The sequence below is a fragment of the Nomascus leucogenys genome, chromosome 11 (assembly GCF_006542625.1).
Source record: "Nomascus leucogenys isolate Asia chromosome 11, Asia_NLE_v1, whole genome shotgun sequence".
NCBI classification, from domain to species: Eukaryota; Metazoa; Chordata; class Mammalia; order Primates; family Hylobatidae; genus Nomascus; species Nomascus leucogenys.
In genome coordinates, this window is record NC_044391.1 from 111,055,316 (window position 1) to 111,343,673 (window position 288,358).

The 288,358-nt window shown below is 38.8% G+C and overlaps 1 protein-coding gene, 1 non-coding gene and 2 pseudogenes across 2 annotated transcripts; 1 reads left to right on the forward strand and 3 right to left on the reverse strand.

The window, feature by feature from the left end:
- Positions 1–3,912: 3,912 nt before the first annotated feature.
- Positions 3,913–179,538, reverse strand: P3H2 (prolyl 3-hydroxylase 2). Its single transcript, XM_030822980.1, has 15 exons — positions 178,867–179,538; positions 43,234–43,386; positions 41,737–41,926; positions 36,558–36,689; positions 35,167–35,309; positions 34,434–34,523; positions 32,160–32,200; positions 30,649–30,743; positions 21,870–21,997; positions 21,220–21,315; positions 20,204–20,354; positions 19,220–19,337; positions 18,176–18,251; positions 11,164–11,304; positions 3,913–5,176 (listed from the first exon to the last, which is right to left on the reverse strand). The coding sequence occupies exons 1-15, from the start codon at positions 179,338–179,340 to the stop codon at positions 5,084–5,086; spliced, it is 2,121 nt and encodes a 706-aa protein (XP_030678840.1). The 5' UTR covers positions 179,341–179,538; the 3' UTR covers positions 3,913–5,083.
- LOC105740485 lies at positions 14,082–17,821 on the reverse strand (annotated as a pseudogene).
- Positions 179,539–220,626: 41,088 nt separating the features above from the next.
- LOC115837391 lies at positions 220,627–220,732 on the reverse strand. The gene has a single exon (XR_004032437.1). It is a non-coding gene; the product is annotated as a U6 spliceosomal RNA (small nuclear RNA).
- Positions 220,733–221,967: 1,235 nt separating this feature from the next.
- On the forward strand, positions 221,968–222,883 carry LOC100599514 (annotated as a pseudogene).
- Positions 222,884–288,358: the final 65,475 nt, after the last annotated feature.

The window sequence follows — 288,358 nt, forward strand, 5'->3', positions numbered from 1 at the left end:
TGAGGCCCAAATCAAGAAGGCACTTGGCCTCATCTATTCAAAATTGATTCGCCCTTCCAAAGCAGAAGATATCAGATAATTCGAAGAGAGACTGTTAACGTAGAAAGACTGTCAAACTCTAGGCTACCCTGGCTCTCCTCTGTGGCCATTCTACCAAAAAAAAAAAAAGAGAGGGAACAGCATGTCTTATTCACCTTTTGTTCTCCCTTCTCCTAAATGTACCATATAAAATGACTAGAAAACGTGTGTCATATGTTGACTAAATGAAGCATTCATTTAGATTTTCCTCCCCAGCAACATGTCAGGAAAAAAAATGATAGGAACATCTTGTTTGGTTATTTTTATTGCAGGCCCTTAACAAGATTTTTGAAGCCAGAGGTGACTCATTAACCCAACTTTTTACAGCTGATGCCATCCATTGTAGAGTGAAACAGAATCAATAGTCAGATTGTTCCCAACTTGGCTTTGCCTGGCCTCAGAGATCAGCAGTGGGCACAGAAAACACTGAATTACAAGGAGGAGGAGGCAAAGGGGAAGCTCTGACAGAATAAGTCTGCAGCTCCAACCCAGCAGTGAGCTCAATGAGTGGTTGATGTTACTTGTTTTGATGTGTTTGAAGAAATCAACCAGGTTCAGGAAAAAAAAAAAAAAAGGTCTACATGTCTCCTGTTGGGAACATTAAATTATCTGGGAGTAGAGGATTTGTGGGTGGGCAACTGGAACTTTGTGAGACGTCATTTCACATCACAGGCTTCTTGGCAGGAGGCAGAGAGGGCTTGTAACGTGGACTTGTGGTCTGGAGTTTTTGCCAATGGCTCCTGTTTCCCTAAAGTGCTCTGGATGTGGGAACAGGTCAACATTTTCCCACTTCTCAGCCATAGCACTGTCAGTCAGCTCAGAATGTTTAATGCTTTGGCATAAGGAACTGGTGAGGTGGCCCCCATTACCTTCTTTCTTGACGTCAGTGAAGGAGTCATTCCCTGTGGCTCTCTTATGTGAAATAATTCAGCATTTGTACTTCAATTAAAATTCACAGGTATATATTATTAAATAGCACTGACTCATTCCATGGCTTCTCCTCAGCTGAGGAAGTGCCAAAAATGTTATGATGTTAATGATGAAGAGTGCATTAAAAGTCTTAAGAGTGCATTAAAACTGAGATTTCCTTGTCAAACAACGTACGTTCAGGGCTGTGAAGAAAGCCCTTCGCACAACCACAGTATCACTCTGTCCTGTGTCAGATTTTTCTAAAGAAGAAATTTAAGTTCGAGATTCTTTTTGCCTTTGAGGGAGAGAAAAATGATACCTGACTAGAATCCTCTTCCCTTTTGTGAGCTTCATAAAAGTAGTTCAAGGCTCAAGGTACGTCTTTAAAAATAGGGCTGAATCAAATTGAATAATACAACTCGTATTCAATATATCACAGAGGAGAGAAGAGGAAGTATGCCAACATACATCCCTCAGCAGGAAAATAAAAGAGGAGAAAAAGGTTTTCTTGATTTGGTAAAATCAGACTTTTTTATTCACATTTATTATTTTATATTTAATATGCCTAGAAGCACGGCCAGGGGAGCAACAACCCTGATGCTCTTTTCTCCCTTCTGACCCAAAAGACTGTCCTTCTAGCTCAGACCTGGACACTCTGAGCCGAGTGACCCCAGGTAATCACCTCACTCCACTGCTCTCCATGTCCTCATCTGCAAAATGGACATCAAAATCCATGCCCAGAATACCTCCCGGGGTTCCCAGTGTGTGAACATGCTCTGTGTTGTAAGCATTCAAAACATTAACATAGGTGAAAATAAAAGCTTTGTGAGCTGCAGACTTTTCACACAAGGGAAGGATCATCACCAAGACCAACGGTAATTCCTCAGATACCACAGGTGAGATGTACTATTCATACACATGGGACTATTTAGCCTAGGCTGACTCAAGCACACTCAGCACTTCGTGAGAATTAGAAAAGACAGCCTTTCTGGAAAGATATAGCCCTGCAGGTCCATAGATTGGTCAGCAAGTACCATCTCTGGGCACATAGAATAAGACATCCCCTCCACCAGCTGGACAAAGCCCTGTGCCAGGGTTCCAGCCCCCACGTACACTCCCGCAGGCATTCTTGCATAACCAAATTCAATAGTCCTGGCTTTAGCTCCGGTTCTGTTGCTCAAATTCTGTAACCACGGGATCATCTTTACCACCTTTAAGCCTCACTTTCTACCCAAAAAGAAAGATGAAATTGAACTGTGATTTCTACGCCCTCCTTCAGCTGTAAAAGCAACAAAAGTCCTAATGGGCTTTTCCATCCTTCTACGCAAGGGATTATGTACCATACGAACTGCAATTTCTAAGCTTCACTTTTTTTTAAGTCATCTGATGACACTCCCTAAATATTTGAATGAAATTATGTATGGTTTGATGTGGAGCAGATTAAGAAGTAAATGCTTGAGTATATACATGATGTTTCAGGCATAAAGCAACATGGTTAACCGGCAAAACAAGAATAACTACCCTGTGTTGTCAGCAAATGGCACAAGATGTGGCTCTAACACAACATCTATTCGGCCTTCACCCACTTTCTGTGGGACTTAATATAAGAATCAGTGATGAAGTCCCTGCCTCTCCCCTAGTGCCCATTGCACCCAGGAAGTGGGAACTTGAAGGAGCCAAACAAAGACTGTTTCTATGTTGATGCCTTGTTGCCAGAAAACAGAAATCAGATCCTCACCCAGATCCTCCAATCAGCAAATCTGAGTGCCAAAAAGCTCTTCACAGTGGGAGGACAAATAGTGATCTACCTTTGCAAAGCTCAAGAACTTTTAGGCCTAAATTTGGGTTTAAGTTTTTAAAAATCAGGTACACACATAAAAAACCCATTCATGGCCGGGCCCAGTAGCTCACACCTGTAATCCCAGCACTCTGGGAGGCCGAGGCGAGTGGATCACCTGAGGTCAGGAGTTTGAGACCAGCCTGGCCAACACAGTGAAACCCCGTCTCTACTAAAAATACAAAAATTAGCTGGGCGTGATGGCAGGCGCCTGTAATCCCAGCTACTCAGGAGGCCGAGGCAGGAGAATTGCTTGAACCCAGGAGGTGGTGGAGGCTGCAGTTAGCCGAGATTGCGCCACTGCACTCCAGCCTGGGCGACAGTGAGACTCCGTCTCAAAAAAACAAAAAACAAAACAAAAAAACCCATTCACGACTCTCTAAATTTTAGCAGAAATAAATTTGGTTGTACTTGTGACTATTTCTAAAATGGTTTTGGGTTCTTTTTTTTCTTTTTGCTTTGTCTGTATTTTGAGTAGAAGGGAGGGCCTTGTTACAATCAATTATGTCATTTTCAGAGAAGGGAACTAAAGTCTGGAAAGGGAAAGAGAGTAGTTCCATATCACACAGCAGGGCATATTTGATAGGAATGGGAGTATAATCCAATGCTCTTTCCACTTTCCCATGATTAAAATACAACCAGAAGGTTCAGTAAAAAACAGATGGTTCATACATCACTAACTCAAATTTTCAGTTTCAATGGATGAATGTTCTTACCACTCACCAGATTGTAAACGGCAGAAAGCAAATCTTCCCTCCACCACTGCCCATCATAAAGGCATGTGATCTCCCACAGGCAAATGATAAAGGCTCCTCTAGGTTAGAAGAACCCCATCCCCCATGAACTATGCCTTTGTAGTGTCTTTCTTAGAAGTGGGACCTGGAACCAAGCATTCTCTGGATCAATGCCCAGTTTGGTCTCCATCTCTGTTCTTCAAGAGCGGAGTCCCCACCTGAGGCCACTGCACCAGCAACACTAGTCATGTCCCAGTGTTGCCCCTAGGTGGTCCCAAAAGCTCCTGCGTAATTACAAAACCATTCTGTGAAGATAAACCAAACATTTGGGAGAACAAAAATAAATGCCAGGTATTAAAATAAGGCTCCCTTTATTAAACAAATCAGACACAAGCACAAATCTGTGTGCTGGATAGCAGCAATGAGGAGGGGCCCCCAAAATATAAGCAGATGACGGCTAAAATCAATCAGAAATTTATTTTTCTTATGTTAAGTACAAAACACCTCTTTTCATCAGTGGACCCCACTCCTAGGCAACCTGGCCATGGTGCCCAGATGCAGGCAGTATTCAAGATTTTCTTCCAAAGTCACCAGGGTGAAAAGCCATTCTACTACAACCTCTACATGACCTTTTAAAGTGTACAACTTATAGGACAGTCCTTTCTGGAGTACTGTGGAGGGTGAATCAAAGCTTCCAGTGTAAGTTTATTGTCTGGTGAAAACACCAGAGCCAAAAATTCCACCAAGGCCCTGGAAAGACTGGAGGCCCCTCTGTCTCATACGGTAATCATCCATGCGATCTCCCGGAGCCTGGGTGATCATTACGCCCATGATACCTGGGGCAGCGTGGACTCTGCCAGGGGCTCCTCAGACCCAAAGTAGAAGTCACTTTGGAGAGTCAGAGCTCACGGCCATTAGCACCTAAGGATGTGGCTGAAAGGCGCAGAGCAAGAAACGGCTTCAGAGACCAGGCACAGGTTAATTTTAGAACTGGAGCACACATGAGAGTTGTAGTTTCACCACCAACAAGCTTATTCTCTCTAAGCTTTTGAATTTGCAGCAAATTAATTTGTGTGTGTGTGTGTGTGTGTGTGTTTGGGGGAGGAGGTGAACTGGGCTTTGACAGATACATGAAATGATGAAAAACCAAGAAAGAGCTGGGTGTGGTGGCACGTGCCTGTGGTCCCAGCTCCTCGGGAGGCTTGAAGGATGGCTTGAGCCTAAGGTTTGAGGCTCCAGTGTGCTACTATGATCACATCTGTGAAAAGCCACTGCCCTCTATCCTAGACAACATGGTTAGACCATGTCTCTAAGAAGAAAGAGAGAGAGAAAAAAAAAAAACCCAAAACAAGAAAGATAGATTGATAGATTGAGTGAGGCAACACAAGCATCCTTAGGAACAGAAGGAAGATCTGATGACTGACATTAACCTGTTAATTTATACCACGGCTCTGTACAAAAATAAAAAGGTTCTCATAAGATTAACAATTTAAATAAATATTTGATAGAACATTCTTTCTCATTTTTATAGCTCATCTTTAGGGTTGATATTCAGTTCATGCTTCCCTTGCTGTTCTTGATCTAGAATTGCAATCACTTCATCAGCCTGTATTCGCTCCTGCAAAAAAGACAATTTACACATTTCTGTTACAAGCATAATAATCAGTCTCATCAGCAGACGCTTCCCAAACACTTCCTGGCATCCATCTGTACATGGGTTGATGCTAAATCCAGTTAAGCATTGAACACCTCCTCTTCATCCCCAGACAGATGCCTTCTCCTAACATTCCTAGGTCCTAAGCAATTACTTTCTAAGATTTCTCTCCTGCAAAGAACGATTGTATGTTCAACTGCTTCCTACCCTTTCTAATTCATGGCCCCATAGCCATCTACAACTCAGTTCAGTGGTCAAGCTGAATTCACCATTTTCTCCCCAAGAACCTGCTCTGTTCTTCACATAGGCTCTCTCTCGGTAAAGACCAACATCGCTCACCTATTTGCCTTAAAAGCCGGACCCTGGTTTCCTGCATCTGATAAGTCACCTACTCTGTTCTATCTGCTGTCTCTGCCCCTTTCTCCTCAATGCACTGTTGTTGCCGTAGTTTAGGTCAGGGTTTCCCAATTTTGGCCTGATTGACATTTTTAGACCAAATAATTATTTGTTGAGGGGTGGGAGGGTGGTGCTGCCCTGTGCCCCGCAGGATGCTCAGCGACACCCCGTCCTCTCTACCTACCATAGGTGTCAATAACATCCTCCCCCACCAACCCCCAGATATTGCCAAATGTCCACTGGAGGGCAAAATTGCTCCCTCTTTTTTTTTTTTTCGAGATGGAATTTTCCTCTTGTTGCCCAGGCTGGAGTGCAGTGATGTGATCTCGGCTCACTACAACCTCTGCCTCCCGGGTTCAAGCGATTTTCCTGACTCAGCCTCCCAAGTACCTGGGTTTACAGGCACCCACCACCATGCCCGGCTAATTTTTTATATTTTTACCATGTTGACCAGGCGTGGTCTCAAACTCCCGACCTCAGGTGATCCACCCGCCTCGACCTCCCAAAGTGCTGGGATTACAGGAGTGAGCCACTGCGCCCGTCCAATCGATCCCTCTTGAGAGCCACCATTGTAAGCCCTCATCATCTCTTAATTACTGCCGCAGCCTCCAAATTGCTCTCCCTGTTTCACTACTCACCCTCACATGCTTCTAATGAATCCTACTGGCTTACATCTGATTATATCTCTTTCCTGCTCAAAACTCTTCAATGGGTCCCCAAGGCTTGAAGTTTCAGGTCTACTTTTCTTGGTGTGCTTATAAGAAGTTGCCTTATACCTGTCTCTCTTCTTATTCCTACCTGTCTCTCTTCTTATTCCTACCTTTCTCTCTTCTTTAGGTTTATTTTGTCTCTTTCTCCTCACCTTATATTCCAACTTCTTAACTAACCTGAAGCTCCCTGAATGTAACACTTTCAAAAGAATTCCCTAATCCGATTCTGAATTAAGTGTTTCTCTGGATGTTCCCATTATATGCTATGCTTTCTTTTATTCCTCACATTAATCCATCAGCAGGTCCATTGGTCTACCTCCAAATTGTATCTCAAACCTTCCATCTCTTTTTACCTTCTCTATTATACTCCAGTCTAAGCCCACATGTTAGCTAAAGTAATCTTCTGTATCCTGTAACTCTCCAGGACTGGAGGAGATGTGTGTGTGTGTGCTGGGGTGGGGGGACTACAGTGACTTTCCACTAGTTAGAATAAAATTCACATTTCCTGACCAGCCTGTGGAATCTGGCTCCTGCCTCCTCCACCTCCTCTACTCATGCCACTGTCCCTCTTGTCTGCCATATTCCAGATGCTCTGGCTTTCTTTGTTTCTTGGTGACTCCAAACATCTTATTGCCTCTGGGCCTTTGCAGCTTGTCCTCTGCCTGGAATACTCTCCTCCAGACATTCATCTTAGTGGACTTCTCATTTCTTACGTTTCAGCTCACATGCCACTTGTTTGGCGAGAACTCACAGTTTGCCGCTCCTACCCTTTCACTCCGAAATCAGTTGTCTTGTTCCATTTTCCACACATCATTGGTCACTGTCTGAAAAATCTCTCCATTATTTATTTATTTACTTTTTTGGGGTCTGTTTCCTTCCACTAGAATGTAAGCTCCAGAAGAGCAGGGCATCTTATCTTCTTGGTCACTACTGTATTTTCAGTGCTCAGAAAAGCCACTGACATGTGGCAAGAGTTCTATTTTCTTTGATGAGTAAATGTATAAATGGATGAAGCCTTTCTCTGTCTAAAATGCCTCTCCCTAAAGAAATTGATCTTTTAAAGCTTTTTTTCAAATGTCGTCTCCTCAAAGAAGCCTTTTTGGATTGCTTTTTTATATCCCTCAAACCATGCATTTGCTGCTAAGGATTCTTAACCAAACCTTGCCCTGTGGTTTAATTAGTTGGGTCCTTGTATTATTTCTCCAATTTGACTTCAAGCTCCTTGAAAATAGGAATTATATCCTACTAGTGTGCATTCCTCATAGGCGGTTTTTAACACAGTGCCTGGGCACAGTAAGTTAAATAAATAACTATTTTATGAATTGAAAAAAAAGCCCCTTTCATTCAAGAGCTTGTAATAAAAAATGTTGACCAAAAGGCAACTAAAAGGACCAGATATACTAAATAACAGAAAACTAAGTTGCTGCCACATCTAAATAAAAAGCCTGAGTACTACTTTACAAATATAAGGAAACCAATCTTTTTTTTTTTTTTCTTTTCTTGAGACAGAGTCTCACTCTGTTGCCCAGGTTGGAGTGCAGTGGTGCGATCTCGGCTTACAGCAACCTCCACCTCCTGGGTTCAAGCGATTCTCCTGCCTCAGCCTCCCCAGTAGCTGGGATTATAGGCATATGCCACCAGGCCTGGCTAATTTTTGTAATTTTAGTGGAGACGGGGGTTTCGCCATGTTGGCCAGGCTGGTTTCGAACCCCTGACCTCAGGTGATCTGCCTGCCTCGGCCTCCCCAAGTGCTAGGATTACAGGACTGAGCCACTGCACCCGGCCGAGGAAAACAATCCTGATACTTAACAAATGGACACACATACAAAGCTTTCACATCTGTTGACCACAAGAAATGATCGTAATCCTGTCTCTCATTAAGGGAAAGAAATTCAAGGGCTGGAACCAATATATATGAAGCTTCGAACATCCTTGCATCCTTAAAAGGATGTTGCTAAATACTCCTTGAGAACTGAGACCCTTTAAAGTAACTGATAATAAGCATGAGAATCGGCCAGCTCTAATGACTTGTTCATAGGTAGGCATTTTGTTTTTTTTTCAGAGATTCAATCTGAAAAAAGACGTCTAGGCCAGGAACTCCCAAACTCTGCTGCTGCACGTTAGAATCACCTGGGGAGCTTTTAAAACTCCTGAAACACAGATGTTAGTAGTTTGTAAAGATCAATAGATGATCTCCACGTGTAGCAAAGAATGATTCACAGCCTGGGCTAATTTAGCTGAAGAAAAAGTTCTGGTCATTTCCCACTGTGGCCACTAGATGCCGCTACGGCCTGAAGACTGGAGAGGTTTTCTAGTACTTTTCCATCAGAGGAAGGGACGTTGGCGTTGATGTTTCCTGATTACAAAGGGGCAAAGAGAACTTACTTTGTGTTAGCTTATTTTGAGAGAACAATACCTTGGAAGAGAGAGTTTGGATATTGAATGATGAAATACATTAAATGTCTGCTGAATTGAATACTAAAATAGTGAGGCAATATTTCAATAATTTTATCTTCACTGTCTACCCATTTACATAGGTTCCTTAGTTTAAAAAATAAAAGTGCTTTGATGGAATGCTAGCATTTTGGAGATGGAAAATACCAGGATATAGGCCGGACGCGGTGGCTCACGCTTGTAATCCCAGCACTTTGGGAGGCCGAGGCGGACGGATCACGAGGTCAGGAGATCGAGACCATGGTGAAACCCCGTCTCTACTAAAAATACAAAAAAAAAATTAGCCGGGCGTGGTGGTGGGCGCCTGTAGTCCCAGCTACTCGGAGAGGCTGAGGCAGGAGAATGGCGTGAACCCGGGAGGCGGAGCTTGCAGTGAGCCGAGATCGCCCCACTGCACTCCAGCCTGGGCGACAGAGCAAGACTCCGTTTCAAAAAAAAAAAAAAAAAAAAAAAAAAAAAAGAAAATACCAGGATATAAAGTAATGATAGGGGAAGGCAATTGTTTGCTGCTCCCTTGAGGTTTTCAGGACTCTGTGCTCTGGTCCTTTTGTCAGGGCCTTTCTTTTTTTTCTTCTTCTTCTTTTTTTTTTTTTTTTTTTTTTTTTTGAGATAGAGTCTCACTCTTGTCGCCCAGGTTACAGTGTGGTGGAGTGATCTCAGCTCACTGCAACCACAGCCTCCACCTCCTGGGTTCAAGCGATTCTCCTGCCTCAGCCTCCCAAGCAGCTGGGATTACAGGTGCGCGCCACCACGCCCGGCTAATTTTTGTATTTTTAGTAGAGATGGGGTTTCACCATGTTGGCCAGGCTGGTCTCCAACTCCTGACCTCAGGTGATCCACCCACCTAGGCCTCCAAAAGTGCGGGGATTACAGGCGTGAGCCACCGCGCCCAGCCAGGGCCATTTTTTCTATGCCTGGCTATCATCTTTGCTTCTAGGTCTGAGCTTATACTTCCCTGCTACAAAACGTATACTGTTCTCTTCTTACAGCCTATTTACTAGCTGTTCTGTGCAAGCTCCTCATAGTCCAGGACGTTGTTCTGTTCACCCTTCTACCCCTAGGGCCTACCTAGCCGAGTTTCCAAGGCAGATAATAATAGCTCTTCTGTACAATAAAAGGTCATAATAGGTCTTTTGTAAAATATGTGAAAGAATGGCTTAGGGAATGTGGGCAAACACTTTGTTTGATTTGATGGTGAAAAGTATATGAAAGTTAGATTTGATGGTGAAAAGTATATGAGAAAAACGCATTATTTTTAAATAGTTTCTGATGAAATTGGATTCAATTTAGGAACCTAAGAAGGACAACTGGATAGAATGCCAGTTTTAAGAATAGAATTTCATAGCTTCATCAATACTTGGGGCTGGAGAAGATTTGGAGGTCATCCAGTTAAGCCTCTGCTACGATGTTTTAGATTCCATTTCAGTGTTCCATGTCAAGCAGTTGCCTGGGCTTTGATTGGAGCCATCCAATCAGTGCTTCCAACGCAGACAATTCTGCCAAACTGTGGTGACTATTTGAAAGTTATTCCTTGGGTTGAGCCCAAGTTTTCCCTCCAGGGCTTCTACCCATTGGTCTTAATTCATGCCTCTGCAGCTCCACAGGTAGAGACTATGACATCTGCCCACAGGCTTCCAAAACGATGAGCTCGATGGTCTCCTCCTAGCTAAGTGTCTTCAGCTAGTTTGCATATAATAATATTGAAATACTTAATGTAATAACAGTAATAAGTAATAATAATTTTTAGGTTTCCTTGCCCTCTTTCAAATACGTTTCATAAATGATTCAATACTATTTCTTATGATTTGCGAGAAAACAAATCAGTCTTCTGGGTGACCAATAAAAAGTGATTCCTCCCTGATGCCACAGGGTTGTTTTCATTTTTGTTTTTGTTTTGAGACAGAGTCTTGCCCTGTTGCCCAGGCTGAAGTGCAGTGGTGCGATCTCGGCTTACTGCAATTTACGCCTCCCAGGTTCAAGCGATTCTCCTGCCTCAGCTTCCCGAGTAACTGGAACTACAGGCGCATGCTACCATATCCAGCTAATTTTGTGTTTTTAGTAGAGATGGGGTTTCAGCATGTTGATCAGGCTGGTCTCGAACTCCTGACCTTAAGTGATCCACCCGCCTCGGCCTCCCAAAGTTCTGGGATTATAGGAGTGAGCCACCGTGCCCAGCCTTACAATTTGTTAATAAGCTCAAGACAGATTAGTGACTATCGAATATCATTGACACAGCTATTTCTACAAACATCTTCACTTACTAGAACATATCTGACTAAGAACTCCTTTTACCCTCTTCTTTTCCTCAGATGAAGCAATTTAAAGGACTTCTCAGATAAAGCAGTTCATGAAGCAAGCCTAATTGGCTTTCTGGGTGCGTGAGAAACTCACCAATTCTCTATAAAGTGGGTCCAAGGTGAACCACAGAGCCACAGCGCATCTCTTTCCCTTGGTGACTGCCTTCACCCCATGAGGGTTCTCTCCTCCAGATGAGAAGCTGATCATGCGCCCACATTTTGGTTTTATAGAAGCCTGAGAAAGAAAGCAAAAATTAGACTTTCAATTGTTGTATCATAAACATTTCCACAACTCCCGCTTCTCTGGCTATGAGATTATTTGAGTTAAGGGAAAGAATAAAGGAATCCTGGGATTGAAGATGATGTAAATTATCTCAATTTTCTCACTGTAAAACAAAGGTAAGGTCAAAATAATATATACCTCAGAAAATAAAAAAATGTTCAAGTAAAACGTGTAGCAAAGTCCACATACATAGTAATCATTCAATACATGCTATATGATAGCCTGCAAATTCAAAGAAGGCAAAGTTTTTCTCTCATAATTCATTCCTGTAGCTTTCGCACTAGCAAAGCATCTGGATACAAGGTAGGTGTCCATTCCATACTTGTGGAATTAACAAACAAACAACAAACAAACAGGACATCTGCAGTGCTGGAAAAGTTTTTATTGATCTAGGTAGTGGTTACACGAGTGTATATGCTTTCTAATTTTTAAATTGTACATTCATGGGCTTTTCACAATACAAACATTTTTAAAAGTCAAGAGTCATAATTCTGTATGATATTTCATTTCCTTTACACTGTTGTTTCCCAGTGGTCGTTTAGGTATTGTTTGAACATCGCCAGTGGTGAGAACCCGACACCCCTTGGAGTGGCCTATTCGCCATCACCTTTAAGTGTTTTGAGACTGACACAGTCCTTCACAGCTTATGCACTGCTCAGGCGGAGCTGTCCACAGCGTTTAGGTAGAAGAGTGTAGTGAGAGAGACAGAAGTACTGCTGGGCTCACTGAGCCAGGGTAGAAGATCAAACAAGCTGCCTCTTCAAACTGAATGAGCTTAAGCAACTGAATATTAGAGGCCTTGCTTCTGTGTTTAAAGAAGTGTCTCATGTGAGTAGAGCCCATTTTGCCTTTCTTGGGAAATACAGAAACTTTATTCATTCCTCTGTATACCTCCGAAAAGTAAAGTAAAACCAAAAAAAAGTGGCACTAGCCATTTTACTAGGTGAGAACATGGACTGGTTCTCACTAGCCGTTTTCTGAATTGACTTGAGTTGACATATGCCCATAAATCTTTGGTTTCCTTCTGTGTAAAATGAGCTGGCTGGTTTGTCACTGCTAGCTTCAGGAAGAATATTTGAAAAATCTCCTAAAGTCCTTGATTGCTACATAACATAGGTACTCCCGGACTATGTGACTACACATGGAAGGTCACAGGTAGGTGGAGGAGTCAGAAAGCCAGAGAGACAGGTGGGTGCATATGTGTTTATGTGTGCACGTGTGTGTGTTTATGTCTGTGTGAGTCTGCAAGTGTGTGTATATGTGACTTGTGTGTGAGTGTTAAAGGTAAGAGCAGAAAAAAAGCAGTCAGTTTCTTGTTACTCTCCTATTCACAATAACTGAAGAGTGATTTGTCTTTGCTGGAATTGCTTTTCCTAAACAGCTTTACCAAGGCAACTGTTCTGATGTAAATCTACAGAGTTCACGAGTTATTCGTGTCCTCAGTATCAATCTGATTCTGTTTTTCTGGAGAAGGAATTTGTACATTTCCACATAGAAACAGCAAAATAAGTGAAACGTAAAACCTATGAAGTAGGATAGAAAAGGCTTCTGAGGCCGGACGTGGTGGCTCATGCCCATAATCCCAGCACTTTAAGAGGCCAAGGCAGGTGGATCACCTGAGGTCAGGAGTTTGAGACCAGCTTGGCCAACATGGTGAAACGCCATCTCTACTAAAAATACAAAAATTAGCCAGATGTGTTGGTGGGCGCCTGTGATCCCAGCTACTCGGGAGGCTGAGGCTGGAGAATCGCTTGAACCTGAGAGATGGAAGTTGCAGTGAGCCGAGATTGTGCCACTGCACTCCAGTCTGGGTGATAGAGGAAAAAAAAAAAAGAAAGAGAGAGAGGAGAGAAAAGGAAAGAAAGAAAAAGAAAGAAAGAAAGAAGAAAGAAAGAAACAGAAAGAGAAAAAAGAAAGAAAGAGAAGAAAGAAGAAAGAAAGAAAGAAAAAAGAAAGAAAGAAAGAAAGAAAGAAAGAAAGAAAGAAAGAAAGAAAGAAAGAAAAGCCTTCTGAGTAAATGGCCTTGGGATGTTGGAATTTCAGGTTTTCTGGGCTGCCCACTCCCTGGTGCTGGTCAGGACTCACTCAAACACGCGTTTGCCAATGTTTCTATGTGATTACCAAGTCTTGGTAACATCTTATAAGACTAAAGAAAGGATGTGGGGACCAATTAGTATTTTCTTTCTTCTGGAATTGAAAGTACTTTTAAACATGAGTAACTTTGGGAAAGTTTAGGAAAAGAAGCTGTGAACTGCGTGAGGCAGTTGGAACCGATTATAGGCGTGGATTCACAAGGATCTCTAAGACCCATCTCATCACACAGCGAACATCATCTGTTACATGTCAGGTATTTGGAGGAATAAACAAGCTTTAGTGAACATGCTTCCATGTGTCACATTGTTTCTACAGCAAAAATATGTTATGAAGTTTAGATAAATGATTATAAACATACTTTTGTAACACAGCCCCATTTATATTGAATTTAATTTTTCATGAAACAAATGGAACTCTTTAAATTTTATCTTCTTTGAACCTGCACAGAGAAACCAACATCCTTGAATTCCCAAGTCTCACAAACAAATGTTGCTATTGAAAAGAATCCATGTATCTTCCAAGTATACTAAGCATAATTTAAAGTAATCCTTTTGCTTTCCGTCTAACTGATGATTGATTTAGAAAAGCATTTGTGCTGTAATTGTCTTTAATAAAAGTAAAATTTCAGCCACCTTTTAGCTAATTATACAACTTCCAGATTTTTCCAAAGTAAAGGACTCAGAAGACGTTACTTCCTTGTGTGGCCTCAAGTTATGCCATTTCTGTGCTCCATTTGTCCCTCCACAGTCAAAGGGAAACTAAAACAGAAAAACACCCATTTTTTTTGTTGTTGTTGTTGCTGGTACTAGAATAAACTTCCTGTGGGGAAGGATAAGAACTGCCTTATGTAAGAATTTTAGTTATCTACATTATTCCCTAAAATGCCGTTGTATGCATTAATATGAAGTATTTGAGGAAATAAACGTTCTCAAACAGGAGCTTTTGGATTAAAAATTTGTTTAAATCAGTTTTAGTTTTTTTAGGGGAGGTTAGATTCTGGGTTTTTAAAAATAGCTATAGAATTTAATTAAAATTGTAGCACTCTGAAAGGAGAATATTATCTGCTTTCACATCTTTAAAAAGCAGAATTCCAGTTAACTTGACGTTCAATGAAACAGGCATCCCTTGCTTTAAGCATCAAGCATTTCCAAATACGGCCACTAGACGGAGGAGAAGCAAAGAAATCTTCCCAACCACCTGTCTGACTTTCTTTGAAACTGCGAAATGCCAGTATTTTTGTACCTCAGTTTCAGTGTTAGCAGAGATCAGAAATAAAATGCTTCCTGCACTCAAGCTTTCCCAGAAGTGCAAAAAACCTTCTGGATTTTAAACTCCAATACGGATCGTCAATCTTGATTTAATTTATCAGATTATGGAGTATTAAAGTACTCCCATATTAACATTTAAGCTTTTTACCCAAAAAGTGAGGCATCATGACTTTTAACATACATTATTGTATGAAGTCACATGAAATATTTTTTCTTAGTTATTACAATGTTTCTAGACAATTTTAACCAGAATCCTCATAGGAATCACTTTTAAACCCAGTAATACATACTTTTTGATATTACCTGCTTATATCACAGTACTGTGTGATGAATGACATATGTGTGTCATGAATGACAGATATGTTTCACTAACGAGAAAAGCATGTAAGCGATGAGGGACAAGCATAAACTTCAAGAAAAGTTTAGAAATAGCTTCTACAATGCTAAAACTTTGAAGTTTATCACATACATGTCCCAACTACTTAGATTTTGTATGGTGGTAAGAGATACCTGGTCATCTATAATATGCTTACTTTCTCAATTGGAAAATGTTTTTTATTATTATTATACTTTTAAGTTCTAGGGTACATGTGCAGAATGTGCAGGTTTGTTACATAGGTATACACGTGCCATGGTGGTTTGCTGCACCCATCAAACCATTATCTACATTAGATATTTCTCCTAATGTTAACCCCCTGACAGTCCCTGGTGTGTGACATTCCCCTCCATGTCCATGTGTTCTCATTGTTCAGCTCCCACTTATGAGTGAGAATATGTGGTGTTTGGTTTTCTGTTCCTGTGTTTGTTTACTGAGAATGATGGTTTCCAGCTTCATCCATGTCCCTGAAAACGACATGAACTCATCCTTTTTATGGCTGCATAGTATTCCATGGTGTATATGTGCCACATTTTCTTTATGCAGTCTATCATTGATGGGCATTTGGGTTGGTTCCAATCTTTGCTATTGTGAACAGTGCTGCAGTAAACATACACGTGCATGTGTCTTTATAGTAGAATGATTTATAATCCTTTGGGTATATACTCAGTAATGGAACTGCTGGGTCAAATGGTATTTCTGGCTTTAGATCCCTGAGGAATCGCCACACTGTCTTCCACAATGGTTGAACTAATTTACACTCCCATCAACAGTGTAAAAGTGTTCCTATTTCTCCACATCCTCTCCAGCATCTGTTGTTTCCTGACTTTTTAATGATCGCCATTCTAAGTGGCGTGAGATGGTATCTCATTGTGGTTTTGATTTGCATTTCTCTAATGACCAGTGATGATGAGCTTTTGTTCATATGTTTGTTGGCCACATAAATGTCTTCTCTTGAGAAGTGTCTGTTCATATCCTTTTCCCACTTTTTGATGTGGTTGTTTTTTTTTTCTTGTAAATTTGTTAAAGTTCTTTGTAGATTCTAGATATTAGCCCTTTGTCAGATGGATAGGTTGCAAAAATTTTAAAACAGAAAACTGGGCTATATTCTTCAGGCTATGGAGGGTTTTTGACCATTCCATGGACCCTACTTGAGGTATGGTAGTGAGCAGTAAACTTTTGGCTTTACTAGCATTTTCTTTCAGGGTCTTTAAGTCCCAGTCCACCAAAACTGCTTCCTCGTGCTCCTTCCAACAGTCATAATCTGTCACCATGGTGATACTTGCATAACAAATTCCAGCCTCTTTAGTGAGAACCACCTCTGGAACTGTGGTCATGTTGATAACATCCACCCCCCAGGTGCAGAACATGAAGCTTTCTGCTCAAGAGATAAAACGAGGTCCCTCAGTTGTGACCATTGTCCCCTTTGAATGTCACCAGAGTCCTAGCTTCTTAGCAGTCTCTATAAGAACCTCTCTCATTTGAGGTCTTGGCCCCCATTGGAATATGGCACACTCCTCTGGCACAAGAATGACTTCCATCATAGAAGGACTGAGGTCTCATAGTGGTCCCGTCAATGAACTGATCAATAATGACAATATCGCCAGGTTGAATCTCCTCCCTCAAGGAGCCACAAGCTGTGGTCCCTATGACATGTGTACAGCCCTCTTCCTTCAAAGCCCAGATGTTCACCTGGTAGTTGACCTTGGAAGGCAGGATGGTGTGCTGCCTCCCATGCCTTGCAAGGAGGACACAATCAACATTTTTTATCTTCCCCAAACTTAAGGCTTCAAATGGCTTGCCAAATGGAGTATCCACATATTTTTCAGTTATTCCTTCTAAAATTTCTGGATCATCCAGGCCTGTTCCACCAATTATTCCAATCTTCATGGCAGTGGTGGTGGTGCTTGAGGCCACGTCTGCACAGGAAACGAAGCAGCAGTGGACGAGCGCTCGGGACTAAGGGAACGAAGTGGGCCAAAGAGCGGCAGCTGTCGAAAACATATTTTTCTACCATTGTGTATGCTCTTTGGCTTGCAGACCAAAGGATGCTAACTATATGGTCTTTAAGTCGGCTTCCTTCCAAAGGCACAGGTTTGCTTAGGAAGATGGTGGTTGAATTGAACTTTTGATTTACTCTTTGTTTACATATTTGTGCGTGTGTGTGTATATCAATTTTCAGGTATAAGTTTATTCCATACAGTCACAATCATATATCTCTCTATGCATATATATATGCAAACATATATGTGTGTGTGTATATATATATATATATATATATATATATATATATATGAGGTCATGTCTGCATGGGAAAGGAAGCTGCAGTGGGCATATATATTTTATATTTTTTATATATTTGTTATTATATATATATATAGTGTCGATGATATATATATGTATATTGTGTGTGTATATATATATATATTATTTTTTTTTTTTTTTTTTTTTTTTTTTTTTTTTTTTATATTATATATATTGTCTGCATGGGAAAGGAAGCTGCAGTGGGCATATATATATATGTAGATATATATGTGTGTGTGTGTATATATGGTGTGTGTATATATATATATATATATGGGTGTATATATGTATACACCCATAGGTATATATACACACACTTATACATACACATATATATGATAATTTTAGGAACTATATATTTGAAGGCCAATGCTCATTCCAAGTATGTAGAACACCAGGTTACTTGAAAGACACCTTGCAGAATCATTTGACTTATTCTAGACTTGGGTGACTTAGGAACTGATGTTCTTATTTTCCATCAGATTACTTGACAAAGAATTAGAAGACCTAGGTTTTGGTTCCAAGTCTAACACTAACTAGCTATATGATCATGATAAAATGCTTAATATCTCAATTCTTTAATTTACTCCTCGTTACAACATACTAGATTTTTATGGATACTTCTAACAGTTTATGATCTATACATTTACTGAAACTCTCTTAACCTCTTGAAATCTTGAGCTCAGAAGTATTTGAAATCTAACAGTCTGTAAGTCCTTAGAAAAATGGCGATACTGAGCCAAAAATTACTAAATAAGTATTCAAGAATAGGTTTACTTACAGTCACAGTCTTAGCATCCATCTCGGTGAATATGAATTCTCCTCCTTCAAAGTCATCATTCATATATAGGAGAGCACTACAAGAATGAAGAGAAAACCATTTGTATTATTATATGCTTATGATAGCATGGTCATAGAATACTGAAGACTGGTGATGTACTGTCCAGCCTCCATTAGTAAGTTTCCTTTGAACTAGACATTGACATAATTGGCCCTCCAAACTCTTAAAGAGAAGATCAGATAGTGTTTGGGTTATACCTCTGAAGAGTTTACTTATTCCGCCTTTATTAAAATTGTAATCGTATTTCAAAACTTGTCTCACATTTCACTTCCTCCACAGAAAACCTAACTAGTTTTAATTTAATCTAGCCCTCTGAACCTGCCCACCCTAATTACAACTCTCTTTTTCCCTTATATAACTCTAAAGGATGCTTTCTTTGTTTGTTTGTTTTGTTCTTGTTGTTGCTTTTCTCCTTAACTTGCTGGAGAGTTCCTTGTGGCCTAGCCATGCCTTGCAGATAGCGGGTGCTTAATAAATGTTTTGGAATAGAGTACTGTGTAGTTATGATGAACACATGGTGACTATAACTCCTGATTCCTTACACACTGAAATATCTCTCAATAGGTTAGGACATTCTTTTCTCCTGAGTTTCTAGTGTCTTATTTATAAAATGCAGACATCATTCTTCTTGGGTGTGAATAAAGATAAGTGATGGGATAAAGTCCTTATGTAGGCCAAGACTCCATGCCCTTGTATTCTGACTGAAATACACATACCACAAGGAATATGTTCCAGGAAAAACAGGAATTTTTTAAACAAAATGGACATTTTGTGAAATGGGATGCAAAATGTGCACAATTTTTAAGATAAAAGTGAGATGATAATGCCACTTATTGGTTGTGGCAGCTGCTTCAGAAGATTATTTGAGAATTTCTGCCTCGGAGAGATGAACATGACATCAAGCAAAACAGAGCCCCTTTCCAGTTTTCATTGTTTGAAAACTGTTAGGTAAAAGCTTTGTTTTGAAGCAGGTTCTAGCTATACCTATAGTCTCGAAATGTGTAAGCAGGAGGCTCCTTCCAGCATTCGTTGGCCTCTGGATCCAACAAACAGTTGTCAGCATGGATGGGATGACTGAGGTCATTTCTTCTATCCTGCTGACCTGCCACAAAAGGGAATAGGGAAGAACGAGAAATGAAGTGCAGCAACTTCCACCAAAGTAACTGACAATCTCTCTTCTCCCAGTCCTGATGATCTTTGCAAATGGGGGGAGGCAGATAACAGGAAAGAATAGACAAAAGAACAGTAGACAAGTAGTTGAGATTCTGGTCTGGTTCTGGTATGAACTGGATGTGAAACCTTGAGCATGTCACACCTGTCTCTTCAGCTATAAAAGTTATTTCTGATATAAACATACATGAACAAATTCCATGCGTTTCATGGGTTGTACTTCACGTAGGGCAGCAAAACAATGGAGAGGAAATGAAAATTAAAAAAAAAACAACAAGATTTAATTCAGCTAAAACTTCCCAAGTGTAAAAGTCTACTCCTGTGACATCATTCTTCTCCCCACCCCATTCAGGGGGGCATAAGACATAGAGGAGAAATAATGATGAGCAGGGACCGAGGAGGTCTCTGTCTTTTTAACAGTATTTCTTTCAATCATCCCTTCATCTTTTATGCTTCCACTTAATGCTGGTAGACATCATGGTGACTATGATTTCCATGTTCCTGATTCCTCAAAATGGGAAACCTACAGCAGAAAAGCATTTTTTTTTCAGGACTTCAGCAATTGGGGAAAATTGATTTGGAAGGGAAAATGTTTAGAATGAGGGTGTTCTGGAACTTCAGAAAAATAAAATGAAGAAAAAGAGAGAAGGAGAATAAGAGTTCATAAGCTACTTTTGTTTTTGAAATCTAGAATTCATCTACAATATTAATCTACCATGCTATAGAGCTTTGTTTTGCCTTGTTTCATCTCCCAATGTATTGTGGGTAAAAGGGAACCATTTCAGACTGGAATCTCACCAGACAGGGCTGTTCGGCAGACCATGTGTGTATAGGAAAAATACAGAGTTGAGTTCAGCATAAAATAAGACTCTACAATCCTTCGAGCCTTTTCGCTGATGTCATAAAACAGACGAGCGCTCTTCAGTGGGACTCGACCTTCATAACCAGACTGAAAAAAAAAAAAAAAAAGAATATGAGAAACAAACGGGTTCATTGGAGGACGTAAGAAAAACAGGCACTAGATTGCATTGAGCCAATATAGGATTATCATTAGTATTGACTAATGGGAAGGCTACTACATATTTGTGGATTTCTGTTAGGACATTGTGCCATTGAAATAAACTCTTCCCAATAACAGAGCTAAATAACCAAGCTAAAAGCCACTTGGTTCCTCTTCTCTTGTATTATAATATGTTCTGCCGTCCTCTCTAACAACCCTTCCTGCAGTAGAGAATAATTACTTGTTTGAATATGTTTTCACTATTAGATCATGATCTTACAAAGAGGGATTGTATATTTTTTGTCAGGAAATGTAAAGTTTGATAAGTTGATGGCTGAATGGAGGAATGATTAAATACAATGAAGGTTTCATTTCACACTTGCTTCTTTCAACTGTCCTGAGAGGTATATATTCTAAACTTTTTTCTTTCTTTTTTTTTTTTTTTTTTTGAGACGAGTCTCGCTCTCGCCCAGGCTGGAGTGCAGTGGCGCAATCTCGGCTCACAGCAAGCTCTGCCTCCCAGGTTCATGCCATTCTCCTGCTTCAGCCTCCCGAGTAGCTGGGACTACAGGCACCCACTACCATGCCCAGCTAATTTTTTTTGTACTTTTAGTAGAGACGGGGTTTCACCATGTTAGCCAGGGAGGTCTCGATCTCCTGACCTCGTGATCTGCCCGCCTCGGCCTCCCAAAGTGCTGGGATTACAGGCGTAAGCCACTGCGCCCGGCCACTTTTTTCTTTCTTATATCTGCCATTTACAGAAGCCTTAGGCTGACGCTAAGGAACTCAAACCCAAAAGAAGTTAAGACTTTACTTTGAGTGCTTTCAGGACAGTTGCACCTTCAAACTTTTCATTGGGCGTATGGGGTGAAGTTTTTCCTCTGTATCCATCACCAACAAGCATGATTCCCTGGAAGCAAATACAAGAAGATACGTCATCAATGATAACTATGAATTCATTGGGTCTTTTTCTGCTTTGGCTGCCAGAAAGCTGAGAACTCTACTCAATGCTAAGAACCATCCCCATTTTATTCCAGGATGCTGGTATAACTATTTCTTTTAATTAAAAGAGATATCTTTATTTAATCTTCATTCTACATTTTTATTATCAAATACTGTCACTTTTTATGGAAATAAAAAGAATGTAAATTATTGATAAATTGGCTAATTATTAATTAAAATAAAAGGATTTTTCCAGCAACTTTATATGATAGGCAGGGACCTTGCTAGATGGCTGTTGGGCTAGGAAATATGCCAGTAGCTATTCCAGATCCCATCTGGGAAAACTAAAATAATCCCAACCCAAAGGCTATAAAAGTTCCTCAGAAATAATTTATGTCTTTCTCCTAAAGAAAGCAATATTTCAGGGCTTGTTGTCTGGCTCCAGATGAGACCAGGACCAAAGCAGTTCCAGCTTCTTGGCAGGCCAGTGCAGTGAGCTCCCCTCCTTCTCCGGATCCTCACGCTGGCCACGCTGTGGAGCTCCTGGCACTGTTCTTCCGACAGGACGTTGTCCAGGAGAACCCGCTGAGTCCCATTCAGCTGCTCCGAGTTGTAGACGAATGTGATGTTCTCATAGAGCAGAGGACCACCTGAAGGAACAGAGCACATTGTCTTCCCTGTTACCTCTGTCCCCCGAAGGGAAGCACGGAATACCAAACAGCTTTCAATGTGCAGTTCGAGTGAGTCCGTTTCTTCATGAATATTTAGAAATGCAAAGACAAATTGCAAATTAGGAAGCTTGATAAACACAATATAGATTCAGGAGAAAGATGTCTATCAGGTTTCCTCATAATGTTGTAATAATGTTACGTGTGTACATTATTTTGGGAGAGATAGAACTATTTTTGCATTTGTTTCTAATGCTGATCCCAAAAAGTCAACTGGGCGTCTCATAGGACTCTCTTGTGAGAAGCGCACCCTTGTTCACAGCCCCGCATTCATACCTCTGTCGCAAAACCACAGATGGCATGTTTGGGTCCCCAGGTATGACATGCACACCTCAGTTTCACTGGTGTCTAGAGCAACACCCTCACCAGGTGATTCAGGTAGTCACACCCAAGTCACTTGACTCCGCCTCAGTCTTCTTCCTACCACACAACTGAGCCCAGGTTGTCTTGCTTTTGGAGTGTTTTTCTCTGTTCTCTAGGCAAAATCTTCACGTTTCTATTTCCACACAGGAGGGTTTCCTTTAGGAACCTACTCTCTTCCCAGAGAGAGACCACAAGTTTATAAAATTAGCTCCAGATAGGCTGTTCAGAGGGTGATGCTTTGGGGTCACATTTTAGGTTGTGAAATTACAAAATCCAGACCTCACAAAGACCTTTTTTCATAGAGTAGGACTGAAGGACAAAGCCTCTGATAAAGAGGAAATCTTCTGATGTAGCATAGTGCAAACATTTTGAACCAGAAAATCGAACAGAAAAGAAAACACTGCTTCTAACCATTTATAACACTCCCAAGGGGCCTGATGCGTGCTTGTCCATAGCAACAGCTGAAGATAAGGACAGCAGGGATAGGGAAGGCACAACTCCCTGCCACCCCAGGTCTAGCAAAGGTCACCAACACATTGGCCTAAAACACTTCTGTTGGAGGAAGAAGAGACAATTGAAATTGATGTCTACTTTATAAAATAGATTAGTCAGCCTAAGGAAGAGCACTATCTAAGTGTTTATTAGTCTAGCTAGGATAAAAGACTCACTACAGCTCATGATTAATGGAATATTAAAAGAATGAGGCAGTGTTTCTCAATCTAGAATAATGTTCGGTTATCTGTTAAAGCAAAAGTTCCCTAAGGAGCTCCAGTGCTGACAAATTATTTTTACTCTAATTTTACTTCTATATATGCAATCATAAAACTATGTTCACATTATTTATTTTAGTAGTTTCATACAGTACCCAAACCAATTTACAAGACTAAATAAAAGCAAGACCACAAAATGAACTAAATTCCAATTAACAAAGGAAATGGTTAATGTTATTTTTCTGAAAATAAAAAGCTACTTTCCACATGAATATTCTACTCACTGATCTGCTCTGGGTTCTTTTGAGCTAGGATTCCTTATAGTCCCATTGGTGTGTAATTACTATTCTACCACAACTTTTCTCTAGTTAAACTACTACACAATCTTAATGTACCATGATTAATTTTGGCCTTCCTATCAGTCCATTTTCTTGCTGCTAATAAAGACATACCTGAGACTGGGTATTATAAAGAAAAAGAGATTTAATGGACTCACAGTTCCACGTCTGGGGAGGCCTCACAATCATGGCAGAAGGCAAAGAAGGAGAAAGTCATGTTTTACATGGTGGCAGGCAAGAGAACTTGTGCAGGGAAACTCCCGTTTATAAAACCATCAGATCTTGTGAGACTTAGTCACTACCAGGAGAACAAACCACCCCCATGATTCAATTATCTCCACCTGGCCCTGCCCTTGACATATGGGGATTATTACAATTCAAGGTGAGATTTGGTTGGGGACACAGCCAAACCATATCAGCTTTCATCTGAGCCTAATACATTATTTATAAGTTCATCGTATTCCATTTATTTCTAGTCTTTAATCATTGAAGTATTATTAATTGGTGCTAATATGACCATAACTGTGCCCATTCAACTGTGGAATCCCACACCACCTGGCTAGAAGTTGATCCCTTAGATAACCCCTAATTGCTTCTCTTAATTTTTGAAAATTGTGATTAAAATTTATAAATATGGAATTTTTGGATCCCAAGAATATATCCATAAGCCCCCTGTTTCGGTATCACATCTTTTAGTTGAATAGAAAAATATGCTTTTCTACAATTCACTATTTCTCAAATTTTGTTGCATCAAAAGTTCTGGGAAAGTACGGGGTTAAATAAAATATAAGAGGACGTCTCAGAACTTTCAATATGTGAACAGGCCTTATTAATGTCCTAAGCAGTAATATAATATGCAGCAGTTTTTAGCCTTAATTGAATACAATTCTCTCCCTCCCCCACTCCCCCCAGCTTCCTTTCTGCAGCAAAGACTTTACGATGGGCTGCAATGATCATTGCCTCCCGACATTCATATAGCTGTGCAATTTGCTTCCCACAAGTGCGAGTGGAACCTTGAACTTACTTCTAAACAGCAGAATATGGCAAAAGCGATAAGGTGTCATTCCTGTGACTATGTGACATAAAATTGCAACTTCTATCTTGCCTTCTCAGTCTCTTGCCTTCTCTGCTGGCATGCTGTGATGAAGCAAGTGGCCGTACTGGAGAGGATCACATGGCAAGGAATAGAGGGCATCCTCCAGCCAACAACCAACTAGGAACTAAAAGGCCATAGTCCAACAACTTTTTAGGAACTGAATTCTCAGCCCTGGTCAACAACTTGACTGAAACTGGTGAGAGACCCTGAAGTCAAGGACACAGTTACGTTCTCTGCAGACTCTCACCCCACAGAAACTATGAGATAATAAATGGATATTTTCATAAGCTGCTATATTTTCATTATTTTTTTCACAGCAATAAAAAAAGTAGTCCTTAAAAAATGTATTTGACAAGGTCTCACTGTCACCCAGGCTGGAGTGCAGTGGCACCACCATCATGGCTCACTGCAGCCTTGACCTCCTATCCTCAAGCATCCTCCCACCTCAGACTCCCAAGTAGCTGGGACTACAGGCATGCACTACCATGCCTAGTTTTTTGTTTTTTTTTTTGTCAGGGTCTTGTTATTTTTTTATTTTCAGGGTCTTGCCCAGGGTCGTCTTCAACTCCTGGACTCAAGCCATCCTCCCTCCTCAGCCTCCCAAAGTGCTGGGATTAGAGGCATGAGCCGCCACGCCCAGCCAAGTAGTCTTTTAAAAATCCCCCCTAAACGTCTTAGCATAGAACGCAATTTGGAAAAGGCTGTTCTAATCTATGTAGTTGATTAAAATTTGTAGTCAAATTGAGACAGGCATTCCCTTGAATATTTGGAAAAGTGAACTGTGTATTCCATTCCAATTTAGAAGTATAAAAAGAAATGTTCCTTCAAGAAGAAAGATAAGATACTTGCAGATTAACTGAAAAGCATTTGCTAATAAAAACTCAAGTAGAAATGAAAGACAGATGAGAGATTTAGTGAATTAAGTTGGTTTATACTTTGCCAAGTTTTTCTCTTTTTCTACATTGAAGGTGTATTATTTTAAACATAATTAGCTTATTTTCAAAATATGATTTTGAAAGTTAGCAAAAATAAAATATTTAGGAAAATGTCTACCAGTCTTAAGCTCTGTTATAAGCATGTATTATCATTACTATCACTGTTGTTGAATTAATAAGCTACACCTGGAATACTGTGTTAAGTTCTGATTGAGACACCTTAATAAGCATAGAGTCTTAAGAGAAGGCTACTGGGATATTGAGAATTCTCCTAGCATTCCATGCAACAAGCAACATGCAAAGATCAAGTGAAGGAAGAATGCAACATGCAGTCTTAAATATCTGAATCTTGGGTTCCGGGAGAATCTGCATTAGAAATCTGCCTTTCATGTAGCTAACATAATCATTAATATTACTAAGTGTAGAATTTTACACAGATATTTTCCACACGTACATTTAACAAAAACAACCCATCACCCATGAACTAACCAAAAGAAAAAAAAAAGATAAATGAAATCCTATCATTCAACAGGCAAGTCAACCAGCCTCCATATGACTACCAGTCTTAAGCTGGTAGCTTAATGACTAGTAGCACACCAGACAGAGGAAAACATTAAAATAAAAATAAAAATGTAGTCCAGTAAGTTGTGGTTTCTGGGGCCTGATTTGATGGCTTCAGCCAATTCTTAACCACAGCCCAAGAAGATTTAGTCAAACAAGTTAATTCTTCTCTCATTCATAAAGTATGTGCCTGGCTCTGACTCTGGTTGCAACAAGAAGGGACCCTAAGAAAGTACTCCCTTGTACTCACTGTCTGGCTCATGGCAAGAAGAATCACTTTATCAGAAATTCGATAGTGTCATACAAAGTATGATGGTGTAGGCAGGCTAACAATCCCTTATATGAGTACAGCCTTTTACAGTTAAAAAAAAAAAAAAAAAAAGGGCAAAGCACGGTGGCTCACACCTGTAATCTTAACACTTTGGGAGGCTGAGGCGAGCAGATTGCCTGAGCTCAGGAGTTGGAGACCAGCCTGGGCAACACAGTGAAACCCCATCTCTACTAAAATACAAAAAAAATTCGCCAGGCATGGTGGTGTGTGCCTGTAATCCCAGCTACTCGGGAGGCTGAGGCAGGAGAATCACTTGAACCCAGGAGGCAGAGTTTGCAGTGAGCCAGGATCACGCCACTGCACTCCAGCCTGGGCAACAGAGCGAGGCTCTGGCTTTAAAATAAAAAGAACTTTTTATGTTCACCATCTTAAAACAGTTACTATCCTTCTTCTATAGATAAAAATCATAGGGCCCAGAGAAAATGAGTCACTAGATCTTCATCACTGTAGAGCATATCAGACTAAGATAATCCCAGAAACTAAGCTTCCTGATTCCAAGTTTATTCAACCTTGTTTCTACTATCCCCCTACTGACTCTGCAATCATATGCAGCACAACCTTTAAAAATCTGGTGGGTGGGCTGAGCACGGTGGCTCAGGCCTGTAATCCTAGCACTTTGAGAGCCCAAGGCGGGTGGATCAACTGAGGTCGGGAGTTCGAGACCAGGCTGACCAAGATGGTGAAACCCCATCTCTACCAAAAAAAAAAATGAAAAAATAAGCCTGGCATGGTGGCATGCACCTGTAGTCCCAGCTACTCGGGAGGCTGAGACAGGAGAATCACTTGAATCCAGGAGGCAGAGATTGCAGTGAGCTGAGATGGCACCACTGCACTCCAGCCTAGGTGACAAAGTGAGACTCTTTTTTTTTTTTTTTTTTTTTTAAATCTGGTGAGTGAAAGGAGAATGGACAAGCGACAGCAATGTTTTTTAGTGAGTTTCCATATCACACATGTTTCATGGACTGAAGCCACTGTGGGATGTAAGTAGCCCTGGGTCACCCCATCTTAATGCTCAGGAGCTGTCCAGTAGGAATAATACTAAATACTAAACACTGTTAGGCATCCAGAGTAGATGACAATCTCTTTGGGGAAGATGAGAAAAGCTGAAGTATACTTTATTCTGCGACACATGCCTCCCTGACGTCCCCTTTTAGTCAGATTAAGATATGAAAATGTTGGCTGGGCGTGGTGGCTCACGCCTGTAATCCCAGCACTTTGGGAGGCCGAGACGGGTGGATCACAAGGGCAGGAGATCGAGCCCATCCTGGCTAACATGGTGAAACCCCGTCTCTACTAAAAATACAAAAAATTAGGCGGGTGCGGTGGCAGGCGCCTGTAGTCCCAGCTACTCGGGAGGCTGAGGCAGGAGAATGGCGTGAACCCGGGAGGCGGAGCTTGCAGTGAGCCGAGGTCGCGCCACTGCACTCCAGCCTGGGCGACAGAGCGAGACTCCGTCTCACAAAAAAAACAAAAGAAAAAAGAAAATGTTGCCGGGTGTGGTGGCTCACGCCTGTTATCCCAGCACTTTGGGAGGCCGAGGCGGGTGGATCACAAGGTCAGGAGTTCGAGGCCAGCCTGGCCAATATGGTGAAACCTCGTCTCTATTCAAAATGCAAAAATTAGCCGGGTGTGGTGGCATGTGCCTGTAGTCCCAGCTACTCAGGAGGCTGAGGCAGAAGAATCACTTGAACCCAGGAGGCGGACCTTGCAGTGAGCTAAGATCATGCCACTGCACTCCAGCCTGGGATACACAGTGAGACTCCATATCAAAAAAAAAAGAGAGATATGAAAGTGTTTTCTGGTTGGAAACTTTGTCTCTATCTACAACTGTTCTTAATTGAGATCCTAATTAGGTATCTGACAACTGGACAACAGGCTTTTTAGTTATGATATAATAAGAAATATACTGGTTTTTATCCCTTGTTTCTAGCACAGAGCTCCTAAATCCCTTGGAATTTCCCAAGGGATAAGAGTGTCCTTTTTATTTACACTGAGATCCTTTTGATCATAGTTAAGTTTATGTCAATGAGGTGAATTAGGGTAGGGCCCCTAAAAAGACTCAGAATGGGGCTGGTCGCCAGAAAGACCAAGTGATTAGGAAAGTGAAACGTTTAGCTCCACCCACTGACCTCTGGGAAAGGAATTTGGGGCCTGCAGATTAAGCTCTATAAAAACTCTTGAACAACAAGATTTGATGAGCTTCTAGGTTGCCGAGCACGTGGAGATGCTGAGAGGGTGGTTTGCCCATGGAGGGCATGGAAGCACCTCCTCCCATCCCCCCACACCTTGCCCTATGTACCTCTTCATCTAGCTGTTCATCCGTATCCTTTATAATAAACTAGTAAACACGAGAGTTTCCCTGAGTTCTGTGGGATGCTCTAGAAAATTAACCTAACCCAAAGTCAGGATCATGGGACTACTGGTTTGTAGCTGGCCAGTGAGGGGTTGGTCAGAAGTACAGGTAACAACTTATACTTGCAATTGGCATCTGAAATGGGAGCAGTCTTGTGGGCTGAGCCCTTAACCTGTGGTACCTGATACTATTTACAGAGAGACAGTGTCAGAACTGAATTGGATTATTTCACACTCATTTGCTATCCACTGGAGAATTACTGGTCGTGTGGGTAAAACCTCATACACATCTGGCCACAGAAGTATTCTGTATTGAATATGAGAGTACGGTAGGTAAAATTTTTTTTTTTTCCTTCAGACCAGTAGGTGCCCAGAAAACATTCCATCCTACAATCCATTAGCCACTTCATCCTAGACAATTCTGTAGAAATGGTAGATTTGGGTAGCCCAATTAATCATGATCCTTCTCTACCACATGTAGCCTTCTGTTCTGCTCTTCTATTAACCTACTAGTCAGCTGCTGGACACCAGATTCCCTGGTAGCCAGGGAAAAAAAAATGCTTTGAAATTTGGCAACTGTCCTGGAGTTTCCCAAACATTTACAGCAATGTGTTGGCTTATTGGCATGAACTTCCTGGGTGATTTCTCAGCCTAAAAGGCAACATGAACTCTGGCTGACCATGAAGCTCTCTGGCATTTGTAAAACAGCTTGGGCTTTGTGGCTGCAAACTGAGGTCCAGGTCAGATTAGATGAGCATATTATCCTGTTTACTGGTTCAAACTGACTTGGAAGCCAAGGAAGGAAAGGGATGAGAAATGTGAGAGCTGTAGAGAGCCAAAAGTTTTCAAATCAGAGGAATGTGCTGACAAGGTCTCCTGGGGAAAGAAGTACTGTACAGCTTCCCAATGCAGCGCTTTGAAAGCCTCGTCTTGCAATTATTTAATCAATAGGTGATACATTTTTGATATCTACACAATTCTCTGTTTCATGCAGCAGGCGAAGAAGAGAAAATGGGATTTCTGGTCAAATGTCTGGGTTCAAATGCCTGTTCAACCTGTTCTGAGCTTCTGAGACTTCAGAGAAATCATTAAATCTTCCCACATGAGATGCTGTTAGTATTAAAATAGTATGCAAATAAATTGTGTGCAAATTTGCTGGGAAATCATAAAACATATAGAAATAATAATTGTTAAGAATTACTACTGCTGTTAGTATTACTATTGCTAATAGTTTTTATTAATATAACAATGCTTGGCTCTACTTAAAAACTGTTTTTGGCAACATTCCACCTGTGTCTCTACTAATTTTCATCTTACACAAGTAGGCACATAATGTTCCGCTCGCTTCGTCTCTGTGCCTTTGCTCCGTTTCTTTTAACCACTAGAATGGTTCCCTCTAAATCCATGCATCCTACTACATTCTGCTTTCTCTAAAGGCCCTGCTCAGATCTATGTGCTTCAAGCATCTAAGGTTAACTAATCTAATATCCCATGTGGCGGGTCTCCTCTCCAAGTTCCTCTGATATACAGTCTGTCCCACACTACCTAGCTCTTACTGACTGTGTAACAGAAGTAAACCATAGGAAATTGCTAAGCCTCCGGGATTCTGAGAATGGTGATGACCATGCAAGTTTCCTTGGGAAACAAATGAGGGAGTGAATTTGGAGGCTTTTTCTTTTCTTTTTTTGAAAACCTATGGTAATAATACACAAAACTAAGACTTTTTTTTTTTTTAAGTCTTGCTTTCAGACTATTAGGGAGTGTAGTAGCTTAGTCTTATTCTTTATTTTCTAGAGAGAGTGGGTTCTTCCTTGATCTGGAAAAGAACTGGTCAAGCCCCATCTTCCCCTTCCCCTCCTTTATAGAGTAAAGTGCACAGCTACTTACCTTCTCTCAGGTCTCGATCTATCTTGGGTGATAGCTTTTTTCCCATTGACAATCCATGAACTTCTGCTCCCTCTACGTTCACTCCTGAAGGAACCCTACCCATTGAAAAAATTTAAAATGGCAATTTGTCATTGAATAACAATGTTCAAAGGCAAAGAATACTTTACCTAGGTAGTCCGTGACTCTACATTGTGTGTTTTGTTGTAAACAAGTTCACCTGTCTTTTAAAGTCGAATTAAATGTCACTGCCTCTAGGAAGTTCTCTGTTTCCTCAGTGAGTTTGCCTTATTTCACTCCTCTAAATCTTCTTAGCAACCTTTATTACAATTAATTGTATGCATAACATAACTCTCTTCAGATTAGACTCTAATCTCAAGTAGTAAAAAAATTATCATGAGCATCTTTATAATGCTCAGAGTGTCCAGTGGGGCCTGGAACATGGAGTGCATCATTGAACAATTATTGAATTGAAACAAATTATGTCATAATGTAGTAGTGCTTGACTATTGTGAAAAGAAGGCACAGGTTTGTCATTTGCAAACCCACACAAATGATGGCAGGCTGTTCTTTATATACGTAAAAATCAAATCCAAATGTGTATATACATTCTTGGATCTTTTGAAATAATTTTATGCCACCCAAGGGTTGAGTTTTTGAAGCCTAGTGAAAGACTTCAAGATTCCAAACAAGAAGATCTGGATCTGTCCTTCCTTTGTGATGAGACTCTAAGCAAGTTGCTTGCCTTGTCACGGCCTCAGGTTTCCAATTTGAAAATGAATAAGCTGCACCATGTGATCTCAAGCAGGTGTTTCTAACCTTCTGGGTTTCAGTCCTTTTAAAAGATGTAAATTGACTTTTGTCATTGTAAATAATGAGCTTGCTTGGGGGGAGGGAGGAGGGATAGCATTAGGAGATATACCTAATGCTAAATGACGAGTTAATGGGTGCAGCACACCAACATGGCACATGTATACATATGTAACAAACCTGCACGTTGTGCACATGTACCCTAGACCTTAAAGTATAATAATAATAAAATTTAAAAATAATAATAATAATGAGCTTTCTTGATTTCTGATTCAGTTAGTGACACCTAATATTTTACCTATTTTAGTATAACTTTCTGAACTTCATTATTTCAAGTAAATACAGTAAGGGAATTCACCATCAAAAAACCCATTTCCTAGTTTTCCTGTTAATAAATCAAAACCAGTATCCAACCTTCTCAGATTTGGAATCATGGAATGTTAGCACATAAAGAGCACCTGATTTAACCCTTTTTTTTTCTGTAAAAAAAACATGAGATCCAGAAAGCAGAAGATATATTACCTAAGGTTACAAACACGTGGCAGGAAGAGCTGGGACCTGGATGCAGAGCTCCTAATTCGCAGCTTAGAATTATTTTATTAGCTCTCCTTGCCTGTTTCATAGAGCTACATTTCTCTATGATAGGTTATGACACTAAATATTTCTCCTCATAAAAAACCAGTTCGCGTTCTGAATGGACTTACCGATTCTCACCCTGTCGTCCTCCATATCTGATCCAATAGTTCTGTTTTGAATCGAGTAAAAAAAAAAATGCAGTAATTTTGTCACTAAAACATCACTTACAGAATTAAGGTAAAATAAAATATGCACAAAACATTCAAAAGATCTATAATTTGGGAATTTTGCATATTGTGTAAAAATACAATATATTTATATTTTATAGATTAATGAAAAGGAAGGCTAAAGTTAGTGGAGATTTGGCAAGGACAAAATGAAATACAAATCGATTTTTTAAATAGCATGGAATTAGGCTAGATATCCACCCTTTTGTCCAAGAAAGTGACTTGGAATTTGGTGGCAGAAAAACATTTGAAAGATCATTCAGTTCAACTTCTTTACGTTTTCTGAATAAAACAAGCAAACAAAATGGAGCTTGAGTAATCACCTGTATAGATCATGAAATTAGTAAATAACATATTTTAAGGTCTCTTGGATAACATAATTTTTAAAGAATAATAAGTAAGACCTGATATAAATATTAATATATTAGAAGGTGTTATATTGGAAAAGTACGTTAAAATTAACTCATTTTAAAAAGTGTGCCTATAAAAACATGGCATAAGAAAGAAATGAAAAAAGGTTGTAAATGGACATATTATAAATAATTTTATCAATGTATTAACTTGTATATCATTTGAAGAACTTACATAGAAACCAATGGATAAATGAATAAAGCCCATTGCCCAAGTAATTAAAATAAGAGGAAAAATGGCTTTTCCTCTTCTTTTGTGAATATGTGAAAAGGTTTATTCTTGCTGGTCATCAAAAAATTACAAGTTAAAATGGTGTACTATTTCATACATAATATATAAATAATAAAAGTGATTTTAAAGTGTTATTTCTTATTGCTGATAAATTTGTGGTAAAATGGTACTGTTATGCATTACCAGGATTCAAATGCCTGTTCAATCTGTTGTGAGCTATGAGACTTTAGATTAGTCACTAAATCTTCCCACATGAGATAGTGTTAGTATTAAAATAGTGTGCAAATAAATAATTCCAAGAGAATTATTTATTCTCCTAGTAACCATATATAATGACATATAATTATAAATAAATTAACAATAAATAAATAATTTCTAAGAGAATTCTCTTAGAAAAGCAATTTAGTTTCAAGAAATTTAAAACCTTATATCCTTTGATGACAGAATAATTCCACTCTTAAGAATTTATTTTAAGGACATAGTTCAATAGAGAAAAAATGCTTAATACGTTATGTATAATTCAAAAATCAGAAATAATTAAAGTGTTCAGCAGAAGAGTTCATTTATTTATCGTACGTCAATTCTACCTATCTAAAATTCTAAATTCTATCTACTTTTTAGATACTAAAATGTGTCTAAAAATACCTTTTAAAGCTATACAAATGTAGAAATTTCTTATGGTATCTTCTTAAATAAAAGAATACAAATCTCTTTATACCATAGTATATGTTTCTGCAAAAGATATGTCTTCATATCAACAATGATTAGAAGACAACATGGAAAAGTGAAGTCAGCATGATGGGTGGTAGGAGTGTGACTGATGATATTTTGAATTCTCTTTAATGTTTAGGTAATATACAAGATTAAAAGAAAAATTTAAAACACCACATCCAGAATTTAGGAAAATAAAACACTCCCAGGGCAAATGAGTCATACACAAAATACTTTTACCCAATAGATTTGCTTTTGACTTTGGACCTCGTTAATGTGGAATGACTGATGTGGAAATCCATTAGTCTTTTAAAGTTCATCAGATGGCCGGGTGCGGTGGCTCACGCCTATAATCCCAGCACTTTGGGAGGCTGAGGCGGGCGGATCACCTGAGGTCAGGAGTTCCAGACCAGCCTGACCAATATGGTGAAACAGCATCTCTACTAAAAATACAAAAAAAAAAAAATTAGCCAGGCATTGTGGAGCGTGCCTGTAATCCCAGCTACTGGAGAGGCTGAGGCAGGAGAATCGCTTGAATCCAGGAGGCGGAGGTTGCAGTGAGCCGAGATCACGCCACTGCACTCCAGCCTGGGCGACAAGAGTGAAACTCCATCTCAAAATAAATAAATAAATAAATAAATAAATAAATAAAGTTCATCAGATATATTGAGTAAATATCTCCTACCCCCAATTTTTACCTCAAGGAGGGCAATAAAATCTTAGCTTTTTGAGGTAAATGGCAAAAATGGAGGCAGGTAATAAAAACATAAAAAGGATTCCACTGAATCATTATTTTAATAAACATTTCCTCTTTCCTCTTACCGGTTCAGTGTATGAAAACCCCAGACCTTCTGCAGCTGATTTTATCAGCTCAGACTCCAGCTTATGACGTTTCACAAACATTGTTAAATCCTAGAGAAAAAGAAGTAAAGACAGACATTTTTTATTTAAATAACAGGTAAGAGATACGATAAATGTTCAGGTGGCAATATTTTCATTAGATAGTCACAAATGAGCTAACAAATATTCAGAGCTGCAAGACATGGCCCCATCTCAACATACTTTCACACGCTAACATGTATGAATAAAAATGTGCTTCAGGCATAAATAAAGTTTGAAAGAACTGAGTTCTAGAACCTTTGCTAAATTGTTAGATATCTTTAAGACCAGTGTTATATTTTTATCAACTCTCCCCAGAACACATGCAGAATCAAGAATTTCTTTTCAGGCCACGCACGGTGGCTCACACCTGTAATCCCAGCACTTTGGGAGGCCGAGGCGGGCGCATCACCTGAGGTCAGGAGTTTGAGACCAGCCTGACCAACACGGAGAAACCCCATCTCTACTAAAAAAAAATACAAAATTAGCCGGGCGTGGTGGCATGTGCCTGTAATCCCAGCTACTAGGGAGGCTGAGGCAGGAGAATCGCTTGAACCTGGGAGGCAGAGGTTGTGGTGAGCCAAGAATGCGCCATTGCACTCCAGCCTGGGCAACAAGAACGAAACTCTGTCTTAAAAAAAAAAAAAAGAATTTCTTTTCAAAACATTGGTCTCACCTCTCTGGCCTCAATGGATGCTGGGTCAATGCTATCATCCAGCAGACTCTCATAGTAATCCACATTTTCTAGCACGTCCTCATCATCCGGATGGCACAGAAGATAGGCTTTGGCACACTCCAGGGCTTTCACATACTCACCAACTGAAAGACAAAGGAGTTGCAGCATTAGAGTCAGCCTAGGTCTGTCCAAAGGATTTTAAAGGGAGGCCATCAACATGTCTACAGAGGTCAGCATTAAACACGAATAAGAGGGAAGATAAACTGAGGCTCAGCAGAGAAAGCAGAAACAGTCACAGATAAAAGGAAAGACACGATTTCAAGTATTCAAAAGTTATTACCTTTGCTCTGCTTTGGTGCTAGTCGTTTTACGCAAATCGTCAAGTTTCTATCCGAAGATGTTTGTTGACAACTTTTATTATTTAACACATATAAACAGCAGAATTGTAAGAGTTAATTCTGATTTTTGTACTGAGTTTGGGTTAAGTAAACATCCTGAAGGTGATCTTTGCAACAGTAATGTACCCTTTTATATATAATGTATGAGTAACATAAGTGCTTTTAAAATGTTATTTTTCATTGCTGCAGTTTGTGGTAAACTGGTACTTCAATGCAAAGCCCTTCATAGAGTCCCAGATGTTCTGGAGGAAGCCCCTCAAATCCTTCACTATACAATTATAGCAAATCCAACAGTAGCAAACTACTAAAAGGAACTAACAAGGATGTTTCCAATATAAACTTTTCATTATAAAATATTTAGCTATTACAAGGGAAATTTTAAATGTCTGTATGCTTTGTTTTCAAATAGGTCACAACATTGTATTTCTTCTAATGGAAATTTACAATATATGTATGTGTGTATATATATGTGTGTGTGTGTGTGTGTGTGCATGTATGTGTGTATAAGTACATATACACACACATATATATATATATATATATATACTCTGAGATGACTCTGATTTTTAAAAAGAATGATAAAAATTAAGCAACTCTCTCATCTTTGATTCACTGTTTATGACTTTAGCACATGACTCATTGTGTGCCATCAACACCAGGAAAATAAATAATGTTTTGTTTTTGGAAAGGAGGAGGATTTTGCAAAGTTCCTTTTAAATTGAGTTTTAAAAACATTAGTCTAAAAAATCATGCAAAATGTCAATCTAGTATAATTTTCAGTAAATTATCACAGCATTAAATTTTGTACTTTGCCCATTGGTGATATCCCCTTCTGCTCTTCTTGTCCTGCAGCTAAGGAGAGAAGAAATGCATAAATTCCTATTGCTTTCATAATAAACTGAAGAAGTCAGAACACTCAATTACAAAAATGTGATGTCTGTAATGATGAACCACAACCCCCCAAGAAGTCTTCACGGATGATCCACGCTTTACCTCGATAGTAGGCAAACTGTAGGTAATCATAGTGCAGAGGAAGAAAATTCTCGATGGGTGAGAGGCGGCCAGGGCGGGTGGCAAGTTCCCTCACACATTCATGCTGACAAACAAGCACCTGCATATAGTGATCTGGAAGACAAGAGCCAATAAGTGTGTTCCTCCAGGCTGCTGAGTGCCCAAACGTCAACGTCACAGCCACAGTTAGACAGGGCATTCCTCACCTCACCACACTCGGAGAGCAAAATTACTATAATCCTCACTTCCGGACTGCAAAACCTTTTTACAAAGAAATAGGTGACTTGCCAAGGTCTCCTGGCCAGCGATCACTAGAACGACAGTAGATTCCGAATCCTCCAGCTCACAGTCTGTTCTCTACACCTCACTTTTCCCTTCCCATATACACTTTTTATACCCCACAGTCCATTTACCCCACCTACACCCAGCTGAATGTCGGTTTTCGTATTTAACAACTTTGGGGCCTCTCTTTGGATATCTTGGATGGCTTGAAGTGCCCTGGAATCGGGAATGGAAGTTCAGATGCTAGTAAATGTTAAGGAACAGTTTGGAAAAAGAAACCACCATGGATGTGGAAAATTCAGGCTGAGAAGTGAAGGAAAAGTGCTCTTTTTCTTGGTTAACATTTTCAAGCCAAATTGTCCTAAAGGAGAAATAAAAACTCTTTTTTTTTTTACACCTATTGGTCAGAAACCTATTCTACCCAGTTATAAATTAGTCTATCACCTAGACATTGTATATTCTAATACTAAGGACATTGTATATTCTTTGCCAGAGACTGGTAAAATAGGGAGAAGGATGTAAACTAAAGGAATTTAAATGAGCATCTTATTTCCTGTTACTCTTCACTCCCCTTTCTATTGCTCCCATTCTTCTTGCTTGAGGGTCCTGAAGTGTTAGGGTTTTCATGCCTCCTTTGGCTCTGGACTCTTATCTTATCAAAGCCTGAGATGAGGAAACACAAGTGGTGAACGTCCCAGAGAAGAAAATGCCTCCTGCGTTTCACCTTCACTGATTTTTACAATGAAGATGGATGTATTTTCCAGAAAGAATGGCTCATTCACACCTGTGCTGAGTGGGTTCTTTTGAGAATGATGATAAAATCATTTGATCTCATAGCTGTGCAATTTAATTTACCACAACTGCCTTTTTTTCGAAAGGCTCTTTGTTTAGTCTGAGTTTGGCTTGGATCTTGATGATTTTGCAGAGGGACCCCAAAACACAACAGGAAGGAAATGTGCATTTTCTGGTGTGGGGGAATGTGCCAGTTTTGCATAACTTGGCTAACTGAATTATTTATAGCACAGCTAATAGAATCCCTAAAGCCCATTGGTTATTAACCCCAGTCAGGGGATGCGAAGGAAGAATGAGTTCTATTTATTTGATTAGCATGTTAGAAATAAATAACCAGCTGTTTTATTTCTTAAGAAAACAAAAACAAACAACCTTCAACTGTTTTCTCCTACTCAACTTACCATTTGCATTTCTATTTACTTTCTAATACACATTCCTTTTAATTCCAAGTGACAAGCAAAAGGTAAAGGCAAAAGATACCCACCGAGAACTCAAAATCTGAATGGAAATATTTTTTCAAAATGGATATAAATAGCAGCAAAATAGGAGTGACAGAAAGGTATCCTTTAGGGTTTCATAGCAGGGCTAGTAATAAATAACTGCATTCAGGAGCCATTTGTATTTTTCCCCAACTGTTAAGGTCTAACTCTAAAATTCAAATATTCTGATTTTCTAATACATTTGCTATTTAAAAAGCCAGTTGTATTCCTAATTTAGGACAATTTTGAACCAGACAAGAATTTACATAGTGAGAGCTGTCATATTACTTTTATTAGGTATATCCCTTGCCTCCTTCTATCTTAAATGACATTGTGCAATTAATATGTTTTTAATAAGTTTGAGTCTTAAAAATTAAAGAACCTGAGTTATGAGATCTCTATTCTTTTCTAGCTACCAACATGCTGTGGTGACCTTGAGCAAATCACTAAATGCTAATCTGGGAAATCGTCGGTCAATTTTCCTAAACCAGATCTAGGACATTGGCCAAAACTGTTCAGTGGCCATTGGTGGAGGCAGGTGTAGAGGCCAATGTGGGAGTGAAAGCAGGATGCCTATCCCCCCACAACCACAACATAGCTAACTATAATAAAGGAAGAATCTGCCATTCCCAAATACAAGATCAAGCGTCGAGAAATAGCAATTAAAATGTGAACCACACATAAAACTGACATTCCAAAAATTTAGGCAACTGGATCTGGCAGAGATCCAAAAAAAATAAAACTTTCAGGAAAATATCCTCAATAATTGACAACGTTGTATTGAATTTAGGTGAACTGAGTTGATTTTGGGTAACTGGGTGTGTCACAAATTGGTCATTTGATGTATTAATTTTCAGTCTACTTCCTAGTCTAATTTTTGACAGCTATACCATAATTTTCTCTATAAGAAATCTTAACAATAATTCTTAACAATAATTCTATACCTACATTCTCATAAACATGGAGTATTTAACCATTTTAATCCCTGCTATGCAACTGATGGATATGTCATCTCCTTCCTTCCTTCATTCATTAATCAACCCATTCATTTAACCAGTATTTACTAAGTATCTACTATTTGCCACTCACTCTTCTTAGGCACTGAAGATTGAGCACTAAACAGGACAAGTCTTTAGCCAAGAGATAGAAGAAAACAACATTTTGAAGCTCTGTAAGTGGAAATAAGCATGGCATATTTAAGGAATCAAAAAGCAAGAGAGAGAGGGAGAGGGAGAGAGAGAATGAACGAAAACATACACAAGTGCCCAATCATGGAAGTTCTTATTAAAGAAGTGGATTTTATTCCAAGTGGAATGTAAACCATTTGGGGTGTTTAAACCAGATCTGTCAGCAGAATTTTGTTTTTTTAGAGACTGCTCTGTGGGCATTCGGAGCAAAACCAGAACAGGACATGAAGAGCGGCAAGGAGGCAATCACTGTTGCTTTGAGCCAGGGTGGTAGCAAAAGGGGTGGAGGGAGTTAGGAAGTGTTCAGTGCTATTAGGAGATAACATCTATCCAAGTTTGGTAACAAGTCATACGGGAATAGGAATGAAGGAAGATGTTGGATTGAAAGGTAACTTGGTTTGAGTTATTAGGTGAGTAGTGCTTTTTGTTTGTTTGTTTGTTTTTCCTTTGTGATGGAGTTTTGCTCTTATTGCCTAGGCTGGAGTGCAATGGCACCATCTCGGCTCACTGCAACCTCCGCCTCCAAGGTTCAAGTGATTCTCCTGCCTCAGCCTCCTGAGTAGCTGGGATTACAGGCACCCGCCACCACACCTGGCTAATTTTTTACATTTTTAGTAAAGATGGGGTTTCACCATGTTGGCCAGGCTGGTCTCAAACTCCTGACCTCATGTGATCCACCTGCCTCGGAATCCCAAAGTGCTGGGATTACAGGCATGAGCCACCGCGCCTGGATGAGTAGTGCTTTTGAGGAAGACTGAAAGCATTGGAAGTTGGGGAGAGCAAACTGATTTTATTCACTGGCATTTTAGTAAGTAAATGAAGTTGAACGTTGCTTTTCATATATGGGCAACTCAGAAAAAAATGTGTGCTCAAAATATTTGTGAAAAATTCATTAATAAATTATCCTTTGCTTACTTTTCAATTATGTAGACCTTAAAAGTATAGATTCTAGATTCAGAAAAGTCCAAATATGAGTTCCAGCTTCACTCCAATCACATCACTCAATCTTTTTCAGATAAATTCCTCATTTACAAAAGGGAGAGGAGAGTAAGTAACAATAGTATCTATAAGAGTTGCTCAAAGCATTAAATAGATAAAAATATGTTAAGTGCTTTGTATGTTACAGTTGCTACGTGTTGGTTATTATTACTACTGATAATTAAGAAGTAAATTACTATGAACAATAATAATTTACAGGCTCTCTTTGAATATGAAATATATGAACACTTTGCCTATAAAATATTTTGCAATACTTTCTATTTGTGTTTGTAGATCAGCTTGGTTTATTGTATAAATCTGTACTTATAAATCTTAGGTAAAGTTTAACTTGTTCTTTATTTTTCTTGTCTTTTGTCATGCTTAGAAGAGCTTTTCTGCTGGGTGTGCTGGCTCACGCCTGTAATCCCAGTACTTTGGGAGGCCGAGGTGGGTGGATCACCTGAGGTCAGGAGTTCGAGACCAGCCTGGCCAGCATGGAGAAACCCCATCTCCACGAAAAATACAAAATTAATTGGGTGTGGTGGTGCATGCCTATAATCCCAGCTACTCGGGGTGCTGAGGCAGAAGAATTGCTTGAATCCGGGAGGCAGAGGTTGCAGTGAGCCAAGATCACACCATTGCACTCCAGCCTGGGCAACAAGAGTGAAACTCCATCTCAAAAAAAAAAATAGAGCTTTTCTTCTCCTAATATTATACAAATATTTTCCCTCATTTTGTTCTAACAGTTTTATATTTTACACTTATATTGTTATTACAAATACAATTTATTTTTGTGTAAGGCATACAGCAGAGAACCCACTTTCCCCTCATAAGTGGTTAACTAGCCAATCTCTCAAATTATTCTATAATGTGCATTACCTACTATTTTAAATGCCGCTTTGTAATATATTAAATTCTTATTAAATAATAAAACATTTTAAGTAGTTGAAAACTACATAAAAGTGTTCACTACTACATTGTTTATAATAATGAAAAGTTTCAACCTCTTAAATACTCATCACTAAAGGACTAGTCAATTAAATTATGATGCGTTTATATAACAGAGCATTACCCAGCCATTAAATACAATAAAATGGCTCTACGTACTTACATGAGAAGAAGTCCACAATATATTGTTAAGCATAAAATAAAACAACAAAAGTTGAAAAACAATATATATAGTATTGTCCTATTTTATAAAAAAAAGAAATAATAACTATAAATAAATACATAGATATTTACATAAGGACCTGAAAAAGTTTGGGAAGACAGTCACCAAAATTTTAACTACATACATTTCTCTACAGGAGACAGGCTGGGATAGACACATGAGAGTCTTTTATTTTTACAATATATTCTTCTATTTTGCTGGAATAGCTTTTTACAAATCGCAGGTAGTATTTTTATAATAAGAAATAAATAAAATGAAAAAATAAGCTTTACCTGCAATAGCTTCATACAGACCAGTCTTGTACCCTAAATACTCATATTCTTCAAATCTCTGAGGCCCCTCACATAGGGTTCGGCATTCTATATCTTCAACGAAATATTCTCTTAGGGCTTGTTCGAAGTGCCTGATAGCCATCTCAAAGTCATCAGCCTCATAATGTTTAACTCCTGCATTGTAACTTTCCTGTAATGAAACAGACCAAAAAAAAAAAAAAAAAAACCAACCAAACAAAAAAACCTCTTATTTTCAAAGAGAAGGGGTTATGCTGACTGAGGATCATCTAGGTAGGCGGGGTACTGGATGCTTGTGCTGCGGAGGGATAAAGAAGGGTTGCACTGGGAGATAAAGAACAACATTCCTGGCTTCAAATACTTGTAAGTGAGAGGGCTCTTACTGAGCAAACAGACTGCTATGTGATCGATTTCGTTTTTTTCCCTTAGCACATGCAAGACTGTATTTTTGAAATCATTTGCCTATAGGTAGGGCCAAGTAACAAGTGCAGGGCAACAGATGTGGGTGGAACTGACATCCACTTTTAGGCCTTGCCTGTGTGTGTGTGTGTGTGTGTTTTAATATTTTCTAAAATCTTCCCTTATCCTTTTCTGCAATTATCTTGGAGGCTACGTGTTGAGAATGGTGATGTCAAAAATTAAAAAAAAAAAAAAGCTTTCAACATGTGATTTCAAGTAATGTTTAGTCTGTAGAAAGAATTACATCGCTTTTTAAAACCCCAGTTTGAAACGTATAGGTACAATGGGCAAACCACTGGACTGGGAGCTGGAAAATCACAGTATAATCCTGAACAATTTATACTGGCCTCACCTCCTAGGTATAAAATAAAAGTATCAGAAAGGTTCAGAGAGGATTTTTTTTTTTTTTTTTTTTTGAGACGGAGTCTCGCTCTGTCACCCAGGCTGGAGTGCAGTGGCGCAATCTCGGCTCACTGCAAGCTCCGCCTCCCGGGTTCACGCCATTCTCCTGCCTCAGCCTCCCGAGTAGCTGGGACTACAGGCGCCCGCCACCACGCCCGGCTAATTTTTTTTTTTGTATTTTTAGTAGAGACGGGGTTTCACCGTGGTCTCAATCTCCTGACCTCGTGATCCGCCTGCCTCGGCCTCCCAAAGTGCTGGGATTACAAGCGTGAGCCACCGCGCCCGGCCAGAGAGGATTATAAATAATTATATGATGTTCTAGTTTTTATCACATTATACCTATTTTCTAAGTTAATTTTTATTTTCTCTTAATTTAAAAATATTTAATTTTTTAGTTTTTTTATTTCAACTTTTAAAATTGTAATTAAAATTTTAAAAAAATCTCAGTTTTTTCAGACTTGATCATTATATTCTGAGAACTCTGAAAGTCCAAAAATGTTTACTAAAATTTGAGAATAAATTTTATGAGATATTCATTCATAGAAATCTGCTTTGACGCAAATGAAACTTAGGAGCACTTAGCTCCCTGTGGTGAGGGGAGGGGTCCACAGAGCTTACCATATGTGGTTTAGCTTCTCTGTCTACCAACTGCAATGCTTCAACACCAGCCGTCGCCCTGTAATTCTCAATGTTCTGCTGCATTTCCATGTGCTCAGGGTTAGCCACGAAAAATGTGTGAGCTGCTTCCACTGCTTTTTCGAGCTGGTTAAGCTAAAGAGAAAAAAAAAAATGACCAAACGAAGGCAAATATTTCCAAATCACACTCAGAGAAATACAAAGATCAATCCAAAGTCTCACAGTTTAAGAATGAAACTAGGAGCCTTGGGTTTTTTTTTTTTTAGGAGACAGGCAATAAAAACAAAATAAATGGGATTATAGCAAAGTAAAAAACTTCTGCACAGCAAAGAAAGCAATCAACAGGTGAAGATACAACCTACAGAATGCAAGAAAATACTTGTAAACTATATATCCATATCCAAAAGGGGTTAATATCTAGGATATATAAGATATATAAAAAGCTCAAAAAACTCAATAGCAAGAAAAAATATTAAAAAATGGGCAAAAGATCTGAAATGACATTTCTCAAAAGAAGATATACAATTGGCCAACAGGTGTGTGAAAAAATGCTCCACGTCACTAATCACCAGGGAAATGCAAGTCAAACCCACAATGAAATACAACTTCATTCCAGTTAGAATGGCTATTAACAAAAAGGTAAAAGATAACAAGTGTTGACAAGGAAGTGGAGAAAAGGGCACCTTTATACACTGTTGGGAGGAATATAAATTAGCAAGACCATTATGGAAAACAGTATGGAGTTTTCTCAAAAAATTAAAAGTAGAACTACCATATGATCCAGCAATCTCACTGCTGGGTATATATCCAAAGGAAATGAAGTCAGTATGTTGAAGCTATATCTGTACTCCCATGTTTATTGCAGCACTATTCACAATAGCCAGGCCATGAAATCAACCTAAGTGCCCATCAGCAGATGAATGAATAAAGAAAATATGGTACATATACACAATGAAATATTATTCAGCCATAAAAAATAATGAAATCCCGTCATCTGCAACAACGTGGATGAATCTGGAGGATACTATGTTAAGTGAAATAAGCCAGACACAGAAGGACAAACACCACATGATCTCACTCTTATATGGAATCTGAAACAGTTGATGTCACAGAAGTAGAGAGTGGAACGGTGATTGCCAGAGGCTGGGAAATGTAGGAAAGGGAGAGACAGGAAGAGGTTGGTCAAAGAGTACAAAGTTACAGTGAAAGAAGAAGAATCACTTCTGCTGTTCTATTGCACGGTAGGATAACAATAGTTAACAATTATGTATTGTATATTTCAGAATAGCTAGAAGAAAGCATTTTTAATGATGTCATCAAAATACTCTTTTTTTTTTTTTTTTTTTTTTTTGAGATGGAGTCTCGCTCTGTCGCCCAGGCTGGAGTGCAGTGGCGCAATCTCGGCTCACTGCAAGCTCCGCCTCCCAGGTTCACGCCATTCTCCTGCCTCAGCCTCTCCGAGTAGCTGGGACTACAGGCGCCCGCCACCACGCCCAGCTAATTTTTTGTATTTTTAGTAGAGACGGGGTTTCACCGTGGTCTCGATCTCCTGACCTCGTGATCCGCCTGCCTTGGCCTCCCAAAGTGCTGGGATTACAAGCGTGAGCCACCGCGCCCGGCTAATGTCATCAAAATAAATGATAAGTGTTTTAGGCAACAGATTTGCTGATTACCCTGATTTAATCATCATACAATGAATACACATATGGAAACATCACACTGTACCCATAATTATGTATACTTATTATGTGTCAATTAAAAATAAGACAAAACTTTTTAAAAAATTAAAAGGATAAATTATTCCAATGCATAAAGATGCTAAGGACAGCACATAAAATGCTTTACCACACAGCTTTGAGATATTTGATTCCAAACTTACAAATTTGATTCTCATTAATATTTGATTCTCATTAATAAAAAAGAATTTTGAACAACCACGACATAGACACTGCCAACTGTCTCCTAAACCACTTAATACAATGATCTCCATGTAACAAGCAATGATTTTTTTTTTAAATGGAATTAATTTACCCATTTTAACACATTTTTAAAAATTATTATTATTATTATTTTTTTTTTTGAGACAGAGTCTGGCTCTGTCCCCCAGGCTGGAGTGCAGTGGCACCATCTCGGCTTACTGCAAGCTCTGCCTCCTGGGTTCACGCCATTCTCCTGCCTCAGCCTCCCGAGTAGCTGGGACTACAGGTGCCCGCCACCACGCCCTGTTAATTTTTTTTGTATTTTTAGTAGAGACAGGGTTTCACTATGTTGGCCAGGATGGTCTCGAACTCCTGACCTCGTGATCCACCCACCTCGGCCTCCCAAAGTGCTAGGATTACAGGCTTGAGCCACCGCGCCCGGCCTAAAAATTATTTTTAAGACGCAGTCTCGATCTGTTGCCAGGCTGGAGTGCAATGGCACGATCTCGGCTCACTGCAATCTCTGCCTCCAGGGTTCAAGCGATTCTCCTGCCTTATCCTCCCGAGTAGCTGGGACTACGGGCACGCGCCACCACACCCAGCTAATTTTTGTATTTTTAGTAGAGATGGGGTTTCACCATGTTGGCCAGGATGGTCTCGATCTCCTGACCTCGTAATCCGCCCACTTCACATGTTTACATATGCTTTAGTCATGGAGAATTTCAATAGACAGATCCATTTACCTCACATCAGAAAAATAAAAATTCACATTAGTTATCTTTTTCATGGTGGAATCTAAAATATGCTCAATCCATTTTAAAGTGTGAAGAAATGAAAACTAATTGTTGTTGAACAAAATAAAATCACAGAATGGCATGTAAGATTCAACTGCATCTGCTTTTGACAATTTTGCCACTCAATTATTAAAAACTAGTAGTAGACTCACAAGTGCCCAGTCCCTGCAGTCTTGTGAAATATAAAGAATCAACTCTTAACACAAAAACATAAACTGACCTGTTTTAAGACATGACATCCCATAATAGTAAAGCTTTCCCTTTTCAAATCTAGTTTGCATATTTTTAGCTATTGACTTTTCTTCCATTAAATCTTGCCTGAAATGAGCTCTCCCTGCCACTTTTACCTTTGTCCTCAATTCTGTGCACTCAGAATTATTTTGACTGTCAAAATCACTAGTTTTGGATTTCATCTTTCTCAATTTTAATTTTCTCAATCTCTTACATATCAATACAGATAAAAATTGTATGCATCTACATAGTAATAACTATATAGGTATAAAGAATGGGTTCAAAATTGTGTGTGGTTTGCATTTATTGGCCAAGTGAACCTGGAAAAAGTTGTTTAAACATTGGTGCTTTAATTTTCCCTAAAGAAAAAATGCTCAAAAGAACTATACACCATCATTTACTGTGGAGGATTTTAGAAGGATTCAACTGTGAAATACATATGAATGTGTTCAGCAGTCACTAGAGCACTAGAAAAAGATAAATAATAGCATACAATATATAAATGATCTGTTTCGAGGATGTGAATATGCTCCCATTAATGAAAAGTAGAGTTTATAGCTCCCATGAACACACAATTTAAGAGGATAGAGTAGGTGATTCTGGTTGGTGAAAATTTTCTCTGGGTAATAGCCAACCTACAAGCTATGAGTAAAACAGGTTAGTACTGACATACTCTGATTCTACAGCACTAGGTGTTAAAGTTAATGGAACACAAATAAATACTTATGTTCTTAATTTTCCTACTTTATGCTTTGGCTCAGGATATTCCACTGACTTAGAGAACCTTTGTCCCTCTGTCTTTTCTTGCTGAAATACGTCATGTCCTATAAGGCCAAACTTAAATCCCGCCTTCTCTAAGAGACCCTTTGCCATTCCTGTAGCCATAGTTAGGCACCACAATATAATCTCAACCCTGTTCCTTTATTGGTGCTTACTATTCTGTACCTTATATATGCATCAGTATATCTGCTTCTCCCATTAGAGTTTTCTGTGGATATGGATCACATGGTATACTAATCTTTTTATTTTCTACCTACTTTACATACAGAGTATATCTATGATATGTCTTAGAAAAGAGAAAAAAACTGGCCAGGCGCGGTGGCTCATGCCTGTAATCCCAGCACTTTGGGAGGCTGAGGCAGGCGGATCACAAGGTCAGGAGATCGAGACCATCCTGGCTAACACGGTGAAACCCCGTCTCTACTAAACATACAAAAAATTAGCCGGGCGAGGTGGCGGGCGCCTGTAGTCCCAGCTACTCGGGAGGCCGAGGCAGGAGAATGGCGTGAACCCCGGGGGACGGAGCTTGCAGTGAGCCGAGATCGTGCCACTGCACTCTAGCCTGGGCGACAGCGAGACTCCGTCTCAAAAAAAAAGAAAAAGAGAAAAAAACTTGTAAGAAGTAACTCTTTTATACGTAAGTTCAAAGGTATTTACATGTGAATATGCTTCACAAATTATAAGGCAGTGGTCCCCAACCTTTTTGGCACCAGGGTCCAGTTTCGTGGAAGACAATTTTTCCAAGGATGGGGTGCAGGGATAGTTTCAGAATTAAACTGTTCCACCTAAGATCATCACACAAGATTCGTATAAGGAGCATGCAAGCTAGATCCCTCACTTGCACTCTTCACTAGAGGGTCGGTGCCCCTATGAGAACCTAAGACCTCCACTGATCTGACAGGAGCCAGAGCTCAGGTGGTAAGGTTCACCTTCTGCTGTGAAGCCCTGTTCCTAACAGGACTGTACTGATCCATGGCCCAGGGGTTGGGGACCCCTGCTATAAGGTACTAAAAGTTTGTACATTTAATAAAAACTTCTCTGAAATCATCATTCATATTGAGAGCTTCCAACGTGGTTATCACGATGAATGTGATTCAGTAGCTCTTGAAATCAGTCAATGTCGACAAACTGGGTCCTTTTCTCAAATTTGACATTTTGCTTATTTGGTGCTTTCTTCCTTTATAGTCCACAATTGAAGATACTACAATCTATAAAAAAAGATTCCATGACTTAAGGCTGAACCGTAAAACTTCATGAACTGGCCCTGGCTTTTAGATTATTGTGAACCAGTTTAGGAAACCAGAATTTGCTGCCAGGGTCTATAAAATAAACCACTGTTTTAACTGGAAGCTTGATATCTCTGTCTTCCATTTTATAAATTAAATACACACATCCAAAGTGGTAAGAAAAGTCCACATAAACATGTGCATGCTACATATAATGTCATATGATTGGATGGAGGTTATTACAAGGCATAGTCAGTACTAGGTTTCAGCTAAGGAAGGACCTTCCCACTCCTCCAATGAAACAAACCAACAGCACACTACAGTTAAAGGCTCCAAACTGGACTTCCTTTAAGACCTAATTAAACCACAGGAGCGAGTAAGTCTAATATGGGGGTAACTCTATGCATTAGAAAAATAAATTGTGAAATAAAGAACAATGGAGAAAAGGGGAATAATCCTGTTTTTTTTTTTTTTTTTTTTGAGACGGAGTCTTGCTCTGTCGCCCAGGCTGGAGTGCAGTGGCGCAATCTCGACTCACTGCAAGGGACTACAGGCGCCCGCCACCACGCCCGGCTAATTTTTTTTTTGTATTTTTAGTAGAGACGGGGTTTCACCATGGTCTCGATCTCCTGACCTCGTGATTCGCCCGCCTCGGCCTCCCAAAGTGCTGGGATTACAAGCGTGAGCCACCGCACCCGGCCAGAAAAGGGGAATAATCTGACATGAAGATGGTACTGACTTTTAGGGGAGGCCACTGAGATGTCGGAAATACTGGTAAAAATGCCTTCAAGAAGCTTCGGGCCATTTCCTCTCAAGCTGTGAAGAACTAAGGCAAATATTGTCTCTTGCCAGCCCAGAAGCATAACTACATGGTAGTCATACTGTATGGAAAAAGAAATGAACATTGACTAAATCAACAGCCTGCTGACGTTCAGAAGTTACACTGTCCTTGAACCTGTGAGTGAATGAGGCTCTTCTGACACAGAAAGAGTTTTCCATAGCTAGTAATAAAGGAGGGATTGCTAAAGCACGCATTGACTATTCAAAAATCTCCAGTAGCCATCCATTGACCAGAAAACAGATTTCAGACACTCCACACCATGACACTCAAGAACTCTGGCATTTGGCTCTGGTTTTCCTAGCATCACTTCTTCCTCTCTGCCATTATACCAACTCTTTCCAGAGAAACTGAACTTATCTAAGTTTTATAACTTACCACCCGCCTATTCAAGAACACACACATAGGTCCAATTCTCCAGTCATGCCCCAATTCATTAGTTCACCCATTTACTTATTCAGTAAATATTTATTTTGCACCAACTCTGTATCAGACACTAAGCAGAATACCTACGTGGTTAAGACAGACAAAGGCCCTGCTTTCTATAACAAATGTTGACATTCTCATGGAAGGGGACAAATCCCAAGTAAATAAATAAGTAATGAAAGTGATTTCAGATTGTATTAAGTGCTAGGAAGAAATAATGAACAAAGTCGTGAGCACTGGCTGGGACTGGGCTAGAAGGAGAACCCTTTTAGATTCATTCATCAAAGAAGACCTCTCTTCAATGTAATTTTTGAGCTGAGACCTAAAAGTTGAGAAGCCAGGCATGAACTGAACAAAAGGAAGGGCATTCCAGGCCAAAGAAAGTCAAGTGAAAGGTGCCTGAAGTGGAAAAAGGCTTGATGTGTTTTCAAAGCAGAGCAGAGATCAAGGAGGGAGACTTTAGAAGTTAGAGAAGGACGGATCATTTGTATAGGCTATGGTAGAGTTTAAATGTCATTCTAAGTGCACAAGGAAACAGTAAAGAATATAATAATAAAGGAGGGATATAATCAGATCTGATACACATTTTAAAATGATAATTCAAACTTCCTTGTGGAAAATAGATCTTCCTAGCAGGCAGAAGAGCACTGTAGTAATCAGTCAGAGATGATGCTTTTACTTTGCAAAATAATGCAGCACAGCGTAAGTCAGTTGCCTGTTTTACTTTCCTTCCGTTCCCTGCCTCCATTCCTTTCTCTTCCTATTTTGCCCATCCTTGCTATAACAATGTTTCTCAATTCAGAAGGCAAACACATAACACAAAAGGAAACACTTCTAAAATTTCCAAACATTTTGTATGGAAAATATGTAAGTTCCCTATTTTCTGAATTAGGATATGTAGCTCAAATATTTTGAATATGAAATGAAGCACAGCTTGTAAGGCACGTGCAACAAAGAATGGGGGCTAATAATTCTAAAGCATATTAAAACATGGAAAGACCACTGTGTACTTCTAAAATAGAATATTTGGCAGCACTTTTTACTCTTTTGCAGGTTTTTTGTACAGAGTAAAACATCAAGCCTAAAATTAGTAATTTCCATTATTCTCAAACATCAACATTTTCAATAAATGAATGAATTCTTTTTCTACTTTCGTCAGCCTAACTTTGGGAATTTATGCATTACATTTTAATGAAGTGCTATAGTTTTTGCCTTGGTCTTTTTACTTAAATTTCACAATATAGTAACTTTAGAGATTTTTAACTCCCAAGTGACAAGCATGTAAGCTGACACTGAAGACATCCTGTTTCTAAGCCACAGTGCAAGTTTTAAGCTCTAGCTGGCAGCATAAGCACAACAGCTAGAGAGAAAGGAAGTCATCAAATTACAGCATGCATATCATACTAAACAACAAAATTCATCCTTTGATGAACCTGTAAGATGTGTGCGTGTATACACTCATATACATATATATGTCACAAGGCACGTTTGTAGACATTTCATTACTTGCTAAAGAGTCTCCAAATTTACTCGAATTTTTGCCAACTTGAGTTAATTTTTCTTCATAGAACCAAATAAATAAATACATTTCTTACAACATGAATAATATTTTAAAAGAATATTCTTAAAATGTACAAAACATCAAATTTTGAAATAAAATTTGGAAGTAGTTTGTTCAACCTACTGAATTAAACGAAATCCTGTAAATTGCAGTATTTAAATGTAAAGAGTGGGCTGTTGAATGAGAATTTAATCTTATTTTAGGAAATTCCTAAACATTTCTATATAACAAAGTCAGATTTTTGGAGTAAAATAATAGCCATATAGCAAATAATTTTGCATTTTATTTCACAATTACTGATACGTTAATACATTAACATAACCTCTAAAAAGATCCATATTTGAAATTATTTTCATAATTCAGTTATAAGAAATAACAGTTTATTTCTCTTGACAAATTTATAAACTTAATTTTTACATCCATAGAGAACTACCTAATATATTCTGTTGCACCTTTTGCCTTGACTACTGGGAAGCTCAGAATTGTATTCACTGTCATTTATAGTAACTATATTATGTTAGGTTTCTTTCTTCCTTTTTTTTTTTTTTTTTTTTTTTTTTGAGATGGAGTCTCGCTCTGTTGCCAGGCTGGAGTGTAGTGGCATGGTCTCAGCTCACTGCAACCTCTGCCTCCTGGGTTCAAGCAATTCTCCTGCCTCAGCCTCCCAAGTAGCTGGGATTACAGGCACACACCACCACACCCAGCCAATTTTTGTATTTTTTGTAGAGATGGGGTTTCACCGTGTTGGCCAAGCCGGTCTTGAACTCCTGACCTCGTGATCCGCCCACCTTGGCCTACCAAAGTGCTGGGATTACAGGCGTGAGCCACCGTGCCCGGCATTATGTTGGGTTTCTAATGTGTCAAACTAAAGCTGGCATATTTCACTTTTTTCTTTGAGTGTTTTTGTTTCCATTTCAAAAATCTAACTATACAAATAGTTGCCTTAGCAAGGAAACTCACGGACATACAAAAGGTACAACCTATTTAAAATATATACTCCCATAGTAAGGGAAATTTTTATACAATATATTCCTTTTCTACATCTCAAGGCAGAACATTTTAAAATTTCTAGCTTTGAAGAACACATGTTAATTCACAAGTTAGGTGGCCATGCTAATGTAGAAAATGAACTTATCTTTGCATTTATGGAACGTTACTCTAAAATATAGTCATAGGTATAAGTAACTATTTATAGTTTTCAAAATGCAATTTGGTAAGGATTAAATGGAAATGACGTTTCTAAAGAGTAACATTTCCTCTGTGGAGTAAGTTGGAAAGGAGGAATGAACATGCTTTCTTAAAGTGCTTTCTTTTGCCAAACTGCTTATGCCCTTTCCCTCAATTACTTATGGTCCTGATTCTGATTAATAGACTCCTGCTTTTCTAAACACTCTAGTGAAGTTTTAGTCTGATGTTTACATTTTACTGTTAAACACCAATGGTGAATAGCCACGGCCAAATGAGGATACTCTTAGGAGCTCAGTGAAACAACAGATTCCATCAGCTTTCTAGAAGATTTCTTATCCAAATAGAAACCATCTTTCTGGGTAAGGAAAACATTACAGTGAAGAAACAGAACTTTTAAACATACTATTTCTGATTAAAGACTATTAAAAATGAAATGCCCTTGATGTTAAAAAAAAAAAACTAAGTATTAGCCAGAAATAAGTGTGTGCCTTGAATTAGACAGAATCGCTCAAGTCATCTGTGAATTGTCTAACTTCCTACCAAGGGAACAGCCAAAACTTGAATGGCTGCTGGGTAAGAAGGAGAGCACATTATCTTAGTGACGGAATGTAGACAAGTCGTCTCTGCCTCGGGTCGAATGAAGTTAATGTGCATGGTTTATTGGTATGTTACTGTTGTTTTTGGTTCTAAATGCTAGGACAGGGTAAGACTGAATAACTGGGCAGGGATCTTAACCTCTGCAGTGTTTGTCCAGCACTCTCCCTTGAGGTGGCAGATGATGACTAATGGTTACCGAAAAGCAGTGTGGGCCAAGACCTTGCTGACATTTGTTTCCTGCTACTGTTTTTGGAATCAGCTTTAATCCTTTTCAAAGTTTATTCTGAAGGTAGTTGTTATTAATTTCATACCCTAGTTTTGCCAGCATCCCATGACTATGGTAGCAGTCATTACTTTAACATCTAAAGAATCTAGTTCATGTCAGATTTTGAAAAATAAATAAATAGAAATCCAATGTCTCCCTATGTGAGTACAGAACTCTACTCCTCTTATACATGACCTCTGTATTGGTGAGCACAATCTAACTTGTGAGGTTGCTAGTAATAAAAAGTGCATTTGTCATATAGTTTGTACGTTTTGTATAGTTGGCAAAGCATTTTATAATATTAGTAATAAAAATAAGAGAAATAAAAATGGCCATTTATTGAGTGTCTGCCCAAGAGGACAGCTTCAAAAAGCTAGATGAGCCTTTACCACTACTTCAGGACCAGTGCAGAAAGTGGCTGGTAATTATTGACAAGGGTACGTTATGATATAAACGATAATTTATTTATTTATTTATTTTGAGACGGAGCCTTGCTCTGTCGCCCAGGCTGGAGTGCAGTGGTGCGATCTCGGCTCACTGCAAGCTCCGCCTCCCAGGTTCACACCATTCTCCTGCCTCAGCCTCCTGAGTAGCTGGGACTACAGGCACCCGCCACCACGCCCGGCTAATTTTTTTGTATTTTTAGTACAGACGGGGTTTCACCGTGTTAGCCAGGATGGTCTCAATCTCATCACCTCGTGATCCACCCGCCTCGGCCTCCCAAAGTGCTGGGATTACAGGTGTGAGCCACCGCGCCTGGCCACGAACAATAATTTATAGCACCAAGTCAAAACTTGTCCAGGGACAGAGTTCCCCTTAGTGAACTTTAGGGTACAAAAACAAATTTTGTTGTGATAACAATTGACTCATATTTTGCCTGGTTTTCATTATAATAAAGGGGGGAAAATGTTGTCTTTCCCTAGTGACTCAATAAAAAAAAAAATGTTTCAGCTGGCCACCAATTTACTATAGCTAAAAGCCAGCTTCCTATTTGTTCACTACCAGTTATGTCTCTACAACCATTAGCAGCCAGATCACATTTTTTCCTCAAACTGTATGTCACAATCATTTGAATTTGTCAATTATGATAGCAAAATGGCAATTAATTATGGATTTCTGTTTCTAAGATACCTTTTTGAAAATCAGCAGTGAAATAGCTTAATGCGAGCCTGGGAATGATTTTTCTGATCTTGAGAACATGAAAAAAAAAATTTCAAAAGTTTGTTGCTGTGTCTGCAACATTGTTTTGTGAAATGACAAAGCATCAGACATAAAATGCTTGTCATAAGCAACTGGGAATCAAAGTATGGGTTTATTTAGTGTTTCTCCTGTAAGTCCACATGTTTCCTGAGTAGATTGCATGGGGGCATATAGATCAGGGAGAAGAAGTAATCATGTGGGCCCTGGCCTGTTTTAAATTGTAACAATGCTAGGATAACACTGAAAGTAGCTTGGCAAATTTGATGATTTAAGGAGGGTTTTAGGGTTTAGTGAATGTACAGATAAATTCTGTCATTACAATTTCCAACATGCTTGGTCTGCCTTCCATTTTGTGTTTATGAAACAAACTTAACATTCCACTCAAATTGCTTTACTGTGAGCAATGCAAGAAAAGCAAACAAGTAAATCAAAAGCCTTTCCACTTGTACCTTTTTGGTATAAATACGCCACATTCTTCTGTGAAATATAAACTCTTGCTTTTATAGGAGTGGGAAGATTTACTTCAAAAATTATTTCCAAACACTCATTTCAGCGCATGCAAAGGAATGCATCGTGGCTGCAAGCCAAGGGGAATTTTATTCCAAAGACCCCTCCTGGAGGAATCTTTAAGAGAAGACTAAGGTCTCTGCAGGTACGTAACCCATCAAGCTCACTAATGGGTACTCCTAACCTGACAGGCCACATGCTCTTACTAAAGAGATGGTTTTGATGATAGAGTTCTTTCATTTCAATGTTTCATAAATTCCTCTGGCATCACACCTGCAGTTTTATAAGTATCCAGCCACAGCAATAACCTTCAGGCTGTACAGTATATGAAATATCCCTATCATATATACAGGTTAAATATAAACTCAACCATTTTCTTTGTACCTCAGCCAAGAGACTATATTAGAAAGAAAGTTCTAGTCCATGTAAATTCTAGAGAAAGCTAAAGTTTGGGAGAGATCTGCTTACTGACTAAACATATCGAGTAGCATCGATTCTGTTATTTTTGTGGCACTTGCATTGATCTTATAAATACTAATTGCAATTAAGTCTACAGAAGACTAGGGCTGGATAGACTATATCGTATAGTCCCACTGTTTCATTTTACAGGTGGATAAAGAACCTGCCTAGAATATTAGCAGCAGAAGTATAATTAGAAGCTACCTCTTTGATTAAAACGAACATTCACAAATAGACACTTGGGATTTTAGTCACCACTATTTCAAAGTAGAGGTGAATTTGTGCATGTCTTGTTTATGTAACAGGTTTGCCGGTCACTTCAGTCATAGAAAGAACTATGATAGATGACAAGTGTCTGAGGATACAAAATAAATGTTACAGGATCCTAATCTTTTATTAAATATAGCCCAGTTAGGACAAGAAGACATACACAGACTATTGATATCAAGAACTGTGAATTTACAAGCTTTTAGGGCAGAGTGGGTGGGTGGCAGGCTACATAATCCTGTAAAAATTAGGAGAAATGTGAAATCACAGTAACCTGGAAGGTTCAGGAAAGGCCTGAGAAGGTTGGACTGAGGGTCTTGAAAAACAGAAAACACGTGGATGTCCCAGCTGCAGAACAGCATGATAACGTTACAGTAGAAATGTCTCAGATGTATTTATAAGATAGTGTTTTGGATAACGTGGCTCATGTGGAAGGTTTTGATTCCAGAGTAATGGAAAACAAGGTGGAACAGGACTGGATTATGGGGATCTTTGATACTAAGGTGAGTTGTTTTGATTTTTATTCCTAGAAAAGGGGAAACAGATAGATGTATCTATTGTATCACCTATATGTGCATGTTTGTGAATGTAGTCATAAAAATATATCTCTCTCATTCCAAAAAGGGCTGTGAAAAGTAAAAACTAAAATATGTGAAGTAAAATTTCACTTACTGGCAGGGAGAACTTCCTCATTGGCAGGGAGGAGAGTGTAAGACTGGAGGCCTATGATAAACTTGATAATATCCTTTTAGTTGTGGAAACATTAGCCTGGTTGTTGTAGGACTAAGTGAGAGTAAAGGGATACTGGAGAAGAGGCAAAATTTTGGAGAAACCATTGTACTTCTCTTTCTCATATAACAGAGAAGAAGTAAGTTGGTCAAAGGGAAATGCAAAGTTAAAGGCATTCTTAAAATTTCAAAACTAGTTAACTTGGAATATGGTGTTAATAGCAATGGAAATAGTATTTTTTAGGTGGCTACAAATTTTGGTTGTGGGTTGGAGAAATTTTTCATTTCACTTTGAGCTAGTTTGTGTTTGATATAATGAAAAGGCATCCAAATAAGTACATCTTCTTAGTAGTCAAGAACCTTGACAAGAGATCTGATCAACCAAATATTGAGCAAAGTCTTCACTTGAGACACGCTTGAGGTCTTTTCGCAGAGAGAAAGCCAGAGGGAAGAGTTTCCTAAATGAAGGAGCAATCTATTATTATAAATAAGTTAGAGCAACCAAGAAGGACAGAAAAAAAAAGGTTTATTTTGATGTTTAGTCAGCCCTTACCTTGCTAAGAAATATACTGCCCTAGATGTTCATAAGACTTATAAAAATGCTTTTATAATTAACAAAGGGTAAGATGAACTGTAGTAAGAGTTAAACACATTTCTTTAGGATACAGCGTTCATATTTTTTTTTAATGTACTACTGCAACGGTTAATCTCTGTAAATAGGACATTGTATTTTACATTTTTCAATGTATTTCACATTTTTCAATGTATTTCACATTTTTCAAACTCTTTTGGCCAAAAACCTTCTAGTCTGCTTCAGAGTGGCTCAAAAAACTAATCAGCTGCCTGAGATTCTATTTGTTGACATATATATATGGTAAACTTCAGTAACGTTGATGAATGACTTGAATTATTAAATAATGACCTAAGTGATCCCAGAATCCCAAATGCAGATATTGAAATAGCTCTTCATCTGCTGTGACATCTGCTTCCCTAATATACTTACATGAATAAGATAAGTATAGAGTGAAAAGTGTTCTTCTCAGGGTCACGTGGGTTCTGACAGAAGAGCTGAAATCTGATCTCCTAATTCCAAAGTTAATAAATTTTTTAGTATAGTTCACCGTGCCTGAGACTAAGTGGACAATCTTCCTTCTTCAGCAGGAAAATTATGAGTCTACCATTTTTAATAAGTGCATATAAAAATGTCAGGCCCAAAATGTATCTCTCCAAAAGTCGGTGGCAGACATCAGTTTCTCCATGCCACCCAGAATAACGCAAATTAAAGTTGCAAAGTGACTGCTAGTAAGTATAGAAGAGAACTATAGGATTGTGTTTAAATGAAGAGACTGCCTTGAATTGAACCACAGCCTAGAAAAATCATATCAAATAGACTGTGAAATTATATTCGGTGGTTAAAAAAACTGAGGGTTTCTGATTTCAATTTTGTATATACTGTGGGTTTATGTTGGCTCCCTTCCCCTTGAAATGTTATAGTGTGGCAGAGCGTAGCAGCTGCATGTTTGGTCTGCGCTAAGAAAAGACTGCCACTATGCACTTCCACATATGGAGTCCTGCTTTGTCTGCAGAGAGGACTATGAGCTTTCTATTTCTAGAGGTTCTAAAGCTCAGGCTGCTTTACTTCATCTTTCCATTCCACCCAAGCAACATTTAATGAGGGGCCTGTGCTAGGCATTGGGTAGGTGGGAACAGTGGGGAGAAATCTGAGATAATTCCTGTGTTTTAGTAGTGAATCTGGGGGCTGGGGTGGGAAATCAGGCACATACCTCTAATTTGGGGTTAAGTAAGGGCCCTTAAGAGAAGTAAAAAGAAATTCTATAAGTATTCAAAGTAGGAGAAAGAACTTCTGAATAGATGGATCTGAAAAGTCTTCACGGGGATCTTACTACAAATATGGCATCTGTAACAGACCTTGATGGATAGATGAGATTTCAACAGACAGAGGTGCTGGGAAGGGCATTTCATCATGAGTAAGACACAGAGGAAAAGCGTCATCTATATTTGAGAGTTAGTTTATTGGGAGTACAAGTGTTGGGAGTGGGGTTTGAAAGAGCAGAGAATACTAACATGGTAGTCTGATGCCAAAGTGGGGTGGGGTTTGAAAGTTAAGCACATATTAGGTTTTATTTTGGGGAGCACATGAAACTTGTAAAGCAATTGAGTGATTTGTAGCTCTAAAAATTTCCTTCCAGAAACATCTCCATCTGAGAGAGGAGAAAGTCTAGGTTGCTAGTTTGTTCGAGTAGCATAGGATGGTCTATGAGAGAGTTGAATTAGATCAATCTTACTGAGCAATACGTGCCAGTATACCCTACTCCTTCCAACCAGTTCTCCTCCTGGACCGGAATGCTGAGTGTTATGGAGTCAACCTGCATACTCACACTCTAACAGTTCAGTTGGTAGGCCATCCCAATAAGGTACTACACTTCCACATTTCACATTTCTGGAAGACTCACTTTCTGTTCATTTAAAACGTTTCATATCTTGAAGACTCCATAGCAAACCCAATTTTAAGCCAGAGAGAAATTTTAGCCAAGTCATTAAAATGAATATAGCCTTCCATCTGAGAGTTGCCATCTCTACTCTTTCTACCCAGAAAAACACGTGGTTTTATTATGAAATAATATAAGCAGCTTTTGTTCTTTTTTATTTGGAAACACTCCCATGAGGCACTAGAGGAAATCTCATTTGCCTCTACTTGGAGACAGTGAGACACAGAGATTCTGTTCCACTTTCACTAATCTTTGCTCCTTGCCCCATGTGAGCAGAGGAAGTACTGTGGGAAAGGCTATATGACTTGAAACTTACTAAATTTGTGTGTCTAGGAGCTGAGGATGCTGAGACCCTATACAAATAAAAGGAAGATGACTAGGAGCCTACGTCCTACCCTTTCAACTTCCAGCTTTAATGTAAAAAGAAGCTAATAGCAAATGCCTGGATGCAACTTGCATATTCTCAAAGAGAAGATGGTGAGTATATGTGTGTATGCCTAAAATACACAAGAGTATTCTACCTTTTAATTTACAAAGAATGTTAATATAAATAATCTTAAGTCATCATCATGTGTAGACTGGGCAGATATTAATATCCCAGTTTTGCAAATAAGAAGAATGAAGTTCAGAGAGGTCAGGTAATAATAGTTGCTACTATTATTAAACATGTAACATGCCAGAGACCTGAAATAAATGTATTACCATGTGTTTTGCACTAAATGGTGTCTCCCAAAATTCTTATGTACTAACAACTAGTATTTTAGAATATGACTGTATTTGGAGATGACACCTCTAAAGAAGAAACTGAGTTAAAATGAGGCCATAAGGGTGGGCCCTAATCCAATCTGTCTGGTGGTTTTTTGGTTTGTTATTTGTTTGTTTTTGAGAAGAGGAGATTAGGACACAGAGAGAGACACCAGGGGAACAAGCACACACAGAGGAAACACTACGTAAAGACACAATAAGAGGGCAACAATCTGCAAGCCAAGGAGAGAGGCCACAGCAAAAACCAAACCTGACTCCTTGACTTTGGGCTTCTGGCCTCCAGAACAGTCAGAAGATAAACGTCTGTTGTTAACTTACCCAGTCTGTGGTTTTTGTGATGGCTGCCCTAGCAAACTAATATATTCTGAAAATAACAAGTTTAGCATCAATAACTTCATTTACAATTGAGAAATTCAAAAATAATAAGTAATTTAATCTGACTTCAAACTCATTTCTGTCTTACACCAGAAATCAGACCCTTAAGCTCTACTCTATCCTCCCAGCATGACCAATGACATTGCTGGCAACTAAAGTATTCTAACTTTTAATGCAGTGTTCTTTCTACAAAGGTATCAAACAGTGACCTTGGTAGACCAATTACGACATTGAAACAGAATGGGAAACAAAGTTAAGAAAAAATATAGTTACTTGGGAGGCCGAAGCAGGCAGATCACGAGGTCAAGAGATTGAGACCATCCTGGCCAACGTGGTGAAACCCCGTCTCTACTAAAAATACAAACAATTAACTGGGCATGGTGGTATGCATCTGTAGTCCCAGCTACTCAGGAGGCTGAGAGGAGAATTGCTTGAACCCAGGAGGCGGAGCTTGCAGTGAGCCGAGATTGCGCCACTGCACTCCAGCCTGGCAACAGAGCAAGACTCCATTTCCAAAAAAAAATAGAGTTTCATGCAAAAATGAAAATGTCTGCTTTTCTTTATACTTTCTCAGAATAAGACTAAACAATTCAAGGTAAATGATTTTTGTAAGCATTCTGGAGTGACACATTATGGTCCTTAAACCTTCCATTTTGGCTTATCCTAAAAAATAAGTTTGATCAAGACCCTCTTCCTTTAAGCATCTCCATTTATTTTATTGTAAGTAAACAGTTTTCCTAATGCAGAAAGCTTCCTAAAGGGAAGATACTTTTCTGATATTATTTTGATTAGCTGGTAAAGTTACTGAAAAGTGCTGAAAACCCCAAATACCAGAGCACCTGACAGAAAGAGCTGCCTGGGGAATGTCATCTTAATTTTGTGAAGCAGATTTTTTTTTTTTTTTGAGACGGAGTCTCGCTCTGTCGCCCAGGCTGGAGTGCAGTGGCGCGACCTCGGCTCATTGTAAGCTCCGCCTCCTGGGCTCACACCACTCTCCTGCCTCAGCCTCCCGAGTAGCTGGGACTACAGGCACCCGCCACCACGCCCGGCTAATTTTTTGTATTTTTAGTAGAGACGGGGTTTCACCATGTTAGCCAGGATGGTCTTGATCTCCTGACCTCGTGATCTGCCCGCCTCGGCCTCCCAAAGTGCTGGGATTACAGGCGTGAGCCACCGCGCCCAGCCTGTGAAGCAGATTTTTTAAGACTCCAGATAAACTATGGTCTGATTAAATTAAACGCAAAATTTCTAACGGGCATAGATTAACTTACAACATAATCATATGGTAGAATATTATGTGCCCACTGAGAATAATTAGAATGCAAACATGCTCATGATATACTCTCAAATGAAAAAAGCAGATTGTATGACACTCTGGATAATATGATTCTACTCATGTAATATAAATTCATTAGAAAAATGTTATACATCAAATGTTAACGGTCATGATATCCACGTGGAGAAACGAGACCTAATAATTGACTATTTCTAATTTTTTTCTTGTTTTCTAATTTTAAAAACAAATATGTGTGGCATATGAAGAAACAGGAATGGAAGTAGAATGAGAAAGGAAGCAAAGGTAGAGCTTAATCATGATTTCCTAAATAAATATTTCAAGCATGAAAGGGCTTCATCTTAAAATTGGGACAAATTATGCCACCAGTCAATTTAATTTATATAGTTTATATAAGACAAGTGAAATTCCAAAAAGGTGTGTGCCTGTGTGTAGGTAAAGGGGTGTGTGTGTGTGTGTGTGTGTGTGTGTGTGTGTGTGGTGGGGGGCGGGGGGCATATTTAAATGTACAAAGGAAAACAGCTGTAGGAAATTTTCTTGTGAATTCCTGCTCTCCTTAATCTATTTACCACACTGCAGCCAGAGTGATCTTTCTAAAATGCAAATCTGATCTTATCCCTCTCTGATTTAAAACTTCCAAAGCCTCCCCACTGGTCTAAGGATAAAGTTCAAATTCCTAAACATGACTCACAAGCTCTTGCCTGACTGCTCCTGGTTTACCTGCCCAGACTTAAATCTCATTATTCTCTGCTGTTTTCTAAAATATGGTCCTGATGAATTTTGTCTCAGTTCCACCCAGTCTCCCCTCTGTGTTTGCAGTGTTCCTCTTCTTGGGAAATTCTCCTTCCAAATCTTTGACTGATGATTTCTCACTCGTCTGTAGTGGCTAGCTTAAACATAATTTCCTCTGCTACGTCTTCCATGAACAACTAAATCCCATATGATCCCATCCACTTCTGGACTTCCCCTCATGGTGCCTCTCTGGCAGCATTATAATCATCCACTGCTATGTCTGTATTCCCCCCAGTGGCTCTCTGGGGACAGAGTTCTGAAGACACTGTTTACCAGTATACAGAAGATTAAGAGATTTTGTAAGTCAAAATAAAACTCATTCGTATAAAAAACAGAACTAGTTTCTCTCTTTAAACTTGAAAGTCTGCTTAGCTCATAAAAAGCTGTGTCTCTGTGTGTCTCTGATTGATTGTTGTATTCCCAGTGACTAACTCTTCTTGGCACACCTTGGGCTCTCAATAAGGACTGTAAGAAAAGCCATTCATATGGTTGTTCACTCATCACTGATTGAGAGCCCTGGATGGGCTACTGTGGGCTACTTACCAACTATGCATGATAGGCACACAGGGCATGGGTGTGCTCTTCAACATAAATGGGTATGAATATAATAAGAGATTATAGCATTGGGAGGGCTACACAGTAAATAAACATGACAATTATCAGGTAGTGAGTCAAGTGCAAAGGAGAATGATGTGAGAACACACAGAAAGGACACCTAACTCAATTTATTATACCACCAAGTTTTAAAAATTATGGCAGCTGGTTATAAACTATAGCAGTCTCCTGATAACTGGTTTTCAAAAGAAGTTTAGTTAAACTGGAACTAGTCAGTTATTCTTTGGAATCTGTCAAAAACAGAAATAAACCAATGACAGTTGAAGATCTGTTAGCAAACTTTGATAAGCTGAAAGGCATTTACTAAAAAGGTGCAGAATTCAGTCAGCTACTGGATGATGGATACATCTGTGGAAGGACAAGTGGATCTGTCTTCCTGCCACATAGGACAGGGCAAGGGTGAGACATGTAAGAAGAGAAAAATAGACAAATAAAAATCTGTAAATTCCAAAGAGAGAACAGATTTTCCTTGTAAATATTTTCCCTTAGGACTTTTAACATCCTTTAGGGAAATGGTGATTTTAACAACCCTGGCTTTGCCTGCTGCTCAGTTTTCAAATATCTTTTCCAGGTCCAGAGAGTAAGTTGAATGGTCCTGGCTGCCAAATGCTAATAGCTTGAAAATCCTCCACAAGAGAAGAAAACCAATTAAGATGTAATTAAATCATCACTTCATCATTTCTGCATATGAAATATTACACTGAGATCAAGAATTTGGTGTGAGTAGAGTATCAGTAAATCTTAGCTTTGATTTTTTTTTTTTTTTTTAAGTAGGAAAAAAGTAGGTGTAATGTTTTCTTGGTATTTTTCCTGAAGAAAATTACTCTCTGGGCATTTGCTGTCTACTAGCGAGAAAAAAAAAAAAAAAAAAACTTTTGGTGGCAAAATATGGACAATAAATAGTTGATTTATGAGAAGTATTTATTGCTTACAGGTGAGGAATTAGGGAATGATTCATGAAGAATGTAACATTTGTGCTGATCCTGGAGGAAAAGATGTGATTTGAATATGAGAAGCAGGGATCAGCCCAGGCTTGTTAAACTAAAAGATTGAATGAAGGAATGAATAACTATCTCAAGTCTTTGTATAGTTGCAGGATTTCTTGTCACTGAAATTTCTTTCTCCTATTTTTATGCAAATAATTTCACTCCTTCTGAGAGAAAAGTAGACAGGTGATCCACAGGTAGGGCTACGTGAGAAGCATATCATTTAGGAGAGAGAAGTAAGGCTCCACATAAAGGAGCAGACACTTCGGATCAACCTTGACAGATGGATAGGGTTTGGCAGCTTAAGGTGAAAAGGTTATCTTCTAGGTAAAGCAATCGTAACTGATGAAAGCAGGCTGCCCAGAAAGTGCAGGCTATGTACTGGGAAAGAAGCTCCAATTGGCTGCATCTGAGACTGACGACTGGAGAGAAATGGGACATTAGGAAGGAGGAGAGATTTCATTCACATCGTGGTCGTATTTGAGTGAACACAGACACCAATCTTGAGCCCACATCTTCTGCGGCTTGAGTCATAATGAAAAGCTCACTATCTTCTTTGCCGCTCTTGGTGGGCTCGTGGCTTCTCTAAATCCCTGGCCTTAGCATGGAAGCCTCTTTATCATTCTGCTCTGTATGACTCTTTCCATACTCCCCGGCTGGTGTCTTCAGAGCCACAGAAACTTCCTTACTAGACTTGTGAGGAAGGGGGGAGCCTTGGTAAAAGGGAATGTGTAAGACCAGACATCAGAAGAGAGGAATTCTAGTTTTGGCTCTGCTGGCAACCTGCTGAGTGACCTTAAGCAAACCATTCATTATCTCTGAATCTGCTGCTTCATCTGTAAAATGAAGGGTTGGGCCAGATGATTTTATTTTATTTATTTATTTATTTATTTTTTGAGACGGAGTCTCGCTCTGTCACCCAGGCTGGAGTGCAGTGGCGCGATCTCGGCTCACTGCAAGCTCCGCCTCCCGGGTTCACGCCATTCTCCTGCCTCAGCCTCTCCGAGGAGCTGGGACTACAGGCGCCCGCCACCACGCCCGGCTAATTTTTTTGTATTTTTAGTAGAGACGGGGTTTCAGTGTGGTCTCGATCTCCTGACCTCATGATCCGCCCACCTCGGCCTCCCAAAGTGCTGGGATTACAAGCGTGAGCCACCGCGCCCGGCCAGATGATTTTATTTCATTATTATTTTTTAATGTTTAGAGACGGAGTCTCACTCTGCCACCGAGGGTGGAGTGCAGGGCTGATCATAGCTCATTGCAACCAGCAACTCCTGGGCTCAAGTGATCTCACCTCAGACTCCTGAGTAGCTGGGACTACAGGTGTGCACCACCATGCTTGGCTAATTTTTAAAAATTATTTGCTGACATGAAACCTCACTATGTTGCCTACTTTCCTGAGATTATAGGCATGAACCACTGCATCCAGCCTAGGACACATGATTTTTAAGATGACTTCCAGTTTCCTATGTTTATCTATTTAGTTTCTATAAATTCTAAGAATTAAAGGCTTAAATAGTATAATCTGCTTAATCCACTTCAGAAACTAAATTGTGAAAAATGTGAAAGCATGCTTCAATGTATAACAAGCCTTACTCAGAGCCCCTTTGGCTCTGTTTGATCACTGAAGAATAACTGATTCCAACCCACGGTTTTCCCTTCATGCCAATACCAGCGTTCTATGGTAGAAATAGCACTGACCTAGGAATCTGGCATGAACTTTTTTTCTCTCCCTCAATCATCTTCTTTCGACCAACCTTGAACTACTCCTCAAGATAAAATATCTCCCCAAGAGTGGGTCCAGCATTTCTGATTTTCCCAAGCTGATATCGGTAGGATATGATTTATCTCAGCATCACTGCACTCAGCCTGGAACTGTCCTACAAAGGGCAGAGATTACTTCAATCTTTTGGTTATTCCTTGACCAAGCGAATCTTGCGTTGGAGGGTGTGGCTGCTTGCATTCTACTTCTTGACTATTTCCCGTAAAGTTCAGCCATGAGGGTAGACCTCTATGAAATGTCCTTGCTCTTTAGCTTGCTGTTTTGCCTCTTTATTACCTGTGGCTTCCTTATCCTGGAAGGAGAAAAAATCCACAACATGTAACACTGATGGGATTTTCCATTCTTCTTGTTTTGGTATGTGATAAATCCTAATTTGTTTTAGCTTAATTGCCTCATGTATATAATGAGAATATTAATACCAAATCCTAATTTTTACATTTATTTATTTATTTATTTATTTATTTATTTTTGAGATGGAGTTTCACTCTTGTTGCCCAGGCTGGAGTACAATGGTGCGATCTCGGCTCACTGCAACCTCCGCCTCCTGGGTTCAAGCGATTCTCCTGCCTCAACTTCCCAAGTAGCTGGGATTACAGGCGACCACCACCACGCCCAGCTAATTTTTTGTAATTTTAGCAGAGACAGGGTTTCACCATGTTAGCCAGGCTGGTCTTGAACTCCTGACCTCAGGTGATCCACCTGCCTCGGCCTCCCAAAGTGCTGGGATTACAGGCATGAGCCACCACACCCGGCCTGCTTATTTTATTTTTTAATCTGGCATGTGATTTGTGAAATGAATGCCAATTGTGATCTAAACTGGTTAGAAAAAATAATAAAATAATGCCAAGTTTGCAAATTAAAACTCCAACATATGTTTAATGTAGTCTCATTGCTTTTTTCCATTGAATCTGAGACTGAAAAGTTCTTAAGAGTCATCTGGCGAAACCCCACTCTCTCTTCTGGTACTTGGATCTTCTGCAAAGTTCTGTCAATTGTCCTATGACCCCCTTCTTGCATGCATTCAGCAACAGGAGATTCACTACCTTCCAAAACAGCCCATTCCAGCTTTGGGCAGCTTTGGCCATTCCAAAGTCCTATACTTTGTCTTCTTAGAATTTCTACCAAATTTCCCTCAATCTATTGGTCACAGCCATTCCATTCAAGTATGAGTCCACTGAATCAATGTGGTTAATTCAGTAGAAAATGTTGTTCTTCTAAGAATGTTTTTATCATGAGCTGCCAATATCTTAATGTACCTTTAGATAGGTACATGCATATCTCTATTATGGGAGCTGCTGTGTCTTCTCTGTGTTTCCTTGCATTTGTTCCTTAGTCCCTTTCCAGCTGTCCTGTCAGTCAGGAGAGGTCTCTCCATATCCTGAAGAATTTTTTTCAGAGAACCAGAGATACATGATACATAGAACAATGTCATTTCTTTGTTCTCCATAAATTAGCCATGACTGGGGCAGTGAAATTCTATTTAGTAATGTAAATTTGAGCCACCTCAGCTGCTCTCTCAGGGAAAAAAAAATAATACTGTTGCTTCCCCAGTTACAAAAGTTTGGGAATCATCCCAAAAAAAATATTTCAAAAAGAGGTATTATTTCCAGAGGCTAAATAGCATACACATGGATGCAAAAGAACTGTTGACTAGATGGAGCCAGTAACAGCATGGTAAATATATTTGACTCTGACAATAACAAAAACAAGTCCTGAAGACAGCTTGTATAACGGGAAATGGATTTTAACAGAAATTCTTCTCTGGATTTCTCTTTAGCACATTCACCACCAGCAGTACAGTTATGTGTTTGCCATTGAGCCACACCCCTAAGCCACAATGTATTATGCATGTGCTGAGTTGCTGAGTATGGGTGATGCTACAGCCCTTGTTAGTTAGTCTTGGAGAAGGAGGAAACACTTTGTTTGTGGATTCACAAGAAAACCTCTACAATCTATTTCCTGAAAGGTTTTTCTCTTTGACTTGAATGATCCTGACTTTTTGATTAAAGCCAAATTACTCAGGACATTGGAATGGTGAAAACTGGCCCCAAGAGGGCAGAAAAGTGCTTCAATGGCAAAGAGAACTTGCTAATGCCATAGACACATATGTCTCTGTATATACACAGAAATACTAGCCCAAGTACAACAGATCTGAGCACGTCAATGGAAAAAGGGTGTTTAGATTACCCTTCTCATGAATTGTCAGGCGGCTGAAGTCACAGTGACTGATTCTGTAGTTCCTTATGAATTCATCCTCTTATTATGAAAGGTTTCACAAGCAGTTGGTCAAGAATTATATGAAACTTTGTAAGGAAGTATTGTTCTACTTGGCAAAGATCGCTTCTATCTTAACATCGATTTTAACTTATTTCACCCATCATTGTGGTCTACCTTGATGAACGAATCACTCACATTTGCCACTAATTCAATCTCTCTTACATCTAGATGCACATTTCTACAAAATAATAATAATAACGAAATCATGGTTATCATGTATTGTGCCACCTTGCTAAGCACTTAAAATGCATGTGTTGTATTTAATCCTTTTAACATCATTATAAAGCAGGTGTTAATAGTCCCATTTTTACAGATGAGAAAATCAAGGCTTAGATAAGAAGGCCAGGTGCAGTGGCTCCTTCTTGTAATCCCAAAACTTTGGGAGGCTGAGGCAGAGGGATCGCTTGAGGCCAGCAGTTTGAGACCAGCTTGGGCAACATAGCAAGACCACTGTCTCTATAAAAAATTTAAAAATAAGCTGGGCATGGTGGCAAGCACCTGTAATCTTAGCTACTTGGGAGGCTGAGGACAGAAGATTCCTTGAGCCCAGGAATTTGAGGTTGCAATGAGCTATGATTGTACCACTGTACTTCAGCCTGGGCAACACAGCAAGACCCTGACTCAAAAAAGGAAAAAAAGATAAGTGACTTGCTAACTCCACTACTTAATGCTGCAGTTTAAGTTAGATATAGGCATAAGAGGGAATGAACTGTAAGTGGTTGTTGATATATTTATGCATGCATCACTTAAGACTGTTGTACTCCTTTCTAAATTATTCACTATTTTAGGTCAGAACACATATTTCTATCTTCCCTTATAATACAGCCATCGGCAAACTTCTTACACAGTAATGGCCCAGGCTATTATGGAAATGCATGCAGAAATCTTAGTGTCACTGTGACAGACACAGGAAGAAACTACTGGATCCTATGCCACTCATCCTTCTCCAAAACACATGTGAATATGTTTTGACCAAAGCCTGCCTTGAGAAAGCCAAGATAATTGCCATTCATTTCAATAGGTGGGAAGATTCAATGCAGTCACTTTTCTGACTTGGCATTTAAGGAAGGGCTAGTTAGACAAACAGAAGAGAGGGAAACCAAAGAAGACTGGCCCTCCCAGTGTCTGTGAACACAGGCTCCTCTCAAGCAATGGAGATTAAGGATGCTGATGTTATTTTTAGCCACATTTCCCCTGGAGTGAATGCCACTTCTTATGCCAAAAAATAAGGTATTTCTTTCCATTCCAAAAGTCCACTGTGAAAACTTCATATTCAGAATACCTGAGAGAGTTTAAACTTAGTTTTCAGAACCGAAAAATTGTCAAAATATTCAATAGCATTTGTCCAGTGACATTTATTTATTCTTACATGATAAGAATAAATCATGTCCCTTCATCCCTATATCCATAGGTGTCTGGATGCTCATTATCATTTCTATTACCATTAATTTTGCACATTTTAATAGTAAGAAGACAGATGACCTGGGTCTGTCTTTCATTTTTGAAACTTCAGCAAGCCACTCCATTGCCTGCCTCCTTTCAAAAGCCTCATTTATAATAATAGCAATGATGATCCTTGCTTGGGTTGCCTTGAGAAGTTGCTGTGAGGAAGGAAAGGAAAAAATCCAAGTGACATTACCTAGAAATTAAAAAAAAAAAAAAAACATATACTCACAAACCCACAGTTGATGCTTCTGTAATTATTTCTATTTAAGTATGTCCTGTCTCCATCCTGATGACAAGGACTTGCCATATGTTTCATGTTATCTCAAGTGCTTCAGAAGAGTAGGCATTCAGTGGATATAAATGATAATGATGAGAATGAAATTTAACATACCTTGCCCCATGAATACAATTCTGCCAGTAGTCATCATAGCCAGCAGGCGGGGGCACAAGCCTGAAAACTTTAATTAGAAAGGTTCATAGTTGGTCTACTGCTGAAATATGGTGAAAAGCTATCAAATTAGTTCAAAGTTTCTTCCATTATCTGTGGTGGCTGCCACTTTCAGAAAGGCTAAGGCATTCAACACCAGGTTTCTGGCAAAACAGAGACTGTGTTTCAGGAAACCTACATCAGGTATCTGAACAGCACTGGATTGAAATCAGGAATAAGTCTTAGCACAGAAATGTGTGCTCTTGCTAATGTAAACATCAAAGGATTTAGAAAGAAGTAAAATGAATTAGAATTTTTCGTTTGCGAAAAATTGTCTCAATAACCAAGATTGCCTTCTCTTTTCCATCTTAATCCAAACATGTTTTTCTTCTTTTTAAAAAAATAAAGCAGCTTACTGGATTCCCAAATATAGTATTAATATCAGTGGTAACTTCAAAGAAGCCACGATCAGTTCTTTAAGGACTTTCCCTCCTAGCATCTTTTTCATGGCTCAATAGGCCTAACCTCCAGGTCTCATCTTAAAAGTCAGAGCTTTCCCCTTTCATGAAAGCCTCCTATGTCTCATCAGTGCCAGATAAACAGCAAAGTTAAATAGGGTCACAGTTTAGTGTGGGTCTCTAGGGTGAAGCCCATCCAGGGGTGTGGTGATTTTTCCTATGCATGGTCTGGCTGGGCGGCTGCTACCCACACGTTGATTACTTTAAGCCTGCTGAAGTGCTTGGAGCCTAACTGGCCTTTTAGAAAGGCTTCCTAAGGAGTCCTTTTCCAAGGAGGGGTGGAATCTGTCAAAAATGTCAAACAAAAAAAAGCAATGTCTACAAAATCCCTGTTAAAATATTGGGGTAAAACCTGGATGGCTACGGAACTGCAAGGAACTTTTAAGTATACTTTAGTCCAAATCCTTCAGTTTTATAAAAAGAGAAACTGAGACTCAAAAAGGCAAAATAATGTTTTCAAAATCACTTGGAAAAATCTCAGACCCCAGGACCCTAAGTAACCATCTTTGCCTTACACCAGGCTAGAGTCCTCCAGATGTTTATTCTAAATAATGCCAACTACAGCCATCTGGAAACCAATATTTACAAAACAGCCACCATGAACTGTTTCTAATAATCAGAAACTTGGTTTGAAAAATTAATAAAACAACAAAAAGTACTTGAGAGGTTCCAGAGATTTCACATCCTTTATGCAGATGTTTTACTCTGGTGGAGAAATAAGCACAATCGGGAAAAACAAATGTGGTTCCCTTTCTTATGCATCAGTGTGGCTCATTAAAACAATAATTTGCCTTTGTCTCTATTTTTTGTCATTTCCTTAAGATTGAAAAAGTAAAATTCAATTATTAAACTATTTCAGTTTTTTTTTTTTTTTTTTTTTTTTTTTTTGAGACGGAGTCTTGCTCTGTCGCCCAGGCTAGAGTGCAGTGGCGCAATCTCGGCTCACTGCAAGCTCCGCCTCCTGGGTTCACGCCATTCTCCTGCCTCAGCCTCTCTGAGTAGCTGGGACTACAGGCGCCCGCCACCACGCCCGGCTAATTTTTTGTATTTTTAGTAGAGATGGGGTTTCACCGTGGTCTCGATCTCCTGACCTCGTGATCCGCCCACCTCGGCCTCCCAAAGTGCTGGGATTACAAGCGTGAGCCACCACGCCTGGCCTCAGTTTGTTTTTAAAGTCTTCCTTTTCAATTTTTTGTTCTGTAACAAATAGATTTTCAACAATGTTATAATGCATAAATTCTAGCCAAATATATTTTTTCTTTTATAATTTCCTTTTTTAAAAAAGTAATTTTCTCTTCTCTCCAAATATTTCATCCCTAAATTATGTAAACTTTTCTCTTTCAGTTTTAAAAAATAAAATCCATACTTCTGGCTTAAATTGCACACATTTGTAATATTCATACCAACAGATGCCTATCCAGCTAGCTGTACATCTGCCTATCCACTCATCCATTCATCCATCCTTCCATCCATCTTCCCAGTTATTCACTTCTTCAGTAAATCTTTAATGAGTGTCTTTCATGTGCCAGGCATAATGCTAGGTACTGGTGATCTAAGTGTTTAAAAAATAAGCATCTCTGACCTTGAGGATCTACTCCAGTGGTACTAAATTTGTAAATTCTGGATTTTGTTAGACAGCTATGTACAATATTATATGATAGTGTGTTTCTGTAATGTAACTGACATTACAGGACAGTTCTTAAAAGCTGTCAATGATACGTTATTGCCTATTCATTCAACAAATATGTAATGAATATATATCATGTGCCAATTACTATTTTAGGGATACATTGATAAAAATAATGTTCTTCTAGGAATGTACAATGACATTAGCCTGTAAAGGGTATTGAGAGTATCTTGGTTACAAATGACTAACCAGACTTCTCCCAATAACTGAGAAACAAATTTTACCACTGATTTATTTTTCTCATAATAAACATTAAATAGCATCTCACAAATAATATTCCATATAATAAACAGTAAATTCTTAAAATTTACATATGTAACATTTGTGACTTTAGCTCTCTGGAAATGACCAAAGGCTTTTAAGAAGTAGTAGATTTGTAGTTTAAGGCACAAATGAGCCCCTCAGGGGTGGGGTGTGCATTCAAGAAAATAGATCCAGCCAGGGGATCAAAATGTTCAGCTCAAAGTGGCTTTGCTTTTCTAAACTCCTGGTAACTAATGCAGTAACTCTCAGGATTCCATAAGACCACTGTTTCTTTATGAAATGTAAATAATGAAGTGAAAGTCTTCTTTAGGTATTTTATACAGAATAAACTTGTATATACTTTTTTATTTAACATATTATCCTCAAAGAAACATTATTTGTTAGTTAAATGCACATACACAAATTTCTCCATTTGCAAAGTTGGCAATTTAGAGAGTTTCTAAATAGATCAAAACCCCAAATGCCTTCAGAGGCCAGGCAGATAAAATCAGTAATGAAGTGGGTACTTTATAAAACCATTAGGCAGTGGTTATCAAATTTTATTATGCCTCAGAATCACCGTGGGGTCATAATAAAACAGATTGCTGGTCCCCTCCTCCGAAGTTTCTGATTAAGTAAGTCCAACATGGGGAAAAATATATATATATATTTCTTTTTTTGTTTTTTGAGACAGAGTCTCGCTCTTTTGCCCAGGCCGGAGTGCAGTGGCGCAATCTCGGCTCACTGCAAGTTCCGCCTCCCGGGTTCACGCCATTCTCCTGCCTCAGCCTCTCCGAGTAGCTGGGACTACAGGCGCCCGCCACCACGCCCGGCTAATTTTTTGTATTAAGTACAGACGGGGTTTCACCGTGTTAGCCAGGATGGTCTCAATCTCCTGACCTCGTGATCTGCCCGCCTCGGCCTCCCAAAGTGCTAGGATTACAGGTGTGAGCCACCACGCCCAGCCAAAATATATACATATAGTTCTAACAAGTTCCCAGGTGAAGCTGGTGCTGCTGACCAAGGACTACACTATAAGTCTGCTATAAGAAATGGTGAAACTCATGACAAATTAAATAGCCTTACTCAATTGCCATTTTGGGAATGGAGGTAAAGTACTGGCAGGTGATTCAATTTTTTATAGAGATGATGAGTGTGTTACTCCATTTTCATATTGCTCTAAAGAACTGCCCAAGACTGCGTAATTTATAAAGGAAAGAGGTTGAATTGACTCAAGAGTTTACATGGCTGCAGAAGCGTCAGGAAACTTACAACCACGGAGGATGGCAAAGGGGAAGCAATGAACCTTCTTGAGGAGGCGGCAGGAAGGAGAAGTGCCGAGTGAAGCGGGTAGAGCCCCTTATAAAACCATCAGATCTTGTGAGAACTCACTATCAGGAGAACAGCATGGGGAAAACTGCCCTCATGACTCAATTACCTCCACGTGGTCTCTCCCTTGACACAGGCTGGGGGAATTATGAGGATTAGAATTCAAGAGGAGTTTTGGGTGAGGACACAAAACCTAACCTTGTCAATGAGAGTCTATCTATGTAAAATTTGTTGGCAGTATTTAAAAGTATTGTGCAAGTCTACACTTGGAAGCCCAAAAGATTAAGTCCATAGATTGGATTTGCTATGAAGGCCAAATATTTGTGTATTTTGTTCAACTGTATTTAATTATGTTAGGTTTAATGTACTAATGTTTTACATAGTATTACAAAGGCAACATGATGTCCAGAAAGCTCTGTTACCAATACCACTTATTTTTATGCATCCACTACACATTGCTGGTGAGATATAAAGTGAATTACTTAACCGTTATGGTCCCGTTTCATCACCTGTAAAATATAAACCTATGTGCTTTAGAGGATATACTATAATATTAAATATAATAAGGACATGGTGCATGGTGCCCCTGCAGTTTTTTTTAATGCAGGGGCCCTGCTTGGTATGAAATAAATTAAGTGTATAAATAATTGTTCCTGAATTTTAAAATATCTATCAGAGTACACATGGTGCACATAGTATACAGCTAATACATAAACGTTAGCAAATAATATGTAAATCTTACTATTTACGCCAGATGGATTGGCCAGGTGCAGTGGCTCACACCTGTAATCCCAGCTCTTTGGGAGATCGAGGCAGGTGGTTCACGAGGTCAGGAGTTCGAGACCAGCGTGTCCAATATGGTGAAACCCTGTCTCTACTATTAGTAAAAATACAAAAATTAGCCAGGCGTTGTGGCACATGCCTGTAATCCCAGCTACCCATGTGGCTGAGACAGGGGAATCACTTGAACTGGGAGGCAGAGGTTGCAGTGAGCCAAGATATTGCCACTGGGCAATGGAGTGAGGCTCCCCCTCCAAAAAAAAAAAGAGAGAAAAAAAACGAAAGAAAAAAAAATTTTAAATAGATGGATTCCAACAGTCTGAATTTACTTTCCTCTTTCATATGCATTGATGGAGCTCTTGGTAAATGTGTCTGATGCCTTCTGTCTGCTTTGGTACCTCTACAGGTTGTTATACCTGCAATGATGTGACTTTGTAATGCTAGCAAAAGAAAACTCTATTGTCCCCAATATAAAAGACTGAGAAGATAAAAAGGATTTCAAGCAAATAATGTGAGAGAAAACACACAGAATTACATTTTTCTTAAAGACAATGTTAATATTGGAGTCATTTCAATTTACCTACACATGATCATAAATGGAAACCCTTCTCCACCCTAACACTACCATAAATATGGCTTTTGTCCTTGATACCCAGAGGAAAATCCAGTCCAAAAACAGACTGACTTACCAAAAGACAAAAAAATCCTTTTAAAAAGACTCTTAAAGGAACTATAAAATTGACACTCTGTCAAGTCCTTGATATATGCTGTCATATTTAGCTCTTAAAATAGACCTATGAATATGTAAAGCCTACAAAATGCAGGCTTCCTGCTTAATGAATCATTTCCTCATCTGAATTTTTCAACCACAGTCACTAGTAGAACTTTTTTTTTCCTTTTGCCTCTAACATAATGTTTCTCCAGGAATAATTTCCCTCAGAGACCATAACTTTTCATCCTTTGTAAGCCAAAAGTCCATAAAATTATTATCTTTTATTTTTCTCTTTTGCAGGCTAAAAAAACCAAACTGCTTTATCCAATTACTTTTTTAATTCTTAATATTTTAATCATTAATAAGTAGCATGGTGAGTTAGTCAAGACTGTATACTCTAAAACTAAACTGGCTGGATTTTAATTTTAACTTGGTAATTTACTAGCTTTGTTTTCTTGGACCACTAATTAACCTCTCTGTGCCTCATTTTCCCCAAGTATAAGGAAGACATAATAATAGTATTCACCTGTGAGGGTTATGATGAGGATGATGTAAATTGGCATTTGTTAAGAACTTAGAACTCTCTTTTGCATATAAGAGTTTGATAAAGCAAATATCATTATGTCTCATTTATATCTTCTTCTCTTCATATTGCAGCCCCAAAATAGATAAAAGTCAAATAGAAGTATGAATGAAAGAAAATAAAATGAATTCAAGATATTTTTGGAAACTGATTCATTTACAAATGGACTAACACATAATAAACCTCAGTCGGGAATCTTAGAAGTAACCATCAATGCTTCCCACAACAATCGAAATTATCTGTAAATCAAGAGTAGAATCCTGACCATGGACCAAAAAAAAAAAATGCTTTTGAAAAGCTAATTTTAGAAATTTACTACTGGATTTATAGTACACTTTTTAAGACCAAAATAATAAGTATTTGTCTTTAGTAAGGGAAAGTACCTTTTAGAGTTGCTCACTTTATTTTGGTTTGATTTTTTGTTTTTATTAACCATTATTTCTCAGGCTCCTGAAAACATTTTTCTTTCATCTGGGGAGGTTCTGTTAGTTTACAAAACTTGCATCATTTCATTTTTTTAAATGAAATTTAACAGAATTTTGTCTCAGCTTTTACACCATGTCTGTGAACTTGAATAAATTCATCCCTTTCTTTTAGCATGTTTACTTAAAAGTCAAATTTTGGGAAATTCCTATAATCTCTTTCTCATAGTATTGTTGTGTCAGAGACATTTGAACCCAAGCAACTCCATCTTGAGCAGTGGCTGGGTAAAAGGAGCCTGAGGCAGACTGGGCTGCATTCCCAGATGGTTAGGCATTCTAAGTCACAGGATGAGACAGAAAATCAGCACAAGATACAGGTCATAAAGACCTTGCTGCCAAAACATTTTGCAGTAAAAAAGCCGGCTAAACCCCACCAAAACCAAGATGGCGCTGAGAGTCACCTCCGGACATCTTCACTGCTACACTCCCACCAGCGCCAGGACAGTTTACAAACGCTGTGACAACGTCAGGAAGTTACCCTATGTGGTCTAAAAAGGGGAGGCATGAATAATACACCCCTTGTTTAGCATATCATCAAGAAATAACCATAAAAATCGGCAACCAGCAGCCCTTGGGCTACTCTGTCCATGGAGTAACTATTCTTTTATTTCTTTACTTTCCTAATAAACTTGCTTTCACTTTGCTCTGTGCAGTCACCCTGAATTCTTTCTTGCGGGAGAGCCAAGAACCCTCTCTTGGGGTCTGGATCCAGACTCCTTTCTGGTAACATAAAGATTAAAGTAAAATAAGAAGTGCCTCATAAACTGAAAATATCATACAGGTATTAGTTGTTCTAATATCCAGGTCTGGTTTCTCAATCTGTGAAATGTGTAGCATTTATCAAAACTCAATGAATATTTGCTGGGTGTATGAAGCTATAAAATGAAAAGGGATAAGCTAGGAGAGAATATTTATACTTTATTTAAAACATAACTGCCTTGTATAATACAAGCCAAGTACTGTTTTAGGTGATTCAGAAACATTTACTCATTTAATACACATAACAATTTTATAAGGTAGGTACTACTATCATTTCATTTACATATGACAAAACTGAGGCACTGAGAAGTACAGCTAACTTTACCAAACAAATGGGTTGGAAATAACAGATAATGTAATGCAAACACAGGCAGTTTGGCTCTGAGGCCTGTAATTTTAAACTATGATACCTAACTAAATCTCCGCCACTTAGCTCTGGAGAGAGAAACCACCCAACAGATAATACTATACTACGAAGCAAAGATGATGTAAACACATCTTGTGGCATTTTACCTCTGGGTTCTATCCATAAGGGCAAGAAAAGGGTTTCACAGCCAGCTAATTCCACCACTATGGAAAATACAGGAACCCATTCTTAACCCGTGTGAGGGTGAGTGGTTGGGTACCTGAAAAGTACTGGAATAAAATAATTAACTCTGAGGAATTATGACCTTATAATGAAACATCAGGTTATAGAGAAAGAGGTCATTAATTAAACTATAAAAGTGCTTGTACATATTTGTTGTATTTTCACTAAAATAAAGTAGATATTTAGATATAGGTTGGTGCAAAAGTAATTGCGGTTTTTAGCTTTTTTTTTTTTTTTAAGCAATGGCAAAAACTGCAATTACTTTTGCACCAACCTGTAGATACTGTTAACATTTAGTGTTTAGTGAATCTTAAGTGGGTAGTAGATTCATAAAATATTATTTTCTATCATTCACTGCTCAGGATTTCCCTCTGCTGCTCTTCCCACCCAATGCTGGTACATGTATTTTGCACACAGGAGGTCCTTCGTGCTGGGTCTGAGCATTCACCTCCTCCCTGGCTTCACAGAATACATTTTAAGACCAGGCACTTGAACCCAGAAGGTGGAGATTGCAGTGAGTGCGCCACTGCATTCTAGCCTGGGCGACAGAGCAAGACTCCATCTTAAAAAAAAAAAAAAAAAAAAAAAAGAACCAGGCTTCCACTACCTCCTCTGCTCGTATCGTCTCTTGAGCCCTCTGCACTCTATTCCTTGGCCTTTTATTTGAGGTGCTTTTCTATGCCTGTCAATAAGTTCCCTCTATTTCCACATATTTCCAGAAGAATGATGGATAATTCTCACAATTTCCATGATATGGAAGCAAAATTTCACAGTACTATGCCAAATAAGAGACACATATTAAATGTTACTCCCACTTTTAAAGGAAAAAATTACCATATTTAGCAAGAGAAATAGCGAAGCCATTCTCAACTGGGGAATAATTTTTAGGCTGGCCTCTCATACAGCATAGTGAAGAGAAAATACACATGACTGATATTCCCCTCAAGCCCTACTCTTGCAGAGCACTCAGGTTTAGAGGTTTAGTGAATGTCGGGACTGGGAGAAACAAAGAAACATCTGTTTGAAGAGGTATCCCAGCCAAACTCTGGAGATCTGACATCCTCCATCTTTTCTGCTGACACACAATTAGAGGGGAACTTGTCAAATATTTCCATACCTGAGGGGCTCTCTCAGTAGCCACAGATCAGAAGCCACAACTTAGACCAATGATCTTTTTGACCAAAAGTGCCATGGTTTAATCTTCATAGTGCCCTGCATAGGATTTGCCATTCATTGAATGCTGTCAGAATTAATTAAAATTCTGTGCTTCTTAGAATGGAGACACTCTATGTTTTACAATGATTTTATTATTTTAATAATTGTTTGAATTTTCTCTGAGTCTCCTCAGAAAGTTCATTCCTTAAAAGCCCCAAACATACCTCTGCTGACTGATATGAGAGAAGAAGAGGATGGTGTGTTTGTACTTCGGCTACACAGTCTAGGGAGAGGAGTGTGGGGGAAGCCAGGGAGAAATTTCCAGGAAGCTAAGGTAGAGGTAGAAACCCTGAATTTACTACTAACTCAAAAAGTCATTTACATGACTTCAAGAAAAATTTTCTCTGGTTCTTGCCAAATTCTAGTGTTCCAGCCTGAGGTTCTTAAGACAATATTTGATTATCTCTTAAGAGTTCGAGTGGGGGTGGTTAGCATTTATTAAGTGTCCATTGTGAGTTTGGAGCTCTCAATATCTGAATAGAAGTTGATTATCCGAGCAGCTGAGAACCATTGATTCAATCCACCATGAAGTGTTTATATCAATGGTGACATTCTTATTTAGTCTCAGTCTCATGCTGGTAATTACAAAGAAGATTTTAAGAAATCAGAGAAATCTGGGGACTTTTAAAAGTCACCATACTGTTACCCCTATCTATTCTTAAATATCATCAACTTGACAATTTCATTTGGTGAGAACTGTTTATTCATTCACATGCCAAGTTTCGGGCTGTCACAACCGACAATCCTCTAGAAATGTCAACAGGCAAAAGGAAATTGGTGACTTTCTTTCTTTTTTTTCGCTTTTTTAATTAAAGTATCTGACCAATGCACTTCATATAATTTCTGACTCAAAAAAAATCATGTTTAATAATTAAATATTAGAGTAATATTTATCCATATTGTTATTTAACCCTGTTCTAGAAATTCTGACCAATAAACAAGATGTCAAAAAATTACAGAAAAGTAGAAGACACAATGTATCATTATTTGAGGAAACAAAGATAATTTGCCGGCCAGGCACGGTGGCTCACGCCTGTAATCCCAGCATTTTGGGAGGCCAAGGTGGGTGGATCACCTGAGGTCAGGAGTTTGAGACCAGCCTGGCCAACATGATGAATCCCCATCTCTACTAAAAATACAAAAAATTAGAAGGGCATGGTGGTGGGCGCCTGTAATCCCAGCTACTCAGGAGGCTGAGGCAGGAGAATTGCTTGAACCCGGGAGGCAGAGGTTGCAGTGAGCCAAGGTCGCACCACGGCACTCCAGCCTGGGCAACGAGAGTTAAACTCCATCTCAAAATAAAAGAAAAAAAGATAATTTGCTGAACTATTAGACTGAGTAAGAGTTCAGTTAAATAGCTGTATAAAAATATACAATTAACAAACAGTGGGTGCAGGACAGTCGGTGAAGCGCACTGTGCGCGAGCCGAAGCAGGGCGAGGCATTGCCTCACTCGGGAAGCGCAAGGGGTCAGGGAGTTCCCTTTCCTAGTCAAAGAAAGGGGAAGCAGACGGCACCTGGAATATCGGGTCAGTCCCATCCTAATACTGCGCTTTTCCGATGGGCCTGGAAAACGGCACACTAGGAGATTGTGTCCTGCACCTGGCTCGGAGGGTCCTATGCCCACGGAGTCTCGCTAGCACAGCAGTCTGAGATCAAGCTGCGAGGCGGCAGCGAGGCTGGGGGAGGGGCGCCCGCCATTGCCCAGGCTTGCTTAGGTAAACAAAGCAGCCAGGAAGCTCGAACTGGGTGGAGCCCACCACAGCTCAAGGAGGCCTGCCTGCCTCTGTAGGCTCCACCTCTGGGAGCAGGGCACAGACAAACAAAAACTCAGCAAGAACCTCCACAGACTTAAATGTCCCTGTCTGACTGACAGCTTTGAAGAGAGTAGTGGTTCTCCCAGCACGCAGCTGGAGATCTGAGAACGGACAGACTGCCTCCTAAAGTGGGTCCCTCACCCCTGAGCAGCCTAACTGGGAGGCATCCCCCCAGTAGGGACAGACTGACACCTCATTCAACCGGGTACTTCTCTGAGACAAAACTTTCAGAGGAACTATCAGACAGCTGAATTTGTGGTCTCACGAAAATCCGCTGTTCTGCAGCCACCGCTGCTGACACCCAGCCAAACAGGGTCTGGAGTGCACCTCTAGTAAACTCCAACAGACCTGCAGCTGAGGGTCCTGTCTGGTAGAAGGAAAACTAACAAACAGAAAGGACATCCACACCAAAAACCCATCTGTACATCACCATCATCAAAGACAAAAAGTAGATAAAACCACAAAGATGGAGAAAAAACAGAGCAAAAAAACTGGAAACTCTAAAAAACAGAGCACCTCTCCTCCTCCAAAGGAACGCAGTTCCTCACCAGCAACGGAACAAAGCTGGATGGAGGATGACTTTGATGAGTTGAGAGAAGAAGGCTTCAGACGATCAAACTACTCTGAGCTACGAGAGGAAATTCAAAACAATAGCAAAGAAGTTAAAAACTTTGAAAAAAAATTAGAAGAATGGATAACTAGAATAACCAATGGAGAGAAGGGCTTAAAGGAGCTGATGGAGCTGAAAGCCAAGTTTCGAGAACTACGCGAAGATTGCAGAAGCCTCGGTAGCCCATGCGATCAACTGGAAGAAAGGGTATCGCTGATGGAAGATGAAATGAATGAAATGAAGAGAGAAGGGAAGTTTAGAGAAAAAAGAATAAAAAGAAATGAACAAAGCCTCCAAGAAATTTGGGACTATGTGAAAAGACCAAACCTACGTCTGATTGGTGTACCTGAAAATGATGGGGAGAATGGAACCAAGTTGGAAAACACTCTGCAAGATATTATCCAGGAGAACTTCCCCAATCTAGCAAGGCAGGCCAGCATTCAGATTCAGGAAATACAGAGAACGCCACAAAGATACTCCTCGAGAAGGGCAACTCCAAGACACATAATTGTCAGATTCACCAAAGTTGAAATGAAGGAAAAAATGTTAAGGGCAGCCAGAGAGAAAGGTCGGGTTACCCACAAAGGGAAGCCCATCAGACTAACAGCTGATCTCTCAGCAGAAACTCTACAAGCCAGAAGAGAGTGGGGGCCGATATTCAACTCTGAAAGAAAAGAATTTTCAACCCAGAATTTCCTATCCCGCCAAACTAAGCTTCATAAGTGAAGGAGAAATAAAATACTTTACAGACAAGCAAACGCTGAGTGATTTTGTCACCACCAGGCCTGCCCTAAAAGAGCTCCTGAAGGAAGCACTAAACATGGAAAGGAACAACCGGTACCAGCCACTGCAAAAACATGCCAAATTGTAAAGACCATCGAGGCTAGGAAGAAACTATAGCAACTAACGAGCAAAATAACCAACTAACATCATAATGACAGGATCAGATTCACACATAACAATATTAACGTTAAATGTAAATGGGCTAAATGCTCCAATCAAAAGACACAGACTGGCAAACTGGATAAGGAGTCAGGACCCATCAGTGTGCTGTATTCAGGAAACCCATCTCACGTGCAGAGACATACATAGACTCAAAATAAAGGGATGGAGGAAGATCTATCAAGCAACTGGAAAACAAAAAAAGGCAGGGGTTGCAATCCTAGTCTCTGATAAAATAGACTTTAAACCAACAAAGATCAAAAGAGACAAAGAAGGCCATTACATAATGGTAAAGGGATCAACTCAACAAGAAGAGCTAACTATCCTAAATATATATGCACCCAACACAGGAGCACCCAGATTCATAAAGCAAGTCCTGAGTGACCTACAAAGGGACTTAAACTCCCACACAATAATAATGGGAGATTTTAACACCCCACTGTCAGCATTAGACAGATCAACGAGACAGAAAGTTAACAAGGATATCCAGGAATTGAACTCAGCTCTACATAAAGTGGACCTAATAGACATCTACAGAACTCTCCACCCCAAGTCAACAGAATATACATTTTTTTCAGCACCACACCACACCTATTCCAAAATTGACCACATAGTTGGAAGTAAAGCTCTCCTCAGCAAATGTAAAAGAACAGAAATTATAACAAACTGTCTCTCAGACCACAATGCAATCAAACTAGAACTCAGGATTAAGAAACTCACTCAAAACCGCTCTACTACATGGAAATTGAACAACCTGCTCCTGAATGACTATTGGGTACATAATGAAATGAAGGCAGAAATAAAGATGTTCTTTGAAACCAACGAGAACAAAGACACAATATACCAGAATCTCTGGGACACATTCAAAGCAGTGTGTAGAGGGAAATTTATAGCACTAAATGCCCACAAGAGAAAGCAGGAAAGATCCAAAATTGACACCCTAACATCACAATTAAAAGAACTAGAAAAGCAAGAGCAAACACATTCAAAAGCTAGCAGAAGGCTAGAAATAACTAAAATCAGAGCAGAACTGAAGGAAATAGAGACACAAAAAACCCTTCAAAAAATTAATGAATCTAGGAGCTGGTTTTTTGAAAAGATCAACAAAATTGATGGACCGCTAGCAAGACTAATAAAGAAGAAAAGAGAGAAGAATCAAATAGATGCAATAAAAAACGAAAAAGGGGATATCACCACCGATCCCACAGAAATACAATCTACCATCAGAGAATACTACAAACACCTCTATGCAAATAAACTAGAAAATCTAGAAGAAATGGATAAATTCCTCGACAAATACGCCCTCCCAAGACTAAACCAGGAAGAAGTTGAATCTCTGAATAGACCAATAACAGGTTCTGAAATTCTGGCAATAATCAATAGCTTACCAACCAAAAAGAGTCCAGGACCTGATGGATTCACAGCTGAATTCTACCAGAGGTACAAGGAGGAACTGGTACCATTCCTTCTGAAACTATTCCAATCGATAGAAAAAGAGGGAATCCTCCCTCACACATTTTATGAAGCCAGCATCATCCTGATACCAAAACCTGGCAGATACTTAACCAAAAAAGAGAATTTCAGACCAATATCCTTGATGAACATTGATGCAAAAATCCTCAATAAAATACTGGCAAACCGAATCCAGCAGCACATCAAAAAGCTTATCCACCATGATCAAGTGGGCTTCATCCCTGGGATGCAAGGCTGGTTCAACATACGCAAATCAATAAATGTAATCCAGCATATAAACAGAACCAAAGACAAAAACCACATGATTATCTCAATAGATGCAGAAAAGGCCTTTGACAAAATTCAACAACCCTTCATGCTAAAAACTCTCAATAAATTAGGTATTGATGGGACGTATCTCAAAATAAGAAGAGCTATCTATGACAAACCCACAGCCAATATCATACTGAATGGGCAAAAACTGGAAGCATTCCCTCTGAAAACTGGCACAAGACAGGGATGCCCTCTCTCACCGCTCCTATTCAACATAGTGCTGGAAGTTCTGGCCAGAGCAATCAGGCAGGAGAAGGAAATAAAGGGTATTCAATTAGGAAAAGAGGAAGTCAAATTGTCCCTGTTTGCAGATGACATGATTGTATATCTAGAAAACCCCATTGTCTCAGCCCAAAATCTCCTTAAGCTGATTAGCAACTTCAGCGAAGTCTCAGGATACAAAATTAATGTACAAAAATCACAAGCATTCTTGTACACCAATCACAGACAAACAGAGAGCCAAATCATGAGTGAACTCCCATTCACAATTGCTTCAAAGAGAATAAAATACCTAGGAATCCAACTTACAAGGGATGTGAAGGACCTCTTCAAGGAGAACTACAAACCACTGCTCAATGAAATAAAAGAGGATACAAACAAATGGAAGAACATTCCATGCTCATGGGTTGGAAGAATCAATATTGTGAAAATGGCCATACTGCCCAAGGTAATTTATAGATTCAATGCCATCCCCATCAAGCTACCAATGACTTTCTTCACAGAATTGGAAAAAACTACTTTAAAGTTCATATGGAACCAAAAAGAGCCCGCATCGCCAAGTCAATCCTAAGCCAAAAGAACAAAGCTGGAGGCATCACGCTACCTGACTTTAAACTATACTACAAGGCTACAGTAACCAAAACAGCATGGTACTGGTACCACAACAGAGACATAGATCAATGGAACAGAACAGAGCCCTCAGAAATGATGCCGCATAGCTACAACTATCTGATCTTTGACAAACCTGACAAAAACAAGAAATGGGGAAAGGATTCCCTATTTAATAAATGGTGCTGGGAAAACTGGCTAGCCATATGTAGAAAGCTGCAACTCGATCCCTTCCTTACACCTTATACAAAAATTAATTCAAGATGGATTAAAGACTTATATGTTAGACCTAAAACCATTAAAATCCTACAAGAAAACCTAGGCAATACCATTCAGGACATAGGCGTGGGCAAGGACTTCATGTCTAAAACACCAAAAGCAATGGCAACAAAAGCCAAAATCGACAAATGGGATCTCATTAAACTAAAGAGCTTCTGCACAGCAAAAGAAACTATCATCAGAGTGAACAGGCAACCTACAGAATGGGAGAAAATTTTTGCAACCTACTCATCTGACAAAGGGCTAATATCCAGAATCTACAATGAACTCAAACAAATTTACAAGAAAAAAACAAACAACCCCATCAAAAATTGGGCAGAGGACATGAACAGACACTTCTCAAAAGAAGACATTTATGCAGCCAGAAAACACATGAAGAAATGCTCATCATCACTGGCCATCAGAGAAATGCAAATCAAAACCACAGTGAGATACCATCTCACACCAGTTAGAATGGCCATCATTAAAAAATCAGGAAACAACAGGTGCTGGAGAGGATGTGGAGAAATAGGAACACTTTTACACTGTTGGTGGGACTGTAAACTACTTCAACCATTGTGGAAGTCAGTGTGGCGATTCCTCAGGGATCTCGAACTAGAAATACCATTTGACCCAGCCATCCCATTACTGGGTATATACCCAAAGGACTATAAATCATGCTGCTATAAAGACACATGCACACGTATGTTTATTGCGGCACTATTCACAATAGCAAAGACTTGGAACCAACCCAAATGTCCAACAACGATAGACTGGATTAAGAAAATGTGGCACATATACACCATGGAATACTATGCAGCCATAAAAAAGGATGAGTTCGTGTCCTTTGTAGGGACATGGATGAAACTGGAAAACATCATTCTCAGTAAACTATCGCAAGGACAAAAAACCAAACACCGCATGTTCTCACTCATAGGTGGGAATTGAACAATGCGAACTCATGGACACAGGAAGGGGAACATCACACTCCGGGGACTGTTGTGGGGTGGGGGGAGGGGGGAGGGACAGCATTAGGAGATATACCTAATGCTAAATGACGAGTTAGTGGGTGCAGGAAATCAACATGGCACATGGATACATATGTAACAAACCTGCACATTGTGCACATGTACCCTAAAACCCTATAGTATAATAAAAAAAAAAAAAAATAATAAAAAAACAAAATTAAACAAAGAATCAAATGTTATAAGCTTATCTGTATTCTAAGTTACCAAATTCTATAAATAACTTAAAAATTAGTAATAAAAAAAAAAAAAAAAAAAAAATACAATACAAAAATTTAGCTTTTCTATATTCCTTTAAAAATAAATTTAAATATATAATGAGAAAAGATAGTATCTATACATTCCATACACAAAACCTGAACACATGATCTTTATAAGCAATGTGTCATAGCTACATGAAAAAAATATAAAATTTCACTGAGATATGAAAAATTAAAATATTAGAAAAACAATGAGATTTTGGCTGTGGTGGTGGTGAATGCCTGTAATTCTAGCAGTTTGGGAAGCTGAGGCTGGCAGATGGCTTGAGCCCAGGAGTTCAAGATGAGCCTGGACAACATGGCGAAACCTCTTGTCCACAAAAAATGCAAAAATTAGCTAGGCGTGGTGGCACGCACCTGTAGCCCCAGCTAATCTGGAGGCTGAGGTGGGAGAATCACCTGAGCCCAGGGAGGTCAAGGCTGCAGGGAGCTGTAATTGTGCCACTTCACTCCAGCCTCGGCAAGAGAGTGAGACCCTGTCTCAAATAAATAAGCAATTAAATAAATAAATAATAAAAACAATGAGATTGTATTGGAAGTTGGCAAAATGATTATCATGTTTGAATGGAAAAATGAAAAGGCGAAAAGGAAGAGTAAAATTTTGAAAATTAAAAGTAACGAAAGTAAACATGCTATAGCAAATTTATAATAACTAAAATAATATGTTAGTGAGAGAAAACTGGAGAAAATAATCAGTGGAACAAATTATCCCCCAAAGAGATCTTAGACTATAAAAGAACTTAATATAGGAAAAATGAGGCAATGTCAATTAATGAGAATATTACATAAAATCAATAAATGATGCTAGAAAAATTGGTTGATCATTTGGAAAACATCACTTTGATCTTAGCCTCATATCCTGCTAAAAATAAACTACAGATGTATTAAGAGTATGTACTATAATTCGTAGTGAATGCTTTTTCAAGTTATATATTTTTTTAAAATGCTGGAATAAAATACATGTGAATATTTCTGATACTTAGATAAGGATGGATTTCCTATGCTGAGAAGTGATGAAAGACAGCACAATAAAATAAACTAAAAATGAATTAAAATACTAAATGCTCTAAAATAAACATAAAACAAGACTAAAATATATGCAGATATTTTTAATTTACAGATGAAATGATTTCTCATGTTTAAAAGTGATGGAAGATATAACCAAAAAATGTCATTCAACATTCATATACATAAAACGAAGACAAATAAAACCAAAATAAACCCTTGTGTACATAAAATTACATTATCATGTTAGAAAAAATATTTTTAAAGAAGTGTAGGCCGGGCACGATGTCTCATGCCTGTAATCCCAGCACTTTTGGAGGCCAAGGCAGGCTAATCACCTGAGGTCAGGAGTTCGAGACCAGTCTGGCCAACATGGTGAAACCCTGTCTCTACTAAAAATACAAAAACTAGCTTGGCATGGTGGCAGGCACCTGGAATCCCAGCTACTTGGGAGGCTGAGGCAGGAGAATCACTGGAACCCGGGAGGTAGAGGCTGCAGTGAGCCAAGATCGCACCACTGCACTCTAGCCTCTGTGACAAAGCAAGACTCCATGTCAAAAAAAAAGAAAAGAAATGTAATTTCTGTTAATATCTTAACATACAAAGATCTTTTCTAACTTTTAAGGAAAATCACTAAAAGTCTAATAGATACAATCAGATAAATTTGCAAAGAAAAAAATGCAGATTGGTAACAAAAATTTAAAATTTAAGCTAAGATTCGTGACATACATATTTCAAATGACTCAGCTAGAAATAATTGATCAGAACTCAATGTACCAAAGTCATGTAAGACAAGTATAGACCAAGAAACTGGCACAGAGCAGAGGAGACTAAAAAGACAACAATTAAGGGCAATGTGGGATCCAGGATGGGCTTTATCATTTTTTAGTTTATTCCAAAACATTCAATAAGTGTCTACCAAGTGCTAGACCTACGGCTATGCCTCATAACGCAAGAATGATTGAGACAAGATGCCTGTCTTATGGGAGTAACAAGGTATTTAGCTGGCATGAGCTGAAACTCCAGAAATGCATGTCCAGTGTGATGGAGGACATGCTTCCTTCCACATCCTATTCTGAAGTGGATTTTTATAAATTATTTGTTCTCTCTACAATTCTAGAAATGTTTATGGTAGCAATGCCTCGTCTACATTGTTTATTTTCAACAGAGAAATTTTTTTTTTCGAAGCACTATATTTCTGTAGGTGTGTTGTCAAAATGCTGACTCATTCACTCAAGTATAAAATTTACTATATGAATTGCCTTAGGAGCCTGAATATTTTCCAAATTCCATGTCTTAAATCAACATGTGAAGATTTTAGTTTCACAGTTTCTGTGATTTAGTCTCAAGCAATCCAGAGTAAAAATTCAACGTTTAAGTTTTGGTAACATCATAAAAAGGAGGAGGAAGAGAAGGATGAGAAAGAGGAAAAGGATAGGAAGGAGAGGAGAAGAGGAAATGCAGGCAAGCAGATTGACTCACAACACATGAAGGGAAACTTTGGACACAGACTCAAAACCCATGAGAACATTTATGGGTACATTTAGAGTTTGGGATTTGTAAGATTAGAATTTGAAGCTTTATTATTTCCTCCTAGAAACTTTGTCTACAATAAAATTAAATTGTCACCCTATGACGGAGTCACTGAGATGGAATATTCAAGTTTTGGCTTTTTTAGGAGGTGTGATTTAACTCAGCGGTCTCCAGCCTTTTTGGTGCCAGGGTTTCGTGGAAGACAATTTTTCCACGCGCCACAGTGGGGATTGTGAGGGGGTGGGGTAGGGCGATGGTTTGAGAATGAGTCAAGTGGATTACATTTATTGTGCACTCTATTTCTATTATTATTACATTGTAATATATAATAAAACAATTATACAACTCACGATAATGTAGAATCAGTGGGAGTCCTGAGCTTGTTTTCTGAAACTAGACGGTCCCATCTGGGGGTGATGGGAGACAGTGACAGATCCTCAGGCATTAGGTCTCATAAGGAGCACGGAACCTAGATCCCCCGCATGCAAAGTTCACAATAGGGCTCGTGCTCCTAGGAGAATCTAATGCCCCTGCTGATCTGACAGGTGGCAGAGCTCAGGCAGCAATGCAGGCGATGGAGGGCAGCTGTAAATACAGTCGCTTGCTCACCTGCCGCTCGCCTCCTGCTGTGTGGCCCAGTTCCTAATGGGCCACAGGCTTGTACTGGTCCGTGACCTGGGGGTTGTGGACTCCTGATTTAACTGAATTAGTAATACTGTGGTGTTCTCTCTTTTCAAAATAACCAGAATAGACACCTTTATTAAAATTAATGTTGGAAATTTAGAAAAATATAGAGAGAAATCTGTGAAAGAAAATAAAATCTAGAACCAACTGGGTACTTTTCTCATACTCCTTGAGGGAAAATTATCTATTATTTTTAAACATTTTTGTCATTTATGACTACAAAAAGAAAACTTATGATTTTTTTCTTTCACTAATCTCATGTTTAATACATGTCTATTGCTTTATGAACACAGGATCCATTCTGTATTGTTTGGCCATGGCAGTTCAATCTTCATTTGCAAACCACACCGCCTTCATTCCATTTGGATGTGGCTGGTCCTGTAAACTTGGCTGTAAAAGTCCCAAAAGAAGTAACTATTCTTATCAAGTTATCTGTACCTGGTTTTGCTGCCTTTTAATCCCCATAATTTAAGCTATTTGCAAGAGACTGCTGAAGACCTCCTATCCTAAAATCCCATGTTGTTGTTTATTTTACCAACCAAAAGTGAATGATATTCATATCCTATTGCCCAGGGTGAAGACAATCTCCTCTTTTCAACAATTTTGTTATTTTATCGCCAAATATTTAATAAACAGAAATTTGCATACAATGGTTTTCTTGGCAACTAGGGAAGCTTATGTTTTCTGCTTTTAGATGTTTACTTTCCTAACATGGGTTTTGCTACAATTTCAAGCTCATGTTACACAACACTTTCATAAACAATATTCGGACAGAACGCGATGTTATAAAAAAAGATTTAATGTAGTTATTGTGGCAAGATAAGACCCAACGTGATATAAAGACATCTAAAAATTTGCATAGACCCTCTTTTATAAATAATCCTGTCCAAAGGACTAAAGGGATAGTTGAAATAATCACATATCAATAATTGTTCCTCATAAACTCAGTCAAAGGTCAGATTAAGTAATGAGAGAGACACCTAAAAAAGATGACAGCCGGACTTGCACTTTTTGGTGGTAGTACTTTCTCTAGGCATATTAGGTATAATCTTTAAGCGGTAGAATTTGAACAATAATTTGTCTCACTATTTGGACATTGAGTTTCACCATGAACACAATAATTCAGAAGTTTCTGCAGTATTGCACAGTTTCAGATATGTAAAAACATAGGAAAATAATCACAGACTCTCCATGTGATTTCGCTCACCCATATAAAATAATCAGAAACAGAAAGAAGCCAGAAACAAAATGATTCATACTGTTTGATCCCATTAATAGACTTTTGCAATAGGCAAAACTTGAGGAAGAAAGAACAAATGGTTGTCACAGATTGGGAAGGAGGGAGGGGTTGATTATAAAAGAGCTGCATGAGGGAATTTTCGGTGGTGACGTAACTGCTCTGTATCTTAGTTTCTGTGTGGTGGTCAACATGACTCTGAATTTGTTGATAGGAGTCGATCTATACATCAAAAATGGGAATTTTGCTGTATGTTTATTTAAATTACATTAAATAATTTCAAATATTTAAAAATATCTGGCCAAATGGCTTTTTCTTTTTTCTTTTTTTTTTTTTTTGAGGTGGTATCTCACTCTGTTGCCCAGGCAGGAGTACAGTGGTGTGATCTCGGCTCACTGCAACTTCTGCCTCCCAGGTTCGAGTGATTCTCCTGCCTCAGCCTCCTGAATCACTGGGATTACAGGCATGTACCACCACACCTGGCTAATTTTTGTATTATTATTAGAGACAGGGTTTCACCATATTGGTCTGGCTGGTCTCACACTCCTGACCTCAAGTGATCTGCTTGCCTCGGCATCCTGAAGTGCTGAGATTACAGGTGTAAGCCACCACGCCTGCCCCCAAATGGCTATTTTTTTCTTTTCTTTTTTTTGGTTTATTGTTTTTAATTCCTTCCTTGGCAACTAGGAATAGTTCATAAAACAAAAGCTTTTATATCAGAAGACCAGTGTTTAAATGTTGGCTCCCACATTATTTGCTGCATAACTTTACAAAAATATTTTAACTTCTCTGGTTCATTCTATTTAACAGGTATTACAGGATACCTGATACCCAACCTGCCTCAATATATTTGATAATTGAGTTAGTCTATATAAAATCCTATTAAAATGTTATGTGAATATAAAGCTTATTAAAGAGATATTTAAAAGTTTTAAAATCTTAAAGATAAAACAGTCTTAAATCCTTAATTTTTTTTTCTCTTGTAAACCCCTGAATAAATTTCTCAGGACATCTCTTTGTCACTCCCTTTTAATCTACCAGCTATGATGTATATAGCAATTTTCTGTCACCCATTAATAATCTTATGCGTTTTATTTTTTACTTTTGCTCTTTTATTGATACTGTTATCATGTCCTTTGCCTTAATTTACACTAAAGGACAGCAGGATGGGAGTATTGCACTATTGATAACTCAAAATAATCCCCATTTAAACAAAAGGCAAAAGGCTAAATATCTTCTGTTGGGCTTTAGGCTACTTGGGGGATTTAAAGCAAACACAGATCTTATACTGGAATGTTGTCTTAGAGTTTTTCCTTCAACATGTGCTTCTAATTAGCAGTAATATTTGGAGTGTGGGCAGGGGACAAAGGGTACATACAGGTTATGTTCTCAATTGTTAAGTTACTTAGTTTAAATTCTGCACAGTAAGCTGCAGCGAAGAGTCCCTGGAAACTATTTGTTAGTTGGATGAATATTTCCTACCAGTTATTTTATTCAATCGCAAGCATTGTCTCTACTTCTGCACCATTTGGTTTCCCATTTTTCCACATTCAGAATGAAATTTTTTCTTCTGAAAGTCTCAGTTGCCACCACCATCTCCTTCCCACTTCTGTTGTTCTCTAAAATGAAGTCACAGTTTGTCTCTCTTTTTTGTATAACCACGTGACTCTTCCTTTTCTCCCAAACTTTCTCATTTTTCAGTTAGTCGCTAATTTCTGATTTGAGAATTTTGCTCTTAACTAATGATGCATTCCACATATTTCTTGGGTCTCCAAAGGAACAGTAAATCATACATATAGACTACATACATGTTTGAATAAATACAACAGTATTGAAAGCCCATCAAAAGGAAGTCCAAGGGAGTGATCAAATTATTTTGCCCCTTAGAATTTTGTGCAAATGACTACACCTTAATAATTAATAACATCTAAACTGGTATATCACTTTATAGTGATGATATAGCTTCATCCCACAGATATGATAATTTCACTCTTAACATAATCTTGTGAGATTATTCTTTAAAATCTCCATTTTAAAAACAATTAACATTGAGTCTTAAAGGAATTATGACTTGGTTAAGATTGCATGATGGCAAGACAGAAATTAAAACTCATAATCTAATGTCAAATCACATTCATTTCCACTTTTCTATTTCTTCCTCAGTCTCACTCACTGAGTCTACCTTTGACTTCAGTTATAAGGAAACAGAATTAGTTCCCCCAAGTTCCCTCTGTAGAATCTGACAAAGACCAGGGACACCCTCTGCTCTGCCCTTGAGCGATGATCCCTTCTCCTCCACTGTGATGTAAACCAGGCAGCAGCCATGGTCCATTAGATACTTACAATGACTCATTTAACAACAAAGGCTTCCAAAGGCATGGAAAACTGAATCATCATTCTTTGAGAAACTATGTTGGCAACGTTGGAAAGATAAAAAAAATATATACATTTACTTGGTAATAGAATAAAATTTTCAACTAACAACAGCAAAAATAATGTATCATGGATTGGCACATGCAGAAGCCCAAACAATAGTAATAATGTTTATGTCTGCAAATATTTTATAGTTTATTCTGGCCAATCATGTAGCTCATCTCATTTGACACTTAGGAGTCAAGGGATTATCTGCCCATTTCATATATAAAAACAACATTGTGGTTGGATAACTTGAGATCATACAGCTGGAAAGGAGAGCATTAAGGTGTATAATTTATGTCTTTTCAACTTAATTCTAGAATTCTGACACTGCCTTCCCTAAAAGGAGAAGCAAATTACAAGTAAAAATCTGTATTAATGATTCTTAACATTACTGGATCATTACTTTTAGAATCTAGTATAAGCTCTAGATTTCTTCCCAGAAAGATGCTCACATCTACACAATTTTATGTGCTTCATAGACCCCTAAGCTTCAGGAAAAATATGGACCCTTGGGAAGAATCATTGCTCTGGATAGGGTCTGCAGAAAAAAATAAGATACTGTGGCTCAGATTTTAGCAAATAGTTTGACTTAGTTACCTGTATCAATTCTTCTCCCTTGATGTCAACACCTCAATCTGTCACATCCATTCACCTTATTAGCATGACTCTGTTTTCTTTATACAATTACTGATCAGCATGATTTTAAAGGTCATTTTAAATTACTGACACATATTTGAGATATGCATGTTGATTATATGGTAAGACATTTTAATAAAGTCAATTTATAAGCAATTTAACTATGGATATTGTGTCTAAAGTACTTTTTGCATCTCCTTTATGTCACATATTGCAGACACTCAATATTTGTTAAGTAAAATAATAGTTTCTTTAAAATGAGACAACAGATGTTTCTATAGCAATGGAAGCATCACACATGGGCTCAAATGATAATATCAATAAGCCATTACCAACATTTATTTTTGTAACAAAGCCACTCTCCTAAGTTGAAACTTCTCCACTGATCTCAAAGATCTCCAAGATCTAATGACAAGCTAATTCACATCGGCGATGAAAACTATCTTTTTAGAAAATCAGCAAAAAAAAAAAACTGAATTAGAAGTTGGTATTGAGATATAACTAAATCCAAGAGAAAATTAGATCAAATTGCTTTTGATTCCCACTCCTACCGTTTCACAAAACGCTCATTTACTGTGCCTAACACACTGCAAGTCAAGATCTGTCGTGAGCCGAGATTGCGGCACTGTATTCCAGCCTGGGGCACAGAGCAAGACTAGGTTTAAAAACAAAACAAAAAAAATCTGTCACAAACAAGGAAACCTGATTGGCTGCAAGCTTCCTGGAGACTATCAGTGAGTAACATGATGAGATAAACAGAACTTTTGGCACTAGAAGTGCTGTGGCCTCTCAGCCTCCTGAGAATATATAGTCTTCCTCCAAACACCAGATACACCCCTGCACTATCTCAATCACCCCAGCTGTCCTCCTAGATAAAAACCTAGATATTCAACAAGAAGAACTAACTGCGGAATGAAAAAAAAAAAAAAGTGAAACCCAAACAGGAGCAGAAAAAAGTCACATAAAATAAAAGCTGATGACTTTTCAGTTCCCTTTCTGCCTAAAGCTCCAGGGATGAAATAAGGATAGAAGCTGGCATTATAGCTAAAAGAAAGTTGGTCCTCTAGGATGCATTAATCACTGAAGCCAGAGATGGAAATGACTACAGGTGCCATTTATTTCATCCCCAAGACAAGCCAGAAATATACCTTATAGTTTCCTTCCTAAAGTACCTACAATATTTATCATACACTGAATGAAACCATACGCCACAATAATTCACATTTATGGACAAGGCAGAGGTTAAAAGTTTTAAAGAATAAACTGCAGTTAGTATGCTTCATGAAATCCTACTCTTTAACTCTGTGTTTAAGAATTGAGGACTGTGGCCAGGCACGGTGGTTCACGCCTGAAATCCCAGCACTTTGGAAGGCCAAGGTGGGCGGATCACCTGAGGTAGGGAGTTCGAGACCAGCCTGACGAACATGGAGAAACCCTGCCTCTACTAAAAATACAAAATTAGCCAGGCGAGGTGGCACATGCCTGTAATCCCAGCTACTTGGGAGGTTGAGGCAGGAGAATTGCTTGAACCCAGGAGGCAGAGGTTGTGGTGAGCCGAGATCATACCATTGCACTCTAGCCTGGACAACGAAAGTGAAACTCCATCTCAAAAAAAAAAAAAAAAAAAAAAGAACTGAGCACTGTAAGGAAGGAAAATTTTATGGAGCATATGATTGTTGAGTTCTCCACTAATAGTAACAGAATCCCCCAAACACAACTACACAACTACCAGCCATAGTTAAATGGCAACTCATGTTTACATGAAAGCACATATTCAATTTTAATAAGAATAAGTCTGTACCTTGGTACAATGCTTTGCTTCTCAGTTTGCAAAATTTAATGCATCTAATTCTGGTATGATAACTTCATGAAATACAGCATGTGTTATCTTCACAGATGAGAAAACAGGCCCCAAAGATACAAAATTACTAGCTAAGGGTCTTATATATTGTTAATGGCAAAACCGTTGAACCTTTTATTTAAAAACATGTGTTAAGCACATAGCATGGAGTAACCACTACACTGGGAACCAGGGATATAAAGATAGGGAAAACAAAGTCTTTGCCTTCCAGGCATTCAACATCTACCAAGGAGCATAAAAGAAATGCCCGTAAACTCTTAAGTAATATGGACTATGATAAATCCCTCCAAAGGTTTCCAGAATGCATGAGGACTCACAGGAAGGAGGAATCAATATGAGATTATTCGGGTTGGTTTTCTACTGATCATGAGGTCAGTAAGGGGAGAAAATGAGATTTATTGATTCTTGTTTCCCCAGTGAGCCTAGAACACTCTGTAGGTGTTCAGAATATTGATGGAAAGGAATGAATAATGAATGCATTAAGCTTTCTGTTCCTTGTATTTACTTTCTATGATATTCATTCCTAAAATGATCACTTTACACTCTAAGAATAAGGAACAGAACAAAAACTCACAAGAATATGGAGAAGTGAGAGCAGGGACTATAGTTGCATTAGATATTTCTTAAATAGATATTTAGCCTTTTAATCTTTTTATATGTAATAATTCAAGATGTGTATCTTCATGTCCTTAGTAATTGGCATCACACACACACACACAAAAACCTGTCTTACACTTTCATCAAATGATATCCAGGCGACCATCAGTTACAGAACAACTGCACATTTGGCTGCATAGATTCCAGGGGAGATTTGAAAAATCTATGATGAAGATATCTGTAAAGCAACACCAGATATTTAAACAGTTTTTATTGGGTCTATAAACCATCGTGTTACTCATTTGGTCCATAAACCTGGTGTGTACACAGGATTACCTGAGGCTTGTAAGGGAGAATGCCAACTAATGGTTACTGAATCCACCACCTGCAGAATAACTTTGGAAAAGCAGCTTGTTCCATCAGAGTCAAGACACGAGAACATCATCTTTTCATAAAGACATGGAATCTGATCTGACTGGTCATCTAAGGGCACCAGATATATGACTAAAAATGTTCATATTCATCACCTAACGAAGGTAATGCTTTTATGTTCGCTATCACAAACATAGACAGTAGTGTTTTTCCAGGAATGGTGATAATATTGCCTTAAGTCATTTACATCTTCTGATTTCTTGGTTTTACACAAAGTATCCCTGACTTAAACTGCATCATTGTCTGTGGAAAGTTATTGGAATAGCAGATACATTGGATACATTTCTGTTATGAACTCTATGCAAAAAATGAGCTCATTAGCATGCAATCCATTCAACAAATATTTAATTTATGATTATGATGTATCAGCTACTACAAAGCTAGTACACACAGTACCAGTTAATTTCCATATGATGCTGTGTGTGACCTTCAAGAAGGCACTAAAGGTCTGGTATGGTGGTGCACACCTGTAAACACAGCACTTTGTAAGCTGAGGCAGGCAGATCCCTTGAACTCAGGAGTTAAAGATCAGCCTGGGCAACATGGCAAAACCATGGCTCTACTATATCTATATCTATATCTATATCTATATCTATATCTATATCTATATAAGCTAGGCATGGTGGTGCACACCTGTAGACCCAGCTACTTGGAAGACTGAGGTAGGAGGATCATTTAAGCCTAGGAGGTTGAGGCTGCAGTGAGCCAAGATCGTGCCATTGCACTCCAGCCTGGGCAACAACAAAGTGATAACCTGCCTTAAAAAAAAAAAAAAGCACTAAATTTTGTGTTTACATAAGGTCTTCATTTTTTATTTTCATACTCTGTTTCTTTTTAGCATATTAAGAGTACATTTTTTAAAGGAGGGTGGCAGTGAAGAGACGAAAACTTTACTGCCTACTCAGCAAAACGTTTAAATTCTTAGTCCAATAAGGGGGAAATCCCGAGAGGTTCACAGCTGGCTCTGCTTACTGCCATTACAGAATGCAAACTAGTACTTCAGTCAGAGCCTGCTTAAAACTTTCCATGCCTGACCTGCAAATGCTTAAGGAGAATAATAGCTACTTTGCAATCTGAAAGGCCTCAAAGACCCAGGTCAATAGCACAGCTGGTCTAGTCATTGTTGCCCCTCTATTAACACGTTAAAACCTGAATTCACTAATTTCTCCCTATTACTTTTATATGGCTTTTTATGTTCTCAAGTACCAGGAAAGAGACACTCTGCTTTTTAAATTTTTAATTTTTTACACAAAGACAATTTTTAATTTTTAAGTGAAAAACAATGCTGTGAACAGAACTTAAAAATTCATGGTCATGGGAAGTTCAACTTAAAAAATTTTTTTAACATATAAAAAAGTATATGAAGAAAGTAAAAAGAAAGTAATCACTTACCCAGTTTGTTTATTTTTCTTACCTAGTTTGTTTTCAGTTTAGAACAGCATATGCATGGAAAACACATTCCCCACGGGGCAATTCTTTATTCTTAATGATTAAAGTCTGTAAGTGCCTAAACCAATGGCTTTTGGTAATTAGCGGTTTTAAACTCTAAAACTGGCTTCTATCGTCTGAATGCAATGGTGGAGGAGTAGAGGGAGGGGTAGAAGAAAATTATTTATTTTGATTAAGACCTATCCTGACTAGGATCTTCTGATGTGTAACTAATCTAGTAGACATGCATAGGAAGTTGAGATTCTGAACTCTATTAGGGGCTGAGGCTTACTGCCATATTTGACGTTTTTTTGTTTAACTTATCCAGTCCACAAAGTTTGTGGCAAGTAACCATGAAATTGACAGCAGAAAGTGTATGGTATTAGGAATCTGAGGACATGGTTCCAAAAATTTTTACTTGTTTACTCTGTGTGTCCTTGGTGTCAAGATATCCTAAGAACTTCATTGTCTTGTAAGATTGTGTGTGTGTGTGTGTGTGTGTGTGTGTGTGTGTGTAGAATCTGGCCATCTATCTCACAGGCATATTATGGAATTTATCAAAGTATGTCAGAATATACTGCAAACTCTAAAGCTATATAGCAATATAAGATGTTAGTATATTTGTAATAAAAGATTTTCAGAATTAATGTAGAATCTTCCTTCAGAAAACCCTTATGAACAAAAGTACAGTATGTTGTACTTTGCATCATTTCCAGTCCCTACAGTAAACCTTTTGACCTGAATTCAAAGGAATGGTTCCTATTTTACATTGGCATAGTTACTATTCCCTTTTAGGGGTAAGTGGGATTCCAGCATGCTGACTGTTCTTAGAAACAAGAGGCAGAAGGCAGTGAAAATTTATCCCCAGAGTTCCACATTTTGGAGAAAACTGTTGACCCCTGAACATTTTTTTTCACTCATAAAATAATACTTTGGTAGAAAGCCAGACTAGAAACGAAGGCTAGTCAATTTTAACGCTGAAAATGAAGGCAGATTTTTTTCATTTGAAATGTAATCACTAGAAATGGCCATTAATTTTTCTTCCTAAACTAATCTCCAGTAGCAGAACAGAGTACCACACATGGCTTATTAGCAAAGGGTTGTGAGAGAGTAAGTATAGGAAAGCGTTTGAAAATGTAAGAAATGAAACAATTTCAAAATCACTTTTATATTATAATTATCACAAAATAATAGAAGTGTCTGTGTGTGTGTGTTCATGTGCACATGCTAAGATGGAACATTATATACATTTATCATATTTCTAATTATAGTAAGATCTCATATAAGGCTTATTATGTACCTTCATGAAAATTCAGGCAGTTTTCATCCTTTAAGAGCCAAAGCAACAAATCAAAATTAAGGAACCAGAGTTGCTAACCTCCAGGAAGCCATGTGGAGCCTACTGATGAATGGAGATGATGAGGCTGGAGAGTGATGAGTGGAAAGAGTGCTGACTTCCTATGGGGAATTCACAACTCTCAGTTTCTTCTTCTTCTCTTTAAACTTGTACTTTACACAGGTGGAAAAAAGAACAGCAGAGTGCAGGTCACCCATAAGAACTTGCCACAATTTCACTACACAAGAATCTTCTATTGATCTTTATCCCCCCTCACTTCATTGAGGTATAACTGGTAAACAGGAATGGTATATAGTTAATGTGTGCAATTTGATGTTCATACAATAAAATGATCACTACACTCAAACTAACATATCCCTCACCTTCCATAGTTACCACTATCCAGATCTTATACTGTTGTTGATATCAATCAAGTGTTTATATATCATAATTAGAAACAATAATGAGAGTAGGAATTATGAACCTTGAGCCAACATGTTCCACAAGTTCACAGCTGTGTCTCCCAGAGTCAGATGGAGGATTCTCAGGGCAGCAGTCTCTGACAATGCACCTCAGGAGCATTTTTCTAGCAAATCTGCCTTAAAATCATGCTTCTGTTACTGAAATAGGAGTTTTATAGTGTTATTTGGATGAATTCCAGAGAGATGTCAAAACAAAACAACGGAATTGTATTGCTTTCCTGAACTTCCAAGGTAGTCATAAACACTTTACAAAGAAGTATAAAATGAAAGAGAGATTGTTATATTTTACTTCATTTTTAGTTAGCATATTGCACAGCTCTTAAAATAAATGCAGGGTCAAACAACTGTTTCTCTAAAATAAAAACAAAACAAAAGCACAAATAAGAGAATGAATAGGTGTCCAACTCCATTCCCAGGATATTTTTAAAATCATTAGCTAATCCTTGAGCACTTGTTAGGGGCAGACGTTATTTCCCAGATGCTCACTGCCTTCTCACCACTCTGCATAATCCTAACACATGATACATTAATTTAAGATGAGCCAGATGCCAAATGGGAGACATTTTACAGTACAGAGAAATCAGAATGGTGGAGTAATACAGAAACTTTTAGCCAAGGCACATTCTCTGGGTTCTCAATCCTTTGCAGCTGCCACACCTCTCGCTAGAATTCAGTGCACGCAGAAAACAGTTCTGACATCTGCCTCCCTTGTGGTCCCCAATAAGAATTCTCGTCATTGATATATGTTGTTCCACTCAGGACTGGAGCATGAGAATCCTCAACAGGGACACTTGATTAATTCTGCAAAAGCATACATTTATCAACAGACTACACACTAACAACTTCCAAAAATAATAGTGTAAGCTAACTTACAATAACAATATATGTAACCAGAAAATATAATGGTACAAGCTAGGACAAAAACTATCACATATGAAGGAGTGATTGATTGTACTTGGAAAGTGAATTGGGATGCCTCTATTTATTCCATGAGTATGAGGTAAACCCCGACTAAATGTCAGGTAAGGCTATTGTCACTATGATTTAGCGGAGGGAAAAAAAAAAGTCTCTGTTCTCAATAACATGAATAAAGTGAAGACATGCAGTAACTAAAAAAACCTGTGAAATCACTAAGATTAATATAGATACAACTTTTCACTAAAAATTGAAATTGGATGGTAGGATACAGTAATTTGGGGAGGAGGAGACTCCTTTAGCTAAGGTAGCCAGAAAGGCCTCTGAGTAAGTATTTAATAACAATTGAGCTAAGAACTCAATAACATGCCCAGGAGAGAAAATACTTTGAGGAAGGTCTTTAAGGCAAAGAGAAAAGCAAGTGCAAAGGCTCTTTGAGGAAGACCCTTGGCATCTTTGAGGAAAAGAAAAACATGCTAGATTTTATATAGGACCTAATAAAATTAGGGAAGGCTTAACAAACAGGCAAGGCCCAGATCATCTAAGCCATTGTAGGCCAATGTGAAAAGCTTGGATTTATTTTGCAATGATGAGAAAATTAATGCAATTGTGTGGTACACTTAGATATAAGCTTCGTGGCAGCTAAGAGCTCTAAACATTCTTTTCCCTCAGCAAGAATAAATAGGGCTCTTGTTGTAAGAAGAGACATCTGAAAAAAATTCAAATTTTCTTCTTCCCATTATTCTGCATTCCTGTTTGCTGTCTTTTATTCATTTTTCCTTCCCCCCAATCAAATCCTTCATATATCCTAGTTCTAACTATGACAGAAAGAAAGAGAGACATAGAGAGAGAGGCAGAACAAGAACCATCTACAGAGCTGTGATGTGTCAACTTAACTAGACTACAGTCCCCAAACACCAATATAAGTGTTTCTGTGGAGGTATTTTTGTAAACATGAGTGAAGTCCATAATGAGTTGACTTTAAGTAAGACAGAGTATTTTAGACAATCTTGGTGGGCCTGATGCAATCAGTTGAAAGGCCTTAAGAATAGAATTGAAATACCTTAGGAAGATAATTTCTTCTTTTCTGAAAAAAAGAGAAATTCCTCCTGTAGACAGAAGCCTCAGCTCATGGTTAAGAGTTCAAACCTAGGCCGGGCGCAGTGGCTCACGCCTGTAATCCCAGCACTTTAGGAGGCCGAGGCGGGTGGATCACGAGGTCAAGAGATCGAGACCATCCTGGCTAACATGGTGAAACCCCGTCTCTAAAAAAAAAAATACAAAAATTAGCCAGCCGTGGTGGTGGGCGCCTATAGTCTCAGCACTAGGGAGGCTGAGGCAGGAGAATGGCGTGAACCCGGGAGGCAGAGCTTGCAGTGAGCTGACATCGCACCACTGCACTCCAGCCTGGGCGATAGAGCAAGACTCCATCTCAAAAAAAAAAAAAAAAATAAAGAGTTCAAACCTGCCCTTCCTGGTGCCTGCCCTAAGGATTTCAGACTTGCCAAGCCAGCCTCCACAATCGTGTATGCCGTTTCCTTGCAGTACATCTCTGATGATCTATCTGGTTCTATTTTTTCTGGTTGAATCCTGACTTACACAAGATATCACACTTATTTTGAATAAATGTCTTAAAGATAACTTATGCCAAACACCAAAGGGGCAAAATCAACATAATCCCTTTATTTCTGTGACCCATACAATATGGTTTCAATTACGTGGAAGATGAAAGGAAGAACAGTCTACTCAGGTATAATGCTGCCAAATTCCATTGTTCTGGCCAAATGAAGTAATGGTAGATGATGATGAAGAGAGGAGCGGAGTTAGAGAGTCTTCATCCATTTTGGATGTCTGGGCCACTGTAGCTGTGGATGCTATTGCCAGAATAGCTTGTCATAGTGGCCAGTAACATTAAAAATAAACATTTCAACACTATAATCTCACAGGTAAGAATTTACTTTTAAGAAACAATCAGATATAAACTCAAAATTGATGCAAATGGATTTCTCAATAAAATTTGTAATTGAACCACAGAGAATTAAACTAACTAAATGCCCAACATTAATGTGAATTAAAGAAATTTATGGTAATTTATTTTTAATTTAATTTAATTTATTTTAGGGTAATTTACCATATTAAGCCACTCCAATTGGTATTGTAGAAGACCTCAAAAGCTCAGGTAACCAAAACAAAAATTGACAAATAGAATTATATTAAGCTAAAAAGCTCCTGTACAGCAAAGGAAACAATCAACAAAGCAAAGAGATAACCTACAGAATGGGAGAAATATTTGCAAACTATTTATCTAATGAGGAATTAATAACTAGAATATATAAGAAACTCAACTCAATAGCAAACAAAACAAAACAAACAAAAACCCAAATAATCTGATCTAAAAATGGGCAAAATATCAGAATAGACATTTCTTAAAAGAAGACATACAAATGATCAACAAGTAAATGAAAAGGTGCTCACCGTCACTAATCATCAGAGAAATGCAAATCAAAACCACAGTGAGATATCATCTCATCCCAGTTAAAATGGCTATAATCCGGCCGGGTGTGGTGGCTCAAGCCTGTAATCCTAGCACTTTGGGAGGCCAAGGTGGGCGGATCATGAGGTCAGGAGCTCGAGACCATCCTGGCCAACATAGTGAAACCCTGTCTCTACTAAAAATACAAAAAAATTAGCAGGGCGTGGTGGCGGGCACCTGTAGTCCCAGCTACTCGGGAGGCTGAGGCAGGAGAATGGCGTGAACCCGGGAGGCAGAGCTTGCAGTGAGCCGAGATGGTGCCACTGCACTCCAGCCCGGGGGACAGAGCCAGACTCTGTCTCAAAAAAAAAAAAAAAAAAAATGGCTATAATCCAAAAGACTTCATATAGCAAATGCTGACCTGACAATGACGTTGGTAGAGATATAAATTAGTGCAGCCACTATGGAAGCCAATATGGAAACAGTATGGAGGGTCCTCAAAAAACTAAAAGTAGAATTACCATAAGATCTAGCAACCCCACTGTTGAGTATATATCCAAGGGAAAGGAAATTAGTGTATTAAAGAGGTATCTGTACTCTCATGTTTATTGTAGGAGTATTCACAATAGCTAAGCTTTGAAATCAACCTAAGTGTCCATCAATGAACATGAGAATGCAGATATCTAAACATAAGAGTTCCTGCAAATGACAGGGTTGTATTCTTTTTTATGGCTGAATAATATCCTCGTGTGTATATACACCACGTTTTCTGTGAAGAAACATTTGCAGCAACATGGATGGAACTGGAGGACACTATGTTAAGATAAATAAGCCAAGCACAGAAAGACAAATATTGCATGGTCTCACTCATATACAGGTGCTAAAAAATTGATCTCACACAGGTAGTAAATAGTCTCTGGTGGCTACCAGAGGCTGGAAAGGGTAGTGGGAGAGGTGAGAATGAAGATGCATTGGTTAATGGGTATAAAAATACAGTTAGATAGAAGGAATAAGTTCCAGTATTGAATAGCACAGTAGGGAGACTATAGTTAACAATAATTTATAATCCATTGCAAAATAGCTAGAAGGTAAGATTTGGAAAGTTCTCAACACAAAAAAATGCTTTACCCTTGTTTTATCCTTTTTTTATGTATACAGGTCCTTCTGATTTCTCGCATTTGAGAGAAGTAGTTGTCACAATGACTTCTGGAGGTACTTTAGAGGTGCCTCAAGGACTGCTGAATACAGAAGAGAAGCAGTTTCACCAACACAGCTATCTTCATTTATTGTTATTTTTTCTTCTTTTTAAGAAAAATTACAATCATTCAAGAGATTTCATTTTAAAAATAGCTTCTGCTAACTTAAACATGGTTTGAGCCGGGTGTGGTGGCTAACACCTGTAATCCCAGCACTTTGGGAGGCGGAGGTGGGCAGATCACTTGAGGTCAGGAGTTCGAGACCAGCCTGGCCAACATGGCGAAACCCCATCTCTACTAAAAAATACAAAAGTTATCTGGGCGTAGTGGCAGGTGCCTATAATCCCAACTATTTGGAAGGCTGAGGCATGAGAATCGCTCGAACCCGGGAGGTGGAGGTTGCAGAGAGCCAAGATCACGCCACTGCACTCCAGCCTGGGCAACACAGTGAGACTGCCAAAAAATAGTTTTGAAAACAATATAACTACAATAGATTTTGCTTTATTTTACTAGATGATTTTTGTACCTGGTAGGCTATTGATGGACTATGACATTAATAACCAAGTATATTAAAAAACAAAGAAATGGAAACAAAGTTAAAATGTAAGCTTGACATCATTGGCTATAAAAATTCTCCTGGAGAAGATGATCAGAATTGAAGCCTTTTTAACTTTTTGATGGACGATAGGGACAATAGCAGGAGATCAGCTACATATCCTAGAAGCAATGTTTCTTCTAGGTCAGTATCATATCATTCACAAGTGAAAAAATAAACACTAAAACTAAATAGAAGTTCTGTAACAGAGACAGGAAACGGACTCTCCTTGCTGTCTCCTGTCTACATGTCCTTTTAGCCTTAACACCTTCCAAAGGAAGGAGAAAAATAGCTGTGCAGGTGTGCAAATGTGTGTAGTTAGCATTTTAAGAACAAAAACGGGCTGCCTCTCACAGCTGTGTTGGAATTTGCTTCAGATTCTGCCTTCAAATTACAGAAGACGTGAGTAAGGGCACGTCCGTGACTCAGTCCTCAACGCTTGCCAAAGTAGTAGTTTTCTAGATATAAAACTACAGGGAAAGAAAAATAGAAAGTCAGAAGAGGAAGAAAAACTGCATGTTCATAAATCTTGCACAAAACTGAATCTCGAAGGTGTGATAAAAACATCAGGATTGGGGAGTGTTTAGGAAAGAGAAACACACAAACGTGAGGCACTACCTAACATTTCAATAGACACATGGTTTTTTTTTTCAGTCATATTAATTAAGTTCTGTGCACGGTGCTTGCACATAAATAAAACCAGATGCTTAAATTGTAGCTCAATCATTACGCTGTATTTGCTCGCATCCCCCCTTGTAATCCTGTACCACTTTCAAGAAATTGGCTTTTTGCCTAAATGGCAGGGGAGGGAAAGGGAAAAAAAAAAGAAGAAAAAAAATTCTGGAGCTTTAGCCTTATTCTCAGGTTGATGAGTGGTTGTTGATACGTGACAAATACATTTTGCTTTCATGACATCTCTATGGAAAGTTAAGAATTGTAGTTTTCTTGAGGCAATTGAGATTCTCAAAGGAGTATTTATTCATCATGCATTAATTTATTGGCCCTCATAAAAACTCTATCAAAATTGTCACCTATATATAGATAAGCCTTAAAACCCACCCTCAGCTACATAGACACACACAAACGCAAACACACAGATGTATGTGTGTGAATTTATAAAATAAAGTGTCAATACATATGGAGAAAATAGTTTCATGGAATCAAAGTCATCTGGTCCACCTCCTTTAAGTGCATTTCCCAATGTGTGTTCTGAAGCATACTTGTTCCATGATATGTGAAAAACTGAGGGGCTTAAATAAATTGGCAAATGCTGGGTTACACAAAGTTAAACAGCTTTCTTTATTGTGGAACTTTCAGAGTCTCTAATATGCTGATGCATATTGTAAATATTCAAGAGGTCAACATACTCTATAATATCTCTCAAAGCTGGTTGACCCAGAAACTTGCAACGTATCTTACAAGGGTGGTAATTTGCAGGACATGCAGTGAAAAATGCTAATATAAATCAATCTAAAGTGTTCATCCAGTCTCTGGTTAAATTTTCCCCATGTGAACAAAATTGCTACTTTCCAAAAGAGTTCATTCTGTCCTACGAAAGATCTAAGTCAAACAGGATTTCTTTCTTACGCTGAACCATAATCTATTTCTCTATAACTTCCACTATTGCTCTTGATTTTGCACTTTGGAAGAACAAAAAGAAGAGTAATGCAATTCCTTTTTCCTGCAATAGCTTTTTAGATATTTGAAAGCAACAATCATATTCACAAACTCTTCCATTTCGCAGGAAGACACATCTCTAGTTCTTAAATGAATGCGTCAAATTAATCCTCTCTACTTGTCAATGTCTTATTTAAGACATGGGGCTTCAAAATGATTACAGAAATTCAGATCTCTAGAAGTATCTATGCTTCTATAGATGCAGACTTAGATGTCAGGTTTTGTTTTTTTCTGGAAGGCATGTCTTATCATTGATTCCAATTAACTTACTAAAACTTTTGAGTCCTCATAAATATTGTGGCTAAGTCAATTCTCTACAGTTCTAGATCTGTATGATCATTTGTTTGTGTATATATGAGTTTTTTGAGGAATATTAGGAAAACACAAGTCCATTAGATTTCATTTGCCCTTCATGACAGAGACTGTGCTTTATAATAAAATTAGTCATCTTTTCTCAGTTACCTTCTCTTATAAAGTTATCATATCTCAGCTTCATGCAAATTCTATTACATTAGGAGAATGAAGAATATTAGCTTGAAACTTACTACCTATACTAGTGACCTCCTTCCAGCTTAATACCAATTCATTACTTGATACCAGGTAAATTTTTTCACAAACCTATACAATACCAATGATAATACATTTATCCAGCTGGTCATGAAGTCATAATATAAAAGACATTGTCAAATGCCTTCTGAAATTAGGATATTAATCTGTAGCAATTTCCTAATCTGCGAACTGAAGCAGACCAGTCATAGCTATAGGTAGTGCAGGTCTTGTTAGTTCACCTGTGACATCAATAACTGTATCATCATGTAGTTTGATATGTTAGAATCAATAATGCAGAAACAGGACAATGTTAATGCCATTTGATGTGGGTACAGGTTAGGATTTGAAGGAGGTAAGCGATTAATAGCTGGGAGGTTACTTTGGATGAGAAAAGAGTGAAGAGGCAACTGAAATAAAAGTTACTTTTGTCAGGATGATGAACAACCAATACAAAATGACACTTGTTTTTTTCTCTATAAAAAATGGAAATAGGAAAAAATGACACAGAATTTTATGGCATTAAGATAATATCATTTAATCTTTGGTCAAACAATGCAATTTAATATGGAAAAGGTAAAAATTTGCTCAACTTTTCATACTACAGGCCGTAGTTGAAAAGAATGTAGAGATAAATCCTGGGCATTTAGTAGCTGTAATAACAAGGTCTTGCTTAAAGAAGAGCCAATTTTTACAAGTTACAGCTTATTTTGTTTTAAAAATTAAAAGGAGCAAAGGAAACCTGCCATTTGGCAAATTCAAGGGTCTTGTAACTATCTTCAAAATCCTCAACAATTTAATTGGAACACAAAAAATAATAGAAACCTGCAATACTTGTTTGTCATTTTTAAGAACAAACATTACTTTCAAATCACTTTCCCTCTCCAAGATGTAATCTGCCAGGTTTCAGCCCACAGTGAATTCTTGCAGCTGGGTTAGGATCCCCCAAGAAAGGGCGTTCAAAACAAAAATGCTGAGGGAGGCATTTCAGCCAAGGGAGGCATTTCAGCTGTGGAGGAGGATGGAAAATTTCTAAGCACAAGGACTTCCCCTCTCAGGCCTGGGAATGCCATTTGAAAGGCTTCTTCACCCATCTGTTCTATTCACACTGGCCAAGGAGTCAGACCTTCTAAAAACTACATACCACAAAACAGTCCTTGAGGAAACACAGTATCTTTCCTGGTAACAAATATCCTCAAAAAGAAAGAAAAAATGGAGAAACAGAATAAACAAATCATTTTTAAAATAAATTTTACTTTAAGTTCTCGGATACATGTGCAGAACGTGCAGGATTGTTACATAGGTATACACGTGCCATGGTGGTTTGCTACACCTACCAACCTGTCATTCAGGTTCTAAGTCTTGCATGCATTAAGTATTTGTCCTAATGCTCTCCCTTCCTCTTGCCCCTCACCCCCCGACAAGCCCCGGTGTGTGATATTACCCTCCCTGGGTCCATATGTTCTAATTTTTCAGCTCCCACTTATGAGTGAGAACATGCGGTGTTTGGTTTTCTGTTCCTGTATTAGTTTGCTGAGAATGATAGCTTCCAGTTTCATCCATGTCCCTGCAAAGGACATGGACACTTCTTTTAAAGCATATTTCTTTTAAAACAAACTTCTTTTAAAATATGTTTTAAAAGAAGTGAACTATACTACAGAGTAATAGTTTCAGCTCACATTGATTGAGATCTTTCTCCATGCTTAGCACTGTTCTCCATGAAGTAAGTAATATTATATCCCCAATTTATACAAATGTAAATCGAGGATAGAAAGGTTATTATCTTGTCTAAGAATATATTGCTGTGTGTTTATGTGTATATAAGTATATATATATATATATAAAAATGTGTATGTGTATATATATATATGCATATGTGTATATACACATACATATCTATCTATCCTTGGTGAGTTTAATTGATGATCAGTAAACCATACATGTAAAAGAATATAATTTGATGGGGCCAGGTGTGCTGGCTCACACCTGTAATCCCAGCACTTTGGGAGGCTGAGATGGGCGGATCACGAGGTCAGGAGATCGAGACCATCCTGGCTAACACGGTGAAACCCTGTCTCTACTAAAAATACAAAAAATTAGCTGGACGTGGTGGCGGGCACCCAGCTACTCGGGAGGCTGAGGCAGGAGAATGGCGTGAACCCGGGAGGCGGAGCCTGCAGTGAGCTGAGATCCCACCACTGCACTCAAGCCTGGGGGACAAAGCAAGACTCTGTCTCAAAAAAGAAAAACAAAAACAAAAACAAACAAACAAACAAAATATATATATATAATTTGATGAATTTCGGCATATGCATTCCCCCATGAATCCACACAGCGATCAAGACAATGAATATATCCACTCTCCCTAGAAGTTTCCATGTGCCACTTTCAAATTCATCTTTCTTACTTAGTCCATACTGAGGAAACCGTTGATCTGCTTTCTATCCTATAGGTTAGTTTAAATTTTTATAAAACTTTATATGAAAAGAAAAATACAGCAAATCTTTTTATCTGGCCTCTTTCACTCAGAAGAACTATTTTAGGATTCAATCATGTTGTGGCACATATCAATAGCTGACTCCTTTGAATAGCCGAGTAGTATTGCATTCTAGGACAACACCACGATTTGTTTTGTTATATATTTGTTGAGGGCCACTTGTTTCCAATTTTTAGCTATTACAAATAAATTTGCTAAAAATATTCAGATACAAGTCTTTAACTTCTCCAATGATGTTGAGCATTTTTAATGTATTTATTTGTTATCCACATATCATATTTGGTGAAGTGTCTATTCAAATATTTTTGGTTGTAAAATTGGATTTTCTTATTGAATTTTAAGAATTCTTTATATATTCTAGATACATGTCTTTCATTAGGTATATATTTTTCAAATATTTTCTCTCAGTCTATGACTGCCTTTTTATTTTTATTTTTTAAAAAAAAGTGTTTTTTGTTTTTTTTTTGAGACGGAGTTCCACTCTTGTCACCCAGGCCCCAGGCTGGAGTGCAATGGCACAATCTCAGCTAACTGTAACCTCTGTCTCCTGGGTTCAAGCGATTCTCCTGCCTCAGCCTCCCGAGTAGCTGAGATTACAGGTGCCTGCCACCATGCCCAGCTAATTTTTGTATTTTTAGTAGAGACAGAATTTCACCATGTTGGCCAGGGTGGTCTCAAAGTCCTGACCTCAGGTGATCCACCCGCCTCGGCCTCCCAAAGTGCTGGGATTACACGAATGAGCCACTGGGCCCAGCCAAAAGTGTCTTTTGAAGAACAACCACTTTTAATTTTTAAGGGGTCCAATTTGTTGATCTATTTCTCTTATAGTTTATGTATTTTATTTTCTAATCAAGACATATTTTTCAAATCCAAAGATACTAAGATTTCCCTGTTTTCTTAAACAAATTTCAAAATTGTAGCTTCTATACATAGGTCTACAATCTATTGAGTTTGTTTTATATCAATGTTTCCATCACCATTTACTGAAAAAAAAATTCTTTCTCCATTGAACTTCCTTGGTACATTAGGAGAAAATCAGCTGGCCATATATGCGGGAGCTTTTTCTGGACTGCATTCTAATGTTCTTAGCCACTGTGCTGCATTATACTTCAAGGCCACTACTGGAACAGTGAGGTTACTGAAATAATGCCTAATCAGAGCCCTCCACCCCCACCTATGTTTATTTTCTAAATGCCTTATTTATCATCATTAATCAATTTAGGAAATGAAAGATTCTGCCTTATATAACTATGGTATTCAAAGGAATTTGATAGTCTGAGAAAACTGAATCTTGGATAATTTTGCAAGGAGACTAGCCTGGTCTCTGAGGATCTGGTGAAGCCATCAGCCACAACACAGACTGATCTGAGAGCCGACGTCAGTAGTGACATCCAGCCTTGTCATATCTTTGGAATGTGGTGGAGAAAAAAAAAAAAAGATCATAGAATATCAACACTGGGAGAGATACTACTGGGCCTGTAGTTCAGCTGTTTGATACTAGGATCTTTTTTTTTTTAATCATGTAAAATACCTTTGCTCAGTCATGAAGCTTTGATTGGACCTCTACAGAGATGCCAATATCACTCCCTCCACTACTCCAGGCAGCTCATTTATCTATGGAGAGTCCTAACTGCTTTAAAGATTGTTCTCGCATTGTACAATTTCTAAGATTCTGAATTTTTCACCCATTCATCCACATCTTGTATCCCTTCATGGATTTCAGCTACCTGGGCATCAGGCATATTAAAAGACTCAGGCACTGCCCCCATCCCCTCACCTCACTTCATTCAGTATTATGAGTAGAAACTAAGGGAACTAAGCTTACTACCTGCCTCTTCTTCACATTACAGAATTGTATGCCCCCCATCATCTTGTTCTCCATCTGTAACAGCTCTTCTCTTTCAATATCCCTCTTAGATGCCCCCAAACAGACACAATTCTCCAATAATCTATCCATGAGAAATACATTGTGACAGTCAAATTCCATGTTCATTAGGCCTCCCAATTCCTTTTCCTTCCTTCAGCAGTTAAAGTGGGATGCACATCTTTCTTGTTCTCTGAGGGACAGGCCTCTCTCGAACAGGAGACTCCCCCGTCTTCCCCAATAGAAACAGGAAAGTGTAACATGGGCATCAGATGTTAAGGAGACCACTGACCCCTGTGTCCACAAACAACTTTAATAATGCATTTTACAATCGGGAATAACTACAAGCTGCATGTAATACAGGGTCTTACATTCAGCAGCCTCCTCATTACTTAGCCAAGTTTGTTTTCGTTTGGACAAAAACTTCTAAAAATTTCCCACATTAATTTTCTTCTGCCATAAAGTGACATTATATTTAATTTATAAAACTTCAGTTTGAAAGATTGAATTTCACATCAGTGCATTCTCAATTTTACCCCTTTACTTAAAAAAGAATCACCATAACAAAAAAGTTTAAATTCATTATAAGAAGAATCTTTAGATATTAAACAAAATGTGAAAAAAAAATTGGGAATGAAACTCTATACAGAGTGCTATTTTTTTTTTCCTTTCTCTCATTTCGCTGAATACCAAAAAGTCCAGTACTTAGAAATGTAATTACATTTCAAGAGTCAGGCAATGGCCATAGTTACATTTTACAAAATGATCATATTCTCTTGAAGGAAGTCAAAGATTATTATGTGGGCCTTGAGGCAAGTACAAACAAAATAGATTCAGCTTTCCAAAAAAGAACACAGAATACAGTATCATTCTCAATTTTACACTCCTGGCTCTTCTGATTTATATTTTTAGTGGATAATAAAAGTAGGCTTTCTATAGCAATTCCATGGAATGCAGCTCTAAAAGGTGACTCTTTTTCCTTCTTGGGATGTACTATGCTTTGTAATTGGGATTTACTTGTGTGTTTACTTGTACTATGGACTGTTTGTGTCCACCCAAAATTCATATATTGAAGCCCAAACTTCAGTGTGGCTGTATTTGGGGATAGGGGATACTAAGGAAGTACTTCACAATAAATGAGGTCATTAGGGTGGGGTCTTTTAGGATGGGGCTGTGACATGATAGGATTAGTAGTATCCTTATAGGGAAAGACACCAGAAAGCTCTCTGTCTCTGCCTCTCACACGGAAAGTCCATGTGAAGGATGTAGTGAGAAGATGGCCATCTTTAAGCCAGGAAGACAGCCTCACCAGAAACTAAACCAGCTGGAACCTTGATCCCGGACTTTTAACTTCTAGAACTGTGAAAAAATAAATGTCTGTTGTTTAAGTCATTCAGACTGTGGTATGTGTCCTGGCAGCCCAAGCTAATACAGCTTGTGAAGAAGCTGTCCCCCTAAAAAACCAAACACCACATGTTCACACTCATAGGTAGGAACTGAACAATGAGAACTCATGGACACAGGAAGGGGAACATCACACTCCGGGGACTGTTGTGGGGTGGGGGGAGGGGGGAGGGACAGCATTAGGAGATATACCTAATGTAAATAATGAGTTAATGGGTGCAGCACACCAACATGGCACATGGATACATATGTAACAAACCTGCACATTGTGCACATGTACCCTAAAACCTAAAGTATAATAATAAAAAAAAGTATAATTAAAAAAAAAAAGACATCATTCTAGAATTGTCACTAGAACAAAAGTGTAAAATTTCTTAGGTAACAAAAGAATGATATAGAAAAATTGCTTCTACATAGTGAAAAGGTTTAGAAAAAAATAAGAAAAATGTCAAAATATGACAAAAGACCAAATATATAAAAATATTTTTAGATTAAAGAGCAAAATTAACTCTCAAAAAAAAAAAAAAAAAGAAGCTGTCCCCCTGATAGAGACCATAGGCAGTTCCCTATGGTCATGAGGGCAGTTACCGCCTTCATTTGGTTCACCGCTATATTCCCGAGTACTCAACACAGGGTCCACATATCAAGGGCTCACTGAACATTCATGGAAAAATATGCAGTTTTAAATTAGACTGTTCTCAAATGAATTCTGGGAAACCTTTAAATATTTTCATTGCATTCAGAATGTTTGATAGGTGGACTCTTTCTGAAAAGCCAAATCTACTGGGAATGTAATTTCAAGAAGTCGTGATGATAATCTGGATTAATCCATTCATCTCCAAACTATGATTAAGCTTCTGGGGGCCAATAGAAATGATAGAGACTTTGCTATGAGCCTGGATAGCTCAGTCATTAATGATGGAGACTTTTTCTCAGCTGCAGTTCACTGGGATGCCTTAAACAGGCCAGCGGTCTGTTTCTATAAATCCAAGGAGCTGGATTAGAAAGGCACATGCAGCTGCTCTGGGCCTCCCCACTTCCTCTGCCTAGGGAAAGTCCTCAGATCCACACTCTACCCAGACTCTGCTGTGTTTTACAAAGAATACGCTTCCCAAGCCTCAACTGTTCAAGCAGACCCTCCCCCTTCACCATAGACTAGTAACATGCTTTTGGAAAATGTGACCTCATTCCAGGGTAACTTGGATTGATTTATAGCAGAGAGGACTGATGAAACGGCTGCCAACCTTTCAGACATGAGAGAAGGGGAAGTGGGGAACTGGAGCAGAAGGAAAATGACTTGAAAAGGGGATGTCTGTATTACCTAAAAATCAACTTGAAAAATTTAGTAGGCCTAACTTTAAGCATCTTGTTATCCTGCTTCTTTTTACATAATGATGGATAGTTTAGAGTCTTGTTACTTAAAGGGTAATCCTTAGACCAGAAGCAAAGGGAACTTGTTAGAAATGCGAATCTCAAACTAGATCAGACCTACTGAATTAAAACTGCATTTTAACAAAATCCCCCAGCTGATATGTATAGACACGAAAGTCTGAGAAGCACAGCTTTCCAGTCTTAGGAGTAAGAACCATGGAAGGCTAAGTCCCAGGGATGTATCTGAACCCCACTGGTTCTGATTCCTAATCATGTCTGGAATGAATTTCTCTGCTCCTTCTCATGACTTTCTTCTAAGGTCTACCTTCCACCAGTGTTATTCCTTTCCCTAGTTTCCTGGAAACAGAATCCCACATCACTGCTCCATCTGAAGCAAGCTATCCTTTGGGATAATGGTGTGGACGCTGAGGGGAAAGAAAAAAGCCATCACACTTCATCTTACAGGATCATCCTGCAGAGGGAAGGGTGAGGCAAACAGTTGATGTGGTGTGGCCTTTGTTTTAGTCAGCTTTACATTCATCTGTGTTTCAATAAAAACCCAAACTTTGGCTACTAAGAGCATTTTTCCATCGAAACATGGGAGTGAAAGGAAAGATGAAGGAATAGGTAACATATTCAGCTGTAGGAATCTATTTTCAGAGTGTAAGGAAGACGGGTGAGGGTTCCTTCTTGAGTTTCTCTTCCTTCTTCCCTCTCTTCCTCAGTCATTCCCAGAACTAAGGCACAGTTGACCTTCAACTTGAAGTACTCATTAATGAGAAAAAAATTCTGGGTCTATTTGTGAAAGATGGGACTATTAGAAGACAGAGGAAGAGCTGGGGCAGATAAAAAACACGATTGAAAGGGCCTCCCCAACACACACACACACACACACACACACACACACACACACACACACACACAGAGTGTAAGGAAGAGCATGGAAAATCTCAATATCACCTCAGTCATTCCTGACTTAATATAATTTAGGAGAATATATAATCCTCAACACATATCCCTAAGGGGGCAGCAAAATGCCTTGTACATAGATTTTAGTCCATATCTGTTAATTGGCTTGTTGAAGTCCTAGTTCTTTTTCAGTAAGATGGGGATAAGCTACCCTCTCTTGTGTAAGTAGCATTTATCGTTTCCTATAGATCAATTTATTCACTTCACAGTGAAGATACCAGGTATTGATGATACCTATCCCTGCCCTCAAGGAATAAAAGTATTTATTCCTGTCCTAAAACAAGGCGAAAACTACGGAAGCCATAGGAACTACAATGGGTTAAACTTATGAAGTTTCAAATATGGGTCAAAGTTGTAAAATGGAATGGGGAGTAAACGGTCCCAGGAACGCTGGAAACAACTTGGTAACAGAACGGGAGTGAGTAGATGTCCAGGAATGGAAAGGGTGAAATGTTATATCAACTTAAAAGGGTAAAAAGACTTAATTGCCTTGACAGCTTCAACATTACTGGAAGCTGTGGGTAGAAGGGTGACCTGCTTTGCTGATGCAGACAGCAAGTTATAGGGAGGATGTAAACCAGTCAGCAAAATTCAACCTTCACTTGAGCTACTGCTGTTATTTTAACCCTGCGCAAAAGGTCACAGTGTTCTGTCCCTGATAATAAAAGGATGCTGGGAAAAGACCAGAGAAGGCACACACACAAAGGAAACTCACTAAACAAAGGCCAGATTTAGTTCAGAGAGAAAACAACTGATTTTTGCTGAAGAGACTTTACAGTGAAACACAATGGCTTCCTTCTTTCCCTGCTATCCTTTCAGCCTAGTGGATTGGGGAAAGAGGGCATTCTTATTAGCTACCAACATTGTACATTCGGTTGTTAAATCTCTGCTTTGCTAATCCCCTTTCTCGATCATTTTCTGATACCCAGGACTTCCTTTGGACAAAGGCTGGGCTACACAGAGGATGCAGACTCAGACAGGCAGTCCCTGCTTCATGGCAGTTGGTGACGCTGCAGTAGCTTCCCCCGCTACACTTCTATAGCCCTGTGAGGATTCTCCTACTTCCCCCAACCTATGCCATAATAGTATAATTATCTGTCTTCATGTCTGTCTCCCCTACTGATGGTGAGTTTCTTGAGTAGCTGGTCTGTGTTTTAATAGCTGATGCAGACAGTAGGTGGGTCAGTATGTGTTTGGCAACTGTATGCCAGGAAGATAGTCTCATGAGTAAGAGACTCCCAGCACAGCTGCACCGAGAGGTATCAAAAGCACAGAATTGTCATACAACACTGGAGGATGGAAAATTGGACAGGTCACTGGCTTTAGTCATGGGGATCCTTTTCCTTCCTGCATCTCCAGCCATAGTGTCATGGTGAAAGAAGCAAAGACTAAGAGAATGAGAAAGCTCTGAACTACCAGAATTGGAAAAAGTGACACTTTCCTATTTGTCATTATCCTTACTTCACTGCTTTCCTCCAACGCCAGCATCACTCACCTTCACTGCCTCTGCCACCCACCCCTCCAACACTTGCCACCAATTCCCACTAATGCCGGCCTCCTCATCCTGGTAGCATCTTTAGGATATGAAAGAAACACTGCATGCTGGCTAGGGGACAAAACCAAACATAATTCTTGATCATTTTTTAGTATCCTGCAAGAGCCCTAACCACTCTCCACAGTGTCTTCTTGTTCACAAGTCTGACTAACTTCTCGTTTTTTAAGCTTTGAAAATGAAGATTCCTTCTCGTCATCTGAGATTTTTTAAAGTCACATGGTACCATATGAATGAAGTGCGTTACAATGGGAAACTCTAATTGGTGTAGTTCCAGTTTAAGGAGAAAAGACAGGAAATTTTTCCAGGTATCCACCTTTTGCCAACATCAAGAATTTTCTTCTAAAAATGGCTTTATCTAAGACACTTAATGTAAGAATTTAGAACGTTTTGATGAAAACATTTTTTCTTAAGACTAATCCAATGCCTGAAAAATACCCAGGTTTTGTAACGAATAGCTGAAAGTGTTTGTCCTGAAGCAGATGAAGCACCCAATTTGTTGAAATTCACTGCTTTGGAGGTTCCTAAAATGCCTGGATGTTAAGGAAAAAAAAATAGCAGTCACAGAAAAATACAACATTTACCACTATTAACGAAGTATTTGGCTAAATTCTAATGCAAAGCATCTATTTTAAAACTAGGCTGGAGATCTCTAAGGAAGCTTACAACTCATTCAGCATCCAAGTCCGCCAATTTTCTGGAGGTTACAAGTGATCACAAAATCTGTTCAAGTTCACATATTAATTTTCTGGGAATTAGAAGAATCATGAACGCCAAGCCAGACTGAAGAGAAAAATTTCCTGGATATTTTAAATAGTCAGTGACTCCTGGAAGTGGTTTTCTCTCAATTCTTCTAATTCCAATTTTATATTTTTTAATAGCTATCATTGCTTTCAGTCAAGCACTCTGTTTTTATATAACTGGATGATGCACTGTACCTTAGTCACAATGGCCTAATTTAGCCTATGATCTCTACTTACTCGAATGAAGTATATCTCCAAGGGAAAAACAAAGATTTCACATCAAACTATAATTTGGTGCTATTTTGTTCCACTGTCTCATAAATGGATAAAGATGCTTAAAAGAACTTCTGAAACTAAAAAATTGATTGGAAATCAAAATCCATGTACTAACATGCTAAAAATATAGGGAAGGGGAGTATAGAAATGGCAGGGACCACACTATATGGTTTGTTTTATTTTGATGACCTTTATGGAACACTAAGAGCCTGCTTTACTTATTTTTTTATTTGTACAAATTTACGGGGTACATGTACAATGTTGTTATGTGTAGATTGCTTAGTGGTGAAGTCAGGGTTTCTAGGCTATTCCATCACCCAGATAATGTACACTACACTCATTTACTAATTTCTTATCTTGCTTCATTCTTCACTAAAGGGCTCTAGGACATTCCATTGTTTCTGACTACAGAGGAATATACAAAGTAAGATTGAACTGGAATTAACAACAAAACTAAAACACCTTCTTCCTCCACTCTTCATCCTCCTTACTTGCCCCACAAGTGCCTGAGAATAGCTCCTTCACTTCTTTTCCGCTGGACCTTAGGAGAGCATTTAAATACTGTTCTGTGTTTGGGAATTAACGCCACAGGAATCCCAATGGAGGGAAAACTGACAACCATTAAAACACACATTCCATTGAAAGGTTGATGCCAGGAGCTATGGGGGGATTTTATTTAGTGCAGTATGGTTCTGTTTTTAATGCAAACCTTCATATGACAGTGAAAGTGACAAAAATGGCTCAAGGAAGGGTCCAGAATTACAAAGACTGGCAGCTAGATGACAGGAAAGCAGGTTCAACCACAAACTTCAGAGTTAAAAACAGGTTACCCAGTTTGTGTTTATCAATACCTCCTACTATACTACAAAATCTAAATAGTACTAAACCTTTTAGAGTTCATTTCTGCCATGTCCTGAAGATGATTTCTTACTCTTCATTCACCTGCCAGTTTCCTGCTAAGGACACTCATATCCCTTAGCCTTGCCTCCTTCTAACTCAGGCAAACTGGTGCCAGATATCATGTACTGTCCTAAGAAGTCTTTAAGGGTTTCTTATTGCCTTCAAAAGAAAGAGGTCATGATGAAATGGAAAGAACAGATGCTAGGATCCACAAAGGCATGAATTCAAATCCTAGTGGATTACTAAATGACTTTGAGAAAGTTTCTCAGTCTGTCCAGGCTTTTTTTTTTTTTTCTTGGTAGAACACAAAACATAACTACTATTTGTGGTTGTGAGAGTTACATGAGAAAAGTATATAAAATTCCTAGCATATATTAGGTACTTAATACATGGTAGTTGGATTTTCTTTCTCCTCAAGGTCCTCCATGATATGCTAACTTACTTTTCCAACCTCAGCTTACTTCTACCCTTCAACGGGCAAAATCAAAGATAATTAAACTCTTTCCTCTAAAATTCTCCCCTAGCCTTCTTAATCCTTCATCACAGTCACTTTATATCAATTGTGTTCATATGCTATCCATCCTTCAAAATTAAACTGCAATACTATCTCTTTGCTCTCAAACTCTTCCTTATTTGCTTCAACCCTAATATTACCCCCTGTATCCATGGATCCTTATAATTACTTGTCTTTTGGCACTTCCTGTGTCCTATATCATAAACTAATGTGTATGACAAATCCCCTCCCAACACAATCCTTGATGCAAGCATCATTTATTTAATGCTCTAGTCTCAAATTTCCTTGCACGGAATATCCCCATTTAATAAATTCAAATTGAATAAGTAATTTTTCACTCTTAAGAACTAGCTCTAATAACTAAAACTGTGGCCCATACATTACCCACTGCTTTATCACTAAATGTAGAATATCCACACTTATAAGTAGTGGACTTAATAGGTGTCCAGTGAATACTTACTGATTAATAATAAGCCTGGCACTATTATTATGTATAAGCATTGCATTTTGAAATAAACCCAGACTTCCTTTGTTGGAATCCCAGCTTTCCTTCTAACTAGTGACATAACCTTGGGCAAGTTACTCAGTCTCTCTGTGGCTTGCTTTTATCTTCTGTAAAATGGAGTTAATAATAGTATCTTGCATCAGTGAGATAACGTTATTCCCCACCTATACAATCTCACATTTACAAACTCCATACCCTAACCACCACCAAGAACTTGAACAGGAAGCAAGACCCTGGCATAATGAACTGGTGGGAAAAGAATACCAGAATGGGATAACACCAGAAGTGGGGGCGAGAATGTGGAGCAGGCAGTAGTTGAGGGCCATGAGCAAATTCTATTGAATAATTTTGTTTATGATTAGCTCTGAGCTTTCATTATTAAGACTTTTAATCAATCAGAGAAGTTATATAAAGCTATTCTTCTATTAAGCCAGTGTATTTGGGCCCAAACCACTTTCCCCAACAAATGGCTCCTGAGATGTTTTAGTTTAAATTTAGGAGTTCTACTTTTTACAAATGGCTTCATAATCTATGAAAATGGTGCCATGGGGTGAGCACAACTACTGGTAAATCATAAGCTGCTTCTAGTTAGTTAGTGCTGGAGAGTCTGCAGATAGCAAGGGCTGTGGATTATTAAAATATGATCAGTAATCTGACATAAAGAGACAGTATTAATCATTTCCATGCCTGAGCACAGCATCCTACTTGTCAGCACTCCACAGGCAAAAGCAAATGTTCTTGGGAAAAAGGCATTTTGCTAAACTTTTGCTCCGGTCAATACATTTGGCTATTGCATTACAGACAGTACTAACGCTTCTCTTTAAATAGGACAACCACATCAGACACTGCTTGGTACAAAAGTTATTTTTAAAAATCATATCTGCAGTTGCTTTCAGACTTCCATTTTTTAAGTTTAAAAGCTTCCCTTTGCATGATTAATGTGTGATTAAATACCAGCTGTGTGCTTTGTTAGAGATTCAGATAATAGTGCTTCAATACAATTTCCACCCTTGATGTTCTGTGACACATAAATGTGTCAAAGTCTCCTCACAACCACTGTGGTGGTGGCTGTAATTATAATGTTTATTTTTGGAGTGAGTGAAGCCTGTATGGTGACCATTAGAGACTTCCGAGCTGCCTCTGGAACATAAGATGTTACCTCAGGATATGCAGAAAGGGATTGGGAGGAGACAGGCAGAGGCTTTAAAGACAGCAGCCAATTCCTCACTTTCTGCAAGAAATGAATTTGAAGAGCCTCCTCGCTCTTTTCACCATGAGTTAGATTTGAGAATGTTTGTACTTAACTATATATCTATTTAAACATTTAAATTTAAATAAACATTTAAAAAATCATTTTAGAATAAACATTCTTTTTTGTTTGTTTGTTTTTTGAGACAGGGTCTCTCTGTTACCCAGGCTGGAGAATAGTAGGGCAATCGTAGCTCACTGTAGTCTTGACCTGCCAGGCTCAAGTGATCCTCCTGCCTCAGCCTCCCAAGTAACTGTGACTACAGGCACACACCATCACACGTAACTTTTTTTTTTTTTTTTAATTTTTAGTAGAGAAGAGGCCTTACTATGTTGCCCAGGGTGAACTCCTGTTGCTCAGTTCTTGAAATCCTGAGCTCAAGTGATTCTCCAACCCTGGCCTCCCAAAGTGCTGGGATTATAGACAGGAGTCACTGAACCCAGCCAGAATAAATATTCTTAATAACTAAATTCTTGGCTACACTTTGGTAATTTTGTTTCTGATCCTTCTTAGGGAGTGAGTCAATAAATAGGGCTGTGCTGGAAGGGCTAGGCTGATAGCTGCTCAGTAAATCTCATCAGGGTATGACTCTTCTGAATCTGAAATTGACAGGTTTAAACAAGGGGATATTTTGTAATTTAAGATATATTTAAATAACAGCTGATGTACATTTCCAGTCTTTGTGCATTCACATATATATTTATCTATTTAGCCTATTTTTATTGAGACAATGGTATGCCAGATACTCTGAAAGGCACCAGTGACAAGTGGAGAGCAAAAATTGGTATACTCTGAGGCTTCACTGAAGTAATAGTCTAAATGTATATATTTATAATAACAAAGATGTCTATATTTGAAAAATATAAAATTTGAGTCATTCCATATAGTTTTGAAAATCCCTCCTAAATTAACATGCTGTCTTAAGCATTTTCCTGGCAGCAGGAAATAACAGGACATATCAGAGGCTATAAGATAAGCCTTCTTGTTTTGTGTCAGCCAGTCTTCTGATACACAACAAAATCAAAATGTAAAGCAGGTTCATTAGGCACAAACAGTAGACTGCAGGGGCTGTTCAGCTAATTCCATCTTCTAGGAAAAGCCTGTTGTTGCATAAAGAGTTTGGGCTCTTGGTTTCTGGTAGGCTGGCTCTCCATAATTGGAGGACTCCCTGCCTAAAAACTGCTTATGCCAGAAGGCATTGATGTCCAAGGTCTCCAGGAGAGCACTGTCTCCATTAAAAAACTGAGTCTCCCTAAGGCAATGACAGCATTTCAGAGTCTGTCTAGTTGTTCACTAAACTTGCTTCCCTGTCATCCTGGGCAAAAAGTGAGGCAATATTGTCCAGCCCTTTTGCATTAATGTGGCCACAAGACTGAGTTATACATCAGAATATGGATGCAGGTGATACATGTCATTCCCAGGCTTGGCCCATAAAAACCTTCCATGGAATCCATTACCCTCCCTCCCTTCCCTTGTCTATCAACTGGTTGATCAGTGTCAATACCCAGGAGGATTTTGAAGCCATTTGTTGAAGATGTCAGAGGAAGAGTACTCCTCCCCATCACCCAACACCTCTTGAACTTTATATGAGAAGTAAACTTTGTTTTAAGCCACTGAGATTTAGGAGTTTCTCTTTTACAACAGTCAGTGTTATGTTAATCAGTAACGACACAGAGTTTTTTTTTTCAGTACCTGCTCCTATAGAATTACTTTCTAACTGAAGACTCTCTCTAGCCAAAGTCTTAGTCAATACAGGATTCAAAAAAATATTGTTTGGCTTATTTTGTCATTTTCTTAATTATATGAAATGTCCTACATGTATTTGGTCATCATATCTGCCTCTGTTACCGAGATATAAGTAAGCCATTGTGGGCTAGTGCAATAGCCTCCTATTTGGTCTTTCATCAGTCTCCCCTCCAATAATCTATAATTTATAAAAGTTTATGAAACACTTTTTGATGTAGACATTTAAGGCTATGAACTTTCCCCTTAGCACCACCTTTGCTGTATCCCAGAGACTTTCGTAGGTTGTATCACTATTGTCGTTCAGGTAGAAGAATTTTTAAATTTCCATCTTGATTTCATTGTTGGCCCAATGATCATTCAGGAGTGTGCTATATAATCTCCATGTATTTGCATGGTTTTGAAGGTTCCTTTTGGAATTGATTTCCAATTTTATTCCACTGTGGTCTGAGAGAGTACTTGATATAATTTCAATGTGGAACAGATCCAAATGCCCATCAATAAATTAGTAGATAAAGAAACTGTGGTGCATATATATATATATATATATATATGATGGAATATATATATATATGATGGAATATATATATATATATGATGGAATATATATATATGATGGAATATATATATATATGATGGAATATATATATATGATGGAATATATATATATGATGGTATATATATATGATGGAATATATATATATGATGGTATATATATATGATGGAATATATATATGATAGAATATATATATATGATGGAATATATATATGATGGAATATATATATGATGGAATATATATATATGATGGAATATATATATGATGGAATATATATATGTGATGGAATATATATATGATGGAATATATATGATGGAACATATATATATGATGGAATATATATATGTGGTATATATATATATATATATATATGATGGAATACTACTCAGCCATAAAAAGGAATGAATTCATGGCATTCACACCAACCTGTATGGGATTGGAGACTATTATTCTAAGAGAAGTAACTCAGGAATGGAAAACAAAACATTGTATGTTCTCACTCATAAGTGGGAGCTAAGCTATGAGGATGCAAAGGCATAAAGATGACAAAATAAACTTTAGGGACTTGGGGAAAGGATGGGAAGTGGGAAAGGGATAAAAGACTACAAATTGGGTTCAGTGTACACTGCTCAGGTGATGGTTGCACCAAAATCTCACAAATCATCACTAAATAACTTACTCATGTAACCAAACACCACCTGTTCCCCAAAATCCTGTGGAAATAAAAAAATGTAAAAAAGAATGCAATATAAAAAAGTTTATGAAAAAAATCTGATAGTGAAATCCCTCTACTTAAAATAATTTGGGACTTACTATCTATAGTCCAAATTTCTTAATATGTCATTAATCAACAATCAGACTCCAACCCAGAGCTCTAGCCCTGTCTATTCATGGCTCCCTGAAAAAGTCAGACAGCCCCTCATCTGTGCTTTTGCTCATGTTGTTCCTTCTGCCTAGAGTGCCTTCTCCTTCCACCTTTCCAGATCCAGCTCAAATGTCACTTCCTGGGTAAAGCTTTCTTTGACAGTCACTGGATGAACAATAATTCTCTCTGCTACATTCACACATAGTTTATTCTTTTTTAATTTTTTTTTTTAGTAGAGATTGGGTCTTGTTTTGTTGCCCAGCCTGGTCTCAAGCTCTTGGGCTCAAGTAGTCCTCCTGCCTTGGCCTCCCAAAGTGCTGGGATTACAGGTGTGAGCCACCACACCCAGCCTTATTCTTACATTTACCTATTATTTGTGTATTTTTGTAGATGTCTCTACTATCAGATTCATAGCTTTTTGCAGACATGATTTGAGTCTAATCCATCTTTCAGGCTCAAGGCATTCAGGAAATATTTACTAAAAAAAAGTAAAGGAAGAGAAAGGGGAAGGAGGAAGTGGGAGGAATATGAATTATCAAGTGGTCTTACTGTACGGAGGAACTAGGAAGAGAAAGCGGAAGGGAAGGGAGGAATATGAAATCAAGCAGTTTGTACGAGAAAGGAAGGAAGGAGGAAGCGGGAGGAATATGAATCATCAAGCAGTCTTCCTGTACTGAGGAATTAGGAAGAGAAAGGGGAAGGAGGAAGCGGGAGGAATATGAATTATCAAGCAGTCTTCCTGTACCGAGGAATTAGGAAGAGAAAGGGGAAGGAGGAAGCGGGAGGAATATGAATCATCAAGCAGTCTTTCTGTACCGAGGAACTTGAGCTCCATGTTTCTTCCACAGAAGCAAAGAGACAAATCCTTGAATGACCTCCATACCCCTTTTACTAATTATTTCCCTCATACACCCAAAACAAAATGAAAACAAAGAGTTAGTCACTCGAAATCTCCCTATGACAAATTCTCAGATAAATGCTACCATTCTATGTTATCTCAATTTCTCTAGAGTTTTTCTTTTGAATAACTAGTGATTCTGTGTCACTCTCTGGTATATTAATTTAAAACAAATCTCCTCTTCACCTCCCTTCCAGCCATAAAATTCTACATATGGTGCTGGCACATTTACCTACTAAGCATATACTTTTGATTCTTCTTCTCCTCCTCTTGTTTGTTAAAAAGTTTTAAAATTATTTATGAAATCTTTCTTGGGGGGGAATATTTTCTTTATTCTTAAGTATACAAAAATTATTTCTCTATATCTGGAATCCAATAAAAAGATAAAATACTGCATTTCATTATTTACATAATAAATCCAAGTACAAGTTGTGTGCATCAGCATCTCAATATTTAAGCTGAAAAATGAATTTGAAAAGAAGACCTAAGAAAAAAATGTACATAGTTATAGCAATTTAAATATAAAAATTAGGCTTCATCCACAAATAGCATGAGTTAGATTTTTCATATGATAATAAAATATACAACATTTTTATTTAATTTTAAGTCAAATTTATGCTTAAAATATTTGTACAATTTTTTTCAAATCAAGAAAGGTTAAGATGAATGGGATAGTATAATCTCACGTCTGAATTACATTGTTTATAAAAATTTTCTAAGATAAATCTTATAAATCACTTATAATTTTCTCCAAACATTTAAAGAGGATACATTGTTAGCAAACATTTGAAAGGACCTTCAAAAGAAAACCAATCTGGTTGAATTTCAACAATAATTAAAATGAAAAACAACAGCTAAGTAACAAGTACTGAAAAGAAGGTTGGGAAATCTACCTTGTCCCATCCTCTGAAATATTACTAGATTCCAGATACCTTAACCTCGACAGCCACTCTATAAGTGGCCAAGCGGTCTGGTCACATGAGGGTGGACTCAGCCCCCTGGCCACATACATACGTTGGTGGGAAGTTACCCCACACCCTTTGTCTCGCACAAAAGTTATTGGGTCTTAAAACTGCTAGATTTGGTAAATTAGGCTTACTCTAAATCTTTAGTGGTATCAAAACTGAACAGTTACTAAGGAGCTGGCAAAAATACATAGAGTAAATCTATGTAGGAGATTTGTTTTCTTTGAAAAACTACTGTTTGCCCAGTTCATTCCTGGATGAAGATGGACGAGTAGAAAGAGCTGTTTGCTAAAAGCTGAAGTTGCGGTTTCCTGAGTGAGAAGGCTTATCACTTAAAAGAGTCACCGATTTTGACAGCTATTTGCTGATCTACATAATGTGTTTTCTTCTTTGGCAATAATTTTCAGCTTCCCTACATACAGATGCTTTTGCACACAAGAAATTCAAACCAATATATAATTTGTAAGACTTTTACAAAAAAAAATTGCAAATACAAAAAAGAGAAAAATCACATTTAATATCCTATTACAACCAACTAAACGTTTGCTATCGATACCATCCCGTGTTTGGTAGTATACTGAAAAACCACGGGAAAAAATGTTTTATATGAGTGAGGTCAGTATTTTCATAGGTAGCACCTTAGTTCATTCTAACAAAAATTCTGGTATATTAATCCAAGATAGCCTCACCTATCTGTGCCTTTCACATGGTAAAGTTCAATAAATACTTAGGTAATTAAGGATTAAATATCTATAGGCTCAGCTCCAGACCCTAGAGTGTCTTCTGAATAAACTATACCAACAAGAAAAAGTCTATGATGACAGTCTCGGTTTCTCTACTGGGACATTGCTAAGACTTGGGTTTCCAATAAAAGGATATAGCTACCTTCAATATGAGGCCTAGTTAACTTACCAACCCCACTGAGTCAGCATCTTTTGACATTTCACTGATTTCAGGAATAGAAAAAATTGAAGGTTCACAGTCCCTAGAAATCTTCTCCTAGTCTCAGTGTAAATCTTATATATTTGATGGGATGTTTTAAACTTCTCCCATAAATGAATCTCCTCTCCAGCCAAACAGAACTTCTCTGTAAAATTTACAGCATGTTTACCTTTTTTTCTTTTCCCAGTCCTCTTCATGTTTAGCTCTGTGTGTTAAAATTCTACCCATATCTTTAGCAACCAAGATGCTGAGGCACATCAACTTTCAGAGGGCCAGTAAAGGAACCAACAAACAAATAGAGAGAAAATGTCCAGTTAAATAGAAGGAAATCTAGCGAGGGTGGGAAGAAATGTCCAAAGAAGAAAGGGTTTCAAGATGCAAGGTCATGAAAGTGAAATAGTGCTAAAAGGCCAAGAAAGCTGATGGCCAGTAACTGACCATTGGCTCTAGCAAAGGGTAGACAACTGGAAACGTTTATGAGTGACATTTCAGAGCAGTGGTGTAGATGGAAATCCAATTAGCATAGATTGTGGAGAAAACTGGGGGTAAAGCCAGCAAGTGTAGACAAGTTTTTTTTTTTCTTCTTCTTCTTTTTAAGTTGTGGTAACAGAGAAGTGAGGTGAAAGGTGGTTTACTTGTTTTAAGATGGGTGCATTAAGGTTGTGCTGCTGGCAATCACGGGGTGGCTATAGAGAAACTGATGACACAGGAAAAAAGAAAAAAAGGATAATTCCAAGCATGAAGTCCTTATGAAGGCTAGCGGAAATAGGTCAGATCCAGGGATTTAGTCAAAAATGTTGAACTTGTATTGTTCTTACATAGAGATTTATTATTATTGTTATTATTATTACTTACTATTGAGAGAGGAAGAGAAGCAGATTTTGGCGAAGTGCACTGGAGAAATTGATGGTAAGAGGATAGGATTATCCTCATCTGATCTATCTTGTTTTCTTAGAAGTCATAGTACATAGGAAGATATAGAAGGGGTTCTAGTAAGCATCAGGTTCAACTTTCTTGCCTTGCATTTGGGGTAACTGAGTCACAGGAATATCAAGTGAGTTCCTAAAGTCATAAAAATGTGAAAGTGTCCTTAATGAGGGTATCCAGGGTCATCTAGCCTTGAAGCTTCCTCTCATCTTTTCCGGCGTTATAATCATAGTGCTGTAATCAAGAGGACACTGTCCAAGGAGGGAGTGGTCACAGTTACATCAAAGAGGCAACAACTTACAAGACAAAACATTCTGACTATCTATATGTAGCCAATTCCCCTTCTCACATTAAAATTCTTATTACTAACAATCCATATTAACAGCCAGTATTCTCAAAAAAGCTATCTTTAGTTAAACAACACATTGTCTGCCTGAAATGGGAATTTCCATTACCTCAAACTTGCCTTAAATTCCAGCCCCTTGCTACAGCTTCAATTTTCACGCTTATGCATTGCTCACACTTCATTAACTCCTGTTAATTGGGAAAAAATGTTGTTCTTTTAGCTGACCCGACCAGAACATCATAATCATATTACATGTAGGCTGCACACAGTCTTTTTAAATGACTTAAAGCAGAATAAATTAAATGAAGGAAAACAATTTATTAGAACAATTTTATTCCGGATTATAAAACATTTTCCACTAGCTTCTAAGATATTCATCAAATCCGAAGTATCTAATTTTCTCAATAAATACTATTATGTTACAGGATGACATATTTGCATTGAAACTGATGAACCAAGCAAATCCCTGTGACACTGACTTTAGCTATTATGGTTTGCTTCAGGCACTCAGATAGTATCCAAATATTTACTAGGTAAACGTTGAAATAAATACCCTTCAAAGGGCCTACATTAATTTTGAAATGTCTTATTACAAGCCACAATAAATAGACTTTTCAATGCCAGTCCTTAAAAAGAATCTGTCACCTAGAATAAATATTGAATTAAAACTTAAAATATATTTAAGTTCTTTCCTGGCAAATCAGTGAAATCTACTCGTAGTTCTAGAAACATGTAAATCCAATCAGCTTCCATACTAATTCTGAATAACATTAATCACTAAGCAAATATTAGTTAATAGCCACTATAAATTGTAGTAGAAAAGTTAAAAATAAGGCAATTAATTGTATTCCAAATTATTCCAATGAAGAATTTAAAAGCACGATTGTGCTGTTTTACTCTTTTCCATTTGAGGAAAGATCATAGTCACCAACTTATTGTGCTATTCATGGGTTTTTCCTAGGCATATACATATTGAAATAAAAAAGAAAAAGCTGCAGATGTTAAAGAGTCATTTGAGAGTGATGAAAAAGAACATTTCTTTTTAGTATCTAGGATTCATGTCAAATTAGTTCTGGTAAGTCTGTTGATCTCAGCTATGATTATAGGTGATCAATAATTGAAAAGACAATGAGGAACTGGAAACAGTACCTGCATACCTATCTATAAACAAACTAACATAGCAATTAGAAAAATACTTCAATAAGATGGACAAAAGACATAAACAATGAGCAAGAAACATATTTAAAATTTTTTATATTGATAATAAAAGATGCATATTAAAACAAGATGAAGGTTTTTTTGAGACAGAATTTTGCTCTTGTTGCCCAGGCTGGAGTGCAATGGTGCCATCTCGGCTCACCACAACCTCCACCTCCCAGGTTCTCCTTTCTCAGCTTTCTGCATAGCTGGGATTACAGGCATGATTACAGTGATTCTCCTGTCTCAGCTTTCTGAGTAGCTGGGATTACAGGCATGCGCCACCACGCCTGGCCAATTTTTTGAATTTTTAGTAGAGATGGGGTTTCACCATGTTGGCCAGGCTGGTCTCGAACTCCTGACCTTAGGTGATCTGCCCACCTCGGCCTCCCAAAGTACTGGAATTACAGGCATGAGCCACCGTGCCTGGCCAAAATGAAGTTTTAATCCATCAAATTTTAAGTATCTTTTATTTAAAGTATAATTTAGAGCATTGGCAGTGGCTCTGGGAATCAGAGAATCTCATCCACTGTTGTTTAGAGTATTATATGGTACCAACTTTCTAAAGGATGATTTAGCAATATATGTCAAATATATTAAAGTGTGTTTACTATTTAATCCAGCAATTCTACTTCTAAGGATGTACTTAAAAATTTTTAAAAACTAATATTCAGATACAACAGTGACCATCGAGCAATATTTATTAGTGCAAAACTGCACACAAATAACTAAAAATCAGTATTTATTAAATAGAGGCCAATATGTTCATATAACAGTTATACTACAGCTATTCAAAAATTTTATAAGTATCATTTTATTTTTTTAATTAATAAAAGTTACTAAACAACATGAACAATGTAATTCAAACAATTGTTTAAATTTATATGTACATGTGGCATATGTGCATTTCAAATGTGATACTGGAAAATGTTATCGATGATTATTTCTGGATGATGATGTTGAATACTGATTTCTGAGATTTGTTATCTATACTTTGCTTCTCTATATTTTCCAAATTATCTACCATGAACATAAATTATTCCAGAGAAAGTAAACATCATTCTTAAACCACTATTGTAACAGTCTCATATCAGAGTACCATATCTCCTGTACCATTTTAACTGCATTCATATCACTTTAAAAATCACAAAACAAAGTCAAGTGGTATATAAAGAGGTAATAGAAACAGTAGTTTGTGATCAATGTGGTGAAAATATTTATTATCAGAATTTGGCACTTAAGAACAGATACATCTAATTTGGAATTTTAGTCTTCATTAAATGGATGCTCACCTTGTGATTTATAATCAATGTACTTTTCTGTGTGTTTGTTATGCTTCAATTAAAAAGATTACAAGTAACTCCAGCCTGTTATTTCTTAGATTCACAACAAAGCTGGCAGGAAACCCAAGAGGTCATTTCCATCCTTTCATCCCATTTCTTCAGTTCTACAGATAAGAAGTGCTGCGATCCTTGAGTATCATTCCATTGCCACGCAGCCCTGATAAAAGCCCTCTTCCTCAAAATGAGCCATAAACAATCTGCTTGTTTTCAACTTCCAGGCGATTCTGAGCTCATCAGTTACAGGCATGCTTGAGCATAGATGGTAAGAGGGTCATTAACCACCAAGGCCTAGAGTACATCCTGTCATTTGGCCTGGGAACTGTGGCTGCCACAGCAGCTCTGGTGGGCATGACTGAAGGTCGCTGACAGCAGTGTGCCCAGAAACTGCAGTGTGGTCAAGGAACATAGGCTGAATGTAAACGGTAGGGCCAGAATTTCTAAGGCTCAGTTATGGCAAACTGAGTTTCATTTCAAAGCCAGTGGTATTTATACACCCAATAAATGTATGCTTTTAAAGGAAGAGCTGCTTGCAATAATGGAAATGATTCAACTGCAATCAAGAACTTTTGCTCTTTTTGTGCCAAGGCCATACCTCAAATGAGCTACAAATAAGGCTGTTTGGAGAATTATGTCTGCAGCTGTATGAACTTTGCCTGAATTTTTAAAGTGACAAACAAAACTTAACAAATAATGCTTTTGGGGATAGTTCACCTTTTTGAGGAAGGATCAGCTATTGAAGCACGTCATGCAGGGAATTATTTGTCATTAGATTAAGAAATACTCTCGTATCATTAAAAGACAGGACACTTAAACTATAAGTTAGGACACTTGGATTTTACCTTTGAGCCTTCATGTACAAGCTATATGACTCTGAATTATTTGATCTTGTAGTGTTTCAGTTTCTGCATAAGTAAAGTGTGATTGGATAACTTAATCTTGAGATCCCATTTATTGCAATAATTGTGAATTTAAATCTAAAATACTATGATTCTTGGCCAGGTGCAGTGGCTCATGCCTGTAATCCCAGCACTTTGGGAGGTCGAGGCGAGTGGATCACTTGAGGTCAGGAGTTCAAGACCTGCCTGGCCAACATGACGAAACCTGGTCTCTATTAAAAATACGAAAAATTAGCTGGGTATGGTGACATGCACCTGTAATCCAAGCTACTCCAGAAGCTGAGGCAGGAGAATCACTTGAACCCAGGAGGCGGAGGCTGCAGTGAGCCAAGATCGCACCACTGTACTCCAGCCTGAGTGACAGAGCGAGACTCTGTCTCAAAATAAATAAAATAAAATAAAGTAAAATACTATGATTCTAAAGGTATAATTTCACACCAAAGGCATCACTGTAAAAAAAAAAAAAAGATATCGCCTAATTTATCATAACACAATGTAATTCCTGTATTTATTACAGACCCAGTCCCATCTCATTATAACCAGAGGGGAAAAACTAAAAAGAGAGGGAGGGTGCATGTACAACTGAATGTAAATCTAACATCTTTTTAACCAATCTGTCTTTTGATTTTCAACAATTTGCTTTATGCCTTTTCTCTCACTTCCTTATGCATCCTGTAAGTTCTCTTTAATAGATTATAAAAATAAAATTAAGAAAGACCTGAAAGCATGAGAGAAGAAAATATACACAGATAATCAATCAAATACATGGTCAATGTGTACAGTTCAGTCTATGATCACTTCTTTTTGAAACTTCTTCTCTTAGTCCGAGGGGATTTGCTCTAACTTTCCACTGTGCTACTCTCAATACTCCCTGAAGAACATCTCACCAACAGCACCTCCCTCAGCTATCATTCATCCACTCCACTCTCACCTTTTAGCATGTAATGAGAGTGACGCTATGACCAATACAGAGGCAAAACTGAGAGATCCTGTTCTCAAGGAGTTTATAGTCTAGTAGTGAAGAAAAGACTAGGATATGAAACAAATAACTGTCATGCAAAGTAGAAAAGAATAAGTGCAGCTGGGCACAGTGGCTTATGCCAGGAATCCCAGCACTTTGGGAGGCCAAAGTGGGTGGATCACCTGAGATCAGGAGTTCGAGAGCAGCCTGCCCAACATGGTGAAACCTTGTCTCTACTAAAAATACAAAAAAATTAGTTGAGTGTGGTGGGCACATGTAATCCCAGCTACTCAGGAGGCTGAGGTAGGAGAACCACTTGAACCCAGGAGGTGGAGGTTGCAGTGAGTCAAGATTGCACCATTGCACTCCAGCCTGGGCAACAAGAGGGAAACTCCATCAAAAAAAAAGGAAAGGAAGAAAGAGAGAGAGAGAGAGAGAGAGAGAAAGAAAGAAAGAAAAAGGAAGGAAGGAAGGAAGGAGAAAGAAAGAAAGAGAAAGAAAGAAAGAGAAAGAAAGAAAGAAAAGAAAAGAGAAAAAGAGAAAAGAAAAAGTGCACCAAGATACATACACGTAAAATCTCATGTGATTTCTGAGAAAGGAAATCTTCCTGGTAAACTATAAGAATTAGAGAAAGCTTCCCAAAACATATGACATTGGAGAAGTGCTTTGAAAAAAAAGGTGGGATTTGGACATGTGGAGATTAAGAGGGAGAAACATCAAGAAAGAGAGAAGTGGAAGAGACATTTGGTTGCACTTAGGGTACCTGAAAAGGATTAATAGGAGATCAGGCTGAAAGACAGGTCGGGTCAGATCCCGAAAGTCTTGATTTTCAGATGAAGACAGTCACATCTGTGTCCTACAGAGGACTCATTACAGATTGTATTTTAGAGGAATAATGTGATTGAATTTTTACATTAGAAATGTATAAACTTCCAAAACTAAAACACTTTTTTCTGCAGATATTATCAACTACCTTTCAGAAAACTCCAGGAAATATGAGCATGGCTTTGTCTTGTACTCCTCATGGTAACACAAATGGTCACTCTTAGACCTGAATTGGGCAGATTTCATTTCATCTATTCAGTTTATACATTTTGGACAAATTTGGGTTTGTTTCTCCTGGGCTGAACCTTCATCGTCAGCAGTGGTGATTTCCAGCCATATTAAGATATGAAAAAAAAAAAAACCACTAAACACACATGCACACACACACACACACACAGAAATACACACACACAGAAACAATTAAAGACAAGTGTCCTTAATTTTGAGATATTTATGTGCTTTGGCAGGAGCACACTCTGGATTTTGAGGGCCAAGTGCTCCCTGCTTCCTGGAACCATGACAAGAAAGAGAATGTGTTTAACCATAAACCATCAAAAGCCAGAACGTTCCCTGAAGTTCTTTGCTGGCTGTAGGAAATGGAACACCGGGCAATTCTTCAGTACAGTGCCGTGCTACCTTAATCATGGAAAGATGGGAAAGATGAGGCAGCTATTACTATAGCTGCAGCAAAGTGAGAATGCCTGCTCACTCATTCACATATCCACCTCCCTAGGTCTACCTTGTGATCCCAGCATTCATGTGCTTTAGAATTAATATAAGCAGATCAGGGTGGTTGACATTTGCCTGTGGCCCCAGAACCAAATAAAGCTGAATGTTTTATAAGGTATTATAACCCACAATTCTAGCCTCATTCATGTGAGAAAAGGGAGACTCCTAGAGAAAGATGACATGTCCAAGCCCATATGGCTGCTTGGTGGAAACAGGGATTAGTAATGAGTTCTTCCAAGTCCAGGTAAGGACACACCACAGCCTTCTCTTATAAACACTGCAAAAAGTCTAGACTCTAACTCAGTAATGATGATTCATTTTATCAATAATTTTGACTACCTCAAAGTAACTCTGATGACAAGCAACTTAAAACTCCTCCAGCTTAGTCTTTTGGAGGAAAGGGTTTTTCATTCTAAATGCTGGTTTACACACAGTACCATCTGCCTCAGGGTGTTACTAAAAACTTTAAAGCATCACGTATCTACTGCTGAGCCTTTCATTAGGCATTTGTATCTGAAAAGAAAAAAAATTTAAGGGAAAAACCAAAAAGAGGTAGAAAAACTTTCCTGACTGTTTTTAGCTTCAGTTGGTTCTGACTTAATCCTACTGGCATGCATGATTCAATAGTTTATGTCAAACACAAATTCCAGCCCAGTGCCCTCCATCCGACATGTTCTCATTCCTGAGCCTGACAGCAGACCTGGTCTCCTAGCAACACTGAACATTTTCTCTGCCTAGTCATCTGTAGCAATTGGTTCTTTTTCATGCTGTGCTCTCGTCTTCAGTCCAGACAAACCAAAAACCTTCCCTGTAATCAAAGGGGTCTGACGTCTAAAGTCAGACCTGGAAAATCAGTTGAAATTGAACTTATTTTCTTCCTTCCTAGGTCTCCAGCTCCCTTTGTCTCTCTTCTTCTTTCTCTTTTTCACACACAAACATCTGTATGCACATGGACACACACACACAAACCAGCAAAAGAATGGCCTGAAATCTGTCCTGGAAATGGCAATACTATCTAGTATAACAAGCATAGAATTGTTCTTATCTATTGAAGAAATCAGACATGTCCCAGTGCCTCTTTGGTTACCTCATCATGTAAAAGGGAGATGATAAATACTCAACTCGAAGTGTTATTGTGAGACTCAAAAGATACAATGAATGATGAAAGGTTTTGTAACAATGATGTCTATACAGATTAATACAGTTATTACATTATAAGCAGAGGAAATGTTTTTAGACATGTATTTAGGAAGAGATACAACTACGCAAGCCTGTGAAAAAGTCACTACTCACTTAAGAACAAAGCTCTTATCAAAATATAAATGGAATTTATTCTCTTTAATCATCTAAATTTCAACTTGTACCAGAGCCTTCCTGGGACCCATAGAGAGTAATGATTGCAACTGATGAGGCATATAAGACCAGGGAAAGCAACATATCATTAAATCGAATAATTGTTGCATGACCCAAAACTGCTCCAACTGGCCCAAGGCAAATAAATCAAGGGCCCTTCTTATTGCTTTTAACATAGTTCAAGAGATGAAAGTATTGATGGGTAGCAACTCTAAATCCTCTCCATCCCCTTTCTCAAGGGCTAATGGAGTAGAACTAAAATTTGAAAGTAGATAAGGTGAGGGAGTGAGACTTATTCAGCACTCAAAGTCCCTGGACTGTAAGCTCCACTAATCCAAAAATTATGTCTGTTTGTTCGTATCATTTTTTACTTATTGTATCTTCAGTGCCTAGGACAGTGCCTAGCATTTGATAACCACTTGATAAACATTTGTTGGAAGATGGGACAAATTCAGTAGTCAGGGCTATGAAATTGGTCATTTTAGCAGTTTTTACTGCATTGATGATGAATTTGATTAAAACTTATAGGGTTACTATTAAACAAGAAAATATATGTCAATCATTTAGCACTTAATAGGATTTCAATAAATGAAATCTGTTGTTTTATCTTCTACTATTATCAATTTCAACCATCGCTCGTTACCACCTACTAAAGGCAACTGATTAGAGGGAATTGTGTATGAGGAAACTTCTAATCAAGCAAAGGAGACCAACAAGCTATAATAGCCCCATGAGACAAGGGAGACATACTATGACCCAATGGCATACATATTCACAAACTAGAAAAGGACACAGAAATGTAGTGTTATTATCCTCACTCATAATTTCATAGATAAGAAAAAATAGGCTCAGTTCCCTGAGCTCTAACTGTATACTCAAACTTTTTATTTGTTTTTTATTTATTCTTTATAGGATAATCATTCTCTTCCTTCCCATTAAGACTTTGTTCTTCCAGGGAAGTAGCAAAGAAATCCGTGTGTATGCCCTAATGTTCTTAGTTAAGGGTAGAAGAATGGTCAGACAGCTCCCTTGAACCCTCGACTGCGAAGTGCAGGAGGGTGAAAGGACTGTTTACATGAGACCGTATGCACAGTGGTCGATAGCATAGGCTCTGGAGTCCACGTGCTCCAATCAGTCACTTGCTGGCTATGTAACCTTTGGCATCAACACTCTATGACTTAATAATCCATATTTGAGCCAGGTGTGGCGCTCACACCTGTAATTCCAGCCCTTTGGGAAGCTGAGGCAGGCGGATCACCTAAGGTCAGGAGTTCAAGACCAGCCTGGCCAACATGGTGAAACCCTGTCTCTACTAAAAATATAAAAATTAGCTGGGCAGGGTGGTGCATTCCTGTAATCCCAGCTACTCAGGAGGCTGAGGCAGGAGAATCACTTGAACCCAGGAGGTGGAGGTGGCAGTGAGCCGAGATCACGCCACTGCACCAGCCTAGGTGACAAAGCAAGACTCTGTCTCAAAAACTAAATAAATAAATATCCATAGTTGTAAAACTGGGGACTTAATGGTGCCTACCACAAAGCATTGTGAGAATTGAGTTAGTATATGTAAGCACAGATGAATGATACATCAATTTAAATTTTATTAGTAGTAGGTTATGATTTGGCAGAATCGTTTTAGATATATGCCAAAAGCTCATGGAAACTTATTTTCTTAATACCTGATATTTATGAATTGAAAGGCCACTAATGTCCCAAAACACAGAGACACTGTCCAGTGTGCATCACCCTTTCCACCTTCTCAACAGAGTACCTACCAACACCACACCTGGGGCTAGCAACTGTTATACAGAAATGCATTCGCCATCGAACCTCCCCTTTCTTAATTCACTGATATCGTGCTGTATATTATAGTGGTGAGAGCCTTTACCTCAAAACAGATAGAACTGACTTCAAATACTGGCTATCATTTACTAACTGTGACCTAGGCAGTTAACCTGTCAGTGCCCGGTTTTCTCATCCATAAAAGGGGGTAGGAGAGTATTAATGGCAATTTCAGAGATTTGTGATACATCATTTAAATAACATAATATAGGAAAAGTCATTAGGACAGTGCTTGTACAATAAAGCTACTCAATGAATCATTGTTAGCATAATAGAGTAGGAAAAGGCAAGTTATATATTTCCCTTATTAAGTAGAGGCATAAAAAAATAGTATGACAATTTAAAGTCATAAATGGGTAAGGAAAGTAGCTGTACAATCTTGAAAATCAGTTCAGAGGTGGCATAAGGGCCTGACAGCTAAAAGGAAGAGCATAGACAAAAATCACAGATACACGTGTGAGCATGATGCATTCAGGCAACCCCAATATTTGATTGGAGTTGGATAACAAGATACGGGCACAGCAGAGGGAAGTGAGGCTACAGAGTAAGCCAGGTTTTATTGTATGAAGGACCTTGGGTGCCACGGTAAGAGTTTTGGCCACACAGCATCTGATCTTGTTGGCAGAGCTGGAAGAGAATTAAATTTGAGCATTTTTTCTTTTCCTTTTTTTTTTGAGATGGAATTTTGCTCTTGTTGGCCAGGCTGGAGTACAATGTCACGAACTTGGCTCACTGCAACCTCTGCCTCCCAGGTTCAAGTGATTCTCCTGCTTCAGCCTCCTGAGTAGCTGGGATTACAGGCATGATGCACCGGTTTATTTTTTGTATTTTTAGTAGAGACAGGGTTTCTCCATGTTGGTCAGGCTAGTCTCGAACTCCTGACCTCAGGTGATCCTCCTGCCTCGGCCTCCCAAAGTGCTGGGATTACAGGTGTGAGCCACCACACCCGGCCGAGATTTGAGCATTTTTCCTAGCCCCAACTGTAGATGGTGTCCGTAAATTTGAGAGGCAAATCATAAAAACATAACAAACAAAAGAAAAAAATATGGCAACATCTGTAGTGGAGACATAAAAGGGAATGAAATAAAAATAATGACTTTCCCATCCCTTGAATTCACAGAAACCCTCCAGAACCTCATAATTAAATAAAAAGAAACATGCTGATGTTTCTTTCTGTCGCAGACAATAATTTACTTCAAAAGAAGTTCAGAGCTTAGATTACCACGTTTCTGTGAACAGCTCTGGCTGACAGTCACACTCAGAATATCTAATGCTTACAGATACTCTGAGCAAACCCTTGGCTCTTCTCTTTGTTAGTGTCTCCCACTGTATAATAGAAAAAGCAGAAATATTCCTGTCTTTTATATAGAACTAAAGAAATTATCAAATAAAATTATGAATATATATCAATCTGTAAACTCTAAAGATTTTATGTGTTCTGTGATATTTATTATTATGGTTAGTTTGTGTGTGCAAGGTACTTTGACACATAGAAATCTAGAAATAAAATAGAGATTATAGTATCAGGCACTTAAAGAGATAGAAGTCTTTAAGACTTTCTTATCTGAATTATTTTTCTTACTTTGGTATATAATCAAGGGCAAAAACAAGATAGCTTCATGTTACCATCAACCCTAAAGTAAGTGGATTTTTTTAAAAAGGCTTTCCAAATTGAATTGTATGTATGTAGTGTATCTTTACAATAATAAAATGAATATAAATGGAAAGAAAAAAGAATGATTTGGAAAAAAAGAGAAAGGGCCTTCAAATTTTTTCAAGAAAATGAGTCTGATTTCTAAAAGTGGACTACCATCTAGTGTCACCACTTTCTCCTCTTCAGGCCTGAGAGACAAAGTGACTAGTGACAAGTGACTATCATTCTAGTCTGGAGGAGAGGCACTAAGAGACAGATGCCAGCATTGTTTCAATGCCAGCCCTGCATTTATTGTTTTGCATGCATTAACTTCCCCAAGACCTTTGAATGATGAATTTAACCACTTCTATTTTAGAATACGAACTAAGTTATAATATGAAATGCAGACAAGTTGAAGAGTCAATGATAGGGTTGGGGCTGTAGGATTATACCCAGCCACTCATTTTGGCAAAATTATAATTTATGAAGTATAAAAGTGTGCTGAACAGCTGAGGCTTTCTGAGACATCAAACTTCAGGCATTCAGCTGTACATGCTAAACATGGTTAAAACAATGGCCTTAGCTTGTGGCCGGGCGCAGTGGGTCACGCCTGTAATCCCAGCACTTTAGGAGGCCAAAGTGGGCAGATCACTTGAGGTCAGGAGTTCGTGACCAGTCTGGTTAACAGGGTGAAACTGCATCTCTACTAAAAACATAAAAATTAAGTGGGTGTGGTGGCGAGTGTCTGTAATCCCAGCTACTCAGGAGGCTGAGGCAGGAGAATCACCTGAACCCGGTTGACGGAGGTTGCAGTGAGCTGAGATCATGCCTCTGCACTCCAGCCTGAGTGACAGAACAAGATTCTGCCTCAAAAACAAAACAAAACAAACAACAACAACGAAACAACATTGACCTTAGCTTGAGACGAACCCGGATGCAAGTCCTGAGTTTGCCTTCTAATTGTGTGAAAACACACAAGGTAGTCTTGATTTCCTCATCTATAAAAAAAGACTAATAATAATGCCCACCCAAAGATTCTTGTTTTAACTTGATATATCATAGTTGTACATATTTTGGAGGTACATATGATATTTTGATATATGTACAAGGTAGAACAATCAAGTCAGGGTAATTGGGATAGCCTCCAACTCAAACAGTTATCTGTTATTTGTGCTAGGAACACTACCATTCCTCTCTTCTAGCCACATTGCAATATACAATAAATTATTACTAACTATAGTCTCCCTACTATACTATTGAATACTGAAATTTATTCCCTTTATTGAACTGTATTTTCAACCTTAGGATTCTTAACAGGAATAGATGAATCTGTGAAGGTGATGAGCTTAGCAGAATACTTTGCATAGAGTATTGAGAGTCAGTGCTGTAGACAACAGAGGTGGGTTTTTTTTTTTTATGTTTTCTTCTTGTTGTTTAATCAAGTGGGAAGAATATAATTACCTTGTGTTTACCATTAATATGAATAATAAAAGAAAATGAAGAATCACTTTAGAGAGATTGTATACATATATTTATAAACAAAAATAAAACTGTATCATACTCATGATTTGATAAAGGAACATAATAATCCAAGATTAGGTGAATAAATATGTACACATAATCAGGATCCCATAATGCAGAGGATCACGAAGCTTATCTGCATTCACCTAAGGTCATCAAATTCTCACAACCAAGCAGCTCATAATGCTATCCAGGTCTTTCTCTTATGATAAATTTTCTAAAGTCTTGAAAACACAATTATGAAAATAACTTGCCTTTTTTGCCTCTTTAGCCTAACTTACCAAGAAGACATATGGTCTGAAAAATGCAAAACATCTTATTTTATGGGAAAGACCTGGAGAAGGGATGGGATGTTCACAGTGAATTTCTAACCAAGAGGAAACACCACAGCCATCAGAAGTGTTAGAGAAGAAGTTGTGCCTTATCCACATCAAAGAAGGAAAATCCACACCCTTTCTATTTTGGATAAGGAAAAGACTCAACTCCTGGTATGTTCTTTTTGGCTAAAAACTACAGCCTATATAAATCTCCTAAAGACTGGAAAAAAATCTGCATGTATGAAAACGATCAAACCATTTTCAAAGGATTTTTAACTGGCAATCTTTTAACTGGGGAGAAATGAGGGGGTAGAAATTACATCTGTCATCAAAGGATCCACCCTTCTGAAAATGTGTAATTGTGGTGTATCCCACCCCATCACAGGCATAAAGGCAGCTCTAAATAAAAGTTCTTTCTAAAATTAACTGAGTATAAGAATTCCCTAGTCACCCATAGATATTTAATCCATTCTCAAATCATGTATGGCCTCTCAGAGACATTTCAGATTAACATCAAACCTTTTTTCTCTCCCTTTTGCCAACTGGACCTGAGAGCCACTGTTTCGGCTACATAAGACAACAGAACCCTCCCTGGTGGCTCCCATGAGGGCTGTAGTTGTGTCTGACAGAGTAATGTTTGTTTAAAAGTGAATGAACAATAACCACAAGCTTGGTTGGATTTTCAAATGGGTACCTGGATGTTTTCATTATAGTAACATTCTTCTAGGTTAAGAGTCTAAGTACTTAATGTACTCCATTTTCATTATGTTTTTTAAAAAAGTCATCAAATCAAAAGATATTTCTTATAGCAACTTGGATTCTCAGTAAGAAGATGATTTAAATGGTGGCATATTCCCTCAGTGACTTAGCCAAGGTCAAGCAGCTATTAAAAAGCCGAGAAAGGACCTGAATCTATACATGAAGTTAGGACTCAAATGAGCTGATTATGTATATTGCATATAGAGCGATAATTTCCCGAATAATTTCTCACCATTCACTTCCTTTACACCACGCCAAAACCTCTTCAACATGTTTGCAGCTAACAACCTTCAGAATAGGAAGACGACATAAATAAATGGTCTCCGCTAAAGAAGAAAATAAGGATGACAATCTGATTTCACAAACTTTTGCCAGAATTTTAAGTAGCACACTAATAGCACTATTTTGTATCTAATTTTCTTCAGAAAGTTGTATTAATTTTCTCCATCTCTTGGCCAGAAGACATACCTTTAGTCTTAGCTCACATTACTTCCAAGACCTAAAATCACATTTAAAAGGTAGGTGTGGAGATTGTAAAAGCTATGATGCCGCAGACTTAATAATAAATTAATAATCATAGGTGCTGAATCTAATATTGTTCCTCTGACAAGTGGTTTTTGCATTTTTAAAATCTTATCAATATTAAATGAAGAATAAAATATTATTGTATAAAAATAAACCAACTCTGCAAAATGCATTTATTCCATATCTTTATTTCTCCTGTATGAAGCAATGTGAAACAATGCAAAGTATACAAGTTTAGGGTTAACACAGACCTTGGTACAACTTTTCTGAATTGAGGTTTTGTTTTAGCCACAGTCTCTACAACCTGTAGAACAGACTTAGTACCTCTCTCAGTAGGTGTTTTCTGGTGTAAGATAGTATATACAAAGTTCACAGCACTGTACCTAAGGGTAATTCCTTTTACCCAGTTTTTGCTGAGAGCTAAGAGAAACAAAAAAAAAAAAAAAGAAAGAAAAGAAAGAAAGAAAACTATAAAGAAAGAAAGAAAACTATAAAGCTTTCAGATAAAAATTTAAGATGGTGTTCATCTCAAATACAGAATTACAGGGTATGTGCTGCCTGGGCCTAAGGTTATTTATTTGGGGAGCAGACATTGAATTATTCTTGTGTTGCTTCTGGTGAAATTCTCATCCCACAGAAGTAACAACCAAAGCACAGAGAAAAATCATGACTTTTGCTTGGGAGCACAATAAATCAGAGAGAGAAGGAGCTAGAACCCAGTGTTTTTTGTTGCACAACATTACCTCTAATGACGCAGTCATTGGTGATGTCTGCTGTTTTTATTGAATTTTTAGTGTAAATGTGATGTTAACTAAGAAGGTCAAAATTATGACATTTCTGTTTATTGATACAGACATCCTCAAAGGTAGCTTACCCCTAATTAAAAGTCTCTGGATATATGTGATTAAATATATAAACTTCTGAATGGAAAATAGAAATGTTGCCAAAGCAGGAAAAGGATCGATTTCCCAATTGCTTGACATGTGCTTGCACAAATTATCTAAGCATTTGCAGCTCCACACAGTCTGATCGATTAATATGCTCCTTCCTTGTAAATAAATAACTCTTTAAAATTGTTGTTCTTACTGGAACTGACTACACAATTTTCCCTTTTGTAGCTTATTTTTCATTGCTCAATAACAACTACTTCTAACCCTTTGAGACAGATTAGAAAACCTAGAGAGAGAAAATACTAATATTTATGTACGAAAGTGATTTTTGAATTATTGGCATATTTAATATATTTATTAATTCTCCCTCTATTCATTAATATAGATTAAAAAATCATGGCATTATTTTACTTTGTTGATAACATTCTCTTTACCTTAGTTGGGTCTCAAACCTAAAAATCCATCCTTGCATATATCCCCAGTAATTTTACAAAATTAATAATATGTAATGGTCTAATACTTGAATTTTTAGAGTAACACTTCTCACTAGACAGGTAAAGAGAGATGGGAATATTCCATTGGGTGTAGTAAAATTTACTAAAAGATTTAAATAAAGATTATTCTTCATTACCGAAACTGCCCTCAGTAAATTCTCCCCCAAACCCATTACTTTGCTTGATGGTATCAATAGCTACCCCATGACCCAGGCAACAAATGTTAAGGTCATCTTCAACTACTCATCCCCCAAATTCAAACTAAATCTGTCTGATTCTAATCTTCCTAATACATCTTGGACTCATTGTCTTTTTTTATTCCCCAAAGCCACTATCCTATTTTAGAACCTATTTTAGAAACTCATGGTCTCTCACTTGGAGTCTCTTAAGGGCTATCACTGAATACCCTCTAACTGCATAACAAAGAAGATTGACAGCTCAGAGTGAAACCTCTGTAGAAAGAAACAGATACTTACAAAAGAGAGTACCACAGCATGAGGTGTCTGCTTCTCTGAGTGTTTCCTGGGGGTAGTTGCTGACCTCCAGATGCCCAGCTCGTCTCTCTAATTCCCAACCTGTAGCAGTTCTCCTGGATTCCTTACCCTGCATATAGCTGAATAAGAATCAGAACTCCTGCTTGCACAGAAGAAGCCTCAGAATTGATTAGATCGTGGATGTGCATAGGCCTGAGGTTCTGTGGTAAGGTTTCAGCATACAGATTTCTCAATTTCACAAATGGTTCGGACTAGGTAAATCACGAATCCAAATTCTCCCTTAAAGGTCAGGTGGGACACACCATACCTCAGTTAGTGCTAGCCCAGGGACTCAACCAGATCAGCATCCAGGAGACTCCATGAAGATCTGAAAGAACCATACTCTGCTACCTACTCACACAAAGCCTCTCAAATATCCAGGCATTGTGTTGGAAAGGGGCATTGAGAAGAGAGAAGAAATCTGAAAGACCAAGTATTTTCCCCAGAAGATTGAGCCATTTAAACAAACAAAACCAGAAGGGGACTGGTTGGTAATTTAAAATTCTTCTCCATAGCCCAGCCTAAATAAGATGGGAACTTGAGAGGAAGACTCGATGTACTGTGGAGTATAAGCTTTAACTTATTTACACATAAAAGTAGTAGTAATTAAATCTACAATCCCTTTATGAAAATCCATGCTATTTCCTCCACTTTGAAAATCCAGCAAACTCCTATTCATCTCCCGAGACTAAATTAAGTTAGCCTTACAAATACTACCAGGTAGAACAAATTCTTATTCTGCATATTTCATAACACACCGAATTTAACTCTATAAAAATACTTTTCAAACTCTATCACTGCTGTTTATACATCTGTATCATCTGCTTTAAGAAAATACCATCAAGAAAAGGCAATGTCATCCGTTTATTTGGCTCTTCTTTATAAATTAAATATCTAAATGCATTATGGGAAGTCAGTATTTGAATACGATCAGTATTTCTAAATTCAGATCTGTAAAATTCCATAATGATCCCAATTTTGGTGGGTTTTTGTTAGTTTTGTTTCTGGTAATGATTCTTGGGTAGGAGAGGAGTGGGAAAAAGTAAGCAAAAGTGGAAGAAAGAAGACTTCAAGACAAAAATTGTTCTGGCTGACTGTAAGTTAAAAGCAGACCTGATCATCTATGCTTTCACAGCTAACTGATCTCAAAGATGCCTTATTATATATCACACATTAACAAATATTGGAAATAAAGGCATTGGTCCAAGTGTTCAACAAGTTCCTGAAAGTGATTATTTTCTGCCCTCTCAACACGAGTTCTATTGTGCAAGTTTTCTTATCAAAACTTAATGTGCTAATTTTTAATTTGGCTTTACTCAAGGTAAGCGTAACAGAGACCAAACATAAAATTTCATATGAAACACATGGAAATAATCTTTATTTCAATAGATCTAAAGTCTCATTGATGATAATCATAAAATTTAAAGCCATTTTTAAAGGAGTTCTTTCTTAGGTTCTTAAAATGAACACATCATTAAAAAAACTGAATCCCTAAAATATTATTTCCTCAGAATATTAATATGTATAATACAGCTGGATAAGCATGCTATGGGATAATTCCCTTGGCAATATTAAGTGAAAAACCTTAACTGGACACATTCTTAGATGTCTAGGGAGAGAAGGCAGGTTATTCATTAAGCTCAATGATTCTATATTTCTTTGTTAATTTGGAAAGTGGTAAATGCAAACAAGGTAAGCCTGTGTTCCTTTTTACAACACTGATGTGTAAAGAAAACACATAGACCTCTCTTGTATTTAGGTTGTCACCAAAATTAGTCATAATTGGGAAGGGAAGGATAAAATTTGACTCTGTTATCATATCCTGCTCTTGAATGGTACTTGATAACTGAATTATTAGGGTCAAAATTAACAGAACATTAACAGAGACCAGATCAGAAGGAGGGCAAATGGGTATAGGTTTTTCTTCCCAGAATAATAGTTATGGGCTTGTGAGAATGTCAAAGATTGAAAAGAATGACGCTTGTACTTGATTTTCTCATTTTTTAAAAAAGTAAGAAACTTAATGAGATTAATTCTTATTAAAATGAAAAATTTTATAGAACATTTTTATACATACTACAGCCACAAAAACAGTTCCTATAATACTTGCAGATGTTCATAAATGAACAAACTCCCTCTACCTTTGGAATACAGCGCGTTTGACCCCTACCTACAGCACACTTCAACTCTCCCACACTTACACCACCCTGAGTACTTAAAGTGTATGAAAACCAGAGGGAACAAGAAATAGACCCAGTTTTGTTAGAAGTCTTCCCCATGGCCCCTGTGGCGTCCCCAGGCAGATATTGGGAGCTCCACACTGACACCATATTCTCTAGCCCTTTGTCTTATCTCCTAGGGCCAGCACTCATGCCAAATGACTAAGGAAGTTTCCAAATGAGTGAATTAGATGTTGAAAATTCATTGTTAATGAGAACACTTGGACACAGGGTGGGGAACATCACACACCGGGACCTGCCGTGGGGTGGGGGGAGGGGGGAGGGATAGCATTAGGAGATACACCTAATGTAAATGACGAGTTAATGGGTGCAGCACACCAACATGGCACATGTATACATATGTAACAAACCTGAACATTGTGCACATGTATCCTAAAACTTAAAAGTATAATTAAAAAAAAAAAAAGAAAGAAAATTCATTCTTAAAGCAGATGTTGAAATTTCACCAAAAATTCCAAAGTAGTTGTTTGAAACAAGGGCAACAGAGGATGGGCATACATGTCCAGAGACTAGTTCATTAAAAAACACCTTAATGTCTCCTTCCTTGTGACCTTCTGTTCCTGCCCTCCCAACAGGAGGACTGGACAGATCTTCTGTCCTCACTCTAGGGGGTGGTCACACATACCTTATGCCTCATTCTCCACCTCCCCTCTCTCTGTATTTTGTCAGTAAAGGGATATAGCATTTATAGGAATAACTCATGGGCATCTGAGACATGGGAGGGCAAGTATGTCAGAAACTTGGAAACAAGTGCTGGTTGTCATGTCGGACTTTCCAAACCCATGGAGTCATAATAATATGGGCAGGACAAGATGGGTGTCCAATTTGTGGGGCCTGTTTAAAAAGACTTGCATACCACAAGGCTACCACCCTGGTGCAATTGGGGTTTTTGATCCCATATTTAGCTAGTAATGCCTGACACCACATCACATTTTAGTCACAGGGTGAAGAAATGATGAATGGGGACGTTTGTTGGTGAGGCTTCCTGGGTCTGGCAGAGTCTCAGTGGTCAGTGAGGTAAAGAACTTGTGGTTTGGTGTCTGTGTCATAAAGCAGAAAGACTGAAGTCAATGAATCTTCTCTGTAGGTAGATTTATCTAGGGCTTTGTATGTCAGCCTTCAGAATTGCTCCTTCCTCTGTGCCCCAACAGAGCCTTTCCATTTCTCATTATGCATCAGGTCAAACATGCTTCTTAACTAAATAAACATGGCTACATCCCCAAATAGATTAGAAATTTCTTTAGAAGATATCATTCGTTTTTATTTTTTTCCATTTCTCCTTTTCCTTCTGGAGTATATTGAATCAAAGGCACTAAAAAATATGCTGAGTAAAATGCTTACTGAAAACAAAATATTAATCTGTACAGAAAGGTAAATAAACATTTTATGGACATATTTTTCACAGTTCTCACTGAGCATTATTTTAGACTCAAAAAATATTTACCACCTATTGGCCGGGCATGGTGGCTTATGCCTGTAATCTCAGCACTTTGGGAAGCTGAGGTGGGTGGATCACGAGGTCAGGAGATCAAGACCATCCTGGCTAACACGGTGAAACCCCTTCTCTACTAAAAATACAAAAAATTAGCCGGGCGTGGTGGCATGCGCCTGTAGTCCCAGCTACTTGGGAGGCTGAGGCAGGAGAATAGCATGAACCTGGGAAGCGGAGCTTTCAGTGAGCCGAGATTGTGCCACCGCACTCCAGTCTGGGTGACAGAGCGAGACTCCAACTCAAAAAAAAAAAAAATTACCACCTATTATCTTAGAAAACAAACTGTAAACCTAGTAGAATTCTTCACCAGGTACTTAAACACTACCAAGTCTTTATACACATCATTCCCTTCTCTTGGAGAGCCCCACCCCATTTCCTCTGTGTGGAATGTTTTACTCCTTTGCAAGGCATAACTTCAATGTCAATTTCTCACAGAAGTTTTCCTTCATTCACTCAGTTACCTACTCCCTCATCAGTACTATCACAGCCTTCTCATGTACTATTTTTTTATTCTGCCTGCTGTCTCTCAAAACTGTGAACAAATAAGGTATGTCTGTGCTTCTTTCTACCTGCCAACACAGGTATTCAGTCTTATTTGGAATATAATGTTTGTTCTATAAATAAAATAAATATCAAAGCTAGTTTTTTTATTTTGCAAGTGAAGAGGAATTTCAGCCACAAAAAATCAAAAGCCAAGTAATCAAAAAATTATGTGTTGGCTTTTAGTATTGATTTGGATTTGTGGAGACAATTTTAGCTTCTGGATTGTGTTTGCCGAGGTACAGCATTAAGCTCAACTTTGGTGAATGCTTCCTGGTCTGATATAAAGCATTCAGATTGATGGAAGTGGTTCTAAGAGTCATGATTGACATATGGAAACAGGAAGTGGACACATTTGTTACCTTAACAGTAACTTACTTTAATGAATATACACTCTCAACTTCACACTTCTGCATAATTCATAATTAATGAAATAATATAATAGGATGTCCCAGACTATTTCCCAATATTACTAAGAAAAGAAAGGAAGTGTTACTACAATATTAATTTAGCACAGGTGACAATTTAGGTTATAAAATGATACATTTTAATGCCTGTAAATGGCTATTTGTTTATATATATTATACTGGAATGTCAAAGATTGAAAAGAATGACGCTTGTACTTGATTTTCTCATTTTTTAAAGAGTAAGAAACTTAACGAGATTAATTCTTATTAAAATGAAAAATTTTATAGAGCATTTTTGTATATACTACAGCCATGAAAACAGTTCCTATAATACTTGCAGATGTTCATAAATGAACAAACTCCCTCTACCTTTGGAATACAGCGTGTTTGACCCCTACCTACGGCACACTTCAACTCTCCCACACTTACACCATCCTAAGTACTTAAAGTGTATGAAAACCAGAGGGAACAAGAAATAGACCCAGTTTTCTTAGAAGTCTTCTTCCAAGCCTATCATAGATCAATGAGCACAGACACCCAATAAGGCCAAAAGGTCTCCATGCATTAAAGAGTGGGGTAAATTGCTAAATTATAATCTCTTCAGCTTGGAAACACCACCTATCAGAAAAGATAAAGACAGCATCATGAAAAGACATCCTTTTATGAAAAGATAAAAGCAGCATCATGAGAGATGAGAGCCTTGAAAGGGAAATTTATTTGTTTATATAGATAATATATATTATACTAGAAATATATATATTATATATTATACTAGAAATATGTATAATACTAGAATATATATTATACTAGTTTATATATAATATATAAATATATAATATATATAAAACTAGAAAGTTTTCTTTAAAAATACCAATCAATATAGGTTTCAAAGGAAAGATGGCACAAGCCAGATCCTTAACAAATAGACTACCTGATAATTCTAAAAAGAATGATGGCAAATGAGCTTTTTTTTTAAATTTTTTTATTTTATTATTATTATACTTTAGGTTTTAGGGTACAAGTGCACAATGTGCAGGTTTGTTACATATGTATCCATGTGCCATGTTGTTTTGCTGCACCCATTAACTCTCGTCATTTAGCATTAGGTATATCTCCTAATGCTATCCCTCTCCCCTTCCCCCACCCCACAATAGTCCCCCGAGTGTGATGTTCCCTTTCCTGTGTCCACATGTTCTCACTGTTCAATTCCCACCTATGAGTGAGAACATGCGGTGTTTGGTTTTTTAAATGAGGCTTTTTAAAGAGTGCACAGGCTGGCAGAGGAAAACAGTATTCTGACAGTACAAAAGCAAAGAGATGTTGGAAATGACTTATTTGTTTCTTTTGTTTGTTTTAACATTCTCTGTGAAGTAGGAAAGGTTACATACGAAGAGGCTGAGATATTAAAGAAAACACTGTAGAAAGGGAAGAGAGAGCAGCATAACCCGATGTATTAGAATAGGAACAACCTGGAACCAGGTTTTACTAATGTGCATTAAATAAGTGGGGCTGTGTTTTACATTTAAAAATGTTTTCCGGCCAGGCGCAGTGGCTCACGCCTATCATCCCAGCACTTTGGGAGGCTGAGGCGGGTGGATCACCTGAGGTCAGGAGTTTGAGACCAGCCTGGCCAACATGGTGAAACCTCATCTCCACTAAAAATACAAAAATTATCCAGACATGGTGGTGGACAACTGTAGTCCCAGCTACTTGAGAGACCGAGGTAGGAGAATAGCTTGATCCCAAGAGGCAGAGGTTGCAGTGAGCTGAGATTGCACCACTGTACTCCAGCCTGGGTGACGGAGCGAGACTCCGTCAAAAAAAAAAAAAAAAAAATCCAGTTGGTCTTAGCAACTCTGTATTTCTATCAAAGGAGAAATACTTCAGCTGAAATAGTATAAAAGGGCCATGTACTCAGGGCAAGTAGTTTATACTAAAATAACCCCAATGCCATGAGTCACTTCCTCACCAACTCTGTCAATCTTTGGTTTGCTAAAAAGCAAAACCCTTCAAGAAGACACAGTTGCTTAGCAAAATAGCTGGTGCTTAAGGCAAGGAACAAAGTCTAGAAAATACTCTCATTAAGAGCTACATCTCGCTTACATGGCTATCTTTAAAAATAAGGAAAAGCGCAGGGGACTTATGGCGTTTTTCCAAAGGCAGAGTACTGTTCTAGTTATCCAGCATTAGAGAGCTTACAGCTGCCTTATTAAGAGGATTATTCTTTCGGGAAGCTGGGATCTGAACTCTTTTCAGTCTTACTGGTATGTGCCCTTTTAGTTTGAAAGCTCATTCATTTCAAGCAGTAAATTTTTCTATTTTATTTAAGGCAATTAAGCAAAAATAATGAGACTTTTAAAAAGACAAAGAAGAAAAGAAGGGCCAAAGGAAAATAATATCCTTCCTTCCTATTCCACATTCGCTCCTGTAGTTCTTGTTTTTGCTCATAGAATCACAATCCATCAATCACCCAGGCTTTAAATCTCCGAGTCAATGCTGATCCCCTTCCTTTACTTTCTAATCCCCCCCAAAAATGATACAAACACCTATTAATTTCACCTGCTTAGTGTCTCATACATGTGACCTCTCTTCTCCTATCCCAATTCACCACCCAAAATTCCTCCATTTATTAGAGTTTTCCTTAGTAGTGTGGGAGATAAAAATCATGAAAAGAATGAAGGGATACAGTTTGAGAAGTAGAAATAATTCTGACATCAATTCTAAGAAAAAATATTAAGCAATGATAATAGAAAATTGATAAACAACTCTAAAACCTTAGCTGTGATCATGCAGTGCCAACACATAGTAGATGGCAGAGACATAGCTCTGTGTCATTTGTCTGCAGTGCTCAGTGAACAGTGGTGGAGTGCTGTAAAGCTTGACGAGACAGACAGTTGAGGAAAAGAATGATCATCAATCCTTATTGCAATGCAAATGGCCCTACGCTTCTATACACGTGAATAGCTAAAGAGGTTGGCCATGAGTTTGGGGTTGGTCTGGAGAGAAAGGGAAAGAGGAGTGAAGGCCATAGAGGAAAGTTCTGCTGGGTAGCTAGTAAGGGTGAAATCAGATAAAGAAATCTGAGAAAAGTAAAGGAAAATTATTAAGGCAGTGTCCTCAAGGTTGTTGAATTCACAGGCATTGGTAGCTGGAGAGTGGATAAAAAGGAAGGATCATGATGCACCGCAAGCCAGAAACTGAAGTCATCAAAGGTGTCCAGGATGGAGAAGAGAGAGAGTAGACGGCACTGCTGAAAATGTGACTGAGTGGAAGAAAAATAGTGATTGCTACTATTTATAGTGTTTGTTTGCTTTGCTTTGGGTTTGGTTTAACATTGTTGTCAAAACGATTTGCAGTAGACACACTGAAAATAATTAATATGCTGGTGGCTTTTTTGGTAAGTTTTACAAAAATTCACCACATTAATCATTAATAAAATTTCATTAAAATTGAAGATGATATGCTATAAGTTTAAATGGTTCACTGAAAAATTCTCATGAAGTCATTTAATTTTCATTTTACATGATAACAATTTCACATCCTTTTCCTATCAACTTGGATCCCGAGAAGAAAAACATGGTGCTATGTAGTATAAACTAAAATAATTTTGATTAATTCTAAGAATTCCACAAACATTGATACAGAGCAATAGCTGACAATCTGATATACTGTAAAACCAGAATCGAGAATGTGTTTCTCTGGAAAATTAACATCTGCTCTACTGACTGGAACTATGGAGCTATATACATTGCAAAGACACTAATCAGTAATCCAATACTGATACTATTTCTTCCACCCAGGAAAACAAAATCTTGGACCACATCCTCATGACAACATCCAAGTAACAAGCAGGAAATTCCAAGCTTGAAGTTATAGTTTCTATTTAGTTTTCTTTAGTATTGCAACTAGCCTCGGGATTCTTGCAGAAGGCCTTCCTTTGAAAAGTTATTTTCCATTTCTCTTACATATCTGATGTCCTTGAATTCTGTGACCCTGGTTGCTGATGGCAACTAGAACCATTCTAGACAGACTTGTTCTGATTTATGAAACAGTGAAGCAAATTTAGCAGCCAAGTAAAACAGCCCACTGATTCACATTTTCCCTACAGGTTCCACAGAACCCAAGCACAGCTCCATAACCATTGGGACAATGGTGGCCTTGGAAAGGCTGACTCAAGCTCATAGCCTTGATGTCCTGAGTACAATATGCCAACAACAGTGGAGTACTGGGTCTCTCTGACATTCTGCCCAACCCCAAACAGGAACTGATAAAGCTGAGATAATAAAAAGACATATATAGTACTTTGTAATTTGCAAAACACTTAACACAGCCAATACAGAGAAACATCCTTTTGTTCATCCTATAAACGAAGAGGACCATTTTTCTTCACTAGAAGACAAAAGAAACAAGACTCAGAGGTGTAAATGACTGGTCCAAAGTCAGGCCGCTAGAAAAGGAACGACTAGGACAATTATTCAGATTTTTTGCCTGATCATCCACGATTATGTCATTGTATCAAAACAATTCTGCCACAGCCAGGCCAAATATAATCAATATCACAAGTCTGAAAACTTAGTAAAAGAATAGAGCCAGTATTTCCCACAGTAAGATCCATTAGTTTTAACAGAAAAGTTAACATGTGCTTTATTCTTATGTTTTGACAGGCATATCTAAGCATTTTATATGTATTAGCTTATTTAATTATTATAACACTTTTAGAAGTTGCTCATTGTACAGACATGAAAACTGAGACTTATTATTATGTTCATTTTACAGATGACAAAACTGCGTCTTATAGACATTAAATATCTAACCCAAATTTACACACCTATACACAGGAACTTGATGTTGACTCATGTCTCAAAGACAAATTGTCTCAAAACATATATATATATATATATATATATATATATATATATAAAAGGATTATCATCTCAAAATGTTAAGCAATGAACCTATATCTACACCAAAAAGAGTTATACAATGTTCAACATTTTGCTTACAATTCTGCAATGTAAGCAAACCAAAAAAAATCTCATCCAAAAGTTTATCAGGAGAATTTAATTTCAAATTTCTCTTGGGTTCCACAGTGAGCAACAATAAGAGAGAGCTAAGTCCATGAAGATATGTAATTTAGAGGGAAACTAAAATACAAAGACAAGTTGTGATTCCTTTTTTTTTTTTTTTTTTTTGAAACGGAGTCTCTGTCGCCCAGGCTGGAGTGCACTGGCACCATCTCGGCTCGCTGCAAGCTCTGCCTCCCGGGTTCACGCCATTCTCCTGCCTCAGCCTCCCGAGTAGCTGGGACTACAGGCGCCCGCCACCCCACCAGGCTAATTTTTTTGTATTTTTAGTAGAGACGGGGTTTCACCGTGTTAGCCAGGATGGTCTCAATCTCCTGACCTCGTGATCCACCCGGCTCGGCCTCCCAAAGTGCTGGGATTACAGGCTTGAGCCACTGTGCCCGGCCAAAAACAAGTTGTAATTCTAACTCATTACAACTCAAGTGAAAGGCAAGTAAATACAGCATAAAAGGCAACAACAACAACAACAAAAACCCATGTGTAATTGTAAACCATCTCCTTTGATGCCCTATCTTGGATTCCGAAAATCATGTAGTCCTTTAACTGATTAGGGAATGAAATACAACACTGCACATCAGTGTGTACACAGAACACAAACAGAATGTTTACAAACAGGGCAAACAAATGCCACGAACCCGACAAATAGACCTAGGCCCATACAACTGCCATTTCCTTTAAGCACAATAATGAACAATTGGGACTATTATTCAGTGATACGGTTTGGATTTGTGTCCCTGCCCAAATCTCATGTTGAACTGGAGAAGGGGCCTGGTAGGCGGTGATTAGATCATGGAGGCTGACTCCCCCCTTGCTGTTCTCATGATAGTGAGTGAATTCTCACAAGATCTAATGGTTTAAAAGTGTGCGGCACTCCCTCCTTCACTCTTTCTCCTGCTTTGCCATAGTAACACGTGCTTGCTTCCCATTTGCCTTTCACTAGGACTGTAAGTTTCCTGAGGCCTCCTACCCACGCTTCCTGTGGAATTGTGTCAATTACACCTCTTTTCTTCATAAATGACCCAGTCTCAGGTAGTTCATATACAGCAGTGCGAAAATGAACTAATACATTTTCAGGATGCTTAAGAAAGAAAGAGAAGGGTGTTGCTTTCACTTCAGATGAAAAAAGCTTTTGGGTAATCCCACATTCAGTCATGCGACTGTGTTAGCATCTGGCTGGAAACAGTATTCTCACACCCACCTTCTTCCATGCCTACCATAGATCAATGAGCAGAGACACCCAACAAGGTCAAAAGGTCTCCATATATTAAAGAGTGGGGTGAACTGCTAAATTATAATCTCTTCAGCTTGGAAACACCACCTATCAGAAAAGATAAAGACAGCATCATGAAAAGACATCTTTTTATGAAAAGATAAAAGCAGCATCATGAGAGATGAGAGCCTTGAAAGAGAAATTTATTAGTTTGTAGCTTTATGTCTATAAAGAACTTCAAATCTGAACAGACAGCAACTGTGACTTTTTGGCAAGAGCACTGGCCTTGGAGTCAGGAAACTTCTCTGCTAAGCCATGGTTCTGCCACACTCTTGGTGTCTGACTGGACAAGCCCTTAAACCTCAGGTTTCTCATAGGGCTTTCGTGAGGAAGGGAAGATGTGTGTGATAAAGTTTCAGAGCATGAATTACAGAGCATGATGCAAACATGAGAAGTGATCATCTTCCTTCTCACTGTAATTCTCACCATTCAAAAGCAAGGAGAATCAATGTGAAACTGAGTGCTGGAACATATCATGCAAGCACTGACTCTCACAGATGTGCTGCATTACTTAAAGTAAAACAAACAATCAAAAAAACTGCTATGATTTTCCCAATACTGATTCTTCCCATATATTTGAAAATCAGAAATAATGTTGCTGGTTCCTCATATATAGTTCAATAAAGAAGTCAGTAAGAGACTGACTTATACCTACAAACAAACAGACTATGGACTAAAAAATAAAACAAAACAAAACCTACGATTATACCTGTTATGACATGAAAAACAATGAGGCCCCCACATACTGTGCTCTGGGGCCCATTCAGACCTTCCTCACAGGTACATATTCCCCTTCTTTCTTTCTGCCTCAGGTATCATATCTACAAAGTCTTACTTGAAAACCTAATTTTTATTGTTGTTGGATTATTCACAACAATAAAATTGTTTTATTGTTGTTGGATTACCCACAACAGTAAAATTGTTTTATTGTTGTTGGATTGCTACATAATCTTTGGCAGTGGATATTATCATCAGAATTCAAAACAAGAAGCTGCAAATATTCTAACCATTGGCCTTATCAAACAATTCCTACTGGAAGTGTTGTTTTAAGCAGCAGCTTTCATCCCCATGCCCCACCCCCGCAGGATAAAGGCATGCATGAGTCTGGAATGTATTAAAGGAGGTCAGAGGCCTTAAACATTTCAAGGCCCCCAAAAAACCCCTACATATGCTCTCTGTGTCTGCACTATCCATGTCTGCTTTATGTAAGTGCAATAGCATTTGGAAAAATACTTTAGGCCACATTAAGCTTTATGGCTAGTATGGATATTGTCATTGTTAAAGTAAAAATAAGCAATTAATGTGGTGAAAAATAAAAAGAAACATTTTATAAATATGGTAAAAGTAATTTTTTAAAAATGAAACAACTGTAAGCTATACAAATTCTCATATAAATGAGAAATAACTTTACATTCATGTAAAACGCATACATTACGTTTGTATACTTTACACTTGTATAGAACTTGAACATTTCAAAATACTTTCCTAAGTCCTTATTGCAAACATGTTCCATAATCAATATTAGTAGCTCCCATTTTACAGAAGGAGAAACTAAGTTTCCAAAAAATGTATGACTTTTGCAGAGATCTGTGGAATTGCTCTTATTGTTTTATAATCAGATTGTGTACAATTTAGGTTCTAAATGACAATAGGTTAATCTCATGCTACAAAATTAAAAATTAAGAGATGAGGTCTGAAAGTGACAACAGTCATAATTTTCCTTAGTTGATATAAATGAGACAGGATAATAGATGATAGCCCGTTAGAAAAATGATAATGATAGCACCAATAACAATTATTATTTACTAGTGCTTACTATAAGCTGTTAGTATTCTAACTGCCTAAATTGTATTCGCTAATGAAATCCTCGCAATGCCACTGTCACTTACCCCTCCTTTCTGGATGAGAAAACAGAGGCAAAAGAGACTTTTGAGTAACTTGCCCCAAATCAAAAAACAGTGTCTCATTTATTTCTCTAGATCAGTGTTTCCCAAAATATATTGATCATTCATAATTTATTACATGGACCACCAACAGTTTCAGACTTAAAAATGATTTGATTTAGGTGTATTTCGCAGAATTAAAATGCAAGTTTAATTATGATTTTCTTAGCAATCCCACTATATTCTTAATAATTATGACATTCTTAAGGTCATAACAAGCTCTTCATTGGATTCTTCCAGACATTTTCTGTCATATACCACTTAGTTGTCAAGGTTTATTTAATCTTGCTAACTTAATATTGTTGATACAATGCTGTTTACTTTTATTAAATTTGCAGTTTTAATGCCATTGCTATATTTTGCTATAGCTCTGCTTTTTTTTTTAAGAAAAAGGGTTCTTTCATGATTTACTGAAGCTTAATAGTAATATAAAAATAATAACAAATACTAGATCTAAAAGTAATTTAACTAATAAAAACATTTTGTAAAGTTTCACTTCTTGCAGCAAAAATACTTACATTAAATATTATCGCCAAGAAGCTAGTAGAAAATGCCTCAACATGAACAACAGATAATGAGTGGAAAGAAGAATAAACTTCTGGCAAAACTTCATTTTCAAATGATGCTGTAGGATATCACATAATGTAATACAATACGCACAATGAGGAAAGACAATTACTATCACATGTTTAGATACAACAGATATTGCCTTATAGTTGGACAAACGACGAGAGAAGAATTACACTTGGACAATGGGTATATATGCAGGGGGAAAGTGTGGAATAACTTCTTTTTTCTTTATCACTAAAGCTTTATATCTTTATAAAGGTTTTATCAGCAAAAACTTCTTGCTTCTTTATCACATATCAAGAAAGATTCTGTTGTTCTGGTTTAATTCACAATATTGTGTAAATCAGAACATGGATGTGTTGAACTAAGGTTGGCTGAAATAAAGAATGATACAGAACTGACCTTTTTTTGTGCAGCAAAAAAGCACATTTCTAATAAGAAGTCTTACCTGAAAGACAATCTATAAACTGCTTTATTCATAGAAAAAAGCTAGTATTAACAATATATATCTTGATCTTTTTTAGCATTATGGAAAATAAGGAAAAATGTGAAGAAAGTTGAATGTTAACCATTGGTTTACATCATTTCAGAGCGAAGTGTGCAGAACTGTGTGGCAGGTACAATACCTTTATCTAACACTAAAGTTAAGAGGAAGAGGTACTGAGGCTAATTGTAGAATTGAGTGATGAAACTAAAATATTTCTTCAGAACTCTGACACTGCTATAAAAGACCACTTCTGGCTGGGCGTGGTGGCTCATGCCTGTAATCCCAGCACTCTGGGAGGCCAAGGTGGGTGGATAACCTGAGGTCAGGAGTTCCAGACCGGCCTGCCCAACATGGTGAAACTCCATCTCTACTAAAAATACAAAAATTAGCCAGGCGCAGTGGTGGGCACTTCTAATCCCAGCTACTTGGGAGGCTGAGGCAGGAGAATTGCTTGAACCAGGGAGGCAGAGGTTGCAGTGAGCCAAGATCATGCCATTGCATTCCAGCCTGGGCGACAAGAGCAAAACTCTGTCCCCCGCCCCCCCCACAAAAAAAAAAAAAAACACTTCTATGGTTGCATAAGGCTTGCCAAGGTCACTTTTCTCTGCAATATATTCAATATTTTATATTACCTAAGCTTATTATCTTAATGTCTAAATGTCACAATTTTTGGTATTGAGGATAAGATACTAGAATTTATTAAGACCAAAATGAGGAGTGAACAACTGCTGAGAGTTTCATAGTTTAATAGCATTTAATAAATTTTTTTATCAGAGGAAATAGCTGGCAGAGACTTCCAAGATTATATATTACAATCACCTCATTTTATAAAAGAACACACTGAGGCCAAGAAAAGGTTAACTATTATAAAGCCCTACAGTTAGTGACATAATTAAAACTAGAGCCACACTTTCTAAATTCCTTACCCTAATATAGTTTCCAAAATGTTCCACCCAATTTCATGCTATTATTCTCAAACTGACCTATGAAGTTGGTATCATCATGAAAGATCTGTCTTTACAAAACTATGATCAAGTACAGAAAATGGTATTTTTGAAGTATGTAAGTACAGGCATACCTCTTTTGATTGTGCTTCATTTTATTGTACTTTCCAGATACTGTTTTCACAAATTGAAGGCTTGTGGCGACGTTGCATCAGGCAAGTCTTTGGGTGCCACTTTTTCAAGAGCATGCGCTCACCCCATGTCTCAATGTTACATTTTGGTAATTCTCACAATATTTTAAACTTTTTCCATAGTTATTCTTACTGTTATGATGATCTGTGATAACTGATCTTTGATGTTACTATTGTAACTGGTTCGGGCCCCACAAACCATACCCATATAAGATGGCAAACTTAATAGAAAAATGTTGTGTGTGTTCTGATGGCTTCATCAACTCACCATTCACCTGTCTCTCTCCCTCTCCTCAGGCCTCCCTATTCCCTGAGACACAACAATACTAAAATTAGGCTATTTAATAATCCCACAATGGCTCTAAGTGTTCAAGTTGTGAAGAGTCACATGTCTCTCACTTTAAATAAAAAACTAAACATGATTAAGTTTACTGAGGAAGGCAGGTCAAAAGCCAAAATAGAATAAAAGCTAGGTTTCTTTCATCAGTTCACCAAATTGTGCACACACACACACACACACACACACACACAAAAGCGATTGAAGGAAATTAAAAGTGCTACTACAGTGAACACATGAACGATAAGAAAGTGAAACAGCCTTACTGCTGATAGGGAGAAAGCTTTAGTGGTCTGGATAGAAAATCGAATCAGCCACAACATTCCTTAAGACCAAAGCCTAATTCAGGGCAAGAGTCAAACTCTCCTCAATTCTGTGAAGGCTGAGAGAGCTGAAGAAGCTGCAGAAAAAAAGTTTGAAGCAAGCAGAAGTTGGTTCATGAGGTCTAAAAAAAAGAAGCCGTCTTCACAACATGCAAGTGCAAGATGAAGCAGCAAGTGTTAATGTGGAAGCTGCAACGAGTTATCCAGAAGATCTAGCTAAAGTAATTAATAAAGGTGGCTGCACTAAACAACAAATTTTCATTGTAGATAAAGCATCTTCTTGGAAGATGTCACATAGGACTTTCTTAGCTAGAGAAAATAAGTTAATGCCTGATGTTAACGCTTCAAAGGATAGACTGGCTCTATTGTTAGAGCTAATCCAGCTGGTGACTTTAACTTGAAGCCAATGTTCATTTACCATCCCCCAAATCCTAGGGCCCTTAAGAATTATGCTAAATCTACTATGCCTTTGCTCTATAAATAGAATAACAATGACTGGATGACAGCATATCTGTTTACAGTATGGTTTACTAAGTATTTGAAGCCGACTGTTATCTGCTCAGAATAAAAGATTCATTTCAAAATATTACTGCTAATTGACAATGCTCCTAGTCACCCAAGAGCACTGATGGAGGCGAACAAAGAGATTAATGTCTTTTTCACGCTTACTAACATAACATCCATTCAGCAGCCTTTAACAGAGGAGTAACTTTGATTTTCAAGTCTTATTATTTAAGAAATATACTTTGTAAGGTTATGACTGCCGTAGATAGTAATTCCTCTGGTGGATCTGGGCAAAGTAAACTGAAAACTTTCTGGAAAGGATTTACCATTCTAGATGTCATTAATAGCATTCGTGATTCATAAGGAGAAGGTCAAAATACCAACATTAACAGAAGTTTGGAAGAAGTTGATTCCAACTCTCATGGATGATTTCGAGGAATTCATGATTTCAGTGGAGAAAGTAACTGAAGTGTGGTAGAAATAGCAAGAGAACTAAAATAAGAAGTGGAGCCTGAAGATGTTAGTTAATTACTGAAATCTTACAATGAAACTCGAACGGATAATAAGTTGCTTCTTAAGGATGAGCAAAAAAAGTGGTTTCTTGATGTGGAAACTACTCCTGGTGAAGATGCAGTGAACACTGCTGAAATGACAACAAAAGATTGAGAATATTACATAAGCTTAGTTGATAAAGCAGTGGCAGGGTTTGAGAGAATTGACACTTTGGAAAGAAGTTTACTGTGAGTAAAATGCTATCAAACAGCATAGTATGCTACAGAAAAGAGTTTAAAAAAGGAAGAGTTATTAATGGGGCAAACTTTCTTGTTTTTTTGTTTTCGTTTTTGTTTTAAATGCCATAGTCACTCCAACTTACAGTAACCACAGACCTGATCAGTCAGCAGCCACCAACACTGATGTACGACTGTCCACCAGCAAAAAGATTGTACCTTGCTGAAGGCTCAGATAATTTTTGGCAATAAGGTATTTTTTAAAATTAAGGTATGTACATTGTTTTTTAGACATAATGTTATTGCATACTTAATAGACTAAATTATAATGTAAACACAAATTGTATATGCACTGGGAAACCAAAAAGTAAAAATTGTGAGGCTCGCTTTATTGCAATGGTCTGGAACCAAACCTGCAATATTTCTGAGGTATGCTAGTTTTCTAAATAACTATGCATAAAATCATATGGACAAAGGAGTTCTCCTATGTCCTAGGAAAACTGACAATTCAAATTCAACAAGCATGAGTTTCCATCAGGTGCAAGACTCAAATAGTACTATCAGCCATATGTAAATATTTAGGTCAAAGATTCACACATAATAATCTGGAATTCAGGAGGTATTGATCATAAGACTATCATACTTAATCTAGGACAATGGGTTACAGGAAAAGAAATCATTACTTAGAAACTTTTTTTTCCTATTCCAAACTCTGAGTAAATTGGTTTTCCGTAAATAACACATTAGGTAAACCTTTGCTAACTATCCTATTGGGAAAGTGGACCAGGATGATCAAATCTGTATCTATTTACAAAGAGTTAAATCACAGTGTTCTAGAGGAGCCTCATCTACAGACATATAAACAAGTGAAAGGGCAGGCTGGTGGCAAGGCTGAAAGAGCACTGGGACTTTTCCATACTTCTAAAGCAGAGGTAGGAAAGAATGTTCAACAACTTGACATGAACTATAGCACAATCTGGTTCACCTACTTACGGTTGATTTAGTGGTGGTGACAAAGTTGACTTAGAGATTTTTATTCAACATTAGAAAGGTTTTTCAGTAGCTTTTTTTTTTTTTTTAAAATGAAGTCTTGCTCTGTCACCTAGGCTGGGGTGCAGTGGTGCGATCTCGGCTCACTGCAACCTCTGCCTCCCAGGTTCAACCGATTCTTGTGCCTCAGCCTCCCAAGTAGCTGGGATTACAGGTGCCCGCCACCACGTCTGGCTAATTTTTGTATTTTTAGTAGAGATGGGGTTTCACTATGTTGGCCAGGCTGGTCTTGAACTCATGACCTCAAGTGATCCACCGGCCTCGGCTTCCCAAAGTGCTGGGATTGCAGGGGTGAGCCACCGTGCCCTGCCTTCAGTAGCTTTTTGTGGTAAAGTATTGGTAACAAAACTCTGCTAGAGATCTGAAATCATATCCATTCCAAATTATATTAATCATCATCATCATTCAAAGATCGTTTAGAAAGCATGCTCTCTCTAGTCAAAGGATCTGGCATAGCAGAACAGAAATATTCGTGATAATATCTAGTCTACTCCAGCTAAACAGCATGGGGCAAAAACCATGGCTCAATTCACCTTTATGTCAGCTGGTCTGAGAGAGCACAGACTTCCACCCATTCCCCTCCACTCCAGTGGTGGTATCAGGGCACTCCTCCCTCTCCCAACTAGAGAGTGAGGGAAGAACTTCAAAGACGAGGGAGCTGGATAAAGGGATTCTTTAAATATTATTATAAAATATTTAATATTGTAATACCCGTTAAATTCATTTAACAGTCAGTATAAAAGTTTGAGAAATGAACTACAGTGTAGAACACCACCAGGTTTGGCCTCTGGACAGCACATACAGGAAGCAAATCAGAATAGGACTGCAAAGCCTCTATAAATGAAATTGCTTTTACTTAGTATATCACGATATATTTGCTCAGAGAAGCATACCTAGTTTCAATTCCTAAGCATGGATGTCCTGATCAGTTGTAATAAATTTAACCTAAAACCCCCAGTGGTACTATGTAACCACAACTAAATCCATCTCAGATGTTATCTCATGGAGACATGAGTCAGAAATCAGAGGACCGATGCCAATCATGCATGTGGATATTATTACTGCTAAATATTCCATGCATGTGTGTTCTGGCATGTGTGTTTTAGGGCCTTAGTACTGCTTTTTCCTCTTTTCTTTTTTGCATCACGTAATTATTTATAGGGAGTAGGCTGGCAACCATGGCCTAAAATACATTAACTAGAATGCAAAAGTAAGCTAGAAAACTGTATGACTTTTTCCATGAAAAAGACTTTAATGATCCCCTCTGTGGGTACAAGACAAATTTTCATTTTGCAAAATCATGGAGTCTTACAGACTTTGGATTGGAAAATATTTTAAATCTCATTTATTTCAACATCACTCTGGTGCTTGCACCTTAAATACAACCTCTACATTAGGTATTTGTTTGACTCACGTTTGAACACTTTCTAGGGCTTCCTATTAGATCTCAGAATAGCTGTTAGTGTGAGGAAAGTCTTTCATATTTGAGCCAAGATCTTGTTTTCCGTTATTTGGTCCTAGCACTTCAATTCTTCAGTCTCATAAAGATCAGGAACAATTGCCTTAAATGATAATCTTTTTTGAACCTCCAAAAGGAGATTTTTCGTTGTTGTTGCTTGTCTTTTCTTCATTAGCTTACTCATCCTCTATATCAGCTGTTTCTCATATATGGTTTTGAGTCTTTTATCTATCTTCTTTGTCTTTCTTGAACAGGGTCTAGTTTATTCCATCCTCTTAAAGTACCATTAAATTAAATATTTGTGTAACTTTCTTTCAAGTTTTACTTTAAAGGGATTCACTGCCCCAAGATGAGGACCAGCATTAGATACACTGGAAGTAATTCCTTTCCTGTAACCTTTTAAGCTATTTTAAGTCCACTGCATTTTATATTCCATCATTTTATAATCTCATCAATTTTCTGTTTCCACAGGTAGACTGTTGGCTTGCTGTACCAATCCACTAAAGAATTTTAGCACCAGGCGTGGTGGCTCACGCTTGTAATCCCAGCACTTTGGGAGGCCGAGGCGGGCGGATCACGAGGTCAGGAGATCGAGACCACGGTGAAACCCCGTCTCTACTAAAAATACAAAAAAATTAGCCGGGCGTGGTGGCGGGCGCCTGTAGTCCCAGCTACTCGGAGAGGCTGAGGCAGGAGAATGGCATGAACCCGGGAGGTGGAGCTTGCAGTGAGCCGAGATCGTGCCACTGCACTCCAGCCTGGGCAACAGAGCGAGACTCCGTCTCAAAAAAAAAAAAAAAGAATTTTAGCATCTCAAGTTGGCAGATGCAGAAGAGCTTTTATTAAGCAACCGGCCCAATGCTGCCCTAGTCCAAATGCAAACCCCAAGGACTAGAGAAAGCCATTTATGACAGAACTGGGTGCAGAGGCTAAATTGCTTGATTCCTAGACTAGTAACCCTCTACTACTTTTTGTGAGCTACTCTCCCATTTACCTGACTGCTAAAAAAAAAAGCAGTTTCATTTTGGTGTCTATGATGAAGAAATGTTTGTTGATTCTCAAACTTAAGTCATCTCCCATGGGTACAAGAAATCAGGGTAGGAAAGAGGCTTAAAGAGGTTTAAAATTTCCAAGCTGCGTCTGTGGGAAGAGATTTTATCTATTAATATGAAACAGAGAAGATTTGGAATGTGTTTGAACAGAGTCCATTTAAAAAAATTACAAAGAAGAGGACACAATATAAAGGAAATTGTGAAATCAGAGAATGGGAGAATTTAGTGGGGAAGAAAGAAACGAACATTTCTTAACATAGCAAATGAACAGCCTCAAATTTCCATTAAGAGGATGATTTTTGTTTTATCCTGATGGTGAAGAGGCTGGTAAGTCTGTGCTACAATGCGCAGTGTTGAACGTGAAGCCAGTTACTAAGATTGAATGGGTCAAGCGCCTGTTTTGTTTGTCCCCTAGCGTTCTGTACCTGTTATAGATGTAATTATTTTCTCCACTTACCATGATATATTTGCCTAAATATTCTTTTGCCCTTCATCTTCCCTTAGAAATTCACCATCTGCCTAGAAGCTATGAGGCAAGGAACAATCTTTTTTTTTTTTTAACTTCTCACAATTACCTTGTAAAATAGGTATGATTATTGCCATTTTCTTGATAGAAAATTCTGATTCATGTAGACAAGTTTCATACAGTCTCAAACAACTGATATAAGTCAGAACTTTTTTTGACTATGTATCTGTTTGATGTCGAAACTCAAGCTATGAGAAGTGGATGACAACTCAGGATTTGTGATCAGAAAAATCTGCATTCAGATTCTGATTCTGTTACTTACTAGCAGTATAATCTCAGACACCTTATTTAATCTTTCAGGCTTCAGTATCCCTATTGAAAAATGAAGAATATACTAGAGTTTAGATCTCATGATTGTTGAAAGAATTTGATGAGAAAATCTACATAAAGCTTTTAGCATAATAAGAGGTACATAGTAATAGTCAATAATATCTGTTATCACTAATAACTATAGTCATAAAACATAACTGTCTTCAAAACTAAGATCAAGTGTTTGATTTCAGTGACTTTTTAAGTCTGTTAAAGGAAATGTCATTTTGCCATTTCAGGTTTCTTTATAATCTGTTTTGAAAACAAAATGTATCAAGAAGATAATATAAGATGGTCTTCAAAGGCTGACAATTTTTTCTATATGAGTATTTAGTCTGATTCTTTCTGCACATACACAAAACATTCTTTGTTATTAGTTTAATGACTTTCTTGATATATATTTAGATGATAGATGATAGATGGATATACATTTATACCTATTGAGGTAAAAAATAATTCAACAAGTTATCTTGATAAAGTAGGGAGATCCTTTGACCTATGTTTCAGCTGTGTGAATAGATTTTCTTCTTGTTGTGCTTTCATAGCATTTTTGTGTGAATAATTTAGTCTACAAATGGGGATTTTAATTTCTCTGTTTTCTCACTCCTAATTTTATGTATCCTATCCCTCATAAATGACTTTCACAAATATTTCCTCATTTTGTCCTTTCATCAACCCTATGAGTTGGGTAGTTTTTATTATTATCTTTTCACAGAGATAGAAATTGAGACACAAAGAGGGTGAACAATCTGGAGAACTGTAAAAGGGAAGGTTGAGCTTCACCTAGAATTTCAAAGGAACCTGAAATGGCAAAATGACATTTCCCTTATCAAACTTAAAAAATCCTTAAAGCTACAATTCACTTACATTTAGCTTCGAGGTAATAGATTTTATAACTATTAGTAAAATTCCCTAAAAGGCATTGTTTCATATCTTACTATACATACATTTCTTTCAAGCCTTAGAATAGTACAGATTCTTTCACAAACTATGATTAGTCAAATTTATTCTTAAAACTGCCTGTACTATTGATTAAATTAATTCTCCAAATTTTTCACTGTCTCTGTTTCCAATAGTATTTTTTGTTTTTTATTCCTTTTTTCCTATCTATTAAAAATTACCAGTATTTTATTTTTACTTTTTTTTTTTTTTTTTTAGAGACAGGGTTCCCACCATATTACACAGGCGGTCTTGAACTCCTGGACTCAAGCAATCTTCCCGCCTCTACCTCCCAAAGTGTTGGGATTACAGGCATGAGGCGTTGTGCCCAGCCTAAAAATTACCAGTATTTTTTAAATGGCAGGTTTCACACACCATAATTTTTTTTTTCTTTTTTGAGACATGGTCTTGCTCTGTCACCCTGGCTAGAGTGCAGTGGTGCAATCATGGCTCACTGCAGCCTCAAACTCCTGGGCTCAAGTGATCCTCCCACCTCAGCCTCCCAAAGCACTGAGATTATTTACAGGCTGTGCATTTCAGGATGGCCAGCAACATTCCTGGCCTTTACCTGTTATATCAGTAGTAACACATTCCACTCCCCTCCAAGCAGTGATAACAAAAAATGTCTCCATATATTGCAAAATGTCACTTGGAGGTCAAAATCACACCAGATAGAAAAACACTGATTTAAACATTTAGCTATATTTAAGATGACTGGGCCAGGTGTGGCCAGTCTATGCCCAGCCTGTAAATCTTTACTTTTTCTTTGCCATATTTAATTTCACTGTTTTGATACAAAACATCTTTGAATTGACACTACATAATCACACAGGAGTGCCTCTGTTTATTACGTTAATATTACAGCTATATACACATTTGTTTTCTTCAATGGACTGTGACTTACTTGAAGATAGGAAGAGTGCCTTACTCATCTTCATATCTCCAGGGCCTTAAAAAAGAAGGTTACATCTAAAAGGCCTCAGTATTTTTTTTAAATTGCTGATAGAGAAAATAGTTTATTTTAATGAAAAGTATTAGCTAGCATTTTTTATTTGGGATCTTTCTCTTTTGTTTGTTTTTGTTTTTTTAGAGGGGAATTATATCATTTGGTAAATATTCAGTGTTGTACATGTGGAATCGCTAGCCAGAGGAATTACTTCCTTCTCTTTCCTGAAGAAGCTGATTAGCTCTGCTGTTCTGGGCTTCGGCAAGGCAGAAGTGTCTCAATAGAATATGGCCTTACGGCAATAGAGAGTGGAAGAAAGACAAACATCTGCTTCCCAATTACTAATTTTACAACAGAGAAAAATATCAGAGTGGGAAACATCCTAGTTTTCTTTCCTGAGACTCTTTTCATGCCTGAGACCTTTGGACTTCAATCTAATTGCTCTTGGCTTTCCTTTGCTTCATTTTTATTCATTATCTCGTCATCCTTCTTCCTCTATTTCTGTATCACTCTTTGGCTCCCTCCTTCCCTTCCTTTCTCTTTCTTTCTCTCTCTAATATTTTTTCTTTCACCTGACCTCCTCTTATTTCCCCCACTTCCCAGCCTTCTGTGAGTTAGCATTTTTGTTTTCAGTCAAGCTGCTTCCTAAGAATAGATGTGACACAGAGCTAACTCAAAGAAAACTTACAGGTTGCAGTGGATTATTTATGAGTAATTGGGTTTGGGAACTTTACAAGGTGAATGAGAAGTATAGTCATTCTGGAGTTTGAAATTCACAACTAAGATGAGTTAGTTTGTATTGTTAAAGCAACCTGTTTCATCATGTTAGGACAATCAGTAGAGAAAACTATCTGATCTTTTCTGTAAGCTGAGCTACTGTAGCTTTGCAGAAGCAGATAAGGGATATAAGCCAAGTGCTTTGCATCTTGAAGAGAGAAGCTCTATTTCTAATAGATTTCTCCTCTAAAAGATATCTAGCTGCAGCCAAACTTTTTTTATAAATATTATAATTCATCAGTGGGCAAATTGTCTTCTAGTATAATCTAGTATAAATTGTACTTATCTAACCATCTAACCTTGATGTCCAGTTTTTTTTTTTTTTTTTTTTTTTTTTTTTTTTTTTGAGACAGGGCCTTGCTCTATCGCCCAGGCTGGAATGCAGCGGCGTGATCTCAGCTAACTGCAGCCTCTCCCTCCCAGGTTCAAGCAATTCTCCCATCTCAGCCTCCCAAGTAGCTGGGATTACAGGCACACCACCAAACTCGGCTAGTTCTTGTATTTTTAGTAGAGTTGGGGTTTCACCATGTTGGCCAGGCTGGTCCCGGACTCCTGACCTCAGGTGATCCACCCTCCTCCTCAGCCTCCCAAAGCGCTGGGATTACAGGCATGAACCACCACACCTGGCCCAGTCATCTTAAATATAGCTGAATGTTTAAATCAGTGTTTTTCTATCTGGGGTGATTTTGACCTCCAAGTGACATTTTGCAACATATGGAGACATTTTTTGTTATCACTGCTTGCAGGGGAGTTGAATGTGTTACTACTGATATAACAGGTAAAGGCCAGGAATGTTGCTGGCCATCCTGAAATGCACAGGACAGCTTGCCACAACAAAGAATTATTCATCCCAGAATATCAATCAGCCAAGGTTGAGAAACCCAGACTGAAATGCTTATTGACCTGAAAACCTGCAAACTCCACTGTTTAACTGAGCCCTTGCTAATCCTATAGAAACAATGACTGTGAAAGTCTCTGTCCCTGGTGGCATTTATAAATGGCATGTATTAGAATCAAATGCTGATTGTTGATCCTGGATTTCATATGAAAATATTATTTTAAAATAGCACACGCTTCAGTGGAGAAATAATTTGTATGGTCTACTGGATTAGTCTTTGATACTATAAATTGAGCTCATTTTTAAAAAACAGCCAAATCTGGTTTTAATGTAATTCTCTATGCCTGGAGTCTTAATTATGTGTCAATTTCTCTGTGCAAATCTATTGATTTTGGCAGACTTACAAATTTAGCATTCAAGCAAGAAGAATATGTCAAAATTGGCTCAAATTTCCTGGGCTTCCAGATTTGTTAAAAGTTTCTTTGTTTTGTAATCATTTACTTTATTACATATTTTGCTTTTATCCATTCCTTTCCAGGGTCCCAGTACAATTAAACTGCAATCCCCAGAAGTTTCCTGTTATGTGCTCAAAAACTGAATCTAATATTTGTAGATAATGAATTCCAGCAGGATCATTCTGATAGCTCTGCACTTCTAGAAATTCTGAAGTTTTGGATCTCCCCCTTTCTGGCTCCTATTCCTCTATTTCCCTTCCAAAGAAGATCCTTTGCCTAATTCATTTTCATTAAGCTAACTGGGAAACAGCATTGACTCAGGTTCTTATTTCTGAGTTTTCCCCAGAAGTAGGCAGAACAGTAGTGCAAGGAATAACATTGCATAAGAAGATTGTGGCTGGCCGGGCGCGGTGGCTCACGCTTGTAATCCAGCACTTTGGGAGGCCGAGGCGGGCGGATCACGAGGTCAGGAGATCGAGACCACGGTGAAACCCCGTCTCTACTAAAAAATACAAAAAATTAGCTGGGCATGGTGGCGGGCGCCTGTAGCCCCAGCTACTCGGAGAGGCTGAGGCAGGAGAATGGCGTGAACCTGGGAGGCGGAGCTTGCAGTGAGCCGAGATTGCGCCACTGCACTCCAGCCTGGGCGACAGAGTGAGACTCCGTCTTAAAAAAAAAAAAAAAAAAAAAAGAAGATTGTGGCTTTTATTTCACGGTCTCTTTCATTTAGCAAATAATGGAAGTGGCATGCTGTGTGTTTCATTTTAACTTCGTTAAGCTTGTGTTTTCACTGTGGGCCTTCCAAATAGTGGTCAATGGCCATTTCACAGAAATGGAAGTCAGGGTTCTTGGATTCTAATCCTGGTCTTTCTCTTACAGTGCTGTAAAATGTGGGCCACTCAATTCTCTTTTGGCCTTTAGTTTCCATCTGTAAAATGGGATGCCTGGAATACTAGTGTTCCATTAATGTGGCAGGGTGCAGCTGCAGAAAGATAGGGTGGTAAAGGGTGGGGAGAAAGAATGCCTTTTTTTAAAAAAAAGTTAGTCAGAGGGGCTCTATTTTAATATACTATATACAGAAATGACAATGTAGCTTTCATCTGCGTATCCAAAACCCAAATGTGGAAACTAGCATTGGCCCCTCTGGAATAAAAGATTTTAAACATCACTTCCTCCATGAAACCAGTTTCTGGTCTTCCTGTTCCCCACTTAAATGTGACTCTTTCTTTCTTTTGAACTTTCAAAGACAGGGAAAATTTTGTACAGAATATCATGCATCTAATTTACCTGATGCATGGATTCTTGCCATAAACAATATTCTTGACAGCCTCAATGTCAGAATCACAGACAACTGGTCCAGCCACTTCTATTCACAGGAATTCATGGAAGATGCTCAGAGAGAGAAAAGTGAAACTTGTTGAAATTGTTAATGTCCCTAGGGTTAAGTCACTTTATCATTAATGGAATAATGGGGAGTGCAATAAAAATAATCCTATAACTTGTATTATGGTTGACAATTTTCCCCATGGGTCTTAGGTTATAATTATATGCCATTTGAAATCTTCTATATTAGATGTGAGCTCATTGATGGGAGGAACCCTATTCTAGTGTAGATCTTACAACTAGTGGTCAATGGCAATGTCACAGGGGTTGGAGGGAGTCTAGGTTCCTGGATTCTAATCCTGGATCTTCCATTTGATTGCATTTACTTTGATCAACTCAATTCTCTTTTGAGCTTTATTTTCCCATCCATAAAATGAAATGGTTGGAGTACTGATGTTTCATGAATGTGCAGGGCGGCAGTGGCAGAAAGATAGAGAGCTGGTGGGGAACATCTTCCTCCAACCCATACCCAGGTCTTGCACAACACACATGAGGGTAAGTGACATAAAAACAGTATCAAAAAGCAGATACCTATGACTGTTTATCAGATTAAATGAGAGGCTCAATGGCTTTTATTTTATTACAGCTAGAAACCTGACCATAGGTCTACCACTATTTTCTCTTTCCCTATTTTTCCCTCTGCTCTCTTCTTTTCAGATGTGCTTTCGTTGTGTAGACCACTAACAGGACAATGCAGGGGTAGGGCCAAGGAAAAACAGAGAAATAAAGAGGAAACGATATAGTACAGTAGAGCAGAAAGGAGTGTGGTCAAGAGAAATAGCTTCTTTCAACGACAGTCTGCAGTCCTCTTCAGTACTAAAACCAGCAAAACACACATACAACACTAGGAATGCCACTCAGAAGGCTGACACCAAATTATTTTTTTTAAAGATATGTGTAGGCCATTTGGCAAATGATGACAAGGTCTGGTGGAAAATACTAGGCTAGAAAATCAGACAGCAGGAAAGGAGGGATGAATAAAAAGAAAAAGAATTATAGAAGAAAGATGAATGGAAAAAAAAAAGACAGGACGAATTATTTTTCCTAATGAGAAATGCAACATTTTCCACCAGACAACTGTGACTCTTGGCTGAATAACTTAAGTATCATGTGAATGAAAGTGCAGGGCGGACGGGGCAGTCCAGGAAGATGTGTCTTATGCCCACTTTGTCTCTGAAGGCAATGGGTTTACTGCAGGTCTCAAGTGCACCACTGATTCACCAGACCACCCCTCAAGGAGGTAGCCATGACTGTTACATAGAGGCTGGAAAGAGCAGGAGACTGGAAGTGAGAAAATCTACTCTGGATCGAGCTCCATTTGCTGGCCCTTCTTGATTTGTTGTAGAATCTGTGAGGCCAGTGTCATCATCTGTTAAGTGACAGGGATAGATTTTTTCATGATCTTTGAGGGCCTTTCAAGCTATAGCATTTTTATAATTTTAATAACTACCACTTCCACCCTTGTTAGATTACATTTCTTGAGCAAAATAGTTATCCTTCCCTCCCTCACTTCTACGTCACTGCCCCAAAGCAGTTAGTTGACTTGAAGATGTTCTTTTGGAGTCTCTTCCAGCTATAAAATCTGTGATCCTAAGAAATACACAGTTTACTTAATTCCTTAGCAATACGAAAGAATAGTTATTATATCAAATCCAGCAAGTCTTCATTTAGGTGAACCTATCCACCTTTCAAAATGTATCAAGTCTCGCCTATGAGGAAGTTGACATTTTATCAAGCATTTCCAAGAGAATTTCACAGCTACCCCTTTGGAGTTTATCAATGAGCAGATGATATTACTAACAGAATCCATTGGATTCTGAGAGACGAGGTCTATGAAGAAAGAGAGACAGCAGTTTATTAATTTCCTTTGTTAAAGGCTAGGAAGGAGGCCTGGAGCGGTGGCTCCCGCCTGTAATCCCAGCACTTTGGGAGGCCGAGGCGGGCGGATCACGAGGTCGGGAGATCGAGACCATCCTGACTAACACAGTGAAACCCCGTCTCTACTAAAAATACAAAAAGAAATTAGCCGGGCGTGGTGGCAGGCATCTGTAGTCCCAGCTACTCGGGAGGCTGAGGCAGGGGAATGGCGTGAACCCGGGAGGCGGAGCTTGCAGTGAGCCGAGATTGCACCACTGCACTCCAGCCTGGGCAACAGAGCAAGACTCCGTCTCAAAAAAAAAAAAAAAAAAAGGCTAGGAAGGAATCCCTGATTAACCAGGCTGATTAACCATGGGAGAATACTTGCAAGCAGTTGCTGCCCTCGCCTAATTATTATTATTATTATTATTTTTTGAGACGGAGCCTCGCTCTATTGCCCAGGCTGAAGTGCAGTGGCGCAATCTGGGCTCACTGCAAGCTCTGCCTCCCGGGTTCATGCCGTTCTCCTGCCTCAGCCTCCCAAGTAGCTGGGACTACAGGCGCCCGCCACCACGCCCGGCTAATTTTTTATATTTTTAGTAGAGACGGGGTTTCACCGTGTTAGCCATGATGGTCTCGATCTCCTGACCTCATGATATGCCCACCGCAGCCTCCCAAAGTGCTGGCATTACAGGCGTGAGCCACCGCCCCCAGCCTCATCTAATTAAATTTTAAGCCTCTGTGGCACTTATCACTTACACGGGCAATGGATGACTGGGAGGGAGCTGACCAGGCTTTCAAATATGGGACAATCCCAAGGAGGAACAATTGTGATTTTAATTCCTTAGCACACAGGACCTAAAAACTAGCTAGACGAACAATCTCTCAGGTTTTCTTCCTAAGGAGTGAGACATAAAGATAGTGACCTGTACATTTTGATGATTTAAGCACAAAAAAGTGTTCAGTTGTTAAAGAGAGGGGGGAAAAGCTTCATCTTTTGAGGAAATAATCATTAGAACAATTTCATAACAGCTATTTCAAGAAGATATGAAATCAATCTTCTATTTGAAATAATTTGCAGATAAAATATACATATTCTACAAATAGGTAAAAATAATTTAAATATGAAATTCAGGAAAGCATTTTTATTCTAAACTAATAAGATCTATATGATGCACTTGTCTGGGTTTTCAATTTCATTTTAAGGCATTCATAATAGAAAGAGATAGCAGTTGATACAACAGAGTAAGAGTGAGGAAATTCCTAGCGTTTACTTTTTTTCCCTCTAGGAACCACTAATCAAATAGATTATGGTCAAGATAAAGGAAGTTTCAAGAGGACTCTAGGACCAACACAGAGTTGCCTAATGAAATTGTGTCTTTATTTTTCCCCTTCCTTTTAATCCTAATCAAATAGATTATGGTCAAGATACAGGAAGTTTCAAGAGAGGACTCTAGGACCAACACAGAATTGCCTAATGTAATTGTGTATTTATTTTGCCCCTTCCTTTTAATCCTAAGAAGAAAAACAAAGGTCAAATGAAACAAAGCAACAACACAGAAACAAAACAAGCAGGGGCAAGCTTGTTTTGAGTAGAAAACTGAATAAATAAACAGCATTTTTTTCTTTTCTTTTTTTTTTTTAAATGGTTGGGAAAAGTGGGAGGAAAAAAAAAACAGACACTGTCAAACCATTCCTGATTCTAAAGGACACAGATAAGAAAGAAAAGTATCCCTCATGTTTGTTTAAATTCCAGAATTGTACATAAAACAGGTACAATATGTCAAGGGTATTTTGCAGTACAGTTTTAAGTAATAAGAACTAAAGAAGAAAAAGGGGGGTGGGAAAGGGGGTGAAAGTTTGCAACATTAGCCAGAACTTGTAAGTAGAAAATAGTGAGAAGTCAGGCAGTCAACAGTCCTGTAACGTTCTCTCCCAACTGCCCAGCCAGGAAGCCAAACAACTAAAGTGAGAAAACCTCCTGCCACCATGCAGACATCTTCCTCAACAACAGTTCATATGCATGGAACCAAGTTATTATTCATTCAGCAAACATACACTGAACATCTACTGCTACCACCCCCTGTGTTAGGTATTTGGAGGGAAGATGGTTGCCGATGACCCACCTCAGACCTACTGAGCCTTTATCTCTAATTTTGAATCACATTTTAAAGCCCCTGATGATTAATAATAATTATCCATTTAGTAATCATCCAAATCTGGGAACCTCTACTTTAGGAGATACAAGAACCACTAAGACAGTTCTTGATTTCAAGAAGCTCACCTAAGTAATAACAAAATTATCGGTTTTTCCAAAACAAGGTTAAAAATGAAAAATGACAGAAGAGGAACAGATTTGTTACTGTGGGAATTCAGAAAAGGGAGAAATGGTGTACTTTTGGGAGTTGTAGATGGAGTGAAGGAAGAACTCACAGAAATAGATGCATTTATATGTTAGGATAGTTATGATTTGAACACGTAGAAAAGGCGGAGGGAAGGTCTACTATTTTAACTAATAAAAAGAATAAATGTATCTCCAATGGTTACTGAGAATCAGGCCCTATTCTGGGTGCTTCACATCACTCATCTCTTAAACTTAACCTAAAATAGGAAGGTAGGCCCCATTATTTCCCCATTTTGCAGATGAGAGAACTAAAGCTGAAAAATCTTACGTAATTTGCTGACAGTCACACAGATAGAGACTGGGAAAACTAAAAATTAATCCCGTATCTGTCCTATTCTAAAGCCTCTACACCTCCCAAGAAAGACTAAACAAGGCCAAGAGATGCAAAAATGTCAGGCATAAGACAAAGCACTCATTGTTACCTTTGGCTGGAGGGTGGCAGAGTTGGGGAAGACAGGGCTGGGAAGGTTGAGAGGGAGCCAGGCTGTGGATGCTATGGTAAACTATTTGAGCTTTATATGGTAGCAAGAGGAAGGCCACTGAAGGTTTCTGAGCAGAGAATGCAATGATAAAAGCCATATCTTACATCTTAGGCTATGAATCATGGGTTATCTCTAACAATCTTAAATGATAAAAATCAAAAGTTTGAAGAGTCTCACGCTGCCTTTAAACAAAAAGGATGGCTAGGAGCCACGTGAAACTACTGCCTCATAGCTGTCTAGGCAAATTCCCAACATGCCAGGCCTTGAAAAAATTCAACAGAGCAAGGCTTATGAAAGATGTAGTGAGTATCTGTTACCCTGCAAGACAAGGACATACTCATCCCTGGAGCTGTCCAACTCTGGCATAAGGATAGCCCTGGGGTATGCAGCATTCTCTGGGACCTGATGTGAATCTACAGGCCAGTGGGCACAGGAAAGCTATTGGAATCAGTTATTGGAAGAATCCAGACTCCTGACTCCCAGCCCTGTGCTCATTTCAGCAGATCATTTGGTACACCACTAAATATGTGACACTGAGCAAACCTCTTTACCTTTCTATTAAACATTTAGAAACATCCCTTTCCTCATCTGTGAACCAAGAAATTGAACACATTGGGTCTCAGATTTCATGATTTTTCATCCTTCTTCCCCTCCAACACACCAGCACAAATAATCTGCTTTCATCGGAGGCCCACTCAGCAGGATTTGGGGAAGCAGTAACATCTTCTGAGAGCTTCTATAGTTGGAAAATCTCTTAGCCGAGAATAATTGTACTTTCTTAGCTTTATGAAGCATTCCAGTCCTCCCTCACTGAATTTGATCTAGTCCAGGATTATCCTTTTAAGTGCAAACTGGATCACTGATGTCAAAAGCAATTAAAAGATACAGGGCACCATGACCATATCCAGTCACATGGAGGGAGTTCCTCATCCTAACATCAGGGAATTAATGCTCTAGAATCCAGACCTGTCAGAGCTCCAGGATGTTCTTTTATTATTTGAGAGGTTTTTTTGTTTTTTTCAGTCTCAAAAGATGGTGTGTGTGCGTATTCATAAGTGAAATTCCGAGGAAGCCAAGCAAAGGCTAACATTGTGGCATTCTTGGGGGCTGGGGGACGGGGGTGCAGGGGAGAGAAAAACCATGACGCATTTGTAGATGTTCACAAACTCCAACTTTCAAACATGAATTTCCAAAGGGATAAAATATTTTCTTCTTAAGAGATTATCAATTATGTAGATCCAAGAAACTGCCAGAGAAGAGAAGTAGGGAGAAGATGCAAGACTTGTTCTGCTCTCAGAAATATTGTTGGTAGAACTGAAATGAACACATGAAGCCACATATCTTTGAAAGAACTTCTTAAACTTCATTAATTCATCAGACAACACCCAGTAATTCACTTACAGAGTGTGACTTGTTCCTGTAATCAATTCGCCACAAAAATTTGAGGTATGTTAAACCTATGGCCTCACCTTCTTTGACCTCCAACCAGGGAACCGGAGGGGAAATGACTGACAAATGCTAATATTAACAGTGAAGCAAGCAGAATTCCAGAACCAGGGAAACCCACATATTGAGAGTTACCTCATGGTTATTTATTTTTATAGGACTGGCCTTGAATATGTATTCTTTCTCCAGATATGAGAAAGGAAAATATGTCCAAAATTTGTGACAGAATTAACAGCAGGACTGCTAACCTCACATCTGAGACTCCTGGGAGGACCAAGCTACAGGGACCACCCATATTCTGCCCTGGGAACTCGCTTGTGATAACTTCACTGTCAGACACTCAAGGTCCCCCCTCTGCCTGGTGTTGACTGATTTCTGTAAGACCACCAGAAATTGTGTAAATCACTTAGAAGAAATCAGAGTTATACTTCATACATGCCTTAGCAATCAGGAGGCACAAGCAAGCAGAAGACAAGTCCTGGAAAGGATTCAGCTTTCTCCTCATTTCTTGCCCAAGATACTAGTCCAGTGAACTCCAACACCTTAGCCACAATACACAGGAAGTTAAGATTTATACTTAGTTGAAATTTCGTGCACTCCACCAACAGTTGCCAATCTGAGAGCACCCTACCACAGATGAGGGCAGAGATCTTGTGGGATGAGCTGCAAAAGGCATTTGGATATTTGAACATGGTATGTACTTTCATCTCCTTAGAAATGCAGCCTGGTCCAGCCATGCTCGCGCCTATAATCCCAGCACTTTTGGAGGCGGAGACGGGCGGGTCACCTGAGGTCAGGAGTTTGAGACCAGCCTGGTCAACATGATGAAACCCCTTCTCTACTAAAAATATACAAACACACACAAAAATTAGCCGGGCATGGTGGTGCACACCTGTAATCCCAGCTACTCAGGAGGCTGAGGCAGGAGAATTGCTTGAGCCTGGGAGGCGGAGGTTGCAGTGAGCCAAGATTGCACCACTGCACTCCAGCCTGGGTGACAAGAGCAAAACTCCGTCAAAAAAAGAAAAGAGGAGAAGAGAAGAGAAGAGCAAAGCAAAGCAGCCTGGTCCATTGGCTAGCATGACCAACCAACCCCAAAGCTTCCACTTTTCCAGTAGCTGTAGAAGAGACATTGATATATTAACATAGAAAACCAGAAAGAAGGGTTAAGAGTGTCAATTTGAAGGAAAATTAGGTGAGTGGCAGTGGAGGTTAAAGAACTCATTCAAATTCCCTCTGCTGAAGCATCCAGAGAGATCTTCAAAGTTATGGATGTGAACAATATGTCAATATGCACAGTATACCTCCTGACACTAACTTTAGGCAAGTTAGGCATACAAAATAAAACTAGAAAGAGAGGACTGATGCCTAGTAACCCAGTCCAATGCATACCACCAGAAAACGGAAGCCCTCTATCAAAGGAGAAAAAGTCAACACTTAGGGGGGATACTTTGAGACTGCCTCAAACAGCTTCGCCTCCTCCAAGCATACCTTCTCTTTAAACTTTGATGTTTACTTTTTTGTAGGTGAAGGGGAGAAGAGAGAGAAATTTGTTTTGGAACAGGTCTTTCAACTTCACTATTTTGAAGATTCTTTTAAACTTCAGAGAAAAGGTGCAGACTACAGTATAGGAAGGATGAGAGAGAGGAGACAGGAGAGAAATGGGAAGTGAGAAGGAAGAAGAGAAACTGTACTAGATTTAGCTTTGTCAACGCCTCATGAATTAGTGCTGAATGGGTACTTTAAACACCGCCTTATTAAGACAGTCCTCTTTTTGAGAGAGAAGTTGGCTCTGAGAAAGAGAGAAAAAGACTTGTCCAAGTTAATCCATTGTTGCATACAGAGATAGGGCCACCAGATATCTGGATTCACAAACTGAGACACGTATTTAAGGAGACCCAATTTGAAAGACTGAACAGAGATGACAGGGGCAGCAGGGAGGGCTCAAGAGAGCATGTGAGAGCCGCAGGGGCTTTGGGGTGGAGGAGCGCTCTGTGGGTACCTTGATGTAGGCCCGCTGCAGGTAGTTGTAGGGCACTCTGCGCTGGAAGTCGCTGCGCACATCCTCGCTGACGCGGTGGCGGGATGCGGGGCCCCCGAGGCGCTGGGTCTCACAGCTGCGATAACAGCGCGCCCGCCCCAACAAGGAGCGGAAAAGGGGCAGCTCGGCCCCGGGGCCCTCGCCGGGGGGCGCCAGCGGGTGGCGCGCCGCGCAGTGGCGGGCACAGCGCGTGCGGATTTCCCGCAGGCGCCGGTGGCTGCGCAGCGCCGCTTCCAAGTCGCGCACCGCTTGCTCGTAGTCTCCGCTGTAGTAGGCGGCCGCGCCGCTGGCGTAGAGCAGGTCGAAGGGCTGCAGAGGCCCGGGCTCCAGCTCCAGCTCCCGGCGAGGGCTGTCCGGGGGGCCGCCCCACAGTGGCGGCGGCAGGAGCAGCGGCAGCAGCAGCAGGAGCAGCGGCGCCGAGATGCGCTCCCGCATCCTCCGCCTCAGAGAGGCGCGGGACGGTTACGCTCGAGAGGGCTTCGGGGCACCTCGCGTCCGAGTCCCCTCTCCCACCTTCACTCGGGGAAGCGCGCCGACTCCGCCGCGATCTGGCTGCTCCGCGAGCCCCAGGTGACCGCCGGCGCTCCGCGTACTGAGAGGCGGAGGCCGTGCCTGGCCAGCCGCTCTTAAAGGGACGCCCACAGCTCACACGCTCCTCCTGCTGCCTGAGACTCCGAAAGCCAATCTCCCAGGCTCCCGGCTGCAGCGGCGGGGCTGCCAGGGGCGGCACACTCCAGCGCCAGCCAGAGAGCTAGCGCCGCTTGAGGCCAGCCGGGGACGAGGCGCTTTACACGTGGGCTCCCTTCTAGTTGTACAAGTGGATAGTATTAGTCTTCTTTTTGGGAAATAAAATCCAGCTTAGCAAGGTTAGGGCCTTAATCATATTCTGGAATCTGGGTATGGCCTCAGTTTGCAGAGTGCTTCACCTTCTAATGAAGCCTGGAGCGCCATTTCAGACTGAATAAAACCATAGAGCCCATGTATACCAACGCAACAAATCTGCACATTCTGCACATGTATCCCGGAACTTAAAGTTAAAAAAAAAAAAAAGAATAAAGAAATAAATAGGAAAAAAACCATAGAGGCCCTGCAGGCCCAGATGCGGAGGTTTAAGAAGATAAGTGATTTGCCTAAATACATAGAGCTGAGAAGTGGCAAAGGACGGACCCAACCCAGGGCCTTTAGAATCAAAGCTTACTGCTCCTTCTCTTGGGGAAGGTCTCTCCCTTACTTTTTCGTCCAACTTGGTGTGGATGTGTGTCCGGGCATTGGATCAGGGCGCTGGGCCAGGGGAAGAACAATATATAGCTGCCTTTCCTGTGCAGCCCGTGGTTTTACAGGGCCCAGAGAACCTTTGGAGGCAGGAGGAGCCGTACTCGCATTTTGGCTCCGTCCGTTTACCATCTGTGTGAGCTTGGCAACTTTGGGCCTCAGTTTCCTCATCTCTTAAACAGCCAGACGCCTAACACGTAAAATGCTATTCAGAAATAAATTCTTGCTGTGGGCCAGGTGCAGTGGCTCACCCCTGTAATCCCGGCACTTTGGGAGGCCAAGGCGGGTGGATCGCCTGAGGTCAGGAGTTCGAGACCAGCCTGGCCACCATGGCAAAACCCCGTCTCTACTAAAAATACAAAAATTAGCTGGGCGTGTTGGCGCGTGCCTGCAGTCCCAGCTACTCAGGAGGCTGAGGCAGAAGAATTGCTTGAACCTGGGAGGTGAAGGTTGCAGTGAGCTGAGATCATGCAGCCTGGGTGACAGAGTGAGACTCCGTCACAAAAAAAAAAAAAAAGAAAAAGAAAAGAAAGGAGAGGAGGGGAGGGGAGGGGACAGGACGGGAGGGGAGAGGGAAATTCTTATTCTAAGAGTTGAACAAAGAGGCAATTTAGTATATCCCTTACCTTAAGGAATTAAGCAATGTGCATCAATCTAGGAATGGGAAACCTGACAGAAATGGTTGCCAGATTCCAAACGACTAGCTGGAGGCTTCCTCTTCCTCCCCTTCTCCTCTATCACAAATACATTCTTAGCCAAGGTGTTCCCCTCTTCCATGTTCCTTGGCTTCACATTCTCACAAGAGTATTCGTTGGACCCTGGATCCCAGCCTGCCTCCTGGAGGCATTTCTGCGGTCTTCTATTGCCTGTGAGAATGTCATCAGTCTTTCAGCCCCTGCAATGCTGAGCAGAGGGACAGGCAATGGGAAAAAGACTCACGCATGTATCTAGTTGCTATGATTTTTCCGAAGAAGGCTTTTATGTGGAATCACCACTTGCCAGAGATTCATGCTGATTCCTTCATTCATTTTGTTAGGTTTGACCACTCAGGCCATGAACAGCCCTGGCTGTGTAATTCCAAGAGACACTGATGAAACATGCTCTTTTGTTTTTCTTCCCCACCAAACGTTACTAATTCGGCTCATATCAGCGATGAAAAAGCTCCAGTTTGGAGCTGAATGTATATTGAATGCCTTGGATGGTCAGTGTTCCAGAATTAGCACATCAGTCATCTGCTCAGACCTTTTCTCTAGAGATTGTCTCTGTTTTCAGATAAAGATTTTGGAGTCTAGTCCAGGGTTATCAGTCCACTTGTGGAAGGTTTTGAAGCACATCAGGATAGGAACTCCTGCTGTGGGACTGAGGGCAACGTGCCAGGATACCTTGCTACATTCTATTTGTACATTTGGTGACATTTCTACATCATTTAATATATTTCAATTAAATTAACATTTTTTGATGCCTGCTATTAAAGTGAATATTCTAGGTGAAAGAGAAGATGAGTAAGTCAGGATTCTTATCTCTGGGAAGCTCACAGTACTGTATAGGAAACAAATTTGATATATATGATGTATAGAGCTTTAATACAAGGTAGAATGTGGTACGTGTTAGATTAGTTGACAGTGTTGGCTGGGCACGGTGGCTCACACTTGTAATCCCAACATTTTGGGAGGCCAAGGCAGGCAGATCACCTGAGCTCAGGAGTTGGAGACCAGCCTGGCCAACATGGTGAAACCTCGTCTCTACTGAAAATACAAAAATCAGCTGGGCGTGGTAGCGGGCACATTTAATCCCAGCTACTCAGGAGGCTGAGGCAGGAGAATCACTTGAACCTGGGAGGCAGAGGTTGCAGTGAGCCAAGATCGCGCCATTGTACTCCAGCCTGGGCCACAGAGTGAGACTCTGTCTCAAAAAACAAAAAGGAAAAAAAAATAAAAGAAAAAGAGAAAAGAAAAAAGAAAGAGTTCTGGGAACACAGGCTACAAAGATAGCTTCTGGCTAGAAGGATCTAAAAAGACTTAGGGAAAGAACTGGCATTAGCACACAGTCAATAGCCTGTATACTGCAACCACATCCTACTGATTCCCAAATTGGCCGTGTTCTTTCAAGCCTTTTGCATGGTCTACTCCTTATTTCTTATATCTTACTACAAGTAGTAAGTAAGTAATACACCTTGTATTACTACCTTACCTAAAATCTCTGCCTGACTTGGGAGAAACTATTCACTGACAACTCAAATTTGCTTGAATATTAGAATCACCTAAGAAGTGTTGTCTGGCTCCTGCTCTGCAAGATTCTGATTTGTTGGTCTTGGATGTGAGCTGAGAAATGGGATTTTTAAAAGTTTCCCAGCTGATTACAATATGAAGCCAAGGTTGAAAACCACAGGGCTACAGCTACTGCCAGAGCCCAAAGAATAAGTCTGTGAGTTGGGGTTCCAGGTGCTGTGTAGAATTCATGAGTAGGTAGGGTTTGGGGAACAGGCAGGGTTTTGTGTAATCCCCCAGATATTCCCTCCCAGGAAAGCCAATCCGATTTGCTTTTTAAGGCTGGATCAGGACAAAAAGTTCATGACCCTATGGTAATAAGAGCCATGCAGTGCAAAGAAGCTGATTCCAGGTCATGCTATCCCAGTGGTACTTACTCAATGTTGGGACAGACAGTCATCCACGAGTCTCTTATACTCCTGAACTTCTTGCAGAGTGAGCCAAGAATGTACTTTTTCTTACATAATTAACTGACTTCCATCTCAGAGTTCCGGATTCACTAAACCTGGGGTGGAGCTTTCAAATTTGCATTTCTAACTTGTTCCTTGACGATGTGCTGGCCATACTTTATTATCTGATTTCTTATTGTTCTTATTGTTCAATGGTTCTAAAACTTTGTTGTGTTGTTAAAAAGCTAGTAAAATCGTGGAGACCCTGGATTTTTGAACTAGAATCTAGTCTGGGCCTTTATATTTTTACTAGTTTCTCAGGAGATGCAGATACTAACCAAAGTTTAAGAATCACAGCTTCAGTTAGAGCAGCGGTTCTCAATTAAGAGTGATTGTACTCCCCAGAAGACATTTGACAATATCTGGAGGTATTTTTGGTTGTCAGATCTGGGGCGTGGTAGTGACAGGTGACAGTGTGCTGGCAGTCCTCACAGCCCTCGCTCTCGGCGCCCCCTCTGCCTGGGCTCCCAGTTTGGCGGCACTTAGGGAGCCCTTCGGCCCACCGCTGCACTGTGGGGGCCCCTTTCCGGGCTGGCCAAGGCGGGAGCCGGCTCCCTCAGCTTGCAGGGAGGTGTGGAGGGAGAGGCGCCAGCGGGAACCGGGGCTGCGCACGGCGCTTGCAGGCCAGCTGGAGTTCCGGGTGGGCGTGGGCTTGGCGGGCCCCTCACTCAGAGCAGCCGGTCGGCCCTGCCGGCCCTAGGCAATGAGGGGCTTAGCACCCAGGCCAGCGGCTGCAGAGGGTGTACTGGGTCCCCCAGCAGTGCCAGCCCACCGGCGCTGCGCTCAATTTCTCACTGGACCTTAGCTGCCTTCCCGCGGGGCAGGCCTCGGGACCTGCAGCCCGCCATGCCTGAGCCTCCCACCCCCTCCATGGGCTCCTGTGCGGCCCGAGCCTCCCCAACGAGCGCCACCCCCTGCTCCACGGCGCCCAGTCCCATCGACCACCCAAGGGCTGAGGAGTGCAGGCACACTGTGCGGGACTGGCAGGCAGCTCCACCTGCAGCCCCGGTGCGGGATCCACTGGGTGAAGCCAGCTGGGCTCCTGAGTCTGGTGGAGATGTTGGGAACCTTTATGTCTAGCTCACGGATTGTAAGCACACCAATCAGCACCCTGTGTCTAGCTCCAGGTTTGTGGATGCAGCAATCGACACTCTGTGTCTGGCTGCTCTGGTGGGGCCTTGGAGAACCTTTGTGTCCATATTCTGTATCTAACTGATCTGATGGGGATGTGGAGAACTTTTATGTCTAGCTCAGGGATGGTAAACGCACCAATCAGTGCCCGGTCAAAACAGACCACTCGGCTCTACCAATCGGCAGGACGTGGGTGGGGCCAGATAAGAGAATAAAAGCAGGCTGCCCGCGCCAGCAACGGCAACCGGCTCGGGTCCCCTTCCACACTGTGGAAGCTTTGTTCTTTCGCTGTTTGCAATAAATCTTGCTACTGCTCACTCTTTGGGTCCACACTGCTTTTATGAGCTGTAACACTCACCGCGAAGGTCTGCAGCTTCACTCCTGAAGCCAGCGAGACCATGAGCCCACCCGGAGGAACGAACAACTCCAGACGCGCCGCCTTAAGAGCTGTAACACTCACCGCGAAGGTCTGCAGCTTCACTCCTGAGCCAGCGAGACCACGAACCCACCAGAAGGAAAAAACTCCGAACACATCCGAACATCAGAAGGAACAAACTCCAGACGCGCCGCCTTAAGAACTGTAACACTCACCGCGAGGGTCCGCAGCTTCATTCTTGAAGTCAGTGAGACCAAGAACCCACCAATTCCGGACACAGTAGGTGGGAGCATTCATACTGTTGGTGTCTAGTGGGTAGAACCAGGGATGGTGTTGACCATCCTGCAATACACAAGACAGCTAAAATAAGAAATAATTATTCAGTCTAATGTGTCAGTGGTGCCAAGCCTGAGGGACATAGCATAGTTTGAGCACTGCAAGGCTCATCTAATTCCTCTAATTTAAAAATGAGGATACTTAGACCCACAGGTAGGCAGTAGCAGGAGAACAATGCTTGATTTGATATAGCAAAATATAAAACATATATGCTAGATGTCATGGGGCAGTGGGTGATCGTAGCTTTGTAAATTCTTTTCTAAAAAGCAAAAGAAAAAAGCACATGACAGTAAGAAACATGATTTGAGAAAAGACGACATTGGAACATAAAATGTTGACATTTCTACTAAGATAGGTATGAACTGGGAGACTGAAATTTTGCTTTTGTTCCTACTCTTTACAAAATCAAAGAATAGCCAGAGCACAAGAGAATCCATCCAAAAACATTAAAAGAGATTCTGGGCGACAGAGCCCTTTTTATTATATTTGGAATGAGTCTTAACAGAACTTGAATTTCCTTTTGACTTCTGTTTACAAGTCAACGACATAATTGCACCATCTTGCTTTAGGGAACCATTAGCAAGTAGGAATTCAGAAGAGATTTTTAAGTGCTTCTTCTTTTCTCCAAATCAGCTTAGTTTTTAAAAACCAACTTTTCTCCATTCTAGTAAATATTTTTGGAACAGTAAAAGTGTACTCGGACTTCAGCAGTAGACTTAACACTTTCCAAAAGCAAATCTGATATTAGTTTATTTTGATCACGTGTAACTAGGTCTCTTGCTTGCCCCAAACATCTTTGATTCCTTTGAAATGAAAGGAATAATTCTCACTGTGCAACAACCCAACTCGTTGTTCAGCTGATGTTGATGCTGGTGACAAGGGAGTTGTTTTGGAGACAATTTTTTCTTACGCAAATAGAATCATCTGAAGACTTTTTTTTCCCTCCAAATAAGTTAGTGTGAAAGGCAAGCCACCAACAATCTGTCAACATAAGAGAGTGGGAGAGAAAGCCCTCCCTGGAGAAAGAGATTTTTTTTTTTAGAAAAATTAATATTTAACTTACATTTAAAATCAAACAGGAGCTGCCACATTCCAGGACTGTCTGTTCCTTTCCAATTTCTTTAATAGCTCCATCCTTGTGCTTACCTTAATTCTCAGTTGAGCTTTAAAATTCCAAATCAAACAAAACATGCAAACACTCTGTCCTCACACTCATGTTATGGAGACATTCTAAGTTCATTCCTTGGAAGACTCACATTTAGTTGAACAACAACTACAAAGAAGTGAAAAAATAATGCTGGCCAGGCACAGTGGCTCACACCTGTAATCCCAGCACTATGGGAGGCCCAGGCGGATGGATCACCAGAAGTCAGGAGTTCGAGACCAGCCTGGCCAACATGGCGAAACCCCATGTCTACTAAAAACACAAAATTTAGCCAGGCATGGTGGCCCCCACCTGTAATCGCAGCTAGTGGGGATGCTGAGGCAGAAGAATCATTTGAACCCGGGAGGCAGAGGTTGCAGTGAGCTGAGATCATGCCACTGCACTCCAGCCTGGGTGAAAAGAGTGAAACTCCATCTCAAAATAAATAAGTAAATAAATAATAACGATGCTAAGTATTCCTCAAACAATTGAAGCTAAAAACACGATTCAGAATGAAATCCAGGTTATTGGATATATCCTGTGTTTAGCATTTCACCAATTATTTTCACAAACATTAAGTTATGTAACCTTCAAGGGTCTCTTTGAGTAAGACATCTGTACTGTAATGTTACCATTGAAATAATTGAGGCTTATACAAGAGAAATGACTTGCCTAATGCAATAGTTTGAAACTGACAGAGCCAGGACTAAAGCTTATTTAGTGCTTTTCTCACTGCTTCTCAGTGCTTCCTTCTAGGCCTAAAATACCTTCATAGCTTCTGTCAAAATTCTGCCTTGGTTCAACTCATACAGACCACATTTCTGCTTCGATCACCAGCGTTGTTTTATAATCATCATTCAGCTAGAGTCCCAGACTCATAAAATTATTTTGCAAAATAAATATAGACAAGGGGTGTGTGTGTGCGTGTGTGTGTGTGTGTGTGTGTGTGTGTGTGTGTGTAAAGCCGTAAGTAGTGGACAGAAGCTGAATACAACTTTGAACTCAACTTGATAGATGATGTAATGTGTATAGGAACACTCAAGACAACAGAAGTAAATAGGTCTTAATTCATTTCTACACAAGCGATGCCAGAACACTGTTCATGGGTGCAAAGAAAAACCTTATGTATCAGAAATTCTAGAAGAGAAGAATATTCTGTATGCATGGGATGATCTGTCATCCTGAGATAACCCTTATGTCCTCCCTGTCCCTGAGACCCTCTTCCCATTTCCATCCCTGCACTCTTCTTCACAGGGGCTCCCTGATATCACATTTCAGAAGCATCCCTGTTGCAGGCTCTAGGAACTGAGTCTGGCTCTGGTCATTCTGTAGTACCAGGAGGCTTTGTCCCATGGCAAAGTAGATATCACTGTTCTCCTACTGGCCTACTCTAACTTGGAACACTGGTTTAGAAACTGAACTCTTGTATTTTCCTGTTTAGGTATATTAGGGTTGATCATTAATGACTTATCTTTTCCCAACTTCAAACTTGGAATCACTTGAGATAATTACCCAAATATTACCTTTATTGATGAATAAGCAGTTTTGAAGAACATGGGTTTTAATCTTTAGTAAATGATCTTTTTATTTCTTCAGCCAACCACACCCTCAAATCAAACTTGCCTGCCTACTACTCCCAGGCCAAGCTAGACAAGTGTGAATTATTACTGTAGAAATTTTCTCATTGAGACATTTAAGAAAAATGAGGGCTTCCTTCAACATTCTACTTAATCTCAATAATTATCACCCTATTTCCTCTGAAATGGGTCCCTTGCCTTACTCCTTCTGGCTCTAACTGAAATTGTTCCTAAACCTAAGTCCCTTTCATAGCTGTTAGACATCAGTAATGCCACTAACCTGCCTGGACCAGCACCTAGCTCTTGCTATCAAACTCCTTGGGTATGAGCTTCATCTCTCTGGTATGGCATCTTCCTGTCTCCCTTTAAAGTCACCCGAATACTGACTGCTTTGCTATTGGACATCTGCATTTCTTCCTGTTGCTTCCTGCCTATATACCCCTAAGTCTGGTCTGCTAAAAGGTTCTGAACAGTTACTAGGACCTTCCTTCTGGATCTGGCCTGCCCTGCTTCTGACAGGGCCCCTGAGCTGACACAGTGCACTGAGGCGTGTTCTGGCTACAACAGTGCTATTGATGTGCTTATCTCTCTGGCCTCGGCTTCATGGGAAAAGGATGGAGATGCACACTTCAGTTGTGAATCATATCTTGTTCCCATTTGCAGAAAAATGTAGGCTGCTGCAGTTTTTACATTTTGTCGGGGATCTAGATGGAAAGCCAAATATAAAAAGTGCAGGAAGGAATACAAAGATATTAGTTGACTGATAGAAAATTTACATTAAGTTGCCTCCTAGCATTAAACTTTCACCTTTGTTCAGGTTCAACTCATACTAATTGAGGATTCTAAACTGGAAACATTTTTGTGATTTTGTTTGAGCCCTGAGCTTTAGAGACAGGGAGAAATTAAGGGATACAATATTATACAAACTTTACAAATGAAGACGTTTGTAAAGATATTTGTCTTTACTGCTTAATTTATGTTTTTTTGTGGATTTCAAAAAATATTTTAAGTCCACAGGAAAAAAATAAGTTACACAGTAGAGAGTTGAATCTGAATCCAGAGCTCACTTTACTGGAGATGTCTTCCTTCTCTTGTGAGGACCTCCAGACAGGAATTCCTTTCAGTGCCTGCAAACAGGAGGCTTTGTTCTAGTCAATTTCTTCAGACTTCTGGTAGCCTCCAAACTCATCATCTGGTAGGATCACAGGGAAACTAAAAGAGCCAAATACTAGGACAATAAAGCCTCAGCTACTAAGACCCTCTGAATTCTACTGCTGGGTATCCAGCACTCTAATGATTCGAGGCTGCTTTGCCCACCCTTATCACCATTTCCCCACATCTACATTATGCATCATGTAACGTGTGGTACCCTGCATGCTGGCACCAAGTTTTCCTACCCAATCTTGCATCCCTGCTTCTCTGAATAGCATCTACATGTGCTTCCCCCAGGACTGTTGAGCCCCCTCTTTTGTTCTCTTCTTTAGTGCCTGCTGGGTACTAGCAGCCCACCCCAGCCAGATGGAGGACAAGGCCTCTCCAAGTCTCAAGGAAATGCACAATCCTTCCTTACCTCTGGCCTCAGAAATCTCAGCATCTCATTGATTAGCAACCTCGTCTGTGGCAAATCTAAGGTAATTGCTTTGAAGGTAATATGATGTAATATGTAATGTTTGTACTTTAAATATATATAAAGCATCAGTAGCTCACATTTTATGATTTGTAGTCACAAAGATTAACAACTCATATGATTTACTATCAAGTATAGATTAAAAGGTAATTAGATAAAGAGTCAGCCTTATAAATATATACATATATGTTTTTTCTCCCATATATACATGGACAAAAACAGGTTCAGAGGAAAAAGAACAGATTTGTGGCCGAGCTCGGTGGCTCATGCCTGTAATCCCAGCACTTTGGGAGGCTGAGGTGGGTGGATCACCTGAGGTCAGGAGTTCGAGACCAGCCTGACCAACATGGAGAAACCCCGTGTCTACTAAAAATACAAAAAAAAATTAGCCAGGCATGGGGGCGCATGCCTGTAATCCCAGCTACTTGGGAGGCTGAGGCAGGAGAATTGCTTGAACCTGGGAGGCGGAGGTTGTGGTGCCAGCCTGGGCAGCAAGAGCAAAACTCCATCTCAAAAAAACAAACAAAGAAACAAACAAAAAAGAACAGATTTGCTTTTTTCTTAATAAAGAAAAATGTCTTGAATTCACTCTGTAGAAATTTAAAACTGCTTGATGTTTTAGTGATCAAAACAAAATTATCAAAGCTAAAATACCAAATAGATATGTCACTAAATTGATTATTTTGTTCCTCATAGTAATTTTAAAAAATACATTCAGGCCAGGTGCAGTGGCTCACACCTGTAATCCCAGCATTTTGGGAGGCCAGGCAGGTGGATCACGAGGTCAGTAGTTCGAGACCAGCCTGGCCAACGTGGTGAAACCCCATCTCTACTAAAAATGCAAAAATTAGCCAGGCGTGGTGGCGCGTGCCTGTAGTCCCAGCTACTCAGGAGGCTGAGGCAGGAGAATCACTTGAACCTGGGAGGCGGAAGTTGCAGTGAGCTGAGATCATGTCACTGCACTCCAGCCTGGGTGACAGAGCAAGACATCGTCTCAAAAAAAAAAAAAAAAAAAATGCATTCAGAGGAAAACATTGGCAGAACTCATAAAACTTGTCAATGTGACTTCTGGAGAAATCTTCAGTCATCATACCTGAATATTTTATATTCTTTCTGACTTCACTACTCATCTTGGCTACCCTAAAAATAGATTCCAACTTCCTGATTACCTCACCAGCCTGTCTGTGGTTTCTTTAACCAGGCTGTCCCTACACCAGTCCAGTCCTGCTGTGTTTATTTCCAAATTACCTCTCGGTAGCAGTACCTGACCATATGCAGATTGCCCATATGGAAATGTATTTGAAGGGATAAACTAGTGATCATCATTCTCTTAACCTCTTGGGAAAAAAGATCTATTTGATGTCAACACTGTGTCTATGTCCTAGCAAATAATATTTTGTTGAGTGAACAAAATAAATTTATATTTCAAAAGAGATGTGCACGTAAAATTACCCTGGATAGGAAATTAGACTATCTTGGATCCGGTCTGTTTCTTCTGTTAACTAGGTCTGATATCTTAGGCAAGTCCTTTTCTGGGCTTCTTTTACTCCCATCAGTAATGGAAAATGTGAAACTAGACCTCTGAGATGTCTCCTAGATCTCCATATTCTTTAATTCTTTCATTTAAAATATATACTTTTATCACATTCCTAGAGATCCCCAAAGCATTGCTCTCCCTCTTCCTACATCCGTCTCTGGGATAAAGTTAAACTTTGGTTCCCAAGCAAATTTCGAAGCTCCCTCTGGGGTCATTAAAAGTCTCAGTTTACTCAGAGCTTGTTGGTTTTGCCTAGAAATCTCGGCTGCACTCACCCAGTAGAGCAAGAGACTACTGTTATTGTTTTGAGCCAGCCCGTAGCATAGTAACAATTCTAGGCAATACAGAGTTGATCCATATGCCCAGCTCCCTGAGGACCTCCTTATTTCAGTCTGTCCAGCATGCGCGTTCGCCTTCTGTCTTTGGGCCTTTATCCGTAGGAAAGAAGAAATATGAAAATAATGCAGGACTGAGGGAAAATAATGAGTAGAAGTGCAGCTACTCACCACTTCACATGATAAATAGAGAAGCTAACACCCAGGTGCAATGATGAAGCTCACCTAAAATAATAACAAATGATTGGTTAAACCAATGTCTTGACTCATTTCTTCTATTGGATTGAACCCCTTGCCACTCTGTTCCTTGGAGAAATTCAGAATGTAAGTAGTAAACTATCTGAGCCAGTTTACTTCTGAAGGAGGGAGACACTTTATATTTTAAAATAAACTTATTTAACTCTAAACCAGTTTCAAACTTTCAATCACTACTTTTGAAGTACTATAAAAATATACATATGTATGCTTAAAACTTTTTTAGGTTCAGAGGACTAGGAGTAGCTTTAGATGACTCCTTACTTTCAATGATGCAAGTTGTATAAACAAAATCTCCATTTTTGTTCCCATTTCAGTCCTAATATACCCACGAGAAAACATGAGTCACTAACTTGACATTCTACTTCTGGAAGACTGCCAGCCCTCAGGTTCTATCACATAAAATCAAATTATAGATTGATTTGTTAAAATAAATATCAAATAAATTGCAGTTAATTTCCTACAAAGTAGACACCTTGGTGTTACATATGCTGATCTGATTGATGATATCAATGCTTTGGTAAGGACTTGTAGAGAAATTTGTTATGTTATTTTATAACCAAAACTGATTGTTTTTCTTTTTTACCAAAGAAAAGTCTTTTTAAATTCATTTTCCAAAATCAACTCCAGGCGACATTTAGATGTTTCCTGAATTCAACTAAACTTCAAAAGATAAAGAATTACCCTTATTAAAAATAATAGTAATTGAAGCCAATCTTCTAAACATTCAGAGACCTTTCTTTTGATTAATGAATAATCATTTCATATATAATAATCACTGATTTTTAAAATATAATATTACTTTAATTTTTGTAGCCCTTGATCATTTTCAAAGCCTTTTCACATGTGTAAAATGATAGTGATACAGCTGTTGTCTCATCACCTGGTCTGGTCTTCTGGGCATTTCCTATATAAAGGCTTTGGGTTGTGTTGCAAAGCAGGAGAAATTCAAAATCTTGCTTGCCCCCTGGGACTGCCTTTAGTAAACCAATGACAATCTGCTTACCTATACCCTGGGACTCTATACAAAAAATAATGTACCTCTAAAATTTCCATCATTATTGAAAACTTTAGCTAGTAGAAAACAATTTTATTAAAGCAATACATTTATCTTTCTAGAGACGTTCTCTGCACTCCAGAGTTTTCCCACACTTTGAGAAATAAAATTAATAATATGAATCTCAAATGTTGGGATATATGAAAAAGTTGCTATTAAATGTCTTTTTTTCTCTATTTTTTCCTTACTTCATTCCTGATATATTCACTAGAAAACAATTGCCGAACTCTGCATCTGAAAGACTGCCAGACCTCAGATTCTGTTACACAAAATTTGAAATTCTCCAGGGATCTGCTTCTCTATTATTGCAAGATAACAGAAAAGAACAGTTGAAAATAGGAGTTTACCCTTTTATTACACTTGCTACCTCATGTTCATTGGCAAAACTTATGACCCTTCTCTTGGAAGATTATGCTGTAATTGACTAAGGCTTTCTGATAAGAACATTAAAATTCAGAGATAAAATTTTTATTCACTTTTTTTTCAGTGACATTCCTTATAAGAGGGCCTCTGATCTGACATTTTAAGAATAGAACAATGTGGCCAGATTATGTATTTATTCAAAATCTCTGTTTTTTCCCCATGATTAGAGATTAAAACTCAGATTTTCCTGATAATGAAATAGACTATGACCTCAGGATATGCTTTATCCCAAATCTCACAATGAATCTAGAACTAAATCAGCAAATGAGGCTCAGTGACTAGCTTTCCAATAGTGGTTAGGCAAATAACAGGGTCTCCTACTATCATGCTTGTCCAAACTTCCTATTACCTTCCCTTTGCCCTACAACCACACAGTGACCTACTATTCCAAAAGAAAGTTGAAGAGCTCATGATGAGCATGGAAATGATACAGAGATAATCCTGAATGCTTAAGCTCGTTGGATGCTCCAGGCTGAGAGAATCTTTTAAGTTCATCTAGTCCAGATTCCTGATTCAGGGGAAGATGCTGAAGCCTAGATTAGAAAGTGATTAACATACAATGTTATAGTGATTGGTGGCGGAACTACAAAAACATCACGTTTTTGTAGATAAAGCTCATTTTTTTTAAAGAATGACCATGTCAAGATTGAGATTTAAAACTCTTCCTTACTGATTTAATGAAAATCGTGGTTAAACTGCATGTGGGATCCTTAGATGTTCTTCAGAGTCTCTGAGGCTTTTTGGAAACCCTGCTCCCACTTCGGCCAGAGCTCTTTGATTTTATTTGCATATAATGTATTAGAAAACTAATAAGATATTGCTACTTCACGCTTTGAAAAACCTTAGCTTCAGAAAAGCCACACATACAGCCATCACACCCCATAAACTCCAGGCAGGATCTGCGAAGAAGACATTATTGAGGACAAAGAAAACATACAAGATTCATCAAGGGCTCAAAGTGGAAACCATCGATGTTGTTCAACTGCACAAGAGTTTAGAAGTTGTGTAATGCCCAACCTGGTTTTTACTAACCCTGTTTTTAGACTCTCCCTTTCCCTTTAATCACCTAGCCTTGTTCCACCTGAATTGACTCTCCCTTGGCTAAGAGAGCCAGACAGACTCCATCTTGGCTCTTTCACTGGCAGCCCCTTCCTCAAGGACTTCACTTGTGCAAGCTGACTCCCAGCACATCCAAGAATGCAATTAACTGATAAGATACTGTGGCGAGCTGTATCCGCAATTCCCAGGAATTCGTCTGATTGATAACGCCCAAAGCCCCGGGTCTATCACCTTGTAATAGTCTTAAAGCCCCTGCACCTGGAACTGTTTACTTTCCTGTAACCATTCATCCTTTTAACTTTTTGCCTACTTTATTTCTGTAAAATTGTTTTAACTAGGACCCCCCCCTCCCCTTTCTAAACCAAAGTATAAAAGAAAATCTAGCCCCTTCTTCGGGGCTGAGAGAATTTTGAGCGTTAGCCGTCTCTCGGTCGCCGGCTAATAAAGGACTCTTAAGTCGTCTCAAAGTGTGGTGTTTTTCTAACTTGCTCGGGTACAACAGTTGCTTTTGCTTTTACTTTCCATTGCATTTGTGGTGTGTTTTTCTCCATTTCCATGGAGAAGAATATTCTCATTTACTTCTAGGTTATAGGTCAAGATGACCAAGCAAACAAGTCAAGCAACTGTGATCCAGCAGCAGAGTATGAAGATGGATCTAAACACAATGGGGATTCAGTGAGGGATCAGGGATAGACTCTGAACAATAGTGTTAAATCCAAGAGGCAAGTTGAAGAAACTTGGAAAGACAAAGACAGAACCACTGGTCAATCAAACAAATTAATATTGAAACACTAGAGAAATGAGAAGTTGTCTTTATTTTGGGCCCCTCCCCTTAATCTCATCTATTCTTGTTTAGTCTTTCCCATATCATTAAATCTCTCAACATACACCTATTTGCTCAAACAACAACAAAAAACCTTAAAATTATTGTTGAGATCTATTTTCCCTCATACTCAATAGCTAATCCCTCAGCCTTGTCCACTGAAAATTTTAAAAATATCTCACTAAACCAATTTCTTTCTTTCTAATCTAGGCCATAGGCCACTACTCCACAACAGCCAGTATCTCTCACGTAGTAAACTGCAATAGCTTCTTACCAGTCTCCCAGCTTCTATTCTTGTCCTCTGAAACTTTTTCTCCATACAACAAAAAAACTCTATTAATAAAAATATCCTGAAACTAATAGATAATTATAGTAGTTTGCAGGATCCAAAGTTAGTATACAAAAGTCAGTTGCTTTTCTATATACTAGCAATGAACAAGTGGACTTAAAACTAAAAATAAAATGCCATTTACATTAGCAGTCCCTAAAATGAAATACTTAGGTATAAATCTAACAAAGTATGTATAAAATCTATATGAGGAAAACTACAAAACTCTGTTGAAAGAAATCAAAGAAGAACTAAATAGGTAGAGTGACGGTCTATGTTCATGGATAAGAAGAATCACTAGTGTCAAAATGTCAGTTCTTCCCATTTTGATCTACAAACTTAAAGCAATCCCAATAAAACTTCCAGCAGCTTGTTTTGTGAATATTGACAAACTGATTTAAAAGTTTATATAAATAGACGAAAGACCCAGGATAGCCAACGAAATATTAAAGGAGAAGAACAGAGTTGGAGAACTACCACTACCCAACATCAATACTTACTATACAGGTAGAGTAATCAAGACTCTGTGGTACTGGTAAAATAATAGACAAATAAATACATGGAACAGAATAGAGAGCCCAGAAATAGACCTATATAAATGTAGTCAATTCATCTTTAACAATGGAGCAAAGGCAGTACAATGGAGAAAAGATTCTTTTCAACAAATGGTGCTAGAACAACTGGACAATCATATGCAAAACATAATAACAAATCTAGACACAGACTTTACAGCCTTCACAAAAGTTAACTCAAAACGGATTACAGACCTAAATGTAAAATGCAGAACTATTAAACTTTAAGAAGATAACATAATAGAAAATCCAAATGACCTTGAGTTTAGTGATAACTTTTTCAATACAACACTAACAGTACAATTAATGAGGAAAAAGAATTAATAAACTTAACTTTATTAAGATTTAACTTTTCTGCTCTGTGAAAGGCACGTTCAAGATAATAAAAAAAGAAGCCTCATTGGGAGAAAATACTTTCAAAAGACTTATCTTGTGAAGAATTGTTATCCAAAATATACTAAACAAAAAACCCTTAATGGCCGAGCACATTGGTTCATGCTTATCATCCCAGCACTTTGGGAGACCAAGGCGGGAGGATCAGCTGAGGTCAGGAGTTCGAGACCAGCCTGGCCAACGTGGGGAAATCCTGTCTCTACTAAAAATACAAAAATTAACCAGGCGTGGTGGGGCGTGCCTGAAATCCCAGCTACTCAGGAGGCTGAGGCAGGAGAATCACTTGAACCCGGGAGCTGGAAGTTGCACAGAGCCGAGATCATGCCACTGCACTGCAGCCTGGGTGATAGAGCAAGATCTAAAAAAAAAAAAAAAAAAAAAAAAAAAAAAAAAAACCTAAACTACAAAACCTTAAAATTCAGCAACAAGAAAAAAAAATAACAGTGATTAAAAAATGTCCCAAGACCTTGACAGACATCTCACCAAAGAAGTGATACAGATAGAAAATAAGCATATGGAAAGATACTCCACGTCTTATGTCATCAAGGAAATCCAAATTCGAATAATGAGATACCACTACACACCCATTAGAATGGCAAAAACCCAGGACACTGACAATACTAAATAGTGGCAAAAAAGTGGAGCAACAGGAACACTCATTCATTGCTAGTAGGAGTGCAAAACTGTACAGCTGCTTTGGACAAAATTTGGCAATTTATGACACAACTAAACATACTCTTATCATGTGACTCAACATTTTTGTTTCTTGATATCAACTCAAAAAAGTTGAAATATTATTGTCCACACAGAAACCTGTACACAAATATTGATAGCAGTTTTATTTATAATTGCCAAAGTAACCAAGATGTTCTTCAGTAGGTGAACAGGTAAATAAACTGTGGTATATCCAAACAATGAAATATTATTTGGTGCAAAAATAAAAAAGTTATAAAGTCACAAAAAATAGAAGCTTAAATGCATCTCGTTAATTGACAGAAACCAATCGGAAAAGGATACATACAGGATGATTCCAACTATGTGAAACTGGAAAAATTAAAACTATGGAAAAAGTACAACAACCAGTAGTTGCCAAGGGTTATGGGGAGCTCAGGGCTTTCAAGGCAGTGAAGTTACTCTATGATACTATAATGGTGAACAGGTGTCATTATACATTTGTCTGAACATAGCCTATACAGCATCAATAGCGAACTTAAATGTGAACTATGGACTTTGGATGATAACAATGTGTCAATGTAGGTCCATCAATTGTAACAAAGGTGGCACTTCCGTAGGAGATGTTGATCACGGGGGAGGCTATGCATGTGTGAGGGCAGGGAGTATCTGGGAAATCTTCATATCCTCCTCTCAGTTTTGTTGTGAATCTGAAACTAACCTAAAAATAAAATGAAATATAAAAATGTAGTATACTAGAATAGAAAAGATACAGAAAGCCTACAGTTTTACAGGATTAATATGGCAAAACATTCAAAATAGTTAACTTATTTGAAAAATGTTGTCTTAAATAATAGTTGTTAGATATTGCCGAAATATAATGTGAATAAAACAAAAAGAGACTGTGGAAATAATTAGATAGTATTATGTACATAGTTTCGTGTTAAAGGCAGTTAGAATTAAAAATATCTTTGGTAGAATTTGTCACGAACTTATCAAAAAACCTCAGCATCAGTTAACTGATCACTTTCTTTCTTAAAAATATAGTTTATAGAGAAGAGTCAATTGAAGTCATCAATAATTTCAAATTAATTAATTAATTTAAAAAAAGATTGGAAGAACGTTACCAGTAGTTTTATAAAGTTAAAAATATAAAGCCCTTGTGATGATTATTTGCACAATCCTGTAAATTTATTTTAAAATATTAAATTGTACACTTAAAATGGGTGAACTTTATGGTATGTAAATTACACCTCAATAAATCTATTAAACATTAAAAATAAAAGAAACCAATTTGAAAAACAAAATATATTCTAGGAAACAAAATTAGTAATATAATAGTAGAAGTAAAATAAGACACTAAAATTTAGAAAATTTATCTAAAATAATTATTCTATTGTTTCTTCATAATATTTAATAAACAATTTAAATAATTATATTTTAATAGATATTGTCAGGCCTCTGAGCCCAAGCCAAGTCCTCTTTTCGGACTCAGCCCGCCTGCACCCAGGTGAAATAAACAGCCATGTTGCTCACAGAAAACCTGTTTGATAGTCTCTTCACATGGACGCGCATGAAATTTGGTGCCGTGACTCAGATCGGGGGACCTCCCTTGGGAGATCAATCCCCCGTCCTCCTGCTCTTTGCTCCATGAGAAAGATCCACCTATGACCTCAGGTCCTCAGACCGACCGGCTCAAGAAACAGCTCACCAATTTCAAATCCAGTAAGTGGCCTCTTTTTACTCTCTTCTCCAACCTCCCTCACTATCCCTCAACCTCTTCCTCCTTTCAATCTTGGCGCCACACTTCAATCTCTCCCTTCTCTTAATTTCAATTCTTTTCATTTTCTGGTAGAGACAAAGGAGACACGTTTTATCCGTGGACTCAAAACTCAGGCGCTGGTCACGGACTGGGAAGGCAGCCTTCCCTTGTGTTTAATCATTGCAGGGACGCCTCTCTGATTATTCACCCAGGTTTCAGAGGTGTCAGACCACACAGGGATGCCTGCCTTGGTCCTTCATCCTTAGTGGCAAGTCCCGCTTTTCTGGGGGAGGGGCAAGTACCCTAACCCCTTCTATCCATGTCTCTACCCCTTCTCCACCTTTCTGGGGGGCAAGAAACCCCCAACCCCTTCTCCTTCACTCTTAGCAGCAAGTCCTGCTTTTCTAGGGGGCAAGAACTCCCAATCCCTTATTTCCACACCCTGACCTCTTATCTCTGTGCCCCAATCCCTTATTTCTGCACTCCGACCTCTTATCTCTGTGACCCAATCCCTTATTTCCACATCCCGACCCCTTTCGTGCTTTTCTGGAAGGTAAGAACCCCTGAACCCCTTCCCTCCGTGTCTCTACGCTCTCTTCTCTCTGGGTTTGCCTCCTTCACTATGGGCAACCTTCCACCCTCCATTCCTCCTTCTTCTCCCTTAGCCTGTGTTCTCAAAACTTAAAACCTCTTCAACTGACTCCTGACCTAAAACCTAAATGCCTTATTTTCTTCTGCAATGCTGCTTAACCCCAATCAAACTCAACAGTAGTTCCAAATAGCCAGAAAACGGCACTTTGAATTTTTCCATCCTGCAAGATCTAAATAATTCTTGTCGTAAAATGGGCAAATGGTCTGAGGTGCCTGACGTCCAGGCATTCTTTTACACATCAGTCCCTTCCTAGTCTGTGTGCCCAATGCAACTCGTCCCAAATCTTCCTTCTTTCCCTCCCACCTGTCCCCTCAGTCCCAACCCCAAGTGTCGCTGAGTCTTTCTAATCTTCCTTTTCTACAGACCCTTCTGACCTCTCCCCTCCTCGCCAGGCCGAGCTAGGTCCCAATTCTTCCTCAGCCTCTGCTCCTCCACCTTACAATCCTTTTATCACCTCCCCTCCTCACACCCGGTCCGGCTTACAGTTTTGTTCCATGACTAGCCCTCCCCCACCTGCCCAGCAATTTACTCTTAAAAAGGTGGCTGGAGCTAAAGGCATAGTCAAGGTTAATGCTCCTTTTTCTTTATCCCAAATCAGATAGCGTTTAGGCTCTTTGTCCTCAAATATAAAAATCCAGTCCAGTTCATGGCTCATTTGGCAGCAACCCTGAGACGCTTTATAGCCCTAGACCCTAAAAGGTCAAAAGGCCGTCTTATTCTCAATATACATTTTATTACCCAATCTGCTCCCAATATTAAATAAAACTCCAAAAATTAGAATCTGGCCCTCAAACCCCACAACAGGACGTAATTAACCTCACCTTCAAGGTGTACAATAATAGAAAAAAGTTGCAATTCCTTGCATCCACTGTGAGACAAACCCCAGCCACATCTCCAGCACACAAGAACTTCCAAACGCCTGAACTGCAGCAGCCAGGCATTCCTCCAGAACCTCCTCCCCCAGGAGCTTGCTACACGTGCCAGAAATCTGGCCATTGGACCAAGGAATGCCCGCAGCCCGGGATTCCTCCTAAGCCGCGTCCTGTCTGTGTAGGACCCCACTGAAAATTGGACTGTTCATCTCACCTGGCAGCCACTCCCAGAGCCCCTGGAACTCTGACTCCTTCCCAGATCTTCTCAGCTTAGCAGCTGAAGACTGACACCACCCAATCACCTCAGAAGCCTATAGGACCATCACAGACACTCTGGGTAACTCTCACAGTGGAAGGTAAGTCCGTCCCCTTCTCAATCAATATGGAGGCTGCCCAGTCCACATTACCTTCTTTTCAAGGGCCTGTTTCCCTTGCCTCTGTGAGTGTTGTGGGTATTGACGGCCAGGCTTCTAAACCTCTTAAAACTCCCCAACTCTGGTGCCAACTTAGACAATACTCTTTTATGCACTCTTTTTTAGTTATCCCCACCTGCCCAGTTCCCTTATTAGGCTGAGATATTTTAACCAAATTATCTGCTTCCCTGACTATTCCTGGACTACAGCCGCATCTCATTGCCACTCTTCTCCCCAACCCAAAGCCTCCTTCGCATCTTCCTCTCATATCCCCCCACCTTAACCCACAAGTATGGGACATCTCTACTCCTTCCCTGGCAACCGATCACATGCTCATTACCATCCCATTAAAACCTAATCACCCTTACCCCGCTCAATGCCAATATCCCATCCACAGCATGCTTTAAAAGGATTAAAGCCTGTTATCACTCGCCTGCTACAGCATGGCCTTTTAAAGCCTATAAACTCTCCTTACATTTCCCCCATTTTACCTGTCCTAAAACCAGACAAGACTTACAGGTTAGTTCAGGATCTGCACATTATCAACCAAATTGTTTTGCCTATCCACCCTGTGATGCCAAACCCATATACTCTCCTCTCCTCAATACCTCCCTCCACAACCCATTATTCTGTTCTGGATTTCAAACATGCTTTCTTTACTATTCCTTTGCTCCCATCATCCCAGCCTCTCTTCGCTTTCACTTAGACTGACCCTGACACCCATTAGGCTCAGCAAATTACCTGGGCTGTACTGCCGCAAGGCTTCACAGACAACCCCCATTACTTCAGTCAAGCCCAAATTTCATCCTGTTACCTATCTCAGCATAATTCTCATAAAAACACACGTGCTCTCCCTGCTGATCGTGTCTGATTAATCTCCCAAACCTCAGTCCCTTACAAAACAACTCCTTTCCTTCCTAGGCATGGTTAGTGTGGTCAGAATTCTTACACAAGAGCCAGGACCGCACCCTGTAGCCTTTCTGTCCAAACAACTTGACCTTACTGTTTTAGCCTAGCCCTCATGTCTGCGTGCAGCGGCTGCTGCTGCTTTAACACTTTTAGAGGCCCTAAAAATGACAAACTATGCTCAACTCACTCTCTACATTTCTCATAACTTCCAAAATCCATTTTCTTCCTCATACCTGACGCATATACTTTCTGATCCCCGGTTCCTTCAGCTGTACTCACTTTTTGTTAAGTCCCACAATTACCATTGTTCCTGGACCAGACTTCAATCCAGCCTCCCACATTATTCCTGATACCACACCTGACCCTCATGACTGTATCTCTCTGATCCACCTGACATTCACCCCATTTCCCCATATTTCCTTCTTTCCTGTTCCTCACCCTGATCTCGCTTGGTTTATTGATGGCAGTTCCACCAGGCCTAATTGCCACACACCAGCAAAGGCAGGCTATGCTATAATACAAGCCACTAGCCCGCCTCTTAGAACCTCTCATTTCCTTTCCATGGTGGAAATCTATCCTCAAGGAAAAACTTCTCAGTGTTCCATCTGCTATTCTACTACTCCTCAGGGATTATTCAGGCCCCCTCCCTTCCCTACACATCAAGCTGGAGGATTTGCCCCCACCCAGGACTGGCAAATTAGCTTTACTCAACATGCCCTGAGTCAGATAACTAAAATACCTCTTACTCTAGGTAGACACTTTCACTGGATAGGTAGAGGCCTTTCCTACAGGGTCTGAGAAGGCCACCGCAGTCATTTCTTCCCTTCCATCAGACATAATTCCTCAGTTTAGCCTTCCCACCTCTATACAGTCTGATAACAGACCGGCCTTTATTAGTCAAATCAGCCAAGCAGTTTTTCAGGCTCTTAGTATTCAGTGAAACCTTTATATCCCTTACGGTCCTCAGTCTTCAGAAAAAGTGGAATGGACTAAAGGTCTTTTAAAAACACACCTCACCAAGCTCAGCCACCAACTTAAAAAAGACTGGACAATACTTTTACCACTTTCCCTTCTCAGAATTCAGGCCTGTCCTTGGAATGCTACAAGGTGCAGCCCATTTGAGCTCCTGTATAGATGCTCCTTTTTATTAAGCCGCAGTCTCAAACACCAGACCAACTTGGAATGTGCCCCCAAAAACTTGTCATCCCTACTATCTTCTGTCTAGTCATACTCCTATTCACCATTCTCAACTACTCATACATGCCCTGCTCTTGTTTACACTGCCAGTTTACACTGTTTCTCCAAGCCATTGCAGCTGATATCTCCTGGTGCTATCCCCAAACCACCACTCTAAACTCTTGAAGTAAATAAATAATCTTTGCTGGCAGGACTATGCTGACTCTCCTTAGGCACTCTCTAATCAGATGTCCTGGGTCCTCCCAATTCTTAGTCCTTTAATACCCATTTTTCTCCTTTTATTCGGACCTTGTATCTTCCATTTAGTTTCTCAATTCATCCAAAACCGTATCCAGACCATCACCAATCATTCTATACAACAAATGTTTCTTCTAACATCTCCACAATATCACCCCTTACCACGAGATCTCCCTCCAGCTTAATCTCTCCCACTCTAGGTTCCCATGCCACCCCAATCCTGCTTGAAGCAGCCCTGAGAAACATCGCCCATTCTCTCTCCATACCACCCCCCAAAAATTTTCGCCACCCCAACACTTCAACACTATTTTGTTTTATTTTTCTTATTAATATAAGAAGGCAGGAATGTCAGGCCTCTGAGCCCAAGCCAAGCCACTGCATCCCCTATGACTTGCACATGTACACCCAGATGGCCTGAAGTAACTGAAGATCCACAAAAGAAGTAAAAATAGCCTTAACTGATGACATTCCACCATTGTGATTTGTTCCTGCCCCACCCTAACTGATCAATGTACTTTGTAATCTCCCCCACCCTTAAGAAGGTTCTTTGTAATTCTCCCCACCCTTGAGAATGTACTTTGTGAGATCCACCCCTGCCCGAAAAACATTGCTCTTAACTTCAATGCCTGTCCCAAAACCTATAAGAACTAATGATAATCCACCACCCTTCGCTGACTCTCTTTTCGGACTCAGCCCGCCTGCACCCAGGTGAAATAAACAGCCATGTTGCTCACACAAAGCCTGTTTGATGGTCTCTTCACATGAAAGCGCGTGAAAGATATGAATATATGTTATTTCGTCTTTAAGAGGTTAATTTTAAAAAATACTCTTTGAATCAACTATTGTTGGTTTATGAGGAAACCATTTGCTATGATCAATCGAAATTTTAAAAGAATTTACATACGAATATGATTATGACATTGTCCAGCTTAATATTCTTCAATGATTTTTCACTGCACTTGAGCTAAAATATGAAATCTTCCATTTTTCTACAAGATCATGTGTGATCTACCCAATGTTAAACTCATCCTACTTACTACTCTATTTCTATTGGACAACTCTCTTTTTTTTTTTTTTTTTTTTTTGAGACGGAGTCTCACTCTGTCACCCAGGCCAGAGTGCAGTGGTGAGATCTTGGCTCACTGCAAACTCCACCTCCTGGGTTCAAGTGATTTTCCTGCCTCAGCCTCCTGAGTAGCTGGGACTACAGGTGCCCACCACCGTGCCTGGCCAATTTTTTTGTATTTTTAGTAGAGACGAGGTTTCACCATGTTAGCCAGGATGGTCTCCATCTCCTGACCTCGTGATCCGCCCATCTCAGCCTCCCAAAGTGCTGGGATTACAGGTGTGAGCCACTGCGCCCTGCCCAGCATCTGTTGTTTTTGACTGTTTAATGATGGTCATTCTGACTGTAAGACGGTATCTCATTGTGGTTTTGATTTGTGAGAAAATATTTTTCATTTACCAATTGTTGACTCAGGGTGTTTGTTATTCTTTGTTATTTATCATAAGGGAATGTATAAAGAGCTTGAACATAGTTTAAACCTCAAGATTAAAAGTTATAATATGTTGGAATATTATTACGTAATGTTTATGTAACATTTTTTGCAGTTTGTATACCACTAGAACGTCTATTTTCTAATTCTTTTTTTTTGTAGGTACTTTTATTTTATTTTATTTTATTTTATTATTATTATACTTTAAGTTTTAGGGTACATGTGCACAATGTGCAGGTTTGTTACATATGTATACATGTGCCATGTTGGTGTGCTGCACCCATTAACTTGTCATTTAGCATTAGGTATATCTCCTAATGCTGTCCCTCCCCGCTCCACCCACCCCACAACAGTCCCCGGAGTGTGATGTTCCCCTTCCTATGTCCATGTGTTCTCATTGTTCAACTCCCACCTATGAATGAGAACATGTGGTGTTTGGTTTTTTGTCCTTGCGATATATTTTCTAATTCTTTGTGTATATGTGTTTCTGGGTATATAAAAATTGAGTTTAAAAAACACAAACACATACAAAGAATAATACATTTCTGAGTTCTCACACCCAGTATTAGTATCTATTAACATTCTGCCATTTTTTTTTTTAAAGGAACACCTTCTACTTAAAATTGAAGTTTTCTGAGCTGGTTGTGATGGCTCACTCCTGTAATCCCAGCACTTTGGGAGGCCAAGGCGTGCGGATCACGAAGTCAGGAGTTTGAGACCAGCCTGGCCAACATAGTGAAACCCTGTCTGTACTAAAAATACAAAAATTAGCTGGGTGTGGTGGCACGTGCCTGTAGTCCCAGCTACTCAGGAGGCTGAGGTGGGAGAGTCACTTGAACCCGGGAGGCAGAGGTTGCAGTGAGCCAAGACCACACCATTGCACTCCAGCCTGGGTGACATAGTGAGACTCTGTCTCAAAAAAAAAAAAAAAAAATTGAAGTCTTCTGCGACTTACTTCCACCTTTCACATTCACACATATATCTCACATGTATGTATATATGTATACACACATATATCTATGAGCAATATAGGGTATTCTTTTGTATTGTGTGTGTGTGAGGGGTATTTTAAATTCTATGTAACTTTTATTGTATATATTGTTTTTCCCCTTATTTTTGAATTCAGTATTATACTCTAACTTTTATCCATGTTGGGAAGAAATACACACACACACACACACACATATTTGTCACTTATTGTGTAAACTACAAAATTTTCTTGTCATTTGTTCTTTGAAATAACCCTCCCACACCCACTTTACAGATAGGATATTAAGTGAGTCACCAGGATTTGTAAAAGACACTTAACTAGAATTGTTGTAAACTTAGTTAGGTGTCTGATATTCTTTCATTCACTCCCGTCCATGTGAAGAGACCACCAAACAGGCTTTGTGCGAGCAACAAGACTGTTTATTTCACCTGGGGGCGGGTGGGCTGAGTCCGAAAAGAGAGTCAGGGAAGGGACATAGGGGTGGGGCTGTTTCATAGGATTTGGGTAGGTAGTGGAAAATTACAGTCGAAGGGGGTTGTTCTCTGGCTGGCAGGGGTGGGGGTCACAAGGTGCTCAGTGGGGGAGCTTTTGAGCCAGGATGAGCCAGGAGAAGGAATTTCACAAGGTGATGTCATTAGTTAAGGCAGGAACAGGCCATTTTCACCTCTTTTGTCATTCTTCAGTTACTTCAGGCCATGTGGATGTATACATGCAGGCTTGGGCCCAGAAGCCTGACATTTTCTTTTTTCTTTTTTCAGATAGAAAAGCCAGGTTTACAGAAACATGGAAATTCATCATTGATTATCAATTTTTGTTCTACTGGAGAACATTTGGAGATTTGTATATTTTTGAGGGATGAGTTAGAAATGATGGCTTTAGCATTTACTAGTATAATTTGCATGTGAAACTTCTGACATAAATGAAATATAACTGCATATATGTCTCCCACTGTCCTCCAAATTTTCATCAGTGGAGCAAGTCCCCAGGGGTGTTGGATGACACCCCTGCAAGCCTGTGGCTTCAATTCTTGGGTTATGGTCTTCTGGTGACTTTAAATGTAAACACGGTCCGAATTTGGAAACTATAAAGTCCTGTCCAAGATACCAGACAAAACCCTGGGCCTGATGTATCAGCTAATTGTTTCTCTGGTGGAGTCCGGGTCCACTTCAGACTGGAGGTCTTGAATGAGTCAAGGGGTGATCTGAAAGGGGCAAGGTCCTTCCTCTGTTTGCTCCCTCTCTGCTTGCTTTTTCACCCACTCACTAGTTGTTTTCAGGTTTTATTCTCTGTAGGAATCTTATTTGGAAAAGGAGGAAAGAGAAAAGGATAGGACTTTTTTTTTTTAATTAAACTTTAGGTTTTAGGGTACATGTGCACAATGTGCAGGTTTGTTACATATGTATCCATGTGCCATGTTGGTGTGCTGCACCCATTAACTCGTCATTTAGCATTAGGTATATCTCCTAATGCTGTCCCTCATCCCTCCCCCCACCCCACAACAGTCCCCGGAGTGTGACGTTCCCCTTCCTGTGTCCATGTGTTCTCATTGTTCAATTCCCACCTATGAGTGAGAACATGCGGTGTTCGGTTTTTTGTCCTTGCGATAGTTTACTGAGAATGATGTTTTCCAGTTTCATCAATGTCCCTACAAAGGACACGAACTCATCATTTTTTATGGCTGCATAGTATTCCATGGTGTATATGTGCCACATTTTCTTAATCCAGTCTATCGTTGTTGGACATTTGGGTTGTTTTTTGACTACATAAATGTCTTCTTTTGAGAAGTGTCTGTTCATGTCAGGATAGGACATTTCATACTTGGTGGGTGGTTTTCTTATCTATGGACCTGACAGACAAGTAAAGGTGCTACCCCTAAATGGCCTGGCAGATAAGAGCCAGATCTTTCTCTTAGCAAAGGTTTTGTGACTTCTGTGGAGATTCCTTCCTGGGTCTCTCTCTTAAATCACCTTGAAGCCTCCTTTTTAGGTGGCTGTTTGTAATTCCTTTGTCAGCACCTGGCTATCAGCAGTTACACATCCAGTGGTTTTTCACTGAGGTCTCCCTGCCCCTCCAGGCAACACCATCAGACAGGAGCAAGAAGGCCCCTTGTGGACTTTCTCTCATGTGACCTTTATCTGACTTTGGAAAGCCTCAGCTACCTTACTATGAGGTGACAGATTCCAATGCAGAAGCCTTCTCCAGGCTCTATCACCACAGCCAGGCCTGCTTTACCCTTCAGATTTTCTAGTTATAACTTGATAAAGCTTTCTCAAAACTGAGGCAAGCAAAGTGCTTTATATCTCCCGATTACCAGAAGCAAATTTCTGAGGTCTTTCAGTTATTTCCTTGAAAGCTCTCTCGCTATATTTAAAGGGAGAGGTTGACAGCCTTCCACCATAAATGGGTAGGGCGAAGATTTACAGCATAACAACCTATTCCCAAAAAGAAGTCTCTGCAGATCCCCTGACCATACCCTCTTATAGACTAGGCGTCATTTTATGTATAAAATTGCACTGAAGGGAAGGGGTTCGATTTATGCTTGGGTAACTGATGTTATTTTATCAGCCCCTCAGTCAAAGATGAGATAGGAAACATGTCATTCTAATTTCCTGTGTTACCTGACCAAGTGTCAGAGGCACAATGTTTTAATGACTCTACAATTTCCCCACGCTTAAAATAAGGATCAAGTGAGGTAGTAGGATACTAATGGTACTTAATTCAGATGGTTATTGTATTAAAGGAATTAAAACAGTAGAGGCTGAACACGTCTGGCTTGCCATAGAACTCAGTTAAGTATTAGTTGTACTGAGTTATCTTTCAAAATTCAACTCAACTCACATTTTCCTAATTAGCTTTTCTTAATTTTTCCTTTCAGTGTTAAACATATTCTCCTCAGTGTTCTCACAGAATATCAGGTGAGTTCTTTTTTGCTTTTAAAATTTATGTATCAAATTCCTACAAATCATCAGAGTGTATTTGTCTGTCTTCCCCCTTTAACCTCTCAAGCCAGGGACTTTGATCTATTTATTTTTGTTTCTCAAGCATTTATCACGTTTGAGGAGTGAGGAAACGGACAGGTCTGATTAGATGGCTAGACACTCCAAAACAGATAAATCAATTTGCTTAAGAGTGTCCATAAGGATGAGCCAGAAGAATCACTTAAACCCGGGAGGTGGAGGTTGCAGTGAGCTGAGATCACGCCACTGCACTCCAGCCTGGGTGACAGAGCAAGACTCTGTCTCAAAAAAAAGAGTGTCCATAGATGGTCAACTTTGCTGAGGTAGATGAATGAATGAGTAAAGCTTGCAGAGCAAACAAATCTCTGAAAGCTTTCAAAAAGCACTGAAATATGCACAGTTTACACATAACTGTGCCAATATTTTCCTATTAAAGCCATAAGTATTTGTAACAAAAACAAACTAAGAAAGCGTTGGATCCTGCTAGATGTTTAATGATACTGGGCTGTGTTCAGAAAAAAAAGCAAATATCTTTATAATTACACCATTTGAGTAATTTACTGAAGGAATGTTGTTCTAAAAAGTGATGGCAAATGGCTTCCTATTTCCTGTAGATAATTCTAGCTGTTCATCATTCTTTAGGCCTCAAAGAGAAAAAATAGATATTTATAACTGATTAAATTAGCTAGATGATGAAACTGTTGAGTATTAATACTGAAAAATGTAATAAAATTAGAAATAATTCTTATTTATATAAAGTTAAATATATTATTACATTATTTTTTCTATTTATTTATATGTTTTAGTAGTAAATACATTCTTTAAAAATAATATGATATTGATTGGGACTAAAAGGCACCCGTACAGAAAGAAAATTGATTTCTTTGGCATTTAAAAACTATTAAGTTATTTTTCAAATGGAAACTTTCAATAGTTACAGAAGGTAGCAGATGAAAGTCATTAGTAATCATCAAGAGAAAATAATAGTGAAGTTTTTTGTTTCTTTGTTTTCTCCTTTTAAGCCAAAATCTTCCATTTGTTTAGTTACATAAAATCTGAAGCATTGGGAAATTTTTTTTTTTGAGACGGAGTTTCACTCTTGTTGCCCAGGCTGGAGTGCAATGGTGTGATCTTGGCTCATCACAACCTCCACCTCCTGGGTTCAAACAATTTTCCTGCCTCAGCCTCCCGAGTAGCTGGGATTACAGGCATGTACCACCACACCTGGCTAATTTTGTATTTTTAGTAGAGATGGGGTTTGTCCATGTTGGTCAGGCTGGTCACAAACTCCCAACCTCAGTTGATCCACCCGCCTTGGCCTCCCAAAGTGCCAGGATTACAGGCGTGAGCCACCGTGCCCGACTGGGAATTTTTTTTTTTGAGCCATGAAAAATAAAATTAACTTAGCCGTCATAATTCTCCTTGGATTCCTCTCCATAGTATAGTGTTAGTAACAGATGAGGAAATTATGCTGGACCTTTGGATATGTCATCATTTTCCTGCCTACTTCAGTCCTGTAAGATAAGCTGCCCTGAAAAAGTTTAGATGGCACTATGGGGAATGAAGACCTGGATTTGACTCATTCTTCTTTCAGTGTGCTATTGAACTTTGGGCAAGTTATTCAACCTCGGCTTTAGTTATAAAATGGTACCTCTGTTCAGCTATTGGTAAAGTGGAGATGAGTACATTCACTCTCCAGGGTCATTTTGAAGCTCAATAAAGTCAACTTTTATTAAATGCCTTAGAAGTTTCTACATGCCCTATTTTTTTCTTGCAAAGTACAGAAACTATTTTAAATAAAGGGATACTATTTTAAATAAAGGATAATACTCTTCATGGTTGGATGGGGGTGGGCCTACTGTCTTCTGGTCTCAACTTGGGACATATTAATATTGTCTTGTCCAGCTTAGAGGGAATTAGCTCTTAATTCACCAGGTAAAACCATACTTATTTTGGTTTATGAAAACTTGAAGCATAGAGAATGTATTTAATTCATTCACAGTTTGGCTAGATATTTAATTCTGAAGTATATGCAGAACAATGTTCCTCTTTATACAAAAGCAGCTTTTCCTAAGGAATTAGCAGCTGGCCAAGGTACTGAGTCGGTTCTATTGAACACAGCTGTGGGCCCTTGAATGGTCCTCGTCAAGGTCCTCAGACCCTGCTGGTTTATGTGACGCAGACCATCAATGGTCCCCTTTAAAGGATGGTGTCCATAAGGCATCCTCGCTCCCTTTCTGCTTTCCTGATGCATCTTCCTTAGGCTTTCTTCTTCAAAACTCTTGTTCAGTTTCTTGTCCTTCATGGGCTTAATGACTAATCATAAAGAATTTAATGGCCCAATCACATGGAACTCCATGACTTAGCAACATAAAATACACTTTATGCCCTCATCCAATGGATTGGGGTCAAATCTGTAAGAACACAACTACTGCACTTTTCTAGCTGGAGAAAAGGGAGAGTGATTTATTTCCTTCTTGATACATGATCAGTTGGCAACTAGGCTTCTTGGTAAAGCAGCATAAATAAATAAGTATATAAATTCCCCAAACACAAAAGAGTTTCTCTGCCTTATGACACCACCAGCACTTGCCTGGATTTCTGAGTTGGGAAATAAGGTACCATACTCAGGCCTCACAGAGAGCAGAGCTGGAATGCCAGGTATGAAAGAGTTTAACTCTCAGAGGCCATACCATTTTTTCCATTGCTTCTTCTCTTTGTATAAGTTTGCTCCATTCCCCTCTCTTTGCTCTCCAGCTTCCTCTGCATGTTCGTCATGCACTTAATCCAGTATGACTGTGATCCCTTGCTATACATCATGATTTCTTAGGTCCAGCACCTACTGGTGACAGTCTCTGGTTCTCTTAGATCAGAAAGACAATCAGCTTGGCCCAGATTAGTGGTTCTATCTATTTCCCACTCCCTGAAAATTCCATTAAGATAACTGTTGGTCACCAAAATAATCTCTTGATAAAGCAAATCAGAGTTTATTGCTTGCTGTAATAAGGGAGTACAATGTGTTGACCATCTCAGTAGCATCTTACAAGGGTGTGATGGATTTCAGGCATGAATTTGAGGATTTGGAGGTCTACTTTAAGGTGAGTCTTTCTGTTGGAATCAACTTTGGATTGGACAAGTTAGTGAAAGAAAAGTTTATGGCTGGTCAACACAAGAAAGTAAGGGTTTCTCAGAGTCTTAAAGAGTAAACAGTCTTTTGATGAGCCTACTAAAGTGACCTATTGTCCTACGAACAGGTAAGGAGAGCTAGAGGAGTAGTCTATTGTTCAGATAAATGGTTTCTGGAGGAAGTTCTTAAAACAGACAATAAAGTCAGTTGGAACTTCTTCTTCCTGGGCTAGGGTTTTCTAAAGTTCTGTTAATTTACTCAGTGAGCTGTATGTTTCAGATTGTTTCTTTTCTCAATTCGCAATGCCATCTCTTATTAAAATTGTGTGGCAGAGGGAGGGCACATATTGTGATTTACCCCATTTCAGGACATGAAATTTTTATCTTTAGGGGAGGTGCTTGGCCATTGGTAATTTTTTTTTTTTTTTTTTTTTTTTTTTGAGATGGAGTCTTGCTCTGTCGCCAGGCTGGAGTGCAGTTGCCCAGTTTCGGCTCACTGCAATCTCCGCCTCCTAGGTTCAAGCGATCCTTCTGCCTCAGCCTCCCCAGTAGCTGGGATTACAGGCACCACTATGCCCAGCTAATTTTTGTATTTTTAGTAGAGACGGGGTTTCACCATGTTGGCCAGGCTGGTCTCAAACTTCTGACCTCATGATCTGCCTGCCTCAGCCTCCCAAAGTGCTGGGATTACAGGCATGAGCCACCATGCCCAGCCGGCCATTGGTAAATTTTTATAAAGCTTCCCAGGTGACTATAATGTTCAGACAGGGCAGCAACTCAATGGCCGAGATCAACGTTTAAAGCCAGGCCACATAACCCAATGGTGTTTTGGGTGTGTTTGATCAGTTATCCATCTGTAATGGTGGTGGCAAGGGTCAGGTAAGGCATGTAATATATAAGATCACTCCTTCTAGGGACTGTGGGAGTGGCAGGAAACTGAAAATGTGTCTATCACAGGTATTCATTGTCTCTAGGGAGTGTCTGGTCTGAGATGAATCACAGTATGTGCTCTCCACCCACATTTTTAATACAGGTGTTAAAAGGCCAACACCCTTGGAAATCATAGGGCTTCAAATTGGCAGTACGGGAGTACTCTGTCTAGAGCTTGTGTGGGCTGAATACACCAGGTGCCATGGCTGCTGTTGATGACTAGAAGTGGGTGGAGGCAGCAAAGGGGATCTTGTTGTTCCTGGGCCATGGTCCAGAGTCTCCAAAGAACAGACAGTGAAAAGATTATGAATCAGCTAATTGGTGTGGCAGTGTCAAATTATGGTCAGGAAAAGGCTGTTGGAAATATCAGGGAAATGCAGAAGTGGGAGAAGGCTGGAGGCCTGTTAGTGCAGAAAAGGGACTGGCAGGATGCAGAAAAGGGACTGGCAGGAATTTAAACTAGTATACTGCAGTGTTCTTGGTTGGGGAGGGAAAGCCTGGTAGGAACTGAAAGTGAGGTCCTAGGGAGAACACAAGGAATAATCTAGCCACATATTATCAGAGAAGAAAAGGACCCAGTCCAGGTACAGCTGTTGGTTGTGCTTTGGTCTCAGGCTACTTGAAAAAAAGCAGAACTGTAAGTATTATATACAATGACCAACCACAACAAGCAGAGAATTCAGGATTAGTAGCATAAAGGGCATGCAGACAACCTCCCAGTGTTTTCCCCAATGACAATGAGCCAAAAAAGGAAAATAAATACTAAGTCAGGAAGGGTGCGGTTGCTCACACCTGTAATCCCAGCACTTCGGGAGGCTGAGGTGGGCAGATCCCCTGAGGTCAGGAGTGTGAGACCAGCCTGGGCAACATGGTGAAACCCTGTCTCTACTAAAAAAATGCAAAAATTAGCCAGGCGTGGTGCAGGTGCCTGTAATCCCAACGGGAGGCTGAGACAGGCGAATCGCTTGAACCCGGGAGGCAGAGGTTGCCGTAAGCAGAGATGGTGCCATTACACTCCAGCCTGGGTGACAGAGCGAGACTCCATCTCAAAAAAAAAAAAAAAAAGTTAAATGAAAAAGACATACCTAGAGAAACATTGTTGTCAAGGAGGAATCTAATGGGACCAAATCCATGGATTTAGTACTTATGGGCTAGGAGGAAAATTAGAACCAAAGATGAGCAGCCATAGATCGACCCTTCCAAAAAAATTATGCAAATACTACTGTGTCAATATCATGGAGACACAATTATTTAATATACTGCCAGTTTATAAAATCCCCTTGAAAAGGATTATGGCCTCATTTACTAAATCAGAAAATGACCCAGCAATTTCACTTCTAGGTATAACTTCTAGATAAATGTTTACATGTGTACATAAGAAGGCATTTACAAGTATGCTCATTGAAATGTTGATTGGAAACCAAAAAATTAGAAATAGTTATATTAGTTACAGAATAACTAAATTTACTGTGTTTTATTTAAATAAGAGAATACCATATGTCCATTAAATAAATAGCTATAAGAATTGACATTTATAGATAATAAGTGAAAAAGCAAGTTAAAAAAGGATACATTCAGTATGGCAAAATTTATATATACACATACACAAATATATAGACTAGTAGCTGGGTGTCATGGCTGCGTGTCAAACCTGTATTTCCAGCTATTTGGGAGAACTACTTGAGACCGGGAGTTCAATGCTGTGGTGTGTTATGATCATGCCAGTGAATAGCCACCGCACTCCAGCTAGGGCAACATAGCATGACCTTGACTCTCAAAAATAATGATAGTAATATAATTCATGTATAGGTACATGCATATTTAGAAAAGGAATAAAAATATAGATTGCATATGCACCAAATCAATAAGAACAATTTCCTCAGAAGAGGGAATTGGGGTTTGGGATGGTATCGCACAACACTATGTATAATATTTTATTTTTTAAAACATGAAGTACATTTCTTATAATATTATCATTTATAATTTCAGTATGGTGGGCTTGTAGGTGTTGTTTATATTTTTGCTAGTCTTAAACTAACCAAAAGTAAATATACAAACAGAACAGAAACAAAATCCCATGGTGCTCTTTACAATATTTAATAAATGGTACTAATTCAATTTATCTAACCCTGTGTAGGGTATTAATAATGTCAAGGGTAACATTTAGTCCATGCTTCCAAGGAGCAACTGATATCTAAAGACAAGCACACACACACACACACACACACAAGCAATTACAAGAGTAAGTATAAACTTTTATGAAAACACGTATAAAGAAGATATTTCTTTTTGTTAGAAGAGGGAAGTCAAGACAAACTACAAAGAAGAAAAACATTTTAGATTGGCCATTCAGAAAGAGTAGGATGTTCAGGAATGGGAGACAGCATGAATAAAGGCATAGAGATATAAAACAAGTAGACATTTTAAATAACAATACAATGTATTGTGTGATTGGATTATAAATTGGGTATGGATTATAAAGGTAAATGACAGAAAATAGACCTGGAAATTGGGGATAGTTAATAAAAGGCCCAGAATGTCATATTAAAGAGTTTGGGGTACAGATGTACATCTCAGTGAAATAATGCTGTTGCTGATATGGAGGATGATTGAATTGATGTGAATCTGGAGAAAGGAATATAAGAATCTAGGTAAGAGAGACCCATCATTCATTACTAGATGATGGTCAATATCTAATGAGTCACTTCTACATCACATACTACAAATATAGCCTCAACATTTCAGAACTGAACTGAAGGTCAGAACTAGAATTATTACCCTGATGGTGGCTGGTGGCAACCTCAGAGAGAAGCTAATATTAGCCTCAAAACAATCAGAAAAGTTGGGTACAAAACTGCTCTTTGCCCAACAAAGAAAGCTTTCTGTTGACCATCTATTACTCATATAAAGAATAAATATATAATCAACACTCTCCAGGCAAAGAAGGTTCATTTGTTTGTGAAGCAAAACCAGCTTTCTTGGATGGTTGTACTGTAAACAAGAGCCCCTTTTAACTACACGCTTAAGAGTCTGTTGAACCTGCCAAAGGGTGGGTCACCTTGGCTGGAGTAATAATGCAGACTGGCTCCTCCACAGGAAAATTAGGGATTTGTAAAAAACCACCAAAGACCCTGAAAGCATTTGTGTGAGTGACCTACATATTTGCTGGAGTGACATTCTGGATGGAGACAGTTTTTTCTTTGCTCGCATTCTCACCCCACTCTCCCTACCTTGTGGAGACAACATTGGTCTCAATATCAGAGGCCTTTAAGTTAGTCTTACTTATACCTTTTCATCCCATTAGAGTTTTAGAAACTTGCTTCTCCTCTCAGGATTCCAGGGCCCTCATCTGAGAGTAAATTTTTTTTTTTTTAATTTCTCTCAGCTGACTACATCTTGACCCTGGAGCAGAGAATATGATAACTACATTACTCAGTAGTTTTATTCAGCATGCTGATTCAGTGGTCTTTCAAATCCTTTCCACTAATTCGTGCAAAGGAAGCACAATTCTGAAAAATATGTGTCTGAAAAACATGCCTATTTACTTTCTAGCCTTTCAGGGGAATAATGATCTAAACATGGCCACTGATCTTCAGAGCACCAGGGAAAGAGCAATAGTTCAAGTCCCAATTAGATGAAGATGAGTGCAGCTCAGCTGACCCCAAAGGTCTGAGATCTTGAGTCCCAGTCACTCTCCCTGGCTTTTTCTACACTATTCAAGGCAGAGGCTTCCTGTAGAATTCCTTCAGGGACAAATTAGGTGCTTGGCTACTACCTTGAACTATTTTTTGTTTCTTGTTCTGTTTCTAACATCTGGTCCAATCAGATAATCTTCTCTCATTTGATGATGATGGGAGGCCTTACCCATCTCACATCTCAGAGGTTTGTGAGTGAATTCAAAGTGAGGTCTGTGCTTCTCTTTAAAGAAATAATTTGGAACGCATAATGTAAAGGTCTTTTCAAGATCCACATTTTCACTCTTGCCAAGGGCTTTCATCTGTATGTTTGGGAGATGGAAAGCAATGCGGAAAATTTTGATGAAGGTCTTTTATTAACTGTGAAGCTAGGGGTGAATTATTTACTTTACAAGATCTTCAATTTATTTGTAACTAAAATCAGAGACAAAGTGCTCACTTACAAAATTGTTACCATCATCAGTTGAAGGATAAAATTTGTGTAAGAGCTCTTGAAGTAAAAGAGATGTTCAGTACACAGTAGTTCATGTTACTATGCTACTCAGGATAATCAACCAAGAAAAAAGTGCTATTGCGTTTTAGTATTAATAGCAACTTCAAATTTGAAAACTGAATTTTTGCAAGTTATTTTTCTTTCAGTTTTCTTTTGAAGACAAGGAATAACATTGTAGTGAATAGGTTATAGTAGGTGAGAACGGGGTAGAAGTGGGAGGTGGGATGGGGAGCCTAGTTTCTTATTTACTGATCTCATCTGACTACACTGTGACTGCTGTCATGCATCACAAACTTATGCTTTGTACCTTTCTCTTTCCATTAATCTCGTTTACAAAAAGATAACTTTGTTATTACGCTGTGTTCACACCTGAGTAGACAAACACGGCTGAAGAAAAACATGGGCTCACTTTATATTTACAACTCGCTTTAGATTTATAACACAAACCTCAGATGTAACCTCAGGGCTACTGAGTAATTCACTGAGGTCTCATGATTTAATATATTTTCCTCTCTTTAGACAGCTATTTAATATTTTTCCCATATCTGAAAACCTTGCTTACCTTCTCACTGATAGCGTAAGACTTTGTTTACATATTCACCTGAAAAAATTAGAAGTGATTAGAACAGAGTTTCATCATCTCCCCTCCAGCAAACTGTAGCTGAGCTACATCAGAATTCATATTCTGTGCTGTACTTTCTGTTACAATGATGAGCTATATCCCTTTTCCGAATTAAGATCAGAATTTTCACCTGTGTTCTGAAATCTACTTCTTGGCCGGGTGTAGTGGCTCATGCCTTTATTGCTATAACTTTGGGAGGCCGAGGTGGCTGGATCACTTGAGGTCAGGAGTTCGAGACCAGCCTGGCCAACATAGTGAAACCTCATCTCTACTAAAAATACAAAAATTAACCTGGCATGGTGATATGTGCCAGTAGTCCCAGCCACTCAGGAGGCTGAGGCAGGAGAATTGCTTGAACCCTGGAGGCGAGGCTACAGTGACCTGAGATGGCACTACTGCACTCCAGCCTGGGCGACAGAGTAAGACTCTGTCTCAAAAAAAAAAAAAAAAAAAAGGAAAAAAGAAAGAAATCTACTTGTTATTATCTTCTTCAGGGCTTTATTCTTACATCATAAATGTTATACTTTCTCTAAAATAATTTCTATCAACGTAAACGTGCTGTAATATATGTTACCTTTAAAAAACCCTTATGGATTTGATGTTTTCTGCTCTTCAGAAAGTAGTCCATACATTCCATACATTCTACCTTCACCTTTTTCCTCCTGTTAACTCCAAACACACTCTAATCAGGAATGCCTTCCACTCTACACTGAATCCACTTACCAAAGTTACCAACAAGCCTCATGAACCAAATCCAGTCATCAGTTCCCACTCTTTATGTTATTTAACTTAGAAGCAGCATTACCAGAGTGCATTATTCCTGCTTTGATATGCTTCCTTTTTTGTTTTTCGTTTTCAATGCCTTGTCAGTTAGGCAAAAGATTATAAGTTCATAAGGGGCATCATTTTATAGTCGCTTTACATGTAAATTTCCATGGAGAAAGATCTTTCTCAAAAAAATTATTGACGTGGCTTTTTTTGTGAGTAAGCAGTGATATCCAATCTGTTTTCTCGGAAATAAACTTCAAGAGAGTTGGGGCCGAGCATGGTGACTCACTTCTGTAATCTCAGCACTTTGGGAGGCCGAGGCGGGAGGATCACTTGAGGTCAGGAGTTCGAGATCAGCCTGGCCTGCATGGTGAAACCCTGTCGCTACTAAAAATAAAAATTAGCCAGGCGTGGTTGTGCACACCTGTAATCCCAGCTACTCAGGAGGCTGAGGCACAAGAATTGCTTGAACCTGGGAGGCAGAGATTACAGTGAGCCGAGATCATGCCACTGCACTCCAGCCTGAGGGACAGCGAGACTCCGTCTCAAAAAAAAAAAAAAAAAAAAAAAAAAAAAAAAAAAATTAAGAGAGCGGTACTGAGAAAAGTACCACGAGCATTTATGTATGTATGTATGTATGTTTTAGAGGGAGTCTTGCTCTGTTACTCAGGCTGGAGTGCAGTGGTGCTATCTCGGCTCATTACAACCTCCACCTCCTGGGTTCAAATGATTCTTCTGCCTCAGCCTCCTGAGTAGCTGGGACTACAGGCATGTGCCACCACACCCAGCTAATTTTTGTATTTTTAGTAGAGAGAGGGTTTTGCCATGTCGGTCAGGCTTGTCTTGAACTCCTGGCCTCAAGTTATCCATCTGTCTCGACCTCCCAAAGTGTTGGGATTACAGGCAACAGCCACTACACCTGGGCCATTGAAGTCTTTAATCCATCTTAAGTAGATTTTTGTATATGGTGTAAAAAAGGGGCTTTTCTAGTTCTTTAAGATGCATCACTAGGTTATCGGTTGGAAGTTTTTCTACTTTTTTGATGTAGGTGCTTATGGCTATACATTTACCTCTTAGTATTGCTTTCACTGTATTCCATAGGTTTGGATATGTTGTAGTTCCATTTTCATTTGTTTCAAGAAATTTTTAAATTTTCTTCTTAATTTCTTCATCGACCCACTGGTCATTCAGGAGCATATTGTTTAATTTCCGTGCATTTGTAGAGTTTCCAAAATTCCTCTTGTTTTATTCCATTGTAATCAGGGAAGATACTTGATATTATTTCAAGTTTTTTTAATTTTTAAAGACTCATTTTGTGGCTTAACATATGGTCTTTCCTTTAGAGTAATCTACCTGCTGGGAAGAATGTGTATGCTGCAAGTATTGGATGATATGATCTATAAATATCTATTATATCCCATATTAGTCAGGGTTCTCTAGAGAAACAGAACTAATAGGAGATATATATATATATGAGTATATATGAGTTTATTAAGTGTTTTTTTGTTTTTTTTTTTGTTTTTTTTTGAGTCTTGTTCTGTCGTCCAGGCTGGAGTGCAGTGGCACAATCTTGGCTCACTGCAACCTCTACCTCCCAGGTTCAAGCCATTCTCCTGCCTCAGCCTCTCGAGTAGCTGAGATTACAGGCATGCACCACCACACCCGGCTAATTTTTGTATTTTTAGTACAGACAGGGTTTCACCATGTTGGCCAGGCTGCTCTTGAACTCCCGACCTCAAGTAATCTGCCCGCCTTGGCCTCCCAAAGTGCTGGGATTACAGGCTTGAGCCACTGCGCCCAGCCTATTAAATACTAACTTACACGATCACAAGTTCCCACAATAGGTTGTCTGCAAGCTTGAGGAGCAAGGAGGGCCAGTCCAAGTCCCAAAACTGAAGATCTTGGAGTCTGATATTCAAGGGCAGGAAGCATCCAGCATGGGAGAAAGATGTAGGCTGGGAGGCTAGGCCTGTCTTGTCTTTTCACGTTTTTCTGCCTGCTTTATTTTCAGTGGAAGCTGATTAGGTGATGTCCACCAGATTAAGGGCAGATCTGCCTTTCTCAGCCCACTGACTCAAAGGTTAATCACTTTTGGCAACACCCACACAGACAGGCCCAGAATTAATACTCTGTATCCTTCAATCCAATCAAGTTGACACTCGGTATTAACCATCACAGGTCTATTTGGTTTATAGTGCAGATTAAGTTTGATGTTTCTTCGCTGATTTTCTGGCTAGATTATCTGTTTAATGCTCAAAGTGGGATGTTGAAGTCTCCAGCTATTATTGCATTGGGGTATATCTCTCTTTAGCTCTAATAATATTTGCTTTATATATCTGGATGCTCCAGTGTTGAGTGCATATATTTTTATAATTGTTATATCCTGTGGCTAAGTTGACCCGTTTGTTATTATATAACGACTTTCTTTTTTTTTTTTTTTAATAGCTTTTGTTTTCACATCTATTTTGTCTAACTATAGCTACTCCTGGTCTTTCTTGATTTCTATTTGCATGGAATATTTTTTTCCAACTCTTTATTTTCAGTCTATATGTGTCTTCGTAGGTAGGGACTGTTTCTTGTAGGCCACAGATTATTATTCTTTAAATCCATTTAGCCACTCTATGCCTTTTAATTGGAGAGTGTATTCCATTTATATTCAATGTTATTATTGATAATTAAGGACCCCTGCCATTTTGTTATTTTTCTTACTGTTTCATGGCCTTTTCTTCCTTCGTTCTTTTTGTCCTGTCTTCGTTTTAGTGAAGATGATTTTCTCAGTAGGTTTGTTTTAATTTCTTGCCTTTTATTTTCTGTGTGTTTGGTTTTTCTTTTGATTTGTGGTTATCATGAGGCTTGCAAATAATATCTTATAACTCATTATATTAAAGTGAAGAAAACCTAGCACTGATTATATAAGCAAACAACTAGCAAACACTCAAAGAGAAAACTAATAAAAACTCTACACTTTAAAAATATGGACTACTTCACATAATTGCATGTTCTTCTTTGACGGGGTCATGGTAATCATCTCTCTATGATTCTACTTTTATTATATGTGGTGCCAACGTAAACACTCAATTATTTATGTAAGTAAATTAAATTCTCCAATCAAAAGGCCTAGGGTGGCTGAATGGATTAAACAGCAATTTACAACAATATAATTCCTGCAAGAGACTCACTTTAGCCTCAAGGAAAAACATAGCCTGAAAGTGAAGGGATGACATAAGATATTCCATGCAAATGACAACCAAAAGAGAGCAGAAATGGCTGTACTTACAGTAGACAAAATAGACTTTCAGTCAAAACAGATGAAGAAAGTCACTATATAAAAAGGTCAATTCATCAAGAGCATATAACTATTATAAATATATAAGCATCCAACTTCAGAGCACCTACATACGTAAATCAAATTTAACAGAACTTAAGGGAGAAGTAGATAGCAATACAATAGTAGAAGACTTCAGTACCCCGCTGTCAACAATGGATAAGTTATTCACTCAGAAAATCAGCAAGGAAACAGCAGACTCGAATACCACAATAGATCAAATATCCTAGCTGATAAATAAAAAACATTACATCCTATAGCAGCAGAGTAAACATTCTTCTCAAGCTTACATGGAACATTCTCCAGGATAGATAATATGTTAGGCCACAAAACAAGTCTTAACAAATTTAGGAAGATTGAAATCATATCAAGTATCTTTTCCAACCACAATGTTATGAAACCAAAAATCAATAACAGGAGGAACTTTGGAAAATTAAAACATATGTGGAAATTAAACATACTCCTCAATAACCAAATTACTTTTTCTGGTCAGAGAAGAAATCAAAAGACAATGAAAATAGACTTACAACACATCAAAACTTATGGAATGCAGCAAAAAGCTTCATTCCCTATGGGGGAAATTTACAGTGATAAATGCCTACATCATGAAAAAGAAAGGTAGAAAGAAAGAAAGGAACAACCTTACTTTATACCTCAAGAAACTAGAAAAATAGAGAAAATATGAATCTAAAATTGACAAGAAGAAGGAAGTAAAAATTAGAGCAGAAATAAATGAAACAGAGATTAGAAAAACAATTTAGTCTCCGGAAACACTCAAGCTGGTGGGCAGTGAGGGTGTTAATTATAATTTGGATATAAAACCATTTTCCTAGCCCACCTTAGAGAAGACTGTTGCCACACGAGTTGAAATGGTTCCAATAGCCTCCCTTGCAAGACACTTCAGATTCAAAGAATTTCCTTTATAAAAACAGCAAGGGAGGTGTCACAGTTTCCCATTTAGAGCAACAACTTTAAGTTCTCACCATGGAGAATTCAGAGAAGACGGAAGTGGTTCTCTTTGCTTGTGGTTCCTTTAATTCTATCACCAACAGGCACCTCAGGTTGTTTCAGCTGGCCAAGGATTACATGAATGGAACAGGAAGACATAGAGTTGTCGAAGGCATAATCTCTCTTGTTGGCGATGCATACAAGAAGAATGGACTCATTCCTACCCATCACCGGGTCATCATGGCAGAACTTGCCACCCAGAATTCCAAATGGGCAGAAATTGATACATGGGAAAGTCTTCAGAAGGAGTGGATAGAGACTGTTAAAGTGCTAAGGCACCATCAAGAGAAACTGAAGGACAGTAACTGTGATCACCAGCAGAACTCACCTACACTAGGAAGGCCTGGATAAAAGAGGAAGTGGACTGAACAAAGACAAGATTCTGATCAAAAGGAATCCCCTAGAGCCAAAATGAAAGGTGTGCCAAAGGTCCATCTGTTGTGTGGGGGTAGATTTACTGGAGTCTTTGGTGTTCTCAGTTTGTGGAAGAGTGAAGATATCATCCAAATAGTGGCAGATTATGAACTCATATGTATTACTTGATATATATTATCATGGAAAATTCAGATTAAATTGGAAATGATGTTCAGAAATTCATCTATGAATCTGATGTGTTGTGGAAACACCAGAGCAACATTCACATGGTGAACGAATGGATGACTAATGAGATCTCATTCACAAAAATCTGGAGAATCCTCAGAAGGGACCAGAGCATTTGCTAGTTGGCACCAGATCTTGTCCAATAATACATTGAAAAGCATAATTCGTACAGCTCCGACAGCGAAGACAGGAATGTTGGGGTCATCCTGCCCCTTTGCAGAGAAACACTGCAGAAGCTAAGGCACAGGAATTCTACAGCATGATGTTTTGGACTTCCCTTTTGGGGATTTGAAACAATCTGGGTGTTAGTAATGGGGGAAAGAAATTGTGATCCTGTTGCATAAAATAAAGCTTAAAAGTTTAGTAAAAATCAGTGGTAGGTTAAAATCAGGATTTACTTTTATTAGAAGTTGCTAAGATGAATGTTTTCCATATGTTTTGGTTTTTTTAGAATGTACAAATCTCTTTATCTTTAAACCAAGAGATTAGCAGCACACTAAAACCAGAAGAGTTTTCAGTGAAACTAGCCACAAATAAGAAGTAAAAAAGTACATTCAACTCTACCACATAAAAGAAACAGAGCATGAAAAGCAAAAGTTCATTTAAAATTCTAACTTTGGTTATGAAGGGAATTGACATTTTATGGATGCCTGTTGCTGGGTAATCAGGAGTCAGGGTAGACAAAGGAAGGAACTCTTACAGTGGTGATCTTGTAAAATGCACCATTGATAAATCATCGCCAGTTATGCAAAATAATGATTGTGAATTTGCCTGGCAGAAACATTGCACCAATAGTTAGTTTTCTATGGCACACATCAGAATGGCTGAATAAACTTTGGCAAGACTTATCTGCCTAGAGCTCCACCTTTGGAGCTAGGGAGTGAGGTCCAAGCCCGTGTATGTTTAGAAAGGTGTGCAGGTATTTCTGATGCCCACCAGAGGTAGAGAATTGCTGCTTTACAGGTTACACACATTCACTTAGCCTTTTGTGAATCATATCCTAGCCCTGGCCGTCTGCCACCTCTTTATCTTCAGGAACAACTTCAGAGATAACATCATGCTGCTTTGAAATGAGAAAACCACAGATAATGAGGGGTCTCATTCAAGAAATTTGTAAGTCTGAATGCTCTCAGCCTTTATTGATAGCTTAATCAAAAGATCTGAGTGGGACACAGTGGCACATGCTCTGTAATCCCATCTACTTGGGATGCTGTGGCAGGAGGGTCGCTTGAGCCCAGGACTTTGAGACCAGCTTGGGAGAAACAAGGAGAGCTCATCTTAAAAAAAAACTCTGGAGTTTCTGAAGAGCTCTGCTCTTTCTCTGTTCCAGCTCACTGTGAATCTGCCATTTGTGAATTTAAGCAGAAAAGGGGTCTGTTTTCTTATACTTTTCCTCTTCTTGTCCTTTTATATGAAGTTTAACTAAAAGTAGTACTCTCAAATAATTAGTCATAGCTTTATGATAAAAACTGGTTAAAATTTTGTGGAAGTTCTACCAACTGGTAAAATGAAAGACTAGAAATAGTTTTTTGTAAAATAGTTTTAGGGTTTGTGAAAATAGTTCTGTGATAGAAACTGGACTAAAATTAAATTTCTAATGAAAATAGAATAGTTTGTTTTTTTGTAATTTCAATTTCATATCTATACCACCCCAGATGAAGGGTTCGAATTGCAGAATAAAAAACATACTTAGAATTGTGCAATTGCATAGTCAGACCTGAATCTACAGTTTAAAAAAGGAAAATGTTAAATAAGTTTAAGCAAATGTTTATGCTACAGCTGCCAGCTTAATCTTACTAAAGCCATTGGGCCAACTCCCAAAGACAGGGAAGGCGAAAAGCCTCACACCTAGCAGGTTTCATTATCCATCTGCCCAGTGAATGAAAGATGGGAATCTCAAATCCTAGAGATGCGAGCCATTTTTCTACTGTTTAGCTTTTTGGAGTTTAAGAGTTAAAGCAACACTGAAAAATAACAATTGAGCAACATGAAGCTATCATAACTGAGCTTTATTTTCTTCTGGGCAACTTCTAGTTCATCTGAAACTTCTTTCATACTGTCATGCCTTCCTACTTAGAAGTGCCCGGGCCCTGCTCACCTGTGACACTACTGACCTCAGAACCTCACTGGATGAGGCATGTGCAGGAGGCCTGGTAATGGAGCAACAACTTTATACAAAGAACAAGTTACTTGTTTTTTTCTCCCAGTTCTGAGGATGCTGCTGATGCTGCCACATAACAGTATAATTTTCGGTGTCCTCCTGAACAGAACTTCCCCTTTGAAAATGGAAATAAGAACAATGAACTTCGCAGGAGAATAAATATTAATAACTGTTGTGAACTTTCTTTAAGGAAGAAGAAAATATGCCATTTGCTTATTCCCTGCTTCATCATCTCTGTAATTTGCTTTTGTAATGTGAATTTAGAGGAAATGTGTGATGCCGGTATTGTGTTTTGTTTGTTTGTTTGATGCTGGGGGCTTTATTTGTTGTATACTTTACTCCGTATATTGTGTAATTCAAATGCAACAAACAAACATGCAGGAAAAGTCCTTTATTGGCATCTTCAAAAACAATTTAAAAATCAACAAAACTGAGTTTGTTTCTTTTGAAATAAACAATTATCAAACCTTTAGCTAGACTAACCAAGAAAGAAGAGAGAAGCCTCGAATAAATGAAACTGAAAACGAAAGAGAAGATAATACAACTGATACCTCAGAAGCACAAAGGATCATAAGTGACTATTGTGAACAATTATACTCCTAGTTTCTAGAGAGCAAAGTATCAGTTATGTCTTTATTAACTAGGACTAAATGTTTAATTACCTCATATGGTAATATACTTGAAAGAAGGATCATTGTGTGTTGATTGTTCTTGGCCAAAATATCAGGTGATGGAGAATGGTAATATCGTCTTAAGAGAGTTGACGGCAGTAAGAAAAACATATTAACAAATGTTATTAATATAGCATTATAATTTTTGAGTTTACTACCATTTATAGTTTCAATGGCTGTCATTTTAAAATGTTTTTATCTCTACACCTGAGGCAGCATATGTATTTTGGAAAGCAGAATACCATGCTTAGAAGTTAATAATGCAAAATTAGTCACTTATTAGCTCAGTGACATCTGATGAGTCAATTAACCTCATTGTGCCTCGGTTTTCTCATGCATAAAGGGAAAAATAATAATAGCGCCTTTATCTTATGGAGATAATGTAATGTTTTATGGAGTTAACACCAATAAAAATCTTAGACATGTGCCTGGCATATAATAAATGTTACATATACATTAGTTCTAATTATTTGTAGAGAGAATGTTAGTCTTCTGGTCTTAGCTCTGTTACTCTCTGATTATCTGTAATCTTGGGCAATATATTTTGATCTCTGAGCAGCCTGCATTTTCTTCTGTAATACGTGCATAATATTTCTTTATAATGTTTTAATGAGAAAACAGATACAAAACTATACATAGTCGGGCGCGGTGGCTTACACCTGTAATCCCAGCACTTTGGGAGGCCAAGGCGAGCAGATCACGAGGTCAGGAGATTGAGACCATCCTGGCTCACACGGTGAAACCCTGTCACTATTAAAAAATACAAAAAAACCCAAAAAAAATTAGCCAGCGTGGTGGCGGGTGCCTGTAGTCCCAGCTACTTGGGAGGCTGAGGCAGGAGAATGGCGTGAACCTGGGAGGCGGAGCTTGCAGTGAGCAAAGATTGCACCACTGCACTCCAGCCTGGGCGACAGCAAGACTCCTTCTCAAAACAAAAACAAAAACAAAAACAAAAACAAAAACAACAAAAAACTATACATAAAAAATTCCACATCACTTAAAAATTTATTTATTGCATAGTATAAAAAGAGTATGTGATCTCTGGTTCCATCCACGTTGTTTCTTATGACTGGATCTCATTCTTTTTTATGGCTGAATAGTACTCCATTGTGTATATGTAACACATTTTCTTTATCCAGTCATTTGTTGATGGACACATAGGTTGCTTCCAAATCTTGACTATTGTAAACAGTGCTACAACAAACCTAACAGTGCAGTTATCTCTTTGATATACTGATACTGATTTCCTTTCTTTTGAGTATAAATATATATATACCCAGCAGTGGGATTGCTGGATCATATTTATGTTAAGTGAAATAGGCCAGGCACAGAAAGGCAAACACTTCATGTTCTCACTTATTTGTAGGAGCTAAAAATCAAAACAATTGAACTCATGGACATAGAGAGTGGAAGGATGATTATCAGAGGCTGGGAAAGGTAGTGAGGGTGTGGGGGAGGTGGGAATAGTTAATGAATAAAACAAAAATAGAAAGAATGAATAAGACCTAGTATTTGATAGCACAACAGGCTGACTATAGTCAATAATAACTTAATTGTGTGTTTCTAAGAGTGTAATTGTATTGTTTGTAACTCAAAGGATAAATGCTTGAGGGGATGGCTACCCCATTCTCCATGCTGTGCGATTTCACATTGCATACCTGTATCAAAACATCTCATGTACCCCATAAATATATATACATCTACTATGTATCTACAAAAATTAAAAAAAGTTAAAAAGAATGTGTGAAAATTATGGAGAACAACAAAAAGAACCATCTAACATATAGAGAACAGACCGAATATGATATAGTCTTGATTGATAATTTGTGATAGTTTTGTTCCATTCTACCAACCATTTTTTGCTTCCTTCCTTCTTTCTTCTCTTCCTTCTGCCATCCCTCTCTTCTTTCTCTCCTTCTTCTTTTATTCCTCAGTATTTTCAATAATTTATCACACATATGCTGAGAAACTATAACAGGCCCAATGCTAACTACAAAAGCATTCTCCACCTGTGGGAGAGTTCAGGCAGAGAGTAAAGAACCAGGCACACCGAACATCCATGGATGAATGGGTAACACAGCTAATTTAATCTTCAGATTTGAAGTTCCACAAATTAGTGGCCTCAGGATAATTTGTGTGGCTTTTAAAAAAATACAAATTTCTAGACCCCACTTCTTGATTCTACCAATAGGAATTTTGAAAATGAGGGAAGGGAGTTGCAGAGAGAAATGGTCTATATTTTCTAATATTTCACCAAAGAATTCTGATGCAGCAGGTCCACAGACATTGGCCAGTTTGAAAATCTATTGAAATATCTTATAGTTCATTCCAATATAGGTATATAATTAATCATTTTTAAAAGATAATTTTACATAAACCAAAAAATATTGTCATTGTTGCTTTCTTAATTTCAGCAGGTGGGTATTGTGATATAGGTCCCTTTCATGATTTTCCAAATACAATATCATCACTCAAAATGTAGCAATACTAATCACAATAGTAGAAAAAGAAACACATTCCAACACCTTCTATACATAGATGTAGAATTTTTGTCCAGTGATATCAATCACCTTGTTCACAAATCTAAATTTGAGATAAATCCTCTTTTTTCGCTTAGGTGGTTTTGTTTCATTGTTATTCCACATCTGAATTAATCCAAACTGTTGATAACAAAGGAAAGAGGTGAAGAAATATAACTTGATTAGCCTAAACGCATTCCTACTATGAAAAAGAGCATGTAGCCAGCCTGTGAGCAATGGTGAGTAACATCATCATTACTAACAAGTATGAGCCATTTTTAGGTATTCTAATCTTGGGCTTCAAAGTCTAAAACATTAAAAAATAAAAGAATAAAACCTTTTTGTTTAAAGCAATGCTGGTTTTCTAATGGCTCAAAAGTCAATCATTTGCTTATGTCTAGTAAAAATGAGGATTACATGTTATCTGTTTTAGAACCAGAAAACAAGATTATATTGGAATGCAGATTGTTGGAAATGAGGCATTTTTGATGTATCTGTTTAATTCTCTCATTCAACATATGTCTAACCTGTGTGATTTTTCTGTTAAATAATATCTAGGCCAACTAGAAATCTACACAATATTTCTAGTCAGGATTATTTTCTATGGATTTCAGAGCAAGTACCAAAAATGTACAAATACCTAAAATTTATTTTTCATTTCTTGAATGCTAAAGCATGTGAGCATCTTTGTCTATTATATTTAGTCAAGAATATCTTTCCACTATTTCTGCACTAAACATTAATGAGTAGATTCCTTTGGAAATTTGGCATTTTGTCCTGAACTAGAATTAGAAAAAGTTTTCTCCTCAAACAATTGGAAACAGCGTGTGTTCTGTTTATTGCTTCACATCAAAGCCAGCCTTATAATTCCTTTCTGATTTTGTCTGGATAAGTTCAAATTAGCTACTACATGACTAGCCCAGACAGCCTTTCATAATCAAAATTGGTTGGCAAATGGTAAGACCTTTGGCTAAAACTGTGTTTTCCTGTGCTGTTATTAATTGTCTAGCTTAGAGGAAACTGAGAGTTGTATAATTGCTTGTTTTCTAATGAAGTTTCTTAAAATCATAAAATGGTATAGTAGAACAACCAAAAAAAAAGGCTCTCTGAGGATAAATTTCATCCTGTGTTTCTGTGGAAATATCTAGATTTTGGTTGTATTTTTCCCCAATCAGTGAGACATGAATGCTTTTGGAAAAAAAAATAAAATAATGAGTTATTAGATTAAAATATACTACAAATTAAGCCCCATGTTTTATTAAATTCAGCAGAAATAAAATTACTCTGTCAGAATGCTGTGAAAGGTTTTTAAACATTTGCCCTCACTGTCTCTACTCATTTAATCTCATATCAGTAACAAAAATTTTCAAAACTGGCATCATTCTGCGGGTCATATGTTGAATACTAGTAATACAGTTGGTTTCCCTCATTTAATATATGGTGTCCCTGAGACTCCTGGAGGACTAATGTTTCTCTCAAAATTGCAGAGACAATTGCTGGCAGAAGTAGGGCGTGATTTTATGACCTTCAATGCATAGGCCAAAGTACTTTGTAGTAGAGCAGGCTGCCTCAACTACTAACTCTTAATGAAGATGTAAGGAGAGCCTAGAAGACTCAAATTCAGGCACCTGTGCAAGTCACTGACAGAGTTCAAATTGGTTTTCACTCTTGTATAAATTCTAAAACATGTAGGTGTTGAGTTCCTGGACACTTCCCTCAGAAAATTTGACAGACAAAAAAGTACTTTGAGCGTTTTTAATACAAATTTTATACTTTTATTTAAAAATTAGAAGCATTAACTCTGTAAAATAATTAATATGGATGCCTGTATAATCATTTTAAATTTTGACTTTGCCTGGGAATTCAAAGCATAGCAAGTCCATGTGATTTATGCATTTCTTTTTCCTCTTTCTTTCCTTTTTTCTTTCTTTCTTCCTTTCTCTTTCTTTCTTTTTTCTTTCTTTCTCTTTCTTTTTCCCTTCCTTCCTTCATTCCTTCCTTCCCTCCTTCCTTCCCTCCCTCCCTTCTTTATTTTTCTCTCTCTTTCTCTCTTTTTCTCTCTTTCTTTTTCTTTCTTTCTCTCTCTCTCTTTCTCTTTCTTTCTTCCTTCCTTCCCTCCCTCCTTCCTTCCTTTCTCTCTCTTTCTTTCTTCCTTTTTTTTTGATGGAGTCTCACTCTGTCACCCAGACTGCAGTGCAGTAGCATGATCTCAGCTCACTGCAACCTCTGCCTCGTGGGCTCAAGAGATTCTCCTGCCTCAGCCTCTCGAGTAGTGCACATCACCATGCCCTGCTGATTTTTGTATTTTTGTAGAGACAGGGTTTTTCCGTGTTGCCAGGCTGGTCTCAAACTCCTGACCTCAGGTGATCCACCCACTTTGGACTCCTAAAGTGCTAGGATTATAGGCATGAGACTGTGCCCAGAACTTTCTTTTAAAGAAAATTTCTGGATACAGACTGATATTCAAACTGACAGCACTAGTTTTGCCTTTTTAATTAAATCTTCCCTGGGAAATAGACTATCTAACTGACACTGTTAATTTTTATAAATGTCATTAAATATCAGAAGATTTTTGAAAAATGAAACAGCTCCACAGATAAGTCTGCATGCAGAAAATATCTAAGCTCTTAGATTACCTAGTCAAGCTCTACTTCTTGATCTGCATGTTACCGATTGTTAAATTAGAAAAATGAAGTTAATTATATTGTATACATTCTAGCATATACTCATTAAAGTATATATACTATAAGTATTTAGTCAGTTTCTAAATTACCAATACATTGATATATTAATGATCTAAATGTCAGTTTCTGAGTAGTATATTTCTAACTTACTTTGTAATTTTCCAAAGGAAAAAAATTCTATAAATGATTTCAAAGTACCCAAGCTATTAAATAGATATAATATATATATATATATATATAAGATACCTCAATTATAATACATAGAGCATGATAGAAACTTACCGTCATGCTTAGCAGTGTGTGAATTTTTACAATGTGCACAGAATTCCAGGAAAGCAAAGATAAGTCTGACTCATTCTTAATTGAACCAGGGATTACTTCACCTCAATGGGCAATGCCTTTCTGTTAAAGTAGAATGAATTCTCTTTCAGTTCTATAACAATAGCAAATCCTATCACTTTGAAGGCTGTAGAGGGCAAATAGATGGATATCTTAAGCACACTAGGCTTCAGACCAATTAGTTGTAGTCATTTAATAATTATTCAAAGGCCTGTTAATCCCAAAGTCTGTGCTCTTGTCACCAGAAACACCAGAAAAACAGTTTTTTAATAGTTGAGTTAATAAGGAATAATTTCAAATCACTTATCTTCTTTCAGTAATTTCAAATACACAGTAGTCAATAAGAAGTTAGAATAAATAGTGGCCCACTGGAAAAAGTCAAGATAGTGGACACTAAGAACCTGATCAACAGCTTAAAGAAACCAACAAGGGTAGAATCAAAAAATTCCATAAGAAAATCGTAGTTGATTAACTTATTTTGTTGATTTGCAAGGGCTATTGTTATTGATACTTCTCCCTCCATATGATAAACGGTCTATAGAATGGTATCAACTTGTCAGCAGACCAGTGCAGATTTACCATGGAGCGGATGGACGTAAATTTCTACAGACTCTTCCCAAAGGCTTGGGAGGATCCCTTTTGCAACTGTGTGGTCTTATGTTGTTATAAAGTTTACAAAACATTCTTATCCTTTAAACTTCCTTTTTGTTACTCTTCTATTAATGAAGTGTGCCCATGGAGTGGCCATAGGGAAAATGAGTTGGGAACACATTTAGTTTGAGTTCACTGCAATATGTTTATGTGGCTTGTGTTTACTGAATATGAAAGTATTTGAGTGCTATACACTAGTAGCAATGAGCACGCAGATCTAGCACACAAACCGTCTCTGCCTAAAGGAATCAGGGCTTTTGGGACTTATGGATGGTACCAGGGTTGGGGCAGATATAAAGTAAGCCTGCTGAATAACTTGTTAATCAAGAACATAAAGTGCTCAGAAATATAAGAACATGTACAGAGACTCGGGAGCCAGCTTGAAGGGGCTCCCAATGGCCATGTATGAGACAGTTTGATGACCAAAAAATTAGATACAGTAATGAATTATAAATTATTGAATGAATAGAAATTTATGAATCCACATGATAATAAATGAATAAACTAGTAAGTAACTGGAGGAAAAGAAAACACGCACAATAATGTGGCGAATGGATTAAAATATTAGCTATAGGCAAATCTGCCTAAAGGTCTATACAGTTATTCTTTCACTGTGTTTATTTTCAAAAACTCTTGTAAGTTTGAGGTTATTTTCAAATTTTTTTTTAAGTAGGTTATTGCTAATTTCTCCTGTGCAGGAATGATTTTCAGGAATACTCCTATGGCCACTGTGTCCACTTATCCAGCGATGTGACCTCGAGATGCAGAGCCAGAGGTCATAGTGTGATAAAAATGGGTCCTGTATGACTCAGCACACAAAATATAGGCTAGTAGAAAGAAAAGAAAAAAAAAAACACAGTTTAAAATGCACTAATTTAGAAGATAATGTGTAGGAACTTTTTCTAACTATCAGCTGTAATAACTGACATTTAAGTTCTTATTAGCTCCTAATCCATAAGAAGATCTCTTCTTATAGAAATATAATTGGTATTATGGGGTATGCAATTATAAACATAATCTTTATTTCAAAATTTGGTTAGAAACTATGCAAAATAGAATGTATTGTAATATCTGTGTTTGATGGGGCCAACTGTGAAGTAATGCTATAATAGTGAGTACATCTGTGAGTGAAAATTTGTATCTTATACATCCCAACATATGGGATCATGTCTGCACATATCTGCTTTTACCTTGCCCTGACAAGTCTGGAGCTTTCAGATAAAACAGCACGCAAAATTGCTTTTGACACAGCAAAATGGTCTGAAGAAAAAAAGTGTTCCTACATTTTCTATCAATGATTCAATTCATGTAATTACTTGATCATACAATTAGGTAACCCAATACACCATGTCAGACAATTTCAAAAGCATTTGAATTGTTCCTGTCTATGGCATATCGAATAGTGAGTTATAAAGTTGAAAGAAACTCTTTTAAACTCAAGAATGAAAAAACTTTGATCAATCACGCTAAAGCAAATATTGAATTATCCTTATATTGTATGTAGAATACAATATCACAACATTATTATCTTATGAAGAGAGTCAAACTATATGGAGCCAAAAGTATAGGAAAAAAAGATTATAGAGTATCAGATAGTTAAGTAATGAGAAATGTTATGTAATTTTCTGCTTTTTTTTTTTTTTTTTTTGTTTTTACATTTGTGCTGTTTGTCAGCTTTAAAAATATTGGCCAGGTATGGTAATCCCAGCACTTTAGGAGGCTGGGATTGGAGGATCACCTGTGTCCAGGAGTTTGAGACCAGCCTGGGCAATGTAGTAAAACCTCTCATCTACAAAAAATAAATAAAATTAGCTGGGTATGGTGGTGCACATCTGTAGTCCCAGCTATTTAGGAGGCGGAGGTGGGAGGATTGCTTGAGCTTGGGAGTTTGAGGCTGTCATGAGCCGAGATCTCACCACTGTACCCTAGCCTGGGTGGCAGAGAGAGACTCTATCTCAAAACAAATAAATAAATATTTGGTAACTAGTAATTATTTCCTGATTCTAATAAATATTGCTTTCCTCTATCGGCAGACATATAATGTCTCATTGTGACTCTTTTTGTGATATTAACAGTCATTAATGATCAATGCCTGGGTCCTTTAATTTATTAGAGGGTGAAAGATTGGAAGATTTTAATTCACTTACACCTTAATATAATAGTACAAATGCTTCCATAAAGAAAAACTTCCCTCTTGCTATGGTTACACAGTAGTATACTTTTCAAGGGAAAAGTATGAGGGGTAATGAAGCCCATTTCATAATGATAAAGGGTTCAATTAATCAAGAGGGCATAACAATGCTACTAATGTATGCACCTAACAACAGAGTTTCAAAATAAAAAAAAAAAAACACCTAAGAAATGCTGATACAAATGCAAGTAGAAATAGACAAACTCACAATTAGCTGGAAATTTTAACAACCCTCTCAATAATTGACCAAACAAGTAGACAGAAAATCAGTGACTATACAAAAGACTTGAACAATACTAATAACCAAATTGAACCAATCGACATTTACATAACACTGTACTTAATGAGGAGAGAATGCACATTCTTTCTAAGTGTACACAGAAAATTTACCAAGATATACCGTATTCTGTGCCATACAGCAAATCTCAACAAATTTTAAAGGATTTAATTGTACAGTGTATGTTATGTGACCACAGTGGGCTTAAATTAGATATTAGTCAGTGACAGACATCTGAAAAAGTCCCTCATGTTTGGAAACTAAACGATACACTTCTGAATAGGCTATGAGTCAGGAAATTTCAAAAAGTAAAGTAGACAGTATTTTGAACTAACTAAAATAAATACATAGTCAAAATTAGTAGGATGCCACATAAGCAATCTTTAAAGGGAATTTTATAGCACTAAACCTACATTAGAAAAGTCTTAAATCAATGACTTCCACTTTAACCCTTAGAAACTAAAATTAAGTACAGTACTTTTAACCCAAATTGAGCAGAAAAGACAAAATAATAAAGAGAACAGAAATTAATGAAATAAAAAGCACTTACAACTGTAACGAAAGTTAATGAAAGCAAAACTATTTATTTTAGATGATTAATAAAATTTATAAACATCTAGCCTGACTGATCAGAGAGAAAAAAAAGATGATGAACAAAATTACCAGTATTAGCGGGGAGAGAGATGATATCACTACAGATTTTACAAAGAATAAAAGAATGAAAAGAGAATGTATAACTCTACAATACCTTAGTTAACATGGTTGAAACAGAAAAATCCCTTGAGGATAGAATTATCCTGATACCAGATCTTGACAAAAACAATACAAGAAAAAATATATCTATTCGGCCGGGTACAGTGGCTCAAGCCTGTAATCCCAGCACTTTGGGAGGCCGAGGCGGGCGGATCACGAGGTCAGGAGATCGAGACCATCCTGGCTTACACGGTGAAACCCCGTCTCTACTAAAAATACAAAAAATTAGCCGGGCGTGGTGGCGGGCACCTGTAGTCCCAGCTACTCGGGAGGCTGAGGCAGGAGAATGGCATGAACCCGGGAGGTGGAGCTTGCAGTGAGCCGAGATCGCGCCACTGCACTCCAGCCTGGGGGACAGAGCGAGACTCCGTCTCAAAAAAAAAAAAAATATATATATATATATATATATATTATATACACATTTAAATTTATTTATTTTAAGGTAAAACACCTCATGAGTTCATGTTCATACTTCCAAAATAAAATTCAGAGCTATAGGTTGGGCATGGTGGCTCATGCCTGTAATCCCAGCACCTTGGGAGGCTGAGGCGGGCAGGTCACCTGAAGTCAGTAGTTCAAGACAAGCCTGGCCAACATGGTGAAACCTCGCCTCTACAAAAATACAAAAATTAGCTGGGCATGGTGGTGGGCGCCTGTAATCACAGCTACTTGGGAGGCTGAGGCGGGAGAATTGCTTGAATCCTGGAGGCAGAGGTTGCAGTGAGCTGAGATGGTGTCACTGCACGCCAGCCTGGGTGACAGAACGAGACTCCATCTCAAAAAATATATATAAAAAAAGTAAAAATAAAAAAGTGCATAAAAATAAAGAAATAAAATTCAGAAATATGGGATTTTTAACTATTCCCTTATAACATCTTTATCTTTCTTTAACATGTCAAATATCTTGGTTCTCAGAACAATGAAGATATGTAATTAGAACGTCACACCATTATGCCTTTGTTTTGTTCCATATTATACATTTTATTGTCTCAGAAAGCAATACCAACCCTATCCCTGATATGATAATTGAAAATATTTAAATATTTTAGTATGTTATTTCTCTGTCTCTCCCAGATAATGCAGTAAATTTGTTCTCTCCATGGAAAAATTAAAACACCCACATTTTTCTGACCTGAAATAAAATGTAAGGTTTAAGCTGACACCCATGTGATATAAGAAAGATACTAGACTTTATAATTAGACACACTGTGATTGAATTTCTGCACTACCATTTCTAAGTTTTTGCATTTGAACAAGGTCATTTATCTCTTTTTTTTTTTTTTGAGATAGAGTCTCCCTCTGTTGCCCAGGCTGGAGTGCAGTGGCGCGATCTCGGCTCACTGCAAGCTCTGCCTCCGGGTTCACGCCATTCTCCTGCCTCAGCCTCCCGAGTAGCTGGGACTACAGGCGCCCGCCACCACGCCTGGCTAATTTTTTGTATTTTTAGTTAGAGATGGGGTTTCACCGTGTTAACCAGGATGGTCTGGATCTCCTGACCTCGTGATCTGCCCGTCTCAGCCTCCCAAAGTGCTGAGATTACAGGCGTGAGCCACTTCACCTGGCTGGTCATTTATCTCTTGAAACTGTTTTCTTCATCCGTGGAATGGAGATCATCTCTACATTTCGTAACTGTTAAGTATTAACATTCATGTGTTACACTTAAGGTGTCTAGCATATGGTAAGAGCTCAATAAATAAAAGTTATTGTATCTGAAGGAAACATAAAGATAGACATGATGGCCTGAAATCGCCTTGGATATGTTACTAAGAAGTATCTTTCACATTCCTACTCTACAATGTGGCTGTAAGTGTAGGCAGGAATGACTCAGGTGAACATTTATTATTCTTAGTATATGTTTACACACATGACTATATCAGAAATCCTGAGTACTTTCACAAACATTTACTCTCTAAATGCTGGCAGTGAATCAGTAAGGTATTAATGTTTTCTTTTACATTTGAAGAAATTAACTCAGAGAGTTAAAGTGGCTTTGAAGTCACAGTAATACAGAGATTCTTGCCCGGAGACAAGAAAGGACACTGAATTATAATGCCAAAGTGACCAACATCGTGACTTTGGAATTTTAACTCAGTGTTCTGTCTTGTCTCCGGCACAAGAAGCTCTATATTACTGTGAAGCATGTATATAACCAAGGCATTACACAGATGGAGCAGTGCAAATGGTAGGAGCCTGTCTAATTTCCCTTTAGAAGTTCTAGTACTACTGCTCTCTTCCTCTTTATTTTCTCCAGAGCACACATTCTGAGGCCAAGACAATGTGTTTATTGAGGGACTTTACTGGGGACACATTCAGGAACTTTTCAGTAGAGAGGTTAGGCCAAGAGGTGCTGGTACATTTTCCATGTGATACATTTTTCAGCTGAAGATGTGATTGGAGGATTATCTCCCAGCAGTCACTGCTTGTTAAGCTCTTTTATTTTCTTCATTTGAAAGGCTTGTGAAATTAAGCTGTGATCCACTTGTAGTGTAATACAGAGTAGAGACAAACAAACCACTAGAAATGGGATACAGACTAGAGGAAAACACACTTTATTGTCTTAGTCAAGGACGCCATTGGCTGGAAGAAAACTTAAATGAGTTGCTGTCTGCCAGACCACAGCATGTGGCAGACAAACAGAAAACAGTGAGGTCATGCAGAAGTAGCTCATTACGCTGAACCCAAAAATAGAAGCCTGACAACCCAGCTTGGTGTGATGTTGAAAAGCACTGGACTGGCAGTCAAGACATGGGTTCCAGTCCTAGTGTTAGTGGCAACTTGATATATGGTTTTAGTCAGTTCCTCCTGTTTTTGGCCTCAGTGTCTCTGCTTATGAACGAATAATGAAGGAATAAGATTAGATAACACCTATGGCCTTTGCTAGTGTGGCAATCAACAAATATATATTTATTTAACACCCACTATGTGCCCGGAATTTTATTATGTCCTGGGAAAACATTAGTAAACAAAACAGACTTGATGCCTTCCTTCATTTCAACGTGAAGGAAGAGCCAACAAATGGATTTATCTGGCCTTCACAGGCCTCAAATATCACCTGGGGAGTAAGAACACTCCAAGAGTTCTTTTGCTATGCCTGAAAGGGGATATACATTTGTATTAAAATTGCAACTTTACTGCCATTCTCTATCTTATACTCTCATTATTTCTTGCTGGAATGGTAACAGTCAGCTCTTCACCAGTCTCCTTGTTCCCACTGTCAGTCCTCATATAACCACGCAAATTGCTATCAGAAATTGTTATCAGTGTTTTCAGAAACTGTCAATATCATTCTTCTTTTCAAAAGTCTTATTGGCCCTGGGACACACAAATTTCTTAAGATGAAATTGAAAGGCTCCCGTAGTCAGCCTGAAATCCCCTCTCTTATTTTCATCCATCACATGTATACATGTATTAGTCTATGCTTTGTTGTTGTTGTTGTTTTTCTTTTTTTTCTTTTTTTTTTTTTTTTTGAGACAGAGTCTCGCTCTGTCGCCCAGGCTGGAGTACAGTGGCGTGATCGTGGCTCACTGCAGCCTCTGCCTCCTGAATTCAGGCGATTCTTGTGCCTCAGCCTCCTGAGTACCTAAGACTACAGGTGTGCACCACCACGCCAGGCTAATTTTTGTAACTTTAGTAGAGACAAAGTTTTGCCATGTTGGCCAGGCTGGTCTCGAACTGTTGGCCTGAAGAGATGTCCCCTCCTCAGCCTCCCAAAGTGCTGGGATTACAGGCATGAGCCACGGCACTAGGCCTAGTCTATGTTTTAAAGGAGGCAAGCTACTTAACAGCTATAATCCCTATTGCAATCTGAGTTGTCAGTTTCTGTCACCAACCCAAGAGCTCTTGGAGAGCAGAGATGACTCCTTATATATCTCCGAGTCCTGGTGGTAAAGCTGCACTTGGTGACACAGTAGGCACTGTGTTTGTGGAATTGATTGGTTGCTCTTTTAACAGGATCTCTCCCTACCTGTTTTGTCTCTCACACTGCAAGCTCTCAATAAATAACTGCTGACTGTTGTCTAAACTAGTGCTGCTGATTGTTGTCTAAACTAGTATGATCTTTGAACTGCTAGCATCGGCTTGGTCTAGGAACTTGTTAGAAATGCAAATTCTTGAGACTTGATCTGAGTTTTTTTTTTTCTTTTTCTTCTTTTTTGTCAGAGTCTTGCTCTGTCACTCAGGCTGGAGTGCTGGAATACAGTGGTTTCATCATAGCTCACTGTAACCTCAACCCCCTGGGCTCAAGAGATCCTCCTGCCTCAGCCTCCCAAGTAGCAAGGACTACCAGGTGCACACCACCACACTCGGCTAATTATTTTATTATTCTATTTTTGAGACAGAGTTTCACTTTTGTTGCCCAGGCTGGACTGCAATGGCCCAGTCTTGGCTTACTGCAGCCTCCACCTCCCAGGCTCAAGCGATTCTCATGTCTCAGCCTTCTGAGTAGCTGCGATTACAGGTGTGCACCATCACTCCCAGCTGATTTTTGTATTTTTAGTACAGATGGGGTTTCTCCATGTCGGTCAGGCCGGTCTCAAACTCCTGACCTCAGGTGATCCATCCGCCTCAGCCTCCCAAAGTGCTGGGATTACAGGCGTGGACCACCATGCCCAGCCTAATTATATTATTTTTTGTAGAGATGGGGGTCTAGCTACGTGGCCCAGGATGCCAAGTATCTTCGAGAGTGGGAATTAGGAAATCTCCAAAAGTCTCCAGAATTGTTATGCATGCTAAAGTTTGAGAGGCACATTCCTAAACCATTACCAGGAACTAACTTATAGATTCTGGGAAGATGCTGACTCATGTTTCATTTAATAAAAATGTGGTTGTTTAACCAGTGCCAAAACACCAAGGCTGGGGATTCCGTTAGTTGGTAGAATCTTAAGACATAGCCAAGATAAAGCCTGAGTATTGGCAAAGGTGGGACAAAAGCCAAGAATTGTTAAAGTCGCTTTGCTTATGATGGTTCCAACTGTAGTGTTCTGCTCCACTCCCAGTGAAAAATAGCAAAAATCAACACTTGCTGAGTTCACACAATATAATGAAACTCCCCTGTAGTACAGTATTGCTGCGTGTTAGGCAATGGCTAGGGGGGTGTTAATATGTTAAGCCTCACAGAAAATATAATTTTATTGTATAGGAACCTTTATAATATCAATCCTTTATTCACTAATTAGATCATTTATTATTTCCACTAATATTTATTGAGAGCCAATGATGTGTAATCTGTATGCTAACTATTGTGGTGTTACACAAATAAGTAAAAGACACAGACTTCACAGTTAAATTGCTGACAGTGTAATGGAGGTAACACACAATGAACACGCAATTTTAAAACAATGCCATTTGTGTTAACTAGGAGTAAGTACCAGCTGTCAAACAGCCCAGCACATGAACACTAACCCAGTTTAGAGGGCTCAGAGAGGCTTCCGGGAAAAATTAGTATGTCAGTTGAGGCCAGTAGCATCAGTAGGAATTATTTAGGCGATGGGTGCAAGGAGAAGGAATGAAGTGGGGAATACAGTGAAAGGATGTTGCATGTAAAAGATATTACATTTATGTAAGCCAGAAAACAGGGTGGGAACCGCAGCAAGGTGCCTTCATGGGACTGTAGGTCGTTCATACTGGACAAAACATACAGTACAAAATGGAGTGAGGAGAAATGATGGTGGTGAGATACAGAACCAAATTGTGAAAGTGTCCTAAACCACAATAAAGTCTTCTAAACCATATTTGTCCTGGAGAAGGAATGAAGGAGATTAGAGTGGGTGGGTGGCCGTCAGCCAGAAAGAACTGAAAGGTTTTAAAGCGGTGAAATAGCTACAGGCTATTTCTGCTGTAGAAGTAGCCTGGCTGCAATGTGTGTAACATTGGAATGGGACAAGACTGGAGGCAGGGAGGCCACATAGAACCATGGTGACTTGAACTAAGTTGCAATGGAGAAGGAAGAGAGGTGGACTCAAGAGGGTAAGTACTAAGAAGCAACAGCTTAATGGTATACTGGATGTTGAATCTAAGGTGGTACCTAAGTTCAACCTTGGGTAAAACAGTGGGTATGGGTTCACTGAGATAGGGAATTCAAGAGCTGTAGTGCAGTGGGGATCCAGGGTTGGAGAGGACAGGAGTTTTGAGACAGAGATGACTAAGTGACCTGCTTTAACCCCAAAGTGAGAGCATATTTGAAAGCTGTAAGCCCGTTGCTCTCCAGAAGCACACTGTGGGCCGGTGTGGTGGCTCATGCCTGTAATCCCAGCACTTTGGGAGGCCGAGGCAGGCAGAGCACGTGAAGTCAGGAGTTCGAAACCAGCCTGGCCAACATGGCGAAACCCCATCACTACTGAAAATACAAAAAAATGAGCCGGACGTGGTGGCAGGTGCCTGTAATCCCAGCTACTCAGGAGGAGGCAAGAGAATTGCTTGAACCTGGAAGGCGGAGGTTGCAGTGAGCCGAGATTGAGCCAGTGCGCTCCAGGCTGGGCGACAGAGCGAGACTCTGTCTCAAACAACAACAAACCACACACACACACACACACACACACACACACACACACACACACACACAGTGAAACTACCAGTTCTCCTCTGAATTTCCATGCTATTTCTGAATGAATATGCTTCATTGCACAGAACAAGGGCGTGCTGAGCACTCTGGATCAAAGGTGAGGCTTAGCAGTAAAATCGCTTTTTGTCCCACTATCCAGTTCAGTGAGCCAAGGAAAAGATTGAAGACCAAAGACTCTGCTCTTGTGTTGCTCTATAACCTGCATTTTAATTTTTTAGTTTGTGGAGTGGGAGAAATATTAACTTTTCACAGCGGACCTAAAAACTTTTTAATATAAAACATCCTAAAAGTTGAATTTGATTATAGATGCCTAACAGCAAACTTGCACAACTTAATTTTTTTAAAAAATCCTAATCTGCAAAACTTAATCATTCTGGAACTATTCTGAAGCCACAAGCCCTGAATTTTACTTATTTTTGTTTGTTTGTTTATATTTTTTGATATAGAGTCTTGCCCTGTCACCCAGGCTGGAGTGCAGTGGTGCAATCGCAACTCACTGCAGCCCTGAGTTGCTAGGCTCAAACATTCCTCCTACCTCAGCTTCCCGAGTAGCTGGGTCTATAGGCACATGACACGCCATCTAGCTAACTAAAACAAAAAAAATTATAGAGGTAGAGTCTCTCTGTGTTGCCCAGGTTGGTCTCAAACTCCTGGGCTCAAGCAATCCTCCTATCTCAGCCTCTCAAAGTGCTGGGATTACAGGCATGAGCCACGGTGCCCAGCCCCTGAATTTTTGTAAATTGTGCGTTTGCCATCCCATCTCAAGCTCAGGGAGAATATAATATTCCTTCTACATATTTAAAAACAGGTAATATGTTAACCTAAGAAAACCTTGCTTTGGGCTTAGAAATGCAGAACATTTTTCATACGTTGCTGCTGCATATCTAAGCTTTTGGCCACTGGTTCTATATAATCTTCTGTTTAATGATCTATTATCTTACTTTGATTTGAAGATGATGTTTTGAAGGAAAAAAAATCCCATGATTTGTTTCATAGAATTGAGACTTGAGTCCTGGCTTTGTTATTGCCTAGCTGGGTGACCGCTGGGCAGGCTTCTTTGTTGTTTATACCTCAACTATTTCATCTGGGCCTATAAACGTATTCCCTTCGGACACTCTTGATTCGTAATTACTTTCTCAAGATCATCACTGGCATTCAACTTGGTTCTGTGCTACATCAGTGCAACCTCCTCAAGCCCACATTTTTATCCTGGTAACATCTCTTTGTTTTTCTTGACTGCTTTTTCCTCTACCCCCTCAAGCACACACAAGCTGTTTGGTTGGATAATTGAAACTAAAAATTGTAAATTCTCGAAAATCCTAAGATATTTCTAAATGGAACCTAAGTTTTTTCCTCTTTCTGTACCCTACAAATATTACTGCATCTGCTAAATAGCTTTCTGGAGCCCAACTTCAAATCAAGTATCTTGGAAATAGCAGAAAAATTTAAACTGCCTCTGAATTAGTTGTGAAAATAATAAGACATAAGATGTATGCATTTATAAAGGCTTCATTGATACTGCCAGTTCCTAAGAGTTCCCCAAATATATTGGCTGTTGCTCCAGTATAAAGCAATGAATAGTAATGATTTACAATGAGATGAACTGACTATTAAATTTATTAAATTCAGTAGGAATTTCTCCCTCTGGATTTAAGACCCACTACCATGCAGCTCAAACTCTGTCATTAGTTCCATCTTCCATTAAACCCCAAGGCTGTGTCAGATAATATGGATTATGTGCTTCATTTGAATATGCCTTTGCATTCACATTTCATGTCTATACTCATGTTGACCCTTTGACTTGGCAGAATAATAGCCTGGTTATTAATAAGAGTCTACATTTGCACAGGCATCTCCATAGTCTTTACAATAACTGATTCCCATTTTGCAAAAGAAGAAAGTGAAAACTCAGGAAAGAAATGCCATATTGCTAGAAAGTTACAGGTCTGAGATTAGAAAGTGGGTTTCAAAGCTTCACCATGGCCATATTGCCTCTCCTGGTATGATTGAAATGCAAAGAAAGATACTTTTAATAAATGCAGCCATATATTATGTTGTTTAATGAATTATATATGAACAAATATACACATATTCTGACCCAATATGTCAATAGTGCTGAGGTTGAGAATTATTGATCTACACTGAGGGTACAGCAAACTTTTGAACTGGCATTCTAAGCACTGGTCTTTGAAATTGCTAGCAATACTATGCAATATGCTGATGGAAGAAAGGGTTGACTCCTCCACAAAGTGCTTTTGCTCCAAATTTTAGTAAAATTGTGACAAATTTGCTGGGGAGATTTGGTGAGGCTGAATTTTTTAGGATGAATTATATAGATTCTCAACTTTAGTCTAGAACAGCAGTCTCAAAGAGATCCAGTCACCCTTAGAGGATCCTGAAACACTTTTAGGGAGTATTAAAAATTAAAACATTTTTGCAATAATATTAGAATGCTGTTTCACTTTTATTTTCTTATGAGATTAGAACAAAGTTTTCCAGAGTCAACATGATTTGCAATATTGCAGCAAATTAAATTCAGAAGCCAGTATGAGCATCCAGCTGCTTTCTATTAAGCCAGACATAAAAGAGATTTGCAAAAATGTATAACAACGTCACTCTTCTCACAATTTTTTATTTTATAAAAATATAATTATTTTTCAGCCAGGCACGGTGGCTCATGCCTGTAATCCCAGCATTCTGGGAGGCCGAGGCAGGTGGATCACATGAGGTCAGGAGTTAAAAATCAGCTTGACCAACATGGTGAAACCGTGTCTTTACTAAAAATACAAAAAATTAGCCAGTCGCGGTGAGTGCCTGTAATTCCAGTCACTCAGGAGGCTGAGGCAGGAGAATCGCTTGAGTCCGGGAGGCAGAAGTTGCAGTGAGCTGAGATCGCACCACTGCACACCAGCCTGGGCAACAGAATGACACTTGATCTCAAAAAAAAAAAAAGTTATTGTTTATGTGATTTATGTTAACATATAATGGATTTATTAAATAAATAAATAAATAGGAAAGTCCCCAGTTTTCATTTCGAATATAGGAAATAGCAATAGATGTAACCCACTAAACAGAAGCACTTAGAATCCTCAATATTTTCAAGACTATAAGGAGGTCAAGAGAACAAAAAGTTTGAGAATAGTTATTATAGTGCAGTGCTTCTTAAACTTTAGTGTGCGTATTAAATTTCTGCATATGTATAATATGTTAAACCACATGCTGATTCTCTAGGTGTGATGGTTCATTTTATGTCAACTTGACTAGCACACTGGGGTACCCAGATATTTGATCAAACATTATTTTGGGTGTGTCCATGAGGGTGCTTTTGGATGAGATTAACATTTGAATAATTGAACTGAATAAAGCAGGTTGCCCTCTAACATGAATGGGGCACATTGAATCAGTTGAAGACCTCAATAGAACAGAAGGCTGAACCTTTCATGAGCAGGAGTGAATTTCCTCCTGCCTAACTGTCTTGAGCTGGCATATCAATTGATGTATTCCTTTGAACTAAAACTGAAGCATCTTGGGTCTTGAGCCTATAGCTCTTCACACTGAAACTATACCATTGGCTCTCTTGGGTCTCCAGCCTGCTGACAGCTTATTTTGGGACTTGTCAGACTCCATAATTTTGTGAGCCAATTCTTTGGAGAACCCTGATTAATCCAGTACTTCTGGGGTGGTACCTGAGATTCTGCATTCTATCTACCTTCCGGATGATCTTGGTCCATGGACCACACTTCTAGGAGCAGAGGTCAGAGCACCAACGTAACCTGGGAGTTTATTACAAATATAGAACCTCAGACCCTGAGTTCAGACCTACCGAATCAGAATCTTCGTTTTAACAAGATTCTTAGCTGGCCCATTTGCACACAATAATTTAAGAAGCACTGTTCTAGAGTGGTAGTAATCAGTCTTGAATATGGAGTAGAATCGCCTGAATAGCATTAAAAAACAAACAAACAAATGATGTCCAGACTCTACTCCAATTAAATCAGAATCTCAGAGAACAGAGCCTGGATGAGTTTTAAAAGCTGCACAGATGACATTCATGTGCAGTCATGAATGAAAACTGTTGTTCAAAAATAAAGACTGAAGGCCAACAATGACAGTCTTTGAGGCTCTTAATGAAAGAAAATTAATTATCAAGATGGTAGATAAAGTCAAAGATCTCAAATAAATATAGTATTTCTGGAAATTGAATCAATAGTTAACCAAGCAGCCAAACCCTTGATTAAAACACCAAAGGAAATATAGCACTACTGTGTATAAGAAAAAAACTGTACAATTTATTTTTTAAAATTTTTATTTATTTATTTTTGGGGATGGCATTTCACTCCTGTTGCCCAGGCTAGAGTGCAATGGTGCAATCTCGGCTCACTGAAACCTCTGCCTCCCGGGTCCAAGCAATTCTCCTGCCTCAGCCTCCTGAGTAGCTGAGATTATAGGCATGTGCCACCGTGCCCAGCTAATTTTTTTGTATTTTTAGTAGAGAAGGGGTTTCTCCATGTTGGTCAGGCTGGTCTCAAACTCCCAACCTCAGTTGATCCACTTGCCTTGGCCTCCCAAAGTGCTGGGATTACAGGTGTGAACCACTGCACCAGGCTGTACAGTTTCTTATGTGTTTGATATCTTCTTCCTGGCATGAGGACATAGCTTTGAGTGTTAACTGAAAATTCTAAGTCTAGGGTTCTTAAGTTGTTATGTGCTGCACTATACAAGTAAACCTACAGAGATGGAAGGGTTCTTAGAGATTATCTAGAACAAGCACTTCATTTATAGGTAGAGAAACTGGGGCTCAGAGAGGGCGATTCACTCACAATAGCAGGCAGCATAATTTAGTAGCAGCAACAGACCTGAGTTAACTCATAGCCTTTACATTTCCCCTGGAGTCATCCCTTTGTTCCCACAAGTTACACACTTCCATCAGTACTCCCTGCAGCCTGTAAGTACAATGATCACAATGCCTCCTCGAAATTCTGCTCACTGTTGATTGACTATGATATATACTATGCATTTACGTATTTATAATTGTTTACCTAGTCATTCGTTCAACAACTGTTTATGGAGCCTCCACCACATGGCACCAGGAAACTAGCACACTTGATTGAAAGTGGTTATTTCATCACATTACCATTATTTGTAGAATTGTTTAATAGATTTCAGGTCTCCTAATTTCCACTTCAGTGTTCATATAACTGCATGTCCTACTGTCCTCCTTGGCACATGAAGGTGGCTGAAAAAATTGAACTGTTCACCCAACTGGGCAAGTAGGACTAGGACCTAGATTTCTGGACCCATTACATTGTCCTCTCTACCAATGAACTATGGCTTTAAGAGCACACATTGATGCTGGAAATAATTAGTAACCGAAAGCTCCTCCCAGCTTTTCCTCTTTGCTCTGAGAATAGAAGTATTTAAGAAAAGAGAGAGGGTGTATGAGAGAAAAAGGAAAGAAAAGAAAAGGCACACTGTTTGATGTACTGTATGTTGGAAAGCTTTGGAAAAATTTATAATGTGCTCTGTACTCAGACACAAAATTTTCCAAGAGGACATTTATACAATTTCTTCCAAGAGCCTGCATCCTGTTATACTCTGGAAGAAGTGACCTCATGGTGTTTGTATTTGTGTCTCTCACAAAACCTCTTTTATAGTATTAATGCATGTGCAGATCTTAGGATATGTAATACATGAGGCCCTGACTTGGGCAGGTCACTCTGAGAACATGCTGCTACTTTCATAATGGCATCATCTTGTTTTATAGTGGCAGAGGGGCTGGGCAGAGGAGAGCCGGCTAGGAGGAAGTTCTATGCCAAGTCATTTGGAAAATATAAGCTACAAGCAATTGAGGGAACCTAATAAATTTGAAGGATATTAAAAAGCGATACATGTTACTAGTCTCAGAGGAATTAACAGTAATCACTATAGCCCCTTACAGCATATTAGAATTCCAGTAGTTCCCTCTTACCTGTGGTTTTGCTTTCCATGCTTTCAGTTACCCACAGTCCAGAAATAATAAATACAAAATTCTAGAAATAAACAATGCATAAGTTTAAAATTGCAAGCTGTTCTGAGGAGCATGACAAAAATCTCACACCATCCCACCCAGGGCGTGAGTCATCCTTTTGTCAAGGGTATCCATGCTGTGTATGCTACACACTCTCTAGTCACTTCACCCTTTTGGTTATCAGATTGTCACAGTGTCAGGTGCTTGTATTCAAATGACCCCCATTTGACTTAATAATGGTTCCAAAGTGCAAGGGTAGTGATGCTGGCCTATTGTTACAGTTGTGCCATTGGATTATTGTTGTGTTTACCTAGATTATAAATTAAATTTTATTGTAGGTTTGTATGTATAGGAAAAAAACAATATATATAGGGCTTGGTGCTGAGGTTTCAGGAACCGACTGGGAGTCTTGGAACATATCCGCTGTGGATAAGGAGGGCTACTATCTAAGGCGATTGTGTGCATACTACCTCATTTGTACATCAAGTCTCCAGTGTATAGAGGGATCGTCCCTAGAGGATCTTGATTGTTTCTTCCAACATCCATGTGAGCTATGCAGGACCAGTATTATCCCAAATTTATAAGCGAGAAAATGGAGGCTCTGAAAGAAATACAAATAGTAATTACATTTTACATAGAATAGGGCGTGAAAAGCTCTTATGTATATGAATTCCTTTGATTTCTACTGAAAATCCCTGTAGTAAATAAATGTATTATAAATCCAATTTTACATGTAAGCAAGTCAGTAGACAGAGATTAAATGACAATGCAGCTTTCACAGCAAATAAGTGGCAGAGAAAGAAGTTAGATCCAGATTATCTGACTCCTTATAAAGTGCTCTTTTCATTACGTAAAACCGTCTCTTTATAGAGTGCAGGCTTTGGAGTCAGCCAGATTTTGATATAAAACTTGGCTCTTACACAGGTGGACTGTAGGTGAAGACTGAGAAACCACTTAGCCTCACTACTACACATTTCTAATTGGTAAAATAGGCAAAGTAATTCCTACCTCAAGGAGTGAGCTAACGTTTGTATAATACAATGTTTAGCATAGTTCCTCACACCCTCGAAAGGACCCAATGACTGTTATTGTAATACATTTTATCTCTGATCCCTATTAGTACACAAGCCCATAAGAAAATGGCATTTGTTTTTTCTAGTTGAAGCTGTAGAGTTCTATTGGAACAGTGCAGAAAGATTTGCATTAATCTCTGGAATAGACGCAAAGATTTGAAGTGCCATCACTTTCATCTTCCTCCTTTCATGTCTCCTAGAACCCATGCAATGCAAGCCCTCTCCTTTCCAGCCTCCATAGCCAGCTGTAGCGGTCAGTGAACAGAATGAAGTGAAAAGTACACTCAAAGGGAAAACAAACTCGGGCTCTGTCAGAACATATGGTTGAAATTCCAGAGCCCAGGACCCCACACCAAGAGGCTCCTCCCGGCCCTGCATCTGGGGCATCTCAGTTAGCCTCAGCTGTCTCTACTGTACCTCTACCCTAAGAAATCAACCACTCAATTCCTAAAGCAGTTTTAAGACCAAAACCAGCGCTCGTAGATAAGGAATAATTAAAGTTTGTAACTATCAGCCTAGGTCACTTAGTTGTTAAGCACATTGCTAATTCTCCTAGGAGATAGAAATTACTAGACAGATGTTACTATTACAGATAATACTTCTCGAACCTTTCCCCCCTCTTCCATGTTGAGGCAGGATGGTTTTTGTAACCTGGCTGCTGCCGGGCTTTGCAGCTTCAGGCTCTAACATTCCCTCATATACACCTTACAGCCCACTTATCCTAAAATATTTTGAGTCCTTCAAATGCACCTTGCCTGTCATATTTTAGTACTTTTGCACAAGTTGTAAGTTGTTCTCTTTTTTTTTTTTTTTTTTTTGAGACAAAGTCTCACTCTTGTCACCCAGGCTGGAGGGCAGTGGCGCGATCTCGGCTCACTGCAACCTCCACCTCCTGGGCTCAAGCAATCCTTCTGCCTCAGCCTCCCCAGTAGCTGAGATTACAGGTGCCTGCCACCATGCCCAGCTAATCTTTTACATTTTTAGTTGAGACAGGGTTTCGCCATTTTGGCCAGGCTGGTCTCAAACTCCTGACCTCAAGCGATCCGCCCACCTTGGCCTCCCAAAGTGCTGGGATTACAGGTGTGAGCCACTGTGCCTGGCCCACGTTGTTCTTTTTACCAAAAATTCTCCTTTATTACTTGAACTATGTTTGCAAGGTGAGTTCCTATTCTTCTTAAACATGTAGGCCAGGCAACTCTTCTTTTAAGAAATGACTCTTGCTTGCTCCTATTCCTGAGGGGTTGTTTGAAGTAACATTGGTAATTTTCTCTTTCATCTCACCTCCTCTTCTACGGCCTTTAAATGCTATGTTTATATTTGATATTCACACATCTATTTATTCCACAAGTCTCTGGTCTCACTAAGGGTAATTTTTTCTTTTAAAGTATAAACCCCCAGTGCCAGGTACCTCATAAGGATTTAATGTTTCTTTAAGGCAGTAAAGAGTTTAGGAGTTTTTGAATTTTAAATATTTTTATATGCTGGTCACCTTTGGCTGCCTTGGCCCTCCGGTACTACTGTGATTTTTTGCCATCATTCATAGTTAAAGAAAATGCTAAATTGTAGTTAAATATTAGCATACAGTAATACTTTTTTTTTTCCTGATCCAGGTTAGTGGAGTAGAATTCTTTCCTCATGTCTCTGAAAGTTTGGGATTTTAAAATCAAACAGATTGAGATTCAAATATCACCATCCTTCTACACTGCATTAATGTGAGCTTTCCAAAATTCTGTTTCAGATTGTTATAATACCTACCTGTGTGAGTTGGCATGAGAACAGACAATATCTGTAATGACATCTAGCTGAAGGTCACTGCTAAATAAATATAAAATATTGTTAGTTTATTCAGACTTTATGGACAATGCAAGATGCACCGATGCCGGGAATTTGAATCCCAGCATTGCTTCTTATTATCATGAGACCTAAGCCACTTTAAACTCAGTTAACGCATTTGGAGTATGAGAGTGATAATATTAATACCTACTATTCAGCCTTTTTGTAACAAGTACACAGTAAGAAATGAGCTAGCATGGCCTGGAAAATGGGAAATGCTCAATAATCAATTAATTGAATGAATGAGTGACTTACATCTCTAAATAAAATCACTTCTACTTCTTCGACCCTCACGAATTTCAGTTCCAGTTGAAACTAAAAATTATCCAAAACATGACATGTATTTTATCCACTCATTCAAAATCAACGAAAGATAAATAATATATTGATTATTTTAAAACAAAAAGTTAGCATTTGGAGATGATGTCAATTCTCAAGTTAATAAACTCCTTCTGCAATATTTTTACAAACATCTTTTTACCAGATGCCACACTTTTTCTGAAATAATCTAAAGGAGAAGCTGGTTAAATAAGCAGAGCATATTTCAAATAAAAATTTAATACAATTACAAGAAAAAAATCTTTTAAATGAACAGATGTAATTGCTTGTTTCTTAGTAAATTCTATTTTTATGTATCAAAAGTGCAAGTTTTAACATATTAGCTGAGGACGCATAGTTTAAAAATAAACTTAAACACGAATAAATAGTTTGGGGGAAAAAACACCTAATGAAATGCTAAGTGGTTAACAAGTGCAAGGGCTAAATATTTATTAAACAGAGGCCCCAGTGATACATAGCAGAGTGGGACCAGTTAGGTTTCACCATCTGATTGTTCAGGAGAGAGGCCCAATTCCTCATGCATATCCCAAATTTGCCCTTCAATTATGTGCTGACTATTGCATTTCTTTCTCGCTTGTCTGTTAGTGCCCCCGAGTCTGAAAGAGCAGGGTGGATGAAATGTGTTGCATCTGTGTGGCACAAGTCTGGCCACCCCAGAGCGCTCTTCCTAAGTCTCTAGTTGATGTTTAACAGGAGAAGAAAACATTAACAGATGCTGTGTCTTAGCTTTGCCTGCTGTCTGACTGTCTTCTCTGGTGGGTCCCTATTGGCCAATGATCATCTAACTTTAACTTTGGAAAGCTTCCTGGTAGAGTCAAGGGAGGGAGACCAAGAGAAACAAAAAGAGAAAGAGAAAGGGAGGGAGAGTGGGGGATTAGAAATAGGAAAGAGAGCGGAGATAAAGAAGGGGAGAAAGAAGGGGAAAGGGAGCGAGATAGAAAATTATCTTGCGTCCTGCTGAGAATTAAGACAATTGGAATGTAGTTCAATTGCAGCCTCTAATTTGCTGTGAAAAATTGAGCAAGTTACTATTCTCTGTGCCTTGGTTTTCTGGTCTATAAAATGAAACCAGGGAATCAGGCAGCCTCAAATCCTTTCTAGGGCTAACGCAGTGGTGTGCAATGCTTAAAAGGCAGTCTTTAATTACAGTCTATCCTGCGCAGTTACGACTTTACCAAAACAACAAAACCTCTCGTCATAAGGCTAATGTAGGCATTTAGAAAGATGTTTTATTATACCATCAATAATACGGAGAAGGAAACTAATAATAAACTTGCTATCTGCCACAGATTTTCCTACAGTTCTACTTTTACATGATGACAGAGCTAGAAAGTAGCCTATCTCCATTTAAGGAAAGGTAAAATTAAGTTCACAGGTAAAGAACTTGACTAGGGTCAGAATATTAATTAGCAAATCAGGATTTGATTCTTTCAATTCATTTGTTCCTTCCCTCAGTAAATGTTGCTGAACACCATGCCAGGTAGTTCTTTAGGAAAACAGATAGAGTAGGGAACAAAGTATTTCAAAGATCATATTTCTTTTTCTACTACACTGAAGATATATTCCTGCCAGAATTTCTTGAGAATGTCAAGAAATCAGATAATTTAAATTTTCTAAAATACATCAAATATTTGGGAGAAGAGACCTCCAATTCTCTGTTATGGTAGCTTTGTAACATTTAGGCTGTAAGTCTGCCAATTTTATATTTCAAATGTGAATTTCATCATGAGAAAAAGTGGATTTTATTAATCTCTTCTCTATATAAGCAAAGCACAAATACATTTTTCTCTTCTTTTTTTAAGGGAGCAACACTAATACCTTACAATTTTTACTACAAAATCATGGAGGATAAAGAGAATTTTTGAAAAAAAAAAACTAATTCTTTGATGTAAAAAGGCAAACAGAAGGCTACTATTATTAAAAGATTAGTAAAATTATTAAAATGAGCAATTAGAGAACATTAAGATAGACAATTTGCTACATCTACATTCTATTATTCTGTGCACTATACATTAAGCCAAGTACAATGGGAGATGAAAAAGCTCAGAAGAATCCAGATCATACCAAAACACTTGGCAAGTTCCCTTGACTTATTTCAAGATTGCTACCACTATTGAAAACAGTAATTACTGTTTATTGTGCTCTTAGTATTTGCCTGACATTGTGTTAAGTGTTTGAAAGTGTTGTAGTGTTCATCTTGATAACTCTGTCATGTAGACATTATCATAAATTCATTTTATAAATGAGAAAGTCTGAGAATTACAGATGCTAAGTTACTTGCATAAAGGCAGAGAAAAATACATGGTAAGGCAGATATTCAAAGCCAGATTCTTCTGAGTCCAAAGTGAATGCTCCCAACATCTAATCTAATACTGGTTTTGAGATTTCAATTCTAAGTAATTAACAGAAAGATTATATTGTTAATACAACATACCTTAACATACCTTACATACCTTATTTTACTTTTTATTGTGCTTTGCTTTATTGTGTTTTGCACATATTGCTTTTTTTTTTTTTAATAAATTGAAGGTTTGTGGCAACCTTGCATCAAGCAAGTCTACTGGTACCATGTTTTTGACAGCACTCACTTCATTTCTCTGTGTCACATTTTGGTTATTATTGCAATTTTTCAAACTTTTTAATTGTTATTATATCTGTTATGGTGATCAATCCTCCATTACAATAGGCAAGAGAGTCTGAGAGATTCTAGAATATTTCTTTTTTCTTCTTCAAACTTTTTTGAGTGTGACCTGCAGTATGAAATACATTTTTATTGCAACTCAGTATACATATAGATGCATATATTTGGCTGAAACAATATCTCACAGAAGTAATATTTGCCCTCACTGTATTATTAAACTCTGACATTTTACTACCATATTGTATTTTTTTTTTTATATTGCTGGATGCAATGAACTAAATTGGTTTCACAACTCAGTAATGGGCCATAACTTACTCTTTCAAAAGTATTGGCTGAAGAAACATTAAGAGAGGTAAATGCTGATAATCTACGTGCCCTAGAGGAAGAGAAGGACTCAGGTAATGGACGGGCCGTGTTAGATGATTGTTAAAAGTATGAGGTCTGGGCCAGGCGTGGTGGCTCAGATCTGTAATTCCAACACTTTCGGAGGCCGAGGTGGGTGGATCACCTGAAGTCAGGGGTTTGAGACCAGCCTGGCCAACATGGCGAAACCCTGTCCCTATTAAAAATACAAAAATTGGCCGTGCGTGGTGGGCACACCTGTAATCCCAGCTACCTGGGAGGCTGAGGCAGGAGAATCACTTGAACCCCAGAGGCGGAGGTTGCAGTGAGCTGCGATTGTGCCACTGCACTCCAGCTCCAGCCTGGGCAACAAGGGCAACAGTAGTCTGAATATATATCTATATATATATCTCCTCAGGAATAGGAGCAAGCAGGAGTCATTTCTTTTTTTTTTTTTTTTTTTTTTTTTTTTTTTTTTTTTTTTTTTTTTTTTTGCGACGGAGTCTTGCTCTGTCACCCAGGATGGAGTGCAGTGGCACCATCTCAGCTCACTGCAAGCTCCGCCTCCTGGATTAACGCCATTCTCCTGCCTCAGCCTCCCCAGCAGCTGGGACTACAGGCTCCCGCCACCGCGCCCAGCTAATTTTTTGTATTTTTAGTAGAGACGGGGTTCCACCATGTTAGCCAGGATGATCTCGATCTCCTGACCTTGTGATCTGCCTGCCTCGGCCTCCCAAAGTGCTGGGATTACAGGCGTGAGCGACCGCACCTGGCCAGTCATTTCTCAATAAAAGGGTTGCCTGGTCTACCTCTTTAAGAAGAACGGGAACGGGGGTGGAGCCAAGATGGCCGAATAGGAACAGCTCCGGGCTACAGCTCCCAGCCTGAGTGACACAGAAGACGGGTGATTTCTACATTTCTGTTTGAGGTACCGGTTTCATCTCACTAGGGAGTGCCAAACAGTGGGTGCAGGACAGTCGGTGAAGCGCACTGTGCGCGAGCGGAAGCAGGGCGAGGCATTGCCTCACTCGGGAAGCGCAAGGGGTCAGGGAATAACGCACAGCCGGGCCTGTCGGGGGTGGGGGTGGGGGTAGTAGAAGGGAGAGCATCAGGAAAAATAGCTATTGCATGCTGGGCTTAATACCTAGGTGATAGGTTGACAGGTGCAGCAAACCACCATGGCACACGTTTACCTATGTAACAAACCTGCACATCCTGCACATGTAACTTTAAATAAATAAATAAATAAATAAGGCTTTAGAATGAAATTGAGTTTAGGGCCATGAATACAGTTTGGCGGATATGGGCACAGAGGTGATGTTTGACATCAGAGTAGATAAGTTATTTGAAGAGAGAAAAACAAAAAGAATAGAGTAAAGCAGAAGATGAAAAATTAAACTCTACTGAGTACCCACAGTTCTGCAGTGGGGTAAAGAAGAGGCATTAGAGAAAGTACACTATATATATAGTATTTGTATATGTATATGAATGAAGGATTTAGTAAAGTATCATTTAGGATAATCGTTTTTAGAGTCAGAAGTATTTTCTTTATTTTATATTGAAGTTTTTGTTTTAAGATTAATACTATTGGCCGGGCGCGGTGGCTCATGCCTGTAATCCCAGCACTTTGGGAGGCCGAGGCGGGCGGATCACGAGGTCAGGAGATGGAGACCACCCTGGCTAAAACGGTGAAACCCCATCTCTACTAAAAATAGTAAAAATTAGCCGGGCGTAGTGGCGGGCGCCTGTAGTCCCAGCTACTCGGGAAGCTGAGGCAGGAGAATGGCGTGAACCAGGGAGGCGGAGCTTGCAGTGAGCCGAGATCTTGCCACTGCACTCCATCGTGGGTGACAGAGCGAGACTCCGTCTCAAAAAAAAAAAAAAAGAAGAAAAAGAAAAAGATTAATACTATTGTCCGTATGCTGGTTCATTGTGGAGTATAAAATAATTTATTCTTCTCCATGAGCAAGTCGTGATCAGTTTCTTGTCTAAAAATGTTCCTATAAGTCCAGGAAAGATGGCTTATTGTGCCATCTTGTGGCTTGTTTTATTATGTTATCACTATACATTGAGAAGTAATGGGTTAAAAGAAAACCAAACCAAAATTTACCCGAAGGTATATTTTAATTATAGTACATACTAAGTGTATATTGGTGGCCAGGCAATAGAGCTAGGAAAATAAAAATATGAGTTATATCCTCCTCTTAAGGTTGATATTGGGCACCCATTCAGAATATTCCTTCTTGTAAAGTTCTAGGAAATAAAATCATAAATTAGGTAGGAATAAGCCTAACATGAAATGAACAAGATATTTATAAGGAAAATTATGGAACCCTACTAAGGAACATATAGAATGATGAAGGGATATATTGTAATTGTTAAAAGAAGATTTATTATTATAATATGCATACACCTTCCAAAGTAAGCTACAAGTCCAAAAATGTCACAGGCAAAACCCCCAAAGAATGTTGTTTGTATATTTGAACATTATAACTTGGTAGTATAGTTCAAATGTAAGAGAAAATGTGAAACAATAACAAAAGAAAAATGAAAAAGAAAGAGGAGAAGAAAAAGGGCTTGCTTAAGATATAAAATGCACCATAACATAACAGTCATTAAAAGACACAAGATATGCAAAAGTAAACAAGTAGGCCAGCTGAATAGCATACAGAGTCCAGGAAGAAACTCATGAGAAGTATTGACACTCAGCTGATATTCTACGTGACATTTTAAGTTGGTGGGGGAAAAAGAGAGCAAGTATTTCATGAATGATGTTTTAAAAATTTACCATGCATTAGGAAAAAATAGAGTTATTTTCAACTTTAAGCTATATACCAATATGAATTTCTTATGTTTAGAGAGGTAGATGTGAAAAAAGAAAAGTCTATGTAAGTGTGATATGGTTTGGCTGTGTCCCCACCCAAATCTCATCTTGAATTGTAGCTCCCATAATTCCCATATATTGTGGGAGGGACCTGGTAGAAGGTAATTGAATCATGGGGGCAGTTCCCCCATACTGTTCTCATGGTAGTGAATAAGTGCCACGAGATCTGATGGTTTTATAAGGGATAACCCCTTTTGCTTGGCTTCATTCTCTCCTTGACTGCTACCACATAAGATGTACCTTTCACCTTCTGCTGTGAGTGTGAGGCCTCCCTAGCCAAGTGGAACTGTGAGTCTATTAAACCTCTTTTTTTCTTTGTAAATTGTCCAGTCTTGGGTATGTCTTTATCAGCAGCATGAGAACAGACTAATACATTAAATTGGTATTGGTAGACTGGGGTGCTGCTGTAAAGATACCCAAAAATGTGGAAGTGGCATTGGAACTGGGTAACAAGCAGGGGTTGGAACAGTTTGAAGGGCTCAGAAGAACACAGGAAAATGTGGGAAAGTTTGGAACTTCCTGGAAACATGTTGAATGGCTTTGACTGAAATGCTGATAATGATATGGACAATGAAATTCAGGCTGAGGTCGTCTCAGACGGAGATGAGGAATTTGTTGGGAACTGGAGTAAAGGTGACTCTCGCTATGTTTTAGCAAGGAGACTGTTGGCATTTTGCCACTGCCCTAGAGATCTGCAGAACTTTGAAATTGAGGGGGATGATTTAGGGTATCTGGCAGAAGAAATTTCTAAGCAGCAAAGCCTTCAAGATGTGACTTGGGTTCTGTTAAAAGCATTCAATTTTAAAAGGGAAACAGAGCATAAAAGTTTGGATAATTTGCAGCCTGATGATGTGATAGAAAAGAAAAATCCATTTTCTGAGGAGAAATTCAAGCCAGCTGCAGAAATTTGCATAAGTAATCAGGAGACAAATGTTAATCTCTAAAACAATGGGGAAAATATCTCCAGGGCATGTCAGAGACCTTTGCAGCAGCCCCTTCTGTCACAGGTCCAGAGGCCTAAGAGGAAAAAATGATTTCCTGAGCTTGGTCCAGGACCCCTCTGCTCTGTGCAGCCCAGAGACTTGATGCCCTGCATCCTAGCCACTCTAGCCATGACTAAAAGGGGCCAAGATACAGCACAGACCATGGCTTCAGAGGGTGCAAGGCCAAAGCACTGGCAGCTTCCAGGAGGTGTTGGGCCTGTGGGTTCTCAGAAATCAAGAATTGAGGTTTCGGAACCTTTGCCTATATTTCGCAGGATGTATGGAAAAACCTGTATGTCCAGCCAGAAGTTTGCTGCAGGGGCAGGGTGCTCATTGAGGACCTCTTCTAGGGCAGTGTAGAAGGGAAATGTGGGGTTGAAGCTGCCACACAGAATTCCCACTGAGACACTCCCTAGTGGAGCTGTGAGAAGAGGGCCACTATCTGCCAGATCCCAGAATGGTAGATCCACTGACAGCTGGCATCGTGCACCTGGAAAAGCCACTGACGCTCAACACCAGCCCATGAAAGCAGCCAGGAGGGAGACTGTACCCTGTAAAGCCACAGAGGCAGAGCTGCCCAAGACCATGAGAGCCCGTCTCTTGCATCAGCGTGACCTGGATGTGAGACCTGGAGTCAAAGGAGGTCATTCTGGAGCTTTAAGATTTGACTGCCCCACTGGATTTTGGACTTGCATGGAGTTTTAGCCCCTTCATCTTGGCCAATTTCTCTTGTTTGGAATGGGTGTATTTATCCAATGCCTATATCCCCATTGTATTTAGGAAGTAACTAACTTGCTTTTGATTTTACAGGCTCATGGGTGGAAGGGACTTGCCTTGTCTCAGATGAGACTTTGGATGGTGGACATTTGAGTTAATGCTGAAATGAGTTAAGACTTCGAAGGACTGTTGGGAAGGCATGATTGGTTTTGAAATGTGAGATTTGTGAAGGGCTAGGGGTGGAATGATGTGGTTTGGCTGTGTCCCCACCCAAATCTCATCTTGAATTATAACTTCCATAATTCCCATGTGTTATAGGAGGGACTCGGTTGGGGGTAATTGAATCATGGGAGCAGTTTCCCCCATATTGCTCTCATGGTAGTGAATAAGTCTCATGAGATCTGATGGGTTCATAAGGGGAAACCCCTTTCACTTGGGTCTCATTCTCTTCTTGTCTGCCACCAAGTTAGTTGTGTCTTTTGTCTTCTGCCATGATTGTGTGGCCTCCCCAACCATATGGCACTGTGAGTCCACTAAACATTTTTTTCTTCATAAATTACCCAGTCTTGAGTATGTCTTTATTAGCAGCATGAGAACAAACTAATACAGAGTGTTAAGGAGAAAATGCAGAATAATTTTTATAACCATATAGTTGGAGAGCCTAAGCAAAACACAGCCCTAGAGCCATAAAGAAAAGGTTTAACACACTTAACTACGTACAAATTTTCAATTCTCTGTGATGAAAGACACCACAAACAAAGTTAACAATAAATGACAGACTGGAAATGACATTCAGAATTCAAAAGTGGTTCTACACATCAATAAGAAAACAAATCAATAGAAGACGGGCAAATTATTTTGATTGTGATTCACTGAAGAAGTACAAATGGCCCAAAAACTGATAAAAGATGTTCAATGTTAATACTGATAAGAAATGTAGATTAAAATCAAAATAAGATATTTATTTGTTTTTAAAGTTCGTAATATTGAGTGTATGATACTATGGGAAAATAGGCACCCTCAAATACTCTTGTATAGTAATGAATTGGTGAAGCATTTTTGGAAGGCAGTTCGACAGAAACTATAAAATTTTAAAGTGCAGTTATTTTTGACATAGCAATTCTACTTCTGAAATCAATCCTTTTTTTTTTTTTTTTTTTTTGAGATGGAGTCTTGCCGTCGCCCAGCCTAGAGTGCAGTGGCGCAATCTCGGCTCACTGCAAGCTCCGCCTCCCGGGTTCACGCCATTCTCCTGCCTCAGCCTCTTCGAGTAGCTGGGACTACAGGCCCCCGCCACCACGCCCAGCTAATTTTTTTGTATTTTTAGTAGAGACGGGGTTTCACCGTGGTCTCGATCTCCTGACCTCGTGATCCGCCCGCCTCGGCCTCCCAAAGTGCTGGGATTACAAGCGTGAGCCACCGCGCCCAGCCCTGGAATCAATCCTAAGGAAATATTCACATATGTGCACAAAGATGTATGTTCATTGTTTGCATTATTTTTAATAATTAGTGAAAAAATGGAAAATACATTTAACTAAAATAACTTTCTTCACTTGCTTTCCAAAACAATATTTTCCTGACTTTCTTCAATGGCCACTCATACTGAGTATCTTTTTTTTTTTTTTTTTTTTTTTTTTTTTTTTTTTTTTTTCTTATGAGTATCTTTTCCTTGGTTCTCCTGTCATCTCATGCTCCCCCCCACCACATCTCCTGTTACCAGTTCCCTCCCAAGGCTTCAGCTAGTCTCTCACATCTTTATCTATACTTAATCCTTGGTGGCATCCTTTGGTCTCTTGGTTCTATGATTCAGCCTTGACTATTCACCACTTGACTCACTCTATGCTGATGACACCCCAGTTGATATTTCTTTCTCGGACTCTTCCTCTAACCTGCAAACCCATACATCTACCTACCTGCTTGACATCTGCTTTTCTATACCTAATATTTATCTCAAACTTTTGAGAAGCAAAAGTTTGATTCTCTGTTCCAAATCTGTTCTTACCTTAATCTTCTAGATCTCAGTCAGTAGAAACTTCATCATTCCAGTGGCCCAGGCCAAAATTCTAGACGTCATATTTGAAATTTCTTTCTCTCATGTCCTCCATCCAATTTGTCAGCAATGTGTACAGCCCAATTATTGGCTCGGCTTTCAAGATATATGAAGAATCCAATCATCCCTCACCTCCATTCTTACTACTGTGGTCTGAACCACCATCGTCACTTACCTGAATGACTCAAACAGCCTCCTAACTGGTTTCCTGATTTCCACCCTTATCCCTCTGTGGTTTGATTTTAGTAGAGCAGGCACGGTCACCTGCACTCTTTCAAATCTTCAGAGCCTTGAGGCATAGTCTGGACATAGGGCCCATGTTCTTCCTCTTTCCTCAGCCTGTATTTTGTCACTCATTAGCTCACTTATTTTAAGCTTTTACTCAAGTATCACCTTCATATTGAGACTTCCTTGACTACTCTATAAAAAATTACAAGATTCATCACCAACTGATATAGTATATATTTTTTCTTTTCTTTTCTTTCTTTCTTTTTTTTTTGACAGAATCTTACTCTGTTGCCAGGCTGGAGTGCAGTGGCACGATCTCGGCTCACTGCAACCTCCGCCTCCCTAGCTCAAGCAATTATCCTGCCTCGGCCTCCCAAGTAGCTGGGACTTCAGGCACGCACCACCATGCCCAGCTAATTTTTATGTTTTTAGTAGAGACGGGGTTTCACCATGTTGGCCGGGATGGTCTCGATCTTCTGACCTCATGATCCACCCACCTCGGCCTCCCAAAGTGCTGGGATTACAGATGTGAGCCACAGCACCCGGCCTGTGCATTTATTTTCCGTCTCCTCAAACTGAATATTCTTTTGGCTAGGTTTTTTTCGTTTGTTTGGCTGGTTTTTGTTTACTATTGTTTATTAATGTACCTCCCATTCTTAAAACAGTTGTTTGGAACACATTAGGTGCTCAGTAAGTATATGCTGAATGAAAGAATAATACAAGTTTGTCACTAGGAGAGTATCATAACACAATGATCTTTAAAATTTTGTTCACATATTCCTTGTAAGACTTTTGTGAATGTATGACATTTACTTTATTTTAATTTCAATGCTCTATTGTAGAATGTGTGACTTCTGATGTTTTTAATATTTACACATTCTTTAAATATATTTTCATCAAAACCTAGGTACTGTACATTTACTTACTCAATTTATGGAAATGCCATATAATCTAAACAGCAAAGATAGTTCTAACTTTGCATCAGACAAATTTGACTTCATTTTCAATTCAAATAAATATGGGTTTCAGTGGCAACCATCTCACATCTAAATTCCAAATCTAAGCTATTTCTACTGCCTGAGTGAAATAAATGTCACCTCCGAATATGTTAAAACTGTATGTGCCTTGCTCTTCTTGGTCCTTTCCCCCAGGAGCTATGCATTCTCCACTGTCCCTTGATTTGCCCTTTGAAATCTTTTACATCTCAAGCAGTTGCCTCATAGGTCATATTAAGGATTGGTGAGAGGTGTGCTTTTCATCTGCAATGGTGACTGACTGATTGTAAAAGTGGACGGAGAAAAGCAGAGCAGTCAGACCACAAGAGCGTTCTCAAGCAAATCAATTTTAAAGAGAAGTGAATTTGAAAGTTGAAGATCTGGAAGCTAATTCCTTGACAAATTTTCATTCCCATATAATCCTTGAAAGTCTAGGAGCAGCTCTGGATACTCAGGCACTCACAACCTGTTCTAAAAATAAACTGGAATTCTATGCAACAAGAATAAATAAAGGGTATATCTGTATGTAATTACATGAACATTGGTAAGAAACAATTTTAATTGACAAAAGCAAGTGGCATAACAATGCTTCCCATTTATCTTTGAAATATGTTTTTAATCTACATGCGCCCATATGTCAGTTCATAGAAGGGAAGTCAAGCAGACATAAAAAGCCATCGATAGTGGGTATCTCCAAGAATGGGTTGGAGGACATGGAAAGAGAGATTCACAATTTTCTCAGTTACCTTTTCATATTTTAAGTTATTTTTTAAAATGGCATATATTAGTTAAGAAAAATTAAGATTAAATAAAAATCAACTAAGAAAAAAATTTAGCAGATTCTGATATTGTAGTGTTGATAACAACTTTTAAAATATTTTCTTAGGGCAGCATGTAAACATTACCAATAGCTTTACAAAAGTGAAAATCAGTTGCGAGAAACTCTTACTTCCCTCTTTCCTTTTTACATTGGGTATTTTTCTTTTACTTTTATTCGATAGTTATTTTATCATGTGCTCTATTACAGTTCTCTGTGCCTGTATTCGTCTCCCTCACTAGACAGCATGCTCCTTAAAGGAATGTATCTTTTCCAACTTTGCAATCCCCATACTTCACACAATGCCTGGGGCACAGTTGGATTACAATGAATTTTTGATGGAATTAATGAGTGAATACATTAATGGAGTGAATGGCTTGTACCTGTTTTCTTCTTTGTCTCCTTGATTTAACAGATGAATTTTGTTTTATCTTGCTACTTAATGTTCTATTCTACAGTTATTGGATAGTACGTTCTAGACATTTTAATACATTTACAGACATTATCTCACTTTTCTTCTCTATTTTGTGGTGAAGAGCCATGAGTAAAAAATAGACTCAGCTTACACATGGGGAAGTAGAAGTCCACATAGACAAAAAACCTATTTCTAAATTCACAGTCATAGATACCATAACCATTAGATTATAATTATTTACCTAGCAGCATGAAGATCCATAGATAACTTTAATGGTTAGCCAACGGCTCTTCTAATAGTGCTTCGAATGTGCTATTTGAAGTCTAAAAGATGTTTAAGGCCGGGCACGGTAGCTCACGCCTGTAATCCCAGCACTTTGGGAGGCCAAGGCAGGTGGATCACGAGGTCAGGAGTTTGAGACCAGCCTGGCCAGCATGGTGAAACCCCGTGTCTACTAAAAATACAAAAAATTAGCTGGGCGTGGTGGTGCATGCCTGTAGTCCCAGCTACTTGGGAGGCTGAGGCAGGAGAATTGCTTGAACCCAGCAGGCAGAGGTTGCAGTGAGCTAAGATCACGCCACTGCACTCCAGCCTGGGTGACAGAGTGAGACTCCATCTCAAAAAAAAAAAAAAAAAAAGGATGTTTAAAAACAAAGACTGAGATTGGGTGTTTCTTCTTTAATAGCTTAAATATTATTTATTAAATTATGCTTTATAAGGTATTTAAACAAGCCTTTAGTTAGTTCTTAAAATATTTTAATAACATATCAGAGAGAGAGAGAGTCATCTCAACAGATACATTTGTCAAAGAGAAAAGCAGAATTGTTATTTTTGTTATATGGGCATATGTTTATGTATATATATAACTAATACCACGGACTGGGCAACTTAAACATTAGAAATTTATTTTCTCATAGTTCTGAAGTTTAGAAATCCAAGATGAAAGTCCAATAGAATCAATTTTGGGTGATGATTCTCTTCCTGGCTTGCAGATTACCACCTTCTCATTGTGTACTCACTGAAGGAAATAGACGAAGTTCTTTCTCTTCTTATAAAGGCCATCAAACCTACCATATTAGGGCCCCATCCTTATGACCTCACTTAACCTAAATTACTCCTAAAAGCCTCATCTCCAAATACAGTCACATTGGAAATTAGGGTTTCAACATATGAATTTGACGAGTGGGGCACAATTTATTCCATGGCAATCACTATGGTTGGGGAAAGCAAAACCAGAGCCAGAAGAAATGTCAACTCCAGTAAGGACAAATTGCTGCTCTTTCCAAGAACAAAGGGGACTGATAAAACAAAATCTCCACAAAGTAGTTTGCCAAGTTCTTCAAGGAACTTGATTCCTCCTATCCATGAGAATAAGATGTTTTTCTATTTGTATCTTCTCTGATTTCTTTGAACAGTCTTTTGTAATTCTCATTGTAGAGATCTTTTACCTTCCTCGTTAGCTCCTAGGTATTTAATTTTTTGTGTGTGGCAATTGTGAATGGGATTTCCTTCTGATTTGGCTCTCAGTTTGGTTGTTGGTGGTGTATAGGAATGCTAGGGAGTTTTGTACATTGATTTTATATCCTGCAACTTTGCTGAAGTTATTTACCAGCTGAAGGAACTTTTGGGTGAAGACTATGGGGTTTTCTAGATATAAAATCGTGAAATCATGTCATCTGTAAACTGAGATAATTTGACTTCCTTTCTTCCTATTTGGATGCTCTTTCTTTCTTTCTCTTGCTTGATTGCTCTGGATAGGACTTCCAATACTATGTTGAATAGAAGTGATGAGAGAGAATCCTTGTCTCACGCCTTTTCAAGGGGAACACTTATGGCTTTTGCTCATTCAGTATAATGCTGGCTGTGAGTTTGTCATAGAAGGCTCTTATTATTTTGAGATGTGTTCCTTCAAAACCTAGTTTATTGAGACTTTTTAACATGAAGGAATGTTGAATTTTATCAAAAGCCTTTGCTGCATCTATTGAGGTAATCATATGGTTTTTGTCTTTAGTTCTGTTTATGTGATGAATCACATTTATTGATTTTTGTATTTTGAACTAACCTTGCATCCCAGGGATGAGACCTACTTGATTATAGTGGATTAACTTTTTGCTGTGCTGCTGGATTCAGTTTTCAAGTATTCTGTTAAGAATTTTTGCATCAGCATTTATCAGGGATATTGGCCTGAAGATTTCTTTTTTTGTTGTTGTGTCTCTGCCAGGTTTTGGTATCAAGATGATGCTGGCCTTTTAGAAGAGTTGAGGAGAACTCCCTCCTCCTCAGTTTTTCGGAATGGTATCAGCTGTTCTTTGTACATCTAGTAGAATTCAGCTATGAATTTTTCAGGTCCTGGGTTTTTGTTGTTATTGTTGTTTTGTTTTGTTTTTGTTTTTGGTTGGTAGGCTGTTACCAATTCAATTTCAGAGCTCATTATTGGTATGTTCAGGGAATCAATTTCTTCCTGGCTCAGTCTTGAGAGGGTGCACGTGTCCAGGAATTTATCCATCTCTTCTGAGTTTTCTAATTTGTGTGTGTAGAGGTGTATGTGGTAGTTTCCTATGGTTGTTTTTATTTCTGTGGGGTCAGTAGTAACATTCCCTTCATCATTTCTGATTGTGCTTATTTGGATCTTCTCTCTTTTCTTCCTAATTAGTCTAGCTGGTAGCCTATCTATCTTATTAATTTTTTCTAAAAGACCAACTCCTGGATTTGTTGATCTTTTAAATGGCTTTTTGTGTCTTGATTTCCTTTGTTTCAGCTCTGATTTTTGTTATTTCTTGTCTTCTACTAGCTTTGGGGTTGATTTGTTCTTGCTTCTCTAATTCTTTCAGTTGTGTGGTTAGGTTGTTAATTCGAGGTCTTTCTAACTTTTTGATGAAGGCATTTAGTGCTATGAATTTTTATGTTAACACTGCCTTAGCTGTACAGGTTCCAGAGATTCTGGTATGTTATATCTTTGTTATTATTATTTCCAAAGAACTTCTTGACTTCTGCCTTAATTTCATTATTTACCCAAATGTCATTCAGGAGCATGTCATTTAATTTGCATGTATGGCTTTGAGCAATTTTCACTGTGTTAACTTCTATTTTTATTGTGCTTTGATCTAAGATTGTGTTTGGTATAATTTCGGTTCTTTCAAATTTGTTGAGAATTGTTTTATGTCCAATTATGTGATTTATTTTAGAGTATTTGCCATGTGACAATGAGAAGAACGTATATTCTGTTGTTTTTGTGTGAAGACTTATGTAAAGGTATATTAAATCCATTTGATCCAATGTTGAGTTTATGTTCTAAATATGTTTGTTAATTTTTTGCCTCAATGATCTGTCTAATACCATCAGTGGAGTGTTGAAGTCTCCCATCATTATTGTGTGGGAGCCTATGTCTCTTCGTAGGTCTCTAAGAACTTGCTTTATGAATCTGAGTGCTCCTGTGTTGGGTGCATATGTACTTAGGATACTTAAGTCTTCTTGTTGAATTGAACCCTTTACCATTACATAATACCCTTCCTTGTCTTTTTGATTTTTGTTGGTTTGAAATCTGTTTTTTTTTTTTTTTTGAAATTAGAATTTCAACCCCTGCTTCTTTCTGTTTTCCATTTGCTTGGTAGATTTTCCTCCATCCCTTTATTTTGAGCCTTTGAGAGTCATTATGCATGATATGGGTCTCTCAAATGACAGCTTATCATTGGGTCTTGCATTTTTATCCAGCTTGCCACTCTGTGTCTTTTAACTGAGGCATTTAGCTTGTTTACATTCAAGGTTACTGTTGATATGTGTGGATTTAATCCTGTCATTGTGCTGTTAGCTGGTTATTGTGTTGGCATGTTTGCGTGGTTGCCTTACAGTGACACTGGTCTGTGTGTTGAAGTGTTTTTTTTTTTTTTTTTTTTTATTAGCTGGTAGCAGTCTTTCCTTTCTGTAGTTAGTGCTCCTTTCAAGATCTCTTTAAGGCAGGTCTGGTGGTAATAAAATCCCTCAACATTTTCTTATCTGAAAATAATCTTATTTCTCCTTCACGTAGCTTAATTTGGCTTGATACAAAATTCTTGGCTGAAGATTTTTTTCTTTAAAAATGTTGAATATAGGCCCTCAATGTCTTCTAGCTCATAGGGTTTCAGCTGAGAGGTCCGCCGTTAGCCTGATGGGGATCCCATTTGGTGACTTGCCCTTTCTGTCTAGCTGCCTTTAACATTCTTTCTTTCATTTCAACCTTGGAAAGTCTGATGATTATGTGTCTTGGAGATGCTCTTGTGTAGATTCTTGCAGGAGTTCCCTGTATTTTCTGAATTTGACTGTTGGTCTCCCTAGCAAGGTTGGGGAAGTGTTCATGGATGATATCCTAAAATACATTTTCCCAGTGGTTTGCTTTCTTCTCTTCCCTTTCAGGGATGCCAATGATTCATAGATGTGGCCTCTTTACATAATCTTATACTTGGAGGTTTTGTTCATTTTTTAAATTCTTTTTTCTTTATTTTTGTCTGATTGTCTTATTTCAGAGATCCAGTCTTCAAATTCTGAGATTATTTCTTCAGCTTAGTTTATTCTGCTGTTAATTATTGTAATTGCATTGTAAAATTCTTGTAGTGTGTTTTTCAGCTCTGCTAGACCCATTAGGTTATTTTTTTATACCAGCTATTTTGTCCTTCAGATACTGTATCATTTTATTGTGATTCTTATTTTCATTGGATTGTGTTTTGTCATCCTCCTGAATCTCAATGATCTTTGTTCCTATCTATATTCTGAATTATATTTCTGTCATTCTAGCCAGTATGGCCTGGTTAAGAACTCTTGTCAGAGAACTGGTGCTGTTGTTTGGAGGACATGTGACACTCTGGCCATTTGAGTTAGCAGAGTTCTTACGATGGTTCTTTCTCATCTCTGTGTGTGAGTGTTCCTTTTACTGCAGTGTAGATTGAGTCCACTCAATATACTTCCTGTCTGGATGTTTTCACTGGGCCAACGCTTTGTGTAGGGTCTTTATTTGAAGCTGACTTTTTGTCTCTGGTTTCAGTGGGGGCTATGTTAGTGAGGTATTTTGGCATTGGAGCTTTAGGGTATGATCCAGCAGTTGACACTTAGTTGGTAGATGCTTGCTTGGTTGTGTGTCTCTCCTGTGTTTCCTCACGGTTGTAGTCGTGTTCCCTCTCAGTGCTCTGAAAGTGGGGGTTCCTCTGCCCCTTGAGTGGTGGCAGTAGTTCATTACTTAGGACTCCTGGGCTGTGCACTGTATTTATGTTCCTTCCCTAGCTTAGAGGCAGCAGAGTAAAAAGTCTTAGTGGTGGCTATGGCCAAGGATCATTTGCTTGACTTCTAGGGGCTCTACCCCAGAGAGATGCAGGTCAGCAATCACTCAGTGCATTCAGCCCAGGATGGAGGGTTTGTGCTGTGGGTCCAAGCCAGGGGTTCCTTGTCTGGTGACAAGCTGTGTGTGTGTGTGTGTGTGGTGCGCATGCGTGTGTGTGTGTGCGTGTGTGTGTGTTGGGGGGTGGGGGGCTGGGGTGAGACCTATGGGAGACAGACTAGCCTCCTTTCCTTGGGTCAACTCGCAGCTTGGAGTTATGGAGAAGGCACTTAGGGTCTTTGCTTTTTCCTTAGTCTGAGAGTGGCAAAGGCAGCTCCATTGCAGAGGCAGTGGTAGAGAGGCTTTCAGTTGTCCCTAGAGGCTCTGTTCAGGGAACTGCTGAGTCGTTAGTGGCTCAGTAGTTCTGACATGGGGTAGCTGGAGGCCCAGAACTGTAGGACTTGCCTGCAGATGAGATATGGCAAAGGGCACGCATGTAATAGTCTGGCCCCTTTTCTGCAGGGCTGCTGCAGTATGCTTGGGACCTGCTCAAGTCCCTCGTCACCCCGGATTTTCCAGGACCTGGAGGTGTCACTAGTGAAGGCTGTGAAACAGCAAAGATGGCAGCCTGTTCCTCCCTCTGTAAGCTTTGTCCCAGGGAGGCGCGGACCTGTTGCTGGCCCAGAGGTACCTGTAGGAAGTAGCTGGAGGCCCTGGTTGAGAGGTCCCTCCCAATGAGGGGGAATAAGGTTGGGACCACTTAAAAAAGCAGTCTTCCCACGTTTTGATAGAGCATCTGTGCTGTGCTGGGGATTCACTTCAGCTTCTGGTTGCCTCAGACACTCCGAAGCCCAAAGGCTAGAATGGGCAAGTCACCAAAATAGTAAAGATCGTGGCCCACCCCTACCTCTGGGAGCATTGTCCTAGGGGGAATTCAGGTTACTGTCAGCTGGAGAGCTTGGGTAGGGGTGGCTGGAGGCCCCAGTTGGGAGGCCCTGTCCAGCAAGGAGGAATAGGATCAGACACCTGCTTAAAGCAGCAGTCTGGCCACATTTTGGTAGCACAGCAGTGCTGTGCTGTGCTGAGGGATCCCTTTCTCCCTGGGTTGGCTCAGACTCTCCAAAGCCAGAAGGCTGGAATGGCTAAGGCACCCAAACATCAAAGGTGGCAGCTGTCCCTCCTTCTGGGAGATCCTTCTTAGGGAGGTGCAACACTGCTACCAGTAGTTGGCTGGAATTCCAAGCCAGTGGGTCTTATCTTCTGAGGTGCCCTAAAGTGTGGCCTGTGAGCTGTTGCTGCTCAGCACCTTCCTAGGGGTATGTACAGGAGTCTAATATCCTACTTTGCCAGAGCTGCAGCTATTTTTGCAGGAAAGCCCAAGTATCTAAAGCTCCAGGGTCTCCACACATGCCTGGGTGGCTGAGACTCCAAGTAGCTCTGTCCGTCAGACTGAAGACTGAAGGCCCTGGTGGAATGAGTGCCCAAGGAGATCTCCTGACCAGAGGGTTGCAAAAATCTGTGACAGAAGCATGGTTTCCTGGTCGCCGCTTCCCTGGGCAGGGGAAGAGCCTCTGGCTCTGTGTTGCTCCAAGGTGGGCCATTGTCCCATCTTGCTTTTCTTCATTCTCTGTGGGTCAAGTTGTTTTTTTGATTAATCCCAATGCAAGTACCTGGATGTTTCAGTTGAAGGTGTTGTATTTACTCGCCCTTTCTGTTCCTCTCCGTGAGAACCACACACACTAGCTGCTTCCATTAGGCCATCTTGGCCACTCCCCCTAAATTACTAACATGCATTAATTTATTTAATTTTATATAAACTCTATTTGCAATCATATCTTACAGGTTAAGAAACAGAATTTGTCAATTTAGGTAGCTTACCTGAATTTGTGCAGTTCAGAAATGAAAAAGCCAGTGTTCAAGCCTTAATGTTTCTTGCTACAGAATCTATGCTCTCAACTCTCTACAGGTATGACCATGAAAATATTAACTGTGATTATTTCCAATTGCTCATTGTCCCAGCTAGCTTTGTCCCAGGGAGGTACAGACTTGTTGTTTGAACTTTGCTGAGTTTATTCTTTCATGAATTTATTTATTCACTCATCAGCAGTTACTCAATTCAATTCATGAATCTAAAAACAATTATTTGGGTTTTTACCATGTTTGGTGTTGATACCAGGTAGTGTATATTTTTGTACACATAGCTAGTTTATTATACCCCTCCTCATTCTAGTGAAAATTAGGGACAGCAATAAATAAATAAATAAATAAATAAATAAATAAATAAAAGAAAAGAAATATGTGGCACTTGTCCTCAAGTAGATCACAGTATGGATATAAACTCAATAATTATCATATATAAATTTTAAAAGGACCTTAAAATGGACAAGTGAAATGTGTTTGGCATACAGAATAGAAAAAGAGCGCTTCTCGGCTCTGAAAATCAGAGAAACATCGATGGAAGGGATGTAACTTGATGTGTCATCATAATTTTTAGAGGCCAAAATGCCAGGAAAACATTTCAGGCATTCTTATGCAGTACTAAGGGGATTGATTCTTGAACCGCAAATCTTTCAGCTCTGTGTCAATGTGATCCCTGAACCTCAGCCACTGATTTGCATTCAAATTACTCTGAGGTCCTTTTTTCTGTCTCGGTTTTGACATCAATCCAACTGAGAGGTGAGCAATGCTTTAATTCTACCCTATTAGAAGGATTAACTAATAAAAATGGCTTCATAAGATGTATATTCTATAAAAGACATTATTTTGTTGTAAATATTTATGGTTATTGTCTATTTTCAGCCCAGCTAATCTACTTAAGGACAAGAGTCACATATTTCAGCATAGCTGAAAATAGACTCCAAAGTAATCATAGCAAAATTGGATTTTAATATGACCCGTGAAGTGTGTGGTCTTGTTAAATTTTTATTGCCATGTCTCAACTATAGAGGGTCCTTAATGTAGCTCTTAAAAATAAAATCAGTAGTAATTTTACAGAACTCCAATATTTACAAGCTAAGTAGTTCATCTCATTATTCAGGGCAGAGTGGAACACATTTTCATGGAAGAATATAGTTCTCTCAGCTTTGTTCCACGGCCTGACCTGTCACTTAGAAACCAACTGCCACTTGAAAGGCCTCAATGAAAAAGGATGTGAAAGATAATCTTTCCACCAATAGATGGAGCCACATGAATACAATTTTAAAATAATTTACTAAGTTATTTAATCTCAAATCATCACTCAAGCAGATACATCTTTTTCTTGTTTTGTTTCCCCTTCTTTCCCTCCCTCCTTCCTTCCTTCCTTCCTTCCTTCCTTCCTCCCTCCCTCCCTCCCTTCCTCTTTCTTTCTTTTCTTTCTTTCTTTCCTTTCTTTCTTTTTCTTTCTTTCTTTCTTTCTCTTTCTTTCTTTCTTTCTTTCTTCTTTTTCTTTTCTTTCTTTTCTTTCTTTCTTTCTTTCTTCTTTTTCTTTTCTTTCTTTCTTTCTTTCTTTTTCTTCTTTCCTTCTTTCTTTCCTTCTTTTCTTTCCCAAGAAGACAATTTCTATCATTTTTTGTTATTTATTTTTCTTTCATTGTTTTCTTTCTCATTTGTTCATTCTTTTTCTTTTCTCCTTTCTTAATTAAAAAATCACATAAATATATGTTATTTTACTACCAAATTGTCAGAATGAGAATTTTATATTTTGAGGTGTTTTTGGTGGTGTTCTAGTCTAGTCCCTTCTGCATGTGTTACTAGGACCAGAGTCTTAGGGATTTCAGGGTCCTACAAAAATCTTGCTTTCCAATTTGACTAGGTATATAGCCGGAACCTTGAAAAAATTATTTTTCTTTCTCTCCTTTTTACAAAATAAGTTGGCTGCTTTCTGCCCCATCAAGAGAGTGTTTTCCTCTCCATAGTAAGAACACTAAACATCATAGCACTATTTCTCAATGCTAATTATCTCACAAGCTGCTCACCTTTCCTCAAAGAAAAAATAATAATTCAAGGGTAAGGTTATAATGATTGTAATTCAATTATTTGCTCAACAAATACTTTATAAGCACATTCAAGGTACAAGCAATTCATGTTGGGCATTTGTCTTTAACAGTTTTTTTTCTTCTAGTAGCTATTAAAGTAGCAGCAGCATAAGTAGTGAGCTGACACCACTGAGAAATGTGATAGGAACAAATGGTAGCTAAAGGAATTAGAGAAAATAAAAAGAAATCTACATACTTAGACTAAAAAGAGGGAGGGCATTAGAAAATGGCCTTTGTCATTTAAGCTGTCTAGACTTTAGGATCCCAATATCACTTAAGTCTTGGCCTTACTTACCTGAAATGTGTCACTTTAGTTTCCTAGAGAAGTCAGAATACAAAAAAGAAAAATACCTGAATTGACATCCTGAGGGTTCATATTGCAAAAGATATTGCATATATATTTGTGGCAAATTATTGTGGAAGTAGAACACATTGTCTTTGTTCTTGAGGATCATTAAAGTGAAGGTGGAACCAACCCCATTGGAAAGACATAAGGACCCAAAGATTCTCCGGGAAACACAGCACACAGCCCTATACAATTGTGATTGCCCTGAGATAGACTCAATTTATACACTCAAGTTAAATGCCTTTATGGAAGGCTAGTTATAGGAGGTGACTCATGGCGTTCAGGAAAAAAAGGGTTCAAATCATTGACAGCAAAGCCTGATGAATTTGAATAGAAGGTCCAGAGTTTTCATGGCCAGCGTCCTGTGCTAAAGTGAAGGACCATAGCTCAGCTCTAGAGACGAATCAGCTTCTCATTTACAAAGGAAGGTAAATAATGTTTCTAGTGAGAGTACAGGGTATGAGTTGGGACAACACGAGGCAAAATGTTTTGAACAAAGTAATGAAGGTAAGAGGAACTAATGTTTTATAATGACTTAAGTAGCAATTTGGAATCCTACAAAAAAAACTTTCCTGTTACATTTTATTACAGAAATTTTAAAACCTACACCAAAGTAAAACAATATAATGAGCCTCTCTGTGCCTATTACCTACCTTCTGATAAATTTCAATATTTTACCAAATATTTGAATGGGTATTATTGCCACTAAACATAGGAATTATTTAGGCTTCTGCTGATGACGTGTAATTGAACAGATTATCAGACAGGAATCACTTGAAAGGTATATTTTTAAGCCAGGATGGGTTTAAATATTCCAGGCAAGTTAGATCACTTCTGCTTTCAAATTGGCTCCCCACAGACCAGAAGCAGGAACATAGTGAGAGTCAGGTTTTTGATATGAATGTCTTGCCAAAGGAGCTGACAGGAAGTAGAAAAGTACCCATTGGATAGTTCCTCTCACTGGCACAGATAGAAATATCATTTAAGTATAACTAAAGAAACCATATACTTCCAACAATAATGGCTGGCTTGTAAGCATGTTTCATATACTGAAAATGGAAATAGAACTCTACCGGATGCTGTACTGGATATTTCATCCATGCAATTTTATTTAAATCTCACAAAACCCACTGAAGGAAACTATTGTTTTCCCATAGTACATATAAGTTAACTGAGACATAGATCTGTTAATTCACTTATTCATGCCACACAACCGGCAGTAGTAGATCTAGGGCTGCAATCAGTTCAGTCTGATTTGCAAGTGTGCTTGTTTCTCTACATAATCAGGAAACTAGACAGAAAAACCAGGTCTTACTTTACATCATGCTGTCCGGGGACCCAGTGTCAGAATGACTTCTCGGAGTGATTAAATGGACAATGCCAAGCAGTTTAGGGTGTTCTGATATTCAGAAGATGAATATGCAGTCCAGAAAGGAAATTATCTTCTTCCTCGAGAAGGTGGACTGGGGCACAATTAGAAGTTTGTGCCATTTTACCTCGCCACTTAATGTGCTTCTTTATCTTTTGTGTTTGGTTTATATTTTCCATCAATTTTCTAATAAGGTGTCAACTTGGTGGTGAAAATGAATTTGTCCACACATCGGTCAACGTAGAACAGGCCTCAGAAAGGTGGTCCCAGATAGTGACAGAAGCAGTTCCTGGACTGGAAGACCTAGTGAACTGGACAGGTTCAACCAGGAGCAACCTAAAGGCTGGGGAATGAGGACAGCTAAGCCTGTGGCTCCATTCTCAGCTGGACTTTTCCTTGGTTGGTCTTCATTCACGTTCCCTATTATGAGGATGGCTTCCTCGTGAACTCTAAACAGCAAACAGGAAACCTGGTTTCCTCAAAATGTGGTTTGTTTACAAGTGGTGATAGACGCTATTTTACATGTACGCTATTTTACATGTACATGGATAAGTTAAAAATAGTGTGGATATTGCACTGGGAAACACATCAAACATGCCTGAGCAAGATACTAATTGCCAAATAAGGATAAATTGGAAGACAAGGAGAGGAATGATGGGGATGTGAGTGTGGAAAGATGGAGAATGAAACTAGAAAAGCTAATATCACAAGGTGGCAGCCCATATGCAAGTGGAGTTTCATAGAACTTCCTCAGTATGTAAGTGAAATATCTGAGGTCTGGAGAAGACAATTACCCAGGATCACACAAGAAGTTAGTTACAGGGCAATGACAAGAACTTGAGGCTTTGCTTCATAATTGAGTGACTTTTTAAAAATTCAGCTTCTCCCTTCTCCTTAAAAAAGAAATATTTTGTTACATACAGGTAATGCTGTACTCTTTCAACATTATTAAAACCTTTATTTATATATTATTTGTTGTTTTCAATTTGATTCAGAAAAAATTTGTCTGGAAGATGTTTCATTTCATTTGAAAGAGTGCATAAATAGATCCAAATGATTAAAACCAGTTTAAAAAAACAGTTCATGTAAGTAAAATATTTTTGAAAGAAAAAAGGTGCGGCTTTGACAGACAGACAATGCTGTTTAATGATAAGAGGAGAGCAAAGTATCACGGGGACTCAGATAAATCCTGGTCCTCTCCAATCCACAGAAAGACTTTAAACAATGTACTTAGATTCTTGGGGTCTTGGTTTCTATAACACCGGGACAAGAATAAACTTCTTGTCAGATGTAGATCAATATTATCAATATGTATATCAATATTACCAATACAATCAAAATTACCAATAGAGCTGCTGACACCCCATAGTTATTCAACATGTGACAGCTATTGTTATGTGTGTGGGGGGGGCTCATTTATAGTAAGAGAGAGGAGAGAAAAGCTATGGAATGGTCTCAAGACCAAGAACGGGAAGCATCTGATGTGGTACCAACAGAAAGTGGGTAAGTAGGAAGGGATAGGTGAGTTTGGGTTTTTAGAATCACTTCCAGAGGAGGTAGGAGGCATGTGTGTTCTCCTTATATCGGGATTCTCAGTCTGAAAAATGAATCATTTTTATTCTTTCGGGGTATTGACTTAAGATTTCTGAAGAACACTGAGAATTTAAAAGGAAAATTCTTAGGCCAAAACCTTAATCCTAGTATCTGACTTTCATGCAACTAGTGTTGACAGCTTGTAGTGAACATTTTCAGCATCTGGATTATATCTTATTGCAGCATATCCTAGAACTTTTATCTTTTCCACACTGAGAAAATCAAATTTTAATAGTATTGTTTCATGTGTCTATATTTCTTTGCATAGCAGAACATAGAAATGCAAATTGCTTTTGAGGGGAGTAAATACATTTATGACTGATGCTACAAGCAGACTCCTCTCATTTAATGTACATTATTTTTAAAATAAATACAAATACCTTCTTTACACAGATACAGCTCTTATGAGTTTGTGAAATAATTTCACGCATATGCCATTCACTTTTCATAACAATACTGTGATGTAGGTACTACTATTCTCATTTTCTAGATGAGACAACAAAAGCTCAGAGTTTAAGTGGTTTGGGGTAACATGGCTAACAAGTAGTTGATCCAGATCATCTGACTCCAAATGAAATATACTTTTTACTCTGCATCTTTTTTTTTCTCATTTCAATCATTCAATGTAAAATGAAACTGAAACATGTTTGCTCCTGCCCACAAGGAATTCCCAATTTCACTGGTCATGAAACACACACACACACACACACACACACACACACACACACACACAGTCGAGTGAAACGTGAACAGGGAACTAGACTGAGATCACTATGAGTGGAAGCGGTCAGGGACATATTGTAGAGTAGGGAAGAAGAGAGGCAAGAATATTTTTAGAGAGTAGAAAACCAGCCGCCCATTTTGGATGATTGTAATAATCAAGTTGCGCTCCACCTCCAGGCTCTAACTCTCATCTGTAAACATGCCAAAAGGAATAGGACATTGAATTCTTGGCTGGAAATAAAACAAACAAATGAATCATCTAAAAATGCAAGGTTGGAGTAGGTTTTCATCTGATTAGAATGAGAGATATCTACATTAATGGGCTCGCTGCTGACGGAGTATCCCACAGTAACTGGATCTGGGATATCTGCCACCTTTTACATTCTTCTACTGGCTGCCTCACTCATAACCAGAGTTTGAGAAACCAAACCATAACTTTTTCTGAGCCATTATGGAAATCATGGTGAAGGAGGAGACAAAGAAAAGGGCAGTGGATTAGAATTCAGAAGTGGATTTTGTCTTCATGTTGTAGCAACTGGATGAGTATAACTTTGAGCAACTCACTTCATCTCCCCACATTCCAGTTTCATCACCTGTAAAATGGGGCTAATGATACCTGCCTAGCCTACCTTTTTCTTAAAGAATGAAAAGCCATATGTGAAAATGCCCTGAAAATCATAAAATATATAAAAATATATAAAAATCATAAAATTATATATATTTTTATATAAAATATATAAAAAATCAGATGTACAAATACACCTGATTCATTTTTCATGATATATGATTTCCAAGGGATTCTTCTTATAAAACCCCTTCCATTCTCGCTTGCAATTCAGCAAGCGACTCCTTTAAAAATATCTTTGCCTCAGCGTAATTCCCAAATTTCTGATATGTACAGAGATAATTGTGAAAGTATTGTATGCAAAAACTGGTGAAAAAGAGTCGCTTTCTTCAAAGCCTGCTCTTCTATGAAATTGTTGCTTGTTGTTTTGAGTGGAGCTCACTATGCTAGGTGAGCACGAGCATTCTTACCAGATATATGGTTTGCTGTGGAGGGTTAGGGTAGAAGTCAGTGAAGGAGGGGGAAAACTAAAACCTAAAGGCTAAAGAATATTGTTTCCTGAAAACCTGTTGAAATAAGCAAATAATAACCAATTCTGTGTGACATTTTACTCTCTACCACCATGCTATTCAAAACGTGCCTTGTGCATGGGCCACCATTGGGAGCTCGTTAGAAGTTCACGTTACCAGGCCCTGCTCCAGACCTACGAAATTACAGTCTGTATTTTAACAAGATCTTCTTGGAATTTGTATGCCCAGCCTATTCAAGTTTGAGATTCGCTGGCCTATGAGGTACATCCAGCTACATAACGCCACTTACTTCTTAAGACTATTTTATTAAAAACAATATTGTTAATACCTTGCCCTCCACGTGGCCAGGTGCGGTAGCTGAAGGATTTAAAAGTAGACTTTCTGCCGGGTGTGGTGGCTCACACCTATAATCCCAGCACCTTGGGAGGGCAAAGTGGGCAGATACTTGAGGTCAGGCGTTTGAGGCCAGCCTGGCCAATATGGTGAAACCCCATTTCTACTAAAAATACAAAAATTATTTGGGTGTGGTGGCACGTGTCTGTAATCTCAGCTGCTCATTGAGGCACAAGAATCACTTGAACCTAGGAGGCAGAGGTTGCAGTGAGCTGAGTGAGGCTGCATCACTGCATTCCAGCCTGGGTCACAGAGCAAGTCTGTCTCAAAAAAAAAAAAAAAAAAAGACACTTTCTGACTCTAAAGCCTGTTTTTCCCACTACAGTTGTCTTCTGTTCCATTCATCTCTCTTGGATATTACATTATGAGGACCTACCTTGAAACCAGATGTGACCTCCAGTAATCCTTTCTGACTTTAAGATCCACTAATTTATTTAAGATACCCTACTTATATAACCCTATCTCATGACTCAGTAAAAAATCACAGAAGCAGAGGAAGAACTGCTTCCTTTTGTGGGACATTCAGACTCTTTGGGTTTGTGCCAAGATGTCAGGGGAAGTTCCCATTTCAAATTCTTCTTCTTTTGCTTGGATAATTGAGGACCTTAAATGATGTCAGACTTTCTGAGGTCTTTCTGTGAATTAATTCTTGGCTGATCTCATCATCAGAATGCCACTATTATAAGGTACTGCCCCTGGAATTGCTCAAGCCCAGCAGCTGACTAGACTTCTTCAGGATGCCTCAAGGCATCCACTTGAAGGGCCACTTGGAGCAAAGAGTCTATTTCTGTTCTTAGGTGAAGGCCTGATTCAGTTGCTTACTATAAGTGCTTGAAATATGCTGCTGGATGTCCTTCATCTTTCTCTTTCTTAACAGATTCCCAACTTATCACAGAAAATATGTTTGTGATAGCAGTAAACAGACAGTGGTTGACAAAACTGTATCATCAGTGATTTCTTACAGCAGAGAACTGTGGGATTAACCACATCCCACTTAATGTAAAATACATACTGTATATGGGCAAAAAAAAAACCATACAAACCAAAAAAAATGAAACATCCACAGGATAATAAAAATACTATGGTTATACCCTGAAGCTTCCTGGCTTACCAGATGTGCCAACCTTAGTTTTATTTAATGATGAGGTACATATCATGTCCCTTAAAATCCTCATGAGTTAGCTCAATTGGCTTTCCAGATGGAGACCAGTGGTCCTAAAATATCTCACCTCCTTCCTCTCTATCCCTAGGATGTAGCACAGAAGACACCCACAAGTTCAAGAGAGCTTTAAGGTAAGATACCTATGGAAATCCTCAATAAGTAGATAGACTCAGAGTCACTCACAAAATGAGAACAAGTCCCCAGATGATTGTCTCTGTTTAGTGCATTACAGTGAGAAACGTCATTTTATTCCCCACCAAGTCTTTCTAGCCATCCCTGGAGCCCCAGCCACCTTATAAAATGCATTTAACTGTTGCACTATTATTATTCCTATCTACAGATGCCCACAGATCTTTGCTTATGGGATTCTTTCAGCCCGAATGTTCTTCACGAACTCTGCCTTTCTAAATCCCAGGAACCTTTCAATGTAATTCTTCTCTGAAGCCTTCCTTGGTTACTAATATTAAATCTAGCACCAAATTCATAGCTTACGTGTTTCCTAGAGCACTTGGATGTTCTGCCTGTTTTAGAGTTTTTTGTGTTATTGTTAGTCTGTCTTGCCCACCACATATCAATCTGTTTTACTAGATTGTTTTACTTGTTTGTGTGACTTTACAAGCTCTTATAATACCAATTTATCACACATTCTAAAACAGATGGGTGCAATAATAAACCGCCATTTGACTGGGGAACGTTTCTCTTAAAATTAAGAAAAAAATGTCAGGCCTTGCTCCCCCAAAAATGTCAGGTGGATCATCTGAGGTCAGGAGTTCGAGACCACTCCTCCACTGTGGAGTAGACAATCCATGGTCATAACCCTCAAACCCTGTGGTCCTTTGAGGTTGCCACTGTATCCAGGGGGTGTAACCAAACCAGCAGGATTTGCTGTCTGGCCTCCATGAAAAAGAGTTCTTTATTTCAAAAGTAGTTCCACCCTTCCTTATTTCACAAAACCTAATGCTTTGCTATAATACAACATGATATATGTAGTAGACTCCAAGAAGTTTTCTTTATCTTTTAGAAATTAATATTTGTGACACGTTATAAAAAATTAAAAGAATGGGTAGTTTTATAAATCTCATTTTATCTACAAGTCTATATTTTAAGTTTTTCTCTATATTGCTATGCAGAAAAAAGAATTCAAACAATTCTGACAAAAACTAGTAATTATTTCATAACCGAGGCTGTTACAAGAAAGATGGCTTGAAAGAGCAGGTGCTAAAAAACATAAAAAGATTCTGTAAAGGGTTCTGATGGGGCAGAAATGGCAAATTTAAAAGGGAGGTAAAGAAAATTGGAAAGAGGAGCTTTTAATCACAAAATATTGTAGTGAGACTAAAGACAAGACTACTTTGAGGACTACAGAATCTAATATAATACTTCACAAAATAAAAGGGCTTTTGCGATAGTCATATTCAAAGGCACTCTAAAGACCTAACTAAATTTGGGAGACTGAGGCAGGCCGATCACTTGAGGTTAGGAGTTTGAGACCAGCCTGTCCAACATGATGAAACCCTGTATCTATTAAAAATAATAAAAAAAAAATTGGTTGGGCGTGGTGGCGCATGCCTTTAATCCCAGCTACTAGATGGCTGAGACACAAGAATTGCTTGAACCCAGGAGGCAGAGGTTGAAGTGAGCCGAGATGGCACCATTGCTCTCCAGCCCCAACTAATTCTAATGTGATGATGGTCCCTGCTCGAGGTGCATATTGTAAAGTTAAGAGGAAACGGTTATGTTCTCTTTGGTTTCCTTTTTATTCTGTCAATAAATATTTTAAGACAAGCCAGACTTGTGAAAATCTAGACTTCGTATATTTGTCTCCAGAGGGAAAGATAGTAGGAAGACATTTTTAGTAATTAAACACATGAGTAGAAACTAGAAGAATGCAAATTATGAGCTGATATAAAGAACACTTTCCAGCTTTCTTTAATTTAGAACGTTTTACAGCCTTTTATGACAATTGACATTTTTGAAGTTATTGTCTGCTCCATCTTTTTTGTTGGTTTTAATAGAATGTTACTCATTTTGTGTTTGTCATCTTTCCTCATGATTAGATTCAGGTTATAGATTCTCAGCGAGAATGCAGCATATGTGATACTGTGTTTTTCTTCACACATATGGAGGCACATTATATCCAACTTTCTGTCATAGGTGATGTTAAAGTTGGTCTTATGGTAATGATGCTGTTGATTTCTCCACTGTATAATTACTGTTTATGTTTTCTCCCTTGTAACTAATCAGCAATCTGTAGGGAGACACTTTAAGACTGTGCAAATATCCTGTTTCTTGTCAAAAATTTTCCCCTAGATTTAGCATTTATTCAGGATTCTTGCCTGAGCTAATCTTGACCGTGATGGCTGTAAAATCTTGTTTCATATAATGCTCATTATACAGAATTTGGAATATATAGAAACATAAGATGCATAAAGGAAAAATCTAAAAGAAAGCTCTCAACCTATTAAATAAATAAATGTATGTGAAGCAATTTTCATGTATTCTTTTTCGGTCTTCTCATGAATGTGTACGTAAACAGAATCATGTATTTTGTGATGTGAATGTGCAACTCCAGCACTTGCTGCACATTTACCAGTTCACCTTTGTTATTCCACTGTAAGCAAGGAATCCATCCCTTGTTAATCCACTGTAAGCAAGGAATCCATCCCTTGTTAATCCACTGTAAGCAAGGAATCCATCCCTTGTTAATCAATTACTCTACTTTTAACACGGAATCTTAAATATTAATTTTAAAGATTTATAATTTATTATTGTTCTTATTTATTTTGGTGCTCAGAATTGTTTCATGGCTGGCCATTGAGAACTCCTTCAGTTTGGTTCCTGTGTACCTGTAACATGCAAGATCTTTCTTCCTTTCTTTTTGCCTCTCTCCCCTCTCTTTTTCTTTGTCTCTTTTTCTTTATTTTTTTTCTCTTTTCCTCTCTCTTCTTTCTTCCTTTCTAGAACTTTAAGAATTATGATACAATAAGATGTTCCAGACTCATCTCTCACACTGACACTGACACTGTCCTAGCCCTGAAATCAGCCATGTCTCTTAGTAGCTCTGGTTTAATTTAGTGGGAAATTGTGTTAATAATCAAGTTCCGGGCACTAAGTATGTTCATTGCTATGGAGTAGGATCCACTATGGCCAATGCTGTCTTATGCAGGCCTTAATGTGGAGTGAACACAAAAAGAAGGTTCCCCAAGGTCAGAGGCAGGATAACATCAGTTGATATAAGCTATTTGTTAGGAGACAGAATTTTCAGCGTGAAAATGAGGCTTTTCTGGCGGATATAACTTATAAAAATTGATGTGATCAGCCATGTGTATAACTGAGTGGCTCAAAGTTTTAGCAATGTTTCAAACTCCAGTCTAGGTCATCCATGTTCTATTGTAGAGAGGCAGTGTGAAAACGTAATTGTAATTTTAGTAAGCAGAAACCTAAGTGATTGCTTGTCATGTTTAGAGAAACTGTGAATTGAAGAGTATGGCAGTATTACCTAGATCAGCAGTCTCCAACGTCTTTGATTGTACATCCTAGAAGTAAAACATTTAAATATGCTTCTGTGGTACAATACTAAGATTCATCAAAAGAGGCCACAATCACTATTATTAAATAGAATGAAACTTCGTAAAGTACCAGGTCAAGAATTAATTGCCTTTATCATACATGCATTTCCCAATCACTGGAAGAAAAAGTATACGGAATGTTTTCATTTTATATATGCTTAGTATTTAATTTCTTCTATTAAATAAAATTTATAAGGGGCCATTGATTTGAACTGAGCTGCTGCACCAGGCCAACAGACCAAAATGGAGTCACTCATGCTGAAGTTCCACATCACCAAACTGAAACTAAGTTTTCTATCAGAACTTCTTAGAAGTCAGGAGACAGAGGGAGATAATAGCCAAATCCCCAAACAGGCCAGTTTTAGCCAGCATGATTTTTAAAAAGTCTCCTTTGTTTATCTTTTACAAAAAAAGTAACTTTGAAATGACCAACCCACTTTTTGTATTCTGTTTCTGCTTTTCTCAGCCCTTTTCTGGCTTTAAAAGAAAAGTCCTCTGCTCAGCTCATCAGAACACTCATTCTGTTTTATGGAATGAAGTGTTGCTTGATCTGACATTTGCAAATAAAGCCAATCAAGATCTTTAAGCTAAATTTGTTGTAACTTTGTCTTTTGACACTTTCTAAACCTGATGGTTCCATACTATCACCAGTTAATATCTCAAGACACATTGTACACTTTGGGCAATGTCTACTACCAAAAATAGTGAAAGTTAAGTTTATATATCAAGTTCTCTACTGTGATATCCTATTTTTGGCTTGTCAGTTATAATAAGATGATGTAAGAGAAAAGAAATAGTTTTCTCTCTGCTCTTTACACTTCTTAGTTGGAATGAACCCTTGTAACAAAAGAGAGATTAACAAGAGAAAAATGTACAGAAGTTTAATAACATGTGTATCTCATGTATACGTAGGAGCTCCCAGAGAAATGAGTAAATCTCGAAGAAATGGCTTTGAATTCAGGCTTAGATTTTATCTCCAGGTGAAACAAAGAAAGAATTGTGTGGGAGAAGGCCAGTTATGAAGAAGCATCTAGGAAAAGTGAGGTAAACAGAATAAGATTTTTTAAGTTAGTAGGTAGAATTAAGGCAGATATAAATCTAAAGTTACATTTAGGTTGGTGCGACTTCTATAAATATAAGCGTATCGGTGAGTTAGATCATCTTTCTGTCTCTTGTAGAGAGGGAGACACCTTTACAAATGGAGATTTCTTCATAGATATAAATTTCTGCTACATCTACTCATGTTTTCAGAGCTTCTTCTGTGTCCGCAGTCTCCCAAAATAATCACCTCAAAATAATGCTTATGCCAAACAGGCATACTTTGAAGTGGGGTATTATAGTTTCTTATTATCATATTTTAGGGGAGCATATATTTGGTCTCCTACAATCATAAATGTTTCCCTATCACAAGGTGCTTGATGAAGATCTCCTGCTTTGGTTAGAAGTGCAGATGCTACTGTTGTCACCTGTGTTTTTTATTTTGCTTTTTAATCAAATTTAAGATGACATTGATCAAAAACCACATCATTGTTTTATGTACAACATATTATGTTGCTAATTAAATATAAAATGACACTATAAGAGGAATTCTAATTTTAGAGATATTAAAATGTGAAAAAATGTGTCTTAGAGTTGATATGGTATTATTGTTAATATTTTGCAAGAACCTTATAGAGCCCCAAAGTGAATAATGTAATTCATATATCTCCTTAACTGGGTTTATTTAGACACATATTACAAATGAATGAGTCAGGGCATTATGGTTCCTCTACGGGTTGCAGAACTTTCATTCTTCCCTCAAGACATCTTTAATAACTCATGGAAAACATGAAGTATGGGTCATACTGTGGTCTAACATACAGGCCTACTGAAGATATCTGTGTTAGTTTGTTCTTGTGTCACTATAAAGAAATACCGCAGACTTTCCAGGAAAGCAGCAGGAGGAGACAGGACTAACGTGCAGCTCCCACTTGGATGGAAAGAACAGCATATGGAGATTCACATTGTGAACTTTTGCTGCAACAACTGCCACAGGAACATACCAGGAAAACCTAAAGAATTCACAGAGACTTTGAAAGAAGAGGCTTGCTGGTGCAAACTCTGAGACAGCTGAAAAACTGAGTTCCCAAAGTGTGAGATGGAGAAAAGTCCATCTCTGGAAACACATCCCCACTGGGGAACCTGAAAATGCAGATCACTGGAGAGGATTTAACCTTGCCCAGAGCTGAAACAAATTTAGGGAGCCAACTGAAATATAAAAGCAGGAGAAGCAGCAGGAAGATCCCTGCAGGCACTCCCAGTCCTCAGCTTGAGCCTAGGAAAGCCATTCCTGGCCATATCTTGCAGGCATCCTTGGAGAAGGGAAGGCAGCCAGTGAAACTGGGAGGGGCCACAGAGTGAAGGAAGCACCTAGCTAAACTTTGTAATAATTTTGACTGAGCACAAATTTTCCTGAGCAGAATCTAGGGGGTCAACAGAAGGGCAGATATATCTCAGTGCCCCACTCTACTGGTACCAGTTTACTGTATTAGTCTGTTTTCACACTGCTGATAAAGACATACCCAAGACTGGGCAATTTATAAAAGAAAGAGGTTTACTGAACTTACAGCTCCACATGGCTGGGGAGGCCTCACGATCATGATGAAAGGCAAGGAGGAGCAAGTCACATCTTATGTAATTGGCAGCAGGCAAAGAGGGGTTGTGCAGGGAAACTTCCGTTTTTAAAACCATCATATCTCATGAGGCCCATTCACTATCATGAGAACAGCAGGGGAAAGATGCACCCTCATAATCCAGTCATCTTTCACTGGGTCCCTCCCTCAACCTGTGAAAATTATGGGCACAACAAGATCAGATATGGGTGGGGACAGAGAGCCAAACCATATCAACTACCTAAAGATTTTTTTTCCTGTCATTTGGGATATTATTTACTGCTTCCTGATTAGGGAAGATCAGGACTTGGCTGACCTTTACTCCTACTCCACATCACCCCTTTACAGCAAATGATCTCGCCATCTGCCCAGTACAGGCATATCACAAGGGTGTTCTTACACTGTTACAACTATGTACCTTTAGTACAAATTATGATCACTTTTTCCTTTTCTATATACTTGTTACTTTTTCCTATAATTAATAATTGCCTTTTTTGCTTGGGAGAAATAATACTTATCATTCTCTCTTTGGGGAATTAATAATTGTCTTTTTTTCTAATTATTTATTATTCATTTGGCACTGCATTTTAAGTATTATACATTTTCCTTCAATGTGTTCAAACACATTACATAGTCTACCAATTTTATCTTCTTGAAAATGTTTCTAGGAGCTTTCTATCTTTTTTTGAATTAATGCAATTATTTTCCATAAGTTATTGGGGTACAGGTGGTATTTGTTTATATGAGTAAGTTCCTTAGTGGTTATTTGTGAGATTTTGGTGCACCCATCACCCAAGTAGTATACACTGTACCATATTTGTAGTCTTTTATTCCTAGCCGCCCCTCCACTCTTCCCTCAAGTTCCCACAGTCCATTGTATTATTCTTATGACTTTGCATCCTCATAGCTTAGCTCCCACATATCAGTGAGAACATAACAATGTTTGGTTTTCCATTCCAGAGTTACTTCACTTAGAATAATAGTTTCTAATCTCATCCAGTTTGCTGCAAATGGTGTTAATTCATTCCTTTTTATGGCTGAGTAGTATTCCATTGTGTGTGTGTGTATATATATATATAGAGAGAGAGAGAGAGAGAGAGATACATAATCTATATGTGTATATATATATACACACACACATATATACATATATACATATATACATATATACATATATATATATATATACACACAATGGAATATATATATATGTATATGACAGTTTCTTTATCCACTTATTGATTGATGGGCATTTGGGTTGGTTCCATGATTTTGCAATTGTGAATTGTGCTGCTAAAAACATGCATGTGCAAGTATCTTTTTTGTATAATGACTTCTTTTCCTCTGTGTAGATACCCAGTAGTAGGATTGCTGGGTCAAATGGTAGTTCTACTTTTAGTTCTGTAAGTAATCTCCACATTGTTATTCATAGTGGCTGTACTAGTTTACATTCCCACCAGCAGTGTAGAAGTGTTCCCTGATCACCACATCCATGCCCACATCTACAGTTTTTTGTTTTTTTGATTATGCCCATTCTTGCAGGAGTAAGGTGGTATGACATTGTAGTTTTGATTTACATTTCCCTGGTCATTAGTGATGTTGAGCATTTTTTCATATGATCATTGGCCATTTGTATATCTTCTTTTGAGAACTCTCTATTTATGTCCTTAGCCCACTTTTTGATGGGATTGTTTGCTTTTTTCTTACTTGTTTGAGTTCATTGTAGATTCTGAATATTAGCCCTTTGTCAGATGTATAGATTTTGAGGATTTTCCCCACTCTGTAGGTTGTCTGTTTACTTTGCTGACTGTTCCCTTTTGCCGTGCAAAAGCTCTTTGGTTTAATTAGGTCCCAACTATTTATCTTTGTTTTTATTGCATTTGTTTTTGGGTTCTTGATCATGAAATCCTTACCTAAGCCAACATCTAGAAGGGTTTTTCCAATGTTATCTTCTAGAATTTTTATAGTTTCAGGTTTTAGATTTAAGTCCTTAATCCACCTTGAGTTAATTTTATTATTAGGTGAGAGATGAGGATCCAGTTTCATTCTCATTCTCCTACATGTGGCTAGCCAATTATCCCAGCACCATTTGTTGAAACGGGTGTCCTTTTCCCACTTTATGTTTTTGTTTGCTTTGTTGAAGATCAGCTGGCTGTAAGTGTTTGGGTTTATTTCTGGGCTCTCTATGCTGTTCCATTGGTCTATGTGTCTATTTTTATACCAGTACCATGCTGTTTTGGTGACTATGGCCTTATAGTATAGTTTGAAATCAGGTAGTGTGATGCCTCCAGATTTGTTCTTTTTGCTTAGTCTTGCCTTGGCTATACAGGCTCTTTCTATGCAGAGTCCTTACTTAGTGGGCCCAAATCAATAAATTCAGCCTGATCCAACTCTGTGTTCCTTCCACCATTTTCCCATACCCTTAATATCCATTCCCATGCCTGTTCCCCAGATTTCTGTTTACATTAATTAGAGAACTCAAACAGTTCTTTTCAAGTGTAGCACACCTCCTTATGGGTCATACTCTGAACCTCACCACTAGGGGCCTGCCAGGACTTTAGTTTAGTTATAGGTCTAGAGACAAACAGATGTGTTGGGGGTGGCTCCTGAGAAAAATCAATATTATCTTGCCTGGCAACTGCCTCAGGGGAGGCCATCACTGTTGGGTCAGGCAGTGCAGGTTTTATCCCCTCAGATAAAGATGGAAAGGCTGATGGCAGCATGGGTCGGGGAGGGGATGTTGCCTCTACTGGAGATGGGGAAGCTGTTCCTTCTGGCTAAAAAGGTTCATCAGGGATTACAAATCTTATTGTCCCCAGCTCCATCAGGGTCTTCCCACACATCCCCATCCCAAGTTTCATGGTCCCATTATTTTCCAGTCAATGCCCTCACTTTAACAGTAAACACCTGGTGAGGCTGTGCATGCATCTTTCGTTGCAGATCAGCCCCTCACATGATAAGAGCCTGTGTCTGCTTTTCCACAGTTTCAGCTCTTTCTCTACAGTAGATAAGACTCTCACTCAGGGCAGTCTTAGCAGAGGTGAGGCTCAGTATCTGCTTCTGAAGCTAAGAGACAGAATCCTAAGTTCATCATTTTCTTTCATCACTTCGTCCATTGAACTTAGGAGCAACCAACCAGCTTCATTACGTTCCTTGGTTCTCCACATATGGTCGTACTATGTTTGGAGTCACTAAACTCCTTACCTCTCACAAGTGGTGAATCAGGAGTGTCAAATGCATTTATTTTGCATAACTCTCTAAACAATTCATGCCGAGAACTATCAGTATTCTCCATACTATTAGAAGTAGAGTCCTTAGCATTTTGGGTTCTAATCTTATCAAGCAGCCTACTCCAGAAACCCCAAAACCAATGAAAGAACTTCATCCTTAATATTCTGTTCCTTAGAACCACTCCTGGTATCAAAATCTTTATTAGT

What these genes read in the sequence shown, in the direction of transcription:
- P3H2 (XM_030822980.1), bottom strand. Translation starts at nt 179,340, where the DNA reads ATGCGGGAGCGCATCTCGGCGCCGCTGCTCCTGCTGCTGCTGCCGCTG. An exon ending in GGACGACAGGGTGAGAATCG is followed by an intron (nt 30,744 to 32,159) that starts GTAAGTCCATTC and finishes TTCAATGGGTAG; the next exon opens with GGTTCCTTCAGGAGTGAACG. An exon ending in AGCTCCACAGCGTGGCCAGC is followed by an intron (nt 21,316 to 21,869) that starts GTGAGGATCCGG and finishes ATTTGCTTCCAG; the next exon opens with GGAATCATGCTTGTTGGTGA.